This window comes from Bemisia tabaci, chromosome 8 (genome assembly GCF_918797505.1).
Source record: "Bemisia tabaci chromosome 8, PGI_BMITA_v3".
Classification (NCBI taxonomy): Eukaryota; Metazoa; Arthropoda; class Insecta; order Hemiptera; family Aleyrodidae; genus Bemisia; species Bemisia tabaci.
In genome coordinates, this window is record NC_092800.1 from 24571000 (window position 1) to 24850289 (window position 279290).

General features: G+C 40.4%; 5 protein-coding genes, 1 long non-coding RNA gene and 2 other non-coding genes across 16 annotated transcripts in view; 3 read left to right on the plus strand and 5 right to left on the minus strand.

Annotated features, from left to right (window-relative positions):
- Nucleotides 1–72069: 72069 nt before the first annotated feature.
- On the minus strand, nt 72070–90774 carry LOC109032574 (guanylate kinase). Of its 6 annotated transcripts, none has more exons than XR_002008940.2 (6): nt 90545–90774; nt 88958–89228; nt 87571–87800; nt 86251–86352; nt 85735–85802; nt 72070–80030 (listed from the first exon to the last, which is right to left on the minus strand). XR_002008940.2 is itself a non-coding variant. In XM_019044780.2 (5 exons), the coding sequence occupies exons 2-5, from the start codon at nt 89212–89214 to the stop codon at nt 80026–80028; spliced, it is 594 nt and encodes a 197-aa protein (XP_018900325.1). In that variant the 5' UTR covers nt 89215–89228; nt 90545–90772; the 3' UTR covers nt 72070–80025. The 6 variants fall into 6 exon arrangements, 1 of the variants encoding a protein (XP_018900325.1); XR_002008939.2 differs by having other exon boundaries at nt 85714–85802; XR_002008937.2 differs by having other exon boundaries at nt 85735–85808.
- On the plus strand, nt 80037–87449 carry LOC140225205 (uncharacterized). Its single transcript, XR_011900337.1, has 3 exons — nt 80037–80571; nt 82554–85696; nt 86521–87449. It is a non-coding gene; the product is annotated as an uncharacterized lncRNA (long non-coding RNA).
- Nucleotides 90775–90927: 153 nt separating the features above from the next.
- On the plus strand, nt 90928–96866 carry amx (TM2 domain-containing protein 3 almondex). The gene is given in 8 exon segments (XM_019044778.2): nt 90928–91285; nt 91976–92049; nt 92654–92791; nt 93634–93687; nt 93689–93759; nt 94688–94712; nt 94714–94832; nt 96670–96866. Coding segments are annotated over 8 exon segments (699 nt in total). The 5' UTR covers nt 90928–91203; the 3' UTR covers nt 96806–96866.
- LOC109032570 (uncharacterized) lies at nt 95940–103151 on the minus strand. Of its 2 annotated transcripts, none has more exons than XM_019044777.2 (5): nt 101399–103151; nt 100139–100412; nt 99482–99602; nt 97879–98021; nt 95940–96279 (listed from the first exon to the last, which is right to left on the minus strand). In XM_019044777.2, the coding sequence occupies exons 1-4, from the start codon at nt 102726–102728 to the stop codon at nt 97938–97940; spliced, it is 1809 nt and encodes a 602-aa protein (XP_018900322.2). In that variant the 5' UTR covers nt 102729–103151; the 3' UTR covers nt 95940–96279; nt 97879–97937. The 2 variants fall into 2 exon arrangements, with proteins under 2 accessions (XP_018900322.2, XP_018900321.2); XM_019044776.2 differs by having other exon boundaries at nt 95940–96291.
- Nucleotides 103152–104988: 1837 nt separating this feature from the next.
- Kul (Kuzbanian-like) lies at nt 104989–242436 on the minus strand. Its single transcript, XM_019044814.2, is given in 16 exon segments — nt 104989–112602; nt 114490–114624; nt 115281–115395; nt 115691–115818; nt 116607–116774; nt 117581–117750; nt 118474–118642; nt 119221–119349; nt 119894–120018; nt 120381–120521; nt 121785–122245; nt 124746–125014; nt 125017–125327; nt 138254–138375; nt 179717–179849; nt 242087–242436. Coding segments are annotated over 16 exon segments (3993 nt in total). The 5' UTR covers nt 242154–242436; the 3' UTR covers nt 104989–111252.
- On the minus strand, nt 135164–135235 carry TRNAP-UGG (transfer RNA proline (anticodon UGG)). The gene has a single exon. It is a non-coding gene; the product is annotated as a tRNA-Pro (tRNA).
- TRNAP-CGG (transfer RNA proline (anticodon CGG)) lies at nt 135457–135528 on the plus strand. The gene has a single exon. It is a non-coding gene; the product is annotated as a tRNA-Pro (tRNA).
- A 4075-nt stretch (nt 242437–246511) lies between the features above and the next one.
- Nucleotides 246512–279290, minus strand: part of LOC109032600 (uncharacterized) — a 43755-nt gene continuing 10976 nt past the window's right edge. The window contains exons 1-7 of one of the 3 annotated variants that reach the window (XM_019044822.2): nt 267123–267636; nt 260833–260982; nt 257909–258014; nt 256230–256340; nt 253000–253168; nt 251606–252240; nt 246512–248878 (exon numbers count right to left, since the gene is read on the minus strand). In XM_019044822.2, coding sequence (XP_018900367.2) covers nt 248575–248878; nt 251606–252240; nt 253000–253168; nt 256230–256340; nt 257909–258014; nt 260833–260982; nt 267123–267201 — 1554 coding nt within the window. In that variant the 5' untranslated portion in view covers nt 267202–267636 and the 3' untranslated portion in view covers nt 246512–248574. Of the gene's footprint in view, nt 248879–251589; nt 252241–252999; nt 253169–256229; nt 256341–257908; nt 258015–260832; nt 260983–267122; nt 267637–279290 lie in introns of those variants that run through there. The other 2 variants (XM_019044824.2, XM_019044823.2) reach the window with 2 other exon arrangements.

A 279290-nucleotide genomic window follows, 5' to 3' on the forward strand; every position in this document is an offset into this window, starting at 1 on the left:
AATGTGTTATAGTTTCATAATCATTTTCACTGTATTGTATATTTTGATAAATAAACCACTGTAATTTACTTTCTTATTCCTGACAATCAACAATGATACAATACAGCGGCACCGGCGACGTTTGTGTCGAGTATAACACGAAGGGTCAAAATTTTTCGGGAGAGGTTAAAATTTTCTTGGGGGGGGGTGTCTTAAATACCGTTAATCTCAAAATTGGCCAAAATAAGTCCTTGAACAAGTCAAATCTCAACTATGGGTAGGGAAAAGCAAAGCAGTCGTCTTCTTTTCTGTTTACTGCGCTCTCAAATTGGTGGCCAAAAGAATAAGCTCATAAAAGTTCACACCAGAATGTTGCTTCGTTTTTCGCTAAAAAATAAAGCAAGAAGGGAAATGAGGCATTCTTTTATGTAGTTAGGCTAATCTTGGTTAATTCCGTCCAAATTATCTCCATAACGACATTAAGGGTTCAGTTATGCCGTATTTGTGTTCCTCGGCAACGGTGAAAATTGAATGAATTTACAAGTGCGAATTGGCAACTCTTATTTTTAATACTTGATTCGTGGAGCGTGCAAGGCTTTTGAACGAATTAGCCCATTTAGTGCCTCCTCACCCTCTCTGTTTTCGCTTGATCTCTCTCTCTCCCTTTTACCACACTATTTACGCCTTGTTTTAGGATTTGTAAATTTGTTTTTTTGTACGTATGGGGGCTGCGTGACGCAATTAACGTTGCGTTGGCGTTCCAATTATATCGTACCCTGAAGTAGTTTGTTCTACCCCCTCTGAGTTCACCTCGAAGTAATACTTTTTCACTAGGTCAATTGATAGTGCCCAAAATGGATTAGTTCAATGAGCCTTGATAGTGCCCAAAATGTATTAAGTCAATGAGCCTTGATAGTGTCCAAAATGTATTATTTCAATGAGCCTTATAATAGTGCCTAAAGCACATTATCTTAATGAGCATGCCAGGGAGAAAATACGTTTTGAAAAGTTTTATACTATTTCTTAAGTTGATTAGTGCTACACTCGAGGATATAGTTGTGTTGCTCCTCACTTATGACCATTGGTGTTTCAGTCTCGTAAGAGGTCTGGTTACTGTGGGGGATTTGTAAGAGAACGATCTTGGTTCATCATAAAATGCAAAAATATGGACTATTTCAGAGCAATGGACCGGGCTTGGAAGTTTGAACTACTTTTAAGAGCTTCTCAACCCAATACATTGCAGAATCACACAACTTAAAGTCACTCTTTTTTTTTCTTTTTATTAAAACTAACTCTCCCTATTTCTGGATATAAACTGTCATAACTGCGGCCTCGCTTGATACTTTTGGGCATTTTTGTATACACAAACTAACGTAAAATCCTATATTTTAATCAGTGATACAGGTGCGAATCTAATGTTATTCAATGCAGGCATTGAAATCTAAATGTAATTCATTACGACTTTGTAACGGGCCACTAGACAAAGTTTAAACCAGCAAAAAATGCGTTTTCTCTTCAAAATCTTACATATGAAACGGTTCACGTACAACAGAAAGTTGAGAGGTCACCTGCTGTACAAGATTTTATGTATTTTAACACAGATCAAATGGCAGTAGGGTCATTTGAATGACGACATATTTCGGTTTTGTGATTAAACTCATGCTAATCGTAGACACTTATACACACATCTTGTTTAGGGGTTGACTTGACATACTTCTCGTTCTCGTTTTCCTTGGGCAATTTTGAAGAGGAAACATATTACGTAGTGCTTTAATAATTCATATAATGTGTTAATTTAATATAGGACCACTTCAAGAACACATTTTATACATATGTTTGTAGGCGAAACTATGATGCAGGTAACTATCTGCTCGAAGATGAATTTAATCAAAAGGGTCTCAGAGGCGGATACAGTAATTTGGCAACACCGGATTTTCTCCATTTAAACCTGTGCTAATTAATCGATTCTTGTCGGAGCACCCGGCCCCTCCAAGAATCGATACATTTCAATGGGTTTAAATGGAGGAAATCCGATGTTGCCAAATTTCTAGATCCGCCAATGAAGGGACTATGCTGCCGTGCTATGGAAGAACGCCGTATGAGCATTCAAGAGTTGCAAAATTTCCCTCGATAAAATGTTTATTTTTGAGAAAAGTTACGAGCGTTTTTCCTTGAAATTTTCAGGAACTTAAGGTGAAATTGCAAACAAAATTATCTAAAAAAATCGGAAGAAAGCTATTCATAAGTTTACCAGGAAATTCGTGTTTTGTCAAGGGAAATTTGGCAACGCCTGGAGGTTCATACGGCGTTTTTTCTAAGCACGATAGTATGGGCGCAGTTAAAACAACTCCGGGGAAATCCCTGTGACATCAGGACCCATAATTGGACGTATTTCTATCCAACGGAACTATGTGTATTATGACGTGAGCCCTGTTACGCATATATCCTTACGGGTCTCAGGGCCCATGTCTTAACGCACATAGTTCCTTTGGTAGAATTAGTCCAATTCTTCCAATACAAGCAGTAAAAAACAATTAAGCAACAGGCTCATTACCCTGATAGTAGGGTAGTTAGGTCTCGGTGTTTTTTCCCGTGCTGAGGTCCCTTTTCCAGGAGACGACTGCAAATAAATTGCCATGGCTGATCCCCGTCGGAGAACAATCTTGCTAACGATAACGACTCGAGTGTAGGGACTCCCCGGGCGGGGTAAGATAAGCGGAGCCGCCTCGGAACTGCATCTGAGAGGAGCAAAGAGCACAGAAACCGCGCGGGAGGATTATCCCTTCGGCGAGGACCCGCAACAAGAACCTCTTAAGTGCAGGTCGAAACCCTGCGGAGATACGCGGTTTCTGCCTCGCGGGCGTAAATGGAGCTGGAATAGTGTTTTAGGCAGTTGCGATGAGCATGTAGGGGCACTCGTGGGAGGCTCCACATCATTGTCAAATGTTCCCCACTTTGAATTAGAATTAATGATCCCGCCAATTTCGGATGCGGCCTACGATTAGCATTCCGATCCCTTTTGCCGCCCGCCATGCTGCCTCGTCGAGTTCGAGTGGACGGACTCTATCGCCGGAAGCTCTTGTCGTGGATATCAAGCATATGACCGTCCAAACAGAGGTTATTAGAGGGGATGTATTAATGGACTGGTGGACAAGGTGCAAATTTCGGCCTTGTGATACTCGTTTCTTGACCGAAATTGCAGGTAGAACACGATTCGCGGAATGGAAACTACTGAAATCAAGTCATAACTGGATCGAACCTGGCAAATAGGAACCAGCGCGATTACAATGTTGTAAAAATGTTGCTTCTTAATAATTATCTAAAAGATCTCCCAGAATAGCGAATAGTTTTAGCTTCCCACCAAAGGATTGTTAAATTTAAAGGAAAAATATTGTCTAAATTTTAAAACTGTACTTATATTGAGTAATATTAAAAGAAACCAGTTTCAAAAGTTGCACCGCTTTGAAAACACTGTAATTGCTCTGGTTACTTTTTGCTGAATGCGATCCATCTAATATACTTGCATTTTTAGTTTACAATGGTTGAGGGCATTTTGAATTCTCCACTGACAAGAATAACAATGGTTCACTTGAATCGAATCGCGTAATACAATAAATTGGCAGGCTTCTCAATCGATCAGTAGCCCTTCTCCGCCCTAAGTTGTTCAAAGTGTTAAAAACGAGTGACAAGCAAGGAGAAGTACTTCGTTGGAGGATTTCATGTTTTTGTACTGCAGTGACTGTCACTGTAACGATCTGTGCGCAATTCAACTCGCGTATAGACTTTTGTTTTTTCATGAGCGGGATATTTGGGTTTAAGCTTCAAAGAACATTAAATATTTTGCTTAAGAGTTGATTTCGGTCATTTTTGTTGAGGGAATCGCATTTAGTCTAAAGTATATAGAAATGTCAAGCATGAACATGCATTACTTTTTCTGGGAAATTATTTTTTTGGAGCGTCACTCCTCTAATGTAAGAGGATGTACATCTATGTCCACATAAACCCTGGAAAGATAGAGTTACACGGGGCGCAAGGCCCAAGTGGAAATTGAGATGAGTCATTTTGTCAGAGGAGCGACGTTTTATGGAAGAGCTTGAAATTGATTAGTTCCTCATTACATAATGCAGTTCAATTAAACTTCCCTTGGTGAGAATAAACAAATCTCGGAGAAGAAAGCATTGTACTGTGCGTGCAATGCGTGAAGTATTCATGCCGTCTTGTAGGCGCTAATATGCAGTTCACGCCAATTGACCGACTGCACTATGTTTACCGTAATGCGAGAAGTATTTATGCGGTCTTGTAGGCGCTAATATGCACGCCACGCCTTACCGCACTGTTTGCCGCAATGCATGAAGTATTCCTACAGTCTTGCAGGCGCTAATATGCGTTTACTGCCGGCTGCACTGTGTTTGGCGCGATTATTCAAACTCGCGTTGGAGTAATCGCGGTATCGAATGATGGGGCTTAAAGGCCCATGTTATGTTTAGACGCCATATGAGCATTCCAACGTTGCCTCGTCTCTCCCGATAAAATCTTTCTTCCGAGAGAAGTTAGGAAACTTCTCCATGTTCACTTTCTTAGATTGAATGGCCCATGAAACTAGGTACGAATTCAAGCACTCTGATACATGATTCACAGCTTCCGGCTTTCCGCCTAATATGCGAGTCAGGTAAATATCGAAATGACGACAATGTTTCTTTCGGGTGTCCCAGAAAAGCGGAGGAACTATTCTTGTTAAATTAACAACGTAATTTTTCTTTGAAATAGTAAAAAATAGTGGAATAGTGAAATGGATTGCATTTTGCAAGAAGGAACCAGTAGCATTGCAATGTTGCTAAAATTGTGCATCCTCTTTTGCCCTGGAAGAAATACCTGATTATCCGTTAACAGTTCCTATTTTACTCGCTAAAAACTATGCATTTTAGACAAATATTATTATGTAAATTTCATATTTTTTCAAGGTTTCAGTAATTTTACTGCAAAGAATGAAGTTGCACAATCTTAGCAGCATTGCAATGCCTCTGGCTCCTCTTCGCAAAATGCAATCCAAATATTGTATAAATAGTAATTATTAATTTCAATATTTTATCTAAATAACGCAGCACTAACGGATCATAAGACCAAACCTATATTCTGAGGCTCGATATCTGCGATTGATAAAGCGTTCGAGAAGACGTAATGTCATTAAAAAACGACAGGAGACTGCCAATTTCAAAGTATGCGCATGAAATTAAACGCAGCGACCTCGCGTTGGCTCGCAGCTGCAAAAAAGTGTGACGAGAATCTCGCGAGGGTATTTTTTTACCGCGCTCGAGACGTAATTTATGAGCGACATCAGTGGCGAGGCGTGCGAATCATTGACCATCGATATTTTCCCATTTGAAGCTATGATAAAGAATCGATTATTACGGTATAACTTGATAATCGATTATTTTCCGAGGGTGTAAATGGTCGATCAATCGATAGATCGCAAAGCACACCTCGCCACTGTGCGACATCATCGCGGAAGGGGGCAAAATAGGGCTTATCGATTTTGCCGGATATGAGACAGTCGTACTGCCGTGCTAAGGAAGAACGCCGTATGAGCCTTCAGGCGTTGCCAAATTTCCTTCGATACAGCGCGAATTTCCCGGTACACTTATGAATATTTTCCCTCCAATTTTTCGGATAATTTTGTTCGCAATTTTACCCACAGTTCCTGAAAATTTCAAGGAAAAATATTCGTAACTTTCTTCAAAAATTAGCATTTTAATGAAGGAAATTTGGCAACTCCCGGATATTCATACGGCGTTCTTCCTTAGCACGACAGCGTAGTCGTAGGGTGGCCCGTAGCCGCTTATCGATAAAAGGCTTTTTATTCAATTATCAATGGTGTTTAATTGATGCAAATCGCGTCGGAACATGTAGGTCAACGACGCGCCGCCGCCTTTCGTTTAATGCTCAAAAGCTCGAAAGCCGAGGAGCTTTCTCTAAGAGCGCGCGACTTCTCAAAAAAGCCCTGCTCCAAATGAATGAAAGTCTGATGACGCTTCATTGTCACAGAATCAATTGGCTTATCGAGTGGATTTTGATCAAACGTTTTGAAAGTGTAAAGATGCGTGTGGTGATGATGTCACCATGTACATGTCGATGGCCAAAGTGCGAAACCACATATACCTACAGCGGTGTTTCAAAATTTCCGCTCCTGTTTTATTATTTTACGACAATAAGGGTACTTTTTATCTATGAATGAATAATGGTGGTTAAGTCGTTAATTGGTTATCGTTGCTCGTAAAATTTTATCAAGCTAATGCGATGCATCCACCTGCAAGGCTATTTCAATTGTAATCTTCCGTCACCTTTCTAAGGCGCAATGATACAACTATTTGAACTCTCCGGAATGCGTGAGGTATCACGCCGCATTTGAAGGCGTTTTCAAAACAGCAAAGTTCCGATATCCGAATAATCGTTTTGCATACTTCATCTTATTTTGTTTCCATTTCTAGCCACTTGTTTAATTATAATCCTCCTATTAAAACCACCCATTTGCTAACTACAATTCTAGGTGAAGCGCACTTAAGCGCATTCATGACTGCAAAAATGTTAACGGAAATCGAAAAGTCCAGCGTGCATGAAGGCTATTTCGATTGCAATCTTCCGTCACTTTCATACGGCGCAATGATACAACTATTTGAACTCTCCGGAATGCGTGAGGTATCACGCCGCATTTGAAGGCGTTTTTAAAACAGCTAAGTTCCGATACCCGGATTATCGTTTTGCATAGAGCATATTCTTTTGTTATATTCCGTGCCACTTGTTTATTTTTAATACTCGTAGAAAAACCACCCATTTGTAAATACAATTCTAGCTGAAGCGCACTTCAGCTATGCATTCACCACTGCAAAAATGTCAAAGGAAATTGACAAGACCAGCGTGCATGAAGGCAGGCCCGCCACAAGGAGGGGATACTGGGTCCCTGATACCGGGACCCGGGCCCCGGAGGGGGCCCGTGTTACCCGTGAAAAACCACTACAAATTCACATGCAACCCTTGTTTCGTAAGAAAAAGTGAAAAATTTACCCTAAAAATTTCGCAAAAGGTGAATAGATTTTCAGAAACACGCTGGGGCACTGTAGAATTCTTCTTAAATTTTCAAAGAAGTATACTTCCTGGAAAAGTTCTATCTATTTTCAAGATTTTCAGTACAGAGGGATATTTTTAATAACTGCGTTTCATTTTCTTCCGTCGTTAGATGCTAAGAGTCTCCAGTGTGGGCATCCTCGACTTCAATGGCTCATGGCTCAACTCCCTTGCCATAGACAAACGGAGGGGGAGTCCAGGGGGGCCTGGCCCTCATAGAACTGAAAATAGTATCATATGCCCCCCCCCCCCAAAAAAAAATAAAAATAAAAATTTTCCAGATGTTTTGAATGCAACAATTCGCAAGTATTTTGTGCTGAAAGTATGTAAAAAAAACATAATTACTCCGCAGAAATTGATGGAAAAATTCTTTATGGAAGCTTCAAAATGCGTCCGATTAGTCGTATAAATTCTGAAATTTCTCGGGGGATGCCCCTCGGACCCCCTCCCCCTCCGTGCTTGGGGCCCGGACCTTAAAACTTATACCAGGGTCCGAGATGGGATGTGGCGGGCCTGCCTGCAGCATTGTTCTATCTAAGTTATTAAGATACTAATCGATAAATTAGTGGAGAAAAAATTGAAAGATTCAATGAGCTCGGCTTACACTTTAAAAGTTCTACGTGTTCACAGGCTTAAAAAGCATCCTCACCTGCAACAAAAAAAGTATTTTTTATTAAAACATAAAACTCAATTCCAAGCACGTATGATAAAAAGAACATAAATGGTGTGATACATTTTGTAATAAGTGAAATGAAAACGATCCAGGGACTGTAGCATTTTCCAGTTGCAGCGGCGGAAAAGCCGAGACTTTTTTGTGACTGTACGTTAGACGTTGCCAAATGGTCGCACATTTTTTTTAAACCGTCTAATTTTGTATTCCGAGCATGTTCCCTTCAAATCATTCTTAAGGTACAACTGATCCGCTACGAGTTCCATAAAATAACGCTTGAATAGTTAAGTATTATACTGTTCAATTTAGCAAGACCGCAAAAACCAGCTGATAAATACCCTAAAGTGAACATCATGGTTCCGGGATGAAATGAACAGTCTGTTTAAGGGGGATAAAGAAAGGAAAGAGGGCAGAAAGGAAAATAAAGATCGGATATCCGCAATTAAGTGACCAACTAGATTGGAATGGGGAATCCACCGATTAAAAAATTACTTCGGACCCAAAAGTCCGGTACATTTAAGAGGATAAAATTGGTATTCTCGCCGATAAGGGAAAAAGCTCATCGAGACAAACTTTTCCCCTGGAGAAATATGCTGTTTGGTGCAACACTGATTACTATCAATCAGGAATGACGATCAATAATAATTTACCTTCAAGTAAACGGCCAATTTCTTCGTAGGTGGATCCAGTTGGGGGGGGGGGGGGGCGTAAAGTGTGTACGCCCTACCTCCTTCGCCCGAAAAAAAAGTGGAAGAAAAAGAGAAGGAAAAAAGAAAAAGGGAACGTAAGAGAGGAGAGGGAAAAACGCATAAGTTTATAATTCTTCATGACGAAATTGACTCAAACTGCATATTACATGCTTCAAAAATTCAAAATTTTCTGGGGGGGGGGCTGGAATCCCCTTACGCCCCCCCCCCTCCACAGCGAAGTGTCCGGATCCGCCTGTGTACTTTTTACATTCTATGCTACCCTTAACTTAAAATTCACTATCATTTTACCTGATATAATTAAGGGCTCGAGACCAATGAGCACAAAATATATTGCAGACATTAAATAGTTGTTAGACTCATGTAATGGTTAATAGCCTTGGAGTGTGAGCCGTTTTATTTAGAGAAAGTGCCATTCAGATGGCAAGCGCCAAATGGTGGTGGTGGTGCCACCCCCTTCCCACCTCATATTTACAGCTGAGTTGCAGGGAGGCGTTTAATATTCATCGGATTTGAATGCCATGCGTTCCCTGTTGGATCTGGCAACGAGCAAACGACATGATTCCGTGGCGTTGGATTCAGCTGTTATCGCGAGCCCTCGCGATTAATGATGAGTTATTCTGTAAGCCCTCAGTTTCTCCGCGGGTTTATTTTTGCCGTGAGTTATGCATGCGCTGAAATTACATGCTATTATGTAAAATGGGACGACTGCAAGTCGCTCCCAAGGTTTTCGGGGTTTCGAGCATTGACGGCGGTTTGGGGAGCGTTTTTATACTCTAAAAATCATTACGGTGAAGTGGGTCAGTTTCCTGTAACACAAAATGGACCGAGTTCATCAGAAAGGAACCAACCCATATTTTCGAAAAAAATTAAGGTGATTCGGTGGATGCCATTTTTTGTGTCAAAACGACATGCGACGTCTCGCATAAATTGGTTCCATTTTTTCAGCTACTCGTCATTTTTCTCGAATTTTAAGATCGCAATTCTGTCGTCAGGAGACTAAAGAATTCACTTATCAATTTTGACAAACAGATTAACCGTGATATAGGCGTGTTTTTTTTAGGGAGAAAATATCGCATTCGAGTGCAGTTTCGATATCAGTATCGAATGCGACATTTTTTCTCTAAAAAAAACCACGCCTTTTTTACGTTGAATTTGTTCGTCAAAATTGGTAAGTGAATTCTTTAGTCTCCTGACGACAGAATTGCGATCTCAAATTCGAGAAAAATGACAAGTAGCTGAGAAAATTGAACTAATCGATGCGATATATCGCATGCCGTTCTCACACAAAATATAGCGTCCATCGAATAACCTTAAGAATGTTTTCCAGTTCCACTAGCTGTATATTTTCTCCTATAAAACATTGCAAGTCGAAAAACAGAAATTAGTAAGTGAAAAGAGGGGTTATAGTTTATTTTCTACATTGAGCTTTATGCAGGAATAAAACTTCAAATCTCTTTTTCTCAGTATCAGCTTAATGTGGGTTAGTTCCGCCTTTCTGGTTAACTCGGTCCAAATCAGTATTCTGCTCTCCCCTTAAAATTCTAGGAGCCATCTAAAACTTTTTTGAAGCCAAACTGACTTTTGGCATACACAGCATACGCTACCGCTTCGTGATTGCGAGTTTTAAAAAATCTGCAGGGTGCGACAACTTTGGGTGACAATGGGAATGATGGTGAAGCGCACTCAACGATATTGTGAAATACTAGAATAATGATGATGTTCTCAACAATCGGCGTCCATTTCATGTCAAGATTGATTATCAGCCATTTCATATTCAATCTTTGAAGCAGACAAAAGATTACGTCAATAAGCGAGAGGAAAATGTGTTTAATCGAACGTTATGGTATTTTTCTCAGGGTCCTGCACTGTTGAAAAGTTCCCGTTAATTCACGTATGCCGGTACGCCTTCATTTCCGTCTGATACCGTGCAACATCTCAGTGCTGCAATAGTTGCACGAAGCGCCGTATGACCGATTTTACGCAGCCTCGATAGCGGTTTCATTCTTATCGAGAAAATTAGGTTAGGTTACGCCTACAATGAATTCAAAATCTGATTCACCTTAATGTTCGAATTCGTTGATACTTTCTTTTATACAGGAAAACTAACCATGGTAATTGAATCCTATGGCAAATATAGGAATTAAGGATTGTACAGATTGCATACAAAAGTTCCTTTCCCCTTCCTTCAAAATCTGCAATATGAAATTTAAAACTTGCTTTTCTTCGAAAATATGACGTCATTCTTTATGCTAAAATACTCAATAATTCTATCTGACCAAGCATCACAAGGAAGAGCCATTTGAGTTCCTGGATTTTATTTGAATATCTTGTCATCAAATAAAATTATTCGATCAAAAATTATCTATGTACAGATACTGAGCAATTAAGCATTTTAGAAGTTCCAAAAGTAGACTTTTACGGAAGAAATGTATTGTTTCATGATATTAGCGATTTTCAATTTTAAACGATGAAAGTAATTTTAATGAAAAACGTATATAGTTTGTTAGGGTGTTTCAGTAATTACACGTTTTTTCCTAAATTCTCTTTGTAGATATGGATCTCTTTGACCTCGTGGCGTCCAATTAGAGCTATACAAATACGGGATACAATAGACTGGGTACAGCTCGGATTACTACTGGACGCAAAGAGTTTAGAGCGTTTGAGATCTTGTTATATAGGCACCGTTGCTAAGATGTATTTAAAAATTGAACACGATTTTCGACCGGAAAAACTTGCTCGTATAATACTGCAGTTTGCGCATTTCATAATAGTGTCCAAATTTCCTGTTCCTACCCATAGGGATCGTTCAAAAAGTAAGAGATAGAATCTCTCGTAACTCTTTGTTTCGTGGGAGAAGCGGTGTGGAGCCGTGAGGAATATTTTCAAGCCGGAGAAAAATATTGCACGGACTTTATTTTTATCTCCCACAATAGGACCATAACTCTCACTTACACCCTTATTACTGTCCCACGAGGTCTCAGTTGTATAGGGTGATTTAGTATCAAAGTTTAAAGATTTTATAAGTCAATTCTTACTGCCAAAAAAAGAGTATTTAATAATATGACATTTTGTTTCAAAAGCCGCTCACCCTTTAAGGTGCATAAGTGCAATCCCTACGAATTTTGAGAGAATACTTTTTTCCTAATTGGACAACGCTCATAGATCCCTCTTCAGTTTAATTTCAAGTAGGTAATGGGAGGGGAGGAAGGTTGGCAAAAGTTAAAAATTACATATTTACAAATTACGACATTTACGACAAGGACCTATTTAAAAAGCGCCTATACCTATTACCTTTTACCTATTTACTGTTGCATTATACTAGAGATTTAATTAAAATCGTCCTCTTCATGACAATGTCTTATAGATTTTCTTAAACCTTTGTTCCTTAGGGCCGTGTTCATAGTCGTTGTTCAAAGAGCTCCTTCCCTTAGGAGGCCCCATATGGTTTATTCTGTGATGGGAGGATTACAAGGAAGCCCTCCTTGCACTTTGCACTTAAAATTAGACAATCTTTGCGAATGTCGAGTACAATTTCGTATTATGACTCTGGAAATGGATCCCTATGAGGGATTACAAGGACTTGCTACTGCAACAAGTATAAAGTACGAAAGAATCACTATTATGATTTTGACATGATTTTTTACATCATTTTTTACATGATTTTGGTACAAGCCTGAGTTAAATTTTACAAAACTCACACAAACAAGTTATTTTGTGATAAGTATTTTTGGTATTGGCAAAACATTGTAACCCATTGCGAGGATCCGTTTCTAGAGTTATAATACTGAATTCAACTCAAAGTTATCAAAAACCGTCCATTTTTTTGGCAATTTTTAAGGCCTCCTTGATCCTCCCTTAGTAAAATTATGAACCTTGCAAGGCTTCCTGAGGAAAGAGGCTATATAAGGAACAACTATGAATACTGCTGTACTGAAGAAGAAGACTGCATGAACATCCAAATATTATCAAAATCTCAGAAAATATTTAATTTTAAGAGAAGTTATCAATATGGTTCATTGAAAATTTCAGACACTTTGGAACCAATTACCAACAAAATTCTTGAAAAAACATTTTGCGGGAAAAGCAAAGCCAAAAAGTTCCAAAAATTTCAATTGGAGTCAGAAATTGAGCTCTAACGAGCTTTAATCGCTCTCTCCCCTCAATCTTGTCCTGGTACTCATTAGAGCTCAAAAATTTTTGACTCTACTTGAAATTTTTGGAACTTTTTGGCTCAGTTTTCCCCGCGAGATGGCGTGGACCTAGCACCATTTTACCACCTTGTTACATGCAGTTTGGGCCAGTGGCGTGGCGTGAATTGCGATGTATCGATTGTTATGGCATTTAAACCTATGGAAAAGGATCGATAAACAGGATGTTCGCAGCGAACACCTTAGTAATCGATTCTTTACCATAGGTTTAAATTACATAACGATCGATATATCGCAATTCACGCCACGCCACTGGTTTGGGCCATTTCTTAGTGTTTTTTTCTCGTTCCCTGAAAAAGTAAGGGGAAACGTCTGCCCATTTCTCCGAAAATCCGTGATTTGTCCGAAGAAATTCGGAAGTCTGAAGGCACATACAGCGTTTTTCCTCAGCTCGGCAGACTACGACGCCTATCCTTCCTCCACGCCCGATCGCAATATTCCCGTCGACGCTTGTGGCGGCCCCGTGGCTCCCGCACCGCGCAGGGATGGGTGGAGCGGGGAGCGGGGAGGGAGAGGGGGGCAGGGCAGACGGAAGAATTGCACCTAAAAATATGCATTATGTTTGAGGGAGACTAAGTTATAGGTCAAGTATTGATTTAATTTTTTACTTGCAACTTCTCCCGACTCCGAGCCCCCGATGCAATGGTCGGGCATCTTGATCCTCCCTCCACGCCCGTCCCTCCCCCTCCCCCCCCGCGCTACCTTCGCCCGCACTGTTTCAATACGTCCGTCTTCCAGCTTTAAATTTATCCTCCAACTCTGAAGATTTGCGCGCGAAATCGGGGCGGCTTCTGCGAGAGCGAGGGATCAAGGTTGCCAGATTGTGCAATAAAACGTGGACTTTTTACACGGATCGTATTCGATAAAGGGGGTTCGATGTATCGTTAGTTTCAAAACACTATAACATAACCTCAAACATAAACCTTAGGATTTAAGTTGGAAGGGCTGAAAATCAGAAAATTCCTTACAATTTCACTTTATACTTTTTCACTCTATACTCAAAGGAATAATAAAACCAATAACAAATACAAAATACCCATTCTGCAGTCTGCATATGCAGTCTGGCCGTTTTATCCTGCATTACCCTGTATATAGAGCCATTATTTGTGACAACACTGCATGTCACAAAGAATGATCTCAACAAAAAAAGAGGGGGAAAACAGAATTGATGGGAGAAATTTACCACTCACAAATTGAGATGCTGTTTTGCTGACTCAACCATCGATGTAGAAAGGACGAGCTAATAAAAAGGAAAGTGAATATTCCGGGAATGGTGCAAAAAAAGAGCACTTGGTCTTCACACCTCTACCGCGTTTATTTGAGCGAAAAATAGGGGAGAGTTAGAGGCCATCACAGCACATAATGAAATGAGGCGAGCATGAATACGCAGCCATTTTATCAAGATAAATATTTGCGGGGGAGCGCTCAAAAACACTCGAATAAAATGGACGCCGCCGCCAACAAATTGAGCAGAATTTCACTTTTTCTCTTTTTTCCCAGCGAAGGAGAACAAACAAGTTATTCTGAATATTTGCGCATGAAATCGCCGAGGTTTCGAATTTAATACACGCGAGAATGAACATTTTATCAGTGCGCTGCAGTGCTGAAGTCCTCTTTGTCGAACCTGAAAGAAAAATCTGGCCGTCACTAGTTTCAAAGATAACGAAATCCTTGCAAGAATACAAATGATGTGATTTTCAAGTTGCGAATCGAAAAATCTTATAATTTGATATTTGAGAGCCTCATACTTTCATGCTAGAGGAAAAACAAATGAAAATCCATATGTTGTCAAATCTCTTCGGATAAAATAATTATCTCTGAGATGCGGGAATACTATTCTGATACATTTTCAGGTGCATGTGATTAAATTGAAATTATTTGTAGAAATGACCGATTTGAAAGAAGAAATTCACTTTGTCAGACAATCATTATTTAATTGGACAAAATTTAGCAACTTCCGTATGATGAGCAAAAGCTAGGTTTCCACGAACGTGGTTACTGAACGGATAGTTGTTTCTACTTAGTGAGGAAAAGTGCAAGTAATGCAGAGAATATTTTTGAGATTCTTTCAAACTTCAAGAGATGACCGATGAAAAATTCTACTGAAACTCGAAAAAAAATCGCTTAAACTCGTTACGTAACGCTTCGCTCTATACCCTCCACGCCCATGTAACGCCGCGTAACGCTGGAAACCTCCCCCCCCCCTCTTGGAGCGTTACGTAATTTAGGGACGGCCCCCGAGGGTACTCTTCATCAAACTTGACGTCACTCAGATTGCCATTGGAGGCATGAGCGGCCTCGGTTGAGTCTCGTGACGCACGACTGGAAAATGAGTTGTAGTGCTCCCATTCCATATCCGTCAAAAGTTCCGAAATTCTCATTGGATTTTTTTCAAAAGTTCCGGAATTCTTTTTAGATTTTTTAAAAGTTCCGGAATTCTTTTTAGATTTTTTCAAAAGTTCCGGAATTCTCTTTAGATTTTTTCAAAAGGTCCGGACCGGCCGGGTTGGCCTAGCGGTCAGCGCGTCTGACTTTAGACCAATAGGTCCTGGGTTCGAATCCCGGTGGTGGTGACAAATTTTCACGGAACTAACGAGTGGATCTGCAGAAACAGAATCAACTCAACCTTTATCCCTGCCGACATCGGTTGGTCCAGTGGTTAGCGCAACTGATCACAGACCTAGATGTCCCGGGTTCGAATCCCGGCCTCGGTGGCAAGATTTGATGGTCTCAGATCTTGTCACCGTGGAGTGGCATGGATGTTTCTCTTCGTTTCTTCCTTTGTACTTCTGTTTCTACTGTTGTTGTAATCTTCCCATCATTTAGCGGTGGCTGTTTGTCTACACGACTAAGGCCAATGAACTATACCTAGAAAGCGCAAGCTCTCAAAAAAAAAAAAAAAAAAAAAAAACCTTTATCCCTGAAAATTTGATGACCGGAGCATAGATGTGCCAAAATCCCCCTGACGTCTGTTGACGAAAAAATAATCTCTGTGTTAAATCTCATGTTTGTAGATGGCTATAGATTCCCAAGTTTCTAAATAAACAGGAATAGAAGCCGAATAAACTGCAAAAAAAAAGTTCCGGAATTCTTTTTAGATTGTTTCAAAAGGTCCAGGCCGGCCAGGTTGCCCTGGCGGTCAGCGCGTTTGACCAATAGGTCCCGGATTCGAATCCCGGTGGCGGCGACAAATTTTCACGGAACCAACGAGTAGATCCGTAGAAACAAATTCAACTCAACCTCAATTCCTGAAAATTTGAAAGCCGGAGCATGGTTGTGCCAAAATCCCCCTGATGTCTATTGACAATAAAATAATCTCTGTGTTAAATCTCATGTTTGTACATGTCTACAGATTCCCAAGTTTCTAAATAAACAGGAATATAAGCCAAATAAACTGCAAAAAAATGTTCCGGAATTCATTGTAGATTTTTCTAAAGTTCCGGAAAATGCAAAAGATCCGGAACATTTTTTTTTTTTTTTTTTTTTTTTGAGAGCTTGCGCTTTCTAGGTATAGTTCATTGGCCTTAGTCGTGTAGACAAACAGCCACCGCTAAATGATGGGAAGATTACAACAACAGTAGAAACAGAAGTACAAAGAGAACGAAGAACGAAGAGAAACATCCATGCCACTCCACGGTGACAAGATCTGAGACCATCAAATCTTGCCACCGAGGCCGGGATTCGAACCCGGGACATCTAGGTCTGTGATCAGTTGCGCTAACCACTGGACCAACCGATGTCGGCATCCGGAACATTTCGGGAATTTTAAAAGATCCGGAACAATTCGGGAATTTTAAAAGTACCTGGAAATATTCGGGAAAATCTCAAAAGTTCCGAAATTCAGTACCAGTTTCGGGAAATGGGAGCACTTAGGAGTTGATTCTCTCCGACAGGAAGGAGATTCCAGCTTCATCGGGTGTGAGAGGCTCGGGGCAGCGGTCATTGTCAATGCCAACGCAACGCGTGGACGGCGTGATTGAACGGAGGCGTCGACGATGCGGCGGGACGTTTCATTTGAGCGGTCCAATCAAGGTGTCAATGGGCGACGGGGATTTATAGAGCCATCACGGGTGTTTTATGTTTTACGACCCGCGGCTCAGGGACTCCGGACTCCCGAGTCCCGGCGGCGCGGAACGGGACGACGACGAACCCACTGCCCAGTGCCCGGCCAATATTCTCGTTTAATTTAATTTGAATTAAATGGGTCAGCACAAAACACCCCCCCCCCCCCGCTGCCCTCCTTCCTTCGGGGGCTCCTGCTTTTTCTCCTCCCGCTAGTCGAGCAGATTGCAAACAAAATAACGAGGAAACGAAATCATTTCGGACGCGGCGCTCCCATTCCGTGTTCGTGGAATATTCCGGGATTCGGAACTTTTTTGTTCCGGTATCGCCCGCTCCATGATCATCAAAATTTCCGGGATTCTTTTTGGATTTTTTAAAAGTTCCGGAATTATTTTTAGATTTTTTGGAAGTTCCGGAATTCTTTTCAGGTTTTTCAGAGGTTCGGAAATTCTTTTAAGATTGCTTCAAAATTTCCGGAATTCTTTTTAGATTTTTTCAAAAGTTCCCAGAAAGTTCTGGGAAATGCAATGGATCCGGCACATTTCGAGAGTTCTGGGGAAAATTCAGGAAAATCTCAAAATTTCCGGAAATCGAGACTAGTTCCGGAGGACGAAATCATTTCGGACGTATCTAAGTGCTCGCAAAACACGCCACACCAGCGACCCCTCCGAACAGCGGGCTGATTATTGAAATTGATATACGAAAAAGACGATGGGAAAGGCCACCGCCACAAACAACATTTATTTTGTTCATATCGTTTCCAATTAAAATACATTAGACTAAAAACTTTAAAACAAAATAAAAGATTACTTTATCTAGATGCGATTTTAGACTAATAAATTCATATAGATTTGAATACGTTGTCTGATATTGACACTTTGTTGACCTTGTTTGACTTTGCTTGTATATTTATTAATGGTGGGGAATTTAGTTATTGATAGTCATAACTAAAAATCAAGTGCTTAATTGGTATATAACAGTTTATTTAACTTCCGATTTAAAGTATTAATGGGTTAGCCAGGTAATAATCATCATCTCAAAAAATTGTTCTCAGCTTTTTTTTCCAATGTGGCATAAAGTGCGTTAAATTTAAGATTTATAAAAAAGACTTATATTCTTCTTCAGAAATAGGTGTGAGGGGTAATTTATGGTGGGGCGTGCTTTGCGATATATCGATCGATCTAAAAGATCGATAAACAGGGCATTCGCAACGACACCTTAATAATAGATTCTTTTCATAGCTTCGAATGAGGAAAAATCGGAAATCGACAATTCACGCCTCGCCACCGCAAGGGCGATCCTGCCGGTTAAAGCGAGTGGTTGTCATACGAGTAGGGGAAAGTGATGTAAAAACCATGTAGAATGTATATTTTGCACGATTTTCAGAGGAAGTCACGAACATTCAAGTTTTTGAAACTGAACAGGCAAAGACAGAGTATCTTGATTGCAAGTTGAATCATTTCAAAGAGGCCAAGATAGCGTTTTAGGCTATACTTTCGCCGTGTTGGATTTTTTAGTATTTAAAATTTGACTGAGAATTCGACTTATATGTCAGAAAATACCCATAAAAATGATATCTCACAAAAATCGAGCAGACAGGAGCCGCATGTCATAGGATCAGTAGAACTATTCACAGTGGTAAACAATACCCCGTCAATTTACGTTCGTTAAAGCGCCTTCAATTACGTTTGATACTGTGCAATACTTCCGAGGTGGAATAGTTGCTCACAGCGCCTTCGAGTGTCGCTTCGACTTGACGGCAGAGGACAAGAGTTATCGCTGAAATCACACTCTCCAGCGCGTGCGTAGTGACACCTTCTCTCATCACCGACGGCGAGATTAAAAACATCCATCCTTCAATTTGCGACGTTGCAAGTTTTTCACTCCTACTTCATGCGGGTAAACCAATATGAACAATTTAAAATCTACCGTGATTTGTCCGAGATACGATGGAAACTTTTATTTTAATTTCTCATTCATCTTTATTCGTATGCTTTCATTGAAAAGAAAAAAATAAGTATAAGTAGAGAGATTCAAACTAACAAAAGCTAAATTTTTTTTTAATTTAAAAAACAAACTTTTTAAAGCACCAATTAGCAAGCTTTTTTCCAGACCGGGAAAATGTAACATTCAGAATTTAAAACATTACCCTAAAATTGAAAATTTCTTCTTCATGCATCGTTAGATAAATAAATACAAATTTTTAATGAAACAGAAATGATAGCGCGCATTAGTTCTTGCGTAAATCAGTGTTATATATTTGTTATTATGCATCAGAGGAGGTTTGTACCGAAAGCTCTCGTAAGCGATATTCCAAATTCTTCATAAAGAATAAAATACATGAATTTTACAGAGCAATTTATGTGGGTATTTAAATACAAAACAATATACGTTGAATAAATGCTATATATTACCGGTTTTTGTAGGGGAAAAAGTGGAGCAAAGCGACACAATCTGCACAATTCACACTGTTTTTCGCCGCGCCAATTGTTTCGAACGCTTAAGTAGCGGGGTGAAAAGTCGTAAATTTTCCCATTGTTTTCCATGCACGTCCAAACCTGTTACATACGGTTCCAGAGGCAGCCTCTTTAAACGGTCCATGTGAAAAACGCACAAATCCATTATTTGATGAGCCCTCGAATATGAGCGTTCTTATGGGCTCAGGGCTCGATAGAAAACACACTCGTTAGGTTTCGGCGGCAACTGACTTGGAGGGTCTGCTTTTTCGAGTGGCGAATACCGCGAGTGCACTCGCACGCAGGAAATCGACGAGCTACGATTGAAGTTTGGACTTTGCATGGCTGAAGAAACTTCCCTCGTATTAGCGAAACCAACTCGGAAACTGCTGAATTCGGACTTGAAGAATTTTGGCAAGCTACTGCTCAATGCAACGCATTTGTTTAGCGTGCAGTGTTGCCGGATTTTTCGGGTGATTTTTTTATACGTATAAGGGCGACTAAGGGATCTCGAGAATATACAGAAATCCTGGTTCGATTCGACGATATGCGTCCAGGTGTTATTAGCTGCATCAGCAACGGCTATTCAGTTTTCAAATTCTCAAACATCAGGTTCAGTAAAGTTTCAGTTTGAAAAGTATCGACTAATTCTGCAGTTGGCAACTCTATATGTTGCTTGGCCGTGTTGTCTACGATAAGTTCCGGTAATTGGACCTCATTTTGCAATTAGGAACTGCAATATCTGGCCCGGTTTAGAAACGACATTTGTACCATCAGTCAAATGTCAAGGAGGGTTGTCTGGTGGTGTTTATGTTTCTAAAGGATTAAAACAAGGATGCTGTCTGTCACCTGCATTATTCAAGATATTTTTGGAACACGTAGCCTTTAACTTTGACCAAAAATGCACACCCGAGATCGAACCGAGAGAAATAAAGTTCACTCGAACCCTGCTTCAGATGGAAAGAGTAGTTGATTAGGATCATGGTCAGATAATTAGGGGATGTTTTAATTAAAAATAAACATTGACTGATGAGCCAAAAACTGAAAGCAAAGTTATACTTTGTTCGGTGTGTGTGAGAGAAAATGTGCGTGGCTCACACGCGCTAGAGAAAAAATTCAGCGGTAATCGTGATATTCTGTCATGGAATCGAAGCGATACTGTCGAAGGCGCTATGAGCAACTATTCCACCTCGAAAGTATTGCACAGTATCAAACTAATTGAAGGCGCACTATCGTAAGTAAACTGGCCGGTGTCGTTTGCCACTGAATAGAGTCCTATCGCTCCTACGATATACGACTCTAGTTCGCTCGATATTGGTGAAACTTGGTACCAAGTGGCATTTTCTTCTGGGAAGCTTGAATTTCAAGTCTAATTTTAAAAATTCGATAATCCAAGATGATGGATGTGGCGTAAAATGCTATCTCGGCTTCTGATCGATCGATTTTTGTGAGGGGTATTTTTTTACGTAAGTCGAATTTTCAGTTGAATTTTCAACATTCAACTATCCAACATGGTGAATCTCGTCTTCAGAATGATTCAATTTTGCGATCGAAATATCTACTCATTTTCTGTTCAGATTCAAAATCTATGTCCTCTCAGCTATTTTCGACCTCAATATCGGCGGATTTTTTAACTTTTTTGTGTTAAAATTGCTTATTTATGTATTTATTTATGTAACAAGGTGGAGAAATGGTGTTGGGTCCACACCATTTCGTGGGGAAAACAAAGCCAAGAAGTTCCAAGGTTCCAGCACCATTTCTCCACCTTGTTACATACAGGTTTCAGGCCACTTCTTAGTGTTTTTTCTTCATTTGTATTTATTTATTAATTTAATTTCGTCGTTTTCTGCTTCATTTTTTCTTTCGTCCAGGAGCAACTCAACTTTCAAATCTTCCGGTTTGAGGGGATCGATTTTATTTTCGCGTGTGACGGTGAGTGAAAGTGATGACTTTCACTCCGAGGTATAGGCCGCAGTAGAACATGAAAACTCGTGGTCAAACTTACGAAAACACGCGTTGCGCGTTTTGAAGTGACTGATCCGATGAGTTACGCTTTAATCACTTTTCCGATAATCAGAGTAAATATTTCCCAAGTTAGAGGTTCTCGATGTTGTCGGATTATCAAAATACCCTGTATAAATTAGGCCTAACAGACGGGGGCCAAATTAATTCATGCGATGGATGATGGAATTAATAAGAAAATGAATTTTGAAGTTCTATCGCTTGTTTCAGCCCTTTGACTTCCTGAATTTTCATTTTCTGGTATGGTTTCTTCTAGATATTCACTGGGCTGGATTCCATGATTTTATGGGAATTCGCAGGTAAGAAGCCCTATAAGACCAAGCAAGCCCAATGAAGGCTTATCCGCCATCATGGATGTTTAATTTCTAAAAAATTGACTGTGGATTCGATTAAAAATTTAAATCGACATCAATGTATATTCGAGTTTCTCGTCAAGAGATATCCACAATTGAATCGCTCGGTCACAAAAAAGCTAAAGCGCCAAATATAAAAATACGAAAAAATCAATAGAAACTATATAAGAACCAATCCGTTTTAAATTGCAGATAATTAATAGTGCGATTAATTCATTCATCGCTTTAATATTTTAGAGCTCTCAGATTTATGAGAGGTCAATTAAAACTGTTATCACCATTTTCCTCGTATTCTCATTTTTGGCGCTTGAGCCCTTTCGCAACTGACCGATTTAAATACCAAGTTGCTTTAAAACCGACAAGCTCCGCGTGAGCTCACCAATACCAGTTTTGGAATTTTGCAAATTTGAATTGAAATTCATCTTTATCGTCGAAAAATGCCATCTAGTAAGAAGTTTCACAAAAATCGAGTAAACTGAGCTGCACATCGTGGGATTGGTAGGTACTTCAAAGTTCTAAACAATACTCAGCCAATTCACGTACGTTAAAGCGCCTTCAATTACATTTGATACCGTGCAATACTTCTGAGGTGGAATAGTTGCTCACAGCGCCTTCGAAAATTTCGCTTCGACTCGATACGAGAGGATCAGGCTACCGCCGAAGTCACACCTTAATGCGTGCGCGTTTACACGTTTCGCATCAATGTCGGTGAGATTAACTATATTTAACTTCAATATGCGACGTTGCAAGTTTTGCAACGCCTATTTTATATAAAATAGGCGTGGAAAAGAGGATATATACCTTCGACGTGATGGCAGAAGATCACGATTTTTCTCGCAATCACTCTCAAGCGCTGGATTTTTCATCTACTAGATTTTTCAAAATTCAACCACGAGTCCGCAATTTTCGCCACAATCGATCTTCAAACCCATATTTAGACCAATATTCGACCCAAAAATAGATGAAAAATGATCAAATTCTGATGCAATCCGTAAAATACAGACCTTCAATGAGTAAAACATCGTAGTGGAACATTATTGCAAATAGCAAGGTGTAATAAATTATGGAAATAAAGACAAGTTTAGCCTTACCTTGCATACACTGGAAAAAAAGTCGCTTGGATCTAGAGTCCAGACTCTTGAAAACAATGACAAGAAAAAATACTCTTGATTCGATCGGATTTTTGCTTGAATCAAAAAGAAATCCGCTTAAACTAAGAGACTTGGTTCTTGATTTAAGCAAAAATCCGATTGAATCAAGAGTACTTTTTCTTGTCGATGTTTTTAAGAGTCTGGACTCTAAATCCAAGCTACTTTTTTTCCAGTGTAAAGCATATTTCTAATTGCAAATTTATATGCAAGGTAAGGCTAAAATTGTCTTTGCTCTGATAAAAAATCGTAGAGTCGAGGAAATTCAAGTTGGGCCGCCAAAACGGGCCCTCGTCGATACCCCTCCTTCGTTGGATATCAGGACGTTGTTTACTTCCGGCGTGGATTCACGTTAAACGCGAAAGAAACGCAGTGTTGCCAACTGGCACGAACGAGCGCTGATTCAAGCTTAACAGGCGCTGGCGTCGCTTTAACGAGACGATTTGGCAAGCGGGATCCGGGCGAAAAACGGCAAGAAACTATCGATTCGGCGAGACGAGGCACTGCCACACCGAAGCCCGATGCTTTGGTCCAATTCCAGTTTTTGGTGACCCCCGCCCCGCCCCCTCGCCTGCCTGACCGCCCTCCCCCCCCCCCCCGCGCGGCGTCGCGTCGCGGCGGGTCGCAAAAACGAAAGATTTGGCACGGAACGCTACGAGCGGGTAGTAAGTATAGCATGGCGTAGCGTGGAGAAAGGAAAAAATCAAGCAGGAGGGACCGGGGGGGGGGGGGTGGTAGCGTTATTATTTTTTATATCCGTGTTATGAATTCGTGATGCACCCGGCATCGGAGGAGCTCCGTCCTGGCTAAATCGACGCTTTCCCGACATGCTCGTTCCTAAAAGTTTCGGTTCGAGGTGGCTCTAGCACCCTCGAGAACGATCCCATTGACGTCCATTCAAGTATTAATTTCGAGATTTTTTAAGGTTTTTTTTGCTTCTTTTTTAAATCTCTGTAGGTCATATTGGGGACTGCACAATGCACTGGGAAAAAAAACACATTGGATCTAGAGTCCACACTCTTGAAAACATTGACAAGAAAAAATACTCTTGATTCAATCAGATTTAAGCTTGAAGGAAATCCGCTCAAATTAAGAGGCTTGGTTCTTGATTTAAGCCAGATTCTGATTGAATCAAGAGTACTTTTTCTTGTCAATGTTTTTAAGAGTCTGGACTCTAGATCCAATGTGTTTTTTTTTCCAGTGTGGATCGAACTAATAGAAGAGGTCGGACATGAAATATTTGGCTAAAATTTCAATTTTCGTCACAAATTTAATTTGAAAGGGTGTTTCGGAAATTAAAATTTACGAAAAAATCAATGGAACATCTCTTAAATCTTTTTGTTTCGTGCTTTCGAAAATATAAGCTTTCAAAAATTCCAGATGTTGTCCGAATTCTCCTGTGTGCTCCAATGTGGACCGTCCCTAAATTACGTAACGCTCTAGGGGAAAGCAGGTGTTGAGGAGAGCCTTCAGCCATTTTGTTTTTTCGTGTTAAAGGATAAGTCACCTAAGGACCTAAGTCACATAAATGTTACTGGGAGGGGGGGAGGAATGCTAAAAAAGTGCATTACGTAATTTAAAGACAGCCCTTTAAAGTACCTAGATGGGGAGAGTGCAAAGATTTTGGAATATGGCGCTCTTACGGGCCAAAAAGGGAGCCAATCTTTTAACATGAAACACACTATGAAAATGTGGCTGCCAGTATTCAGATTTCAATATCAAACCAAGATGGCGAAGAATGTTTTTCAATGACTGCACTTCCGCAAAAATGAGTAAATTCATCCGAAAACTACGTCAAATACGTGCTTTACAAACGACGAGTCCGGAACAATTGTTCCGGATAATGTTGTATGATATTATTCCAGTACAATTGTATATGTAGTAATTATCACTCTGCATAATTTGACTTCATTTTTTGGCTGCCTTTTAGGGGCCTAAAAGCTCCATGACCTGACCTCAAAATTACTGACATGCCCGTACTCTCCCCAAACAGGAACTCAAATTCATACCCTGGTCAAAATGCGGAATTAACATCGCGGCGTTTCAAAATTCCTGGTGCTTTCTTATGTTTTCGAAAAGGAACAAGCTTCTTAATAGTGCGGAATTGACACTCAAACTTCCAATTTATGGTAACGTCGAAATTGAGATCCGTAGATTCTTGTTCCTTGCAAGAATGGCAATTTAGCACATTTTACGTAATCAGAAACGACAGATATAGATATGAATAAGTATAACTGTGACTACATACCGATTGAGGCAAGTTAATTGAACCGATTGAAGTGTCTTGACCAGAGTTCTAAAACTCGGTCTACTTAGGTTCAATTCTAATTTTGAACTTTAAAACAATCAATCACGTACCTGCAACACACATGAAAAATGCAAAATTATTACATCGTCATTTATAATAAGGGAAACCGTATTAGTAAAGTTCAAAAAGGAAATAATGGTAGGGCTCCAAAAAAACGAAGAAAGAGAGTGAAAATATAAAATTCTGATAACAGAAAGGAAAAATGAATGAGGATCACAAGAAATCCATTCTGAAAATTCGAGGGTCCGTCCAATTTTGATCAAAGAGGACTGTTGCATCATGACCATCAGTCATCAAGTGGTCTACTTCGATCAGAATTCTGAACTAAACTGAAACTATCTGAACAAGATTGCAAATTTTCGGCTATCCAAATTATAAATGCTCTACCTTGGAACATTAAACAAAAACTCCGCGACGGTGATATACAGACATTTTTCAATTTACTTCGTGATCTACTTTTAAGGAAGGCATTTTATAATTTGAACGAATTTCTAAATTCAGCTGTTGTGTAACGTTCTATTAAACACCACCAAATGTAACAGTTGTAATTTATATTTTTAATTATTGTATAGTATTTTTTGACCTGTGCCATAGCCCTAATAATGGGGCTCACATGTACGAAAGTTATAATAGAATTGGTTCAACATTTGATCGTGTACCCAGACTTTATAGATCGTATTCAATACATCAAACAGGCGAGATTGCATCTATATCAATCGGTTCAACATGTAAACATAGCCTCAAAAGTCAATCTGTAGGAACGGGTTTTTTGTTTTTATATTTTTGAGTCCTATGAGTACTAAATAGCAATTTTTAGTGAAATTGTTAGGAATTTCCTCATTTTCAGCTGAAATATTAAAATTTTAGTTTGGGTTAGGTTCTATTGTTTCGAACAGAACGATACATCGAACCACTATCGAATACGATTCATCAGAATTCTAGAGGCATGTTGTAATCAAAAAGCGTTCCCTATCGGCTGAGCGCGTAAAAAACTTCCGAAAATAACTTTTACACAATGGGAAGATAAAGAACGCGGGTTCTGTAGAATATATTGTCTCTATCTGCCTGCTCGGGAGAGGCATTTAGGAAGATATTTTCCGGTCACGTCTGGCAACCGACAGCCCCGGGTTTGCATCCTAATTCCTCGGCAGAGCCGCTACTCCTATGCATCAAAACAAATTGATTTCTAGGCCTAGGCCAGCGGTAACGGAACATAAATATCCGCCCCCCCTCCCTCCCCACCCACCGAACCCCTGCAAAACCCCCTCCGAAAGGGGGATTAAATATATCTTTTTACGTCACTCCCACAGATGCATGCATAATAAGGCTGTCATTTATGCAATTCCGGCCGAGAGAGGGAAACACCGCAGATATCCTGGGCCGTGCTGAGGAAGAACGCCGTAAGAACACCCGAGAGTTGCCAAATTTCCCCGGATAAAACATAGATTTTCGAAGATTACACTGAAAAAAAAATATCGGTGTATTTACTAAGAAAAGGGTAAAATTACCAAGAATTCAGGGTTCTATTTGATCCCAGTTGTTTCTTGGTAAAATTACCATTTATGGAATTGGTAATTTTACCGAGAAATCTCGGTAAAATTATTGACTTTCTCGGTAATTTTACTGGACCTTGGTAAAAACGCCAATATTTTTTACCGACTAAGGTAGAATTACCGAGATAAAATGGCAAAGTTACCGGGAATTGATTACCAATAAAAATGGTATTCATACCTGGAAAAAACAGTAAAAATACCGGTTTTTAGGTAAGCTTACCAGTCTGTCTTGGTAAAATTACCAATAATTGGTAAAAAAAGTGAGATGGTAAAGGTACCAACGGACCTTCAGTGTATCATGCGTATTCTCCCTTGAAATTTTCAGAAGTTCTAGATGAAATTGCAAACATAATTGTCTCGAAAAATTGAGGGAAAATATTCATAATTTTCCTGGTAAATTCAGTTCTTTTTTGGGAGGAAATATGGCAATGTCGGAATGATTGTACGGCGTTCTGCCTTAGCACGGCAGTATTTGAGGGCAGCGCGCGGCGGAACGAAACCCGGGTTCAGACTCACGGAAACGTTCGGGATTGAAAGCTTAAGTCAAGGGCACTCGATAAAGAACCGGAGCTTTTATTTTGAGTTTGCGGCTGTGGGCAGACCCGAGAGTTCCTCGAAAGCAACTTGTTTCCTGGAATACGAGGCGTCCCTAAGTTAATTGGAATTTTTGCAGGATTTTTTTTGTTGCCCTTGTCTTGGTGCTGTTCCAAGAAATCCCCTGTCGTAAGTGGTGCATTGTATGCGCGGGAAGAATGGGCATAGTTAAGGGAAATTATTACCAGGTATAGGCTTTCTAAATCCTTAAATTTCTGTTTTCATCCAGGTTCACTGGGAAAAAAAAACACATTGGATCTAGAGTCCAGACTCTTGAAAACATTTACAAGAAAACGGACTCTTGATTCAATCAGATTTAAGCTTAAATCATTAGGAAATCCGCTCAAATTAAGAGGCTTGGTTCTTGATTTAAGCTAGATTCTGATTGAATCAAGAGTACTTTTTCTTGTCGATGTTTTCAAGAGTCTGGACTCTAGATCCAATGTGTTTTTTTCCAGTGTTTTATCAAGGAATCTACCAGAACGATTTTCACAAAAGTCTAAAAAATTCAGTATCAATAATTTTCTCTAGTTGGTTATGTTGCTCTTGTGCCGTTTAACTTTATCATGTAAAACCAATTTGACCTAAAAAACGCAAGAAAACGGGTAACCAAGTCCGAAAAACAACAAACACAAAGTCTGGGACGTTTCCGTGTAGTTTCAACCTCATCCTCGACCAGAGAACCAAAATATATAATAATGGGGGGGATGAAAAAAATAGGGGGACATGAAAAAAAAATAATATGATAATCAAAATCCCTGGACCCCATTTGTGATAACAGAATGAAGTGAGGTTATCATAGAGGCTCTATGACAGGGGTCCGCACCCAGGTGCCATGAAGGTCGACGACACTCCCAGGTTTGCAACGAAGACCACAGACCAATTTTAAGAGAAGCGGGACTTGCCCAGAAAAATGCCACGAGCGCTGAAAAATGAAGAGCGCCTTTGTTTCTCAATGTATGCAATATAGGCTACCTCCGAACACGAATAGTTGTATCCTTGCGCTGTCATCAACATCGTTTGGAAGCTATTCTCGAGCGAACAAATATGCTGCACGAATATGAGCAACAATTCTACATTGAAATATATTTTATTTAAACAAAAATCAGTGGAAAATTAGAGGAGAAAGCTATTTGACTGCCGTATTACATTGCTTTCATAATTTTCCCGTCTTTCCGGCGCGTTTGAAATTCCTTCAAGTCTGTGGGCTTCTAGAAAACGGGCTTGTCTGGGATTGTGACTCCAAAAATACGCAAAAAATCGTCACGTAGCTTACTCACCTGGTAATGTCAGAGTATGATATCAAAAACACACGGAGTAGTGACCCGTTATAAGTAGATGATCATTTAACCACTGCACTTGTGAACTTATCACTTATGGTGAAAATACCACTGTCATTGCTTATCGCAAGGGTTGAAATTTTTTATGAAAAATATAATATTGAAATTTCATGTGAAATATTTCATGGATATTCAGCAAAGTATGAAAAATAATTTCCGAAATTAAATGCAGAATTAAATGAAAGGCGACTGGTCTCTGCTGTTCGGTGTTTTTAATGCGCGATGCATACTCAGCCCCTTAAAATATGTTTCATATATTTCGCAACTTTGTGAAATTTTATGGAATATTTCTCGGACATTTTCAATTTTTCATATTTTTTATTTCACCCGTGAAACGATGCTTATTGCTTTTAATGACAAAGAATTCATACGGAACAGCGCTGATTTTAGAATGTCATTTATGATTTTTTTCCTATTCCGACTTTCCACGTACATCGGATCAGATGAGAATCATTCCGCGCAGTGAGAATGTGAAATTTGGTCAAGCTTCAGGGATGATATTCCGAGTGGCGTGGCGTGCTTTGCGATATATCGATTGATCTGCCATTTAAACCGATAGGAAAGGATCGATAAACAGGGTGTTCACAACAAACACCATAATAATCGATTCTTAACCATAGCTTCAAATGGGAAAATATCGATAATCGATCATTCACGCCTCGCCACTGAATATTCCGCGCAGAACCTCGCTCACTATCAATCAATACCAGAATCATATCCGCTGATTTTACGCATGGAAATATTTTCCGCTCCATTTCCTTGCGGACGAATGTTTTCGGATGGAGCTACATTACGAATGTCATAATCGAGAATGAACGGAAGAGCGCTGCGGGGGAGGGATGAGGATCGGGGGTTGGTGCCGCGAAGTGATGGCAAGCGTAGTAAAACTACACGATCTAATTAGCAGTTCATTAGTTAATCGTGTTTTTGTCGGGCGCGCTGGGTAGACCATGTTGCCGCCGCTCAGTGGATCGAGCCAATCAGAGAGGTCGGACATAAAATGTTGCCTGAAACTGCAAATTTAGATGTGAATGGAGAAATAGCGAACACAAATTGTATTGCTTCATCTGAGAGTGCCTAATGAGCTGAGTTTCGCAGTATTTTTCATAGTTTTTTCTGACGTGGGAAATAGGAGAAAAATAGATTTAAAAGTGAAAAAATTTGCCGCCTCGTGACGACATCTGGCGGCATTTTCAATTTAAACCCATGTATTTTAGCAGATTTGGTTAATTTGCCATATTTTCTTCAATAATTGTCCGATTTAGAAACCAAGGATATCCTCGCACTCAGTTTTCCTAGCAGTATCATTATAAAGATGAAATTCACAAAATGTAAGATACCTGCAAATTCTCTATTTCATCACATTATAGATACAGTAAGTTAATAAACTAACAACTTAATTTGGTGGAAAAGGCTGCAAAAAAAAACCAAACAAAACAAAAAAAAAAAAAAAAAAAAAAAAAAAAAAAAAAACAAAGGATAAACAAAACCCGAAACGTTTCAAAATATTAACAATTTCATTTTCAACCGGAAGAAAAAAATAAAAATAAAAACGAGCCGTCGATACGCTGTTATTGCGAGACCCAGACTGATTACAATGTAAACAGACTCGGCACAGTGCAGCAAAATCAAAGCACGCAAGACAAAGATTACAAAGACTAGCATAAGATAAAAACTAGCATAAAGATGAAAACCTCAATACAGAGGGAAAAAGCTCATATGAGCACAATTTTCCCTCGAAGAGATACGCTGTTTGGTGCATCACTAGTATCCATCATTCTGCCAGGCAACTGCAGACGCGTTTCGGATCAAATTGGATCCATCATCAGTGAGGCACAGCCTCCTGCGGTTTCTACTACCAAGCTCGAAGAGGTCGTGAAAACCAGGCCGAGACTTGGGCAAGGGTAACACAGCAAAGCCCCGCAGATTATTCCACCGTGAAACGCACCCTCTTGGGGTTGCGTGGAGCAATTATGCAACAAAATTACAATCACGGGGCAATGAAACCAAATTTTTGCATTGCCCCGCAAAGCATGGAGCAATGAAATAAAATATTTGCAATGCCCCGCAGTGGTGCGGAGTAATGAGACAAAATTTTTGCAATGCCCCGCACCAAAATTTTATAGTTCCATTTCCCCGCACCTTTGTCATTTATCTCACTTGCCTGCAAATTACTTACTACAAATAAGGGATATTCAATTGAAAAATTCAGTTGACATATAGAAACCCCAATTGTCACCTGGGCCCAAGTTCATGGTGTTATCCTCTCAGTATAGTAGGTAAGTGGTGAGGAAACACAGTGTTGCTCACAGGCCTCAAACCCTCTGAAGCTCCTCGCGCCAGGCCTTAGGCGTAACTCATGTCATATTATACTACAAATGTAAGAAATGAGTACCTGCAAATACAAGAGAGGTGTGATTTGCATCATCTACACCTAGTTTGTAGGTATTGCAAATTCTTCAAACAACCTTCCTATGAGCACTGTTTGGCACCTCTCCAATAACACAAACGAATTCCACTAATTTCACTCGAAGAAAACCCAAAAATATACCATGAAATGAAGGGAAAACCCCTTGATTAGGACTAGGGGCACGTTTTCATCTTGATAGTAAACAACTAATCATAACAAAGCAGCAAGTGATAACACTGATAAACAGACCGCCGACCGGTTCAAGAAGTTCCTCATCATGACGGTAGAGTGCACCACCACCAATGATACCGCGACTTTCGAAATAAGCGCGGTGTCATTGAATGAGCGCGCCCGCCCTGCTCATGCCGCCGAAAAAAATCTCAGAACGTTGAGGATAGCAAAGTTGATACTCTTATGATATTATTTCGTCCGAGATTGCTATCTCATCTGTGAAATATACTCGAGCAGAATTAATGCATCTTGAAATGAAGACGGCAAAATCCATTTTTCAGATGAGCCCAGGATGACGTTAGAATGGGAACTGGCGTTGGGGGGCTTATCTGGAAAATAGACTTTGCTCCCTTCGATGCCTTAAGTGGGAAACCTGCTTGATTTTCTCTACAGTGAGGTTATACTTTTCATCCATAAGAGTCTTGCTCCACTTGGAAGTTTATCCTCATGTCATATTAAAACATTCAGACCAAGAGAGAAAACTGAATACCTATTCCTTTTTTTATTTATTGTATGAAATATCACAATTACACAACTTTCAGTCAAAACCTACAGTAATCTGCTTTCACACTAGGCAAATAAGTTCAGAACAACCTTTAAAACTTTGGAAATATTTACTAAAAACACATCTTGGATTCCATTTAATGCATACCTTAAATGCTTCAGCACCCAAAACTTTGAATTTTGATAATTACCTAAAATGTTTGAGAGCCAATGAAAGTATTTGGGGAGGATTTTGCAAAAGTGGACTTTCCTTACCTCAATCATTTCTTAAAATTCTTATTCTAAGGAAATTAAATTTAGAACCGCTCAGTCGAGATTTACTTTATCCCTCTTATTATCAAGTTTGATATAATTTTTTTTTTTTTAATCGATTTTCTTACATTCGATTGTTGATATTACAAAGGCTGTTTCAAGCTAATTGTTCATTGTCAAGTATGAAAAATTAAAATAGTCACAATGCAAACACGAACAAGAAATTGAATGGAATGACCTGCCCAACTCGTGGTTACAAATCGCACTTTGTTTATAAGTTTAAATCTTCATTTTTAGCACCTGATGATGAGCAATTAGCTTGAGACTGCCGTGGTGTAATATCATGAATCAAATTGAAGAAAATCGGTGTGAAAAAGTTTTAATGGGAAAATACCGCGTATCTTGGTGTAGAAACTTAAATACTGCCAGAACTGAGAAGAAGGAAGAGCGACCTATGGACGTCGTGGTATCAGCCGCTCAGGACATATTTGCTAACTTACAATCAGATGAAAACTTCTCTAAGTGTCAATTTTTATTAGATGAACTTCTTGGTAAAATTAAAGGTAAATATCAACCAAACAGTTGGTACTTGATTGACGGGACAAAGCCAGGTCTGTAAGTTGGAGGGGGGTATGAATTTGATTGACATGAATCGATCAAAAAATAAAAACGTGAATTCAACGGATTCTGTCGCTAGATTCATGGAGTTGTCGATCGATTAATAAAGTTACAATCGATTCACGGAGCTCACTGGGTAAAAAAAAAAACCGCTTGGATCTAGAGTCCAGACTCTTAAAAACATCGACAAGAAAAAATACTCTTGATTCAATCGAATTTTTGCTTAAATCAAGAAACAAGCCTCTTAATTTGAGCGGATTTCCTTTTAATTTAAGTAAAAATCCGATTGAATCAAGAGTATTGTTTCTTGTCAATGTTTTCAAGAGTCTGGCCTCTAGATCCAAGCGACTTTTTTTCCAGTGAATTTTCGATCAATTAATAAAGTTATCGATCGATTCATGGAGTTGTCGATCGATTCACGGAGTTGTCGATCGATTCACGGAGTTGTCGATCAATCAATAAAGTTATCGATCGATTCATTAAGCTGTCGATCGATTCTAGAGCTGTCGAGCGATTCGCGAAGGTGTCAATCCATTCATGGAGTTGTCGATCAATCACGGCGTTATTCAATCAATTCACGGATTTCCCGATCGATTTGCACGCTTATGTCGATCGATCCACGGGGTTTTCGATCAATACGCGGGTTTGTCAATCGATTCACGGATTTTGTCGATCGATTCGTGGATTTTTCGACCGGTTCCCGAGACTGTCGATCGAATCACGTTGATCGGTTCATTTTGTATTTTTCGCTCGATTCATAGGTATCAATCGAATCCATAATCACCCTGTCAAGTACTCGAGTATCAGAGCATTGTGGAAGTATGAAAGGAGAATTACAACATAACATTCATTTTACGAGGGCGTATCATATACTTCCACGAGGAAGAGAAGACAAATAGATGACCAAATTAAAGTCGTTTAAGTTGGATGTTAAAATTTGAGTGACCAGTGGCGTGGCGTGAATTGCGATATATCGATTGTTATGTCATTTAAACCTATGTAAAAGGATCGATAAACAGGGTGTTCGCAGCGAACACCTTAATAATCGATTCTTTACCATAGGTTTAAATGACATAACAATCGATACATCACAATTCACGCCACGCCACTAGACCAGTGGCGATGCGTGAATGATCGATTATCGATTTTTCCCCATTTAATTGAAGCCATGGTAAAAGATCGATTATATTGAAGTGTTCGGTGCGAGCACCCTGTTTATCGATCCTTTCCCATAGGTTTAAATGACAGATCAATCGATATAACCGGAAAGCACGTCACGCTACTGTGAGTGATATCAACTTGTTCCAAGGGCTCCCGCGGGCCGATTACGGAAATCGATTGACAAAGCGATAGGTAGAAAATAGTAGAGTCCCTTTATACTGAGAGTCAAGACAACACCCCCTCATGAAGTCACAAACGGGAATAAAGATTACAGAAATTGAACGTTTTTCGTAATCTTTGATTGGCCCATTCTCAAATTTCTTTCTCCGTTCCTTCTCTAATTCCGTTTGTTCCTTGCCGAACCCGTAATTCCCTGGCCCATTCCAAATTATAATCTTTGCAATCGGTGAAAATGTAATCTTTATTCCCGTTTGTGACACTGTGGAGGCCTAAAAATACGGGAACCAATCAGAAATGGATTCACATTGTCTTGACTCTCAGTATAAAGGGACTCTAGAAAATAGGGAGTATGGAGCGATCTTATTGGTTAAAATGGGTGGTTCCTTCAGGCGAAGGAAGAAAATGATGGACTCACTAAAGGGTCTCTCGTGAGTTACCTTTAGTTAATCTATTACCTACCTCATTTGTCCAATGCAACCACCCTCTTCCACCAATAGGATCTCTCCATATTCCTCTTGTCTTCTTTGTCTGCAGCTTTGTCTATGAATTTCTATAATCGACGCGCTGAGATAGAACTAGTATATTACTGCTGATAATACTGATATGATTATACTTCGCTTGATATGTATAAATATGTTCGCTCAAAGGGATTCAGCGAGATTAGACATGTTTTAACTCGGTCCTCATTATCTAATCGACCTAAACTTTCTTTGGTCTCTTACCCTATCTCTGAGGAGAATCGTAGGAGATGGTTCAGAAAATAAAGACAAAGAGACTCACAGGAACGTATTAAAATTTTTGATTCGAGCGATTTGCAAACTGCTGCTCTCTCACATTCTTTTTTATTGGTCATGTCTAATTCTGTCGCCGTGCTAAGGAGGAACGCGGGATAAGCCTTCAGGCGTTGCCAAATTTTCTTTCGATGAAATAGGAATTTTCTAGGAAACTGTTGGATGTTTCTCTTCCAATTTTTTTCATAGAATTTCACTCGCAATTTGATTTGAAGTATTTGAAAATTTCAAGGAAAAATATTCATAACTTTCCTCATAAATTAATGTTTGATAAGGGATATTTGGCAATTCCTGAAGGCTCATACGACGTTTTACCTTAGCACGGCAGCATACGAGTTGAGTGATGTACGGTAATTATCTTGCAATAAGGTTGGGTTTGTATGTGTAATAATTACGATTTATGCTGAAAAACGTAAAATATACGCTTGGCAAACCAATAAAAATGTAATTCATCACTGAACAATGAGATCAGGGTAGAGAAAGTCATAATTTTATGATAACATCTTTTATTAACATCGCACACTGCATGCGTGGGATCACTGTTGCGTTTTAAGCGCGCGGAAAGTTAAAACGCCTTCAACTGACGCGTATGCAACCCGCGCATCCATCGAGTACGAATAGTTGTATGCAGCGCCTTGTGATAGCATATTAACGTTACTGTGGATGACCATTGTTGAGCGGTTGGGACTGCATATTTGTGGTTTTATTGATTGTGTTTTTTAACTGTTTTCCGCAGTTCAAAATGTACAACGTTGATGTAATTATTATTCAACTAATTTAAAATTCGATTTAAAGTATGTGAAAATGTAAAGGAAAAATATTCATAGCTTTCCTAAAAAATTAATGATTCATTGGGGGAAATTTGGCAACTCCTGAAGGCTCATACGACTTTTTTCTGGTCGGCGGTGATTGCAAAAAACTGCCCGGAGACACGGGAAGTTTGAAAAAGCGTGTTACAAACTACACAGATAGCGCACTAAGTAATGGATTTCAGACCTTTCCAACTTGCGCAACGTGATTTTCGTGGGATTTTACCAGTGAATGGTATATTTGTTTGGCTGTTTCTCTAGCGTGCAACAGACCCATTGAAATTTGGACGTATTTCTGCCAAACGGAACTATGTGCATCAAGACATGAGCCCTGAGACCCATAAGGATACATGCTTAACAGGGCTCACGTCATAATGCACATAGTTCCGTCCGATAGAAATACGTCCATTTGTGGAACTTTTGGCCTTGATTTCCCGGCAAAATAGTTCGGAGCCAGCACTATTTTACCACCTTACTATGTACAGTTCGAGTCACGTTTTTTAGTGTTTTTTTCTCATCTGTGCATAGATTTTGGAAGCATAAACTCATTAAATCGTACGTTTTAATACATTCACACTGATTATTCTCGATGAGTGACGCTATGTTTGTTTGTTCAACGCCTCATGCATCTTTATTTTAAATTGAAATATTCATTTATAATGATTGAGAGATTTCTTGTTTTTGGGTTAGATTAGGCGTGCGCGGGTAAATTATAGATACAATTTTAGACTGAGTTTAGGTTTAACGTTCGTTGAAAGTAAGTATAAAACTAAAATTCTCGTTTCACTCTCCCTCTGTTATTAATATTTCAGTTTTATATACTGAGATTGACGTAACTTGAAAAAAGCATCTATACTCTGTCCAAACAACTATTGCGTCGAACGGCAATTTTTTTTTAAATTCTACACATAATGTGCATTTCGACTTCACGACGAAGGTCGACTTCATATAGTTTCAAGTTCAATAAAACGTTTTAGGATGTCTCTTTAAAATTCTTACCTAAAATTGAGGAAACAACAGAGGAAAAATCAAGGAAATTTTCAAGAAAGTACGTTCATTAGTTTTCCGAAGAAGAAATAAAGTATGACAGGAAGTCGACAGTAACGTCGCAAACAGAATTACTTGGTTTCATATTTCGGGCATCGATATGCATTCCATCGCAGTAGCAATAAACGTGTCTTTCAGAAATGGAGGCCCTTAAAATGACATCTGAAAGATCGAGCAGAATAATGCTGGACGTTTTCAAGCATACAAAATAGAAATCACTCGAATCCACGGGCGAGAATTTCCTCTATTTTCACTGGATATGACGACACAGCTGATATTAAACAGCGCGGCGCTGCCTGCCAAGTCTGTAAATTTTTAAGCCGCGTCTGTAAATTTTTGAAAAGAAAGTCGAGGAAATAGGTTTTGAGAGAGCGGAGAGTGATTTCACAGCCGTTCAGCTTGAGATGCTTCGCTAATAGCTTCGGAAAACCATTTATTCGCGTGAAAAGTGTTTTTTGCGTTCTCCTGAGAGATTTTTGCTGTAGCTCCTTGAAGCCTAAGGCTTAAGCATAGCGAAGAGCCGATCTAAGTTCTTCCAGAGTAAAGGCATAAACTTTAGAGAATTTTTTGAACAGTTTTCTCATAGAGCACTGCTAGACATGGTGTCTAGAAACATCGTCTTAAACATGCTCTTACCCTGGTTTTTACCTGATTTTTAAGTGCTCATCCCCCGATGAATAATCGAAGTTTGCCCCCACTTTGCTCGGATTTTCGTGGGGAAAACGTTATAACTCTCCGTAGTTCCAGTTATAAATATAGATTTTTTTCATCTTTCAGCCGATTCTTTGACGCACACATTTAATTTTAATTCCAAAAGGGTTTCTGATGGTTATACGATATTATCTGGTCAATGGAAACATGGTCTGTTATTATAACGATTTCAAGATTCAAATATGTCATTCATGAGGTCAATTGCAGCTTAGATGGAATAACATTAACCCTAATAGCAATTTGTACTGAAAATTTTCCTACAGCAATTTATTTTTGTACACAAACATGAACTCATTGTTACTTTGATAAATGTTTGAAAAATGATCGATAGTAGTAAAAAGATGACCTGGAGAAAATACAAAGGACGTTGAAGGGCGAAATTAGTCTCAAAGCTGTAGAAGAAGAGATTCTCAGTTTCTGGAACAGATTCTGATTTTTTTCCTGATTTTTCCCCAAATGTTTCATTCCTTGACGAATCCTGGTTTTCCCCGGTCTAGACACCATGTAGCTAAATACAACTTTTCCTGCGTGAAAATATTAAAATTAACGCCAGTATATCACACCAAAGAGACTGTACAGAAACTTTCAAGGCTCATTTTAATCAGTTCACAATGAAAAAACAAAATTTGAGGAAAAATTAGGCTACATGAACTGCAGATGGGTCTAGTTACGGTTAAATCTGTTCTTTAAATAACACAAAACCGCGCGTATCTTGATCACGACGTATCAGAACAGGCTCTGTTTCTTCTTACACGAAATCCTATGATCAAGGTTCAATCGTGAAAGGCCCCACATCATTTTCACCAGCAGGCTGATTATTGAAATTGATAGACAAAACAATAGATAAAGACGACAAAGGAAAAATGGATCCATCCTATTGTTTGGAACAAGCGGTTTTAATAGACTAAGGAGGGAAATCATGGACTAACTATAGGGTTTATACTTTCTTCAAAAATTAGCGTCTGATTAGGGAGTATTTGACAATTCCTTGAGGCTCATACGGCGTTTTACCTTAGCTCGGCAGCATACGAGTTGAGTGATGTACGGTAATTCTCTTGCAATAAGGTTGGGTTTTTATGTTAATAATTACGTTTTGTGCTGAAAGACGTAAACGATACGCTTTGCAAATCTAATAAAAATGCTGATAAAAATGCTGAAAAATTGCTAATAAAAATGTAATTCATCACTAAACAATGAGATCAGGGTAGAGAAAGTCATGATTTTATGATAATATCTTATATGAACATCGCACACCGCATCTGCATGCACGGGATCACTGATGCCTATTGTAAGCGCGCGGAAAGTTAAAACGCCTTCGACTGTCGCGTATGCAACGCGCGCATCCATCGAGTACGAATAGTTGTATGCAGCATGCAGCGCCTTGGTGATAGCATATTAACGTTACTGTGGGTGGATGGCCATTGTTGAGCGGTTGGGGCTGCATATTTGGGGTTTATTGATAATGTTTTTCTGACTGTTTTCCGCGGTTCAAAATCTGCAACGTTTGACGAAAAAAAAACTAAATTTCTTCGTGAAGAAAATGTCAAGTTGTTGAAAGTGATTGACAGACCTCCTTATTTTAGGCTTGGAGCATGCGTTTACGGGGTGCCAGTGGGTGCCGGGCACCCCCAAGCAAAAATTAAGTACGGTTATCGGAACCGTGAAATTACTGCTTTTAAAGATTCTGTATTCGCTCACACTGAGAAAAAATCCCAGCAATTAATTGAAAATGTTTCGTTTTAAACAGAATTAATATTGATAGCCGTGTTTTACAAATATTCTACTGTTTTTTTGTGGTAAGATTGTAGTTTTGCTCAAAATTTTCTAAATTGAATTTATTGGTATTTAAGTAGAAAGGAAGGAGAGAAAAAGAGAAAGAAGGGTAGGAAAGGGATAAAACTTGAGGGCCGAAACTTAGGCCTCCCCTAAGCGACCGTCCCCTTCGGAGCTGGTCTCCGACGTTTTCCACCTCTGGGCACCCCCAAGCACGAAGGTCTAGAACCGCCTATGGCTTGGAGAACGGCTTCGGCTTTCGTTTTTTAATTTTTAATTAAATAATTTATTATCCCGTCACCTGTGTATAAGAACGTGTTCAAAAAAATTTTCCAACCAACAGCCGATTTTCCAGAAAGCTTTGAAATTTCCCGACATGTCCTTGATTTTCCTGGCCTATTTGAGTGAAATTCCCCGACAATTGAAGATATGCAGGATGGTCAAAAAGACATAGTTCGGAGAAGTATTCCCTCAAAATTTTCATGTTCCAGCCGTCAAATCCATTCTAGACAGGAAATGAAGATGAATTAAAATGTTTCCCGGACACTTCATTTTCCCTGACGTTTCCCGGTTCTCCCTGACCGTGGCAACTCTGCCTGAGGCAGAGAGTGAAGAAAAATGTGAAAAAGAAAGATATCAGACAAACCCTGATATGGAGATCCTTCTTCTCTTATTGCAGGAGGATATGAACCCTGACTCCTGCAACCCTGCGGGTTTCCCGATTATTCCCCGGTCCTAATACACCATGCCCTGAACAGAGTTGCCACAAAATTTAAAAAATGAAATTTACTGACATTTCCCTGATTTCCCCGGTCTATTTGAGTGAAATTCCCAGACAGTTGAAGATATGCAAGATGGTTAAAAAGACAAAAGTCGGAATAGTATATTCACTCAAAAAGGAGGAGTATCGTTTTGGGCCTTTTCCGGCCCCACCTGGATTTTGCTGAATGTTTCATATTTTCAAAGTACTAGTCCTAGGTAGACTTTATGCCAAATATTTCACCGAACGGAGCCCATGCAAAGGTGCAACAACTCCTCAAAGTGAATATTTAGTTTTATTTCACTACAAATAATGTATCGGAAATGGATAATTGCAGTGCGTCTCACGGAACATGTAGTGGCTCAGATGAACGTGACAAAACGGACCCTCAAGGTGCTTTTACCTTATCCTTCACTCCAGTTCACCTCTTTATTCCTGTAACTTCGAGATAATCCTTGGTTCTCAAGATGCTTGCTACAGGCCAAATATACCAAACAACACAAACTGCGTGGGGAAAGTGTCCCACGATCCGCATGAAAGTCATAATTCACTTTCTAGAACCTTTGACGTGATGATTAATCCAATTTTTGGCGCTTCAGGACGATTTTTTTCGAAAACTTGGCAACGTAGGGAAAAGTTACAAATCATATTTAATGTATTTTTTTCCGTTCTTTCCGAAAATGTACACGGTTTTTAGATTAAATTAAGTTTCACACATGTAAACTTGAAAAAACCCCTAAAAATGGTGAAAATTGGCAACAATGGACCGTCACGCCTCTTAAAATTCACAGGAAGCCATTTTTATGGCCAGATATGAAAAGTACGTAGAAAAATACATAGAGTACACACCCATAGAGGGTGACTAAGGTCGAGAAACATTCAAAAGAGCTACCTTCAAGTAAAGAAAGGCCGCTAAAATCGACATCCCGGTCAATTTTCACATCGTGAGAATCCAGGTACAACTATAATTTTTTGATATGTTGTATATATAGGTAAGAGCTGTTACGTACGTCAATATAAAAGGTGTACTCCACTTCCTTGAACCTTAAGCGGGGCAATTTATCGAATTTTTGCCATTTTCGGCTCTTTGGGACGATTTTTCTCGAAAATTTGGCGACGTAGGAAAAAGTTTCACTGAACATTTTTTATTCATTTTTTTGCGTTCTTTTCAAAAACGTACACGGTTCTTGGTTTTAATTGATTTCTGCGTGTGTAAAATTGAAAAAACCCCTAAAAATGGGCCAAAAATGGCAACAATGGGCCATAAGGCTCCTTAAAATTTAGCGGAGGCCTTTAAAAAGGCCAGAAACGGAAAATACGCAAAAAAATACATAGGAATCAGCTGCTGAAAGAGTGATAACAGTCGAAAAAGTCGACGAAAATAACTATTTTTCGATGCAGAGGTTCTGGGTTTGAGGAGTTGTTGCACCTTTGCATGGGCTCCGTTCGGTGAAATATTTGGCATAAAGTCTACCTAGGACTAGTACTTTGAAAATATGAAACATTCAGCAAAATGCAGGTGGGGCCGGAAAAGGCCCAAAACGATACTCCTCCTTTGTTGTTTCAGACGTCAAATCTAATCTAGAGAGGAAATGAAGGGGAATTAAAAATTTTCCCCGACACTTTCATCATTTCCCCTGACATTTCCAGGTATTCCCTGACAACTCCAGGTTTCCCCTGACTTTTTAAAATTTCCTGACATTACCAGGTTTTTCCTGACTGTGGCAACCCTGCCTGAGGCAGAGGGTGAAGAAGAAAGTGAAAAAGAAAGATATAAGACAAATCCTGAGATGAAGATTATCCTTCTCTTGTTGCAGAAGAATATGATCCCTGGCCCTTGTAACCCTCTGGTTTTCAGTGCTTCCATATCCCGAAACTTTTGAAATTCCCGGAATGTTCCGGATTTTTTGCATTTTCCGGAACTTTCTCGAAACTATTGAACATATCTAAAAAGAACCCAGGAACTGTTGATGGTCATGGAGTGGGAGAAATTGCAGCAAAAAACTTCCGAATCCCGGAACTTTTGACGGACATGCAATGGGAGTACTGCGGGTTTTCCCCGGTCTCAGATAGCATGCCCTGAAGCGGAACACTGGAAAAAAACACTCTATCTAGAGTCCAGACTCTTGAAAACATTGGCAAGGAAAAATACTCGTGATTCAATCAGATTTTTGCTTAGATCAAAAAGAAAACCGGTCAAATTAAGAGGCTTGGTTCTTGATTTAAGCAAAAATCCGATTGAATCAAGAGTATTTTTTCTTGTCGATGTTTTCAAGAGTCTGGACTCTAGATCCAAAGTGTTTTTTTTTTTTCCAGTGAAGGGTGAGAAAGAAGGATAGTGGACAAACCCTGAGATGGAGATCCTCCTTCTCTTATTGCGGAAGGACATGAAGCGAGGCGGCGCGCTCGTCTGGTGCTCAGGGGCATGGAGCTCGAGCGAGCGGAGCTGAAGAGACGGCCCCGACCGGGCCGGCTGCGGCGGGCCCCCAACACTTCAACATCTCCTGGGCAGCGGCGTGGTCGGCGGCGACACGGACTCGGGCACGGACACAGGACACTCGCACTTCATGAACGGGACGCGTGGACACGGGTGCGTGCGGTCGGACGAGCAGACGAGACGAGCAGACGAGCCACGGCACGAGCAACGGCGCGGCGACAGACACGGTAATGCGAGCTGCTCCACGCTGCAACTGGAACTGGCCGAGTAGCCGAGTACCCGAGTTCGGCGTGAGTCGCCGCCCGCCCGGAACAGGTTTCGCGCCCAGGGAATCGATCCCCGCTCCCGGCTCCCGGCCAAGTTCCATCCCGCCGCCGCCGCTCCGCCGCCACCGCCCGCCCCGATCATCCCTGTCCAAGTGTCCACGATGATGGAAGAGAGATCGGGTCGGAGATGGAAAGTGCACTTTCAAAAGGATCCAATCAATTTCACATTACCTATTTGAAATTTCTTAATTTTTTTTTAAATTAAATATTCACGTTAGGGGTCGTCCCTAAATTATGTGACGTCCTTTTTCGGAAAAGGGATGGAGAGTGGAATTTCAAAAGGCTCCCATCAATTTCACGATATTTGAAATTTCAAAATTTATTTCGGAATTAAAATGTTATTCATTGTAGCCCCTGAATTACGTAACACCCATTTAATAGCCCTCGTAGCTTCCCCTGCTCCCCGATCATCCCTGTCCAAGTGTCCACGATGATGGAAGAGAGATCGGGTCGGAGATGGAAAGTGCAATTTCAAAAGGATCCAATCAATTTCACATTACCTATTTGAAATTTCTTAATTTTTTTTTAAATTAAATATTCATGTTAGGGGTCGTCCCTGAATTATGTGACGTCCTTTTTCGGAAAAGGGATGGAGAGTGGAATTTCAAAAGGCTCCAATCAATTTCACATTACCTATTTGAAATTTCTTAATTTTTTTTTTAAATTAGATATTCATGATAGGGGTCGTCCCTAAATTATGTGACGTCCTTTTTCGGAAAAGGGATGGAGTGTGGAATTTCAAAAGGCTCCAATCAATTTCACAAGACATATTTGAAATTCCCTGATTTTTTTTTTTTTTTGGAATTAAAGATTCATGTTAGAGGCCGTCCCTGCTGAATTATGTAACGCCCTTTTTCGGAAAAGGGATGGAGTGTGGAATTTCAAAAGGCTCCTATCAATTTCGCGATTTTAGAAATTTCAAAATTTATTTTGGAATTAAAATTTTATTCATTGTAGTCCCTGAATTACGTAACACTCATTTAATAGCCCTCGTAGCTTCCCCTGCTCCCCGATCATCCCTGTCCAAGTGTCTACCACCAGAGACGGAAAGTGCAATTTCTAAAGGATCAAACAAATTTCACAATATTTGAAATTTCTCAATTTTTTTTGGATTTACAATTTTCTCGTTGTGGGTGCCGTCCCTAAATTACGTAAGAAAATTGTTTTCTCCTCTCCGATCTTCCCTGTCCACGTACCCACGACCAGAGGTGGAAAGTGCAATTTCAAAAGGATCCAATCTATCTCACAATATTTTAAATTTCTCAAATTATTTTTGGAAATACAATTTTATTCACAGTCGGGAGTAGGGGCCGTCCTTAAATTACGTAACGACCTTTTAATAGCCCCCGTAGCGGCTCCCTTCCACTTTCCGGTCATCCCTGTCCAAGTGTCCACGACCAGAGATGGAAAGTACAATATTAAAAGGCTCCAATTAATTTCACAATATTTGAAACTCCTTAATTTTTTTTTTAATTACAATTTTATTCATCGTAGGGGTTGCCCCTAATTTGAATCGACCAGTTGCAAAAGGGCTCAAGCACCAGGTATAAAAAGATGAAAAAGTAGTGGGTACTGTACGAAGCAACCCGTTTTAAAATGCCGATTAATTAATAATGTGATCAATCAATTCATCCTTTTAATACTTTCACGGAGAAAAGAACTTCGTGCGTGGGACCCGAAGTTGAGGTCATATGGATTTCTGAAGTTTTCGGATCACGTATTTAAAAACATTAGGTCGAGCTGTCGAAGTTCGGGTCAGATATCTGAAGTACTTCGATATATACCGAAGGGATCGGATCACACATCTGAAGTACTCCGTTACACATTGAAGTGCCTCGATGTCTGACCCTAACTTCAGCAGCTCGACCTCAAGTTTTCGTATGCGTGATCAGGAAACTTCAGATATCCATATGACCTCAATTTCGGGTCCCATGCACGAAGTTTTTTTCTCCAAGATACAACTCTGAGATTTACAAGGGGTCAATTCGAACGGTTATTACCATTTTTTCGAATTCTCAGTTTTGGCGCTTGAGCCCTTTCGAAACTGACCGATTCAATTACATAACGCCCTTTTTCGGAGTTTTAAGCTCCGAAGGGGTCAGAGATCATGTCGTCACCGCCACACCAAAAATGACCAAAGCATGATGTACGTATGTATAAGCCGCTTTCATGGCGCGCTAGGGCGCTCTGCGACGCCTACTCGCCACAGGAATCTGTCATGATAGAGATCCTGCGGAAGCTGGCATCCCTCCATCTCTTCACGGATGCCCTCTACATACTGTTCGGCTGGACGCCCTCTCCGTTGCTACCTGGGGAGACCCACTCCAACACCTTCTTCGGCAACCTGGTATTAGCCATTCTCTGCACATGCCCATACCATACCAATTGCTTGGTCATGATATCGTGCACAATCGTCCCCTCAACGCCCATTATCTCTCGGACACGTTCATCCTGACACGTTCTCTCCTCGAAATTCCAGCCGATCTTCGCCAGAAATCCATCTCTGTCGCCTTGAGCATTTCTTGGGTCCGCTTCTTCAACTGTCACACTTTACTGCCATAGGTGATAATAGGCTTGACAACCGAGTTAAAAATCCTCTTTGCCAAAGCATGATGCACTCCATAAAATGGAGACGTTCAATGAGCAAAAATTTGTGGAATTGAGAACATTCAGCTATGATCGTCCCTAAACTAGCCCTTATCGACACCCCACCTTTCATGAAAATTACGGGGGCCCGAGTCTGGAGAGAGCGCATCGGGACATTTAATGTTGGATGAAAATGAAAAATTTCGAAATTAAGAATCACTAATTTTAAGGCGCTTCTTGGCCCTCGGAACGCGTTTCCAAAAGACGCATGAAATTGCGTGAAAAAAGGGGTATCGATCTGAGGGCCGTTTTTGGGCCCAACCTAGCGAAATTTCCTCAACTCTACGATTGCTTGCTCATTGAGGGTCTATATTTTATTTGGATATTTCCGGTCTCTTTTCAGGTCCAATTGGACGTATTTCTGTCAAACAGACCTATGTGGAGGTGAGAAATGTGGGGTGTGCTCGTTAGTTCTCTGGCCGTAAGAGTGAATGGGAATAATAAAGCGCCAGTGACGTCAGCGGCAATGATAGTGCGCACTCAAACGAGAGGGAGCTCGTCGTCGGGGCGCTTTAACTCATGAGCCCTGTGCACAACGCTCTCTTGCCATACCCGCGGCTCATGCATCTCGCATTCAGTTGGCACATAGGCCTCTTTGATAGAATGTAAAATCCCGCTTTTCCAATTCTTCAAAAGGAATCACGCCCACTTTTACATTGCTTCTTATGCAGCTTTCTAGAGCACACCCCATATTTCTCACCTGCACATAGGTCTGTTTGGTAGAAATACGTCCAATTGAAAAAATGGGTTTGAAGACAGATTTTTGCGGAATGTGCGGATTTCAAGGGTGTCCGATCGAATAACAAAAAATCAGATATTTCGCCAAAGTCGGCCTTCTGACTAATGTTTCGGCTAGTATTAGACCCAAAAATGATCAGAGCACGATGCACTCCCTAAAATGTAGACTTTGGCACTATCGAAGTAAAACACTCGAGGAATAAGAAAATGTCATTTCTCACATTGGAATTAAAAACACATTGGATCTAGAGTCCAGACTCTTGAAAACATTGACAAGACGAAATACTCTTGATTCAATCGGATTTTTGCTTGAATCAAAACGAAATCGCGCCGCTTAAAATAAGGGGCTTGGTTCTTTATTTAAGCTAGATTCTGTTTGAATCAAGAGTACTTTTTCTTGTCGATGTTTTTAAGAGTCTGGACTCTAGATCCAATGTGTTTTTTTTTTTTTATCCGGTGCGGGGTTTTTTTGCGTATTTTTCGAGAAAAGTTCATTTGAAGTTGGCAACCCCGAATCAGCCCTATGTCAACATTGTAAAAGCAATGTGAATCGGTAAAAATTGTTAAGTTGCGGAAATTCAGCTAAGACCGACCCTAAACCAGCCCTTATCGACACCCCACCTTTCACGAAAATTACGGGGGGTCCGAGTCTGAAGAGAGCGGATCGGGACATTTAATGTTGGGTCACGACACGACACGGCGCCGGAACAGCTGACACGAAAGGGGGGGGGGGCGAAGAAGGCGCCAACAGCTGATCGAAGCCGCGGGGCGGGGGTGGGCAGGTAGCGCGGGGGCGCATTCCGCCGGTGGCGCCCTCTGGCGGATGGCGCGGCGGCGGTCGAATTGCATCTCATCGGCCCCCGCCGAATTCCCGCGCGGGGCCCAAACCCGGCGAATCGACACCCCACGCGATCCATATAGAGCAGGTGGAGTTCCGGTGCTCCTTCTTCTCCGCGCCCATTGTAAGTCCGTCGCACAGTGCGGCATCCTCATGGACGATGCGGACAAAAATCGGTAAAAGACACTTGACTTTAAATAATGAAGATAGTAGCACCTAGGGTCCCTTTATACTGAGAGCTAAGACAATGTGAATCCATTTCTGATTGGTTCCCGTATTTTAGGCCTCCACAGTGTTACAAACGGGAATAAAGATTACATTTTCACCAATTACAAAGATTATAATCTGGAATGGACCGGGGAATGGAGACGTTGCATGTGTGAGGAATTTGCGATTTGACTGTTGATTATTATGTAAAAGTTCGCGAGAAACACGATGGTGCCACTGGTTTTCTCTGAAATCAACTTCCAAGCACAAAAAAAGCTCTCGAAGTGAGACCAAAATGGAGGGGATATCCCACCCTACCCTGAGAGTCCATTTCTACCTCAAAGCAAACTCTCCATGCAAAGATAGGGAGCAAATACGTTGACAAGGTTGCCACTTTATTTGGGGACTCCGAAACTGAAAACACGGCAACCCTGCGAATGTATTTGCTCCCTATCTATGTATGGAGAGTTTGTTTTGATGTAGAGGTGGACTCTCAGGATAGGGTGGGATATCCCCTCCATGCTGGCCTCACTTTGAGAGCTTTTTTTGAGCTTGGGAGATGATTTCAGAGAAAACCAGTGGCACCATCGTGTTTCTCGCGAACTTTTGCATAAGAATCAATGGTCAAATTGCAAATCCCTCACACATGCAACATCTCCATTACGGGTTCGGCAAGGAACAAACAAAATTTGAGAAGGAACGGGGAAAGTAATTTGAGAATGAGCCGATCAAAGATTACGAAAAACTTTCAATTTGTGTAATCTTTATTCCCGTTTGTGACTCCATGAGGTGGGGTTGTCTCAACTCTCAATATAAGGGGATTCTGTTCGGCAGTATCAAAGTAAAACACTCGCGGAATAAGAAAATGTCATATCTCAGGATTTTTTGCGTATTTTTCGAGAAAAGCGCATTTGAAGTTGGCAACCTCAAATCAGCCCTACGTTAACACCATAAAATCAACGTGAAACACCCTAACTTAAACTGCAAATATCTCTAAAAGTCGCAAGATCTTTTTGGTAGAATTGAATTTGGATATGTGAGGATCAATAAAATGTCAACCACCCAGAGTGTTTTGCGTTTCGAGCGAGAAATCTTCATTTGAAGTTGACGTTTTTTTCCCGAGTATTTCTTACGGACAAGTGATTCTCGACACATTTCCCGCCCACTTTCAATCCAAATTTGAAGTATAGTTTTGAACGAAAAATTTGAAAATGAACCATCATTTAGTCAGAAATATTATTAAGATGACAAACTCCAAAGAAAAAATCTTAGGTGTCGAGTTGTGAATTTTTTATTTTTGTCCACAGAGGGACAGATGGCCGCACTGTGCGTCGTTTTCACGGAGGGAGCCGTAACTTTACGCTGAGATGAGCCTCGAGGCACCTACACAGTCGTGTTGGCCGCGGCTCACTGTCCAATGGAGTTACTGTTCTCTTAATTCCTAAATGAATCGGTTTCTGTTAGACGGGCGTAAATAAAAAATCTCATGAGCCCTATCGTCCTGCGTGATCAACGGAAGCCAGGGCTCATGAGTTTGTGGACATGCGCCCGTCTGACAGTAACCGATTTTAATGGGTTCCAAGTTCCACGGAATCGTGTTGTCGTGGTGGTGTGCCCAAGCTTGGCCCAAAACGATAACAATAGTTCTATCCGAGGCGGAAATTAGTGGGTCGAAATTTAAATGAGTTTCGATTTCCCGCGGTTATGGAGTCTTTGGCCTGGTCTGCCCGTGCTAAGGAAGAACGCCGTATGAACATCCGAATGTTGCCAAATTTTCGTCCCGCAAGATATTTATTTTTTAAGAAAGTGGTGAATATTTTTCCTTGAAGTTTTCAGACTTCCTAGATCAAATTGCGAACGAAATCCTCTGGAAAATCCTCTGATAAATATTCTCAAATTGTCCGAAAAATTCATAATTTGTCGAAGGAAATTTGGCAATGCCTGATGGCTCATACGGCGTTCTTCCTCAGCACGGCTGTGGTGCTTATGCTATGTCAGCGCGAGACAGCATGTCGTCACACAATTAAACATTTTGGAGGGAAATTCTGTGCCGGTGTCTATATAGCGCCCAAAAAGCCTGATTGATACCCTGGTAAAAATTGGCGATAAGAGCTGCGTTTCAAAATACCATAGGAATGCTTATAGCCGGCTGAAGAAGGCTACAGAAAATCATATAACTGGATGTAGAATGCCGAGAAAATCATACGGCCGGGCTATACGAAGCGATAAAAAATTATGCAGCCGGGCAATAGTTCTTATAGCCGGGCTTTACACTTTATCGCCTGGCTGTTGCTTTTTCGCCATCGGTTATAAAAGGCTATAAGAAATTGTGGAGAAATTCGTGTGCTTTGGGAATCATTAAGTTTGATAAGGAACCACCTTCATATTTACAAAACACACGTTATATTTTCCTTTAATACATATTTTTTTCATTAATTAAAACGAGAATAATCCATACAGGATGTGCAAACATTTCAAAATCATGAGTTGAATAACGCTGACTCCGCCAGATTAAATATTAGAGCCTAACACAAAGCGAAGCGGCGACGCACTGGCGCCTACAAACCTAACAGGGATACTTCACGCGTTGCGCAACGCGTGAAGTATCCCTGTTAGGTTTGTAGGCGCTAATGCGCGTTTCGCGCTGGCTGCCCGCCTGCCTCGGCGCTTGAAGCAACTATTTCACACCAGAGGTATTGCACAGTATCATACGAAACTGAAGGCGCTCTAATATATTAGGAATGGCAGGCATCCATCAAAAGTACGGAGCTTTCCTCGCAAAATAAATCAAGATACTACGGCCCAAAAAGAGAGCAGTGGTCCAAAAACTCACTAAGTCCTAGCATCCGTAATTAGTGACGTTTAGCATAATACACTTTATCGCCTGGCTGTTAGTTGCTTAATCGCCATCGGTTATAAAAGGCTATAAGAAATTGTGTAGCCGGCTATAGAAGCTATTGGAAATCTTACAGCCGGCCGTAGGTCTATCGTATTTTGGAACACAGATTCTACTGCCAATTTTTACCAGGGTATGAAAAGACAAGAGACCCTCCCTTGGCCTCTTGGCTATTGTGGAAGCTTTTACTTTCGGGACATCAACATTAAACCGTTGACTTACCTACATAGTTGATGTTTAACAACGTGTTGGCAGTTTCGTTTTGCAAACAAGCCGTAGTTTGGGAAACTTGTTTGGCTCATGACGTCACCCGAAGCTCGTTATCCACCATCTAGGTATGGGTAGGTTATCAGCCAAAAAAAGTGTAATGACTGTTGCTCCCTTATAATTGTCCGTAAGGAAGTGTTGAATCCCCGAAGGTAAAAGCTCTCACCTCTCGCCAAGAGGCCAGTGGAGGGTCTATTGTCTTTGTTGATATGAATGCGGAACGGATTCTATTCTCCTGTAACTCGAAATTGAACATCAAATCTCCTTAACTTACACCACAACTAAGAAAATTTATCCGTCTCTACAAGTGTTTCCTACAATTTTGGAGAGTATAGACAGATGCGAAACTCCGAAAATCCATCAGGCCTTCACCGATTCCTCCGCGAATAAAGTTAGGGTCCAGAAATGCAGCCAACCTATGAATTTCAATTATCCAGATCGATTTATTAATACAATTGTTACGAACCATCGTTCATAAAGCACGTACTTGACTTAGTTTTTGCATAAATTTACTCATTTTTGCGGAAGAACGCTCATTTATGTACGTCCTCAGCCATCTTGGTTAGAATTGGACTCTGCAGACTGGCAGTGAAATTTTGTGCGTTAGAAGTTGGTTAGAAGGGTGGCTGCACTTTTGGGCCCTAAGCCCTCCATGAAGCCAAGCGATCTGTCCATACTCTTCATTCCAGTTCCATACTCTCGTTATACAGGCACTCTACAATTTTAAGGAGCTTACCCCTTCATTCCGTAGATCCTTTTCTCTTTCTTTGCCCCACTCTGTCTACACCCCCCCCCCCCCCCATGGCCTTAGAGATTTTTCGACTTTTTGGCCCTGCTTTCCCCGCAAAATAGTGTGGACCCAGCACTATTTTACCACCGCGTCTTAGCGATAAATCTTATATTTAACATGCGATACATTGATTTTTGCTTTATCAAAATAAAAGCATCTCCAGATTGTGATTCTTGCGCAGCTAGAGTATAGCTTCGCTCCGGTATGAGTAAGCCATTGCTTTCTCCTCCCTCCATGGTGTTAGTTTCTCCATGGTGGTTGGTGCCAACTGAAGGGCGCAATCTGTCTTTGAAAGTTCTGTGATAATCTCTCAGTGCCAAAAAGGGTCTTTTTCCGGTTATTTTAGAAAAAAAACTGCTTAAATGTCGTGTGCCGAGGAGGGATATTTTTTGTGCCGAAAAGGGCTGCACCCCTGGGACCTCCGTCGGCAAAAACTGAAAATCAAGTTATTGATTCCAGTACGTGTTCTGCGAACGTTCAGCGACAAAAACGCCCATAAATAGCATACCCAACCGGAGCTATCGATGTTTTAATTGAGAAAACACGGTTTGCAGCAATATCTGTTTAAAATTCTAATCTATCAGTGTAGTCGCCTTAATCTAATTACGTCTGCTCGCAGGTTGTCCGTGTTGCAGACACGTACAAATTCAGGCGCTCAGTTTGCTTGTTCTCGTACAGCAATGTGGGCGTCGCGCGTCGCGTCGCGCCCTCGCTGCGCTGCCGTGTTGAGGAGGAACGTCGTATGTGCTCCCGGACGTTGCCAAATCTCATCCAATAAAAAGTCTATTTAAAAGGAAAGTTATGCGTATTCATCGTTTGCATTTTCAAAATACTTTAGATTGAATTGCGATCAAAATCGTCTAAAATATTTGAAGGAAACTATTCACAATTTACCCTGTAAATGCGTCTTTTTAGCCGGAGAAATGTGGCAACGTCTCAAAGCTTTTACGGCGTTTTCCCTTAGCACGACAGTACGAGTCGCCGGCGAGACATGACCCGATAAGCAAGGATTGTTAAATCAAGGAACAAAAGCGCAAGGAGAAGGAGGGGAAGGGATGCCTTCGACACCTCTCTTCGTCGCCCCTCTGGCGTAAGGGCGTACCTCTATTTTCTTATGAGCCCTGGAAAGCATGCAATTATACGGAGAACAGGGCTCACGTGAAATTTGAGATACGCCCTTATGTTAGAGGGGCGACGTCTTATCATGGAACCCTGCACGGTCGCGTGGCTCACACATCGCACTACTCCTCAACTTCCTCAGATAGGGCGCTCGCTACCTCTCACCGTGGCACAGTGGATCGAGGCTCTTGAACACGGAGAAAAAAAACTTCGTGCATGGGACCCGAGGTTTAGGTCATATGGATCTCTGAAGTTTTCGAATTGAGCATCCGAACACTTTAGGTCCAGCTGCTGAGGTTTGGATCACACATGTGAAACTTCAGTTCTTACATCTGAAGTAGGTACTTTAGATGTAAGAACTGAAATTTCACATGTGTGATCCAAACCTCGACAGCTAGACGTAAAGTGTTCAGATGCTCAATCCGAAAACTTCAGAGATCCATATGACCTAAACTTCGGGTCCCACGCACGAGGTTTTTTTTTCCGTGAGGAAGTCGGACATGGAATTTTTGACGGAATTCGTAATATATTACGTTTATCTCATCACAATTTTAAGTTTAAGGGGTGATTTTTACAGAAAATTTTACGATATAATTAACGAAACTACTTCTGAAACATGGAATTTTATATGAATGAAGATATAGGCTTTTAAAGTTTGTAAATTATGTCCGACAGCCGGCCAGGTTGGCCTAGTGGTCAGCGCGCGTCTGACTCTAGGACCTCCTAGGACCCTAGGACCTAGGACTCTCCTGACAATTTTCTACGCAATTTAATCTTTAAACATCTGAAAATTTCAAAGAAACAGGTGCATTAATGTCGTAAAAAATACACGTTTTATCTACGGAAATTTGGCAACTCTTGAATGTTCATACGGCGTTCTTCCTTAGCACGGCAGAATAGGTACCGGGTTCGAATCCCGGTGGTGGCGTCCAATTTTCACGGAATTGGCGATTAGATCTGTGGAATAGATTCTACTTGACCCTAATCCCCGAAAATTGGAAAAGCCTTGAGCATGGAGATCCCACGATGTCTACGGACAATGAACATGGTCTAAAGTTGGCTGAAGGTGCTAAACACGAAGCCATAAAACCAGCAGGGGTAAAAAAAAAAATTATGTCCGACCACTCCTATTGGCTCGATCAACTGTGCGTGGGTGGATTCGCTGCGGGCAGGGGTGACAATTGCATTCAACCCACCCCCCGACCCCAACCCCACCCTGGAAATGGGCCACCAGGCAGGGTAAGAATTAAACTGCTGCAAGACAGGTTTCCTTATCAGAATTTCACTACACGATAGTTTGGAACAATTGAAAACTTCCATAATCAACTCATGCGCGAGGAGCTAGCCTCTTTGGCGTATCCGAATTTTTTGGGAGGAGAGGCCACGAGGCAGTTGCCTTAAGTGGCAATTTTTTTTTTTTTTTTTTGGGGGGGGGGGGAGAAAAAAATTAAGATTATTTTATAATTTCCGGCCTGGCTTTCAACGTTCCGATTGCATACATACCTTAAGCCGCTTTAAGGTGAATCCAGGGTTCGATTAGGGATAATTCAAGATTAGAGATAGCGCCACCAGTCACCACTGAGAATTTCACTTTCCTTCTACGATTACTGAAATAATATTCCTCAAATTACAAAAAGCAGATCCACAAGATATAGATTATTTTTTGCTTGATTTTTTGAGCCAAAAATATTGGCAATTAGAATTACAAGCGCAGAGAAAGTACGGCTGAAACTTTCAGCTCAGAGGCGGCGGCCGAGCGCACAACCGACTCCCTCATGTTCTGTCTCTCTCTCTCCCATTGCCGCAATGGGCATTACTTTCCGCCGTAGTTACGACTTTATTTTCAAAAAATTTTGAGAAGATTTTTTTACTGAATGTTCCTCAAGTATATTGCTATATCCCCTGGATCCCCAATCTTGAATAAGTATTACGGTTTTTATTATTTTGGCAAATATATACGGCTATTCTGAGCAGCTTGACGTGGTGGCCAAATCGCGAAGTTCTGAGCCTGGATTCACCTTAACATAGCGCAGCCTCGCGCTCTGCGACGCCCAATCGCCATTGCCCCCTATCCTCCCAGAGATCATCAGGCGGTTGGCACCTTCTGATCTCCTCCTCCACCCCTTTTCGCCAACCTTTCACAGGACGTTCCGATTAACCTTGGAAAAACGGGGGTTAGCCCTGCGAAAGTCAGCGGCAAGAAAGTGGCAATTTCTTTCGCAGATTGTGACGTTAGGGATGTATTTCAGACTTTCCCGACGCGCTCATCGTGATTTATGAGCCATTTTCTGTGCGGAGTAATTCTTTTTTGTTCTACCTGAAGGTTAAAACAGGTCCATTCTAGTTACCTGGTGGCAAAAAGGCAAATCCGGGCATCTCTGAGTTCATCAGAATCAGTCAATGGACCACTAGACAAGGTACGAATTTCAGCATCCTGAAACATGTTTCTTGACCAAAATTTTACGTACAGTACGATGTGTACAACGAAAATGATCAAAATCAACTCCTTACGAAGATATTTAAATGATTCTCGATGCGTGAATTCAAGCCACCCGCTCATGAAAACTCAACGCTCTACGTGATTCACATCGCGCGCTAAACGATATATCATAACAGTCTCTGCTATACAAAAATCTGGCAACCTCAATCTTGAAGCTTGGGCTCAGCTATAGCAAATTGCTTGTATTTTGAACAACACAAGGTGGGAAATGAACATTGAACATTGCTCGATTGAGCAACTTGCCTAAACCGTTTAAAAGCGCGATTTGACTCACGTAGAGCTTTGAGTTTCTTGTGAGCGAGCGGTTCGAATTCCTCGTAACCAGTGTGAATTAAAAACGTTATATGTATTCCGTACCACTCGTTTATTAGCGGCTCTGGTGCTTGCACTAGAGCTGCTATTCCGGACGGTCCCAGCTGGGGAGTATCAATGCAGCATGTTACATTGTAGAGACCGCGCGTTGGTTGATGGGAATCGGCGCCATTTTCGGCTATGTTCCTTGTCATGACTTTATTTTATTGCATACTGTTTTATTGTTAGTCAATGCTATGTTGTGTATTGTATTTTTGGAATCATGGTGATACAGTCAATAATTCAAAACTTGTTTGTGCTTTTATCTCGTGATGGAAAAAATGTACTTTACGTTCAAAATTTGAAAATTTGAATTTTAAAGTTTTCGCGGTTAAGGAAGCTTTAACCACTGGGTTGGAGCTTCCTAGTTAATTACTCGATATCAGCTGATAGCAAACAAAGGTTACCAGGGAAACCGTAAACGTCTAACAACTATCGTGGCCATTGGGGCGATTATTGAAATGATATCGACTGTATGTCGCCGCTTACGACAGGACATAGCCCTATCTTAGCTGTGTAATATATCGCAATTCGATATTGTTTTGATTTTTAAAAGGAGCAATTCATTCATACAGTTCCGATTAGTTTTGGCGAACGGGCCCTTAACCTACGGCACTCGGCTCATGGGAATTTTTTAACTTGTCCTGGACGGACTCGTCTGTAGCGCCTCGTTCTTCGTTGTGTGTGTGATTTCGTGAAGAAGTTTCTATGGCAATTTGCTTTTATTTGTGAGCTGTTTTTTCCATTCCGGGAACATATTTATTGAAAACGGCGACTTTTTCAACAGTCCTATTTTTATCTACAACATCTAAGCGGCCCTTCATAATCATTTAATTTTGGCCCCTGGCCAGAAAAAGGTTCGGAAATTGCAGTGATTTTGCCGAAAATGCTGAAGTAAGTAAATTTGGGCATTTTTTTTCCTTCTTCAAACTCTGTGGAGAAGCACTTCTCCTCCAGTACATCTATTTTTTTACTTATCTCTCGCAAGGTACATTTACAGAAGGTGTGTTCCAGTATTAACAGTTCAGATTCGTGGTTTTTTTATTAAACGCTTATTTCGGAAAGCAATTATTACATTGTTCAATTCTACTGACTTTCAACACTCGATTATACTCCCGGCAAATTCTGCAGCAGCGTTTCAAATGTTGACTCTAATGCTTCCAACAGCCATCCGATGTCTAAGGGTTTATCCCTAGATTTAGGGATTTTCCGGAATTTCCAGGGATTTAGGGATTTTTCAGGAAATCTAGGGATTTTTTTTTGATGAGGTAAAGTTACCAAAAATCAACTTTTTAACCTCAATTCTAGCTTCGACAATCGAAAACATTTTTTCATCTATATTTTGTAGGCCTTTTTGGCAACACTATTTTCCCCGCAAATAAGCCGGAAATTAAAACGATTGCGTCCTTCGATGTACTTGACATTCAACTGCATTCAACCTGTTAATAATAAGAAATCAACTAATATTCTTTCATTTTATTGGTCTGGATTAGCACTGCTTTCAGAGAGCGCCAAAATTCAAACGAGCCAATCAGATTTAAATATTGCAAATCGCTACATCGAATGACATCATGATTCTTCGTTAAAAATGGCGCTTTTTGCAAAATCTAGGGATTTTTTAAGTATATTTGAGCAAATCTGGGGATTTAGGGATTTTTAGCGAAATCTAGGCATTTTTTTTCTTCCCCGCTAGGGATTTAATATCGGAAGACTGGCTTCCAGTATCGTAGCGTTGATCGTCGCTGATGTCGAAATGGAACCTAATGCCGGACTTACTGTAACACCTCCATTCCTCAATTCCGGTGAGGAATACGTCTCTACCCTTAACTCAATATAAATATACAAATTGATAAGTGAGTGCTTTAGTCTCCTGAAAACAGAATTGCGAAACTTAAAATTGGAGAAAAATGATGAGTAAATAAAAAAATGGAACCAATTGATGGGATATGTTGCATGCCATTCTGACACAAAATATGGCGTCTATCGAATCACCTTAACTAAATAAAATAACCAAATTTTCAACTCTCAAACTATCAACTATCAACTATCAAATTTCAAACTATCAAAATTTCCAACAATGACAAAAATGATTGTAATATACCTATAATGTAATGAAATATACACGCTCTAATCATTTAATTTGTATTACCTTTATGTTATGTACCTACATGTTATACTATTTTTATAATAAATTTTGCCAACATGCTTTTCAATTCAGTCTACAACATTTCATTCCGACGTGGCAATAATGATTTATAATGCCCCTAATCCATTAAAATGAATTACAATAGTAATGCCGCATTATAATGTCGTATTATACATCGCAACGATTCATGTCCTACTGATTATTGATTATTGTAAGATGAATTCTGTTTTCTCTGATTGTATGTTTCATACGTGCGAAGCAAGTACGGGTCACTAGAAACGTGGTTCGTACGGGTGGCTGATGAAATTGATCTTCGAATACCTTTTGATGAGCTAGGGAAATGGAACCATCTGCATCTCATGGACAATAAATAGTTGCCGTAATTAAGGTCATCCCGTGATTAAGGTGCCGTGATTTAAGTCATAAATTCTTCATCTAATTCTTGATTCATCTCCAAAATGTCTGCTAAAGCTTTCATGCGCTTCTCCTTGTATGCATGAATGAGCAAATTGGGTATCGAACAAGCGGACACTTTTTGAAAATTCAGATGATTCTGGACAATATCGTACAGAAGTCCACGAGCTGCAGATAGAACCATTACCTCTAGCTCATCAAAAGTTATTCGAAGATCATTCAACAACCTCTTTGACAAGTTGCAAAAACTTTTCGTTAACAATAGTGTCACACGGTACTAGGAATATTTACTATTTAACGAACCTTATATTTCCCTGACTCAGTCCTAAATTATAGAAGTATGCGTTACTTTTCCAGCAATCCAAAAAAACAATTATACAAAAAACCAATACCTACACTTTCAGATATAAAAATGCAAATTTTTTGCAGCCTCGCTAAACGACTTATCAACCAGAGATTTTTTAGGAAGCGGACCTCCAAAGAGCTTTCAAAATTAAAAGTATACAACAAGTGATAATGCCATGTATTCGCCATATCAAAGCCCAATACACATTTATACACCGGCTACGTAAATCTGCTAAGTTACAAAACATGAATCGACAGTTGTCGGATTGTACATCAATGACAAAATGTGTCTAGGCCCTCATTCTTGACTACAACTACTGCCCCCAGAGCCGCTCTCCGACGCCAATGCGTTGGAGCTTCCTGCTTGTTTTTAATCCTCGGCGAAAAACCACCCATTTGCTAAATACAATTCTAGCTAGAGCGCACTTCAGCTATGCATTCACCACTGCAAAAATGTCAAAGGAAATCGACACGCCCAGCGTGCATGGAGACTATCTCCATGCAATTGTTCCGTCACATTCTTACGGCGCAAGGATACAAGTATTTGAACTCTCCGGAATGTGTGAGGTATCACGCCGCATTTGAAGGCGTTTTCAAAACAGCCAAGTTCCGTTATCGGAATAATCGTTTTGCATAGTTCATATTCTTTTGTTTTCATTTCTAACCACTTGTTTAATTATAATCCTCCTATAAAAACCACCCATTTGCTAAATACAATTCTAGCTGAAAGCACTTAAGCGCATTCATGACTGCATGAATGTTAACGGAAATTGACAAGCCCATGCAGCGTGCATGAAGGCTATTTCAATTGTAATCTTCCGTCACATTCTTACGGCGCAATGATACAACTATTTGAACTCTCCGGAATGTGTGAGGTATCACGCCGCATTTGAAGGCGTTTACGAACAGCCCAGTTCCGATACCCGGATTATCGTTTTGCATAGTTCATAGTATTTTGTTTTCATTTCTAACCACTCGCTTATTTTTAATCCTCGTAGAAAAACCACCCATATGCTAAATACAATTCTAGCTGTAGCGCACTTCAGTTATGCATTCATTACTGCAATAATTTCAAAGGAAATCGACAAGCCCAGCGTGCATGAAGGCAAGCCCGCCACAAGGGGGGGGGGGGGATACTGGGTCCCTGGTACTGGGGTCCGGGCCCCGGAAGGGGCCCGTGTTACCCGTAAAAAACCACTACGAATTCACATGCAACCCTTGTATCGTAAGAAAAAGTGAAAAATTTACCCTAAAAATTTCACAAAAGGTGAATAGATTTTCAGAAACACACTGGGGCACTGTAGAATTCTTCTTTAATTTTCAAAGAATTAGACTTCCTGTAAAATTTCTATCTATTTCCTATATTTTCAGTACAAAGGGATATTTTTGGTAACTGCGTTTCATTTTCTTCCGTCGTCAGTTGCTATGAGTCTCCCGTCTGGGCATCCTCGACTTCAATGGCTCATGGCTCAACTCCCTAGCCATAGACAAACGAAGGGGGAGTTCAGGGGGGCCTGGCCCTCTTAGAACTGAAAACAGTATCCTATGCCCCCCCCCCCAAAAAAAAATAAGAATGTTCCAGATGTTTTGAATGCAACAATTCGCAAGTATTTTGTGCTGAAAGTAGGAAAAAAAAAAAAAAAAAAAAAAAAAAAAAAAAAAAAAAAAAAACATAATTATTCCGCAGAAATTGATGGAAAAATTCTATATGGAAGCTTCAAAATGCGTCCGATTAGTCGTATAAATTCTAAAATTTCTCGGGGGATGCCCCTCGGACCCCCCCCCCCTCCGTGCTTGGGGCCCGGACCTTAAAACTGGTATCAGGGCCCGAGATGGGATGTGGCGGTCCTGCCTTCAAGCCCCCAATTAATGTTTAAGACTTTTACCAAATGCGTGGATGCCTCTGACATCGGACTAATGCGACGTCGCACGGTGGATCGAGTCAATCAGAGAGGTCGGACACGAAATTTTTTATTAAAACTGAAAGTTTTGATGTTTACTTCGTCATATTTCAAACTGTCAGGGGTGCTTCTAGAAGAAAATTTCACGAGGAAACCAATGGAACCGTCTCTGGAACCTCAAAATTTGGTAGGTAAAAACGGAGTTTCAGGCTTATAAAGTTTCCAAGTTTTATCCGACCGCTCCTATTGACTCGATCCACTGTGCGTCGGAACAATCTTCCCTCGTCAACAGGTATCCCTATCCTGCCGTGATAGCGAAGAGAGTCGTAACTGTCAAATTTTCGAAATCGAGTTTCCCTCAAAATTCGTCTGATCTGTTTTGGATGAAATCAAAAGCTAAAACAGCAAAATTCGTTTTATTCAGGGCCGGATTTAGGCGGAGGCTACATGGGCCGCAGCCCATGGCGGTAAATTTTGCAATTATTTCAAATGTAGGTATCAAGAAAAAATCGGATTCAGAAAGAAAAAAAATACAAACGAGAAAAGGCGACAAAATCTCTCATTTCCTGAGAGTTAAAATATAGTAATTTCCAATTCGTTCGTCTTCCGGTGATACAAGAGACAGCACCTTTCATTAGTCTAGTTGAGAGAGAAACCAAACACGCAATTCGATGATTCAATTAAAAACGATTCAAGAACTCGGACAGTGTTTTATTGCTTCCAGAAAAAAAGAAAAGAACAGATATAGAACGAATAGAAATATCGCGTGGATATTCTCCGTGATTTTACTGAAAACCATCGAGAAAATCCCAGGAAACTTTTCAGAAAACCTGCGAGTGGCTTTTCAAAAAGATGTCTCTAAAAAGTAAACAGAAGTAAAGATGTGCAACGTTGCAATCGGAGATAATTACGCTTTTTTTTCGCGTGAGCGGTAAATATTCGAATTCATTCGCGGCTGGCGCAACGAGATAACTTTTCGACCACGGGTGTACCCATGTTGCCGCTAGCCGGATTGAAGGCGCGTCACACTGCGCAGATGGTTCGACCGCGTTTCCATTTACTTCCTTAACTTCCTTTCTTTCCTGAGCGGGGCGATTATTGAAACTGATAGACAAAGCGATAGACAAAGATGACATAAGGAGTATGGAGCGATCCTGTTGGTTCTCATAGACTAAGGGGGAAAATGATAGACTAACTGTCGGGTCTCTCGTGGGTTGCCGTTAGTTAGTCTATTACCTACCTCCTTTGTCCATTGCAACCACCCGTTTCCACCAATAGGATCCCTCCAAGTCCCTTTTGTCGTTTTTGTCTATAGCTTTGTCTATCAGTTTCAATAATCGGCCCGCTGGCCGGCGCGACACTAAAATCGCCGCAAAATTGAGACTCCGCTACGCCTCGTCACTTTTGACGTTCTGCCCCGTTTTTACAAAAATTGAGATCAAATTATGTATCTTGATCGCAACCATTCAGAAACTCAGATTGTATTTTATTTTTTCAGTTAAAAAAAGAAAAGAAGAGAAAAAAGAAGAAGACTGTTCTGTTAGTTTTGGATTTCCTTTTTGGTTGGCCTTTTTAATTTTGGGTTGATTTAACTTCAATAGTAAATGTTTTTCTCATTTAGTTCCTTTGGGCACTCCCTTGAAAGAGGTTATGCCAATGTTATTGTTTGGATCCAATTCGATATAATGGAGAATCCCTATGATGACGTCGCCACTAATAGCGTCTATCTGTGCTGTGATCACACGTTACACTGATGCCAGATTTTTCGAATAATCTCGTGGGGTCTCTCTCGCAGTAAACGACTTATGTGCTTTATACAAACACAAATCCTTAATTATACATATATCTTTTCTGGGAAGAGAGGCATATGTGGCGTTTGGGTGTCGTAGAACACCAGGGTGCGTTGTAAAGCGACTTTATATATATTATCTTTGTTAGGAGTTGGTTTCAGTAATTTTCGTTAAGCGAACCGAATTTTACGTAAAATTTTGGTTAAGAAACATGTAAGTATGTATCAGAATGCTTCATTTCGTACCTTGTCAAGTGGTCCATTATACATGTTAATGTAAATCAAATCGGTCGCTTAAAAAAGGAACTTCTCGCTCGGTAAATAATCAAACACACTTTTCTCATCTCCTGAAACACAAAACTTGTGGATTTTCAATGAAAGTCCCGCCGCATACAAGATTTTAAAAGGAATACCAGAATCAGGATACAGTCAAAAGTCGCAGTCTCTGGTTTTCAGGTGAGCGGGAACTTAGAATTGACGGACGCGAAGCACGCAATTGCCTCATTAATGGAATTCAATTCGGGCATTTTTAATGCGTCCGTCGTGTTCTGCATACAATTTTCATGAGATAAGGTGCTTAATTTCTTGGTCCACTAGTGTGATGTATGTATCTGTGATTTATTTTTGTTTTCAACGTAATGAATCACCGTCCAAGGCAAAGAGCCTTTAAAGTTAAAATACTGAAAATTGAGATACTGATGCCTCAGTTTGGGGAAGTCTCACACTGGGAAAAAAACACATTTGATCTAGAGTCCAGACTCTTAAAAACATCGACAAGAAAAAATACTCTTGATTCAATCAGATTTAAGCTTAAACCAAGAACCAAGCCTCTAAATTTGAGCGGATTTCCTTTTGATTTAAGCTTAAATCTGCTTGAATCAAGAGTCCTTTTTCTTGTCAATGTTTTCAAGAGTCTGAACTCTAGATCCAATGTGTTTTTTTTTCCAGTGCATAAAAAAATTTTTTGGCGTCAAATCGCTGATAAATTTCAAACCGAAACTGGTGCTACGATGGTGTAAAAGTGTTTAGCTGATTCGAGGAGCCTGGGTGTTAGTACCAGATATTTACAATTTCAATTTATTTTGAGTTCTAGGTTTGCATCTAGCTCAAAAAGCAACTTTGCGCCTTATATGTAAATATTCGGGAAAAAATAAGAGAAAAAAAACGGAACATTATCAGGGCCGGACTTAGGGGATGGCCACGTAGCGGCAAAATTCAGGGGTGGCAAATTTGGAAATTGTTTTAAATGAGGGTATCAAAAAAGGGGGAGAAAAATCGGATTCAGAGAATGAATTACGAACGAGAAAAGGCAAAAAACTCTCATCTCAAGATAGTGAGATTATAGTAATTTCTAATTTGGTCGTCTTCCGGTGATACAAGAGACAGCACCTTTAGTCGAGTTAAGAGAGAAATCGAATACACAGTTTCGCATCGAGCGTCGTGGTGCAGAGAGCAATGACGACGAAGACTTGAGATGAAAAGAAGAAGCCCTCGGTGCGGCGGTTGGCATAAAACACATATTAACGTCTACAAGACTCCATGAATACTTCACGCATTGCGTCAAACAATGTGCAAGCAGCCAGCGGTCGGCGTGAAACGCATAGCGCCTACAAGACTGTAGGAACACTTTACGCATTGCGCCAAACACAAAGTGGTCGGCGCGGCGGCGGAAGTGAACTGATTATTACATACCACATTTATGTTCGTTCTTTCATAATTGTCTCGTTAATTTCTTATAAATTACCGCAAGCTATTCAATTGGGGATATCGGGTTCGACGCACCCGCGGAGCTGAGTCATGTGTAGGCTGCCCCCTTCTGGGGCCGCATAAGATCGGGTGCCTCGAGGGCTGAGCGAGACGTAGCTGGTCTGCCCTCCCTGCCCTCCAGTTCTCGGCTCCAGAGCCCTGCCGTGGGGTTGTCGCAGGGTTTGGCGCAAGCTGGGCCTAGGCTCTCCTCCTACGCCCTTGACTCCGGGTACAATGATGGCTCCGGCAGATCGGTCCCGGGGGATGGGGGGACCCTCCCTTTAAGTGGGGGGGGGGCCTGAGGGGCGCCGGCTAAACCGGGGCCGGGGTCGGGGACTGCCGTTCGAAGAGTGCCTTAGGGACGTCCGACGGGAGGATAGAGCGTCCGATGGGCCACACTTGCACGGGGTGTGGCCTGGAGGGGTCGTTTAGTGGGTACGGAACACAGCGGCGTGCTTCACCCCCACATAACCGGGTCTTCCCATCTCACAGCGGTCGGGTCGGTTAGGGGTCGCTTCGGCGGCTCTTCACCAGCTGATGGTAACAACCCCGAGCGTCTTGGACCCGGCAGAGTGCACCGCGTTAATCACGGATGGATGCAGGCTGTCGCTCAAAGTGTCACGCCCTGGCTGCCTGCGCCGGCCCGAATATTGGTGGTCAAAGGAAATATCCGAATTGTATGAGTCAGTAAATGCGCGAAAGAGAGAATGGTTGCACGCGAAAGATAGAATCGGGGCTTCGCGGACAGAGGTAGACTCCCTCATGACTCAGTGGCGCTCTCTGCGGGGGGAATTAAAATCAATGATTGCCAGATCTAAGGCAGAAAAATGGAAAGAGGTACTAAATGCGGTCGAGGAAGATCCTTGGGGTGAAGGCTATAAAATTATCACAGGGAGGTTTCAACCGGTTGATCCGTCCACCCTCCCATCCAAATCGGAAAAGTTAAAAATTGCGGAAGATCTGTTTCCCGAAGGTCCATCCTTCGAAAGGGAGTCTTATGAAGTGGCGGAGAACGATATACCACAATTTACAGAGGAGGAACTAACAACAGCGATAGGTAGAGTCAAAGGCCGAAAGGCCCCAGGTCCGGACGGGTTGCCCCCCGAAGTTGTGAAGCTCTTTGTGCTTAAAAATATTAAAATTTGTCTAGCAATGTTTAATTTCTGTCTATTGTCGGGCATTTTCCCTCTTCTATGGAAGATTTCAAAATTACTCTTGTTGCCGAAACCAAAAAAAACCCCTGACTCGCCTCAGTCTTATAGGCCTATCTGTTTGATAAATGTACTTGGAAAAATTTTGGAGAGATTGATTGTGGTTAGGCTAATTCATGAATGCCCGGATCTAGCGGATAATCAGTTCGGTTTTCGTCCTGGCCGCTCGACTGTTGACGCTATTAAACACATTACGGATTTTGCGCGTTCCAACTGGCGTCTTAAAAAGCATGGCACCGTACTAACAATGCTCGACATCAAAAACGCATTCAACAGTGCACAATGGCACTTAATACTTGAGGCACTCCGGCTAAGAAACGTTTCGCCTTATTTAATACGTATGATCCAAAATTACTTCAAGGATAGGTATCTAATAATAGAGGACGAGGTACGACAGCTCTCATGTGGAGTCCCACAAGGGAGCGTCTTAGCACCATTTTTGTGGATCATATTGTATGACTCGGTTGTGAAGGGAGCGCTGCCAATGAGCAGTATTTTGTCGGCCTACGCTGATGATGTAGCAATTGCTACATCGGAACGTAGTGCCTGGAACATTGGAGATCGGGCGTCTGCTGCAGTGCGCTATACGGTACAGAGAATCGAGTCCTTAAACCTAATTGTTGAAGCCACCAAAACAGCGGTAACTTTATTATTTTGTAGACGCTCTGACTCAAACGTGATCGTGAAAGTAAAAGATACCGTGCATACACCAACTAAGCACGAGAAGTATTTGGGGGTTTGGCTCGATCGTGGACTGAATTTTTCTTACCACATCAAAATGACAGCAGCTAAAACGAGACGGATAGCCGGTTTTTTGGTTAAAATAATGCCCCTGCAAGGTGGATGCTCATTCAGAAAGCGCCGCGTACTCGCCTCAGTCACAACCAGCATTCTTACCTATGCGGCTCCGGTTTGGGTCCATGCGATGGACGTTAAAGTAAATGCGGCAAAGGTCATCAGTGCCATGAGACCGGTCAAGATCCGAATCTGCTCGGCCTACCGCACGGTTGCGAATGAGGCGTTGGATGTCTTAACGGATATCCCGCCGGCAGATCTTTTAGTACGACGAGTGGCAGATAGGTACAACCTTTGTGATTTAGTGCGTGCACAGGAAAATTTGTTACAACAGTGGCGTCAGAGATGGCTCGAAAATCAATCAAATACAGCCAAGTGGACCAGAATTTTGATTCCTGATTTAGATATGTGGTGCCAACGTTCATTCGGTTACCCCAATTTTTTTACCACGCAGCTCCTAACCGGCCACGGTGCCTTTGGGAAATACTTGTTTAAACTTAAGCTGTGCGATTCACCCATGTGCGAATATTGCGGGCTGATTGATTCAGCGGAACATGTGCTATTTCATTGTCAGCGGTGGGGTCGTGCTCGACGAGATTTGTTTGAAGTGATTGGTGGACAGTGTCTGCCTGGTGAGCTGATCGGGACTCTCTTGCAGGATCGGAAATATTGGCGAGCCTTTGAGAGATTTGCGGAGATTGTTCTATCAGAAAAAAGACGTAACTTCACAACTAGACGGTTTGTGGTTGGTCCGATCATTTAATTTAACTTGTATTATTTTGCACTGTACATGTTCTGAGCACCCACAATGTCTGTCTGTCAATGGTTGGACGGACTGTGGGAGGTGACGAGATTTTCCCCGCAAGGTTTTTGCTTGCTTCCAGGGTTGGTCCTCCATAATCAATAATTCATTCATAACTAACATCTAAATATTGTCGGATCCGTGCAATATTTGGAAGAACCTTCACATGATACCATCTCTCGGGATCGCGTCTTTCTTTCCTGTCGGGGAGTTTAGTCGGCACCCACGCATAGTTTTAGTAAATCCTTTAGAGTGTTATGTTTATTGTTAAAATCAGTACTCGAGTGTTGTGTTCGGGTGGACAAACAACAAGTGGGGGTGCTGGTGAAGTGATTAAGTTTTATATAGTGACAAAGTGTCTAGCTTATTGTTTGTTTACTTTTAAAATCCCTCTAGGGGGAGGGGTGGAGATTCTCTCTTCCCTTCCCCCTGTTAACGCAGGGGATCTGTCTGTGGATCTGGGGTTTGACGCTCCCCCGTACCCGAGTTAGCCGACAAATTGCTAGTGATAGTCGGTTACCCTTCTGACCCCGTGGATTGCCACCTAGGTGACTTTCTCGGGCCTCTCCCCCCACCTTAGGGTGGGATTGGCATCCCCTGATGTCGCCGCTCCTCTGTGCCTGCGTCCTCGGTTGTTAGCCCATATCCTGTCTGATCCACGGCGCACAGATCAAGCGGAATCGTTGACGTGTCCGGCATCGTGATTCCCGCGCCCCCCAGGATCCCGGAATGCGGGCCTTGAGCCCGCGCACCCGGTCCTGGTGGCTGGCGGGGGCTGAAAGCGGGCCGGACCGGAGGAGCAAGTCAAATTTGACTAGTGCGGCGGATGGGGTTGGCCGGCCGCGTCCCTCGCTACTCGTAGGGAGGGGCGCTGCAAAGTCCGGGTCCCATGGATGTAGTGGGTAGGACTTGGAGCGCCGGCGTAACACGGGACTCCTTGGAGTCCCGGCCGGGTGCCACCTGGAATCCCCCACACATTCACGGGAGGTGACCTTTCCGCTTCGGAGGCTCCAGTGCTGACGGACCCCTCGGGGTACGGATTCTCATCCTCAGAGCTGCTGGGAGGTTTAAATCCCTCCTGGCGGGGGTTAGGTGCTCCGGAGGCAACGGGGTGCTCCTATGAGGGTGGGATCCGGCTGGACACTGCAGCGGGGGGCCCTCTCGCCTGACGAGGTAATGGCCGTAGGCTGACCGTTGGGTGGGGAGCAAACTTGGACAAAAGGGGATGCGTAGTGCGGACGCATCTCAAGGGGAGTGTCGTTAGTGTTTGGCGGGCCCACCGTCATGGGCCAAACCCACATACCCAGTCACCCTCCCAGGCCGAGGTCTCGGGCAGCGATGTCCAAGACGTTACACTCGGTCTGGGCCGCGATTGGCATCTGGTACTCGGGGGTGGGGAGGGAACCCCCCCCTCGGGGCCCGCCGGATCTGGGGGCGCTGGATCCACGGATCTGGTTCCCCCTCTATCCAGTGCGGGAGAAAAGCAGATTTTCACTTCCGTTTTAAACAAAAAAAAAAAAAAAAAAAAAAAAAAAAAAAAAAAAAAAAAAAAAAAAACCAGCTGATGGTCGTTGCCGTCCCGGTATTCGGTGGGCCCTTTTCATGAGGGGCGTCTTGGCGACCCTCATGATGGGGGCACTGTAGCGAATTTTTCCCCTCATCACAAAAAAAAAAAAAAAAAAAAAAAAAAAAAAAAAAAAAAAAAAATTCTTATAAATGGAAGGCCTTGTCGACACAGAGATAGGTTAACGGAACTTAAATTTCGCGCACAGTTCCGTGAACTTTTGCTAGTGTTGACAGGGCTTTCACAAAAAAATGTGCCCGACACGGATAAACGCGTCTTATGCGCCCCCCTCCCCCGGGCACGTTCACTTGGTGGTTTTTGTTGATGTCACAAAACGAATGAGAATAGGGCGGCAAAATACAGAGCGACGGTGCAAGTCGGCAATCACATAACTCGTTTGCGGTGTCTGAAAATCTCCGTAACTATGTTATTTTTTTAAAGGAGAACAAATGGACATGATTCCTTGCAGTTTTTGCAGAATTTTCCTCGCACATAGAAGAAAAATCACGGCAGTTTTAAGTAATTACCGTTGAGTAGTTTTCCGTTTGAAGAATAAAGTATGACAGGAAGTCTGCGACGTCGCAAATCGAGTTATGTGATTGCCGACTTTCACCGTCGAGAGGGCCCACGGGCGGCAAGTACGTACATCCGGCCCTGAACCTTATTTCAATTAATTATGGTGTTTAGAGATTTCTGCCGTCATTTTAAAATTATTAGAGAGAACTACTCCATATTTTTGCTTAAAATTTTCGAAGAATATTATTATTGAAAAGTCGGGAAAATGAAAAGTATGCCTCCGGGGTGGGCGGCGAAGTATCACACGAAACTGAAGGCGTTTTCGACTGGTGAAAATAGTTCGTCGTGTTTTCCAAATAGCAGTAAGCTTTTTTTACTGAATTCATCGTTGGAATTTTGAAAGTTTAGAACGACGTGCATGCTGCATTGAAAAAAAACGCCGTCCCTTTTTCCATGGACGATCACATGCGACTGGCAACGTTGCGCACCTTCTCCGCGCGTTCTTTTATCTCCCTCTCTCCCTTCTCTTCGGGGAAATTTAAGAGTTTTATCCGATACTCGAGGCTCCTCTTTGTCTCTCCTCTTTGCCATTTCACTATTCTGCCGTGCTAAGGAAGAACGCCGTACGAGCCATCAGGTGTTGCCAAATTTCCTTCGACAAATCACGAATTTTCCGGGCAATTTGGGAATATTTCTCTTCCGACTTTTCAGAGGATTTCTTTCGTAATTTGATCTGGGAAGTTTGAAAATTTCGAGGAAAAATATCCGTAACTTTCTTCAAAAATAAGTATCTTGTGGGAGGAAATTTGGCAACATTCGAATGTTCACGCGGCGTTTTTCCTTAGCGCGGCAGTATTTTCTCCGGCACTTTCTCTTTTCGTCGACGGAGAGCGTTGAAGAGCCCGCGTCGAGGGCCCTTCAGAGGAGTCGAGCCAGATGATGAAGTGAAATATTTTGTGACTAACAATCTGAGTCTCCTGGTGGTGGCTTAGTGCTTCAGATACGGAGGAATCAATGTCCCTTTCTGAATCCCTGCGCCCGACGAGGGATGGAATGAAGTGTCCCTAGCGGAGTCGATCGTTATGATATTGTAATAATGTAAAAAGCTTGATTCTCACCAACATCTAGATCTCATTTTATAGGATCTTGAGGGAAACAAGATTACGGCTCCGTATCGCCCTGGTAAAAATTGGCAGTAGAATTTGTGTTCCAAAATACCATAGACCTACAGCCGGCTGTAAGATTTCCAATAGCTTCTATAGCCGATGGCGATTAAGCAACAGCCAGGCGATAAAGTGTACGCTAAACGTTACTTATTACGGATGCTAGGACTTGGTGAGTTTTTGGAATACCGCTCTCTTTTTGGGCCGTAGTATCTTGATTCATTTTGCGAGGAAAGCTCCGTACTTTTGATGGATGCCTGTCATTACTAATATATTGGAGCGCCTTCAGTTTCGTATGATGCTGTGCAATACCTCTGGTGTGAAATAGTTGCTTCAAGCGCCGTGGCAGGCGGGCAGCCAGCGCGAAACACGCATTGGCGCCTACAAACCTAACAAGGATACTTCACGCGTTGCGCAATGCGTGAAGTATCCCTGCTAGGTTTGTAGGCGCCAGTGCGTCGTCGCTCCGCTTTGTGCTAGGCTCTAATATTTAATCTGGCGGAGTCAGCGTTGTTCAACTCATGATTTTGAAATGTTTGCACATCCTGTATGGATTATTCTCATTTTAATTGATGACAAAAAATATGTATTAAAGGAAAATATACAGTGTGTTTTGTAAATATTAAGGTGCTTCCATGTCAAACTTAATGATTTCCAAAGCACACGAATTTCTACACAATTCCTTATAGCCTTTTATAATCGATGGCGAAAAAGCCACAGCCAGGCGATAGGAACTATAGCCCGGCTGCATAATTTTTTATCGTTTCGTAAACCCCGGCCGTATGATTTTCTCCGCATTCTACAGCCAGCTAGGTATATGATTTTCTGTAGCCTTCTTTAGCCGGCTATAAGTATTCCTATGGTATTTTGAAACGCAGCTCTTATTACCAATTTTTACCAGAGGATCCACGTGATACTCAACGCGTCGCCGCACGGTGGGTCGAGTCAATAGGAGAGGTCGGATAAATTTGGAAACTTTAAACGCTTTTAACTCCGTTTGGACAAAACTTTAAGGTTCTAAAGGTGGTTCCATTGGTTTTCTCGTGAAATTTTCTTCTATAAGCACCCCTTGAACTTTGGAATGTGACAAATGAACCATTAAAATTTGCAGTTTTGGTCAAAATTTTCATGTCCGACCTCTCCTATTGACTGGACCCACTGTGCACCAGTCGTCCCCGGCCCTCACCCAAATCCACCTTTGAACGAATGGCGTAGCGTGCTTTGCGATAATATATCCATTGATCTGCCATTTACACCTATGGAACGTATATCGACCGACCGTTCTCTTAATCAAATTTTGACCATATTTTCATCGAATTCAAAAGAAGTTCTTCGTAGTCCTTTAGGCACAAAATTTCTTGAAAATTGTTAGAAATGCATGAAAACTGCATCTATCTACTGCAAAAGCCATGGTGACTATATTCGATCCTTTGAAACTGTTTCCTACACCAGTTTAATGAGGGATTCGAGATTATTGTAAGTATATAATGTCATTCTGCGTTCTAGTAATTTTAGAATTTGTGACAAACACCGAATACAGTTTCTGTGGGCTTAAGGTGATTTGATTATCGATATAGCGATATATCGCATCAATTGGCTCCATTTTTTCAGCTACTCGTCATTTTTCTCGAATTTTAAGATCGCAATTCTGTTGTCAGGAGACTAAAGAATTCACTTACCAATTTTGACAAACAGATTTATCGTGATACAGGCGTGTTTTTTTTTTAGAAAGAAAATATCGCATTCGAGTGCAGTCTCGATATCAGTATCGAATGCGACATTTTTTCTCTAAAAAAAACCACACCTTTTTTTACGTTGAATTTGTTCGTCAAAATTGGTAAGTGAATTTTTTAGTCTCCTGACGACAGAATTGCGATCTCAAATTCGAGAAAAATGACAAGTAGCTGAGGAAATTGAACTAATCGATGCTATATATCTTATGCCGTTCTCACACAAAATATGGCGTCCACCAAATTACGAAAAACATTACATTGATGGACGCCATATTTTGTGTCAGAACAGCATGCGATATATCGCATCAATTGGCTCCATTTTTTCAGCTACTCGTCATTTTTCTCCAATTTTGAGATCGCAATTCTGTTGTCAGGAGACTAAAACCCTCCCTTACCAATTTTAACAAAGAAATTCAACGTAATAAAGGCGTGGTTTTTTTAGGGAGAAAGTATCGCATTTGAGTGCAGTATCGATATCAGTATCGAATGCGATGTTTTCCCACTGAAAAAACCACGCCTTTATTACGTTGAATTTCTTTGTTAAAATTGGTAAGTGCACTCACTTTTGTCTCCTGACAACAGAAATGCGATCTCAAAATTGGAGCAAAATGACGAGTAGCTGAAAAATTGGAACCAATTGATGAGATATATCGCATGCCGTTCTGACACAAAATATGGCGTCCACCGAATCACGAAAAACATTACAAATTATTTTCTAACAATTATATCAACAGTGAAACTCCTGAAGTCAATTACCTATCTCATTTGCAGAGTTGAAAAACTCTGTTCCTACTTTGTCGTTTTAAAGGAGCAGAAATCAACATCATTCAAAGTTTCTTTAAGTTTGCTTGGCCCAGAAAAAAGAATAGAAGGGAAGTTTTATCAAGACTGCTATCAAGTAGTTTTCTGTTTAAGAAGAAAAGTATAACAGGAAGTCTTCAATGTTGAAAACAGAGCTACGAGGTTTATAGTTTTACGGTCAATATTTAAGATCATGCACTCCAAGCAATGATTAAAATAAAATATTGTTCAAGAATGGTAAGAGAATAAACTTTCTGGATTTGATAACATGATCTATTTTTATTTGACAGAGAAATGTTTAAATTTTGAAAAGCACATTCATTGTTACAGCTATTTACAAAACTAAAAATTAGTTTAGAAGAGACAAAGATAGATAAACTTACTGCAAATGCATTGAACCAAGTCAGAGAACACTGTATAACCTTTGAAAGTGTTTAACAGACAGTTCAAAAACAACAAACAAACAGCTTAAACTGTTAAAAACATGTAATAAAGTAAACAATGTCATTATTTCTTTCTTTTATCAGTAATAATACTGCGAGATTTTGAACTGTTAGGAACAAAATAAATCATTGACAAGTAGGCTTTCACTGGTTGTAAAAAGAACTGGCTCAAGCAGAGATGACTAAATTTTTTGTCTTTTCCATAATGACCGGAAATTTATTTTAGTTGCATTTCAGATATGCATTTTTAGAATTTAGCATACATTTTTCCTTCAAAATTTTCAAAAAATTTCCATTTCAAAATTTCCTTTTTTGACTTTGGAATTATTCTCATTTGAAACTGTATCACTCATATTTTTTGTCTTAACGCCAAAAATGGTACTACCATTTCAATCAGATGTTGAAATCTATTTTTAAAATACTAAGTGCCTTTCCTGGTCTACCTTCAATGATACGATTATTAAACTCTCTTATTATCTGATAGTATTTCAAGCATATTTCCTGAATTTTCTTATCAATGATCTGCGAAAAAAAGAGGATGAATTTAAAAGGATACAAGCCAGTTTTGTAGCATTAGCTTTTCGCTCAAAACGAATGTAATTTAACATGGAGTCAGAAAAAAAATTCTCCTCCATAAAATGAAAACCATTCATGCCTCTTGAACAGATGTGGGTTTGATCCTTTAAATTTGGCACAGCACATGCTATTACTATCTTGCAAAACATAGTAGCTTAAAGAAGAAATAGCCAGTCTAGGAGTAACTTCACGTGATTGAAACGGAGAAATTTTTAAAAGGCAATGTTTTAATGTGACCCAATTAAACATTAACTTTTTGACCAAAAAATTCAAATCCACATCTATTTGACAGGCACGTTCTTAAAATGATAAATGTATTAATGCCTTGTATAGCTATTAAATTATTACACATTTAAAAGAAATTTAGTGCAGTAGTGCCTCGAGTATCCAACGATTAGTGGAGAAGGCCATGTCAGATATCAAAAAAGTCGAATAATCGAAACCATCAAAAAAAGACTGAGGACATGACCAAAAACTTAATTTTGACTACTCTAGATGACTGAAGCTTTAGATAATCGATGGTAGGATAATCAGGGCATTACTTTACTTACAATCACCGAGGAGGAACTTGAACAAAAAATATCATATTGATATTCTCAACGCCAAGTGAAACAGATTAACTTACAACTGGTTGAAAGAAGGGATCGATGATAGAAACAAATAGCATAAAGTAGATTTTAGCTTCGATAGTTCAAGAATTATACTCTGTGTAAACAAACAATTGAGGTTATTAGCCTTTACTTATTTAGGTAATAACTAAGCTAACACAGATATAGCAAAATGTTTAAAGATTGATTAGAGCTTAAATTAATTCTTGCCCTTCACTGAAATAAAGTACTAAGTAACTCACAGGATTGAATAGGCAACACTTCAAAATAGGAGATTAGTGTATAGACAATTTACTCAAATACGTTTCCACCCACTTTTTTACTGTAAAAATGGCCAGAATCGATCGGAATAGAAATATCAGTCCGCAACCACCAAAATTCTAATAGAGGCAAATTCTTAACCAGAATATTTGTAATAATATTAGATTAACTAAATTTTTTCCTCACCTTCATGTATAATTGAGGAAGCTTTCTAACCACAAAATTTGCGGAACATATGCCCCTATGTGGATGGAAAGATTTGAGGATGGATTTTGATCTCAGCTCTCCATTATTTTGTCGTGGAATGACATTTCAAAAGTCAGACGGCCCTAAAAACAACTTCAGAGAAGGGCTTGGATTTTCTTTTCTTTTCAAAAAGTAAAAGTCATTTTATGTGATATTCATACAAAACGGCCCATTGTTTGATATTAAATGTCTCGATTTTAGTGCTGTTAATGAGTGTGCAACCATTATCCCTTCCTATTAGTTTCCAGTGCATGTCTCAAAGTAAAGGGCACATTGGCTCTAGTTAAAACTGTTGGTCTAGAAGAATCTGGCACAATAGTATGTATACTTAGACAGAAAAATAAGGAGGATAACATTGCTACTTAAAAAAAAAAGATGATTTGAGACAATTATAAGAAACAACAACCACTCAATAGGATTATTTTGGTTGGAGGATTGAAGTAAACTAGGGAAATAAATTTCACAAAATGCATCAATAATTACAAGTTAAATTTCCGACGTTATAAATGCACTCCAGTCAAGGGGTCCGTGGGGGAGAACTAATCTGCCTTCTGAGTGTGAAAACAGGAGTCAGAAATTGCGCAAACAAAATCTGATGGAAATACTAATGGAAAAAATGAATACACAGATGAAACCTGAGGACTGAACACTTGAAAATTATTTTCTCCTTCTAATTTTACCTAGTAACGTGATTTTTATCTATCCTGCATAAGTAAAAGAATATTTATAAACGTAAAAGTATTTTATTTCAATCCAAATGTTTCGATTACTTTTGACACAAAACCCAGGAAACTGAATCACAACGAGCAAAGTTCCTCGTTACTTTTAACCGTTTTTTTCCTTCCCTCAAATTGACTGACAATTGAGGAATGCGCTTTTTTTAACTTTAACAGCAAAGTGTGGCAGAGTTGTATTGAATTCATGTAAAAAGCTCAAAACACTTGGAGGAAAAAGATCATTTTCCATAACAAATAAACAAATAAATTAAATTACGCTTTGCAAGAAAATGCACTTATCTACGGGTACAATATTATTGCTGCTGTAAGATATTAACATGACAACTTCAACAATAGTTAGAAACATAAGCCAACAATAATGAGTAATAAGATTCAACTGAAAGACTTCAGTACACAATGATTAGTGAAAGCTTGAAGATACAAGACATTCAGAATAAGAGGAGAAAGCTTGACATGTTTGAAGGCAAATCTTTGGGATGTTGTACCATTTCCAAGCCTTAAAAAAGAGTGCCGCTATGGCCAACAATCACACAGTTGTCAAAGAATTTGCCGCTAATTTTTTTATACATCACTGGCATTTCCATTCGCTTACTCTCTACTTTCTTATTTTTAGTGTCCTTTTAAGTACTAAATAATATACTGAGGACGAAAACAATCAATTAAAAAAGAATTGAATCTCTGGACAACAATCGCAAGATAAAAGGGTCAACATAATTCAGTGTCGATGTAACATAATGAAATACAAGAGGCTCGGAAGAATAGTCTTTGCCCATACCACAATCATACAAAAAATCTACATTTTTCTTCGCATTAAGCGGAGAAAAACCTCTGTGAATTGACAAAGTGCCTCCGTTTCCTTTTCCCTTTTTCTTAAAATAAAATAATCACTGTACATATATATACTAGTTTTCTGACTGACAAGGACTGAGTGCCAGTCCTGCACCACGAAATTGATAAATTTTGAATTGATTTAATAACAATCGGGGGTTGTTAATGACGCTGAACCCTAGTTATTTTTCAACAATGGGAAAATTAACATGTTTATTCCCTGAAAATCACAGCGTTTTAATATTTTCAACCTACCTCAGGAAAATTGATATCATCTCACAGACCAGACCAAAATCGATCAGACCAGATACGATGATTCAGACAAAAATGAAGAAGCTGAACTGAAATCGATGGGTAAGTTGACACTGAGAGGATACAAAAGGGGTACATTTTTAAATCAATAAACGCGACAAGTAAGAATCAAGTAAGAAAATAAATTAAATTAACTTCAACTACAATCTAAATTCATGCCTTTTTCCGTTCCGACTTTTTACAAACAATTCTCTTGTAACGTTAACAAAATAGATACTTTTCTCAATCTCCCAAATTGATAAAAATAAATTACTTTAAACTTTACACTCTATAACTTTCAGAAGCTCAATTAAACCAAAATTTTAAAAAAATTTAAAAAAAAAAGCTGCAAGTATGTGACCATTTGCCTTAATTTTTCATTCAGGCAACTCAACAGAGAGCACAGCTCTATTTCTAAGGATGACATACAGCTGAATTCACCACCATCTCCTCTAAAATTTAACTAAATTTGAGAAAAATTTAAAAATTCATTGTAATACGACCAAAATGAAAATGCCCTTCACTATGAAGCTTGAAACATCCAGCAGAGGAAAACAGAACCGAATGAGTAAGTGATTGAATATTTTATTTAAGGTTTATGAGAACTGACCGCTAACCATATTTTGCATCAGTTGCTTGTGTTAATGGTTTAAGTTGCTAACTACATAATAAGATAACATACAATTCACAAATACCACTTAATTAAAAGGATGTTGGTAATTTTTAGTGTAGTTCAAATATAGAAAATCGTTTTAACTTTTGATCATAGGACATGAGTAGCCAACAAGGGTAGTTTCCAAAACTTAAGTACAAGTTTCAGGGAAGTCATCGCTGCATAGCTGGGAGGCACTACAAGTTTCAAAAGGAAGTGCTCAAATCAGAACACAAAGGAAAAAAATAGAATGAGGCCAAGTGAAACAGAAGGTATCAAGTAAATGAGGAATATGGTAATTCCACTGATAAAATATGAATGAGACGAGAGAATAGATAAATTATAAAATTAAAATCTAAATGAAAAATACATAAAATAATGTTGGGTACAAAAAATTCGACAGAACAAGATACAAACATACCTTGTTATAACGTTTTCAGAGGAAAAGTAAAGTAAAACGTTTCCCAAAAAACGTTATTCTGAGAAACACTAAAATTAGAAGCGACTGACCGGGACCTGATAAAATGAGCCTTGTTCCTAGGAAAACGTTATTTTAGGAAACTTTATATCGAGATACAACTGCAGAAACAATTGCTACAGTGAAAAGTAGATTAGAGTGAAGAAAGATAAAATAAATCAAAGTCAAATAGGAGCGTAAATGTAAAAACTAAACTATAGACAAAAAAGGACTTTACGATTGGTTTAAGATTGTTTCATGGTGCTATTCGTACCTACAGATTGGTATTGGTCAGAGTAAGAAATCAAGAATTATGACTACAAATGATAAAAAACGTAATTTAATTTTCTAAAATATAGTAACTTGACAAAAGTAACTAAAAATTCATTCGTTTTTGAGAAAATTCACTAAGGAAAATTAATATATATTATTAAGTAAATAAGTCAAATAAGATTTATACAATGGCGAACAGAAAAAACAAATAATGAAACATAAATAAATAATAAATAAAGAAAAATTAAATCTTACAAGCCCTAAAAAAAGAAAAAAAAAAGGTTTGGAGAGATGCCTCATCCAAAAATTGTATTTAGGAGAAATGATAGTAAACGATAACCTATAAAAGCTGATACTCTCTGAGCCCATATGAAGATTGTAACAGTTTCAGTTAGACATGAGATTACTGGAACCCAAAAGATGCAAAACAAATAACTTTGATACCTGCTTAGCAATAAAATTAGAATAACAGAGCTCGAAAACAAAACAAAAAAAAGGTAAATAATGATATGAATTACAGTGCAATCAAGTTGGCAAACTAATCTTTGTTTTTTTATAATTCTTAGAAAAAGATGTACTCAGAGTACACATCCCCTATGCACAGAAACAAACACTGCCTACTTTTAAAAGGTGGTGCATTAAAATGTTAAATGACAATGGAGTTGAAATGAAATTTGACAATGCGCTAGCACTAATTGAAAACGTGAAATCTTGACTTTTGGTACATAAAGAATAATATAAAGTGAGTACTGATGATAAATATCCTTTCTGCAGAAAAATAAAATCTTTGCAACAGTATCTTAGGGCTTCCTCCACCTAATGGACTCCCCTGCCAAAATGAAAGAAAAATCTACAGCAAATATGAGTGCGTGATGAGTTTTTGATTTTTTTCCATTGGACTTTTCCTCAAAATGAGACCACAAATCTTCTTTATTTAATGTGAATAAGATCAACAAAGACAGAGAAAATTAGGAAGCTGCCAGTTCTCGAAAAGACCAAACCTTAGTTGAACTAAATTAAATAAGTTATCTTAAGACATAGATTAGTGAGGCTGATGGCAAATCTAGCAACAAAACTTCACACCATTGTGAAGTGAAATATAGTACAGTGTAATAGAATAAGTCATAGAAAAATTGAACTTTCTACGAGAATTCACTTATTTCAAAAAAACTCACGGGCTAAAATTTGAGACTAAGTTCAACAGGGTAAGAGCAGAAAAAGAACAAATTCACAACAAGGGAAAATGCAACGGTGAGACACAAAAATAGTCACTTACGTGAACTAAGTATAGTAACAATAAAAGATCAAAGACATACAGGTGAACTGGCATTTTAATGCTCAGTGTTCGCAATAATTAGTGATGCTAACATTAAAAATTAAATGTACTTTAAATGCACCGATAACTGATTGATTATCTTGATTTGAGAGGGGAAGCTCCTGGTAACACACACTGTAGGAGACAAAAAATGGCCCTTAACGTAGAATGCTCAGAAAATTTTAACTCTTACAGCACTAACCTTTATCTCAGGCATAATCTCAGCCTTACATTTGGGCAAAACTGCAGTTTGAGGAGAAGAGAGGGGGAAAATAAAAAAAAATGAATAATTTAACTTGAAAAGGAAAAAAATGGCAAAACATTGAACGACATAAGTGTCATCTGATACTTGATTTTCAATCTCATCATGAAATTCTACATTAGAAGAAGTGAGCTGACAGTATAGCATGGCAGGCTCCTAATTTTGGCAGATCTGTTTTAAATGCTGGAAGTCGAAACATTTTGTCGGATCCTATACGAAGGACAGTTTCTCGATTGCGCTGTTTCAATAATGCTTACTTACATTTTAATTAGTCATAGGAGAACGATCAAGTAAATTTTCCTGCAAATTCTAAGGATCTTTCTTCACTACTGTGAGAAAAAAAAACTGAAATTTTCAGACTACATAATTTGTTTGACAGTTCTATCATGAGAAGATAAAATGTTCGCAAAAATGCTGAAACAGCACAGGAAAACATTTTCCCTGCAGGAGAAGACGATTTGTGAATTTGCGTTTAATAGGAACATTCAATTGGAGACGGCTTCGATCTTTCTGGATGCGTCTCTGAAAATGTGGAGAATTTAGGATATTTTTTAACGCATCTGGTGAAATTGAGGAGAGAATAATTTTTTTGCACCCATTTTTTAGGATAATCCTGGTGGAATAAACCGTAAAGCAAATACGGTGAAAAAATTTCCAGGTAAAAACAGAGCAGCATGCCTCATTCGTTCACTTTGCCTTCAGTCAATAAAGCAGTCCATAAACCATTGTTCAGTTGATTCACTAGAATACTTCGGAACTGTATATTTACAAAATGAAACTTCTGAGATCAAACCAGGGGAAAACCTGCCATAACTACCCTATGAACTTCCTCAATTAAAAAGCTGACCAATTCTTTCCTTTGAAATTCAAGCAGAAGATTAAACGCTGTTGTAAAAATAAGATGAAGATCGTGGAGGAGCAACATGAAAGAGATGTAACAATTTATCAATTTCAAAAAATCAGGAGTTGAACTGCACTGCTCGCAAGTAACATAAACCACAGGAGAGGAAACAGTTTTACCCAATATTTTCTTGATTTATTCTTGGAGTGAGTGCTTAAACTGAAGAAGCAAAAGTAAGTTCATCAGCAGTTGTCACAATAAGAGCAGATTGATTTAACGGGCACTTAGATAAAGAATGAACCAAAGACAAAGAGTGTACCTGCCTGAGGAGCTTGAAAGGTTGATTAAGTTACGAGTAACAGGAAAAGTGGTATCCTGCTCCTGGTGAAAAGCCTTCAGGTAGAATAAGTGGATTGCAAAATGACTCAACCTGAAACACAAATTTTTATTAATTATAATGAGAATTCAGAGGCAGATAAAAGATATTATTCAGTCCTGGGTCGCAGATTCTTCCAATAATTTCTCAATTCAGAAACCAAGAATATCCTTGTATTTAGTAAACTAGGTAGTTCTCGCTAAAACATGAGATTCATCAAATTTTAGAAACCTACAAATTCTCTATGGAAGTAATCTTGCAAAAATGACACAGAACAGGTGGTATTGGAAACTTCCAAAAAGAATGACCTTTATTTGGACATATTTCTGCTGAATGGATCCAGAGACAGGTGGAAAGAAGGGGTTTGCTCCTTAGTCGAGGGCAGTAAGAATGAATGGGAATTATAAAGCGCCAGTGATGTCAGCGGCGACGACGAGAGCCATGACACCCGGCAACGCGGTCTATAACATATGTGCCCTGTCCACAACGCCCCCTCCTTATTCCCACCGTTCATGAAAGCTGCATAAAGTTGGCGCTTGGTTCCATTTGGTAGAATCTAAAATCCCGCTTTTCCATTTCCCCAAAGGGAATTGAAGTTGCGTGCTCTAACTTGTGATGGCTTCCAAATCACCAGGTACTTTTTTAAGTTGCCAACATAAAAATATCGCAGAGGTTTGCACTATCTGTGATATTAAGATTGCTTCTTGGTCAAAACAAAAACTTCAATTTATCTGTGTTCACCAGAAAAATCTCTCTGTGTGCACAAAATGTGTAAATCTTCCAGTTTTCGGCAGTGAAGAAGCTAAAAAACTGTCCAATATAAATGCCCAAGCAGGTATTTCTAGCTCCACCTCTGCACCCATGAATATGGATACTTCCAATTCTGAGGATATTTTTTTCCCGTATACGAAGACACCCAAGAAATCTACAATTGAAGATGGTTGGACAACGGTCACGCCCAAAAGGAAACATCAATCTTCCACGGATTCACCGCAAAAGGATCCTAAGAAAAAACCCACAAACTCTAACTCTAATATTAAGAAAAAAACTCCTGTTAAAGTGAACCTCAATAACTCTAAGTTTAGTGTACTAAGTGATTTAAATGTAAATAGTGAAAAAAGTGTAAAACCCTCCCCACCTCCCCCCATATTTGTCTCACGAATCAAAGATTCAGCCAAATTTAGGGAAATTGTAGTTAACCCACTTGCCCCTGAGGCAAAATTAAGAGCAATCAATCGAACACAACTAAAAATTGTTGTTAATTCGATTGATGAGTATAAAAACCTAATTAACTCCTTTAAAGAGAAAAAGATTCCCTTTCACACATTTCAACCAAGAAATGCTAAAGCTGTCAGAATGGTAATTAAGGGTTTACCTGTAGATTTTCTGACAAACGACATTAAAAATAGTCTTGAAACTAAAGAAAACATAATCATCAGAAACGTAACTCAAGTACGTAGACTTAAAGACAAAAGCAAACTAGCCCTCTTTTTCGTTGATTTTGAACCGTGGACAAACTCCACTGAATTTAAAAAATGCTTAGACTCCATTAAGGAAATTAACAAATTCCTAGTTTCTTTCGAACCACCCAAACTTCAAAGAAGGATCATCCAATGTAAGAATTGCTGGTCGTTTGGGCATGCAAGAGGGGGATGTTATCGTCCACCACGCTGCATATGGTGTGGTGACTTTCATAAAGCACAGGAGTGTCCCATAAGAACTCCCTCAATTGAGGGTATTCCAACTTGTTCCCCACCTCCAAATTGTGCTCTCTGCGGAGGTCAGCACCCCGCAAACTTTTTAGGCTGCAAAGTCAGAACCGAGATTCAAAAAAGAAAATTCCCTCCTCCAAAAAAAGAGGAAACAACTATAAATGCAGAGAAACAAGACAAAATCAAAAAGTCTTACTCTGAAATACTACGAGGTCAAGACCAAGCTCAATCAACATCCCAATCACATAAAACCTTTGATTCACATCTGATTACTAATGAATCAATTACCTCTTATCAACTTCAGCTCGAGTTGTTTAACAAGAGACTTGATAAACTTGAAAAAGTTTTAGAAACACTTGCTTCATCTATTACAGAGCTTATATCCATAAGATATAAGCCTCTAGGGCCACCTCAAATCCTTTAAAACACACTCCAAGTGGATTGGCGGGGTGGGTCGGGGGGCCGGGTGCCTCCTCGCCGGGTCAACCAATCAGTTATAAGAGGAATGTTATCGTAGTGCCATAGAGCTAACCATGCCAAGGCCATTCTTTCCCATTCTGATTGTTTGCCCTTACGGCGGGGTGGCCCCCGGCTTCCTGCCCCTCCCCGACACCTTTACACGAAGAGTACTTATCTTATCTAATATTCCTATTACAACGGCTGGGGCATTACATGCCCCAGACCAAGATGATAAGAGCATCACTCTTATCATATGTTCTCTACTTAATTTTATGTCACTTAGCTTAATGTTACTTTTAATACTAGTCGATAGATACCTTAGATTATATAGGTAGTGGCGACATTTGTAATTCATCAATAAAGATCTTAAAAAAAAAAAAAAAAAAAAAAAAAAAAGGGAATTAAGCCCAATTTTACACTGTTTCTTATCTAGATTTCTAGAGCACACCCCATCTTTCCCACTAGTCTATAGATCCTTTCAGCAGAAATGGGTTCATTTTAGGAGATGAAGACATTCAATTTGAAGATTTCATTTAAGAACTCAGGAAATCAATGATTGAGAAATGCAGCTTTGACGGCTGCAGTGCTGATTCACAACAGACAGACAACAATTAGAGACTTTCTTTATCTTCGTACTATAGACATTTTCAAAAAAAAAGCCAAAATTATTTCAATATACACAGGAACATAAAAACAAAAATAATGATACAATTAAATGAGAAGCAAGCTAAGGAATAAGAAATACTTAATCCTCCTTAACATCACTTAAAGAGTAAAATTTGAAGTTACGAACTGGACTGTTATGGATGGCAACTTGTTCAAGAACTAGGGGACCCCTCTGACTGCTGCGGAGCTCAATCCCCGCAGCGAACATTCTTCACCCTTGGAGGACCGCTTGGTGAAAGTAAAAACTAAGGTTATAATTAAGAAATTTGAAGACAGCAGGCACATCAATAAATTAAAATTTCCTGATGGTGGAAAAAACTTGGAAATCGACCTGGTAAATCTATAGATTTAGTTCTGACAAATTATGATATTTAAGGTATCTGAGATGTTATTGTGGATAGAGACGAAGGAGTTACAAATTGTAAATCTTAAATACAAATTCACTGAGATTGTAAGAAAGATAATATTTCACTGATGTTCATCCTGACCCTAACAAGGACTCTTGAGTCTAAGAACTTTAATAAGTTAGGAACATTACAGATGGATCTTATCCAAGATAAAAACACCACAGAAAGTTGCCATCACCAAGTCTTAAAATATGAGCTTACAATAAGACATCAAAGACTCTGGTCCTGACTCAAATGTAAAATGATAGTGTTGCATCTAGATACTGCTGAGATAAGGATATTATCACTGCATATTTCTATGATTGATTGATTGATTATGCCGAAGCTCCCGGCATACGATTCGATATATAAGTCCAACATGTTGTTCTCTGCCAGTATTCCGTGAAGAAAAGAATCAAAAGTTTGAAATTAAAGATGAATAGAGTGTGTTTAATTCGAGTATCCTTCATCTTTGCATAATAGCAGAGGGGTGTGGTTGCGGGTGGGAGTTTTAATATTGAGGTCATGATTTTTAAATATGTTGCAATTACGAGTTTTTGTATTGCCATTACGGATTTTAACATATGGACTGTTTATTTCCCAAAGAAGTATTTAAATTTTTGGTGAAAAGTGAAAATCGAAAATCATTCATGGCTGAAAAGGACTTTGGTAAAATTCCAGTATTTGATGGAAATAATTATGTGAACTGGAGGTATCGTTCAATTGCTTATCTGGAAGCGAAAGAATGTGCAAAAGTGATAAATGGTGACATCAAACCAGACAAAAAAACTAATGAAGCTTGGAAAATAAAGATGTACGAAACCAAGAATTTGCTACAAAGTGATTCTGAACTAGAAATTAGTAAGGATAAAGTGTCGGCTTACGCAATGCTGCATAAGTTTAATTCCTTGTATACTGTGCAAGATATTCAAAAGAAACTGCATACTCAAAAACAGTTGCTAAATCTCAAATTTCAAGAAAATATAGATCCAAATGAGTTTTTCACACTTTTCAAGAAACACATAAGTTACTTATAATCAGCAGGTGAAGTTCTGTCAGAACAATCAAAACTAACTTATTTTCTATTAGCCCTTCCACCAAGTATGAGTTCAATAGTGGAAACAATAAATGCTACACCTACCAACAATTAACAAAAATGTCACATATCTGAAACTCAAGATAAAATTAATGTAAGAGTCGTCACTTAATGCAACCAACTTGTATCCCCAGTCAGAATAATATGTCAAGAGTCAAAAGCAAACTCAAAATCAAGATGGACAGTCGCAAGTAGGCGCATAGCAACAAAAATTGTTGCGTTCAGTCACAACTTATAGATGCTGTGTGGCTAAATGTAACAATTAAAATTGAGTGTGGCTAAATGCAACAAATTTATTTTATTTTATTCTTGACTGAATTTTTAGAATGCTTCATTTATTAATATTTTGCCTCAGAGACAGAGGATGATCATGCGCATAAAAATCAACACTTTATGAAGAACTAAATCGAACTTCTAATGTAACCTAATTTAATCTACCCTAACATAACACTAAAGTTGCTAATAAAGTCGCGAACGTCATCCTAAGGTCGCTAAGGTAATCCTAAGGTCGCTAAATTGTCACTGACATTTCGAACATGGTGATCTTTCTTCTTCCAAATGCTTCCAGTTATCATTAATTTTGAATGAATCAATTGGATTTGTGTCTACTTCAGCACGCAAAGTTTCTTCATTAAGTTTGTACAGCTCTCGATGATTCGTGATGTACCAATTAGATGCACCACACATTTAAAAATGACTATATCCGGTAGAGTAAGCATTACTGCAAAATAATGAGCACGTACACAATTTCAGCAGCACCGTCAGCGCTTAAATCTTAATGACTAACTTCATGATCACCGGGAAATTGTTCATTTGTGGAATGAAAATGTTGTGTGGTATGTTGTGGAATGTGTGGTAATCATAGAGTTGCTAAGGTCATCCTATAGTCGCTAACGTCATCTTAAAGTTTATTCATCCAAGTCTCTCATCCAAAATGTATGATATACTATTCTCTCTGATTTCTCTCTAAAATCTCAAAGTTTGTGGCTAACTGGAACAAATTTTGTTGCGTGGCGCCACATGCCGTGGCTGAATAAACATATACCTACGAATCTTACAAATTTAAGGAGGCAAGTTGAGATAAGGCTATTATCACTGCATTTCACTGATTGTTATCAATCAATTGATTGTGCTGAGGCTTCCAGAACATGATTCGATATATAAGTCCAACTTGTTGTTCTCTGCCTGTATTCCATGAAGCAAAGAATAAAGAGTTTGTGTGTGAGGATCAATTGAGTGTATTTATTCCGAGTATCGTTTATCATAACAGATACAGAACTTTTAAAGGAAACATGCTAAGGAAACTAAGGGGGGGGATTAACGAGGCGGTGAGTTAATATATGAAACTAGTGAAACACCAAAGCCAAAAGGAAGCAATTAAATTATGAAACAGCAACCTTGGTATGTTAGTCACTTACATAATTTCAATACAAATTTACCGGGAGGACATGGAATGACTGCAAAATTCTTGTGCAGGGTGCTGGGACGAGGAATTATTCTCCAGAATCTACACCTGGCAAAAAATGAGACAAATTCAGGATAACCACTTCAGCAAATTACTTTTGTTTAGTTTTCGCTTTTTGTACTTACACTTTTCATGTAAAGAGAAAAGTATTTGTTGAGGTACGAAATTCCCAGGTCCTCATTAAAAACTTGTTCACTTGAGGTGAATCCAAGTATTATTTTAAACCATATCATATTTTTCCCTAGCAATCTTAAACCTGTAAAATGAAAGTAGACTAAAGAGTGTAGAATTTGGAGAATTTTATGTTAGACTAAAAAAAATAAGATCAAACTTGGAGCGGCTTGGATGTATTTGGGTAGTGGTGAGCCCAAAGTTCTCAAATCACAAAAAAGTATTTTGGAAGATCTCCACTGAGAAGATCATCTACCACAAAAATACGAACAGCAACTTCAAAATGAATTGTAAAATACAAGACTGAATTTAAACTCACCATTTTTTACGAGTTCAGCAAGGACAAAGTCTCTTAGCTTGGCATACGATTTCTCCAGATTATCATTGATGATCACCAAGTGAAAGTTGCCTGGAGTATCTCCTGAAATTAAAGACATAATATAATAATAAACATTGCAGAAAAGTTACATACAGCTAGTATCAAAACCAAGTTTGATTATTATGATTTAATGCTTTAGTAGTTTTAAAGTTATTAATAATTTTGTTAATTCTCCCTCTCTGCTTTTTCAAACAAATTTTCATGTTTCAGGATGATTTATCAGGCATGACCGTCTATTCCACATTTCCCTGAGAAACTGGATGGATAGATCGGTTGTGACTTGTATCTGTAGGATTGGAAAGGAATTTTCCCCATACATACATAAATTTCTTCCAATTATCTGTCTCGTCTTTTAAACCGAAAATCAAGAGTTTACTAACATCCTAAATCCTTGTTATGCCCCCTCAGCTGTTACAACACATTCCTATTCTTTTGTACCTTTTCCTCAATTCCAGCAACATTTATCTTAATATACGTAAATGTGCAGATCTTTCCAGTTGTATTATTTCCATTACAAATGTTTTTAGTCTAGTCTAGCCATCTTCAGTGTTTGAATCTCGTCAAAATCTTTAGGAGCCATCAAGGCCAGCATGTTGAAAATTTAGGAACTAAAATGGTTTTTTCTTCTTTTCTGAGGATTTAAGATTATCATTACGCTATCGCTTGGGATGTTAGAAATGGTTTAAGTTTTTTTATTCTTTTTTGCAACTTGTCTTATATTTTACCAATTTCACATTTTTTGATCACCACCAGAACATGAATCTATAACTTGCGCAAATGACCCATTTTTAGGAAACAACCAACATTTATTGCAGATGAAATTAACGTATTTGATGCTAAAAATAACCTGGCAGGTTCAGATTTGTTGCAACATAGCAGGATCGGATTTCTTCCAATCGTAATCGCACATTTGAGGAATATTTTTTATATCCACTCATGTTTATTTACACGCCTACTTTGGCTGCAGCTTAGTTATTTAGGTGCCAAAGCCAAATACTTAGGCACATACAGCGTATGGCACCTGTAGGATTTACACACTGGCTATCTTGTTACATTTTCATGTAAACTTTTGTCAGTGGGCTTGCGCTTGAATTTGTAAATAAATGAATAAATAATAAATAAAGTTGAAAAAATATTAATGTGCTGTGAGAGAGAAATTTTATTCAAGTATTTGAAGCTCTCTTAGAAAAGATTTTCCATATTTTTTATTAGCTCATTGGTCACCAAAAAATATGAAACAATCTATTAATTAAAGCTCACCATATTCAATTTCTTCCTGTGCAACAGCTAATCGTCTTTGGAGGCTGTCCTCAGTTTCTGTCCCTCGCTTACGGAGGCGGTCTTCGAGTTCTTTCAGTGACGGCGGTTTTATGAATACAAGAATAGGATCCATCATATTACTGCGTTGCTTTACTTGTTTAACACCCTGCATGTCGATGTCAAGCACGCAAATCTTGCCACTTTTCCAGACACTTTCAACAGCTGCTAAACTATTTAACAGATAAAAAGGTAGTGAATGAATAGCCGCATAATAACCAAATAGGACATCAATTCAGTAGTTGAATTTCGGAGAGTCAATGAACTTCCAATTATTTTCTCACTGAACTAACAATGGCATTACAACTTTTGGCGTCAGGATTTTTTCTCCGTTACTTTATTAAAGGTCAGACTAAGACAGGGACCACAGGAATGAAAAGGAGACAAACCTTAAGGAGCCCCTTCTAACTGCTCTTGGGAGATAAAGGGTAATCTTGATTTTAGAGGTCGTATTTCATTCAGGCAAAAATTTGGAAATTATTCCACCAAAATCAGAAAGTACAAAAAAATTTACCCTGAACTGACACCGAAAATTCTATTCCTGCCTAAGTTACAGATCTGTGGAAGGAAAACAGACTTCAGATTGTTGACTTCATTGGGTGGGCTGCAAAAAAATTTGCAAAATTTCTTTAAAATGATGAGACCTCCAGTGTTTGAAACTCACCTTAGAATTTCAGGAGCCATGTGGCCCATCAAGCTCAATTTTTAGGGGCCATTGAAGATTTTTTGAGGGCCAAATCGACTTTTTGCCTAAACATCATGGCGCATTTTGAGAAAAGTCAGACGCAAGATGTTTAAGTTACAGAACTAGTAGCTGTAACTTGTAACTTTCGAAAAATCACCAGACAGAAAAATTAGGATTTTTTTTTGTGGGGGGGGGGACTTTTTGGGGGCCACGTTGGTGCAGAGCCTTCATTTTTTAAGCGCTATGACCGATTTTTTAGGAGAATTTGGCGCGATGGCGCCTGTGAACACTGGACCTACTTGCACTTTACGGCATTTTATATTACTAATACGTTTTTCCGATTCAAGCTCCAGCAACCTCAGCATGACTTCTTCAATAACATGAAGGTAAGTTTTAACATTCCTAAAGAATGGCGCTTTCAGCTAATCTAGGCTCCAGCATTCTCAGAAAAATATCTGCAATGACATGCAAATGAGTCTTAACATTTCGGAGCTTTTCTTTTCTGATGCAAGTGTTCTTGCGCCTAAACTTATATTTTTTTCCAATTTCATGGCAAAATCTGATATTCTTAAAATATTTTAAGTTAGTAGATATTGCTGACCACCTCTTTTTTACCCGAATGATTATTTACACAGTAACACTAACCTTGTCCCATACAGATTGTTGGAGAACACAGCAGATTCAAGAAACTCTCCTCTCGCTATAGCGTTTTCCATCTCCTTTCGGTCTGTAAAATGATAATGTTTACCATCTATTTCACCGGGTCTTGGGCTGCGGCTGGTATGTGAAACAGAAAACCCAAATTTGTCAGGGTAGTCATCGAAAAGCCGCCGCAGCAGAGTTGACTTTCCACTGCCAGAGGGTCCACACATGACAAGCACTTTTGGACCGTGTCGAACCATTGCTTTGAGGTAACCTGCGGAGAAATATCAATCTGTAGAACTCAACATTACAGAAGCAAAACTGACGGTGAGTATCATGTTGGGTTGCCAAAAACAAATACTTTGAGCAAAATCATAGAATAAGAGGTCAAAGTATGATTTACCCCAACCAGAATCACTCATCAGATTAACACAAGTATGAACGAGTGAAAAAATGAATGAATGATTAATTGAAAAAAAAAGACCAGAAAGAAAAAAAACGAAGCACTGACCCCACTCTCCCTAAGCGCAAGCTTGTAGGGAGAGCGGTAAATTACAAAAACAAGACAAAAAAGGAGGAGAAAATAAACCAAGAATAACAATAATGGATAAAAATGAAAAATTAAGAATCAGAGTCTGACTAATCCTGCTTGGTAACAATTACAACACTGATTTAATTTGCACAAGAACAGAAGTGGGATCTCTGTTGATTGTCTCTAAATAGGATTTGAATATTCTCTCGAAACATGGGGAACCAGCTCTGATTTCCATATCGTGGCTAGAAAGAAACACTGGGCTAACGATATAAGATCCAGTGTACTTATCAAAGAAGAAAAGACAAAGTTAAAAAAATCCACTTCTCTGATGGCCGACTGGAAATTTATACAGAATATTTTGATTGTATGCTGTTTTACAGACCTTTCAATTTTGAGGAAATACTTACAGATTTATCAATATCAAAGACATGTAGGAGGTGCCTAGGGAAAAATAGCTGGAATCATTTCTTTAACAGTCATAGCCAAAATAACTTTCAGTGCAGAATTTAGAGTTCAAATTAAGGAATCAAGGTATGCTAATCTGCAGAGATCTACACACCTACTGCGTTACCACCAATATTAATGGACTCAAATACTGATAAACAGTGAAAGTAAAGAGGCTCTTTCCTCTATTACTTAAAACTTGATGTTTATCAGAACCTTGAACCTATTTGCTAATGAATGGGATAATAACAACAGAAAGTGAAAGAAACCTGCAGTTCAAAGGTTTCATTTCATAATAATAGGATTTAGATATGATGAAACCTTACAGGAAGATTGGTTGCAATGAGTCTAGGTGCACATAGTTCCCAAAGTCAGTCTCAATCTAATCCTACTGTTAGCTCAATCAGATGAGAAGAGCAATTGCTCAAGACTCTAGCGACTGACTTTTCCTATTACCGTACTCGTTTCGATTCATGAAATGTTCGCAGAAAATTCTTCTGGGATACTTTCAGATAGCAACCTTGCTACAAGTAGCAGGAAAGTTTAGATAGCCAGTCACATACCTTAGTGAACGAATTAGGGGAAAAAACATAGAATAAACAGGAGCTTACCTGAATATTGATTACAAAAATACCACAAGGTTAATCTGGGAGGGAAAAATATGACTGTTTCGATAAAGTGACTGAAGATAAGAGACCTTATAATTAGTTGCAGAAAGGAATCCTTAACATTACCACCGGCTATTTCGCAATATCCACTAAAAAACAAATTCACCGCAGACGTTTCACAGATCACAAAGAATTCGCGATTTCACGGCCCAAAAATCCAAATTCCACTTTAGTTATTTTTTCAGGTTAGAACTTAGATGACAAACTTTGAAAGTTCCGAAAGTTCTGGTTCGTATCTCACTTATTCCCTGTTGATGGTGGTTCAAATTTTTGTTTCTTTCCAGTTCCTTGTTTATTTACATTTCGTCAGTGATAAGAAATATTTTGAGGTTTATACGTTGATTTTGGTTGACTTGCCAAATGCCAAACGAAATAAAAAATTTGTGCTACGACCTGCTGGCTTCGAAAATCATTGAAAATTCTGTCACATGCAACATCTTTAGAAATAATTTAGCAGAATAATATTTACATTCTTAAATTTGCATTTTTATCGGATGTCAAGCTAATAATGTGTTGAAGTGCTCAGTGCTCAGAAGTGTGCCCTAGCGTCAATGAAGATCTCATTAATGTCACTCATTCTTCAATTTACCGCTTTCCATTAAATGCAGTCGCAGCAAGTGAAATCTTCTTACTTTTTCCTAATTTTATTTATCCTCCTGGTCCTAGCAACTCCATTACAAAACGGTAAGTTGAAGTACCTTTTTATTCTACATCATAAGCAACCGTTCCATTCTTACTTAGTGTGCTTCAATTTAAGAAGTGGCCTCATATAGAATAAAGCAATTCCCCGCTCAGGTCATTTTTCTGTCCAGTAGAACATTCTGCCCCAATAATGGGGATACAATGCCATTTCTACCCCTACCCCACCAAGAGTGTTGATCAAGAATAACCAATTACAGTTGCGAGCAGGGAAGGGAACAAGGTATGTCTGGAGATCAGTGGTGCGCAATGGGTGCAGACACCAGCTCCAAACCCCTGCATCCCTTATTTTTCTTCTCTTATCACCTGCCAAGAATCTACTGAAAGACAATATTGATCACCCCTTTAATAACTCTCCTTTAACTTTTCATCTGATTGACGCCGACAAAAGTTAAACAAAAAGTTAGAGCAAATTCCTCCAACTGACATTAGCCAATGCAGTATGTTTATAGGTAGGAAGCTGACTGAATGCCAATGTTTGATGGTTTCACACAACAACAGTATAATTGGATCAAATTTTTTCATCCGCCATTATCAGATAGAAATTTGAACTGTTTGAATTGGGTGTAGCTCTCTTATTCAGTTTCTCTCATCATTATTAAATGTATGATCTAGTGACTGAATAAAATAGCACCAGTGCCATTTTCACTATGACAAACTTTATTCTGATTTCAGAGGAAGAACACAATGAAGCGAAAGAAAAAATAGAGAAATATAAAGAAAAAGTAGATAGAGGCCCAAGTGCAAAGGTAAGTTTTGCTACTTAACTATTACGCTGAGCTGCACACTAATATGTATTTCCTAAGAGCATATATTTCCTAAGTATGTGACAATTCATCTAACTTTCCAAGCATTTTAACAACACAGCAGGAATTTTAAAATTTTAAAAAATGTCTGGCTTCCTGACCTACTGGCTGCCCTCAGCAGCTAAAGTGTTTAAGCACTAAAATAAAGTGAAGTGAACATCCTCAACTGAGGTAATCGACCGGAACGCTGGACTTGTCATAGCCTTACTCTGTCCATACTTTCAGCTGATGAAAAGATGAGCTTTCAAAGAACATAAAATATAATTAGAGGCTGCAAAATATTTTCATTGACACATTATTCATTTTATTCAGCCATTTATGTATTGAATTTTCATCCGTATCCTTGTTGGTATTTTTTTAATGGATAGACAGCTATTTTTTTATTTTTATTTATTTATGTATCAATTCTGCAAGTTGAGTTATTTGGTATTACTTTTTTCAATCTCCTTAAATTTTCTAAGTCCTGCATTTTAAGACAAAAAATCTAAATACTTTTTTGAATACATACTTTAATTTATCTATAGCTGATTTTTTCTTTTTTTCATAGTATGCCGACACATGCTCTGATTCGTCAAATTTGGATTGTTCCAAGCTGAGGGATCCATGCATCAAATGTGCTTTCAATGAAACATGCATATATGGAAGTGATCTCAATGTATCCTGCGAGGCTCTAACTCGATGTAATGTAAGCACTGCACGACGACCTCATATCCCAGCATGCATATTCTGACCATTTTTACCAAAAGATCTGGATGGAAGGGGTGTCTTAGAATCCAAATTTGTATTCAACTGGTCATGTAAATCTTGTAAAAATATCACGTCAATAAGAACCCTTTTTTTCAAGTGGCTAGTTAGACTTTATTTTGCCATTAGGAACTACAATATCTGGATTGTCCACAGAAACAGGAATGTGCATAAGAAAACAAATGGGGCATACGTTGCTTCTAAACTGAGCCAGGATTTCTAGTTCCCAATTGCAAAATGAAGTCCAATTGCTGGTAACAGAAATATGTGGTTTTAAATTGTTGATATTTATACTAATTAGCTGCCATGAAATACTTGTCAACATTGGCTCTAGCATCAAAATTCTACCCTGCAAATCTATGAAAATATTGCCTTTTGAGTAATATAGTGGGTGATTTTGACCATCCCTTTATTTCCATTATTATTCCCTCTCATGATTTCAACAAACCCAAAGTTCTCAAAAAAATTAATGAGGCATGGGTTTGCTTTATTTGCTTAACAATTATCCCTGACATGTCCAAGAAGTAATTATGATAGGCGCCAATTTATTGTATGGTTCTATGTATTTTGTATTCAAACATTTTTTAAACACAATTTTTTAATTCTATGTAAGTATTTTGTCTTTATACCGTAATGATTCTGCCAACATTGAGAGCATTTTTGACCAATATCACTACTTCTTTATTTCTCTAAGAGTATCTGCCTGCCTAATACTGTGTAGCAGTGTAATATGTTAAATTAATCTGTCCTCCATCTCAACGTCTGCTTTATTTGTGTTTAAAGGGACCCACAAAGTTTGAGCGATCAATGAATTGCCGGTATTGCTACCAAACCCACACCTCATTGGCAGCACAAATGTGTCTTGAAAGGAGGCTGCGATTCTGTGCGTTCACCACTACTTTACTACAGGTAGGAATCATTTAGATGTCAATCTTTCAAGTTCTCCTACTCAGGAGTTGATTTCTATTATTGCTAATGGATGGAACATGGAGGAAAACATGTTACATAATGGTGGTATACACAGCCTCATGTTTCATATTTATGGCTAAACTCGAAAACTATTTACCTTGATTTACGATGTTATGGAGTTCCTATGATACTTAATTTTTTAATTGTCGAATAATCTTTCAAAATTTCTGCCATTGTTTTACTCTCTTTGGAAAAATACCTAAGAAATTTTAGGCAGTAACAGTTAAAGAGCTTGGAGGACAAGGCGCATAAGTGCAGTTTTTGTGATTTCGAGAGATACATATTTGACATGATACAAGTTTCGAAAGTTCATGGATCCTTATGGTGAAAAGAAAGTTCAGACTGCCTTTTTAAGGCTTGAAAATTGGAATTTGGAAGCGATTTTTTCACAGAATATGCACTAACACTTGTTTCTTTTAAAATCTTTTATAACTCAATTTGTTCAAAAACTGCACTTATGCGCCTTGTCCTCCAAGCCCCTCAGTTGGTCTCTTCTGAAAAACAAAGAGATGTTTTAGAGAGAAATCAGTAGCCATGAAGCCATGCCACTTAGCCACTGATTTTGGGAGTGTAGAATTTCTCCATCACTTTCTACAGACTTAAAAAATGAAGCAAGAGGTAGTATTTTTATTTTTCAATCAATTTTGAGGTACAGCTTTTTAGTTTTTTGGTCACTCTCATTGTGGCACTTGGTATTGGTTTCTTTTCTCTCCTTTTTGGAATTGAGATTTTAAACTTGTTGAAGTTTAAGTATGTAAGTAATTATATGTGTAATTTAACTGCCAGTGGTATTAAAGAATTAAGGCTTACGAGAATAATCAATTCAAAATGGATGGATGAGATTTGAATTTTCTCCGCTGTTTTTCAGAACTAATTGCACGGTAAATAGCGACGGTACTTTGCCTTGGAAAACGAACATTTCTGAAGAATATTCGCTGCAATTGGACAGGAGGGTATCGATGGTCAAAAGCTTTCTTACTCAGCATTACCTTAGGTGGATTTGGCGCAGATAGGTAAGCTTCATGAGCTCAGTAATCTGTTCTAAACCAATGCTTAATAAGATGCAATTAAGCAAAAATAATCCTCCTGGATTCAGAGTGAAGAAAGAAAAGTGTGCACACTGGTAACATTACAATATATCGATGGTGAAACTGCAGGAATGCGTATATCGGTTTGCAGCGTTGCAGACTTCCTGTCATACTTTATTTTTCATATGGAAAACCACTTAACATCATTTATTGAGCACTTCGGATATTTTTCTTCTCTATGGGAAGAATATTCTGTGAAAATTTCAAGCCACAATGTTGCTTCGGTTTCCTTTTAAAAAAAAAATAGGAGCAGAGATTTTCAAACACCGCAACCGATATACGCACTTTTGCAGTTTCACCATCGATATGTCACTCATCAATTAAATATAAGTGTGATAGGTTCATAGCCTTCTTATTGTTCAGTAGGTCCTCTTATCTCACTCCCCCCTCTCCCACTTCTCAAATTTGTTATTATGTCAACTTTTTACTACTTCATTTTTTTTCCCTTTTAAAACCATCCTTCGTTTTTGCAGAAAATAAGCGATGTTGACATCTATTTGCACCTTTCTCCCTATTTTCAAAATTGGACATCACTGCTTTCCCGATTTTGAGTGCATTCGTGCATCCCACAGGATGTGCAATCAAGAAGTTTCTGCACCCATAGATTGGAGTAAAAAAGTGAGAATCTAACCCTAAAAAATTTTAAAAACCCAGATAACTAGCAAAGAAGTCATTTGCTGACTGACCACTACGGTATTCAAAATGGAAAGTCTTTCATCGATGTATTGCAATTAAGTTTCATCTCCCAACCATTTCATATTACAAAGTCTTGATAAATTTTATGTTCTTTGTTCCTAAGAATTAAATCAATTTTTTCCAAAATAGAAAAACATCAAGGAAATAACTGTAGAAAATTTTATCTGAATCGTTTTCTTTCAACGTAACACAAAAAATTTGACAGCCTTCCTCCTCCCTCCCCCCCTCCGAAAATGGTGACTTTGAATCCCTGCATTATTTTCAGCAGATGCGCTATGAAGTAATCCTGACATAAAAGCGGAGGGAAGGAGCTTTTGAAATAATTGAACTTCAACCTTAACGATCAAATCAAATTTAATTGTCTAGTTTGTGTTTCTTTTTTCTATAATTGTGTTGGGTGTACGCTCAAAAAGTACAAAAAATACTCCTGACACCTAACTTACAATTAATTTCATGATTAGGAAGTCAGCATTTATTAATGCCCCATGCCAAGAGAGCTCTAGTAAAAAAAAACTGCCTTTCATATAGTTCATCTGTGGGGAGAAAGGGGGTGATCCACTCAGCCTCCTCCTTGGCCACATGATATTGTTTTTCCGGCATTAAGTCGGTGCTCTGTTGAAGGTCCTTAGTTCAAATCTGGTACCAGGAAAAATTGCAACAGTGTACTGACGCGCCCCTGAAAAATACACTGAAATGATAATGGCGCGTTAACTCAAACTTCTTTAAAGAGGTTTGAAACACTAAAACTAATATGATTGCCAAGCAACTACCAATCTCAAAAAAACATCAAAAATGAAATTCAAGTTCCCAATTTGTTTTCCTTTTGACCAAATGTTTTTTTTTTTATTTTTTCTGTCTGAATGGGACCAAACTTTTTGCACAAGCTCTAATTTTAATGTTTAAAACGTTGGTAAGAACTCAATTTTGACAACTATTTTCTTGGATTGAATCCGAGAAAAAAGTTGTCACAAGTGATTCCTTTGAAACGTTTTAAATTTGTAAAGGTATGCGGTAGGACTATATTCTCTCGGTGTAAATTATTATAATGCTTTGATTTTACTTTCAGGTTTTACCTTGGGCATTGGCAAGATGGAGTTGGAAAACTATTCAGTTTTGGCGGTTTGGGTGTCTGGACTCTTATTGATGTGATATTAATTTCTATACATTATTTAGGTCCAGCCGATGGATCTCTTTATGTTTAAGTTTTACTTGTAATTGTACAGTTTTATAGAAATAAAGACAGGGTTTTTGTTACGAAGTTTATTTCACCGGAATCTTCCTTTCAGCCATTACTTTATGTTGCCAAGTTCAAAGCAATCAATACTTACAGTCAGGTCAAAATGCATTCAGAATATGGAACATCAAACCCAGTGATCCCAAGCGTGCGGATTTATCCGTGCCGCACGAACATTCCCTGTACCGACACGGACCGCGTACGGACAAAACCCTTATGGGAAAACGCTTCCCTATCTTAAAATATCAGTACGCGTAACGTCACAGAATGACGCACAGCCAATAGCAGCATGGAGAGCAGCAAAGCGTACGGATCTCACACACGGAGCACCCGGGAACTACTAATCAAACCTCAAAATAAATTTGTTTAGGATAAGTTTTCTTACCCAGTCATTATTTCAAATGTTATTCAAGTACTAAATCCCCCCCCCGAGGAATACAAAGTGTCAAGAAGAAGTGACTATTGTGCTAGTTTAATTTTACTGCTGTAAACTTCAAAATTAAAGAAAAAGCATTAATTGAAATCCTGGGTACAGAGAAGGTAAATCTTGGTTGCTGAGTCTCAGGATCTCCGTGAACATTTCACCCTCCGTAATTAAAGCAAGTGCATGATATTTGTTGAAACCTCTACTGAATTTTCTTAATGATTTTACAATGCTGAAAACTAAAAATCTCAGAAAATTCACCTAATAGTTTCCTCTCTATAATATAAATTAGTAGTAGAGATTCTAAAATCCTGCAATCAAGAAATGCCCTTCCTGCACCCGACACCTCAATTGCTATGCACTGTTTAGTGAAGAGAGAATGAAACTTATCAAATTAACATCAAAGTAAAATTTGCATACGTCTCTTTTGAAACAATACTGTGATATTGACCACAATCTTGTCTTTTTTCAGAGTTTTCTCTTACACTTTTATTCGATTTCGTGTTGCCAGACTATTCTGATAAAATCAATGGAGATTCTCTAAAAACAATGTACACTTTGATGTCATACCCATTTAAAGGAAGGAAAAATCACCTCAAGCTCAAGAAAATATTTACCTGATGATTGTCAAAAGTTTTGTTCACAGGAGAAAACCACTCTTATCTCGGCCAAAATTTTAATCGACACCATCAACCTCTCTAATTTTCTTTTCAAACATGATTCGAAAATTGTTGTCCTTGGAAAGTCGTGTTGAGTCGATCTGAAAGAGGAAAAGAATGGTCATGAGCAACCTGAGAGACAATGCTCCAAATAACCAACATAAAATGGACGTATTTCTATCAAACGGAACTATGTGCATTATAAGGTGCGCCCTGTCATGCATATATTCTTATGGGTCTCAGGGCTCATGTCTTAATGCAAATAGTTCCATTTGGCAGAAATACGTCAAAATATGCATGCAACCACCGATAACTTTAGAATGAACTCTCAAGATGTGCAGACATATTCTGCAGAAGATTTGAATTCAGGGTGTTTACTAAAATAGGCTGGTCAAAAATCAGTACTTTTACAGTACTTTTTCAGTACATTTCCAAGAAATTCAGTACCTCTTCAACAAAAAAATTCAGTACTTTTACAGTACCCTCAATCGCCAAAATTCGAAAATTTTCAAAAATTTGAATTTCTCGCTCTAACTGCGACAAAAAAGACAAAAAAATGAAAAAAGTTCCGGGCGTTCTAGCAGAATTTCCGCACTTTTTCAGTACTTCGGGACCGCCCTTAAAAATTCAGTACTATTTCCAGAAATTCCGCACTTGTAGACACCCTGGAATTGAAAACCCTCTCCCTATACTTTTGCTTCTTCTCCAGAGGATTGTAATACTTTTTCATGCTTTTCACCATGTGAGTGAAGAAGAAAGAATTTTTGTAAAAATCTCAAGGTATTGCTAAGAATCAGTCTCATACGTTGGATTCAGCAGAGGCACAATGACCTCAACTTTTGCTACTACTGCCAATACAGGCGGTAGGCTACCATCATGAATTTAAAGAAGACGTGTTAACTGGTATTCAGTAAAATGAACACTCGTCCAGATGTTTCCATGTCCGATTTTTCAGACGTCTTCACTCCCCATTCCCGAGAAATTTTAAAGCTCATCCTTCGTAACATCTAGCGGTAAAAATTATTTTATTTCCGTTGATTGTAAGATTCTCATAAAATAACTATAAAAAAAACTACTCAATATGACAATCTATGTAATAACAATAAATTGCCTTTTTTATTTGCCTGATATCGCAAGATTTTTATAAAGAGCCATTTTGCATCAATCTACATCTTAAGAGAAAGCAAATTGACGATGAAACTCCCAAACCATGTATCTCGTTTATGGTGTTTTAAAATCTCCTACCCCACTTAATTTTTTCCATTACTTAGATCCTCTACTACTCCTTACTAGAATTGAAGAAGAACAAATCAACATCGTTCTTTGAAGTTTTCAAAGAATTTTCTTCGCATAGAGAGTAAAAATCACAGAAGTTTAAATTGACTTATAGTAGTTTTCCTTGCAGAAAGTAAAATATGGCATGAAGTCTGCAACGTCGCAAACCGCGATATGTGGTTGGGGAATTTCACCATCCAAATAGGAAATATGTAAGATCTTCTTATGATCCAGAATGAGATTCTCTTCTTTAAACTCCCTGACATGATTTGAGGAAAAAACTTACGATAAGAATGTGCTCATGCAATTGCTTCAATAATCGTAACTTTAGGCTCATCAATCCGTGGGGGATATTTGAGGTCAGTAAACAGTTGCTCCTATCCAAAACTTCAATGTTCAGAAGGTTTCTGCAAAATTAAGGAAAAATTATGTTCCCAATGCTACAATTTCATGGTGGAAAAAAAGAAATTTCACTCTGATAAATTTTAAAAATCATCTCCACTTTTTTTTAACTTTGTGGTACTTCAGATATTGATCGTGAAACTACAGGAATGCGCAGGTAACTCATTTGCACTGTTTTGACAGATCCGCATCCCTTTATTTTATCAAAGGAGAACAAGCTAACGTAGTTGCTTGATCTTTTCATCAATTATTCTTCATACAAAACAGGAAAATCAGGGAAGTTTTCAAGAATTAACATCGAGTATTTTTCCATTTGCAAAATAAAGTATGACAGGAAGTCTGCGACACAGCAAACTGAAATATGCATTCCTGCAGTTTCACTAACGATATATAAGATTAGGTCTGTAAAGGGAGGCCAAAAAACCTTTACCAAGCAAGACGGATAGTGCACCTCCAACAAACGACTAAGATAAAAGACTGTAAGGTGTAAGCTTTGACAAAATGAGAAAAGGAGTGAAGTATGAAAAAAAATTGAGAATACCTTTTGGGCGTATAGAACGTTAGACCCAGTATGAGAACGTGAGGAATGTTAAAATGGCACAAAATATCAGTTACGTTATGGTCCTTTGTAAGTGACCAGGCTGTTTTATAAGCATCCTTTAAAACTGGTCTTGTTCGCAAATGGTTCACGGCTGTCGGAGCAATAGTTGGCCTTAGGATACTCGTCAAGTCTTCGGAAACCAGATAAGGAGCCTCAATCCTGAGACCAGCTATCAATAAATTTAAGTTCCGAAAATTGGCTGAGTGATTAGGAACTGGAAAAAATGAATGGAGCAACATTAGTGGCAAATTAAATGATGATAAAAATTGACAATTTAACAAGAAATGAAGGAGAAAATTCAAATAACTGCTTTCCGATTGACTTTTGCTGTAAGACAGAAAGTGACAGACCTGCTTTGTTCATGTAAGGCACGGCCATTGAATAGGTTTCTGTTAGACAAGCGCAAGTCCAAAAATCATGATCCTTGGCTTTCATGGATTATGCGGGACGCTAGGCCTCATGAGTTTTAGGACTTATGCCCGTTAAACAGAGACCAATTCAATTTCTCTGAATTAATTTCATTTTTTAATTCCATAATACTTAAAAAGGACTCATTGGTATTATAAAAGCGCTGAAAGATCAAAATTAACTGCCCAACTGCAAGAATGTTACACTATAACTATTTTTCTCTTTTGAACTAAGAACAGTGCAATCTAAACTTCGATTAACAAGTTTCGATGGTAAGATAATTTGATGAATATTTTGAACAGGTCGATGAACCATGACATAAATCAAATCAACTCTTGGAATAGAAATGATGATTACAAAAACAAAAAAAAAAAAAAAAAAAAAAAACTTCATGAAAAATAGTTCTACTTAGCCACCTTTGATGATGGCGAAGGTGATATTAAGTGAAGGTTGACTTCGTTGTAATCTCTCCCAGCTTCTTAACCAGCCGGATCCACCCTCCAATTTTGTCATCAAAGACAAAAGAGTGATGCAAATATACAGTAACATGCATGGGAATCTCATTTCTCAGTTGCAGATTACCTACCTGACATTTGCACCCATAAATAAGGCAGAAAGATTATCGGCAATTTAAGCAACTCCCCTTACATCTTTGCTTTTACACATGACTTCAAAGGTCAACCAGGTACACAAAACCTTGTTAGAAAATGTCAGAGCGTACCATTCCCATGTTGTTCCATCTACCTAAGTGCTCAGTGAATAAATAATTCTAGGACAAAGGATGCATCTCACCGTTCAATTGATGTGCTGAAAAACTGTCGAAGACTCTCCTAAAAAGTTGTTCATAATCCCAGTTGAAAATAAAAATACTGCACATCATTGAGATTAACCAATGTAAGTTGGATTCATTGAATTGATTATCAAGGATCCAATCTTCTATTTTCTCCATGACTTCTTTGTCTAAATTTTCAACTTGCGGTATCACATTCAGAAAACTTAGCGACCAAAAAAATCTTGATACATCTTTTATCCTGATGTCCATTGTCTCTTTATTTTCCAGCAAATGCAATAAACTGTGGCCAATGTCATCAGCAAATTTTTGGAGGAAATCTTTGTCAGGATATAGGGACTGCCCAAAAAGTGCAAAAACTTGAATCTTAGTGATAAAGCTCTTTGTTTTCAGTAATGACAGATTAGCTGCTATAGCATCTAATAATTTGAGATCATAGAATTCAGCTGGTCTCAAAGGTTTAATCAATGTAACCAATGAGGCATCATCTTTCATTAATCTTTGCAAATTAGTCATAATGCCATCCGAAATTGTTCGTAATAAGGCCCGAGATGAAATGGTGTTGCTCGTACGAAATATGGAAACGGAGATTATAACCAGCTCATCTAGACTTAAAGCTCTCATTAAACTATGAGAGGACTGAAGTTTATCTAGAGCTTTCCTTATAATGTCCCTTGCAAGATTCTTATCTTTACATAGACTAACGTAGTAAAAAGTCTGGACGAATGCAGGCAAGCTTGTATCATTGCTGCTCAGGATGCGGTCAAACAAAGGCATTGCTTCGTGATAAAACTTCAAATTGTTCAGGATATGCGGAACAATGTAGAGCCAAGCATCAACAACTTTTAGAACATCGTCAGTTGTGAATGATGATAATCTGGAAAGGCATTCCTCATCCAACCGTGCTTTCAAAGTTTCTGTCAATTTACCATTGACAATAGCAGTGGAAATAAAAACTGGTAACTCAGTACTGCTCACTTCTTTGATTTCTGTCAGCATTAGTTTTTTGACACTATCATCTGATGTTATTGGAGTAACAGCAAAGAATTTATTGTTTTCCCTGAGATACTTGAAGAAGCGGTCTTGAAACATAACTGATGAGACTGGTTGTTTCTTGATAACTGATGAGACAGGTTGTTTCTTGATTTTAGTACTCCTAGGAGGTATGTGATATTTAATTTGAGCAAGGGAAATGTACCTTGGACAAAAAAGACTTATATTATTGGCAGCTCTAGCAGAATTCAATGCATTCAGAAGTTGAAAATTTAATGAGCTATGCTTGGCAAGAGAGTAAAATCTCATTTGCAACAGATAATGGCAAATTCGAACCATGACTGCGATGGAATCATGAAAGCCAAAGGGTCAAGTATTCAATAGTGAACAATAACTCCAAAATTAAAGAGCGTTTCAGTTTAAGAATAAAGAAGATGCTGCTCCTGTAAACCACTGCAAAATTCCATTTGAGCCTATATTAGAGTGAAAATTTTGAGGGCCGAGAGAAGAATAGACTTCAGAAGCGGAGAATATTGCAAAAAACAATGAGGCCATTTGAGACAGCGACAGTTTCACTACACTGGAAAAAATACGTTCTTTATCCAACAGATCTGAAAGTTAAAAAGTACTGCCTTGAAAAAATTTCTTGAGTACACTAAATTAACTGGCATTAAAGTAAATTGAACGAATATCGACTGCTGTGCTGACCGGATGAATGTAAACATAACCTTAACCTATGAAAGTCACGTGTCACGTTTGTTCGGTTTGTTTACTTTCTTGATAATGGTCAAATGGGTCAAAACGGCGCTGCAGTCGCGTGCACGCGCAAAGTGCGATGGGCACTTGCTCATAATAGCAATACTGGTGCCGTATTTTTTGTGTGCAAGGTTTCAAAGAAACATAAGTTCCTGTGATAATTTTTGAAGCTCAATTTATAGCCAGGGCCGGATTTACTTACTATTCGCCCATGGGCTGCCTGTATTTTGCCGCCCCCTTCTCATTCGTTCTGAAACTTGTCAAGTGTACGTGCCGGAGGGGGAGGGGTGCATGAGACGTGCGTTTACTCGTGTTGGACACATTTTTTGCGAAAGCCTTGTCGACACTGCTAGCCAAAGTTCACGGAACTTTGCGCGAAAGTTAAGTTCCGTAACCTATCTTAGTGTGGGCAAGATTCAATGTCTTTGGGGCAAGGCCTTCCATGTATAGGTATTGAACGAAAAAATTATGAAAGAACAAACATAAATGTGGTTTAATCTAGGTTTAATCATTGGAACTTCCGCCGCCGCGCTTACCGCACTGTATTTGGCGCAATGCGTGAAGTATCCCTACACTCTTGTAGGCGCTATGCGTTTCACGCCGACCGCTGCAGACCGCACTGTGTCTGCCGCAATGCGTGAAGTATTCATGAAGTCTTGTAGGCGCTAATACGTGTTACATGATAGCATGCGATACTCTCAGGAAATGAGAGATTTTGTCGCCTCTTCTCGTTTGCGATTTTTTTTTTTCCGAATCCGATTTTTTTTAATACCTACATTTAAAAAAATTTCAAAATCTGCCGACCCCCTAAATCCGGCCCTGTTTATAGCTATTTAACAGCAACCTCGTCTGACACCGCAACTGTTTTGTTTGATGACATTTTTTGTCCTCATTCAAGGTGACCTGTCTGCGCATTTTATTTCATACTTGTTTGAATTATATCGTACTTGTTATGTGAAATATGATGTATGTATATTTCTGTTACCGCTATGTTATCTAAATGCAAGTTTACTTTAAAATGTATTTATTTATTTATGCATATTTAATTAAAGTAAATACTTCAAGTTGTTTAAAAAAATGAACTTGTTCTGTATTCGACATTGAAAATTTTGACCATTATCAATTTGATCAACAACTAAAGAAGACTATTGGACATCAGTTATTCAGTTTCACTGAACAACTGGACGGATTTTTCGGCTGAAATCTAGTAAGGACCAACTGGACTGCGTCCTCGGTATTTGGTTACATTATTGAAATCCTTAACTATGGGCATAAACTGTTCGTTTGCCTAAAAGTTGCAATTGATTTTATTTATAGTCTAAAAATGATTACCATTTTTCTTCATTTTATCAGGATTTTCAGGCAAATCGAGTATACCTACTTTTGAAAAGGGATCCCCAGGAAAAACTTGATTTTCCAAAGAATTTTCATGAAATAGAGAAAAATGATAATCATTTCTGGATCTTCGCAGTTAGAGTGTCTGATGTTGTTGTAAGCTACGAAAAACTATTGTCACCAGTCGAAAACGTCTCCAGTTTCAGTTTTTCAGCTCACCTTTCAACACCTTCCAAAATTAATTGTTTTTAAATGCTGTACGAACCTCATACAGAAAATTCTTGAACAATGCAGTTCTCGTCTGCTACTTGCATCTGGAGGCTGTTCTGGGTTCCTGTTTGTGAACTTATATTTGAGCCTACACTGACACCGAAACTTTCATCGGAGGATGGATTCATCCAAGGGCTGAAAGACAAATTTTTCATTTTCCATAGAGATAAAGGGACAATATTCATTTTTGTTTCATACAAACTGACACTTTTAACAAGAAAAAGAAAAGATGAAGAAGTAATTTAAATAATTTTATTTTTCATGAGCAAAATAAAGTACAAAACAAATCAATTTGAGTTTTCCTCTTACTATACAAAATGTATAAAATTTAATCACAACAACGTGTGAATATTCAGAAAGTAAATGACTCATGAAGGATGACACAGAGAAGGTGAAAATTAGCAGAACATTTTCATACAATAAGGAATGATTTTGATCTCTGATCCTAAAACGAATGGAAATGAGGAATCAACTTGGTTTTCCATGAAAAAGAGAAAAAATTACATTGATTCTGGCGCGAAAAAGATTAATTTCTCATCAACAAGTGTACATCAATAGAATGCCAGATTTGATGAGAAAAAAAACAACTAAGTTTACAGTAAGTATGCTTAAGACTGGGGAGTGGAAATTTTCCAGGTTATATATTGGGATTGAATTGATGATAGTTGAACACATTGCCAGTTCAATTTACTTGGAATGGATTTAGAACTTAAAAATATATGAGCACAACAATGGAATTGTTCCTTGGACCAGTTGACAAGCCATTTATAGGGACAGCTACAAGCATGAGCCGCGCTGTGCCATCTGGACTGACGAGCCCTTTAAAATTATAATAAAATGACTCATAAACTCTCTAATTTCCAAACCATAGTTACGGCAAAAAAGAAGAATTCTCAACTAGATCTGTTGAGGATTGGAGTGTTTTAAATGAAAAAAACTTGAGGAGTTAAAAAAATTAGAGAGCTTAAAAACTATCACAACAGAATTCAAGTGTCTCCGTCTGCAGACTTAAAAAAGTGTCTCTGCCGTCAACAGATTGTAACACACCCTATCTGAGACAGACTTTCTTTTGAAGAAGTTACTATGGATGAAATGAATGTTTTCTAAACGTACAACAGAAAATGTTTAACAATGACACAGGAAAGTACCTATTTTTGGCACACAACTTATCTCTGATGTCAGACGTTTCCAAGTTTCCCTGTGAAATCAACCAATGAGTTACAAAAAATGAAACATATTTAACTTCAAATTTATATCTATTTGTTCAAAGTTATTGCACTTTTTGATACAAATTTCGGATTAAGGAACGGTTTAATTGTTTGAAACGGATAAAATTCAGCATTCATATTCAAAATAAATCTCCTACATTATTAATCAGATGAACTTGGATATCTTGAATCACCATACATTTTTAAATGCAAATCAGTCACCTAAAACTTATTCTTGCACTTTATAAAGAAATACCTCACAAACATAAGACCTGTCTTCATATCATATATCATAGCAAATATCTGAAATTGAAAAAATTATACGGTCGATAAAGAAAGTTGTCAAAAGAACAAATTGCTCTGCATAATAATTATTGGCCAATGACTTCTTACTCTTGTAAAAACAGTTCACATTCTAGGAACTGGCAGACAGTGTCAATGAGACAGATCACTTATTACTGAATGATCAAAAGGATGAAATGAGCTAAATTTCACAGACTAATTTGAAAATTATTAAAATAGACACAAAAATAAAACATGGAATTAATATTATGATGAGTATTGTTAAAATGATGATAAAAAAAAGGCAAAAAATAACAACAAATGGTTAAAAAGCCTTGGCGTCTAGATAAGTTGGGGAATCGTTTAAGTTAGACACTAAAAATGTTGAAGGAAGTTCAGCTTGGATGAAAACTTTTTGGTTTAGATGCACTGACAAGAAAAATATATCCCATCACAACAGACACAGTCTGTAAAAAGAGGGGCAGATAAGAGGGGGCTGTTCCTGATTTTTATGCTGTTCACTTGAAAAATTAATAGGTAGATAAAAAAAATAGAGAGAGATAGAATAAGAGATAGAGATAAAGCTGCGGTGAATCGTCATTTTGGCAAACGGAGCACCGAAACTCAGGCAGCATTAAAATTGAGAAAGGCCACCTCATGCTTTTTCCTCATGAAGGCAGACAGACCAGCCTCTTTGAAAATGCGTTGTTCAATACCACTTTTCTTTTCAAAAATAAATAAATAAACAAAGAATTAAATAAGACTTCCTCCATCATACTTTTTTCAGCTTACATCGATGCGTTCTGGAAAAAGTTCCATCGACTTTCCTCGCAAACTTCATGAGAGAATGAAAATGAGTGAATTTTGGTACCAGACTGCCTTAGGTACATTGAAGAATACTATATTGTTGCATATTGCACTTGTAAAATTTTATCGGCACTACACACAATTATATAGACTTAAAACTTTTTTTGGCAAAACCGATTACTTACTTATTTACTATTCACGATGGCCATTTCGGGTGGTCAGGCCGCCCATCTTCAGGTGACTGCCTCATTGTTGAAAAGTTCGAAAATTAGCTGATCGAGAGGACGAGAGCCGCGATAATAACTGCGCCGGCGCGGCTATCACGCCGGATTTTCGAACTTTTCAACAATGAGGCAGTCACCTGAAGATGGGCGGCCTGACCACCCGAAATGGCCATCGTGAATAGTAAATAAGTAAGTAATCGGTTTTGCCAAAAAAAGTTTTAAGTCTATATAACATTGAAGAATAAATACATGGGGTATTGTTTCAGAACTTCGTTGATAATTGTGTAAAAACGGATCTTTTTGATAGCTGAAAAAGATTGAGAGATTGAGAATAATCTTGTTCCTCTACAGAACGCTATTTTTCATGTACAAACTGCACATTAATTAGATAGATATGACTGGAATCGACCTAACTGCATTTTATGTTGCCTCATATCCTTTCATATTTTACTTTTTTAACAAAGAAATAAACGACTTGACCCCTTTAAAATTTTCACGAATTTACACTAGATTATGAAAAATATACTCACTAACTTTTCGTTTTCAATGTTGCTTGGTTTTTTCTTTAAAAAATAAATCATTCAAGAAAATTAGGCTAGGCAGTAATTTGGTTCATTTCGATTGAATCTGTCAAATTCCACACAATTTCTCCTTTAAAATTATGTACATTCTCTGGGGTATACTTTACAAAATTTACTCTTCAATATGACAACTATGCAAATCAAATCAACTCAAATAGGGCCCATTTTCCCGGAACACATCACAATTAAAGCAAAGTTTTCTTTCTGAAGTCTAACAGAAACAACCTCCTGATCCTGTGCTACGAAGGACAACGAGCTTAACAAAAAGTCTGATGCTGGCCTCCTTCTTGACTAAAGACATCTCCCTCAAGAGTAAGTTATGCTGTAGAAAAATGAACAACACCGAGCTGCAATTTGACAGTTAATAAATTAAAAACTACTTATCACATCAACTAAATGAACATTTAAATATAAAATCCATTTGCTCGTCACGAGAGATCATTTTTAGTACATTAGTATTTAGTATTTTCTACAATTTATACATTTTATTACAAATTCTAAGGAATACTTTGTACAATAGTTTACAAGAGGCGCACAGATATCTTAAAAGTAAGTAGCTCTGGAGATTTTTTGATGCCTCCAGCACTGAAAAATTTCTACAGTAACGAACTTCTGAGAGACAACAATTCCTTAGTAATTCTAACATTTTGTAATGAAGGAGTTCTTTTGAATAATGACTTATTGCCTTCACATTGCTGCTAAGATTGTCCATTTTTATTATTATTCTTCCACTTTATTAGAAGAATATACCTACGAAATTTCAAGCAACAAAATTGGCTTGATTCTCTTGAAAAGATTAAGTGGGAGCAGAAATTTTGTAACACCACGATCAAGGTAAGTCGTTTTTAAGTTCAGACAGACATGTGACTTTATTACGATGAAGACTCATATGGAAAATGTATTCTGAGTGCAAAATTCCTGCTCAGCAAAAGACTTCTAGAACACTTGAGTAATGGTCGGTTTTAAATTCTATCATAAAAACCACACAAATACCAAAGTTTATAATCGTTTTTTAAAGAATTGTGAAAGGGAACAATGAGTAGTGTAATAATTGAACCAGTTCCTACTAGACAGGCGTAGGTCCAAAATCTCATGAGCCCTGGCTTTCGTTGATGAGTTTTTGAACTAACGCCCGTCTAACAAAAACCAATTCAATTAAAGTTACACGTAAGGAACTACCCTCCAAAATAATTCAGGTAACAAAAGAAATTGATATGGTATAGTCTGAAGGGACCAAAAAATCTCAAAATAATACTATTCACATCTTGCAAGCTGGACGGGAAAGAAGTGTTGCAATATACTACGGAAATGATTGTTTGTGCAATTAGATCAGACAGAGCAGAAGAAAGGCATTTTGAGGTACTCAGAGCATCGCAACATCTGCTTTTGGCAATCTGATTTTTGGCCTTTTCTTTTACTCTGCCCAGTTTGATTGCGCAGACAATGAGGATGCGTTCTAATATGCATAATTTTTAACTCACATGAAGGAGTAAAGGTAAACTTTCAAACAACAAAAGAATTATAAAGATGTAATATTGATGGTTGAAAAACTTCATAGAATTAAGCCTGGTGAAAAATCTGTTTGTTTCATCAGGTATCCCAAAACTCAAATGGAACAAGCGTCAAGGATTTGCAATTTAAGTGCTGGTACTAATTGAAATTTTCCCAAGACATTAGATGGTGCCACTGGACTTCTCTGAAACAAACTCCCAAGCTTTAAAAACAGCTTTAAAAAGGACAATTTTAGAGAAAAAAATTATTTAAATTGCAAAACCTTGATGTATGCAAGAGCTCTATTGTTTGACAAATTCACTGTCATGTCTTATTAGCCGTAAAACCACCAAATTCTTCAAAACACTCAGAAAATGCAGTCTCAAAAAGGCTCATTAATGAAAGTGCTATTTTTCAGGTGTCCTCAAAGTGGCGTTGAAATACTTTTTACTGGCCTGGATCACAGAGTGATGGCTTAAAAATGAAATTATTACATTTCTTAAAGCCTCCAAATAGAGAGCGGAAAATTACGCATACTAAAATATGATTGAGGAAAAAACCTGTTTAGGCTTTAAAAGCTGCGGTGGTAGTAAAATAGTTGAAAAAGAGGGATTGATAGGAAAATTTACAAAATGAGTTTTCCTAGAGAAATAAGACGATATGTTCTGTCAAGGCTTTTAGAAAAAGAAGTCAGTTAGAAAATATAAAGTTAATGACAGCGTTCATAAAAATAAAAATATAGGAATAAAATTAGTACCAGTTTTAGTTTTTAGTCTCGAAACTATCTGATATGATATCATTGTAATTTGAGAACTATGTGGAGAAAAATTGATGAGGAAAAAGTCGAAACTGAGAATACACAATCTACAAGTGATGGTAACCGTCAGAATGTAGGATTTGAAGCGAACATTTTTGCAGTTTCAATATTAAACTTACAAAAAAAAGGATACATTCTCCTTAAACCCCTCACTGAGTTACTGATTGATTCCCATTGATGTTATTTTATCATGTTTTTAAAGCATAGTAGTGACGTTTTGATACAAATTACATTTAAAGTACTTGATTGTCAATACATTAAGACCATCTTATCACAAAAAATGCGTCTCTTTATGCTTAGAAATTGAGATATTAAAATTTCGTATTATAAACATTGTGAGACATACATGAGCTGAATGCAAAAACGTTGTTCACCCTATATTGCCGCATAAGTCTTCAACTTCTCAGAGAGGGGTCAAGAAAAGAGTCATACATTCAGCCGATTACAGCATTGGCTACTATCAACAAACTGGGTCCCTCGAATTGGATAAATTGGAAGGATGAGACAAATCTAAATTACTGCGTGACTTTTGACTGACAGTGCTTTTCCCTACTGATTTCACCTGGGAACTACTGGAAGATCTAGAAGGAAGTGCTTTATGGACGGTGCTTGGAGGACTACATTTCACTACTTTTTGATCACAGTTTTTACTGAAACTCCTTTTTGATTCATCTTTTGGATGATTAGACTCTGCCGACGCAAGATCGGCATTATTCGGGGAAACACTAAGATTCCGAACTAACTGATTGAGCGGATGTTTCTGCGAAGCTTCTGACGCATTGATGTGATAACTCGGAGACCGTTTGAGACATCCTTGATCTGAATCACCTGGCGGTCTAGCTAAGTAAAAAGACTTACGGTTTTCTAAATAGTTTGGATCACTTATTTGTTGGGAAGCTTTAGTTGAGAAACTGGCTGAGAGTCTGTCCGATTTCCGCGATTTATCACAATTTGAGTATAAGCAATCTAAGAGGGTTTCATTGAGATCAGAATTGATCTCTGGTTTATCACTAACACTAGGATTAATTTTAATATCTTGAGCATTCTCGACAGAAGGAAACCTCATTAAATTGACTGGAGAAGCATCTTGACTTATCTGGTGAAGCTTTTTACTTTTGGCAGATGATTGCTTCCGATCATTTGAGTTTCCGGGGACTTTTTCGAGGAGCTGCGCTGACTCAACTCTCCAGGTTCTGGCATGCTTGAGCCTGTCAACTGGTGCTGAGATAATATTGGCTCCTGCAGCGGCTTTTTACATTCAGTGGATGTCATTCGTAGCAGATCTACAGGTTTTGTCTTGACATTTTCATAAACTGGATTACTTGGTGCTGCACTTGTATTAGCGTACAACGGTTCTTTCTTGTCAATTAGCTTAACCTGATCTGAATGTTTCCCCATAGGTATATTCTCAATATCATTACTAAACACTGGTGGACTAGCATCTCCAGCTGATGCATCACATGGTCCATCCGGCGAGTCTCTGTCCTTATGGCGACTCTTCTTCTGAAGAGCAACGTTTTCTTTCTTTTCGGAGACTAGTTTCTTTTCTAGTTCGGCCAATTTTTTCTGTTTCTTTTTCTCTTGACGTATCTTTTGCTCGCTGTTCTTTTCCGCTTTCAGAAGAATTAGTGCCCTTTGTTTTGCAGGATTTACAGGCTGTTTTGGCTTAGTTTTTACCACTTTAGTCTGCGTCTCGCACGGTGGCTTTTTCAGTTTCACGTAAAATTTGAAGGCTGGCTTATATACAACCTGCAGTTTTACTTTCTGGTCATTGCTTTTGTTTTCAGTCGAAGAGGCATTTCTTGGTTCGACTTTTTGCACTACTTTACTATTCAATTGATTCGCAGAAGCATTTGCCGAGTCTTGAGGACCACTATTTGGACTGAAACCAGCTGGGGAAGATTTGGATTTACGAACCGAAGCGAGGCCGTCAATATGAGAATTCAGCAACCAATTACGAACTTTTCCAAAAGGATCATCCTCTGGAGGTTTTGAAGAGATACTTTTACCTGTCTTTCCATCACCATCCAACTTCCGAACTTTAACATATTTCTTTTTATCTTTCGATATATTTTTGCTTTTCTTTTGAACTTTCCTTGTTGGTGAGCTCTCTGGAGTTGAATCCATCGGTTTTGAATTTTCAGATTCTTTGGTTGCAGGAGTGTCTGCCTTCTTGCCTTTTCCAATCGGGCTGTTGTTATTATTGACGTTGGAACCAGAGCTGTTTTCTTTTTTCACCTTGCTAGCAACAATTTTCCTTCCGTCTCCACGAACTTTACGTTTTAGAGGCAGTTTTGATTTGATGGCAGGATGTACAGTGACGCCTGGACCACTAGCATCTGGCGGAGGAAGCCTCACTGTTTCTGTTGTTGAGCTATGAATGATTGTTACGGCCTTCAGCTTCAGATCTGGACGCTTTCCGAAAAGTCTTGTGCTTAGAACCTGAAAAGAACAAAAAAAGATATGAGTAAAGAGAGTCATTTCAAAAACCTGTACAGAGGTTAGAATGTCCTAGAAAAACACCCACGGACTTTGCAACATTTGATATTGACGAGCAATAATAGCTCGACTCTTCTTACGTGGGTGGCAACAGACCAAATTAGCCTCTGATTAGTATCGCATGTGTTTACTAGAAAAATTATGATTTAATTTTTCATGATGATAAATAGATACATTGAGTGTCTTAAAAAAATTCTGATTTTCGACCAAAACTGAATATAGTACTTTTAGTCTATAATGGCACCTGCTATAAAGAAAGTTTCTCTATGACAAAGAATCTTTGTGAGGAAAATATGCCTCGATATTGTTGTTGAGAGCAGCTTGTTATAAAGAAAATTTTTCTGAGACGAAAAATCATTTGGTCTGTTGCCAATTAATGATAGAGAGAGAATAGTGTGAAAACATTTTTAGAGACTAGACTATTTTGGATTTCTCACCAATAACAGTGATGGAAATCTATTTGACGATAGACCGACCTGATTTAATCACTGGGAAAATAACAGAGGCTAAGTAATTTTACACTTTAAGAAAACGACAAAAATGTTTATGTAAACTCTGATCGTCCTTCAGCATTCCTAAAAAATTCTTTGGGTGTATTTAACCCTTAAAACTGTAGCTCAGTGCGTACGAGTATGTTATTACCTACAAAAACCTAATCTTTTGGAACTCAGATCAAATAGGGTGGTTATTGTTTTTCTGATTGAGATGACTTCGTTGCTTTGGTCCAACTGGCAAGTTTGGCATGGATAAAGAACATTGCCATGTGTGGATGTATAAATCAGTCGATCACACTTGCAATGCAAAGGTAAACGCGACCAATTTTTTTAACAAAGGTTTTTTTTAATAACAAGGCTCCTGATTATGCTTTAGAAATTATCTAAGATACTTTCAAAAATTGTAATTGAGGAGAGTTCCAGAATGAGGGCTTATAATAGTCAAGAAGTTCTTGTTTTTTCGAGCAGCTACTACGCTAAGAAGAAGCTTAGCTGTGATCATTGCTACCTGCTTGCGCAAATGAGGCGGATTGCAGAGATGAACTCACTGAATTTTATGGGCCCTCCTTCTTAGACCCTCCTCAATTTAAAACCTGCTATGATGAAAATCATAAGAAACTTACAGAGAAATGAGTCCTTACGATATTAGCATGCATTAAGTATAAAAACAAACACACATGCATAAAAACTAAGAACGAGGAAGACATAAAGATGAAGTTACTAAAAAACAACAATAAGTTCAAATAGCAAAAATGAAAACTCAATAGAAACTTGACAAAAAAACTTGACTATTGAAAAAATATCTTGGCTTTAACTCTCAGAGGACCATTTAATTTAGTGTTTTTATACAGAATCTTCTACTTTTGCATTAAGAGGCTACCTCTACGCTTGGAGTAAAGGTGATAGTTTTTTAACTTATGCGGTGAGACAGAAAATTGGTCACTTGAATTCTTAAACTTGCTTTATTGTGAAAACAAAATTGGCAGATTTTTGGTCTCATGCTATTCGAAAATGAAAGCTGTTTTCATGGCGGGAACAGTAAGCACAAGCAATTATTTCCTCCAGCAAAACTTAAAAGAAAAAGGTTGAGGAAAGAAAATTCTCAAAATTAATTATGAGTGTCAGATGGTTCAACAACCGATGAATCTGGGAATTTTCCTCTAGCAGAAATTTACTAAGATAGACACAGACCTTTTCTGATAAAAAATGTATAAGATTATGTTGTGCTGCTAATGGCATGCAATTAGAAACCATAATCTTTCATGCGGTCAAAAATATAATAATAATGCATTCTGTCAACACTTATAAATTGAAAAAAAAAGAACATAGAACTTACCAAAATGAGGACGAATGAGAAAACTATTAAAGATGAGTAATACCAGTGATCAATGGTCCATCGTTTGAATGACGCGATGCTCTCCTCCGACAATAACAATTTCCTTAAAGTGGCTAAAGGCCCGGATGGATCAACCTGAGGGTCAAATTAAGAGAAAAAGAGAAAAATCAGTTTCTTTTCTTTTTGGTGATACATGAAGACAAGAGAATGATCGAGGACACCGAACAATCATTAGAAAGAATTTGAATTTCAAACAATTTTGAAATGAAATTTGGATACAAAACTTATTAGAGATTTAGCAGCAAATTTTTCCGAAGTAAAGGTTTATGATGTTCAGATTTCAAATTGTTCTTGGTCTTAGTATTTCCCCATTTCAAGACAGTCAATCATCTTTCCTGGACGCTTTTCAAAAAATTAAAACACAGTACAACCCCAATATGAGGACTTTCAGAGAACTAGCAAGTATTATTTTTAAATCAAAGTCATTGTTACATTGAAACATACAGAGATGTGAAGTTAATATCATTCGATGCCAACTCTTTGGTTTTCGCAGGTTATACAATTTGCAAAGCGTATGCTTGGTAGTGTCATAGCTTACTATTGCATAATCTGATGTGAATCCTCCATAAATTTGTATTATTCTAACAGAATACCTATTTCATTATTTCTAATTCCCGTCCCTTTTTTTTTTTAGACTTCCATGAGAAGAAAAATCACTTAGCTTCATCCTTCAACCAAGCAATTGGAGCCTGACGCAACAAATCAGGAATAGGGAAAGCTTTAGAGATTACCTCTCTACACCGCTGGAACACATCACAGTAGCCATTGTAATCATTGCAAGGTGTGCCTGGTTTGGAGAGCATATCGGGAACATCATATGGAGCACTGTTCCACTTGTAAGATGATCTGGAAAAAAATGATATCTAAATTCAGAAAACATCTGGAAAATTACAAAAAGACATGATCTCCTGAGCAAAATATACTTTCAAACAGTTAATAAAAAACGCTGAAAAGTGAGGTTTGTAGCATTTTTACATACATTTTCTACAGTGACATTGTATCACAGCTGGATTGATAATAAAAAAAAAATGCTCCCCCTCCTTATTAAAAGAGATACAACAGGTTTTGCGTACCTTCAGATTTTGAACTTGTTTGCTTCCCTAAGGATATTAAATTGTAAAATTATTTTATCACAACTTACAGGCAGGGCTGGTTTTCACCCGGAGCTTTGCAGCACAGTTCACAAGCTTTAGTAGGTGGATCATTTGGCCCAGGAATACACTGACAGGACTCCAGACCGTAAGCCAGACAAATGGAGCCGGTACATTCCTTAAAAATAAAAACGTAAAATTATTACAAATACAAGATTGTCAAATGGGTTTCATGCAAAGGTCTCGAAAGACAAAATTTTACAGGTGACAAGAAAACTTATTAACAGTTGCACACCTAACCTTTCATGCCGTCTCATCTAAAATATTGTGGAACAAATTTTCCTATTGTAAAATGACTATGGCCAATTCAGGGTTTTCCCTCTTTGTTGGATGATGTAAAAAATAAAAGAAAACATACGTAAAACTTGAGGTCAAAAGATGTGGTGTGCAGCGATTTTTTTTTAAAAACTCACAAGGCGGCATGTTCCTTGCGTTATTTGATCGTTATACATCTTCTGAAATTATGGTCCAAGTATTCAACTGAAAAACTTAGTTTTTGAGAGAAGACATGTCAAAAGTTTGAATAGATATGGGTCTATTTGCACATCAGAAATCAAGCAAATCTTAATGGGATACGGTTAAGATGGATACCGGAGGAACAGTGTTCGATAGGATAAAATGCATTTATAGTGCGCCATCAATGTAAGTATTTTCAGCAATTTTTACCCATCTATAATTATCATTTGATTCAATTATACATCTTAATATAAGCAATAAAGAAATATCATGGCAATTAAACTGTCCTAATAACTAATGAATAGGTACATATGGTCTCTGACTTTAACACAAATCTTTTCACTTTTCTTCACAACTTGTCATAAACTTTACCACCTGTTAATGCTGCTGTTGTTCAAAAGTATTTTCTAACACAGATAATTCGAAAAGTTAAAGCTAACAAAAACTTACCCCCATAAAACAGACATATTCTTCATTGCATATAGTTTTATTTGGCTTGTTAATGGACGGCGGGCAAGAGGGGCCTTTCCCATCACAGAAGCTAGAGTCTCGGCAACCATTATCATCTCGACATTTGTCACCAAACTTCAAAGCACAGTCGGTTGTACAACATGGACCCTGAAAGAAAAATCAGAGGTTGGTTCAGCGATTATGAAATTAGACATTTCAGGGTTTGATTTCCTTAACTGCATTAAAGAAAAATGAACTTTGTTGAAATGAAACAAAAAACAAACCTCGACTAAGCATGTTTAAATGAATTGAACTTCTTTGCACAGCATCCAAATATTTTAGAAGTCATTAATGGTCTAGTCAGAGAGATCGAAATAAATTGTGCTCAAATGGAGGAAATGCAAAACACGTCAATTTTCACAGTAAAAAATTTAAAAATTGTTACAAAAAATTGAATCATATTAATGTTAAATTGAACTGAATTTTGAATTTCTATCTATGGAATTCAAATCAGCACTAAATTGAGTGAATACCAAAAATTTTGGGTATTGAGAGATTATTTTTCCTGAAATCATTTTGGTCTTTCTTCTTTTCCCTCCTTCATTTGCGTCAATTACCATTTCAGTAAAAACTCTAGTCATGAAGATCAAACAAGGGTACAAGTTTTCTGTTTGACTGAATTCAGATATTTCACTTATGGCTGGAAATGCATTTCAAAATGGGGTTTTAACTGAAATAGCAATAATTTTCTACAAACAATAAACCACTGAAAAGGACTAGAGAAGGCTTGTTTAATTCACTGGTTACATTTCCACAGTGTTATACAATTGCTCGATAAATTCCCAGCAAACTCGTTTGAGTTATGTATTTTCTAAACTTTTTCCAAGATTTTTTCTGTATTCTTAGGACTTTGAAACTTTAAATTTAAATACATTGCAATAAAAAATCAAGAGGAAGGTAACAGAATTACTTACTTGACTGGGACTACACTGGCTGCGCGGAGTTAAATGGCATGGTGGCTCATCGATTGGCGGATAACGCCGTTGAGGGTAGCAGCATTTATCGGAACAGTCTTCTTCCCAACCGCAATCACACTCCTCATCTCCTTCAACAACACCGTTGCCGCAAATTGAGGCTTGAGGTTCTGAAACACGATGATGAATAATGCTTTAGAATTTCTAAAAAAACACTCAAAGAACTATCAAAAGGAGATGAATTGTGGTGAAGGATCACTGTTCCTGCAAATCAAGCTGTAATTTGAAAGATGAACGGTTAAAGTTATCTTTGACTGGTTTCGATTATGTTCATTTATACTTAATGATGCAATATTTTGAACCCTGCAAAATTTATGACTTCATCTGCTAGGATTAAGAAGTACAAGAGAATGAGACTATTCATGGAAGAAAGGATTTATATAGTTGGACAAAGGCACATTTCTTTTAATGAGGGTGAATTTTCTATGGAAAATGCTCTTTAAAAAAACAAACATATTGATGGTCAAACTCTCAAATGACGTACCTCGGTTTACTTTGTTGCAGACTTCTTGTCATGCTGTATTTTTCAATAGAAAACTAATCAATATCAACTTTTAATATTTCCAGTGACTTTTCTTCTCTGCGCAAAGAATATTCTGTGGAAATTTTGAGGAATGATGTTAATTTGTTCTCCTTGCAGAAAAATAAATACAAGCAGTGATTTTTAGACACCGAAAAAGAGATACATTGTTTGGTAGTTTCACCATTGATAAAGGTTACAAGCAGTTCACTTCATTTTGATGCAAAGGGTATCATGTGAGTGTTCAAAGAGTTTTCCTGGGTATGATGATCGATTACGAAAATATTTTCAGGAATATAAATTCCAAAATTACCTGTGAAACATCCCTTGGAAGACCGAGCTTTCGTATTAAGAACTGGATTGATACTGTTGAGACTGCATGGAGAGAACCGATTGTTATTCCTCTTGTCACCAGACGTTGCGCGAGCAAACATGATGAAATTACCGTCATCTCCACCAGGAGTGCAGATTTCAGGATCATGCTGAAAAAGAAAGCCACTCTATTAATTTTCAAGAAAACATTCAATATCATCTTCAATGAAAAAAAAAAAGAATTTAATAGGTATTCCCAGTCCGCCTGCAGAAATGAGATATTTTTGCAGGAAAGTGGAGAGGCTTTTGAGTGATGAAAAGTTATCTCTTCAGCTTATAATAGTTGTCTTCTTATTCCACATGTTATCTTTCAGATGAAAACAAAAAATTTACTTTTTTCCTGTGCTAACTTCAGTAAAACTGTACTTGAGATTCATTGGTCAAAGGCCAAGTTTTTGCACTTTTAGAGAATGAATTTGTCTTATTCAGATTAGATTCACTCTTTGATGATAGTGGTTATTGTTCTCAGCCAAGATGCCATTATTAAGGACATGCTGAGAAAAGAAACTTGACTCTGCATACAAGTTTTCAAAAATTTCTGGACAAAAAGAAAAGAATAATTACATCAATAATTTTATGATGATTGTGTTACTCTGCAATTTGCATCGTTTATCATTACATTTTCACTTTTTTTTTCTTTTTTCGAGACGTATACTAAAATAAAATAAAACTTGAGTTCATAACTTACCGGTGAGCCAAAGTTATGTCCAATTTCATGAGCCAGGGTCACATGAGAAACAGCTGGAGGAACATGTTTACCATAGTTCAATAGTGTTACAATACCAGTATTTAAGCTCTTCATACTGCCGCGGTAGTGCTGCAAAATATGAAAGAAATAATTAAAAAAATTAGGAGGTGTGAAGCTTGTTGGGTTAAACACATGAATTAAAATAGTTTAAATTTTTTTTTTCAAATTGATGAATACTCTATTGTTTCACAGGTAATTTATCAAAAAAATTGACCATTCAAACAGTACCTATTAAAATGTCAATTAAATAGTTAAATTTTCTACTAGTCTTCATTGATGTCAGTAGAAGACTCAACTGATACCATTTTTACAAAGGTCTAGCACAGAACTATTTTTTTTCCTCAATGGCACTAGCAAAATATATTGACAAACCTTAAAATAAAATTCACAAGACTTAGGAGAAAAAGAAAAAAAATTTACATACAGCTCAATCATAAAAAAGTTTACCATATGATTTTCGCTTAAAAAACAAACAAAAATTGTTAACATTTCATTTTAACTGATGTAAGAGCTGATAAATTATTGGTAATTTGTACTTACAATCTATGAGCAAGAAGCTAAAACGATAATAATTCAAAAAGTAACATACGTAATGATCGAATAATACACTTACTCCATTCTTTTCACAAACTCCACCAGCATTCTTAAGATCGCCAGTCCATGCTAATCCTAATGTCCCCATTTCAAAATCACGATAAGTGAACATGTAAGCCAAGCAAAACGCATCATAATCTTCCTCTGAAAAAACAGGAGCAATAAATGATTAGCATGCTATCAAATATCAACTATTCAAAAAAAATAAAAGTGCTTTCCGAAACCAGCATCACAATATTTTCATTTTCACAGAGTATTTTACAATCACAATTTTTCGTTGTTTTTTTCTTTTTTATTACTCTTAAGAGGATCCTGTGAATTTTTTTTTAAAAACATCAAATTTAACAAAGAAATTATTATTAGAGCAAATAGGTCATTATAAATTGTTTTAAACTTTCAATTTTAATTAATCGTTACTTTTAATTGAAATCAAATAAATGATAAACAAGTTCGACTAGATTGCATTTATGAGAATATAAATTTGATATGAGGATTCCTTCACTTACCAGAAAAAATTTCTAAAAATTTCTCCACTCCATAATTCCCTGGAAACCTGTAAGCAGGGTCATTCATGGCGTCTCCAGAATGTACTTTTATCCTTTTGATCATGAAACTTATATTGTCTGACTGTCCATCTTGATTGAAGTCTGGAAATAAACATTAAATTGTCATTTCAGAAAATTTAAAATTACTCATAAAATTACCGCAAAAATAATCAGGCATTGTGATAATTTTATACAATACTGATGATACTTCAGAAAGGTTTTTTATATCCCCTTTTAAATTGATGAATACTGTGCAAAATAAATCCAATTTTGAGAGAAGAGGGACATAAACCATTTAAACCATTTTAAACCATTTTAAAACCATTTTAAGCGAATGGATTCTCAGAGGGACCAAATGGAGGGACAAAAATCGATAATTCAACACAGGATTAAGGGAAGGAAAGACAGCGTTGTCAACCTGCTAGATCCACCAGTATTTTTTCTCCAAATTTCCAGGAAATTTGGCTTGTCGTTTAATCTAAAGTGACTGAAAATTTTAAGGGAAAATATGCAAAACTTTCTTTAAAAAAAAGTATTTTATGAGAGGAAATTTGGCAACATTTGAATGCTCATACTGTGTTTTTCCTCAGCACAGCAGATGGGATACTCTGCCTGATGAATCCCGGTTATTCCCAGTCGTAGACACCCATAGAGTACATAGAGTATTAATGTAAATGGGAGAGCTGGCGGCACTTTTAAGCATTTTCCAGGTCCCGAATTCCGAGACTCCTGTGTCACGCCAGGTACTTTTTCGATACATAATCGATTTTTTTCGAAACACAGGGGCCTGGCCATCGAAAATGGAGCGAAAAAGTGACCGAAGCTCGGCGCACACTGAGCTCGGAAATCGTCGACCAGAACATGGCGCCAGCTCTTCCATTTACATTACGACTTCAGGTAGAGTCCCTTTATACCCAGAGTTACGACAACTCACTTTTGGTTGGGCTGAGAGTGGCCTAAAAAAAAATCCAATTCTGATTGGTTCTCGCTCATGGAGTCACAAACGAGTGGACCAAGATGTCGGTGACTCGAATGTGAACAAAAATAATGAAAATATTACCTAATTGTGGTTTATCAAGAGTAAATTGTTATTTCCATCGGTCCAAAATGAAAATAGATTAAGAAATTATTCACAAACCAATCTCATTTTCTTTTTAATTGATCAATTTGTTGATGTTGTTTTTGTATGACAGACATCGCAGGATTCCTGATCCTTATCCCTCAATATCGTTCGTTTGGGTGCACTCGTTTGTGCCTCCATGGCCAGCCAAAGCCGGGTGCCAGTCAGCTGATAATCGAATTGTCTTAACTCTGGGTATAAAGGGACTCTAACTCCAGGTAGACACGATAGGTTAAAGAACCAACCTGTGTGCTTGTAGATGGAGTTGACCCTCTGGACGTGGCGGGTCATGACCTCGATGCAGGCCTCCTCGGTGCCGTACTTCTCGAAGAAGAGGTGGTCCGCCTGGAGGTAGAGCATGCAGGTGGTCTTGCGGGGGTCGATGGTGGCCCTCTTCCGGACGTGGGCCCGGAGATCGTCGTCGTCGAGGGAGTTGGACTCGAACCCGGGACCCGCGCTCCCCGCACCCACCAGGAGCCCGTCCCGCTCCGTGTGGAACTCGTTCAGGAGGACGTGGCGGGGCCTCGTGATGTTCGCCATCGTCGGCGGCGCTTTGAGCCGGATGATGTTGTTGCGCACCGAGTAGATGTCGCTGTTGTAGATGTTGGAGATGATGTTGCGGGGTCTCGGCGTCGTCGTCGAGGTGGGCTGACCCCTCGTGGAACTCGCGTTCGGGTGTGACGTCTCGTTCATGACGACGAACCACCTGGACGAATATTAAAACAGAATTAATCTTCTGGAGGTATTTCTAAAAATAATGTATTACTCATAGTGCCTCCCCCCAATAACTAGAGATACGGGAGGGGTAAGTCCGCATCCGGATTCCGTCCCGAAGACTCCGGATGGAGATGTTACATGTGTGAGGGATTTGCGATTTGACCATTGATTCTGATGTAAAAGTTCGCGAGAAACACGATGGTGCCACTGGTTTTCTCTGAAATCATCTCCCAAGCTCAAAAAAAGCTCTCAAGTTGAGGCCAAAATGGAGGGGATATCCCACCCTACCCTGAGAGTCCACCTTTACATCAAGACAAACTCTCCATGCAAAGATAGGGAGCAAATACATTGACAGGGCTGCCACCTTATTTGGGGACTCCAAAACTGAAAACACGGCAGCCCTGTCAATGTATTTGCTCCCTATCTTTGCATGGAGAGTTTGTCTTGATGTAGAGGTGGACTCTCAGGATAGCGAGGGATATCCCCTCCATTTAGGCCTCAACTTGAGAGCTTTTTTTGAGCTTGGGAGTTGATTTCAGAGAAAACCAGTGGTACCATCGTGTTTCTCGCGAACTTTTACATAAGAATCAATGGTCAAATCGCAAATTCCTCACACATGCAACAACTCCATTAATCTTCTGGAGGTATTTCTAAAAATAATGCATTACTCATAGTACCTCCCCCCAATAACTAGAGATACGGGAGGGGTGAGTCCGGATTCCGTCCCGAAGACTCCGAATTACGTCCGGCGGGACTCTCCGAACCGCGTCCCAGATCACGTCCATTTAATTCTTAAGAAAAAGGTGTAAATGGCAACGCTGCTTTCCTTTTTCTCATGTTGATACCAAATGTCCGGAAAGCAGAATAAAATAAATAGGAATAGAGCGGTGAATGGTATAGGGTTCGGTTGACATAAAGTTCCCATACTACAAAAACCGTTTGGCGAATGGATATCAAGAGAGTCTCGTCATAAAGGGCCCTTTCGTCACGGTACCCTGGTAAAAATTGGCAGTAGAATCTGTGTTCCAAAATACCATAGACCTAAAGCCGGCTGTAAGATTTTCAATAGCTTCTATAGCCGGCTGCACAATTTCTTGTAGCCTTTTATAGCCAATGGCGATTGAGCAACAGCCAGGCGATAAAGTGTATGCTACATGTTACTAATTACGGGATGCTAGGACTTAGTGAGTTTTTAGACTACCGCTCTATTTTTGGGCGGTAGTATCTTGATTTATTTTGCGAGGAAAGCTCCGTACTTTTGAAGGATGCCTGCGATTCCTAATATGTTGGAGCGCCTTCAATTTCGTATGATACTGTGCAATACCTCTGGTGAGAAATAGTTGCTTCAGACGCCGTGGCACGCTGCGGCGCGGCGGGCGGGTAGCCAGCACGAAAAGCGCCTTAGCGCCTACAAACCTAACAGGGATACTTCACGCATTGCGCCATGCGTGAAGTATCCCAGTTAGGTTTGTAGGCGCTGGTGCACGCTTATCGCTGGCAGCACGCCGCTCCGCTCTGTGTCATGCTCCAAAATAATCTTGCGGAGTCAGCGTTTTGCAACTCATGATTTTGAAATGTTTGCACATCCTGTATGGATTATTCTCATTTTAATTGATGAAAAAAAATATGTATTAAAGGAAAATATAATGTGTGTTTTGTGAATATTATGTTGACTCCGTATCAAAGTTAATGATTTCCAAAGCACACGAATTTCTACACAATTTCTTATAGCCTTTTATAGCCGATGGCGATAAAGTGTAATGCCCGGCGATGGGAACTACATATAGCCCAGCTGCATACTTTTTTATCGCTTCGCATAGCCCGGCTATATGATTTGCTCCGCTTTCTACAGCCAGCTATATGATTTTCTATTGCCTTCTTTAGCCGGCTATAAGAATTCCTATGGTATTTTGAAACGCAGCTCCTATCGCCAATTTTTACCAAGGTAGCTTCACTTGAAAAATTACTTTCATACCGGCAAAAAAAGTCTGCTGCTGCTTTTTTTTCCAGAGTTGCTGACTTTGTGTCTCGTCAAAACGTTGTCGTCAAGTTTTTTGGTGATCGTGTTTCATTACTATACACCCTTTATCTCTTACAGAATACTAACATAAACCCCTAGACCTGTAATGATACCTATACCTTATCATCCCAGCTATAACTAAAAACAAAATCACTTTCCAATTTTCAGATCCCCTCCAAGGCCGCTATATCCACCGGATATAAACACTGAAAAAAAAGTAGCTTGGGTCAAGCATGATGATTCTTGAATTTGCCGCAAAGAAATTTTTTTTTCTTGCTTTAAGCTGACTTTTTCTTGATACAAGAAAACTAATGTTTGGGTCAAGCAAGAAAGTAGCTTATATTAACCAGAAAAATTCTTGATTTAAGAAGAAATACTTCTTGGCGGCAAATTTAAGATTCTTTTTTTTTCCAGTGAAGCATGAAACAACATAAACAAAAAATAAATAAAAGAAAGTCATCACTATTACCTCTTAGGCCGTGAGAGAACTTCATGCTTGTGGCCAAGGAACAGGTCGGCCAGGATGGAGTTTCCGGTTCGGTCTAAAAAATCCGCCTGGTTTCGGTCCTTCGGGCCGGATGAGCTTTCACGGTCCCTCGGGCCGGACAAGATACTACTCTCAGTCTTTGGTTGCTCGGGTGCGGTCCGCGCCCTCGGTCGCTCTTCGTTCAGCTGGTGGCTGAAGTTCAAGGAGCTTAACCTATTATCACTAAACTTATTTGAATTTACAGATGCGGGGTCGCGGGGAGCTCCGTCGTGCCGGGCCGGGTTCCGGTTGTGGTGGTTGTTGGAGGACTTGCGGGACTTCTTCCGCTTGTTGAGCATCTCGGAGGCGCAGAACGGGGTGCCGGGCTTCTCCACGTCCGAGCTGCGGTAGACGATCGTGTGGTAACTGTCCGGGTCGCCGGCCGGGGCGGGGGCGGGGACTGGTCGCCCCCGCTCAAGTACCGGCTCAGCGGCTCGATGTAGTACTCCTCCGAGGGCGTCAGGATCGTCCCGTCGAAGAGCCCCTCGTCCGTGATGATCCCGTGCACCAGGGTGTCTTCTTCATCTGGAACACCGAAAGAGTAAGAGTCATGAGAAACTTGAGATCATTGAAATTGATAGACAAAACTATAGACAGAAGACATAAGAGATGTGTCTTCTTCATCTGTAACACCGAAAGAGCTAGAGTAATAAGAAACTGGAGACGAAAATGCCGATCATGTTGTGTGGCCGGTGGCATTTTAAAAGGAGCAGCGGGCTGATTATTGAAATCGATAGACAAAACTATAGACAAAGAAGACATAAGAGATGTGTCTTCTCCATCTGGAACATTAAAAGAGTGAGAATAATGAGAAACTTGAGACGAAAATGCCGACCATGTTGCGTGGCCGGGGGCATTTTAAAATGAGCAGTGGGCTAATCATGGATATTGATAGACAAAACTATAGACAAAGAAGACATAAGAGATGTGTCTTCTTCATCTGTAACACCGAAAGAGCTAGAGTAATAAGAAACTGGAGACGAAAATGCCGATCATGTTGTGTGGCCGGTGGCATTTTAAAAGGAGCAGCGGGCTGATTATTGAAATCGATAGACAAAACTATAGACAAAGAACACATAAGAGATGTGTCTTCTTCATCTGTAACACCGAAAGAGTAAGAGTAATGAGAAACTTGAGACGAAAATGCCGACCATGTTGCGTGGTCGGTGGCATTTTAAAATGAACAGCGGGCTGGTTATTGAAATTGATAGACAAAACTAAAGACAAAGAAGACATAAGAGTTGTGTCTTCTTCATCTGGAACACCGGAAGAGTAAGAGTAATGAGAAACTTGGGACGAAAATACCGACCACAGGGAGTCTACTAAAACAGGCGGGCCGAAAAGCAGTACTTTTGCATTACTTTTTCAGTACATTCCCGAGAAATTCAGTACCTCCTGAACGGAAAAATTCAGTACTTTTTCAGTAGGTACCTCCATTTAACGAAATTCGAAAAATTTCAAAAATTTGAATTTCTCGCTCAAATTGAGACAAAAATGACCAAAAAATGAAAACGATTCCGGACCTTTTGCGGAATTTCCGCACTTTTTCAGTACTGCTGGACCCCCCTTAGAAAGTTAGTACTATTTCCGGACTTTCCGGAAATTCCGGAATTGTAGACATCCATGCGACACCCACTCCCACGATCCGCCAGTGATAGTAGATAAAACTAGTTTTACGCAGGCACGGATGATTAAATCGAGAATCCCCGCTACTCCGTATCCGTTAATAACTCTTCATTATTCGGCGCAGCCGACAAGGAAGGTATGTTCCAGGAGAGATACAAACTTTCGCTTACCCGCAAGTTCCGCCCATGAATTTCAATAACTGGACGTATTTCTGCCGAACGGAACTATGTGCATTATGACGCGAGCCCTGTTACGCACATATTCTTACGGGTCTCAGGGCCCATTTCTTAATGTACATAGTTCCGTTCGGCAAAAATAGGTCTGATTTCAGTAACTAATCCCGGTCCCGGGAGCTGACGTCGCACAGTGGATCGAGTCAATGAGAGAGGTCGGACACAAATTTGTTAACTAAAAAGGCAAATTTTGATGTTTAATTTGTCAAATTTTGAATTTTAAAAAGTGCTTCTAGAAAAAATTTCACGAGAAAACCAATGGAACCACTTTTATAACTTCAAAATTCTGCATAGACGGAGTTATAAGCGTTTAAAGTTTCCTAATTTTGTCCGACGTCTCCTATTGACTCGATCCACTGTGCGTCGCCGCGCGAGGTGGAGGGACGCAACTCGGAGTTCCCGATCGCGATCCCGCAGGGTCACGGCGACGGGACAAAGGGCGGCATCGCGGGCTCGCCGACAGGGATCTGGGATGGACCTGGACCTGAGTGCCCGCACAATTAGCGGCGGGAATCGCGCGGACACTTGTAATTCGGCCGCTCTTGAAACCGCCGACTTCGGGTGTCGCAGCTCGTTGCGCAAATGGCTCCGCATTGTTCTCGCCGGAGCACGGCCCCTTTCGTGAGGGACTCGTTCCGATTCCCATTTGCGGGCCCCGTTCCGATTCCCATTTGCGGGCCCCGTTGTCGGGTGCTTTCGAAAAAGCTCGATTTTTCCGTGCACTCAGCAGCCCGATTGTTGAAATTGATAGACAAAGCTATAGACAAAGAGGACAACGGCATCGCCGGGTACCATTGACAATGCCCAATCACATCCAAAAGGAGTGTGGAGCGACCATATTGGCTGAAATTGATGATTCTCATAGACTAAGCGAGAAAGTGATGGACAAACTAAAGGGTCTCTCGTGGGTTGCCGTTGGTTAGTCTATTACCCCTTTCGTGAGGGACTCATTCCGATTCCCATTTGCGGGCCTTGTTTTCGGGTGCTTTTGAAAAAGCTCGATTTTTCCGTGCACTCAGCAGCCCGATTGTTGAAATTGATAGACAAAGCTATAGACAAAGAGGACATACGAAGTATGGAGCGATCCTATTGGCTGAAATGGATGGTTCTCATAGAATAACGAGAAAGTGATGGACTAACACTAATACGGAGTATGGAGCGATCCTATTGGCTGAAATGGATGGTTCTCATAGAATAAGAGAGAAAGTGATGGACTAACACTATAATAGTACACATTATAGTGTTAGTCCATCACTTTCTCGCTTATTCTATAAGAACTACTCGTTTTGCGGTGTCATACGATTTTGGTGCTGATTTCACTTCGATTTCACTCATTTTTTTCATTTTGTTATCATTCAGATCACTCGCGGTTTTTGGGCGCAATATAGTTTCCAGCATAGATTTTCCCTTCAAAATTTAAAACAAAGTGCCGTGCTATGGAAAAACGACGTAAAAGCTCTCAGACGCTGCCAAAGCTTTCGAAAATTTACTTGCAAAAATTCGGGAAAATTCGTGAATACATAAGGTACTTTTCTGATTTTTCAGGGAATTTTGTACTCTGAGAAAAGACAAACTAAAAATTTCAAGGAAGTACTAATAAACTTCTTAAAAAATGAATCTTTTCTTGGACGAAATTTAGCGACATTCGAATGCCCATGCCAGGGCCGGATTAAGGGAGTGGCCACATGGGCCGCGGCCCATGGTGGCAAATTAGGAGGCGGCAAATTTTGAAATTTTTTTAAATGCAGGTACAAAATATCGTTTTCAGAAAAAAATTACAAACAAGAAAAGGTGACAAAATCTCTCATTTCCTGAGAATTCATTAATTTCTAGTTTTGTCTTAGGTACTTCGGTGATGCAAAAGACTGCGCACCTTTAAATAGTCGAGTTAAGAGAGAAACCAAACACGTAATTAGGCCTGCAGCGGCGCGGCGCAAAGAGAAATGATGACGAGGACTTGTGATGAAAAAGAGAAGCCCTCGACGCAGCGGTTGGCATGTAACACATATTGGCGCCTACGAGACTGCATGAATACTTCACGCATTGCGTCAAACATAGTACGGTCAACAGCGGTCGGCGCGGCGTGAAACGCACAGTGCCTACAAGAATACATGAATACTTCACGCATTGCGCCAAACACAGTGTGTTCAGCACGGCGCGGCGGCGGAAGTTGAAATTATTAAACCACACTTATGTTTGTTCTTTCTTAATTGTTTGGTTCATTTCTTACAAATGAAAGGCCTTGTCCCCACACGGAACTGAACTTTCGCGCGAAGTTTCGTGAACTTTTGCTAGTAGTGTTGACAGGGCTTACGCAAAAAATGTGTCCAACACGAGTGAACGCGTCTTATGCACCCTTCTCCCTCCGGCACGTTCACTTGATGGTTTTTATTGATGTTTCAAAATGAATGAGAAGAGGGCGGCAAAATACAGGCGGCCCATGGGCGGCAAAATACAGGCGGCCCATGGGCGGCAAGTAGGTAAATCCGGCCATGGCCCATGCGACGTTTTTCCTTGGCGCGGCAGTATTTCGGCCGCACTGTTCGGCTCATGTAACCGTATACTTTCGGGTGTTGTGATCGCATCCGTAGTTTGCAGAAGAGCTCTTCCTTCAATTCGGTTCAATGCTACCGAGCTATTTTTAAAGTTTTGGTTTGAAAATTCGGTTGCATGAACCGATGTACAGTAACATGGACCAATAAAAATAATTAATAGACGTTTTATTGAAATTTACAATAAGATTTTCTAGTATTTCTCAATTCTCCATGTCTGCATGAAAATTACGAGCAAAAAGTGATTGCATCTTGCGTGATAGGAACGGAGTAAAAAGAGAAATGAGAACGCAATGAAAGCAAAAAAAAAAAAAAAAAAAAAAAAAAAAAAAAAAAAAAAACAGCGCGCAAAAATCACTGACCAACGCAAGACGTCAGCAATTCTGCATATTTGCCAAGCCATAGTGTGCCTTATTTTTGCACGGTAAACTAATTCACGCTAACTGAACTGTTGTTTTTAGAAACTTGGAGATCACGATCGAAAACAAATTCTGTCAGCGTTACGGTCATTCTCTTAAACCGTTTTAAAATTTAAAGCAATTGGTATCAGTTAGAGTACCTACATAGGAAAAGTACGGACCATATGTTGAAATATAGAACTCATAGGGCCCAAAAGGGCAGCAAACCTTCTGGCACAAAAAATGTAGCCGTCGATCCTTAGATTCCAATATTCAACCAAGATGACCAAGAATGTTCATTAACAAGCGTTCTTCCGCAAAAATGAGTAAATTAATGCAAAAACTAATTTAAATACTTGCTTTACAAACAGGGTGTCTATACTAAAACAGGCTGGTCAAAAATAAGTACTTTCACAGTATTTTTCAGTACATTCTCAAGAAATTCAGTACCCCCTCCAACAGAAAAATTCCGTACTTTTTCAGTACCTCCATTTGATGAAATTAGAAACATTTCAAAAATTTGAAATTGCGACAAAAATGACAAAAAATTCAAAAAAATTCCAGACCTTTTTTCGGAATTTCCGCACTTTTTCAGTACTTCCGGACCGCCCTTAAAAAATCAGTACTATTTCCGGAAATTCCGGACTTGTGGACACCCTGACAAACGACGAGTCGTAAAAACCGTAATAATAAATCACTGTGGATGATTCGAATCCATAGGTTGGCTGCCCTTTTGGGCCCTACAGGCCTTAAGACCTAACCTCAAAATTACCGACATGTCCGTGCTTTCCCTATGCATATATAGACGCTATTAGTGGTGACGTCATCATAGGGATTCTCCATTATATCGAATTGGATCCAAACAATAACATTGGCATAACCTCTTTCAATACTACCAGTGCGAAAAAATCGATATATATCGCTTTTCTGTGACGTTGCACTAATAGCGTCTATAGGTGCTCTAGTATCAGTTTTGCGCAAGACGCGGCAATGGAGGCAGGCCACCGCCCGCAAAGTGCCATGACCGAGCCGCCAAGGCCGCCAGGAGAAGCCCGCGAAATAATTTTCGCGGGTGAACGCGAGACTGCGGAGGATGACCCCTTCAGCCCACGCCCCCCCCCCCCCCCCCCCGCACCGGTCCAGAGGCTTGGTGCGCCACGCTACGCAGGATTTCGGCTCGGAATTTTGATCCTCTACGCATACAAAGTTAATTTAAAGACTTTGCAGTCCTCGCTTTGACAGCCTCCCTGCCTCCTGTACTGACTCGCGACCTGGAAACGCCGTAAACGCCATTATACATTTCTCGGAAACAATTTATCAAAGCAGAAAAACTTGTGTACCTAGGGACAATGTTTTTACAGGATTTTTTCGCAAATACTATCAAGAACTTAACCTGACGATTTTAGGTGCATTGGTAAGAAAGTTTTAATTTTATAACAGGTTAAGTTCCAAAAAACGAGAGAAAATCTTGATGGATTTACGGCGTTTTTACTTGGCACGGTAGTGTATTGGAGGACTTTTTCGGTAAAAGGGCATACGAGGCTTGCAATACTGCTAATATAGTGACATTTTTATGGCGTTTGCAGTAGATGAAATTGATTCACAGTCGACTTACTTTCTTACAATAGTAGCCAAAAATCAGTACTTTTAATACTTTTTCAGTACATTCCCAAGAAATTCAGTACCTCCTCAACAGAAAAATTTAAGTACTTTTTCGCAATACCTTCAACTGACGAAATTCGAAAAATTTCAAAAATTTGAACTTCTCGCTAAAATTTCGACAAAAATGAAAAAAATTCCGGACTTCCTTGCAAAATTTCCGCACTTTTTCAGTACTTCCGGATCGCCATTGACAACTCAGTACTATTTCCGGACTTGTAGACACCCTGTTTTACCAAAAAATGCCTCAATTGCCACAGAAATACAAAGTATATTTACAGTATGATTCGTGCGGTCTTAGCATCGATGCCTGAAGTGCAAAACCAAGTACCTCCATCGCGATGTCTCAAAATCTCCGCTCCTAATTTATCTTTTCGAAGGGGAACAAACCAACTTTATGGCTTGAAGGGTTTTCAAGAGATCACATGAATTAGTTTCCCCAGGAAAAAATAAAGTATGTCTGGAAGTCTACAACGTCGCAAATGGAGATGCGTGCATGATCTCGCACTTTATCCAGCGATATTCGATTGTTGGATTTGACCTTCAACTTATGGTTCGACCAAAAGGTTATGCCAATCAAACAAAGTTTAATGGGAGGGACTAAATGAGACGCAGTCTTGATTAAAAAATCAATTGCTCAGCTTTGGCTGGAATGGGAAGTTGATTAGATGCAATTGTTTTTGCAATGGTCAGAGGGTTTCAAGACTACAAGGAGAGTAAAGTATGAAAATGGCAAAATTCTGGCAGTTTATTCAGTCCTGGAAGAAGAGGCATCTCCTTGATTGATCATTAAATTGCGTTATCGAAACGGCTATACTGCCGTGCTAAGGAAGAACACCGTATGAACATTCGACGGCTGCCAAATTTCCATCGATAAAATGGTCATTTGTTAGGAAAGTTATGAATATTTTCCCTTGAAATTTTTAGAACTGTTCGGTGAACGTGTGAGCAAAATTATCTGAAATGTTTGAAGAAAAATGTTCACAAGATTACTAGGAAATTCGTGTTTTATCAAAGGAAATTTGGCAACGCCTGAAGGTTCATACGGCGTTTTTCGTTAGTGCGGCAGTATAGGTAGGCGTAACAGGACACCAAGGTCAATACAACGTAGCAATTTTCATTCTCTTGAATCGAGTCGAGGCAGTTTAATCTCGTCAAAATGATAGACCTATCGTTTTTTCTGGGCGGATTTCAAACTATGTGCCGGGCCCGTATAAACTGTTTCTCGAAAAATTATAATTTTTGACATTTATCTTCCACCTTTATAGTTCCTGGTTCTTTCCGCGTCCACACGTCATATTCGTGGCAGGATGCTTCAAGAAATTGATGTAATATCGTACGTGATCGCATAAATATAATCAGTATCTTTATTTCCTGAGATTGATTTTGACTTGCAAGTGCATCAAGAGCGGTGTAGAGTGGATCGAGTCAATAAGAGAGGTCGGACAAAATTTGGAAACTTTGAAAGCTCATAACTTCGTTTATACAAAACTTTGAGGTTCTAAAAGTGGTGAAATTTCCCTCCAGAGACACTCCTTAAAATTTAATATTTTACAAATTAAACAACAAAACTTGCAGTTTCAGTAAAAAAATTAATGTTCAACCTCTCTGCTTTACTCGATTCACACTGTGCGGCGGTAGTGACTTCGCTGCCCAGCAATTCACGAGATTTTCATGTGGGTGCAAAAAAGTGTATGATATATGAATTACATTTTGCAATGAGGAACTACAATACAGGCTTATATTATGAACAGCATATGCACCATTTAAGTCCATGTGGAGGTAGGTATGTTCATGGATATCCTAAATTAGTAGTTCCGAATTTCAGGATGTGGTCCATACGATGCATTCATAATAATCTTCGAAGGAAGTTTACTCTTCCGAGGCGTTTGAATGAACTACATTTTGCAATAGGATACTACTATTCTTATTTCAGAAACAACATGTGCACTCTTAGTTTCCCTCTAAAGATGGGATTGTTAATAAATGCGGATCAAACAAACTTCAAAATCTAGGTATATTTTGTGTTTTTAGGTATTCTTCATAAAACGAAACACAAGCCTGTTCCAGCAACATAAATCTGAAAACGATACTGATACAGAAAATATTAAAAGAGTTCCGCTTAGATCACTCAGAAATGTTTGGAATGCGCAAAAACTAGGCAACAGTGGATTACTGTCGCACACTTTAATGACTTCACATAAAATCGGACAGGGGGAAAATAAGCTTGAAAATATAAGGCATTTAGGCAATATTTCATACTCCGATCTGAAAATAATTGAAGTGCCAAACGCAAAAAACGTAATAAAAGCTTAATCCTTGGTCTTCGTGAGATTTAATTTCATTGACATCAAAATTCTTCCTGGATGATCTAATTTCAGATACTCTAGGATTACAAAGATTCTTAAATACTTCCTTGATTTTTCAAGATAGAGTGGGCGGGGAACCGACAAAGATTCATACTTCAAAATAACGCATTGCGATGATTACAGACAGCAGACAGTTCCTACCTAAATTTTAATTTTGAACTTGTTCGGTCGCCTTATCTACACAATTTAACTTTGGCTGCATCGAATATGTTTGAGAAAATACAGGGTGATCCAGAGTTGAACGGCCAGACTGCAGGAGCCGAGCAGGCCCTCTTTATATTGAGATTTCGCTTTTTCTTAGATCATTTACAAATTCCGTGCATAAAAGTGAAGGAAAGTACATATTTTCATGAGATTTGGCTCACAACAGTTGCGGAAATGCAGGAAAAACATTTTACTTACTGAATTTTTTTTTTTTTTTTTTTGGGGGGGGGGGCGTAACTCCGACTGGGGGCACTTTTGGAAAAAAAAACTTTATACAACAAAGAAGTCTTATTTTGACCCATAGAATACACTCTGGCAGTCTGGCCGTTTAACCCTGGATTACCCTGCATAGTTGTCTAAGGAGTAAATTTTCCGGAAAGATTCCTGAGCTGCAAGGAGTTGGCGACGTGAAGCTGCCGCGAGTTCATAATGAGCTGGGAATTTGGGATTTTTGTTACTATTAAATGGTTAAAATCCTATCCACCATAGTAATTTACAGATCTGCAAAAATATGACCAGAAGTTCTCTTTCCTTTTTGCAAAGATATTTTTGTTCGATACCTTTATCGGCAACTTCTCTACCTTTTTTTCTGGAATAATGAAAAATTTAAGCGGTAAATGCAGAAACTCCTCTGTAACTAACTGAAGGATGAAATTCTAAAAACCTTAACCAAATAAAAAGTTTGCTCATCTAGAACTTGGAACAGCTCTTCATCCTGACTGTTGACAATGAAATTTTCAGAGAGCCCTGATTTAAAGGAGAAAACTAGATCTCTTGATCCTCAAATTCTAAGTATTTTGAGAAAACTTCTGAACGAGACAAAAAAATCACTTATGAAAATTTTCGTCTTTAGATATTCTCCCACCAAAAATGCGGAAACAGGGTCATTTTGTCCAATTCTCAAGCAGAGCACCTATTCAACTCCAAATCAATATGCTAGTGGATCCAAGGTGGTCAAAACCCAAAGAATCTTTAAGAGGTGTAGTGGTGTATGCCATGTTAAGGAAAAACGCGGTATGAATATTCGACCGTTGCCAAATTTCCCCGAATAAAACATGTATTTTTGAGGAAAGTTATGCGTATTTTTCCTTGAAAATTTTAGATGCTTTAGACTAAATCGTGAAAAAAATTGACTGAAAAATTTGAGGAAAAATATTCACGATTTTCTCCATAAATTCGGCTTTTCTTGAAGTAAATATGGCAGCGTCTGAAGGTTCATACGGTGTTCTTCCTTAGGACGACGGTGTATGTCCGATCGAAGATTACATTAACTTTTACCTGCAAATCCTGGGAGCAAGAAACTGACTTTTTAAAATATTCGGGCCCGTCCGGGATTTGAACCCGGGACCTCCTGCACCCAAAGCAGGAATCATACCCCTAGACCAACGGGCCGCGATGTACGATGACACGAAATGCACCACAATTATACGGTACCTGCACACAAGCGGAATGCGTGCATGCAGGCGATGTTTATTGTTTTCACTTTCGCTTCTTCGAGGCGTGATTACGGCCGCAGCGAGACGAGCGTAAGTCCATCAACATTCAACGGTATCCAACGGTTGGAGAGGATTAGAGAGTCGTTATATACGGCCATCCGCGGCCGGTATCATCACGGCTCGTTGGTCTAGGGGTATGATTCCTGCTTCGGGTGCAGGAGGTCCCGGGTTCAAATCCCGGACGAGCCCGCGAAATTTTAAATCCGGAAAATCATCAGAAATCGCAATCGACATGTCGGAGAAACGCGGGTTATACTGAATTTTTCTTCGTTAATTTAATTTTCGACTCCATAAATTTTCATTATTGACCACGGTTTTATCCAATGACCTATTGGGCGGGTTTTTATGATTATTTTGGTCAGTTGCTGATAATAATAATCTTAATCGGCGATTATTAACCATAGTCTAACATAATCGAGACTATTAGGCCTAAAGACCGAGGGCGAAGAAGATAAAGAGATAGAGAAAAGGGAAGAAAAATCAATGATTGTCCCTCTTTTTTTTCTTTTCTTCTTCTTCTTCCCATTTTCCTTCTGGTAAAAAGCTTATGATAGGAAGAAAAAGAAAAGGAGGTAGAGGACAAGACATATAGAGGGACGAAGGAGTGGGAGAAAAGGAGGAGGAAGAAGTAGGAAAATCAATACCGTCAATCTATCTGGAGCGTCGCCTTAGTTCAGGATCAATGTAGGTAATTTAACGCGATGCGTGAACTCGAGTGACACGGCGCTGGGAGATAACTATTTCGACACCTAAGATAGTTTGTTGCCTATGCGCAAATATGAAGGCGCACTGGGCCTACACGCCTGGCATCTGCGTTTCTCTGGTTCAGTATCAATGGACATTATCGCGATACGTGGTAAACGACACGGCATTGGGAGATAACTATTTCGACACCGAAGATGATTTGTTGCCTATGCGCAAAAATGAAGGCGCACTGGACCTACAAGCCTGGCATCTGCGTTTCTCTATTTCAGAATCAATGGATATTATATATAGGATGACTCTATTTTCTCTTCGTCTTCATTGTCTAGAGCTTTGTCTACCGATTTCAATAATCAGCCCGCAAGTGGCGCTAGTGGTCCATTGACCCATTTTCTTTTGGGAAGTTACTGCTGCTTTCACCTACAGGATCACTCTATTTTCTCTTCGTCTTCATTGTCTAGAGCTTTGTCTATCGACTTCAATAATCAGCCCGCTGGTGGTCCGTTGTCCAATTTTCTTCCGGGGAGTTACTGCTGCTACCAATATGTCAAGCAGACAACGGAGACATCCGAATTTGGACGGTAGATTGGCGAACTGGGCGTTTCGGGCCGGTGACCATTGGGAGCGGCCTCGAGTGTCGGCGTCGGCTCCCGCACGTCAGGTTCGCCGGTCATCCGACGTCAAAGAGACCAAGACGTCGGCGTCGCGACGCCGCAGTCGGCGGAGCTGGTACCGTTGCTTCCACCGCCACCACGTCGACGTCACGTCGCGCCGTACGCCGTTTACGCCGACGAGTAGCGCCACCGTATGTCACTCGCGGGTTCGAGTCTAAACGAATCCTGAGAGTACGTAAAGTCGTAATATAAATAATAAAATATATATCGACGGTGTAAGTCGGCAATCACATACCTCGTTTGCGGTGTCTGAAAATCTCCGCCGCAATTTTATTTTTTTTAAAAGAGAACATATTGACATCATTCCTTGAAGTTTTTGGAGAATTTTCTTCGCACAGAGAAGAAAAACCACGGCGGTTTTAAAGAATTGTCGTTGAGTAGTTTTCGGTGTAAAAAATAAAGTATGGCAGGATGTTTGAGACGTCGCAAACCGAGTTATGTGATTGCCGACTTACACCGTGGTATGTACATATATATTACCTATTTTTGAACGGAACGTCAAATAGTTCTTTCAAGGGCAAAAAATAAAGAAAGGACTTTAAAAAATTCCAAGCTATTTTTTGACAGTTACCTAACCTGACCTTTCTTTGGTCTAGATAAAAAAATTTGGAGATAAAAAATCTCACGGATTGACGATACTAATAGAATTCGTTACACCACCTATTTCCTTCCAGGGTTACACGTAATAGGAACTAAAAAAGCAAAAGATCCGCAATGGAGATGTTTCATGTGTGAGGAATTAGCGATTTGACTGTTGATTCTTATGTAAAAGTTCGCGAGAAACACGATGATGCCATTGGTTTTCTCTGAAATTAACTCCCAAGCTCCAAAAAATCGCAGTCAAATCGCAAATTTCTCACACATGCAACATCTCCATTCATTGACTTTTAACAGTTTTATGAGGAGTTTCTGGAATATTTTTTGATATATTCAGGAATTCAGGTCCTTAACTGCCGTGCTAAGGAAGAACACCGTATGAGCCTTCAGACGTTGCCAAATTTCCCACGATAAAATATGAATTTTCAGGCAATTCTGTGAACAGTTTTCTTTGAATTTCATAAAGAATTTAATTCACGACCAGATCTAAGTCATCTTAAAACTTCAAGAGAAAATATTCATATCTCTCCTCAAAATTAAACATTCTATCGGAGGAAATTTGACAACTCTCTGATGTTCATACGGCGTTTTTCCTTAGCACGGCAGTTTAGAACACCGTGAATTCCCGGGAATCATCCCCCTCATCAGTGGCGTGGCGTGCTTTGCGATATATCGATTGTTATGCCATTTGAACCCATGGAAAAGGATCGATAAACAGGGTGTTCGCAGCGAACACCTTAATAATCGATTCTTTACCATAGGTTTAAATGGCATAAAAATCGATATATCGCAATTCACGCTACGCCACTGCCCCCTTATACCCTCGTTTGCTGAGAGAATCTATGCAGCACAGTTTTGGTGCTCATTTTGATAGCAATGCGAGTGGTCTTGAACATGTAAAACATAGATGAGGGGCTGGTTGAAATTATGGAGTCTCTTACCTTCAACGACGCCTGTGTAAGCTTTACCAGGATCAAAGGTGACCCTTCTCCCGTTGCTGGCTTCAAAGACGGCATCCTCAGCGAAGAGCCCGTGGTCTGGTGTCAAAACCAGATTGAAAGTTCTGAAACAGACGAGATTAACTTTGAAATGCCGCGTTTTATTTCGTTGTTTGACACGCATGTCAAGTTCATAAGAACAAGTCGTTTCTAAAAGGGGAAAAGTCCAAATAATTGAAAAATCACTTTTTATTGAAAACCTTTTATTTAAAAAGAGTAACGTACCGACTGGGAAAGATTGCACTTTTCCTCCCCCCAAAAAACTCTCTGGCTATGGGATGGCTAAGGTTGCTTCACACTTCAAACAACTTTTTAGGGCTACAAAATAATAATCCTTATCACCCAGAGCGGTTCCAAGAACCACCGTAAAACACGATTGATTTTTTTTAAAGCAGAAAATTATAAAATCAGCTTTCAAATGGTTGTAACTCTGCGGGTTTTTTGGAAGTTTAAAGATCCCTCACGGTATACTTTAGTAGGCCTCCAAAGAGCATACTTCAAAAAGTTATATTCAATAAAAAATGCCCCTTAATTCTATACATTCTTATCTCTTCTCTCTTCTTATTACTCGTACAAACTAACCCGCGCGGTCGAAATAACTATACCAAAAAATTAAATGTAGTCTACGTACTAACAACTAAAAATTAGCAAAACTGCAGTGCTTTGCATGAAAATCAGTATACGAGCAGTAATTCATACATTTAAGTCAAAATCAAAGCACTTGTAGAGCTCCCAGAGAAAAGGCCGCACCTCGAAACGTCACAAATTCAAACTTTCCCGAGTGATATAAGACGCACCCGCATGCAGCATACATAGCGCCTTCAACATCGTAGAAATACTTCAAGCACTACACCTTTCCACATACTTGATGTGCAGATTGCCTATACTGCGCCTGTCGGAGCGTACACCGTTCAGCGGCCATCCGCGATCCACGGATCGGGCGATCGAGCGTATTTTGCACACCCGGATTTTTTTAAAATTCGCTAAAAGCGAATTTTATTTAGAGGTTCGGTATTACTTTTGTGCCCGAACCTCCGAGCTGCCATTTTATTTGAGTTCGGAACCTACGATTCTGTGACTAACGAATCGCAACGTTGGTGCGTGATTTTGATGCCCTTTTCGATTTGAATATGTCCAAATGTGAGTCTGTTTCGAACGTTTAATAGAGCGGAAAAAATTGTTTTGAGAAAAATACTTTCAAAATCACTATGCATTACGTCAAGGAAACTTCTGTGGTCACAACTAGATTTTACTCATCGTAAATAACTGTTTATTTAAATTGACGGGACAAATATCTTTCTCGGTACAACCAGAAACTGCCAAGGAAAGTTGAATACCGATAAGAGACCACTGGATACTACACGAAATTAAGCATCACTTGGACACATCAAAAGTTCCCAACTTTAACCCACACGTGAGTAATGAGCGCTATTTGTACTTGACAGTTCCAACTTCTCGCTTGACGGTACAGGACACCATTGTCTACTGAAGTCAAATCCGGGCACTAAAATGGCTTCAGAGTGTTGCGGTGAGGTAGTTTTCTCAGAGAGCGGAACTATCCTTTTTTTTTAAAAAAAAAAAAAAAAAAATAATAATAATAATAATAATAATAATAATAATAATAAAAAAAAAATAAAATAAAATAAAATGAAAGTAAATAAAATAGGAAATACAAAACATCAGCAAAGGAATCAAGTGTGGGTGTGAGACTCAATGGTTTTTAATGGTTCATTGGAGCCATGTTGACTTATATCTTTCGGAGGCGTGAATTTTAAAATTGACTGATTCTCTGATATTAACTGAACTTCATTTTTCAATTGGCAACTAAAATTTCTGACTCATACGTAAAAACACTCATGTACATAGGGAAACTAATGGAATGTACATTGCTTCTAAACTACGCCAGAAATTATAGTTCCGAATTACAAAATGTAGTTCAATCGCAACCTCTAATTTCTCTCGTAGGAATAAACTTTCAACATTTTCAATACATTCTTCATGAATAATTTTCAATAAATTAAAATCCCTCTCAGTATTTAGATTCTTATCCTGTCTAATGGTCTATCTTAGAAACAAATCTTAAAAATATTTTTTAAATCCGTTAATTTTCATGGAAAACCAACGAGCTGGAGATTTACGGTTCCCGGTGAGTTCTTTTAGTGGCGAAGCGTAAATGACTGCGATTATCAATATTTCCCCATTTGAAGCTAAAGTTAAGAATCGATTTAAGGTGTTCGTTGCGAACACCCTGTGTATAGATCCTTTTCCATAGATTTAAATGGAAGATTAATCGACACATCGCAAAGCCCGCGACACGGGCCACGCCACTGTTTTGTTTGTCTCGGGAGAAAACTCGGAGCTTTTTCAGCGCGAGAACTTTGAAAAGGCAGCCACAAACTTTGCAATCTGAGTCCACGGAATACAAAGCCGAGCTCACTTCCACGGATGAAACCGGCGGAACTTTTTTTTCGCGGGATATCGCGAGAACTTACAGGGTTGCAAGTTTAGTAAAATCTCAAATATTACCTTACTTTCCTCTGAGTTTCCCTGACTTTGCCGACGAAATCTCTACCTATTCGCGACAAATTTTCGCAATTTGTTCAGCATAAAATTTCGCATTCTTATTATTTATTCAGCATGTAATATAATAAGGGCTTTTTAAAATTCTGAAAGTTAAAATATATTAGGAGCATTTGGAGGGCAAAATACAAGATAAGTTGGTAGTTTTGATGAATTATTACTTTCAAAACAATCGAAACTTAGTAATTCCTCGTCAAAAGCATACAAGTCTTCGTAAACTATCAAAATAACTATCTGCCTAGGCATTTGATGACATGCTTGATTTGACTATTTGCCTGCAATATATATACCTTAGTATGGTTCACAGACCGAGAATCATTAGTTCATTTGGACGGAGTCAGGCAGAAAGGAACCAACCCACATTTTGGAAAAAATTGAGTTATGAGTGGGTTTAAACTCATCCGCTGCTCTACTATCTATCGCCAAAAATTCAAAGTGTTTGTTGGAGCAAATTTTGCAGAAATTGAACTTGAAGTTTATCTTTTACATTGAGTCTTATGCAGGAGCTAAACTTTAAACCTCTTTTTCTCGGTTCGATCCCGATGTGGCTTGGTTCCTTTCTGTTTGACTCCGTCTATTTACGACTTATAGTGGTGTTTCATATGAACCACGAATTGGTTTATAAAACCATTGATTTTTCTCCGTGTAACGCACCCGTTCCCCACACTGGAAAAAAAACCACATTGGATCTAGAGTCCAGACTCTTGAAAACATTGACAAGACAAATACTCTTGATTCAATCGGATTTTTGCTTAAATCAAGAACCAAGTCTCTTAATTTGAGCGGATTTCCTTGTGATTTAAGCTTAAATCTGATTGAATCAAGAGTATTTTTTCTTGTCAATGTTTTCAAGAGTCTGGACTCTAGATCCAATGTGGTTTTTTTTCCAGTGCATTTGATAAAATGCTTGATTTGACCATTTGCCTGCGACATACAGGGTTATTCAAAAGTTACGCACCACTGGCCATAACTTTAGTTCTAATTATGATATCGATTTGCGGTTTGTGGCGTCCTTCCTCATATCGAGGGGGAAACTTTTTTAGGTACTTTCCAGTTCTTCACCCCCCCAGTGGGAGGGGGGGCGGGGGGCAACTCAAAAATTTCAAATGGCAACCCCCATCATGTGATACATCGTTAGAAAGAGCATGAAAAAAGAAAATTTTTGGCGCAAACCGGAAGTCGATCTGACCCCCCTGCCAAAAGTTAGGGGGGTCCAAAGGTTATTTAGGGGGTCCGTACCTTCATTTTTTAGAGTAGCTTCGGCGGCTCTTGGACATACCGTTTCTCTTTTCAAAGAGTCCTCGAATACTCCAAGTCTGATACCGAAGTCTTCATATTGCCCCCGGGCCACCACAGCCCCCCCGTAAGGGGGGATGGGCCTGTTACAATGAAACATTGCATTATAATGCGAAAAGTCACAGAAGAGCTTCAAACTTAGCATCAAATCCGAGTGGAACTTCTTGCCAATGTTAACGCAAACGCAGCCTGCGACTTTAAAGTGAGTTTTCAAAACTCTTAGCCCCCTGCCCCCCCTCATTTTTGGTTGCAGAGCGGGTAAAAACCGGGAAATTCACTACAAATAATGCCCGAAACTAATGTCCAACTTGAGGAGGACCCTTGAAACGTTGCGATCAGTCGGAGCATTGAAATACAAGGACTGCCACCCCCTTAAAGTACGGAAACATCCAAAACACCCCCGCTGCCCCCCTCATTTTTCGTTGCGGAGCGGGTAAAAACCGGGAAAATCGCCAGAAATGATACCCGAAACCATTGTAGAACTTGACGAGAGCCCTTGAAACGTTACGCTCAGTCGGAGAACTGCAACACAGGAACTGCCGCCCACTTTAAGGACGGAAACATTTATAAAACCCCCGCTGCCCCCCTCTTTTTTGTTGCAGAGCTGGTCAGAACCGGGGCATCATTTCTGGCGATTTTCCCGGTTTTTACCCGCTCCGTAACGAAAAATGAGGGGGGCAGCGGGGTGTTTTGGATGTTTCCGTACTTTAAGGGGTGGCAGTCCTTGTATTTCAATGCTCCGACTGATCGCAACGTTTCAAGGGTCCTCCTCAAGTTGGACATTAGTTTCGGGCATTATTTGTAGTGAATTTCCCGGTTTTTACCCGCTCTGCAACCAAAAATGAGGGGGGCAGGGGGCTAAGAGTTTTGAAAACTCACTTTAAAGTCGCAGGCTGCGTTTGCGTTAACATTGGCAAGAAGTTCCACTCGGATTTGATGCTAAGTTTGAAGCTCTTCTGTGACTTTTCGCATTTTAATGCAATGTTTCATTGTAACAGGCCCATCCCCCCTTACGGGGGGGCTGTGGTGGCCCGGGGGCAATATGAAGACTTCGGTATCAGACTTGGAGTATTCGAGGACTCTTTGAAAAGAGAAACGGTATGTCCAAGAGCCGCCGAAGCTACTCTAAAAAATGAAGGTACGGACCCCCTAAATAACCTTTGGACCCCCCTAACTTTTGACAGGGGGGTCAGATCGACTTCCGGTTTGCGCCAAAAATTTTCTTTTTTCATGCTCTTTCTAACGATGTATCACATGATGGGGGTTGCCATTTGAAATTTTTGAGTTGCCCCCCGCCCCCCCCTCCCCCTGGGGGGGTGAAGAACTGAAAAGTACCTCAAAAAGTTTCCCCCTCGATATGAGGAAGGACGCCACAAACCGCAAATCGATATCATAATTAGAACTAAAGTTATGGCCAGTGGTGCGTAACTTTTGAATAACCCTGTATATACCTTAGTAAGGTTCACAGACCGAGAATCATTAGCTCATTCACGACTTTTAGTGGTGTTTCATATGAACCACGAATTGATTTATAAAACCATAGATTTTTCTCCGTGTATAACAACCACCCATTCCAACCAATAAGATCGCTCCATTGTCCTTTCGTCTTTCTCATCCATCGATTTTCATCAATTCCAGTAATCAGCGCGCGCTGACTTGAAGCCCTGCGAGGGTCTCCCGAGCCCCGAAAACAAGGACCCGCGCGCCCTGCCCCGCCCCTTCACGGTAATTTGTCGCTTCTCTGACGAAAGGGCGTACCTTAATTTCCGAGTGAGCCCTATTTTACGTATAAATCAATGCTTTCTGGGGTTCACGATCAGATAGAGATGCACCCTTTTGTCAACCAAGCGACGAATTGTTGCGTCCCCGATACAACTCCAAGACGGAACCTCTCTATCAACCGCTCCCTCGCGTCGGGCAGAAACGACGTATCCGTCCGGGGTTTCCGTGGCGCCTTGCGCGGTTCTCGCTCGGGAGGCAGCGCTCATGATTCAATTTTCCACCGGGATTTTCCCGTCTTTTCTTAGCGGAACCCGCTCCGCCGCACACTGGACCGAAGAAGTTGGACAAACCCTGGAAACTTTGAAAGCTTACGCTGGAAAAAAAAAAACACATTGGATCTAGAGTCCAGACTCTTAAAACATCGACAAGATTCAATCGGATTTTTGTTAGATCAAAAGGAAATCCGCTCAAATTAAGAGGCTTGGTTCTTGATTTAAGCTTAAATCTGATTGAATCAAGAGTATTTTTTCTTGTCGATGTTTTTAAGAGTCTGGACTCTAGATCCAATAAGTTTTTTTTTTTTTTTTTTCCAGTGAATAAGAGAAGTCGGACAAAACCTGGGAACTTTGAAAGCTTATATTATCGAAAATATGAAACAAACAAGTTCAAGAGTGGTTTCATTGGTTTTTTCCTGATATATTCTTTCGGGAACACCCCTTGAAGTTGAATTTAAGGTGAAATAAAAATCAAAATTTGAAATTCTAGAGAAAAATTTCATATCCGACGTCTTCTATCATCTCGTTTCACTGTGTGCCGCGGTCGGTAGGAGTCCCCCGGCCGGATGGACAGATATTAGATTAGAGCAGATCGGATCCTTGAAATTCGAGGGGAGCGGGGGGGGGCTGAAAATCCTGTGCGTTCCCGTTTCCCGATTTATATTTTTGTCATTTATTCTGGCTGTCCCATAAATTCACTGCCGGGCAATTGATTCGTTCTCAGACCTTTCCCCGCCGATTGTCTCGAATTTATGGCCCCTTTTCTTCCTCCACTCGATTGAGTTCTCTTTCTCCGGCGGATCGGTTTTGTTTTTTGTTTCTTTAATACTTTTTTCCGCTGCTCTGACGTATTAATTCATCCGTGCGCCGAGTCCGTCCTTCCTCGATTTTAAAACGAACGAATCGAGTTGGACACAACTGCCAATGCTGTCCTGCTCAACTTTCCGTAAGAAAATAATATTAAAAGAAGTATTAAAGATGTAATCACCGTAATTTACACCGTTTTCCAAACTTAACTTCCAAACTTTCCAACGTTAAAAAATTCTGTATTCATTGTACCCAACAATTCGGTTCGTCGAACTGAGTTTTCGGTTTGTCAAACTGAACTTTCGGTTCGTGTGCCCGAACTGGTGCGGTAAATATATCTGACGAAAAAAGTTTGGTCAACGTTCGGTTACACGAACCGAAAGTTCAGTTTGACAAACCGAATATTTGGAATGATGTGGAGCCCCAAAGTTTGACCAATGTAATCAAACCACAGCCCCTCCGCTCCTAGTTCGGCCCAATGTAAACAAACAAGATGCTGAAAAAGTTCTACAAAGTTCTAGACGTGATTTTGGGATGAAATAATTTTTACAACAAAATAAATGTAGCCTGTGTGATTTCAACAAAACAATAGCACAACTGCAGTGATCACATAAAAATCAGCATGCGAGCGGTAAATCATACATTTAAATCAAAATTAAAGCACTTGCATAATTTTCAGGAGAAAGGACGCATTTCAGAACGCCGAGAGTTGGAATTATCGCGATCAATTTAAGGCGCACCCGCATACAGTGTACATAGCGCCTTCAACATTGTAGAAAAACTTCAAGCACTACACCTTTGCGCACATACTTCCCGATGTGCAAATTGCCTATACTGCGCCTGGCGGAGCGCACACCGTTCACCCGCGATCCACGGATCGGGCGATCGAGCGTATTTCGCACGCCCAGTTTTTGGACCTGCTCCCTTAAATACAGGATGATCCAAAAGTCCCACACGACCCCTATAAATCGTAGGGTTCTGCACTGGAAAAAAAACCACATTGGATCTAGAGTCCAGACTCTTAAAAACATCGACAAGAAAAAATACCCTTGATTCAATCAGATTTAAGTTCAAATCAAGAACCAAGCCTCTTAATTTGAGCGAATTTCCTTTTGATTTAAGCTTAAATCTGATTGAATCGAGAGTCCTTTTTCTTGTCAATGTTTTCAAGAGTCTGGACTCTAGATCCGTCCCTCGTTCCCGAGGACGAATTCAATTCGCAGATGACATCATGCTACGATCTCCAGGACCGCGATTCGCTTCATCGACCGTGTACCGGTGGAGGAGGGGGGGGGGAGGGGGTCGTAGGGAGCACCGTTAGGCGCCACCCCCCTCTCCCACGCCCGATCTGCGGGGCCGGAGGACCGCCGGAAAAAGAACAATGGGTAATTAGCGGCGGAAAATTAACGAGCGTTTCCGAAATGTAAAACAGGAGCGAGATCCGGGGGGCGGGGCCGGGGCCATTTGAAAAGGAAATCGGCGGACAAAGGAACCAGGAAAAAGACGCGGCGCGCGCCAGCTTCGTGTAGAAGCGCGGCATTGACAATGACCGAGCGCTCGAGCACGCGAACATGTGCGAATGGGTCGTGAGTCATGCTCGACGACCAATAAGCCCATGTAGGAGCGATCCGGTCTGCCAGTCCACTGCCATGCCGTGCTAGGGAAAAACGCCATATGTGCCTTGAGACGTCGCCAAATTTCTTTGGACAAATCACGAATTTTCAAGACTATTTACAGATACGTTTACTCTTATTTCTCAGAGATTTTTTTTCGTAATTTGATCTAGAGCATATAAAAACTACAAGGAAAAGAATGTATGCATTTTCTTCAAAAATAAACATATTTTGAGAGGGAATTTGGCAACGTTTGAATGATCATATGGCATATGGCGTTATTCCTCAGCACGGAAGTACAGTCCACCGTCCACGGAAAACACGCTGTATGAGCCTTTGGACGCCATTCAGTTTCTTTTGACTGATCAAGAACTTTCCAGAATATTTATAAACATTTTTTTTCCATAATGGACCACTAGACAAGGTACGAATTTCAGCATTCTGATACATGTTTCTTTATCAAAATTGCACGTAAAACACGATACGCACAACGAAAATTACCAAAATCAACTCCTGACGAAGATATTTAATGATTTTTGATGCGTGAATTCAAACCACCCGCTCATGAAAACTCAATGCTCTATACGTGATTCACATCGCGCGCTAAATGTTTATCATGACAGTCTCTGCGATGTAAAAATCCTCAAATTCAATCTTGACTATTTGGCTCAGCTATAGCAAATTACTAATAGTTTGAACAACACATGGTGGAAAATGAACATTGCTCGATTGAGAAGCTCGCTGAAACCGTTGTAGTGCGCGATTTGACTCACGTAGAGCTTTGAGTTTCTTGTGAGCGGGCAGTTCAAATTCCTCGTCACCAATGTGAAATAAAAACGTTAATATCTTCGTTAGGAGTTGATTTCGGTAATTTTCGTAGTGTGAATCGTGTTCTACGTGAAATTCTGGTTAAGAAACATGTATCAGAATGCTTAAATTCGTACCTTGTCTAGTGGTACATTTGATCTAGAGCGTCTACACATTAAAAGGAAGGCAATACAAACTTTTCTTCAAAAGTAAATATATTTTGAGAGGAAAAGGCAACATTCGAATGCTCGTATGAATTTATTCCTTCGCACGGAGATATAGTCCACCGTTCACGGGGAAAACGCTGTATGAGCCTTCAGACGTTGCCGACGATAAGATACGAAATTTCAGGGAAATCTGTGAATACTTTTCTACTTTTCCTCTGCTTTTTCACAGAACTTTTTTCGCAATTATTTTAGTGTAAGCTTCCTGACTTCCTAATTCATTTCATAATTTCATTCCGTCGTCAAAATTTGTTGGTAGGGGTAAAAAAAAAAAAAAAAAAAAAATGGTAGGGGTCACTACTTGACTCTCAGACTGTGTGATCATGAACTCCGCTGCTGACTGCTAAATCTCCTGAAAATATTATGTAGTTCACTACGGTGATTCACAAGTCTTTATTATCCACAGGCTTCACTATGGTGGACTACGTCCATGATTGAAAATGAGAATTTTCCGAATCACGATATATCTATCAAGTTTGACGCAGATAATTAGCATTTTGGCAGATCATAATATTTTTTGCTGATTTGTAACTTCCAACCACCAAAATACGATTACATGAATTCCCTATTATAGGCTCATGTGGGTGATGAGGATGCCACTTTTTCCTCTCCTCCGTTTCGCTGAGATTAGTTCGATTAAGATGACGCGCAGAAGATGCGAATCCTGTGTTCGTGTGGGTGTTCTACAGGCGGCCTTGGCGCTAGACCGATCGTCGAACCGCTACACAAAAGCTCTCGCCATTTTCCCAGTGGATATTGACCTGACTCGTGGGATGGGCGGTTTTTTTATTCGTATTGATTCAAATCTGAAGTGCTGAGAGAGTTGAGTCATCTGCGTTGCGATCAGGAACTGCTTCGAAGAAAATTAATGCGCTTCCTTCACCAAATGACCGAGACAAATTGGATTTGTCCGAACTGGGCTATCGCAAGGTTATGTTCCGAGGACTTGGAACGCTTGTTAGGACGAGAAAATTTGAAGGAGGGTTGCTGGAAAACCTCACACTGGACAAATCTTTGGGATCTTCCACCCGAAACATTCCCTTAATACTTGTCCCATAATGGAAAATTTGCAGGTGTCTGAAATTGGATTAATTTCATGTTTAAAGGGAGACTACAGAGTCAACTGAACAAAAGGATATCTTTGGTTCATAAATTGAACAAATACTGGAGAAAATTTGATAAAATTATCTAATCTTCTAATCGGCAAGTCTTCAAATGGGACATGCCGCCAGATGACGTCACTAGGTGGTTCTTTTTTAAAAAATTATAAAAAATACTCCAGGTTCAACTCTTTAAGTACTCTCAGATGGAGCAATAAAAAATATGCGTGCTAACTCTCCATTCCCGAAGGAGAGCAGAAGGAAGAGAGAAGTAGGGACTTCTCTCTTCCTTCTGCTTAGGATTCTACTTTAAAAATCCTTGACTAAATTTGTCAAAATTTGTGGGCAATTCCTGCAGTTCAGGAGAAAAATAAAATAAATCCATTATTATATTCGGCAAAAGTTTGTTTGCCCCGAGTATTATGTCATCGTATGCTTTGATTGAAGCACCAGGGCTGCCATTTCCCGGAATTAATTCCGAATTTCGGAACTTTTCCAAAGTCTCGGAATCTTCAGAATTCCCGGAATTGCCAGCTATTTTCAGGATTTTCTCGAAATTTCGGATTTTTCGTCAACTTAAAAAAATCAAATTTGACGACCTTAGGAACTATATTCCCGCGCATTTAGGAAGTTTTTCTTGGAACTCCTGGAAATCGGAATCAATTCCGAGAATCCCAGAATTTTTGGTAAAAAAATGGCAACACAGGAATGCATGCATATCAAAATGATGGCCATTTTGGAAGCGGGGGAGGGCCTCTATTCTGCAAACTTTTCCAAGCTGCTCTGATTTCCCATACGATCCATTGAAAAGCAAGAAAAGAAATCACTCAGAAAAAAGGAGAAAAAAAGCTAGAGAGACGTGCAATTCCCGGCTCAACCAGGGCCGTGAATTGGACAAAGCGTAGGTGTGTCAACCGCGGAGGGGGGGGGGGGGGGGCGAAAAAAGTCTCATGCGCCCAAAATTACGGTTCTGATGCACCGGCCGGACGTTAATTCGTGTCCGCGTACGTGGCTAAGTGCAAAGGGCCCAAAGTCGTATTTTGTTTTGACAAAGGCCTCGGCCGCAAGCAGAGATGCCAATTGTACGCGGAATACCGCGATTTCTGCAAGCTCTACCGGTCAACCATTGCGCTTGTCGCTGAGTCCTTTCCCGATGATTGCAGCAGCTTATAGCATGAGGTGAGATACGCCGAACAACTTACAAAGTCGGCTTGATACTATAAAAAGCAAAAATTTAAAAAAACTATCTTCAGGGGTGAAAAGTAGTCCCCTTTAAGTCATATTCTCGATTACCATGGCGTTAGAAGGTACGATACGACGGAGCTAAGTGAAACTTTTGAGAGGGCAGTTTTCATTATCAGCCACGCGGGCGCGATAATCGGCAGATACGGCAGTGACGAGCGAAAACAACCGCGAAATGTTCGAATTGCTAAAATTCCCTAACTATTCCCGATTTTCCAGACAGTGATCAAAGTCCCTGATTTTCCAGTCCTACATACATCATGATTAAGAAAAATGTATCAGAATGTTTAAAATCGTACCTTGTCTAATGCCAGCGGCCTGATTATTGAAATTGATAGGCAAAGCTATAGACGTAAAACACAAAAGAGTAATGGAGGGATCCTTTTGGTGGTATCGGGTGGTTGCAATGGACAAAGGAGGTAAGTAATAGACTAACTAACGGTAACCCACGAGGGACCCAATAGTTAGTCCATCATTTTCTCGCTAAGTCTACAGGACGCACCTATTTCAACCAGTACAGGGTCGCTCCATCTCCCTATATCTTCTTTGTCTATCAATATCAACAATCTGCCCGCTGCAGACTACTTGTTGAAATTGATAGACAAAAAAGACACAAGTAGTATGGAGCGATCCTATTGGTTGAAATGGGTGGTTCCTATTGACGAAGGGAGCAAATTATGGACTAACTAAAGGATCTTCCGTGGGTTGCCGTTAGTTAGTCTATTACCTTCCTCCTTTGTCGATTGCAACCACATGCTTCCACCGATAGGATCCTTCCATATCCTTTGTGTCTTCTTGTCTAACAGCTTTGTCTACCAATTTCAACAATCAGCCCGCAGCTCAGCCGATTGGTAGCTACCTGGAAAACTGTGAATTTTCCGGGGTTTCCTTACGACGGCGTTCGATCGCGCAACGTTCGCGTCGGCGCGACGTGTCCCCGCAGCAGCGCGACCCCGGCCCCTCGTCCCGCCGTAAACAGCTCTTAACTCGATTAACTACTTAACTGACTCCGAAACACGCGTTTTCGATTAATGGACAGCGGCCGCGTTTTAATGAGCCGATAAAATCCGACACTGATTGCCCCCGAGTTTTACCTAATAAACCGTTTCGCGCGTGAATCCGCCCATGTCCGCCGTTTCGCCGGGGGCTCCATTTTTCCACGGACCCGGGCCGCGGGAAGGCGCGATCCGATTCGCGGAAATGGATTCCCGCCGCGGAAAAACCACCACCGTGAAAGGTCCGTCCACTGAAAGAAAAACTCCGGCCAAAGAAGCTGTACTTACTTACGGGCTCTACAGACATGCCGTCCGCGTTTCGGGCTCAGAGGCCGAAAGTTCCGGGTGAGGCACCCGGAGCATTTGAAGCTACGGCTCCAGCGTTCGGAACTTTCGGCCTCCGACCCCGGAACGGACGGTACCTCTATACTGCCGTGCTACCTAAGGAAAAACCGCCGTATGAACATTCAAGTTCGCAAATTTCTTAAGATAAAATGTTTATTTTTCAGGACAGTTTTGAATATTTTTCCTTGAAATTTTCAGACTTTTTAGATCAAATCACAAACAAAATTATCAGAGAAATTGACAGAAAAATATTCATTCTCCTGAAAACTAGTGATTTTCCAGAGGAAATTTGGTAACGCCTGAAGGTTCATACAGCGTTTTTCCTTAGCGCGGCAGTATATAGCACTAACTTTTTTTTCAGGGTCCCGCTGCGACGATGAGAGTTTCGGCTTGTTGTCTTATTCCAAGATTTTCCGATCTTTTTGAAGTTTGAAGTTTTCGTCGAATGGGTGATGGGCCTCCAGACAGGGTTTAAATTATTAAAAAACGTAACATCAGATACGATTTTGCAAGTTGGCACCGCTGTTTATCCTCCATTTGTATCCATTAAAAATATCGATTTTAGTTGAGGCAAGCTGCCTCACCATGAATCGATTGTTTTACATACGTTTAAATCGAGGAAAACCAGTTTTGCCAACTTGCTAGAATCGCCCCCGCGGAACATGTATACTCCTCAAAATCCCAAGTATAAAACGATTCCAACAACGGGACGTTGGGATATTAACTCTTAACCGAGGTATTGACAAGTGTTTACAAGAAAGACCACGTAGAAGAAATAAATGAAACAGCCGTAAAAAACGGATTTTCCAAAAGTTTCGTGTCGAGTTCACAAACAAAAGTTGAACTTGCCAAAACCAGAAGTAAAAGCACCACCCTCACACAGCTGGAACAAAAAAGCGTAGAGAAATACAAAAATTTCACCTCCCATCCACATCATGATCACCAGTTCAATAAAATTTTAAAAAATTTAAACCAGCGCTCAGCTCTAACAATCAGTTTCGTGTTAATGAACAGTTCAGCAAGAAAATCAAGAAACCCAGGGACACGGAGGAACGGGCGGACATTTATAAAATCCCTTGCCAAGCTTACCAAAAGGTCTACGTTGGCCTTACAAAAAAGGTCTGTTTCGCAACCTTGGAATGGAGTTACGGTGAAAACGACAGTACGTGCGGAGTCGAAATCAAATGCTCGTCTACCTTTCTCGACAAAGGTCTGTCCCCACACCCGCCCCACGTCATCATTGTTCGGCCGAGAAACCGGGGGACCAAAAGCTCGGGCCCTGCCAAAAACGTCAAGTCGCGGGGGGTGGGGAGGGGGATGAAGGGACGGCGGCAAAGGGCTTCGCGTCACGGTCAAGGGTTGCGTACGGTGGCATAGTTATTGCAACCGGTGACAGGTTTCACGTATGACAGCACTTTAAAGGAGCATCCACTTGTTTAGGCGTCGTTATCCCGCCGCCCCGTCCCGGGGAGGGCGCTCTTGTATCCGCAAAGGGATGAGGGGAGGGGGCCGCGAGGGAGGGCACAAACAAAATGAAGTGAGCCGGGGATAAGGGCGAAATAAAAGCAGGTTGGCAGTGATCCTCCTCCGCCGCATTGCTAGATTTCACGTTGAGGAAAAACGCAGTATGACAGGGTGTCTACTGAAACAGACTGGTCAAAAATAAGTACTTTTACAGTACTTTTTCAGAACATTCTCAAGAAATTCAGTACGTCCTCTGACAGAGAAATTCCGTACTTTTTCAGTACCTCCATTTGACGAAATCAGAAAAATTTCAAAAAGTTGAAATCGCGCCAAAAATGACAAAAAATCAAAATTCCAGACCTTTTTGCGGAATTTCCGCACTTTTTCAGTATTTCCGGACCGCTCTTAAAAAATCAGTACTATTTCCGGACTTTCCGGAAATTCCGGACTTGTAGACATCATGTATGAAAATTTAAGAGTTTTACCCGATACCGCTTAAATTTGTTTTTGAAGTCACTTGAGTGATTTTCAAAATAAGGTGGTAATTTAACTCTATGAAAGTTACAGTAGCCTCTTATAAATAACTTTTCATTTGATAAGCCGTATCAATAAATCAAATGTCTATGGACATCTATCTCCTTAGAGGTGGTTAATATCGGTTTATAATCTATCCGTAGATTGAATACTGTACATGAAGAAATTAGTCATTGTATATATTGTATGTGAATCGTTTATGTAAATTATCTTAATCAATAAACTAAAAAAAAAAAAAAAAACATTCGAGGGTTGCAAAAATTCCTTCGATGAAATGTTCATTTTTGCGGAAAATGCAGATTTCTCCTTGAAATTTTCAGAGGTTTTAGATTAAATCGTAAACAAAATTCGTCTGAAAAATTCGATGTAAAATATTCACAATTTTCCAGGTAAATTTGTTTTTCATTGAATGAAACATGGCAGCATCTGAAGGTTCATACGGCGCTTTTCCTTAGCATGGCAGTATGGGAGTGGAAAACAGAATAGATTTCACGCCGCACAGAGGAACGAGTTAGTTGCAGAGGTTAAACAAAATCGGGAAACATAGAAAGCTTACATCTCCGTAAATATCCAGCGGAGAAGTTTAAAAGTGATTTCAATGGTGTTTTCGCGAAATTTCCAATCGATAACACCCCTTGACATTGACATTATGACAAAATAAACCAAAATAAACACCAAAATCTGCAATTTTGGTAAACAGTTTCATGTCCAACCACTTCTATAACTCGTTCCTCAGTGCGCCGAAAGGCGCACTGAGGAACGAGGCTACCAGGTTTAACCTGTTTTCTAAAATTTTGAGTGATATCCGCTCCGTTCACTGTGCAAGAAGGTTGAATTTCGCTCCCTTTTCATAATACAGGGGTTACTTGGGAGTTATATACAATCTGGAGTGATATACACTCCGGATTTTACCTGAGACTTTTGGGGGAAAAAAAAAAGCACATAGCTGAACATTTTGGCGTAAAATTCTGTCTATGTAGCAGGTAGCGTAGCTACGCCTAAAAAAAAACCCCGACGGATATGAATGCGAATCAGAATCTAGGCTCCTTACGGGGTGACTTACATAATTACGGAGCGGAATCTACTCTTTTCGCGGAGTGTCATACGCTTTCATCTTTTAATTTCACTTCGCGTTTTATCACTCGGAGTTTTGGACGCTATATGGACTCCGGCACCGAATTTCACTCCTCGGTTTTTTACAGGACATTAGGGGAAAATGTCTATACTTAAAGAAATTCAGAAAATTTGTGGAATATTTTACGCTTAGAATCTACAATCTAAAACTTGGCGGCAACACCAAATAAAGGTGACTTGACAATTTTTCCCGGACATTTCCAGGTTTTCCCTGACGTTTCGAAATTCTCTGACATTTCCCTGTTCTCCCTGGCTGTAGCAACCAGTGTTCGAAACTCACCTTTGAGTTTTAGGAGTCCATGTGGCGCATCAAGCCCAATTTTCAGGCGCCATTGAAGATTTTTTAGGGGCCAAATTGACTTTTTGCCTGCATATTACGGCGCATTTAGTGAAGAGTTAGATGCAAGATGTTTTCGTAACAGAACTAGTGAGTAGCTGTAACTTGAGGAAGACAAAAGCACTAAGAATGAAATCGTGAAGAATAGAAAAAGCAAGCTTTCACTTGTAGTGCTGAAAATTCTGAGTTTTTTCAATTCAAATAGATTTGTTTTTCTTTCTTGATGTGACTTCCTGTGAAAATCCAGATTTTTAGGGGGCAATTTTTAGGGGCCACGTTGACGCAGAGCCTTCATTTTTTAGGCGCCATGGCCGATTTTTTTGACGCATTTGGCGCGCTGGCGCCTGTGAGTTTCGAACACTGGTAGCAACCCTATAAAGAGAAAATTTTAACAGCACTCGAATGCTCATTCGCGACGTTTCGCAGAAAGACAATAAGGACATGTTACGCCGCCGCTGCCTGCCTCCATCTGGCAAGTTTCCCCGCCGATTGGTTCCAATTTTGACTCGGTCTTAATTTTATGCATATTATTCGCGACTGGATAGGCGCGCTCCCGAGTGCACTTTTGCCCGCTGCCAGGAACCGGAGCCGCCAACGCGGGACAACTCATGCTTGCGGAAAAATAACTGGGAGCCTCGCAGTCGCAGTCGCAGTTCGCTTTTCGCGGGCGGAACGCGAAAATCCCACTCGAGCCTTCTCCAGTTTCGAATCAAGGTTCAGATCGAACCTAATTTATCTCTAAGTTGATTTCGCTCTCGGCTCACGTCCACTGTTGCCAGACTCATCGAGAATATGCACCGGCCTCGAGTAAAGACGGACCAGTATAGACCAGCTACGAATAGAGAATTTGCAGGTGTCTGAAATTTGATGAACTTGGTGTTTAAAAGGAAAATACTGAGTGAACTGAACACGAGGATACCCTTGATTCATGAATTGAACAAGTATTGAAGAATATCCGACAAAATTATCTAATCTGCTAAAATGAATGTGTTTAAATGGGAAATGCCGCCAGATGACGCCACTAGGCGGTGCATTTTCTCACCTTTAAATCTATTTTTATACTTTTTCCGATGTCTGAAAAAAATTATATAAAATACTGTGAAATTAGCTCTTTGAGCACTGTCAGATGGAGCAATAAAAAAGTTGCATGCAAATTCATGCAATGTTTTCTGCGCCAAATTCATCGCAAACTGAACCAGAATCACCACACAATTTGGGTTGGTTTGTGTCTCAATTCCTACATTAATTTTGTCATTTTGCCTACATTGACGTTATCCGCCCTCACCGTGTTCTATTGAAGAAAATTGAGAAACTTATTTGAGAGGATGGACAATATTGAGATTCTTCCATCTTCCCTTGATACACATTTCTCGAAAAAAATTGAGTAAGTATCTTAGTTTGGAATTGATTTGAGTAATTTTTGTTGTTCGAATCGCATTTTCCGTAAAATTCTGGTTCCGAAATATGTACGTATCAGAATGCTTAAATTCGTACCTAGTCTACAAGTGCCGGAGTATTCCGAGCGGCGAAAATGCGGCAATGGGGGTGGTAAAACGCAAACGGTGGCGGAAGATTCCATCTGCCGCGAGGTCAAACCGAGCGCGGGGGAAGGGGGTGCGCATCCTGACAAATCACGTTTATTTCCCTCAATTTGAGGAGCGAGAACGGATCCAATATGGAAATAACAGGGACGATAATAAAAAGCTACGCGCCCCGGTTGACTGGCTCAGTGGCGGGCGTGAATCGCGATGTATCGATTTTTCTGCCATTTAAACCTATGGTAAATAATCGATTATTAAGGTGTTCGCTGCGAACACCCTCTTTATCGATCCTTTTCCATAGGTTTAAATGGAAAAACAATCGATGTATCGCGAATCACGCCGCGCCACTGGACTGGCTCCTCGGGGCTCTGCCGAACGTTGTTTTTTCATTTAGAGCTCGAGGGCTGGGGCTGCGGCTGCCTCCCGCGCTCGTATGAGAAATGGGGGTGGAGATGCGGTCTCGCTCGGTGGCGGTTGTTGCAAATTTGTTCATAAGCCCCTGCGGTTGTGTACCGCCGCCACTTAAACCCGCGCTGCTGTCTTGACGTTTCGCGCATATGGGGCTCGCCTCCCCAGCTGTGCGCTTTCCTCTCGTATACCGGATTACTCGGAAAACTATTATCTGGTGAGGTGAGGTGTGCGCAGGGCCAACGCTGCCGTGATAACGAAGAGAGCAATGAGTGCCAAAATGAAGTCTTGAGGGGAGGTTGACGTTTCCGCACAAAATTTCCGATTTTGGAATCCGCACGAAATCTTGGATTCAAGTTTCCGCACGAAATCTTGGATCGACATTTCCGCACGAAATCTTGGATCGACATTTCCGCGAGACATCTTACATTTACATTTCCGCAAGAAATCTTACATTTACATTCCCGCACAAAATTTTAGATTCACATTTCCACACCAAATCTTGTATTTACATTTCTGTGCGAAATCTTGGATTTACATTTCCGCACGAAATCTTACATTTACATTTCCGCACAAAATTTTAGATTCACATTTCCACACCAAATCTTAGATTGACATTTCCCCACTTAATCTCGCGAGGGAATGACGAAAGACAGAGGTTTTTTGTGCGGAAAAGGCATACCTCCGTTTTGAGGAAACGGGCTCAGAAGCGACTGAATGGAGGGGGGGGGGGGTGAAGAAAAAATAAATCAGATTTGTAAAACATTCTAGAGTCTTAGGCTTTGCTGAACGCCACGCGATATTGGAAAAGGCCGCTTGATAACTAAGTTTCAGCCTTGTTGATGGGGAACCATGCTTCGCAGCGTTCATGATAAATGGAAATAAATCAAGGAGTTCGTCCATCTTGATGCTGTGCTAAGAAAAAACGCCAAAAGAGCATTCGAATGATGCCAAATTTTCCTCCATTACAAAATAATTAAGGAAAGTTAAAAAAAAATTCCTAGAACGTTTCAGATATTTCAGATCAAACGGCGAATTAAATCCTCTGAAAAATTGGCGACACGATATTTACTAGTTTCCCTGCGAAAATCTAAATTCTACCGAAGGAAATTTGGCAACGTCTGAGGGCTCATACAGCGTTTATCCTAAGCACAGCACAATGGGTGCAAGTACAACTCTCTTGCATTGTGAGAACTGAATAGTACGCAGTGACGAAAAGGACGGACCTCTTTTACGGTATAGTGACGCTCTTTTGCAGACAAATTAACGACTTTGGTTCTGGAGGTCCCAGGACACAGAATTTGTTTTGACTTGTCGTTTCCTCTTCTTCCTCGTAACTGCTCTTATTACAAGACTTAAAAGGAATTTAATTTTAAATCTGCTTTATGCGCTCACTTGAAGATGCATTAATTATTTTTAAAACGGTTTTCAGACACGTCCGAGGAAAAAAATTGCACCTGAGGCGTTATATTGTATAAAAAAAAGATAATATTCCACTTAACAAGGATGAGAAATTAACGTTTTCCGTGGCCCTCGATTCGAACGTCCGCCCATCAAAGAACCCGAGTCTACTCGAGTCAAATTGTATGCTAAACCAATTTCAGAGTTCTTCGATCGAAACCCTCCCTCCGGTTAGCTGAGTTTTTTCTCAACAACTTTACAAGTACAGTGTGCTAGAGGTCGGAAAGAAAGTTTTGCTGAAACATGACCTGTCAACTTTGACTAGGGAACTAATGCATTCTTATCGGCGATTCAAAGGAACGGTGGTTTTCGTCTTATTCGGGCCCTCCAAGGGAGAATTCCGCCTCAATTCCTACTTGCAGTGTCCTATTTAATATATAAAATAAAATACTACGGATGAAATTAATGCGAGCGCTCTAGAGGGGACACATATTTCGTTTCCTCTGAGTGACTGCATGATATTATAATAATGTTTTTGATCTGAAAAGATCCTATTTCTTTCTGTAAAAAAAAAAAAAAAAAAAAAAAACTCGCACTGTACTTTATCCATTCATCTATCTTCTCTCTTAGAGGGGAGTCACAAGAGTGTGTGATCCACAAAAAATGTTTCAGGGTTAACACACCAAGCTCTCATTTTGAGGAGGTGTACTCGCGTTATTTTGATACCATCATTGCGACGCTTGTGAAGCAGCTCTTGCCTATTTAATGAGTTGAAGGGGAATCATTGTTGTATCCCTCGCTGAGTATGCGGATAGTAATATTGCGGTTCCTATGAGCCCGATCTTCCCGATTCAATATTTTCGAAAATTGCGCCTGCATTTTCGCCTGGGGACGTAGAATTACTGGAACTGGTCCTGAATAAAAGAAAAATGGTAGCTACGAGTGAGGCAGGAGTGACGATTATTTTTAAATAGAACTCCTCGAAAAGACTCACCAACCATGCGTGTTTGCAATATCGACAACAAAACATACCTGCAATAGAACAAAAAAACGAACATAAGTAATCGGCACTTTTGAGCTAAATTCGATGGCATCTACAATTCATTGAGATGAATGTGATTTGGATTCAAACCCTACACTGTCTACTATCTTTTTTAACGATGAGTTAATCCGACGGATAGCATTTAGCAAAAAGGAACCAGCGCGATTACTTTGTTTTCAAAATCGTGCAACTTCTTCTTTCCTTTAAACAATACTCAATATATGTATATGCAGTTTTATAAAATTTACACAATTATTTTCCTTTAAATTAACAATTTTTTGGTGAGAAGCAGAGTTTATTCCTATTTTGAGAGATTTTTTAGATGATCATGAAGAAGCGACATTTTTACAACATAGTAATCGCGTTGAATCCTTCTTCCTGAATGCGATTAATATTTGACTATTTGCCACTGTTTGACACAAGACCTGATTTGACTAATTGCCTTTTGTCTATTTTTTCTTGCTGTATGTAAAACCAGGGTGTCTTTCAGTCATAAAAAACTAAAATTGGGGACTTTTGGAGACTTTTAGGGACGTTTTTCAAGAAAATCGGGGACTTGTTTCCCCGAAATAGTAAGAGAGAGGGAGCTTGTTAGAGCGTTAAAAGGCGTATTTTATACAATTAATTTTACAAGTCATGTTGAACCGATGAAAACATATGAAAAACCAAGCAATACTTCAGTTTTTTTATTCCTGGTCATGCGCCGCGCCGCGCCGCGCGTCTCGCGGGGAAATTAGAAAATGCCCGTGTTAAGGACGATTTTTGTCATTTTTTGGGGACCTGATCAAGAAAATTGGGGACGTTCGGGGATATTGGGGACACCCTTCCAAAATCGGGGATAATCGGGGACTTTTGGAGGCCGGTACGCTTTAAAAAGAACCCGCTTGGATCTAGAGTCCAGACTCTTGAAAACAATGACAAGAAAAAACACTCTTGATTCAATCGGATTTTTGCTTAAATCAAGAACGCAGCCTCTTAAATTAAGCAGATTTTTTTTTTATTCAAGTGAAAACCCGATTGAATCAAGATTATTTTTTCTTGTCATTGTTTTCAAGAGTCTGGACTCTAAATCCAAGCCGTTTTTTTTCCAGTGTACAATCCTTGAAAACTATCTCTTGTGCGCAGAAGATCCATTTTGTGAGTTTTCCGCACACTATAGCAACAATGTTGGCGGCGGTTACACCTAGGGTTCTCACACTGGCCGTAGGTAATTTAGGTAGGCCGGTGAAATTCGATTCTCAGCTCGTGGCTCGGAGATTAAGAGTAATAAACTGGGCGATTCGGGGCCGCGGTGGTCGGGCGAAGTGTTACGCCGCGCGCGGAGTCGCCAGCGCCAGCCCCGGAGCCGGAGCTTTGCCGCAATAACGTCGCCGTCCGTCGTAGCGCCGGGCTGTTTCCGGACTGGGTCACCGGAATATTCCCACTTCCAGTGAGAAACTTGACGATGAAACAGTAGACGAGCTACGAATTTAAGCATTTTGATACATTTCTAACCAAAATTTCACGTAAAATACGCTTTGCGCACACTGAAAAAAAGGCATTTTTTCAAAATCTACAGTCCGTCAAAGTGAGCTTTCCATGTGATTTTGCTAGGAATGACCATTGGCCCCTAGCCCTCCCAAATTGTATCGTGCCCGAAAATAGTTTGACGGGCACAAGGAGACCATAGATATGGTATTCTCTGCAAATTTTGAATGAAATTGAAAATGTAGATTCTGAGACATCGCTGTGGACAGATTTGGGGGAAGCCGGACGGACGGACACACATTTTTTCAAGTATGGTTATTCTAGGGACCCTAGGGACCTTGAAACGTCTAGAAATGATGAAATTTCAACTTTTTCTTTTTCTTTCTTGGAGAATGACAATACTTCCTCTACCCTAGGGGTGTGAGAAAGTAAAAAACTCCGGCCCTGGAAGCCGTAATTACGGGCTGTATAGAATAGACATACCATCCGCGTTCCGGGCTCAGAGACCAAAAGTTCTGAGCGAAGCACCCGCAGCAATCAAAGCTACGGCTCCAGCACCCGGAAGTTTCGGTCCCTGAGCCCGGTATGGACGGTCTATCTTTATAGCCCGTCCAAATTTTAGAGTGCAAATTTCAATGAGATTTGGTTGAAATTCAGGAAAAACAATATACTTTCCGAAATTTTGGGGGACCGTAGCTCCAACTGGGGGCACTTTTGGAAAAAAAAACTTTATACAACAAAAAAGTCTTATTTTGACCCATAGAACACGCCATTGCAGTCTGGCCGTTTCACCCTGGATCATCCTGTATGTATATTTTCCCTGCGTCCACAGTTCATCGAGCCAAATTCATCAGAGAAACCGACGGAAGTTTTTTCGATTCTCCCAAAAGGGACGGATCTCTTATGCTTAATAACGTCCGATTGTTGTTCTCTATGGTACTGTGGTGCCGAAGGGCTACGAACCGCGAACAAATCGCTAATTTGTTATTCACAAAGGGATTGAGGTTTTGCGCTGCTTCCGGGAGAATTAATTCCGGTATCAATTCAACTCTGCGGTGGGGATTGAATGTCCTCGAGCAGAGGCTAATTTCCTCTAAGACGATTTTTTACGTGCCATGAATTTTCATTTTTGAAGTCCGTGTTGTATTATTTTACGTTTTTTGACTTTCCTACTTCAGGATTGCCACAGAATTTAGAAAATAAAATTCACTGACATTTCTGTGAAGAATTATGGTAAAATTCCCCGATATTTGGATCAGGGTTGCCACAGAATTTGGAAAATTAAATTCTCTGACATTTCTCTGATTTCCCAAACACATTTTGGTGGAATTCCCTGACGATTAAACAAATGTTAGATTTTTAAAAAGACATAGTTAGAAATAGTTTTCATGCAAAATTTGTTGTTCAAAACGTCATACCTAATCGAGAACGCAAATGAAAGTGATTTGACGATTTTTCCCTGACTTTTAAAAAATCCCAAACATTTCCCGGTTTTCCCGGTATACTGTGGCAACCCTATGAGGTAGGTAAGATATGGTTAATAATACAGAATTTGCAAAATAGTCGCTTCCTTTTTCCCTGTAAATTAAAAAAAAAAAAACTTCAGTGTTTTAGCAGAGTTAATAAATCTATAGATTTGACAATAAGGCAACACTATTTCTTACTCAACTATAATAACGCCTATATGCATAAGGAAACAAATGACATATACGTTGTTTTTTGAATGAACCAGAAATAGTAGTTGACAACTGTAGTTTCAAATAGCAGAATCAAGTCCAATTTCTGCTTACTCCTGGTACCTTCTACATGAAAAATATGATTTCTGGGGTCGCTGTCTCGCTGTCTAATATTTTCAGTAAAGTAAGCGAGTGGACTAGAACACGTTTAAACGGAGAACATCGTAAGTGGAAAAATTGGACTACATTTTTAAATTCGGAGCAGCAATCTCAAGCTCACTTAAGAAACAGCGTATGTACCATTTATAGTTTTCGTATGCATATACGTGTTTTCACAGACGAGCCAGAGATTGCAGTTCCTAATAATTGATAAAGCCTTCATGCAGGCTGGCCTTTTCGATTTCCCTTAACATTTTTGCAGTCATGAATGCATAGCTTAAGTGCGCTCCAGCTAGAATTGTATTTAGCAAATGGGTGGTTTTTATACGAGGATTAAAAATGAACAAGTGGTACGGAATACGACAATAGAATATGAACTATTCAAAACGATAATCCGGGTATCGGAACTTGGCTGATTTGAAAACGCCTTCAATTGCGGCGTGATACCTCACGCATTCCGAAGAGTTCAAATAGTTGTATCATTGCGCCGTAAGAATGTGACGGAAGATTACAATTGAAATAGCCTTCATGCACGCTGGCCTTTTCGATTTCCCTTAACATTTTTGCAGTCATGAATGCATAGCTTAAGTGCGCTTCAGCTAGAATTGTATTTAGCAAATGCGTGGTTTTTATACGAGGATTAAAAATAAACAAGTGGTACGGAATACGACAATAGAATATGAACTATTCAAAACGATAATCCGGGTATCGGAACTTGGCTGATTTGAAAACGCCTTCAATTGCGGCGTGATACCTCACGCATTCCGGAGAGTTCAAATAGTTGTATCATTGCGCCGTAAGAATGTGACGGAAGATTACAATTGAAATAGCCTTCATGCACGCTGGCCTTTTCGATTTCCGTTAACATTTTTGCAGTCATGAATGCATAGCCTAAGTGCGCTCCAGCTAGAATTGTATTTAGCAAATGGGTGGTTTTTATACGAGGATTAAAAATGAACAAGTGGTACGGAATACGACAATAGAATATGAACTATTCAAAACGATAATCCGGGTATCGGAACTTGGCTGATTTGAAAACGCCTTCAAATGCGGCGTGATACCTCACGCATTCCGGAGCGTTCAAATAGTTGTATCATTGCGCCTTAGAAATGTGACGGAAGATTACAATATTGCAAAATAGAATCTTATTGAAATGAGTGCAGTAATCGCTCTGTTAGAATATATGTTAATCTTACAGGTATTTTCTTCGAATCTGGCACGTAATTCGAACATCATCATTCATTTTGATGCGTCCCATTCACTAATATTAACGGATAAGGCTGTATTTTGGCAGTCACTGTTTTCATTTTTCGGTCCGAGTGAGATTTGGCAACGTGCATAACAAACGGAACTTGAGAGTAAGTCATCTGGAGCACAAAACAAACAATGGACCGTATCGCCGAAGTGACTCCTCTGTGTCTACGCAAACGCAATAGAGGATACAGATACTGACAGCAATAATTGTCGGATTTGGCACGGAAAACCGGAAAAATAAAACATTTTCATACTCAACAGTATTCATAAAATCATTCTGATTCGGAGAGTGCGCATGCCTTTGAACCTTGAACAGCCTTTATTTGGACTACAGTTGGAAATTAGGAACTACAAATTCTGGCTCAGTTTAGAAACAACGTACGTAGTTTCCGTGCGCACATAAGTGTTTTTTAGAGATCAGCCGGCAAATCTAATTCCTGATTGCAAAATGTGATCCTTTTATAAACCCGCCAAAACAGTTTCAGAGTGCGATCTGACTCGCGTAGACTTCGGTCTTTTTTTTGTGAGCGGGACGTTTGAGATTTTTGTTACACCTGTACTAGCCAACACGTTGATACCTTGCTTGGGTGTTTATTTGGAAAATTTTTATTATGTTATTTGTTTTGTACGAGAAATTTTGACGAGGAACAATGTAAAGTAATTTATGTAGTTAGACTCTGCCTATTGGTTCATTTGGGGGATTGAAACACGCTTTAAAGGGACGATAGGTCCCCTATTTCTATTAGAACTCAATGCGTGCTCAATATGGGAACTATGGACAATTTATTTTTAAGACCTTGCACAGACGATCTATGCAATGTAATCGAGTGGGGAAAAGTTAAACCGGAGGTCAACTCTATTTCTCGCTTTCTGATGGTTGATGAACAACTTGTTAAGCTAAAGCCTAATGATGACTGAAGGACGTGGGGGTAGGAACTCGTTGAGCAAAATTTGCGTAGTGATGACTGTTGAACGTCGGAATAAGTACATGAATAAGCGAGTTTTTGCGCATCAGGTCAAATTAAAATGAGGGAAAAAATTGTGCTCATGTGGATTTTCCCTCTGTAGTGAGATTTTCAGTTTTAAACTGAGCTCTTCCGCACATTGGCAAAATTACCTACATTCTGTCCAAACAACTCGTGCGTGAACCCGCAATTAGCTTCTATTAATAGCAATTGGTACTCAAAATTTCCTTACCACGATTTATTTTTGTACACAAACAAACTCAGTATTCCTCTCATAAATATTTGGAAACTGGCTGTGATAAAAGCTAAACTGGAGAAAATTCAAATACAGTTAGAGGGAGAGATTCCCGATTTCTGGAACAGTTTCCTTTAGTTTTCTTTAATTTTTTCATTCCCTGATGAATCGCGGATTTTCTCGGATTTTCCCAGTCTTGAACACCATGAAGGCGACTTTTTAGCATTGAAAGTTCTTTGAAGTGACGGCCCCCATATCTATTCCGACTCTCCTTGCTTTATCAGGGTGTCGACCAGTTATAAAAAACCAAAGTTGAGGACTTTCGGGGACTTTTAGGGGAGTTTTTTCAAGAAAATCGGGAACTTCATTTCCCCGAAATAGTAGGAGAAAGGGAGCTAGTTACTGTGTTAAAGGGCGTATTTAATAAGACTAATTTTTCAAGTCATGTTGAACCGATGAAAACGTACGAAGAACCAAGCAACACTTCAGTTTTTCTATTCCTGTCCCTGGTTACATTGCACTGCGAAAAAATTTGCAAATGCCGGTGTTTAGGACGATTTTTGTCATTTTCTGGGGACCTGAACAAGAAAATTGGGGACTTTCGGAGATATCGGGGACACCCTTCCAGAATCGGGGATAATCGGGGACATTAGGGACTTTTAGTTGACACCCTGTTTTTCCTGAATTTTTTCATTCCCTGATAAACCGCGGATTTTCTCGGATTTTCCCAGTCTTGGACACCACGAAAGCGACCTTTTAGCATTGAAAGTTCTTTGAAGTGACGACCCCCATCCCCATATCTATTACGACTCTCCTTGCTCTATGGATAACCGATAGGGGGCAGTAGAGTCGAGTTCATCCTGAATCTGGCATCGGTGGATCCAGGCTCGCGTCTCGCTGCCTCTCGTTTAAGTCCCCGCCCGTCATCCCGGGGGCAGACCGGGGGGGGGGGGGGGGGGGTGACGCCTTAACGAGTTTTTTGTGTGCAAATCTCCGGCCGGCGCGACGCGGCGCGGCGCTCCCCGGGTCCCGGGTCCGAATCTCGAGTGACGTAACGGCGCGTCGCGGCCGCGTCCGCCGGAGCTATGCAACTCGCTCGACAAACGGAGAAACTTTCGCATTCGAGAAAATTGTTGAATATCAGATCTCTCGGTGCATTATTTGCGCGACGGGTGTCGGCCAGGGGGGGGGGAGAGGGGGGAGGAATAATGGAGAGAGATGAGCTGCAGTTGTCGGTTTTTGTGTAAACGATCTCCGTTCTCGTCTGAACTGAAAAAAAATCTCGGTGTATTTACTAAGAAAAGGGTAAAATCACCAAGAATTCAGGGTTCTATTTGATCCCAGTTTTTTCTTGGTAAAATTACCATTTATGGAACTGGTAATTTTACCGAGATTTCTCGGTAAAATTATTGAACTTTCTCGGTAATTTTACTGAACCTTGGTAAAAACGCCAATATTTTTCATCGACTGTGGTAGAATTACCGAGAAAAAATGGCAAAGTTACCGAGAATTGATTACCAATAATTGTATTCTAACCTGAAAAAAAAAACAGTAAAAATACCGGTTTTTAGGTAAGCTTACCAGTCTGTCTTGGTAAAATTACCAATAATTGGTAAAAAAAGTGAGATGGTAAAGGTACCAACGGACCGTGGTAAAAACGCCGAGAATTTTTGCTCAGTGCATACAGTTTGCGATTAGGAACCGCAATTTCTGGCTCGGTTTAGAAACAACGTATATGCCATTATTTGCCCTATCACATGAGTTCTTTTTTACGGATGAGCCAGAAATTGTGACTCCTGATTGAAAAAATGTTGTCCAGTTCAGGATAAAGTGCCTATACATATACTGACGTCACGAGGAACATAAAAATCAGCTAAGATGTTGCACCCGGCCGCAATTTTGGGTATTTCTGAGAGTAAATTTAAATTTGAAACAATTAGATAAAGTATTTCTTACAAACACGCTGTTTCCGATATTTTTTTCTTTTTTCTTTTTTTTAAAACCAATTTTCCCTCTTTATCAGCTACCATGTGATGACAGCAGAGACAAGAGACCACCCACTGGCCGCTTGGCGACGGGTGGAAACTTTTACTTTCGGGGATTCAACACTTTCTCATGGACAATGGGCCTGTTGCATGCAAGAGATACAGCCGCGCGAATAGACGTTTTAGAGGTTAAATGACACGAAAAGTACGATGGTCACATTGAAAAAGTCTGAAATACACTCCTTACTGCGCAATTTGCGTTGTTAGGAACGCGCTTTTTCAAATTTCCCGCGTCTGGGGGCAGTTTTCTTATCACCGGAAACGAGCAAACGGCGGGCTCGGTGATTTCCGGAAGATGTCGAGTCGTTGTTGTTGTTGTTGTTGTTGTTGTTGTTGTTGTTGTTGTTGTTGTTGTTGTTGTTGTTGTTGTTGTTGTTGTTGTTGTTGTTGTTGTTGTTGTTGTTGTTGTTGTTATTTTTTCCTTCAGTTTGTTTACAAACCCAACGTGATCTCTTATATTGGTCCATATACGCTTTATGCGGTAACCAAATCGATCAACTTTTAAATATCTAACGCAATCCTTCTACATTTCATTTCACGATATCACGAGCTCCGATTTTTAGGTTACGTTGTCAGTTTTAGTTGACCGGAAATAGCCGCGAGTTGCCGTTAATTGTTTCCGTTAGAAAACTGCCCTCAGACGCGGGAAATTTGAAAAAGCGCGTTCCTAACAACGCAAAGTGCGCAGTAAGGAGTGTATTTCAGACTTTTTTAATGTGAGCATCGTAATTTTCGTGTCATTTAACTCTAAAAAGTCTATTCGCGCGGCTGTATCTCTTGCATGCAACAGGCCCATTATATGGGAGCAACAGTCATTTTACCTACTAGGTGGATGATGAGCTTTCGGTGACGGAATGCGCCAAATAAGTTTACCTAACTTCAGTACGTTTGCCAAACGAAATAACCAACACGTTATTTAGCACCCACTATTAGATCAAAAGGAACCATGTGCATGGTATTCGTCAGTATCAAAATTCCTTTTGCTTAAATTGATTTTCCCATTATTGCTATGGGCACAACTACGTCTTAATACATCAACAAAGCTGAAGGACTTCCCGAAAAGGTACAAAGAGAAAAGGAATTCAAGAAAGTGAGAAATCACAGAATATGGGAAATAAGAGAAAAATGAGAAGAGAGGGTAGACGAGAAGGAAGGGATGATTAAATTTGATACTGAAAATTGATCTAGGGCCTATAGAACATGTGTTTCCACTCCTGCGATTTGACAGCTGTTACAAAGCTCCTACGTGTGTCTTCACACTGTTAAAACGTGTCACACACATAGATCACGTTGAGGACACGAGTGTTTTTGACGCTAAGGAACTATTTTTAACTGACCGTTGGGATGAAAAAGAACGATGCCCAAGGCATGGAATCCGGTTTCAAGTTGACTGCAGCATTTACCTTCAAATTCAACTCTTGGGGGAAAAATAGCTATTGCTAGGTGATCTACGACAGATTCTTAAAATTAAAATATGCGTGGTTCTCATTGAATAGTCTCTCCTCGATTTCAATTTGTACATACAACGATTGCTTCCTCACAAATTCTCTCGTTCTTGCGTGACTCACGCGTATCTATTTCTCACGTTCATTTAGTTACCCGAAAGTAGTTTTTGCCATTTCTTCCTCACGCCCAATAGAATTCAAGAAAAAGAAGATAAGAAACAAAACAACCTAGCGCCAGATAGAAACTGAAATACCAGTTTTGAGACGGGAGAAATAGAAGAGTATTACAAATTGCCGGTGAAACTGCAAAAATGCGTTTTTCGGTTGCAGAGTTCAAAAATCTCCACTCTTACTGAATGTTTTAAAAGGAAACCCAACCAACATTATGAATTGTTTACACAGAATATTCATCACACACAGAATGAAAGTCGCCGAAGTTTTCAAGAAATGACGTTTGGTAGTTTTCCACGTAGAAAATGTGACAGGAAGTCTGCAACGCCGAAAACTGATAAATACATTTTCACAGTTTCGCCATTGAAAAGTTTTTTGGTACTTTGCTATATTTGCGTCTGTACCTCAATGGGTCTTTAGACATGCAAGGTGTGAATTAAAGCAATCCGTTACATGAGCCCTCTTCAAAATTTCAGGAAGGAAACGAATCACACAACGGGAATTCTAGAAATCAACTCCTAAATAAGATGTTAAGTTTACAATTAACATTAGCCTTAGCCAAAAGGCAAAAACATAAATGACGTCATTTGTATGATCCAACTTTCATATGATCTGTGTTAAAAATGTTTGATAATACATCGTTCGTTGGTTGATTTTCAAACTTCCCGTTGTGTGAATAGTTTTCCACCTAAGATCTTGAAGAGAAAATGTGAGACGCTTTCTTCTGGTTCAGACCTTGTCTAGTCGCACGTTCTCGATGTTGAACATGACCAAAAAACCCTAAGAAGTCTCAAAATGATCCTCGCCAATGCTAAACTTGGCGCTTGCGATAACGTGTCAAATTGAAGACGATGGAAGATGTGTAATGTTGCAAAAGGCGGTACGTTTAAGTGTTCTATCTCCTACGGTATCGTTAACAAAGTAGTTACGCCACTAGGAAAGCCTCGCAGGGCTGGTTATCTACCTTTCAGGCTCTCGTCGCAGCGCGAGTTGCCCCGATGTGTGGCACAGCACCTGAGCCGGCTATGTCGGGGCTTAGTTCACGGCTTTTATGTGTTTATCATGCGTTTGTGAGCGCTTCCATTCATGTGTTTTTAACCCCTTCTCTTTGAACTTGGCGCCGCGCAATTTTTCCGACAGCCATTCACGATTCCCCCGACGCGAGTTATGTGCATCGAGGGCATCGCTCGGCGGATAACAATAAGCACCGGTCCGGTAATCCGCCGTGCTGAGGAAAAACGCCATACGAACATTCGAGAATTGCCGAATTTCTCCGGATAAAAAATGTATTTTTGAGAAGAGAAATGCATATTTTTCCCAGAAATTTTCGGATGTGGTACATAAAGTTGCGAACATTCAGGTTATCTGAAAAGTTCGAAAAAAAATATTCAAAATTTTTCCGGTTAATTCGGTGATTAGTAAAGACAATTTGGCAACGTGTAAAGTCTCATACGAAGTTTTTCCGTAGCACGGCAGTAATACCGTGTGAAGGAGAAACATCAGATAGAAATTTGGATGCTGCCAAATTAAGGATTCACGGGATTTCATTCTAGAATTTTCTAAAAAAATATCTCTGTTGGTGCAGAGTAGAAAAGACAAAATACAGCTTGGAAATCATTCATAAGGGACTATAAATTATATTTCAGCTCGAAAGAGACATCGATAAATTCCCTAAGCTTGCGGAGGGTTTGATCAAATCCCCTGCGGTCTTCAAAATTTTTCCCGCCAAATTAAAAATCTCGTGCTCCGTGCATAAATTACCTCTGTTAAAATATTTATCTTCCAGAAAAGCTATGAATATTTTCCCTGGAGATTTTCAAATACACTACACTCGATTGTACGGTTATGAACGTACGTGACTGAAACATTAAACAAAAAAATATTCAAAAGCTTTCTATAAAATCCGACCATTATTCGGAAAAATTTAGCAAAATCAAAATGATGGAATTAGCCTTCTTGTGTTTTCCTAATTGATGAATTGATCCTGTGAAGTACCCCAATCCAGGCATTTATCTTGTCGGAAGGCTATGGGTGGATGTTTTCCCTTGAGATTTTCCCCATACACTAGACAAAATTACTATTATTAAAATTAGAAAAATTTAGGAAAATAAAAAAACACAAATTTCCCATAAAATCCATTATTTCCGAAGAAGTTTAGCAACATGTCATAATGATCATACGCCGTTCTCTCCATACTGAGAAAGGTCTAAATCTCTTTCGAATCCGAAACTTACTCGAGTCCACGAACTGAGCTCTGCCATAGAAATCATCGATTTTGAAATGCATCTCTTCCCAGAATCGAACAAGAATTCAATAATGCAAGCTCGCTTTCGGAGCTCAGCGTCGCTGAGAGCTGTATTTATTATCATCGCTCGGTATTCCGCGATCCTCTCCTGCACTGCGCGTAAAAATTATTCATGAATAATATATTTCACTTCGCTTTTATTGCTCCATAGGATGAAGTAATTGCTAGCGAATAAGACCCTGAATATAGCCTCGTTAATGTGGGAAATAAGAATTTCCAGGTGGGTGAAATTTTGTAGATTTCATATTTAAAATGAAACTGCTATAGGAAATGAGCACGAGGATATTCTTGATTCTAAATTGAACAATAATTGGAGGAAATATGACAAAATAACCTGCGGACTGGTTGTTGAAATTGATAGACTAAGCCATAGACAACGAAGACAAAAAGGATATGGAGGAATCATATTAGTGGAAGCGGGTGGTTGCGTTGGACAAAGGAGGTAGGCAATAGACGAACTACCGGCAACTCACGAGGGACTCTATAGTTAGTCCATCTTTAACTACCTTAGTCTATAAGAACCACCCAAATTAACCAAAAGAATCGCTCCATACCTCTTCAACAGAAAAATTCAGCACTTTTTCAGTACCTTCAATTGACGAAATTTGAATTTTTCGCTCAAATTGCGACAAAAATGACCAAAATTCCGGACCTCCTTGCGGAATTTCCGCACTTTTTCACTATTTCCCAACCGCCCTTAAAGAGTCAGTACTGTTTCCGGACTATCTGGAAATTCCGGACTTGTAGACACCATCATCCTGCATTCAGCTTTATCGGATTTTGGATTTGTGGTAAAGGGGTACTTTAAAAGGAACATTTCCCTAGGCGCAGTCCGGCTTTCAAGCAATAAGAATTTTGGAATTATATCGAGGTTTAGGATCAGTTTCAGGGGCGAGGCATGAACGATCGATTATCGATGTTCTCCCATTTGAGGCTATGTTGAAGAATCGATTATTAAGGCGTTCGCTGCTAACAGTCTACATATCGATCCCTTTCCAAAGGCTCAAATGGTAGACTGGTCTGCGGGTCGATTATTGAAATTGATAGACAAAGCTATAGACAAAGAAGACAAAAGGGATTTGGAGGGATCCTATTGGTGGAAGCGGGTAGTTGCAATGGACAAAGGACGTGGGTGACAGACTACCCGTTTCCACCTATAGGATCGCTTCTTACTCTCTATGTCTTCTTTATCTATCGCTTTGTCTATCATTTCAATAATCAGTCCGCAGTTTTCGTTTTCAGGATCTCTTTTTCGCAGACCAACGTGAACGTAACTTCCCGCGTAAACACGACGGACTATCATGAGGCAACGCCGGGTAATTTAAGAAACACAAAAATAAATTAAGAGTCAGGATTGAGTTTTTCTCACCGTCGTAATGGCGTAGCTCTAACGCCGGCTTCCGTTGAGAAACGGCGGCGGCCGATGCACAATAGCACCGCTTGATTGCATTTTGCAACCGTGCATGGATGGACAAGTAGCATGATCGAACGTGAAAATCACTTTTTTCACCCACGGAAATGAACCATGCATCATAAAAGGCCAGCTGCACTCATCTGAAGGTAATATGCTTCCATATCCATGCACTGGAAAAAAACACATTAGATCTAGAGTCCAGACTCTTAAAAACATCGACAAGGAAAAGTACTCTTGATTCAATCGGATTTTTGCTTAAATCAAGAACCGAGCCTCTTAATTTAAGCGGATTTCGTTTTGATTCGAGCGAAAATCCGATTGAATCAAGAGAATTTTTTCTTGTCAATGTTTTCAAGAGTCTGGACTCTAGATCCAATGTGTTTTTTTTTTCCAGTGTGGGTAAGTTTTGTAGGATGGAGAAAAACTCAGTCGTCAGTCTGCGATCGTGGCAAATACGAGTTATACACAGCGGTGAAAACTAGACGAAATAAATTATTTGATCGAGGAGACTTCTTCATCACTAAGAGCTAGACAAAAAAATTTAGGCTCACCTTAAACGTATTCTATGTATTTTTTTACTGAAGAGTTTAAAAATGACATTGAATTTTTTCCTCCACATGAGCCAGTATTCTAGAATTCGTTCTTTTCTCAGCCAGCAGCTGCACATGGGAACTTCAACTCAGCTGGCACATGGGTCTAGCTCTCTCGAAGGATAACGTGAACTTCCTGCTGATCTCCTAATTATTAACATTTATCTGAGCGCACTTATATTTTTTTCATAGCTCTCGTTTTTTTCCCAAAATGCCTAATTTTGCTTACTGAACTTGGACCATTCGGCTCTTTTAAATTAGATTGGTCGAATTTTGAGGGAAACTAATTTTCTAAAATGTAGCCCTTACCGCTTTCTTCGATAAAACGGCATGTAAGTTCACAATTAAAATAGCCCGAGTATATGGTTGCCTCTTTGCGATTAATTTTAGTTTGGTCGAGTGGACTGGACCAAAAGGACTTCGTTGACCCCCCAATTTTTGGTTAAATAGACAGAAACCGCAAGTTACAAAAAAAGTAACACAAAGTAACATCAGGGTGTCCACTAAAACAGGCTGGCCAAAAATCAGTACTTTTACAGTACTTTTTTTATACATTATTCCCAAGAAATTCAGTACCTTCTTAATAGAAAAATTCAGAAATTTTTTCAATTCCTTCAACTGACGAAATTCGAAAAATTTCAAAAATTTGAATTTCCCGCTCAAATTGCGACAAAAATAAAACAAGAAGAAACATCCAACATGAATATGTTGGAAAAGCGTGCCGAAGAACTGAAATCTAGTGTGTGCACTATTTCCATTTCAACGAGATGTGTATAAATTAGTACTCTCTGCAAATTGGGGAGGAATTATTGATTTGATACCGTTGAATGTAAATACATTTTATTGAAAATACATTTTATTGAATAAAGAAAGTAACATAATTATATTGGATGAACAAAGAAAATAACATCATAAATCATTTAACTGAATTGGTTCATTCAGAATTTCAAATTAAAGTTTGGAAATTGTTCAGTTTGTTGCGTCATGTTGGAGATTGCTCAGTTTGCAGCAGCAGAGTATGGAGTTTACTCTGTTTAATGAGTCAAACTTTGTCTTTTCTCTTTTCTTCGATTGATTTGTATTAAAATGAGACTTTAAGGTATCTTTTCTGGAAATTAAAAAAAAAAAAAAAAAAAAAAAAAAAAAAAAAAAAAAAAAAAAAAAAAAAAAAATGCAACTTACACTCAGAGAATCAACAAGGGAACCTAACCTCCAAAACTCTGCCTTCCAATTGGTCGAATTGGAGATTGCTCACTTCGCTGCAGTTGTAACTATGGAGATGCAGCCAACTTGGGTTTAACCGCTTTTGAAAAGACGCTGATTCGCTAAATAGTTATGGCGGCATTTAAACTTCTAATTTAAATCCTCCGAGCGTAGAAAAGCTTATTTGACGTACCTATGAAAGAAAATAATACGGTTTCCACGGGAAAATGTTCTCAAGGGTTTCCAGTAACAGGATAATTCGGTTTCTCGATGAATGACCTTCAGGGCTTGACACTATAACGGTTCAAAAACGGAAGAACGGATCCGACGGAAAAAAAATTCGGACCGCCCCTTGAAAAGCATTGGTCGATCGGTGTGCTGTACTACAGTACATCCGAGTGATTTCAAAAAGCGAGCCCTATAGGCACGCTTAAAAAAGTCCGAACTTTCTTGCAGAATCTCCGCACTTTTTCAGTACTTCCGGACCGCCCTTGAAAAATCAGTACTATTTCCGAACTTTCCGGTAATTCCGGACATGTAGACACCCTGATCACAGAGTGGCATCAAACACGGAAATTTTTAACTGTGTCCTGCTCCTCGTTGTCACGACATGACAGTCGCGAAAAATTTCTTTTGGTGAACGGCAACGATGTTGGATCGGTGCTTCTTCTTCCCAGGTCTCGGTCGGAGCCGAGTTACAGTTACGTCAGTCTCACATCTCGCACATAATTCACCGGACAGCGGTTGTGGCGCACCGATGCGACGGCTCCGATGAATGATGGATGCCGGCGTTCGATTGGCCGCGGAAAAGGAAAGTAACTCCACTCATACGGTAGATGTTGGATGTTGAGCTTGTGATCCATCGGCTTGGCGTGCGAGTGACCCCTCCCATTGCGCGCGATGAATCGCCGCAGCAACGGTACGTGGTGACGTCATTGAGTTAGCGCCGATCGTCGATTTTAGTCGTCGTGGGTTGTTTACGATCGCTGTTCCGAGCAGAGACAATATATTTTGAAGCGCATGTTCGTGCCGATTCAATCGGATCCACTTATTGTTAGCCCGCTGAAATTGCTGACGTCGCACGCTGCAACAAGCCATCGGAAGAGGTCGAACATACAATTTTTGACTAAAATTGCGAATTTTGATGTTTATTTCGTTACAATTTCAATAATTAGGGATGTTTCTGAAGGAAAATTTCATGAGAACCCCAATGGGACCACTTTGGAACTTTGTTGTTTCCTATTTCCGAAGTCAGCCCAGACCGAAACTAAACCCCTGCGTGGGTGTGACCGAAATGGGCTGATGTGCATTTGGGGATTAAATTGTCACATTTGCGCGCAAATTCGCCACTTTTTACCTCGCGGTTACAAAAGAAAAAAAGAAAAAAAAATTCCGAAGATAAGAGCTTTCAAAATTTCCAAATTTGTCCGAATCTCCTATTGACTCGATCTACTGTGCGTCGGTGACATCAGTGGGACAACATACCCATCTATCAGTACGGACCAATCACAGAGCTTCCAGCTGGATTCACCAGGACCATAATATTTCGCAGGGTACGGGTTGAGTCCCAACGATGACCCCGGTGATCACCAATCAAACATTTGGTAAGCCCCGGAAACGAGGATCATCGGGTTCACAAAGAGATACGGATTCACTAAATCGAATTTTCACATATACAATCTACCCGATCCAACCAGATCCTAAGCGAAAATACGCTTGTAAGTAATCAATTATCGAGGCAAAAATTAAATTCGGGGGCAGAATAGAAAAAATTAAATTCGGGGGTCGTATATGATTAGAAAACCTAGGTGACTATGACACAGCTTATGTTTGCGTCAGCTAGGACTGTCAAGCTCCAACTTGAGGAGACTTGGACTGTTTTCACTTTTTTATTTGTGGGTAAATGAATAGTGGTTAGTCCACGTTTTTCATGGTCCAAGTTCTCGTCAAGCATGTTTGCTGACCTTGACCGAAATCTCAGGTTCAACTTCTGCCCATGCCCATGTGAGATCCAGTTGTGAGCTGATGCTGCCGCGAGTATTGATTGACGATCGACAGCTCTCGCGGTTTTTGCTATTTTAGGAAATTTTCACTACCATCAGTCTCAGGAATAGAACTTTGTTTCCTCGAGTCGAGCAAAAATATAGTTATATCTCCGTCGCAGGAAAATATCCAAAATTGATAACTGTTACTTTTTTTTTTCAGGTGTGTGTTACTAAAGAGCAGATCCCTTACCTTCTTTAATGACGCTGTGAGAAGGGGTCAGGACAGTGGCGTGGCTTGAATTGCGATACATCGATTTTTATGCCATTTAAACCCATCGAAAATGATCGATAAACAGGGTGCTTGCTACGAACACCTTAAAAATCGATTTTTTGCCATAGCTTCAAATGGGGAACTATCGATTTATATCGAAGCACGCCACGCCACTGGGTCAGGATAAAACCAGTTGCAGTGAAAGGGTATTTAAAATTACTGGGAGCACAGTGAAATTACCGAACTTCCCCCGCCGGATAGGATTTTTCATTGAAAATATTTACGTGACAAATTTCAAGCGTTAGGTTTCTTGAAATCGTAAAAGGTAATACTATTCTTTAGTTGAAAGAAAAATTTCAAGGTTCCGAAGCAAGAATGCCTAACTTTGTAGGGTCGGGCGAGCTTCCCCGACTTTTCAAGAGCTCGTCATCCCGTTTCAGCAGGAAATTCACGTGCAAATCTCACGCTGACGATTTCCTCAGAGCTGACTAACTCCAGACCAAAGACATAAAGACGGAGCGCTCGTATCTAAAAGCACGGGGAAAAAGTGAAGCCTGGTTTGGCGCTGCGCGCTTGTGTGAGTGTGTAAATGAGCGCGGGAATCCATGGCGGCAAACGGAAATTTGATTTGAACTTGTCCTCTTGATTTTTGCACATTTCTTCTTCGAAACGTATTTTAAATTCCTAAAACGAATATACTAAGAAAGTTAGGCCTGCGTCCTAATATAATACACCTACTTTTGCTCGGTAACAGGCAGTAATCTCAGATAAAGTTAGTTTTTCTTCTGCTCATGGTGGTTCTGCAGGTTCAAACAGGCCGTTACAGTTCTAGATCAACGTTACTCCCAAATGAAATGAATCGGTCGACGACGGACTGAAACTAACCTAAAGTTAAAAAAATATGAGTGTGTACCTGAATTTGGGCAAAAATCAACCTAAAATACTTTGTTTCCGCAATTTTATTTATTAGTTCCCGCCCTACATTTGAATTCAAACTTGTCCCGATTTCGCCGCCAATCCTCTAGCCAATAGTAGAGGTGATTGAAAAGAAGCTCTAGAAGCTTCATTTTTTGCTTTTAGTGCTCCGTCTTTATGTCTTTGCTCCAGACGCAAGAAAATTTTCCCTCAAAGCGGGAAAATTCCTCCCCAGCCTCACGTCCCCTCGACGTGCGGGAGCCAGGTCGATATGTTCCGCTGTGCAGCCTCAAACCACCCCCTCCCCCCTCCCCACGAATCACCGCCACCCGTGACCTTCCGGTGAAAAGTATAATTCCGAGCGGAAACTTTTTATCGGCTGTCTTTTCGAATTACGTCACGCGGTGGGGAGGGGGGCGGGGGCGCAGCGGGGTCCTCGGGAAAATAACTCCTCCGGAGCCCCCCCCCCCCCCCCACGTCCCCCGGGTCGGGAGCGCCTCCACGCTCCGCCCGCAGCAAATTAGAGGGGAGAGCCGTGCCCTCGGGTTGTCACTGTGTCAAACGCATAGTTGCCAAACGTACACCGCGAAAAATATGTACTTTAATTATATTTTTAAATCATATGTTATCGAGATTCACTTATATTGAAATTTTGGCTTGGGAAATTTTTTAACTGTTTTTTTTATATTTTTATTATTATTATTGTTATTATCTTATTATTGATTTTTTTTATTTTTATTGAAAAATTCTCCTAGAACTCGTCGTTTTCCGGGAGAATGAAACGTAACCCTATTTCAAAGTTGCAAAATTTACTCAATCAATTCGACTATGCACAAATGCAGTTCCTGGGAAAATTTTGCTGATTTTTGCGAGTGAATCAGAGGATAAATCAGCAGAATGATCCGTTAAAAGTTCTCAACAGTTTACTAGGAAAAACACAATTAGCGGGTGGTTATGTTCCTTAGTTCAAATGTAGTTACGTTCTACTGAGAACAATGTTCTGTTGAATGAACAGAAATTCCTGATAATAACCAGAAATTTTCTAATAATAAACAGAAATTCTGTGACGGAAATTTTTCTTGAAACAACAGGAATCCTCCCTGTTTCGCACAGTAAGCGTTTAAAGTTTCCAAATTTTGTCCGACTACGCCTGTTGACTCGATCCACTGTGCGACGTCCATAATTGACGATGAGAATTTTCCGAAGCACGAAATATAGCATATCTATCACGTTTGATGCAGATATTCAGGAATTTCCGGTTGATTTGACGAGGGTTTTATATGACGGCATACTTAACAGGAAAATGTTTCGCAATGCATGATATAAAATAGGCTGAAGACACTTTCCTGATACATGCCTGAGAGAACATACTTCGGATTTATAGGATTACGATCCAAGTCTCGAACACAGGATTTGGTGGAGAAATTTGGCAGTATCCCTTATTTTCCCTGACGAGCACGGTCACTGTCGTGCGCTATCCCGTTCATCTTTTTCAGGGACCGGATTAGCCCCATTAAAAATGGACAGCCTCCCTCCAACTCCACGCTGGGCCTATCCCGCAACCGTCCGTTGCGAACTCACTAAACTAAAAATGGACAGCGTTCAGCTGAAGGACATTTCGAGAGCGTTTATCGAAACGGAACTGAGTGCATGGACGCATTTGACATTTTAAAAGGCGTACGTTCCTTTTTCATTACATTCGAGCAAAGAGCCGATGTGATACATTCACTATCACGTTGGTAAGTATCCACTTTTACCGTGCAGGCTCGGCACGGTGTCTACTAAAACAGGCTGGCCAAAATTCAGTACTTTTACAGTATATTTTCGGTACATTCCCAAGAAATTCAGTTCCTCCTTAACAGAAAAATTCAGTACCTTCAATAGACGAAATTCGAAAAGTTTCAAAAATCTGAGTTTCTCGCTCAAATTGTGACAAAAATGACAAAAATTCCGGACCTTCTTGTGGAATTTCTGTACTTTTTCAGTACTTCCGGACCGCCTATCAAAAATCAGTGCTGTTTCCCGACTTTCCGGAAATTCCGGACTTGTAGACACCCTGCTCGGTTCAAAATGGACAGCATATCGATGGCCAAAGTCTGGTGGGCGCGTCTGACTCAAGGTCGATATGTCCCGGGTTCAAATCCCGGTGGTGACAACACACTTTCAAGGAACTGACGAGTGGCTCTGCAGAAACAGACTCCTCTCGGTCTTAATCCCCGAAAATGTGAAAGCCTGAAGCTTGGATGTGTACTAACCCTAACGCGATGCTCATTCAAGGTTGCAGAATCCTCAAATGGATTAAAAACCTCTAATAACTTTGAAAAAAAAAGAAGAAGAAAAACATGTAAAATATGACTTATTTGTCCATGACTTTCGAGGAACGGAACGAGGGACCGAAGTGTAGAGTATATAAAAGCAATTTTTGTGATTTCTACTAACCTGTGCTGTGTTTTAATGTTGAATTTAAGCGGGACTGCGTTCCTGTTAGTGGCTGACCTGCGATGCCGTTTGAGGTGGAGCGCATCGTATTTCACCGGTTCGTAATGTCGGATGAACGCGTTGATAGGAGCTCCTGCAACAAACGGTGAAAAGTAAAAATCAGTAACTTCAACAACCGTGGAGTACAATTATTATACACTATTTGACGGATACACAATTCAATCGGTATGGGTGGAAGCGAGTGGTTGTAATGAACGAACGCTGCAACGTAGAGGAGACCCTATGGTCAGTCCATCATTTGGGCCGAGTTTATCAGAAAGGAACCAACCAAGGCCGGATTTAGGAGGTGGCCACATGGGCCGCGGCCCATGGAGGCCAATTTTGCAATTTAAATGTAGGGATAAAAAAAATCGGATTCAGAAAAAAAATTACAAACGAGAAAAGGCGACAATATCTCTCATTTCTTGATAGCATTGTAATTTCTAATTTTTTAGTCTTTCGGTGACACAGGAGACAGCACCTTCAATTATTCAAGTGAAGAGAGAAACCAAACACACGATTTGGCCTGGAACGGCGCGGCGCAGAGAGCAATAATGGCAAGGACTTGTGATGGAGCCCTTTGTGAAAGGAGAAGCCCTCGGCACGGTGGTCGGCATGTAACACGTATTAGCGCCTACAAGACTGCACGAATACATCACGCATTGCGTCAGACACAGTGGGGTCGGCGCGAAACGCATAGCGCCTACAAGACTGCATGAATACTTCAAGCATTGCGTAAAACACAGTACCAGCAAGTAGGTAAATCCGGCGGCCCTGGAACCAACCCACATTTTTGAAAAAATTGAGTTGAGAATGTTTTAGAGTTCCACCAGTCGTATACTTATCCTTCCAAAAACTCAAAGTCGATAAATGAAAATTAGTTTGTGAAAAGAAAGGTCAAAGTTTATTTTCTACATTGAGTCTAATGGAGGAATAAAACTTCAGACCTCTTTTTCTCAGTTTCAACTTAATGTGGGTTGGTTTCTTTCTTACAAACTCGGTCCATTTTCTCCCTTAGTCTATAAGGGCCAACCGTTTTAACCTAAATATAGGATTCTTAACCATGCTGATTCCATGATTTTTCACTGATTTCCCCGATTTTCAGGAACAAAGTCCCTGGTGGGAAACCAAGGTTTTTTCCCACTTCGCTAGGATTTTCTTGAGAAAAACTATATGATACTTCGGAGTATTAAACGAGTCCTTTTTGTTAATCAAACCGATAAAAAAATAAATTGGTCATATAGAATGAAGAGGTGGTAAGGTGGCAGTCCGTGATTTCATGACCATCCTGACATAAAGGCGTAACTACACTCGACGGTGAGCCCTGTTGTCCATATAACGCAATGCTTTCTCGGGCTTATCTCAAATTGAATCGGTGAGAACGAAAACACACCAACTCGGTAACTCAAAAATGCTCTATTTTCATTAAAGACAGTCAATTTTCAAAAAGTCATTAAAGTTAGCGCATCTGTGCCAACTTGAACCTTTGAAGTGTCCTTAAGTACTTGTCCTCCGCCGCCAAAAATCTTTTTCTTTGACTAACTTCTTCACCTACTGTGCAGTTTTGTGTGCGTTTTGATTGTTTTCATTTTTTCGAGTTGGTGTGTTTTCGTTCTCACTGATTCAATTGTATAGTTACGCCTTTCAGTCAGTTAAGCGACGATTTGTTCAAACTACATGTGACGTGAACTGGCACAATTTTGCGTCAACATTCAAAATTCGTGATATACCTCAAGGTCAAGTGCATTGTACAGGTAATCGAACTAATTTTACCACTGATAGGGCGCGCGAGTCATCACCCTCGTTTCAGAGTGTTCCAGAAATCGGCAGATAAAAAGAAGGTGATGGCAGTTGGTGATTCTTTGAAACCGTGTCGTAAGCGAGTACAATTTAGCGCCCATATCTAAAATTCCAAGGAGGTTATTAAAAAGGGAACGCACTGATTGGAGGGTGAGTCGGGTGCACTCGACGCGTAATCAAGCCAGTGATATAATTAGACGGGCGCGGATCATTACCCTTGAGTTTTCCGAGAGTCTGAAGCAAAAGGAAGGTAGTGGCAGATTCCGATCTGTTTGCATTGTGACGTAAGCGATTACAATGTGACGTGATATCCAAAATTCCGACGAGGTGAAGTGTAGGTACTGATCGATAGATTTTTGTGATGGGTACATTCATTATTTCTCAGCTCAGAGCATGCCTGAAATAACCAGGGGCCGGATTTTAGGGGTGCAGAAAGTTCTGTGCTTCACATTATTTTGGAGGCAGCATTCGCAGTTTTTGAGGCTGCCTTCGCACATTGCTATCCACACAAGACTTGCATGCTCCATTGTTTCCTTCGCATAAGAGAGAGCGCTAACTATTTCCTTCCCATGTTGCGTTAATGGAGGGTAACTCGTTAGTATCTAAACATGTATTCGTTGTACCATAGTGTTTGCAGCGGGAAGCTCAAAAATGCACTAATTTCTTACGAAAATTCGCTGTTTTCCGGACGAAACAACTTAACTTCAATTCAACACACACGGTAAAAAAATTTCGTGACTATGGTTACTTGACGTTACGTGGTTTCACTTTTTGGCCATCGACATTGTCTTTGGATTGTACGAAGGTTGCCAAAGAATTGTGAAAATGAAATCCCCTGACATTTCCCTGATTTCCCTGACACATTTTGGTGAAATTCCCTGACAATTAAAGATTCATGACAGGTATTTAAGAGTGAGAAGACATAATGGAAGAAAGTTTGCAGGCGAAATTTGTTGTTCGAAACCTCAAACCCATACTAGAGAGCAATTAAGGTGATTTACCAAATTTTTCCTGGCATTTTCGTGATTTTCCCTGACATTTCCCGATTTTCCCGGTGATCCCTGACTGTGGCGACCCTGCGCAATGGAAATACGAGGGTTTAGCACTTTGGCCATCGATATTGTCCCTAGATGATGCACGCACCTTTTTCATCATCATATCACCGGTTCGATCGCCTGCAGAGCCGCGAACTTTGATATCACGGCACATCGTACCCGTAGACGTGATAGTGTAAACAAATCGCGAACTGCAATCGCCTCCTTTTTATCCTGCGACTCGGGAGAGGAAACAAGGGTGCGATGACTCGCGCGCCCTTTTTAATTATAGCACTGGTTCGATCACCTACCCGTCGAGTGCATACTCGACTCGTTGCTCGCGAGTGAGTCAATATCGCGATGAGGCAGGTGCAGGTTAGGTGGAAAACTTTCCAGCGTCCCGATGATGCGATGCCGCGAATACTTTCGCTCCGATTGAATCCGTACGTGACGACGTGGCGGGTGTGAACGGGGCCTGACGAAAGCGAGCGCGGCGCCACGCACAGTGGAACGAGCCAAAATTCAGTACTTTTACAGTACATTCCCAAATAATTCAGTACCTCCTCACAAGGAAGAATTTCGTACTTTTTCAGTGCCTCAATTGATGAAATTCCAGGGTGTCTACTTAAACAAGCTGACCAAGAATCAGTGCTTTTACAGTGCTTTCCCAAGAAATTCAGTACCGCCTCAACGGAAAAATTCCGTACTTCTTCAGAGCCTCGAATTGACGAAATTCGGCAAAATTGAATTTCTCGCTCAAATTGCGACAAAAATGACAAAAATTCCGGAGCTTCTTGCAGAATTTCCGCACTTTTGCAGTACTTTCGGACCGCCCTTAAAAAATCAGTATCATTTCCGGATTTTTCGGACTTGCAGACATCCAGAGGTCAGACATGAAATTTTTCGTTGAAATTTTCAAATTTTTATGTTAATTTCGTCACACATTCTATTTCAAGGGGTGTTTCTGCGAGAAAATTTCACGAAAAAACCAATGGTACCACTCTTAGACAATTTTGTTTTACATTTTCGACAATGTAAGCTTTCATAGTTTCCGGCGGGCCGATTATTGAAAATTATAGTCAAAGCTTTAGACAAAAAAGACAAAAGGAATATGGAGGGATCCTGTTGGTGGAAGCGGGTGGATGAAACGGACAAAGGAGGTAGGTAATAGACTAACTAACGGCAAACCACGAGAGACCTTATAGTTAGTCCATCATTTTCTCCCTTAGTCTATAGGAACGACACATTTCAACCAATAGTATCGCTCCATACTCCCTATGTCCTCTTTGTCTATAGCTTTGTCTATAGATTTCAATAATCAACCCGCAGATTTTGTCGGACTTCTCCTATGGACTCGGCCCGGTGTGCGACGAGTAAATCGAGCGATTTGTCGAACCGGGTGAGGGGGCGGGGCGCGGGGGGTGGCGTAATTACTCCATCGACAGGCCGTGGCCCCGGACATGGGAAGGTGTTGATTGACGCGTTAGGAGGGGTGCGCCTTCTTTCCGACTGCACCCAGGGATCCTAGGATGGGATCCCCGCTTTGCTTGCATTAATAATCCACGCCGCGACGCCCCTGGTGATGAGGATGACGCTCAGTTCAAGTGCGCGGTTACTGAACCCGCCATTGTCTGCCTCGTAACCTCCGGCCCAGCGGCTGATTATTGAGGTTGATAAACGAAGCGATAGACAAACAAGGTAGACGTCAATTGGAGCGATCCGGTTGGTTGGAACCGTGGTGTCTCGGGCCGAGAATAACTGGGATTCATTAGGGAATGAAAATTTCAGAGGAACATTAGGGAATCTGTTATAGAAACTGTGAATTTCTTATTCTACACTGGAAAAAAAAAAAAAAAAAAAAAAAAAAAAATTCGGTTACGTGAACCGAAGGTTCGGTGTTCCATATCATCCCAAATATTCGGTTCGTCAAACTGAACTTTCCGTTCGTGTGAGCAATTTTTTTTTCAGTGTAGAAGAAGAAATACATGCATGGAAGAAGAAATGCAAGGTTTCTGTAACAGATTCCCTGATTTTCCTCCGAGATTTCCATTCCCTGATGAATCCCAGAGGAGCCAAACGTAAGTTTCTCAGTTGACTTTACCGCACAAGTTCGGTTTGACAAAGCGAAAATTCAGATTGACGAACCAAATTAGTTGGGAAAATGTGGAGCAACAAACTTTGGTACATACGACCGAACAATCTTTTCGGTGTACTGCTCAAAGTTTATGTTACTGTACCTGAGCCGCCATTACTGACCTCTTGAACGACTCCTTTGAACCTCCAAATTATCAAAATAATAGAGAAGCTTTCATTGACCGGATATTATTTATAAACATTAGGGAACGCTTTTGGAAATAAGTTTGAATTTGCGCCAATATATCGGCTGAAGGATGAAAAATCGATATTCATAATAGCGAAATTTCCCGCACGATAAAAAATGGTCGATGCAGATGACAGAACCTTTCGTTCACAGAGCTCCAGCAATTTCTTTGATATGCTTACAGAACTTTTCTGTTAAGAGAACGGAACTTCGACAAGTTCTCTAATCAAATTTAATTTGGCAATAGCTGATGTGGCTTGGTTCCTTTCTGCTTAACGCGGCCCAATAGTAGACTTTCCTGATGTACTCGTCGCGTCGTGAGTTTCGAGTCATTTTCTTCAAGATGCAAATCTCTTTTCGGCCCGGCTAAAGTTTGCAAGAGACCCATTTGTCGGGCGACTGCCGCGGCGGCGGCGGCGCAACGATTCCAGGACTCGCGAAGCCGGGCGCGGGGGGGGGGGGGGGGGGGAGGGGGCGATGCGGTAACGCGGCGCGAAATTCGCGACAATGCGGATGCAATATTTAATTACCGATCGGGTGATCGATAGCATAAAATTACTCGGGGCGACGAAAAGACCCTCCCCCGCCACCCCTCCGGCGGAGAGCGGGGGCGCGGGCGGGAGGGGCGACGAATTGAAATACAGAGCCCGAGCTCAAGCGAGCGTGAAATGATGAATCTGGAGTAGTTGTGGGATATCCTCCGAAAACGCGGGCGCGGCGTTGGCGGAGCTATCGCGAGGCCGGTGCCGTTTCGCCCTCACTGAGCAACAACGGCGTGAGTCCGCTCCAATTAAGTGGAGAAATTGGTTTGAGAGAAGCGAAAGAAAAACAGGAGAAAGAGGGGGGAAAGGAGAGAGAGAGGAAAAAAAGGGAAAGTGGGAGAAAAAAAGGAGAAAACTCGAGTAAAAGGGAGAAACACAATGTGAAAGGAAAAAAAACAGAGAAAAGAGAAACAGAGAAAAGGAAGGAGCAGAGAGAGAAATGAAGAGAAGAGAGGAAAGAGAAAAGAGGTAGAAAAAAATGAGAAAACATGAGTAAAAGGGAGAAATGCAAGGTGAAAGGAAGAAAACAGAGAAAACAAAGGAGCAGAGAGAGAAATAAGGGGAACAGAGAAAGCAGGAAGGAACAGGGGAAAGAGGGAGAAAAACATGAGAAAATTTGAGTAAAAGGGAGAGACACAAGGTGAAAAGAAGAAAAACAGAGACACTGAGGAAAATGAGGGGGGCAGGAAACGACAGGGGGGAGGGACGGTTGAACAAATGGAGAAAATGAAGGAATTAGGGGAGTAAAGAGGAACATATGGGAGAAAACGTGGAATATGGGAGAAAAAGAGGAAACTTCGAGAAAAGAAGGCAGAGATGAAAAAGGGAAAAGAAAGGGAGAATTCCAAAGGTACTTGTGCAAACGATGAAAAATTTAAAAGTAACAATTTTGGAAAAACACTAAAAAAATTTATTTTTATTTTCAAAATTTATCGATAAAATCGACCATTTGGTGTACTCATAATCGATAGCATATCACTTTTTTGAGAAACAACCTAACTACACATTTCCCCTGACACTTCCGTCATTTTCCCTCACATTTTCCAGCTTTCACGGCCTTCGTAAAATCCCTCGACAAATCCCGGTTTTCCCACAACCGCGCGACAACCCTGAGTCGACTTACGCGGTTCTCGCCGAGGGGGACGGCGGCGTGCGGGTCCGTTAATTCGGGGGATGCCGAAACGCAGGACGTCCGATATCCGACGAGCCCCGATCGCGAACTCTCTCGCGGGTTCCGCGGCTCATCGCGAGAGGACCGTATCAGTGGCGTGGCGTGAATTGCGATATATCGATTGTTATGCCATATAAACCTATGGTAAAGAATCGATTATTAAGGTGTTTGCTGCGAACACCCTGTTAATCGATCCTTTTCCATAGGTTTAAATGGCATAACAATCGATACATCGCAATTCACGCCACGCCACTGGACCGTATATTGGATTTCAACGTCCTCGGATTCAGTTTTCGTCGGGGTCCGGCAGTGTCGCCCGGGAGCCCTTCCCCTCCCCCCCCCCCGGGGGGGGGGGAGGAGGGGCACGATCCGCTCCCGATTTAATTGCTCCGTCCGCGGAGCGAATTGAACCGTCGACGACGAACGGGGAGTGCAGCGACAGTTTCGACAGAGAGTCGCTCCGCTGCCGCAGCCTCCACCGCGAAAAGGACGCTGCCACATTTTGAGCTTTCCGCCAAGCTCGGATTTTTCGCCACGCATTGAATATTTCATGGGATTTGTGTTTTAAAAAGACACCCCCCCCCCCCCTTACAAGTGAGCCTTCAATGGGAAAAAAAACCCATTGGATCTAGAGTCCAGACTCTTAAAAACATCGACAAGAAAAAGTACTCTTGATTCAATCCGAATCTAGCATAAATCAAGAACCAAGCCTCTTAATTTAGGCGGGTTGCGTTTTGATTCAAGCAAAAATCCGATGGAATCAAGAGTTTTTTTTCTTGTCAATGTTTTCAAGAGTCTTGACTCGAGTTCCAATGTGTTTTTTTCCAGTGTTATAGGTAGGTATTGGATCATCCTTTTTAAGGTGTTGGCGTGGAAAGTTGCCCTGTGATCCGATACTTCGAACCTTGGACGTCAGAGACTGTTCATAAATGTACGTATTTCTGCCAAACGGAACTACGTGCATTGTGACGTGAGCCCTGATAAGCATGTATTCTTATGGATCTCAGGGCTCATGTCTCAATGCACACACTGGAAAAAAAACATATTGGATCTAGAGTCCACAGTCCAGACCCTTGAAAACATTGACAAGAAAAAATACTCTTGATTCAATCAGATTTTTGCTTAAATCAAAAGGAAATCCGCTCAAATTAAGAGGCTTGGTTCTTGATTTAAGCAAAAATCCGATTGAAGCAAGAGTATTTTTTCTGATCGAAGTTTTTAAGAGTCTGGACTCTAGATCCAATGTGTTTTTTTTCCAGTGTGTTTTTTTCCCGGTCTTTTAGTTTATTTTCGCCCAGTGGATTGATTGTTGACATTGATAGACAAAGCAATAGACAAAGAGGACAAAAGGAGTATACAGCGATCCTAGTAGTTAAGAAGGGTATTTCTTACAGAATAAGGGAGTGAATGGTGGAATAACTGTAGGGTCTCTCGTGGGTTGCCGTTAGTTAGTCTATTACCTACCTCCAATGTCCATAACGACCACCAATAGGATCCCTCCATCTTCATTTTGTCTTCTTTGTCTATAGCTTTGTCTATGAATTCCAACAATCAGTCCGCTGGAGTACGAAATACGCTACGATCGAGTCTGAGCGGTTAGCGGATTCGGGGACAGGAAAAGCAAACGGAGGAAAGGAGAAAAAATGCTTGGAAAAAATAAACACAAATGGAGCTTTTCCTATGCGCAAATTCATTTCTATAATTAATCCGGATCGCTCCCCGGACGCCGTTCCGCCAGCTGATTGGATGAGCCGTAAACAGAGACGAACGGCCATTCCGGTTTCGATTCATTTGCGACGGGACCGTTTCCTCGCTTCCGCTTTGCAACGTTGCCGGCTCGAACCGACAAATCCGCTAAAAGAATTCTCCTAGTCTGGATTTTGTACAACATAGTTTGGATACACCAATGAACTAGTTTGGACTAGAGTCCCTTTATACTAAGAGTTAAGACAATGTGAATCCATTTCTGATTGGTTATCGTATTTTAGGCCTCTACAGTGTTACAAACGGGAATAAAGATTACATTTTCACCAATTGCGAAGATTATTATCTGGAATGGACCGATGAATTACGGGTTCGACAAGGAACAAACGGAATGATAGCAGGAACAGAAAAAGGAATTTGAGAATGAGCCGATCAAAGATTACGAAAAACGTTCAATTTGCGTAATCTTTATTCCTGTTTGTGACTCCATGAGGGGGTGTTCTTTTAACTCTCAGTGTAAAGGGACTCGAGTTTGGACTCGCCAAAACTTAAAGGTTTGTGATTGTGCATGATACATGCAAAATAAGGTTTGGGTAATGTATAAACTTGGTTATTTTAGCAGCACCATGATTTTTTTTTCTACTCCAATTTGTTTGCATATTATCCAAATCGCTGCTGAACCAAGCAGTTTGGTCAAATTCTAACCCTTTTGTTGCCAGTGTATGTGCCGACAATGGTCCTCCTATAACGCAGATAAGTGTTTTCGTAAGTAAATCAGAAATTGCAGCTCTTAATTGCAAAAAGATGTCCATTTCATTGTAGTTTCTTTCTCCTTTATGATCATGATTTACCATAAAAATTCTTGTCGGGAAAAAATTTAAGCGCGAAAATCTAGAAATTGAAAAAATGCAATTTCTCGGTTTGAAAAAAAATCAAGGTTCAGCAGCGAAATCCCCTTACTTTATAAGAACTCGTCGACGTGTTACGTAGGGTCAATGATGGGTTGGCTCTTTTCTACGTAACCAGGGTGTCTACTAAAACATGTTAGCCAGAAAATCAGTACTTATACAGTACTTTTTCAGTACATTCCCAGGAAATTCAGTACCTCCTCAACAGAAAAATTCAGTACTTTTTCAGTACCTCCATTTGACGAAATTCGAAAAATTTCAAAAATTTAAGTTTCTCGCTCAAATTGCGACAGAAACGACAAACAATTAAAAAAATTCCGGATCTTCTAACAGAATTTCCGCTTTTTTTCAGTACTTCCGGACCGCCTTTAAAAAATCAGTACTTTTTCCGGACTTTCCGGACATTTTTTTTTTTTTTTAGGAGCTTATGGCACCCTCTTTAGAGTCTTTGGCCTTAGTTTTTCAACAAACAGCCACTGCACTGAAATTAACACTTTATTAACACATAATTTGATTGTTTAAAATGTGCGATTCCAAAGCTTGTAGACACCCTGGTAACAAATGATAAATCACAGGAAATAAAAAATCCGAGATCCGACAACCCTGGTTAACGAAACGAGCAAAGCTTTCTTGCCGACTTTCGTATAGGGCTAGCCCTCGTTTTCCCAGGGTTTATCAGAACGTTAAAAGCCAGGCCGGTGTGTACACTCTAAATAATGATCCCTCGATGGTAGCTTATTAGTCGGTTCGGGGTAATAAAAGAGCGAACATGCACTCGCTAAGAGGAGAAAAGTTTAATTGTTCCAAGGCTGGAGCGTATACGGAGAAAAGCAATCGAAATCAAGTTTCGATGACCTTTTCCTTCATTTAGTCCATCCTCCCTGCGAGTGCATAACCTCCACTCCCCCTTCTTTTGCAAAACGGTTCATTAGATACATCCGCTCCGAGCGGCAAAAACAGGAACTAGTGGTGAGCGCATGATGAAACCCGGAAAATGCAATTCCTGCACTTTTTCGTGGCTCATAAAGCCTGGATACACACTCAAATTTCCACCGATTTCCGATCAAATGGTGACTGGTGCACGACATCTACCATCAATTCTTTGCGACCTGCAAAAATTTGATGGTAGATGATGGAACTGTGGGTCTCATCCGTCATCTGATTTCCACACAACCGTGCTTGTTTCCAGCAACACGCTGTTTTAATTAATTTTAGATAACAGTTTAGATAACTCTCGAGTCTCGACTGCCCTATTTGTCATCATTTTGATCGGAAATTGTCGGAAAATTGAGCGTGTATCCAGACCTTCACCAAACTGAATCGTTCAATTTGAAAACGATTCAACTCTGAGAGGGAAAAATTTTATAAAAAGAAAAGAATACGGATCAGAGTCGACGGTTTCCTAAGATCCAAGTCTTTTTTTTTTTGTCGCGCTAATCCTAAAGTTATATCATAAAGAGTCTTCAGGGAGTCTAATAAAACAGGCTGTCCAAAAATCAGTACTTACTTAACAGAAAAATTCAATAATTTTTCAGTTCCTCCATTTGACGAAATTCGAAAAATTTCAAAGTTTTAAAGTTCTCGCTCAAATTGCGACAAAAGTGAAAAAAAAATGAAAAAAATTTCGGACCTTCTCGCGGAATTTCCGGAATTTTACAGTGCTTCCGGACCGCCTTTAAAAAATCAGTACTATTTCCGGACTTTCCGGCAATTCCGCACTTGTAGACACCCCTCTTACAGCAAATGTTATAGAGTTTTCACGTGTGCAATTGGAAACACCAGTTATGCGTCGTTTCCAAACTGAGCGGCATTCGTTAATGTTGAATTTATGTGAAGTCGATAAGAAGAAAATTGTGGTAAAAATAAAAGCTGCGTCTGTCGCCCTATAAACAACGTTATTCAAGAGCACGATTTACCTGCGACTAAAAATCTGCATCCTTCATTTCCTCATCAAAAGTAAAAACAAGAACCAAGATAGTAGATTTTCCATCTCTTTCTAATGGTGGTTGAACTTATTTGGCATTGGCGTGGACTCTACAGTGAGTTTTCTTGCTTCTAAAAAAGGTCATGAATAGCTACATAACCAATCAATCTAACGTCTAAAATTAGGATGAAATAATCGGGCGTGGTTTTATTTACAGTGTGCAATGATTGCTACGTGCTCAAACCTCAGTCCCTCCAAATGGTTCATTTTCGTGGATACGGATTAATTTCGGCGGGTTACTATTTAAACACCATCATGTATTCGCAATCCTAAAAACCGAAGGAAGTTTTCAAATTAGAGCACTCTTGGATCCATCGACGCAAATCAGTCGGTTCAGATACATTTAGATCTTTCTAAAAATTGAATAACAGAAAATTTGAATTGTTGTCGAGGTTGTGCTAATGTGAAAAAAAAAGGATATTGATTTTGATAGTCCCTAAATTTCAAGTTTTCATTATAGTAAACACGGGGCCAACTTTAGTTTTTTAGCACGTGGTTTTTTCTCGATGTTTTTCTCTCTTTTTCTCCTATCTGAATAATGATCTAAAATACTACCTCGGTGCATACTTAGACACTGATCCCAAAAAGTTGGAAACAAAAATTACATATTCAGGGTAAAATTCGAGGTTAGACAGCATTTCCTCCTTTCTGAAAAATTCCCGACACTAACTTTCAGGATGATTTCTGACAAGGATTGAAATTCAGGGTAGAATTCAAGGTTTATAAGCGGAATTTCTTGACTTCCCAAGAATTTTCCATTCTGACATTTACGAACTGTTTCAAAGGGAAGAATGATTCGTTATTAAAAGAGACGATTCTGTTCCTCGCTGAAATCAAGACCGCCCTATCAGTATCAAATTCCTCCCTACTAAGCGCTGAAAAAAAAACAAAAAAAAAACAGGGAGACAGGCCGAGGACGGAAACGAATTAATCAATAATTAAATGCTCGAACGGATTCGGACTGGGACGTCGCACAGTGGATTGAGTCAATTAGAGAGGTCAGACTTGAAATTTTTGACAAAAACTGCAAATTTTTATGTTTATTTCGTCACATTTTAAAAATCCAGGGGTGATTTAAGTAGAAAATTTCCCAAGAAAACCAATGAATCCAAAAATTAGTATAAACGGAGTTATAAGCGTTCAAAGTTTTTAAATGTTGTCCGACCTTTCCTATTAGCTCGATCCACTGTGCGTCGCGTCGCACGGTGGAATGGTTCACCAACAGACGACGGTCCTGTAATTTTTGGCGAAAACTACAAATTTTGATGTCAATTCCGGTCACTAGGTACATTTTAATGGATCCTCGTGAAGGATATTTTACGAGAAAACCAAGAACCATTTCAAGCTTCTATGGCTCGTAATAATGGAAATGTATACTGATGGCCAAACTTCCGAACCACGTGTCTCAATTTGCAACGCTGTAGTTTTCTGTTCATATTCAAATTCTTCAAAAAGTTGGTAAACGTTTTTTCTTCAAAACTTCCTTGATTTTTCCTCTCTGTTAGCAGAGTATCCTATGTAGATTTCCAAGTATAAAGTTGGCTTGTTTCTCCTCAAAAAAATAAATAAATAAATAAATAAGGAGCGGACATTTTGGAACATCGCAAAAGAGATACGCGGTTCCGCAGTTTGGCCATTTAGAATAGCGTTTCGAAACGCTTCTAAAGTTTCCACATCATGCCCAACCTTCCCATTCTGTCATCTTGAGGAAAAACACCGTGTGATCCATCAGACATTCCCAAATTACTACAGACAAATCAGGTAGTTTCGGGAAAATCAATATACATTTTTCTCCAAATTGTAGAGAATTTCGTTCGTAATTTGATCTGAAGTGTCTGCAAATTCAAAGACATAATATTTTTCGATTCGCTTTAAGAATAAATATCTTCTGAGAGGATCATTCCAATGTTCCTCCGAATTTTCGTTCTAAGGAAGAACGTCGTATAAAGATTCGAGAGATACCGAATTTCCTCCCATAAAATGTTTATTCCTGAGGAGAGTTATGAATATTTTTCTTCGAACTTTTCAGACACTTCAGACCAAACCACGAACAAAATTCTCTGAAAAATTGGAGGAAAAACATCCACAAATTTCCCCGGAAATTCGTGATTTTTCGAAAAAAAAAGTCTGGCACCGCTGCCGTGCTAAGGAAGAACGCCTAATGAACATTGGAGAGTTGCCAAATTTCCCTTGATAAAACATGTATTTTTTACGACATTCACGCACATTTTTCTTTGAAATTTTCAGATATTTTAGATTAAATTGCGTAGGGAATCGTCCGAAAATGTTGAGAAAAAATATTCATAATTTTCCCAGTAAATTCGATTTACATTAAGGAAATTTGGCAACGTCTGAAGGCTCATAAGTCGTTCTCCCTTATCGCGGCGGCATCGACCGGCTCCACTGTGCGTTCCCGCGTTGACGCGCGCGGCGACCCGCGGCACAGTGTGTCAAAACCCCAATCTAGCTGCTCAAAACCTCTTCACGTCTCTAAATTTGATCGGATAACCACCAAATTTCGCACAGGCATTAGTGTAAGCTTGAAGAAGGTTCACCTAAAATTTCAAAACTTAGTCATCAAAATTTTCAAAATGGCGGCCATCTAAAAATCCTGTTCAACTCATGTAAAAATCGTAAAATTTCAACTAAATTTTAGGCGCCTTATGTGACCTGATGAACCCCAAAAATTAGTCAAATTGTGTTTTCCGATCCAAAATAAGTCCTGGAGGATGTCTTGGGCTTGTCCATTCCACTTCAAAATGGCGAATTTCTCATTTGGCCATCCAAAGAAATATGAATTCCATATTATTAAAATGATACGTTTCGGCAACTCTAAGTGACAAGTCAAAGATAATATTTTCAAAATGTTTGCCTGTAAAGGAAAATTTCGGCGAGCCCCCCCCCCCCCCCTCCTTTTCATTTTCCTACGTTTCATAAATCATGTCCGAAACCTTTCCTCATTAGAAATAAATAAGAAAGTCTGTTTCAAATCATACAAGAAACTTGTTAAAATACGATGCAACTTTGTATTTGAGGACCCCCCTCCATGACAGTATAGATAATGGGAAAATCGTAATGAAAGAAAATAAAATTTTAAAAAATTGGTCTTGTTCGGGATTTGAACCCGGTCATGCAGGTAATAATGAAAGAAGCAATCAACTGAGCCACCATACGATCTTATCTACGCCGGTGAAAAGCCTCATGACAAGGCTCACTCAAATCAGGGGACCGAGCGCGCGTGGTGAGATGCTGCCTCCGTCTCAATTCACCTGTGACAGCCTGTCGGGGGAGATCGCATAACGCCGCCCGCACGCTTTTACACTAGGAATCGCCGAACAAAATGTGCTCTTACTCTCAAGGTCGCGGAAGGTCGCAGTAAAACTAAAGACATTTCAAATCTACATAGTTTTCTGAACACTCTCATATAAGTTTCATGGTGTTCCGTGTAGTTCCGCGCTTTTGCGGCTCTATTAAAGCCAGGAAAAGTAAACGGTCTTGGGCACTGTTTTCAATGAGCAATTATAATACTTAAATAATGATTTTGGAGAAATCAACGGTCATATTTCCTTTCTCTGGCCTTTGGCATCTCGTTTCATCCAGAGATGACCCTTTTTCGCCACGAAGTACTCTAAAAAAAAGCAATTCAGTGGCACCACTCCTGATGGCGAGATTGAGGCTGGACGTTTACCGGCTGCAATCCCTATCATTTTAGCGACCAAAAAATTTATTTTTGTGATAACCATGATAGATACGTAACCAGTGGGTGCTTGTGGACCCACTCTGACCATAAATAACACCATTTGTTGACTTGATATAAGGGGGGTTTTGAGCAGCTAGATTGGGGTTTTGACACACTGTGCGCGGGCGCGACGACCGTCAATACCCTCGCTTCGATTGGAAACAAAATGACGGGTCCCGGGGTCGGGGTCCAGCCAGGGACGGACGAGCGATCCCATTTTCTCAACCCTCGCTTGCCGGATCGAACCCTCGATTCCGCGGAAAACCTCGAGAGCTGCCGTGCGAAGGAAAAACGCCGTATGAGCCTTCAGGCGTTGCCAAATTTTCCACGATAAAACACGAATTCCCTGGTAAACTTATGAATATTTTTCTTCCAATTTTTCAGAGAATTTTATTCGTATTTTGATCTAAAGTTCCCGAAAACTTCAAGGAAAAATATTCATACTTTTCCTCAAAAATAAACATTTTATCAAAGGAAATTTGGCAACTTTCGAATGTTCACACGGCGTTTTTCCTTAGGACGGCAGAGCTGCCGTGCTAAGGAAAAACGCCGTACGAGCATTCTAGAGTTGCCAAATTTCCTTTGTTGAAATGTTGTTTTATGAGAAAAATTATGAATATTTTTCCTTGAAATTTTCAGGAACTTTAGATTAAAATACAAAGAATATTCCCTGAAAAATATGGAGGAAAAAGATTCATAAGTTTACCAGAGAATGCGTGTTTAATCGAAGGAAATTTGGCAACGTCTGATGGTTCATACGACGTTTTTCCTCAGCACGGCAGAGAGTTCCGGATCGTAAGTTCGACTCGGCAACGCCGCCTGAGTCGCGAGTGCGGTTCGAGCTTGCCTCCCTCGGTCTGATTTCCACCCCCGGCGGCGGGGCACGGGCACCTCTTGACCCGCACCCCCCACCCCCCCCCCCCCCCCGGCCGATCTTTTGCCCTTAGCTTAATCTCGTTCTGCCATCCGTATCCACGAGAGTGCGAGCAGCGTAGCCGGATGTTCTACGTAAGTTCTGCCGTGTTAAGGAAGAACGCCGTATGAACCCTTAGAAGTTGCCATATTTCCTTTCGCAAAAAACTAATTTACTGGAAAAATTGTGACTGTTTTTCTTCAACCTTTTTAGATATTTTTGCTCGCAATTGAATCTAAAATCTCCGAAAATTTCAAGGCAAAGTATACCCAACTTTCCTCATAAATACGTGTTTAATCTGGTGAAATTTGGCAACTCTCGAATGTTCATACGGCGTTTTTCCTTAGCACGGCAGAGTTGGACCCAGTGGCGTGGCGCGGCGTGCTTTGCGATATATCGATTGATCTGACCTTAAAACCTATGGAAAAGGATCGATGAACAAGGGTTCGCAACGATCACCTTGATAATCGATTCTTTACCACAGCTTTAAATGGGGAAATATCGATAATGATCGATAAGCGATTGGAAGAATTGGTACTTTTTGATACAAATATTTTAACTTCGGTGTGGGCGGTGAAGTATCACTCGAAATTGAAGGTGTTTTCGACTTGCGAGAACAATTTGTTGTCGCTCACAAGTAGAATTACAATTATTGACTAGTTGACAAGGTACAAATTTGAGCACTCCGATGCGTAATCGTTGACCAAAGTTTCACGTAGAAAACGAGTCTCTATTGATTATTTCTCAAAAAAATGAATGAAATTGTACAGCGTGGGGTAAAAACTTTATATCTTGATCGACTCAAGAAAAATACCGAATTATAAGAATAATGCAGTTCACAAAAATTAATATAAAATTATAGGAGTAACGTGTAACGTGTAACGCATAACACCGAAGGCGTACAGCGCGTTCAGGGAACGGGCCACGAAGAGGTCGGAGGAGGGGGGGGGGGGCCAGCGGCGTAGACCCCCACTAATTTTTAAAAATCTACCCCACTTCACCATTCAAAGTCGCCGCACGAGCTTCACATTGACTGTACAAGTGAAAAAATTCAAATTATCTTTGTGAGTACCTCGTGAATGAATTCCTTTGCGCGTACAGTTTTTTAACGTAAAACCTCAAAAAAACTACAAAGAGAAACTAAAATCAACACGAACAACTTTAAAAATGACATAAAGTAGTGAGACTTAATTTGCAATTCAAAAAACAGCACGATTAAAAATATACTAGGATCGACTCACCGTCCGCGTGAATGCAAATTTATGTCGAGAGAAGAGTCAACATTTGACTGGTCCCGAATCTGCGCCACTCAACAGGTTAATGCATTTCTACTTGAATTCATGATGAGAGTTGTTCTGCACCGGCTTTGACATTTCTCTCGACAAATGACGAGTCTGCTCTGACTCCGGCGTACTCGTACATGAATCGCAAGGGCTGACAGGTCGATAAATTTCTCTCGCGTTGATATTCGAAATATTTACCTAATTTAGGACGAGAAGATCATTCGCCCCCCCCCCCCCTTCGTGCATTGCATTTTCACCGGGAAAATCTTGGGTAACCCCTACTGAAAATTTCACTAGAGGTGTCGTCAGCTAAGTTGACGGTTGTTTACTTTCGGTCTGCAAACGCCAACGACGAATTTCAGCCTCTGAACAAAGCGGCGTTCGCTACTATCCACATTGAAAAGATCAGTCTCATGATCGTATCGTAAAAAAAACTACTTAACAATTATGATTTGCGACTTTTTTGTGGTTGTGATTTCTGTGTGGCTAAAAATTAAAGTGTTACAAGGTTTGAAAGTATTAAAAAACCTATGTAAGCTTGTGTTCTTGCTTCTAAAAGAGTCAGATGTTTTCATGTGGATAGTCTTAGTGACGCGAAAACGAATGCAAACCGAAAGTAATCAACCGTCAACTTAGCTGACGACACCTCTAATACTTCTTCTGATCTCGTGTAAAAATGGTCGCATTTATGCGAAAAGGAACCAGAGACGGTTGGAAAAGAAGGAGTGCGCGCATCAGCTGACGGCCGTAAGATTGAATGGGAATTATAAAGCGCCGGTGACGTCAGCGTCGACACCGGGGACCAGAAGATTCAAGTTGACGTCATTTAACTCATGAGCCCTGTCCACGAGGTTGTTGTAACATGCCTACGGCTTATGAGTTAGCATATTTTGTCGCTGAGTTCCTTTTGATTTAAATGAAAATCCCGCTTTTCCATTTTCTCAAACGGAACCGCACCAACTTTGGCGTTGTTTCTGTGCGCAGCCTCCTAGAGAACACCACATCTTTCCACCCATCTCTAGTTCCTTTCAGCATAGATACGTTCAGATCAGGCAAATTTTCACTAATTTCACTGATTTTTCTTCTGATCTTATGCAAGAATCAGACTTTTCGACGACAATTGCAGAGGTACATTCTAGTAGAAAATTGAGCTGTCTGGGTCTATTTTGCGTCTTGAGGTAAACGTGGAATCTCAGGGTAGGGTGGGATATCCCCTCCATTTTGGCCTCAACTTGAGAGCTTTTTTTGAGCTTGGGAGTTGATTTCAGAGAAAACCAGTGGCACCATCGTGGCAACCAGTGGCACCCAACTTTTACATAAGAATCAATGGTCAAATCGCAAATACCTCACACATGCAACATCTCCATTGAACACGATCCCTTCCGAAAACGAACGAGGCCGGGAAACTCTACGATACGTCAACACGGCAAAGGCGCCCGCTAATAAATGCGCGGAAATCGATTGCGCTCCCGATAAACGTATCGGGCCTAATTGAAAGCCGAGCTGGGGAGCGCGCCCCGCGCCGCGCCGGCCGGGCCGTAAAAACAAGCCACTGCAGCGCAGCTGAATCGCGTTTCCGCGGATTAGGCGCCCGTCTCGCGGGAGGCGCCCCCCAACCCCTAGCCTCCCCGACCCCTAACCGCCCCCACCCTTCGTTCCGATGCAAAACCGGATAAAAGAGAGGCTAATCTTTCATAAAGTGGCCCCGGACCGATACGACGTGAACTTTGAGTGCTCGACGCGCGATGGATGTCCCGTGGGGCGATTCGTTCTCTCCTCCGACAAAACGACGTAACTCCACAACTCGTATGAGCCTCAAAGACGTGGAGTTATACGGACGACAAGGAGCTCTTTAAAGTGTAGTTATGCGGTTATGTTATGCGACGGATTGATTCCGGGAAAGCTCTCCGGTTTCCTGCTCCACTCGAGGACCTTGCATCTCGAGTAATAAAATCTCCCGCCACTTCCCGGCTTGAAAATCGAAGAGAGGATCGTCGAGTATCGATATTTCCACGTTTGAAGCTACGGTAAAGAATCTATTGTTAAGGTAGACCTCGATGATCGATCTTTCTCTATGGGTTTGAAGGATAGATCAATCGAGCCATCGCAATGCACGACACGAGAATGTGAGAATTGGGATTCCCATTTGGATTTGATGTGTGGAGCGTGAAATGCACTCGGAGCGGAAGTTCCCAAACTGAGGGGGGTTGGATTTTCTTCCACGGTATGGGAGATCTTCCCGGCTCGGATAGGTGGTTTAGTGGATGAGCCGAAAATGGTACGGTTTCTTATTGCTGGGTGTATGTGTCAAGACATTGTGAATCCATTTCTGATTGGTTCCCGTATTTTAGGCCTTCACAGTGTCACAAACGGGAATAAAGATTACATTTTCACCGATTGCAAAGATTATAATCTGGAATGAACCAGGGAATTACGGGTTCGGCAAGGAACAAACGGAATGAGAGAAGGAACGGAAAAAGGAATTTAAGAATGGGCCGATCAAAGATTACAAAGAACGTTCAATTTCTGTAATCTTTATTCCCGTTTGTGACTCCATGAGGGGTGTTGTCTTGACTCTCAGTATAAAGGGACTCTAGGTGTATGTAGTCCTGTTATGAATTCATAATGAAATTTCATTGTCACAGTAATTTTTCTTGCTACAATTGTAATTCTTTGTAGAGTGAGGGAAAAGTTTTCCAAGAGCTTTCTTTCACGTACGAAGAAAAATTAAAAATTTTAACAAGAATTATTGTTGCGGCAATGAAGATTTACCGCAGAATTATATTTTTCATAGTTTTTAACTTGATAAATTTATATTTTTCTCCTCGCAGGGAGTTATATTGCGGCGACAAAGCGCTTGGATTACGAATCATAAAGTTAAAATACTGAGGAATTATGGAGATTGACCTTCATAGATCTCTGGGTGTACTTCGGATAGAAAAAAATGAAAAATTGCCTGTCAGATGCTACACGGTTCAGCTGTAATCTTAATCATGGCGTTCAGATGATCAGGGTATCTACTAAAACAGGCTGGCCAAAAATCAGTACTTTTACGGTACTTTTTAGTACATTCCCGGAAAATTCAGTACTTTTTCAGTACCTCCATTTGACGAAATTCGAAAAAAGTCCAAAAGTTGAATTTCTCCCTCAAATTGCGACAAAAATGTCAAAAGAATTTAAAAAAATCAGGACTTTTTGCAGGATTTCCGCACTTTTTCAGTACTTCCGGACCGCCCTTAAAAAATCAGTGCTACCTATTTCCGGACTTTCCGGAAATTCCAGACTTGTAGACACCTTGGATGCTTGAAAACCCAAAAAATGAAATTTAAAAAATAAAATAAAAAATCCACTTCAAAACGGTTACAAACTAGTTTTGATTTTTCACACTGAAATATATTCTTCTGCATGCCGATTCTTCCTCAGCAATCCTACACAGTCCTTCAACCACTAAACGTCATAATGGCTTTTGTTCTTCCACGCATTCTTTCTATACTGCCGTGCTACGGAAGAACGCCGTATGAACCTTCGGGCGTTGCCAAATTTCCTTCGATAAAACACGAATTTCCTGGTAAACTTATCGATATTTTCCTTTCAATTTTTCAGATGATTTTCTTCGCAATTTTACCCGAAGTTCCTTAAAATTTCAAGGAAAAATATTCATAACCTTCCGCAAAAATCAACATTTTATCGAAGGAAATTTGGCAACTCTCGAATGTTCATACGGCGTTCTTCCTTAGCACGGCAGTATAGGGGACGGCGCCCCTCGACTTTATGGCTCCGTTTAAGCTGTTGAAGGTTCAATGGCACTCGAAAAAATCTCGAATTTCACGGGCCGCCAACCGCGGTCGACAACAAACCCGCCGGAAAATGGCACGTACAGAACAAACCCTTAAGAACTACTCCCGGAACGGAAAGTGAAATCAAAGGGGCTCGGGGGTGTGGGGGGTGTGGGGGGTGTGGGGGGCGGTGCTCAAAGCCTCAAGATTTGCATTCATGCACGCGAGAACACTGATAATTCGCCCCCCTCACGACCCTCCCCCCCCGCCCGGCGCTTCCGACCGTAAATTGTCTTTGTTTCGCATCACCCCCGGAACCGGGAACCGCACGCGCCTCTGGGGGAAGTGTCGCGCAATAACTTACTTCCGCGGTTCCGCCGCCCCGGTTCCCACTGATAAGACGCCTTTCTTCACACTCGCTCTGTCTACTCGCGGCGTCGGGCTCTTTCTTCCCTGGGGCTTCCGCGTATCTGACGCACACAGTCGCCGCGGCTTCCTGGCTTTTTCAGGGTGCCAAAGAACGGAAGAAATTCGTGGAAGATTGGATTTTTTCGTGACATATTCCATAAAACTTCATGAGGCCAGCGGGCTGATTATTGGAATCGACAGACGAAGCTATAAACAAAGAAGACAAAGAGAACATGGGAAAGGGGGAAGGGAAGAGTGGGTCAATTTTTGAAATTTTAAATCGATTTAGACGCATTTTGAAGCTTGTGTAACGCAGACTTTCCAGCGCTCTTTGCGAAAAAATTTCGCTGTTCTCTTACATTTTAAATTTTAAATCTATTTGGACGCATTTAGAAGCTTGTGTGACGCAGACTTTCCATCGATCTTTGGAAAAAATTTCGCTGTTTTCTTACTGTTGGCACAAAATACTTTTAAATTGTTGCATTCAACGACTTCTGAAAATTGTTGACATTATAACTCCATTTGGACATATTTGGTGTCTTCCGTGATGAAAATTTCAGAAAATCTTAGTTGAATGAGCACTGTGATGCCATTTGAAACTCTACGTTGAAAAAGATATATGTCCTCGATAGAGGTTATTTTCCACAATCCAAAATCAGGTGACATAATTTTTAAAATTCAGAGAGACCAACTCCCCTCCCTCCCGTCCTAGGCCGTGGGGGCTCATGTCTGCAGAATCGCTGCCCCCCCCCCTTTTTTTTGTTGAAACGGCCACGAAGTTGCGACCGCAAATTTTCAAATCTATTAGTGTATTCTCGATCTAAAATTTGTTCAGGGTTAAGGGACCCATTCTGAAAGCTGTTGGCGTGGGTGACTATTCACCGTCGCAACTAACGCCTGTATGATCACACGAACTACAAAGCTCCTCTTGAAATGCAGTTACGTCATTTTGTCAGCGTCGCGTTACTCCGGGGGTGGGGGGGGGGGGGCGGCTTCGTTCCTTTGTGACCGGATGCGTGGGCGTCCCCCGAACCCGATTCCCAATTTCCGAAATTCCCCGAGCTTTGTTTATCCAGACCCCGCGCTCCCCGCCCCGCCCCATTCACCCTTTGAGCTCCGGCACTTCGAAAATCTCAGGGCGCGAAAGCTCATTCGAATATCGATTCTCAGCCAAGGACAGCTTCGGGATGAATGGGATTGTTATCGTATTCCCGTGCCCTATTACGTGATTTTGAGCGGAATTCTATCCGTCTTTAAAATACCCTTCGAGGGGGTTTTTGAAAGGCTTAGTTGCGTAACCTTGACGGGGGTGGAATGGGATCTGTTCCACCACACTGAAAAAAAATCTCGGTGTATTTACTAAGAAAAGGGTAAAATTACCAAGAATTCAGGGTTCTATGTGATCCCAGTTTTTTCTTAGTAAAATTACCATTTATAGAATTGGTAATTTTACCGAGAAATCGCGGTAAAATTATTGAACTTTTTCGGTAATTTTACTGGGCCTTGGTAAAAACGCAATTATTGTTTATCGACTACGTTAGAATTACCGAGAGAAAATGGCAAAGTTACCGGGAATTGATTACCAATAAAAATGGTATTCTTACCTGAAAAAAACAGTAAAAATACCGGTTTTTAGGTAAACTTACCAGTCTGTCTTGGTAAAATTACCAATAATTGGTAAAACAAGTGAGATGGTAAAGGTACCAACGGACCTTGGTAAAAACGCCGAGAAATTTTTTTCAGTGCACTTCTTAAAACGCAGCGTTACTCTGATGAAAAAGTTCGGTCGTACCGTGAGCAATCGCGGCGCATGAATAGTAAAAGCTCGGGAGCATGAACAGAGGATGCGGTGCCTGCAGCCGTGAACACGGTTAACTGAACTGAATACTGCCGTGCTAAGGAAAAACACCGTATGAACCTTAAGGTGTTGCCAAAAATCCTTGGATAAAACACGAATTTTCAGGAAAACTTATGAATATTTTAGATTTAGTTTTTCGGATAATTTTGTTCGCAATTTCATCGCATTTCCTAAAAATTTCGAGGAAAAATATTCATGACTTTCTTCAAAAATAAACATTTTATTGAAGTAAATTTGGCAACTCTCAAATGTTCATACGGCGTTCTTCCTTAGCACGGCAGAATAGTACGGCCGATATACTTCCGTGCTGAGAAAGAACGTGGTATGCGACTACAGACGTAGCCAACTGTCCTTTGACAAATGAGCAGGATCTCTACTTTTTATAGGGATTGTGCGAGACTTTTAGATCACCCTGTATAAGAAAACGAGCCCAAAAATCCGGGCGTGCAAAATACGCTCGACAGCGGTGGGGGGGGGGGGGGGGGGGGGGGGGGCGCGGGGGGGGGGGGGGGGGGGGGGGGGAAGGGGGGGGGGGGGGGGGGTGGGGAGGGGGGGGGGGGGGCGGAGGGGGGTGGGGGGGGGGGGGGGGGGGGGGGGGGGTGGAGGGGGGGGGGGGGGGGGGGGGGCCCGTGTGGGGGGGGGGGGGGGGGGTGGGTGGGGGGGTGGGGGGGGGGGGGGGGGGGGGGGGGGTGGGGGGGGTGGGGGGGGTTGGGGGGGGGGGGGGGGGGGGGGGGGGGGTGTTTCTGGGGGGGGGGGTGGGGTGGGGGGGGGGGGGGGGGGGGGGGGGGGGGGGGGATATGCGGGGGGGGGGGGGGTGGGGGGGGGGGGGGGGGGGGGGGGGGGGGGGGGGGGGGGGGGGGGGGGGGGGGGGGGGGGGGGGGGGGGGGGGGGGGGGGGGCGGGGGGGGGGGGGGGGGGGGGGGGGGGGGGGGGGGGGGGGGGGGGGGGCGGGGGGGGGGGTGGGGGGGGGGGGGGGGGGTGGGGGGGGGGGGGGGGGGGGGGGGGGGGGGGGGGGGGGGGGGGTTTGGGGGGGGGGGGGGGGGGGGGGGGGGGGGGGGGGGGGGTGGGGGGGGGGGGTGAAGGGGGGAGGGGGGAGGGAGGGGGGGGGGGGGGGGGGGGGGGGGGGGGGGGGGGGGGGGGGTGGGTTGGGGTGGGGGGGGGGGGGGGGGGGGTGGGGGGGGGGGGGGGGGGGGGGGGGGGGGGGGGGGGGGGGGGGGGGGGATGGGGGGGGGGGGGGGGGGGGGGGGGGGGGGGGGGGGGGGGGGGGGGGGGGGGGGGGGGGGGGGGGGGGGGGACATGTCCCGACAGGCGCTGTATAGGCAATTGGCATATCAGGCAGTGTGTGTAAAGGTGCAGTGATTGCAGTATTTCTACGATGTTGAAGGCGCTATGTATGCTGCATGCGGGCGCGTCTTTTACTGCTCGCGATAATTCGAATTTGCGGCGTTTTGAAGTGCGGTCTTTTCCCTGGGAACTCTACAAGCGCTTTGATTTTGATTTATATGTATGAATTACAGCTCAAATACTAAAATTCATGTAAATTACTGGAGTTGTGCTGATGTTTAGTTGATATCACATAGACCACATTTAATTTTTACTTTTTGTTATAGTTATTTCGACCGCGCAAATTTGTTTGTCGGAATCAACTCGACAGAGGGAATTTTTCTGCTGAAATCACTCAAACTTCAATGTATTGTGTCGTGCTACGAACGCCGTATGAGCCTTCAAACGTTGCCAAATGTCCTTTGACAAATCATGTATCTACCGGAAAATGATTAAATATTTTCTTTAGATTTTTCATAGAATTTTGTTTGTAATTTGACCCAAAATATCTGAAAATTTTAAGGAAGAACATGCAAGATTTTCTTTAAAAATGAATATTTTCTGAGAGGATGTTTGGCAACAATCAAATTTTCATACGGCTCTTTCCCGTGGCACGGCAGTATAGAACACCGTACTCACGGTTCACGGGGGCGAACTTTTTTTCTCATTGCAGGACGACACCGTAAAACTTTTACCTTCGTCGAAAACCAACTGATTGTGAGACGTAGTTTCGCGGTTGCGAAGGACTTCCAGAATGACCCAGTTTCGAGTGAACGAGGGAGTCGCGACAGACCGCAGCCTCCGCCAACGTTGGACCCATCGAGACAAAGACACCAAGACGGAGAACAAGGGGCCTCTTCTGCAATGCTAGGGAAGAACGCCGTATGAGACACTAGACGTTGCCATATCTCTTTTAATAAGTAAAACATTTACAGGGAAACTTGTGGATAATTTTCTTCAAATTTTGTATGCAATTTGGTTTGGAGTTAGATCTAAAATATCTGAAAATTTCAAGGGAAAATATATAAAAATTTCCTCAAAATGCATGTTATATCCGGTATAATTTGACCACTCTCAAATGTTCATACGGCGTTCTTTCTTAGCAGGGCAGTCTTCGACACTTGGCAGTCGTTCAGGTGACGGACATAAGCAGTTCGTTGATGAGCGGTCGGAGAGTCAGCACAACGACCAATCACAACCACCATGGACTGATTTAGTGACTCCATCATTCCATGTTCGATATATTTGATGGTTCTCTATCCGCACACACCCTGAAATGAGCTGAATTGCATTTTGCAAAAAAAAAAAAAAAAAAAAAAAAAAAAAAAAAAAAAAAAGATTGCGCTACTTACATTCTTTGGAATTACATTACTGAAGTCACGCAAACAATTAAATTTACAAAGGTAATTTTCGTCCCAAAATTATAGTCTATTGGTAGTAAAGATAAAACTTATTTAGATGAACGGTTTATATTTGGAAGGTAAAAAAGTTGCACAATCTTAGCGACATTGGAATGCTCTTGGTTCCTTTTTACAAAATGCAATCCAACTGTTTTATTATAAATCGTTTTGCCGCGTTTTTCAAGAGCGGCAACAATGTAACAGCGATACATCGAATGACGTAGCAACTAAATCAGTCTATTACAAGTTGACAACGGAATAATTTACCTGTCGACATTTCCATTTTTATATTTGACGACAGTGGATACGACATTGAAATTTAAAAAAATGCGTGCGTTCAGAGACCGCAATGAAAAGTGAAGAGATTGGGCCCACGGTATAATCGAATCGATGACTTGCACAAAGTGAGGTTCGAGTCCTCCGGCGATTACGAGCGACTGAAACGAAGAACTGCTAAACCCGTGGAAAATAGTGAGCATATCGTCGAATTTGTTACGAAAGAACGTATCTCTATTCCAAGTTTGCAAAATAGACAAAGAGAAATTCCTTTTTTATTACGGAACTACGGCTGTGCATTATCCGTACAAAATGTTTCTAATTTTTTGCTTATGATCAAAGAAATTGAGAATTTGCAGGTGTCTGAAGGTTTATAAATGTCATGTTTAAGAAGAAATAAACAATCGAACTAAGCATGAGAATATCCTGGGTTTTTTAAATGGAAACGGTTATGCGGATTTTTGTGCAAACAGTAAAGTCTCTGCCTAGTGCGAGGCAAATTCCTTAACATTTTCAAAGGCATCCACACAAACGTTCTCTTGTAAATAATTAAATTGCTCAGTTTTTCGAAATGGCAGATGTGGCTTGCTTCCTTCCCGCTAGAAGTTAGAGGTGTCATCAGCCAAGTTGACGGTTGATTACTTTCGTTTTGCAGGCGTTTACGCGTCACTACTATGCACATGAAAACATCTGGCTCTCTCAGAAGCAAGAACACAAGCTTAGATAAGTTTTTCAATACTTTTAAACCTTGTAACCCTTCAATTTTTAGCCACACAGAAATCGCAACCACAAAAAAGTCGCAAATTATAACTGATAAGTAGCTTTTTTACAATGCGATCATGAGACTAATGTTTTCAATGTGGATAGTAGCGAACGCCGCTTCGTTCAGAGGCCCAAATTCGACGTTGGCGCTTGCAAACCGAAAGTAAACAACCGTCAACTTAGCTGACGACACCTCTAGGGCAACTTTTCTGAAAAATTCGTTCTTTTTCGTAGGAAATTTTGCAACGCCATGAGTTCGTACGGCGTTTTGCCTATGCATGGTTAGGTTTCTTTCGGGTTAATCTGTCAAATCCAATCCGCGGCGACTAACAGTCGCGGGAGCTTTGCCCCAGTGGCGTGGCGTGAATTGCGATGTATCGATTGTTATGCCATTTAAACCTATGGTAAAGAATCGATTATTAAGGTGTTCGCTGCGAACACCCTGTTTGTCGATTTTTTTCCATAGGTTTAAATGGCATAACAATCGATACATCGCAAAGCACGCCATGCCACTGCTTTGCCCCTGATATTTATGCATCCCACTGATAGCGAGGAAAACAAATGGGGTCGCGGCGACTAGAGTCCCTTTATACTGAGAGTCAAGACAATTTGAATCCATTTCTGATTGGTTCCCGTATTTTTGGCCTCCACAGTGTCACAAACGGGAATAAAGATTACATTTTCACCGATTGCAAAGATTATAATCTGGAATGGACCAGGGAATTACGGGTTCGGCAAGGAACAAACGGAATGAGAGGAGGAACGGAGAAAGGAATTTGAGAATGGACCGATCAAAGATTACAAAAAACGTTCAATTTCTGTAATCTTTATTCCCGTTTGTGACTCCATAGACGCTATTAGTGCAACGTCACAGAAAAGCGATATTTATCGATTTTTTCGCATTGGTAGCATTGAAGGAGGTTATGCCAATGTTATTGTTTGGATCCAATTCGATATAATGGAGAATCCCTATGATGACGTCGCCACTAGTAGCGTCTATAAGGGGTTGTTGTCTTGACTCTCAGTATAAAGGGACTCTAGCTGACGACACCTCTAGTGCAACTTTTCTGGAAAATTCGTTCTTTCTCGTAGAAAATTTGGCAACGCCCATGGGTTCGTACGGCGTTTCGCCTTATGCATGGTTAGGTTTCTTTCGGGTTAATCTGTCAAATCCAATCCGCGGCGACTAACAGTCGCGGGCGCTTTGCCCCTGATATTTATGCATCCCGCTGATAGTAAGGAAAACAAATGGGGTCGCGGCGACCGCAGCTCAGCGCGATTAACGCCGTCCGACGGGATCATCGGACGCTCTACACCGTCCATCGCGACCCTCCCGCGAAATAAACTCGGCTAATCACCTTGCCGAAGGGAGCGGGCATCCCTGGGACCCACGTGACTCTTATGTTTTTCCTCGTTACACTTTGCAAATTGCATTCGCGGGGGAGTCCGCGCGCCGCGGCCAACGTTGCAGTTACCCTCGGGAATAATCCGGATTTTCCTTTGGGTTCGCGAGAGGAAATTCTGGAATTTGCACACGGCGGCAACGCTGTCGACGGTTCTCCAAGCGGTGCTCCGATAAACTACTCCTACGGATTCCGGACACGTTGCCGTTTTGAATAAACGCTACACCAGCGGACTGATTATTGAAATTGATAGCAAAGCAAAAGACAAAGAAGACAAAAAGGATATGGAGGGATTCTATTGGTGGAAGCGGGTGGTTGCGATGGACAAAGGACGTAGGTAATAGATTTACTAACGGCAACCCACGAAAGACCCGATAGTTAGTCCATCATTTACCCCCTTAGTCCATAAGAACCACCGATTTTAACCAATAGGATCGCTCTATACTCCCTATGTTTTTTTTTTTTTTGTCTATAGCTCTGTCTATACATCTCAATAATCGACCCGCAGTTCGAGAGAAATAAGAAATTATGATTTCTGTCTATTTTTTCACCCAATATTTCAAGGTTAAACATATTTAAAATGTTCGGCTGTCCAGATTTAGGAATTGGTTTTAATGTATATTCAGTTGGAGATTAATATTCAATCCAGTCAGGTCCGGAGACAACCTCCGGCTCGATTGTTGAAACGATATCGAATGACCTTGATCGATAAAAAGCGTTGCTCAGATAAGGAGTTATCGATCAGGATCATTCGATAACGATTCAATAATCGACCCCCAACTTAGCGAGATTTTACTGTAAAGTTCTTTCAATGATACATGACAACAGGGCGTCTAATAAAACAGGCTGGCGCTGGCCGACAATCGGTACTTTTACAGTACTTTTCAGTACACTTCTAAGAAATTCAGTACTTTCTCAACAGAACAATCCAGTGCTTTGTCAGTAGCTCCATTTGACGAAATTCGAAAAATTTCAAAATATTGGATTTCTCGCTCGAATTGCGCCAAAAATGACAAAACAATGAAAAACAGGCTGGCCGAAAATCAGTACTTTTACAATGTTTTTTCAGTATACATTCCCAAAAAATTCAGTATACCTCCTCAACATAAATATTCAGTAGCTACAATTGACAAAATTCGAAAAATTTCAAAAATGTGAATTTCCCGCTTAAATTTTGACAAACATAAGAGAAAAATGAAAAAAATCCCGGGCCTTTTCGCGGAATTTCCGGAATTTTTCAGTACTTCCGGACCGCCTTTAAAAAATCAGCACTATTTCCGGACTTCCCGGAGATTCCGGACTTGTAGACACCCTGGACAAAGAGCTCCATGCGGAATGAAAAAAATTATTGTGATAAAAATTTAATTATTTCCCGACCAACCCCTTTAACTCCTCACCCCCCTCCCGGCCCCTTCCATTCTATATTACGATACAAGAAAGGCTTCGATAAAACACCGTGGCCACGAAAGAATCGAGAGAAGGCAACAACGTGGTGTGCACTCACTCTTGTTTACCCTACACCTACACACCTAAGTTCCGTCCTGTCACTTTTCCGGCAGTTGTAAGGACTCGTCACTGCAGTCGGTCCCGTACGCTGCACAATCCACCGCCCCACCCCTTCCTACCCAACACCGACACTCCCCGGTTCCCCCACGTGCAAAATCAGTTCAACTTTTCCAGCTCCAACAGCGCCTACAATAAATTGAGTATCTTTGACGAGTCGTCACCTGTACACGGGGTGTTCTAGTATTGAACGGATAGACTGCGGTGAGCTGATTATTGAAAATGATAGACAAAGCTACAGACAAAGTGGACATAGGCACTTAGGCACTACAATTTCTACTTCATTATAGATACAACATATGTGTCATTAGTTTACCATGTAGATAGGCGTTTTCATGTATGAGCCAGAAACGGCAGTTCCTTTTGCAGAACGCAGTCCGACTACAACTCGGTGCGTTCTGTTTAACTCGGTCCATTTATGGTGTCCCAGCATTCTACCGTGCTAGGGAAAAACGCCGTACGAACCTCCAGGCGTTGCCAAATTTCAGTGGGTAAATCACGAATTTTCAGAAAAATTTGTTAACATTTACTTCCAATTTTTCAGATGATTTCGTTCGCAATTTCACATAAAGTTTCTGAAAATCTCAAGGAAAATATTCATAGCTTACCTCGAAAATAAACATTTTAAGGAAGGAAATTTGGACCGCGTTCAACAGAAAGGAACCAAGCCACATCAGCTATTGCCAAATTTAACTGGGCAATTTTATTTTTTACGAGAGAACGTTCGGTGGATTCCTTGAAACTTTTAAGGAATTTGCTTCTTACTAAGGAAAAAATCCACTGAAATTTGCACGAAAATCCGCACAGCCGTTTTCATGTTAGAAATTAAACTGCCCAATTCAATTTGGCAATACCTGATGTGGCTTGGTTCCTTTCTGTTAAACACGGTCCATTTGGCAACTATCGAATGTTCATACGGCGTTTTTCCTCAGCACGGAAATATTCCCTTCCACTTTCCGGGGGCCGGGAAACTCGGTCTAATTGGGTGCCCGGGAGCCAGGATAGAGTTTGGGCGAGCGAGGGGGCCAGAGGGGGGCGCTAAATTTTCGCCGGGCCTGAAAGCCCGACCCGGGCAGGGCGGCGTGCAAATAAGCTTGAATCGGCGAGCGGCGAGCGCACGGCGCGGGTAAGCACAATGGCACTCATTAGCGTAATTATCGAATCCGAGTCAACAATAACAATATGCCTCGCGCTCCGGGTGAGTACCTACAAGGGCTGGCAGGCGGAGAGAAGGGGGGCAGGGGCAGGGGGGCGGCGTTCGGTTACCGGGTTGGGCCGCGCTGCAAAAGCTGCCCCGAGACGACTATATCCAGCCACTGACATTGAAAGCAAGGTGCTCGAGAGCCGATAGACATAGTTGCCGCGACTGACGCGATGTTACTTCGCTCGAGACGATGCTTGGGTCGTCGGTTCGCTCGAACTTTTGTCCGTTTTGCACTCGCAAGTACACTGGAAAAAAACACATTGGATCTAGAGTCCCCCTGCTAAAAATGGTGAGTACAAATGAGTAGAAAATCAAAGTCATATGAATAGAATTTCAACTTATATGAATAGAATTTAACTCATATGAGCAGAATTTCTCTATTCACTTTTCGCCGACTCATGTGACTAGGATTCCAACTCATATGATTAGAGATTTCAACTCACATGGGTTCACCGTTGAATCTACCGTGTCCGATACCTCAGAAATTAGTCACCGCATCAAAAAAATTATAAGAAAAAAATGTACTTATTTTTCAAATTTACAAAATAGGCCGTTGTCACCTGGTCAAAAACACCACTTCTGAAAAATGAAAAAAAATTGAATTCATATGAGTTGAACTTTTCTACTCTTATGGGTAGAATATTCTAGTGATATGAGTAGGATTTCTACTCATATAAGTACGAAATTCTACTCATGTGAGTCGGCGAATTCTGAATAGCCTACTCATCATTTTTAGCAGAGCAAGACTCTTGAAAACATTGACAAGAAAAAGGACTCTTGATTCAAGCAGATTTAAGCTTAAATCAAAGGAAATCCGCTCAAATTAAGAGGCTTGGTTCTTGATGTAAGCTTAAATCTGATTGAATCGAGAGTATTTTTTCTTGTCGATGTTTTTAAGAGTCTGGACTCTAGATCCAATGTGTTTCTTTTGCAGTGTAGAGTACCTTTATAGGGAGAGGATTGACAACTCGATTTGTGTAGTTCTTAGGGCCCAAAAGCACGAAAACGAAAATCACTAGCAACGCATTTCGTATTTATAACGTATTTAACGTAAATGTTACATCTACGGTGATACCACTATTCGACCACGTCGGAGCCCATGTTGCCTACACTAAAAACTGAAGGCGAACTGACGTGGCGCTGTCACCTCTCCCCGGTTTCTTTGACTTTCGAGTTTTTTTTAAAATTTTTTTGTGGTGGAAGTGGGTAGGGTGGTGTCGAGGCAAATTTTATGTGATTATTTTGGTGGGGTCTGAACCAGTTTACGATAGCGTTTCAAGGTCAGAAAATCGAAAAAATCGCGTTACGTAATTTGTGGACAGCACATTTAGACCCATTTTGAATATCTGAGCCAAATGATAAAACTAAGACGATTAAAGCTGGGAAAGTTTTTGACAAGACATTCTCGACAATTCCGATACCCTCAAAATTACAGCTGCTCATTGTTCGAACGATTCATTCTCCTCCATTTCATCATCTTATCTCATACACCTCCTCCATTAGTTAACATGCTTTTAAAAAGTATGATCACTTTGGCTTCTTATTCTTATTTTGCATGCTAATTCCTGGAACATCAAACATAAAATCGCTGACTGTTTGCCCAAGCACTTCATCGGATGACCGATTCAACTATTTGACTCCTAATATGGCTCCTGGTGTGTTGCAAAAATTACTACACCCATTAAATGGAGAGAAAAGAGCGAAAGGGAAAACTCATGAAAATATGAAAATAGCTAACGGCCGATGGATGGTAAAATACATAACGGCTGGGCACTTACAGTATGTTATCCTGGTCAATCATCAAATATTGCACCAATGACATTAATCCATGATAACTTTGACAACGCACGATTTGCAAGTCACGGAACTCGCGCGCTCTTGCGTTCAAACAAGGGAGCAAACAACATTAGAGTCAGAAAAAATGATTTCTCTTCTTTCGGTCCGAGCCAGCCGTGCAAAGCTAAACTTCGTAGGCAGCTTCATTTGCGTACCACCGCACAATGGAAAGAGTTAATCAGAGAAGTCGGACAAAATTTTGAAACTTTAAAAGCTCAAAACGCCATGATTACAAAACGTAGATGTCTTAAAAGCAGTACCATTGATTTTTTCGCAAAATTTTCTTGAGGAAGCAGCCCTCAAACTTTCAAACCTCACGAAATAAACGTCTGAATGGAGATGTTGCATGTGTGAGGAATTTGCGATTTGACTATTGATTCTTACGAAAAAGTTCGCGAGAAACATGATGGTGCCACTGGTTTTCTCTGAAATCAACTCCCAAGCTCAAAAAAAGCTCTCAAGTTGAGGCCAAAATGGAGGGATATCCCACGCTACCCTGAGAGTCCACCTCTACATCAAAACAAACTCTCCATGCAAAGATAGGGAGCAAATACATTGAGCAGGGTTGCCGTGTTTTCAGTTTTAGGAGTCCCCAAATAAAGTGGCAAGCCCTGTCAATGTATTTGTCTCCTATCTTTGCATGGAGAGTTTGTCTTGATGTAGAGGTGGACTCTCAGGTAGCGTGGGATATGCCCTCCATTTTGGCCTCAACTTGAGAGCTTTTTTTGAGCTTGGGAGTTGATTTCAGAGAAAACCAGTGGTACCATCGCATTGTGTTTCTCGCGAACTTTTACATAAGAATCAATGGTCAAATCGCAAATTCCTCACACATGCAACATCTCCATTTTGAAACTTTAAAAGCTCAAAACGCCATGATTACAAAACGTAGATGTCTTAAAAGCAGTACCATTGGTTGTTTCGTAAAATTTTCTTGAGGAAGCAGCCCTCAAACTTTCAAACCTCACGAAATAAACGTCTGAATTTGCAGTATTAGTGAAAAAATTCATGTCTGACCTCTCTCGATCCACTGTGCACCGTTCCGCTGTCTCCACTGAGCGAGAGGAAAGCGGAGATCATCATGAGTCACCGTTATTGACGATTCGGTACATCGAAAAAAGTCGAGGCAGAGACACGGCCGATGAAATGACGAAAGAATTAGACCAATGGCGAGGCGTGATTGGTCGATTAACTATCGATATTTCCCCCATTTGAAGCTGTGGTAAAGAATCGTTTATTAAGGTGTTCGTTGCGAACACCCTGTTAATCGATCCTTTCCCATAGGTTCAAATGTCAGATCAATCGATACATCGGAAAGCACACCACGCCACTAAATTAGACCGCTATATTCTGCGTGGGTAGGAAATACTCCGAAGGAAGGAGTCGAGAACTAAAGACTGCGTTTTGGGGGATTTCCATAGGAACACTAACTAGGCGTCATAAACGTAATTTTCTACGGCCAACCCCCAAAGCGCATTACGCGCACACGCGCAGAGGACCACTTCCTTCGCGGGGATGAATAAAAACGTGAAAAATAAGTACAAAACTGAGGGTGAATCCGAAGTTTGTAGTTCTGCCGTTCACCCACATTTTATACTGGAAATTGTGCTGAGTTTTTTTTTTCGAGTTATCTTTAAAAAAAAATCGAATACACATAGTGAGTAGAAACAAATCTTAAGAGTATTTGGTCAAATTTTTGGGTAAGACATTCCTAAATGAAGGCAAACTTACGGCGTGACAAAATTAGTTGATCTATTTTCGATACCAACCATTGGATGTACTATTTTTATAACAGATAGTGGGTAGTATGACTTACCAACTTGATTACAATGAAGACATGAGTGAACATACCTGAAACATAAGAAAAGTAAAAATAAGTGCCAGAACTGACAAACTAAAAAATTCACACCGGGTATTGAGAAAAATGAAGGGGTAAGACAATACATTGTGGACACCCCGCCCCATTGTGGGGGTTCATTTCCCTCATAAAATTGTGAAAAAATACGTTACGCAATACTTCAATTATACAAAGTTCCTGAACGTGAAGGATCGACGGTTTAAATTTTTTATTCTAAAACTTTGACCACCCTGAGCACACACCTAAGAACATAAACCGGGTTTTTTATTTGTTGCGCAATTTTAATCTTCCAAATTGGAGGAAGAGCCTTGCCTCCGCTCGTAAACCCCAACTCCGCGATATGATTTGGAGCGTTTCCCCCGGGATATTAACCTGGGAGCTTTGATCAAAGTTGTTGACTGCTGCTAAGTTTTGATCACCCGGGCGGCGGGCGTAACTCGTCGGTAATCTATTAAGTTTAATGGCCTATCTAATAACGGCAATCCGCGGGCCGGCAGCCATCTCCGGCTTCGTGTATGAGAGGAAGTAGCGATGCAACGAGATGAGAGGGCGGACCACTAAACAAGAATCCTGTGTGGTTCACGGTTGATTCTCGCCTCAAGAACATGCTGGTGCGAATCGTTTCTTCATTGCGAGTTTGATTTATTCACGATCAGGGTGTCTACTAAAACAGGCTGGCCAAAAATCAGTACTTTTACAGTACTTTTTCAGTACATTCCCAAGAAATTCAGTACCTCCTCAACAGAAAAATTCAGAACTTTTTAAGTACTTCCATTTGACGAAATTCGAAAAATTTCAAAATTAGAATTGAATTTCTCGCTCAAATTGCGACAAAAATGACACGATAAAATTCCGGACTTTCTTGCGCAATTTCCGCACTTTTTCAGTACTTCCGGACCGCCCTTAAAAAATCAGTACTATTTTAGGACTTTCCGGATTTGTAAACACTCTGAATACAGATGATAAAAAAGAAACACTTAAATGAATGGCAGTGACGATATCAGGTACATAACGAACTTCATTTTCAACCAAAATTAATGAAAACATGAAAGCAAAAATGAACCGTCAATCCGTTGTTACTGCGCAAGAACATGTAAACATAGAGTGTTTTTCAAGAGCACCTCTATTCCTGGATTTCCCGGATTGTCAAGGTTTTCCCAGGGGTGGCAACTCAACGTCTGTCAGCACAAGAGACGTTTTGATTGCACTTTTGTCTTAAATAATACGCCTCTTGATGACTGTTCAAAATATGCGCGATTCAACTCCAAAAAGCTGCGTGTTATTAATGATATAATTAAACTCCCAATTTTCAGGATGTTAATTAACACGTTTATTCTTGTAACTCTGCAGTTTTGATTCATTTTCGGCGTATAATGTCATCATGCCATCCGACCCCTCCAAATGGACGTATTTATGCTAAAAGGAACTATATTCCACGCAAACCCGATGCACATAGTTCATTTTAGCATAAATACGTTCGAATAAAGTTTCCTCATTACACGAGCCCCAACCCGCGCGCTCAGATGACTTCCGTGATTCCGAATTTCTAACATCAGAGTGAAAAGCTGCTGAGATGTTTACCGAGAATAAAACCCGAGGACTTGAATAGAGAGGCCCTGGAAAAGCGAAGCGACACTGCGCGGGGATAAAGAGAGCTCATTACGACGCGGAAAATAAGACAAACATCGTGAAAAGAAACTCGGTGCACGGAATCGGGGAGCAAGGTGGGATTTGAATCGGGAAGGAACGTAATGTGTAATGCTAACGAACTCGAACGGAACAAAACAAAACGAAAAGGAGAACAGAAGACATTACATACGAGTGATTCGACGAAAAATTGTGTCATCTTCCGTTGTGTACGCCCGTGGAACGGAACTGGAATAAATATACGGGGCGGGGAGAGGGTAAAGGTGTAAAAGGGCTAAAGAAAGCTCTTGCTTTAGACCTCTATTGTCAGATCATACAAAAAATCTACGAAAAGGATTGAAGCGACTAGACATGGTTAGAAACCAACCATCAGGCGATTATTATTCTGTCGCAAATTTTTACGCTGTGGACACATTGCAAAGTTATTGATTTTATTTAAATCCCCTGGCAATTGAAGAAAATATGAAAGGTAGCTCAGAAGGCATAACTGAAAATAGTTTTCAGGCAAAATATGTTGTTCGAAACTTCGAACCCATTCTAGAAAGCAAATAAGGGTGGCTTCACTGTTTTTTCCTGACACTTTCGTCATTTTTCCTGCCATTTCCCGGTTTTCCCTGACTGTGGTGTGTGATAACCCAGGCGCGTAGCCAGGATTTTGTTTCGAAGGGCGCTTGGTCGGGTGAGCGAGGTTCTCCCCCCCTCCCCGACTAAGGGGGGGAGTTTGGGGGGTATGGAATACCTCTCAGCTTAGAGGGGGGTCTGGAGGACCTCCCCCGGAAAATTTTTGAAATTTCAAATCTGTCAGAACGCATTTTGAGGCTTCCGTGACGCAGATTTTCCATCAATCTCTGCGGAAAAATCAAGTTCCTTTTTTAACTTTCAGCCTAAAATACCTTCAAATTGTTACATTCAACACATTAGGAAACTTTTAGGAATTTCAACTCTACTTGAACGTATCTTGAAACTTCAAACTTCCCCTTTTCTTGCCTTTTTTATTTTCTATCTCTTCTTTTCTTCATTCTCTTCCTCCTTCTTTTGAATTCGGGGGGGGGGGGGGGGGGGCTTTGGCCCCCAAGCCCCCCCTCCCCCCCGGGTACGTGCAGGGTAACCCTGCATCCCCGATTTTCCCGCTTTTCCAGTCCGCCGGCAACCCTGGAACGGCATTCCTCTTCCAGCTCAGCATCTCACTCTTGGAAGACCTTCCCTCTAAGTCGGACGTCGGCGAAGGCATCCCCGATTCACCTCTTTGAGGCGGAAATTGCTCCAGAATTCGAATATTAAACTCGACTCTCGAGTCCCGGCACACTCCTCCGAGCTAGTGGCGTGGTGTGCTTTGCGATATATCGATTGATCTACAATTTAAACCTATAAAAATGAATCGATAAATGGGGTGTTCGCAGAGAACACCTTGATAATCGATTTTTTACCGTAGCTTCAAATGGGGAAATATCGATGATCGATCGTTCACGCCGCGCCACTGCTCTGAGCCCGAGCTCGGGTATTCAATAAAATCTGCTTATTCGCGGCTTTCGACGGTCCGGAACGCATCGAGAACCGCGCAAGTTCCGCGCGAACCCGGTGGGCGTATACGTCTTTTCAGCGGCGGCGCAGTTCTTTAAAATGTATTTATTCACGGTGATAGGGGATTTCCTCGGGTCCTCGGAAAACAGTTTCGAGTTAGCGAGAGCTTTGTGTTTTCCTAGCAACGTTTGCGCTCTTCCCATTCACGCAGTGGCGTGGCGTGAATTGCGATGTATCGATTGTTGTGACATTTAAACCTATGGTAAAGAATCGATTATTAAGGTGTTCGCTGCGAACACCATGTTAATCGATAGTTTTCCATGGGTTTAAATAGCCGATCAATCGATATATCGCAAAGCATACCACGCCACTGATTCACGCTGCTCGTCTGGGCGAAATGAGCTTTCACCGCTCCCGTACTGAGGAAAAACGACACATGTACACTCGATACTTGCCAGATTTCCTCCCAAAAAACGTTCATACATGAGGAGAGGTATGAAAATGTTCTCTTGAAATTTTCAGGTAATTTTAGGCTGAAAAATTAAAAGAAAAATATTCACCAGGGTGCCTATAGAATTTGGAAAATGAAAACTGACATTTCCCTGACACATTTTGATTCCTTGACAATGGAGATGTTGCATGTGTGAGGAATTTGCGATTTGATTCTATTCCTGTGTAAAAGTTCGCGAGAAACACGATGGTGCCACTGGTTTTCTCTGAAATCAACTCCCAAGCTCAAAAAAAGCTGTAGAGTTGAGGCCAAAATGGAGGGGATGAGAGTCCACCTCCACATCAAGACAAACACTCCACGCAGAGATAGGGAGCAAATTAAATGCAGGGTTGCCGTGTTTTCAGTTCTAGAGTCCCCAAAAAAAAGGGTAGCCCTGTCAATGTATTTGCTCCCTATGTTTGCATGGAGAGTGTGTTTTGATGTGGACGTGGACTCTCAGGATAGCGTGGGATATCCCCTCCATTTTGGCCTCATCTTGAGAGCTTTTTTGAGCTTGGGAGTTGATTTCAGAGAAAACCAGTGGCACCATCGTGTTTCTCGCGAATTTGTACGTAAGAATCAACAGTCAAATCGCAAATTCCTCACACATGCAACATCTCCATTGAAGATATTACGGATGATTAAGAAGACAAAATTGAAAATTTTTTCAGGTAAAATTTCTTGATCAAAACCTCAAGCCCATTCTAGAAAGCAAATAACGGGGATTTATCAACTTTTCTCTGACACTCTCCCTGACTTTCGACCCTAAAATTTTTTTAACGCAACAGCGGCCCGATTTTTCAATCTAAGTCGACACGACAAGGCTTGTCTTGTCGTACTTATCGACGAGACACTCAACCCTAGAACAAAATTACGATCCTATAGTTGTTATACTTTACGTAACAGGACTGGTCTCGAAATAGATATTGGTATAATTTGTCTCTTTATCGTCAGATTGTATTGAATGTAAGGTGTCATCGGTGTGGAATTCAGTTTATTATAACCGCGATTAACACTGCATTCCGAGGAGGTTCTTGACATTGTTTTTGTTTAGTTTGTCAGCTGCCACTTGACAGTATAGGGCTGATCAAGTTAGACAAGTTTTTAAACTTGTCCAATTTTTTTCCTTCCCTTTTTTCCACGCATTTCCTCTTAATTGTTAATATTCTTTAGTGCATTCGTTTAAGACAGTGTCAAATTTTCTTGCGGCGTGGAAGGAAAAAGATTAAAATTACAGACAACCTGCCGCGGTAGTGCCGCCTTATTGCGGGTGGTTCCGACTTGTCGCAACATTCTTCCTACTAAGACGGAGACAGGTAGAATAGTTACATTAATTTCTACGATCAATCGAGTTCTCGATTAGTTGTTAAAATTAATTAAAATTAATCAAACTGTTCTAAAAAAACAAGAATTACTTAAACGCGTACCAATTAAGCTAGATTATATTTGTTGGTGCTTATCTCATGTGAGTTATGCCAAATAGTAAGTAGGTTAATCTGCAATTCGTACATTTCGTTAAATCGAATAGAAAATGTCGATTCAGCCAATCGATTTAGATCAGTCCATTATCCCGCCAGAGAGCTGCCCAGTGGCGTGGCGTGCTTTGCGATATATCGATTGTTGTGCCATTTAAACCTGTGGAGAAGGATCGATAAACAGGGTGTTCGCAGCGAACACCTTCACAGTCGAATCTTTACCATAGGTTTAAATGGCATAACAATCGATATATCGCAATTCACGCCACGCTACTGGAGCTGCCATTTCCCGGAATTACTTCCGAATTTCGGAAGTTTTTCAATTTCTCGGAATCTTTAAAATTCCCAAAGTTTCTAACTATTTTCGGGATTTATTCAAAATTTCATGGTTTTTCGTCAGTTTGATCCGGGAACATTTCGGAACTTTTTCCCGGAACTTTTGAAAAATCGGAATTTTTCTCGGAACTGTTGGAAATCGGGATCAATTCCGGGATCCCTGCGATAAAATATTAAATTAGCGGTGAAATAAAATAGCAGCACAGCGATTATCAAATTCCAATCGAAACTGTGCGGGGTATCGAACGCGATCAGTCGATCGTCCTAATCGCACACCCCTAGAGACGACGATACCAGAATCGTAGAGCGCCAAATGCAGAAACCTCCCCCCTCCCCCCTCCCCCCTCCATACCCCTTTCCGTTCCCGACCTGGAGCCGAAAAACATATTAATCCGGTGTAGAAGCGTCTGCTCTTGTGATAGCGCGCCTCGAAAGCGCCTGTTTGAAAAAGGTGCCCGACAGTGGCGTGACGTGCTCTGCGATATGTCGATCGAACTGCCGGTGAAACCTTTGGAAAAGGATCGATAAACAGGGTGTTCGCAACGAGCACCTTAATAATCGATTCTTTACCATAGCTTCAAATTGGGAAATATCGAAAATCGATTATTCACGCCACTGGTGCCCGACAAAGGTCAGCGCGCGCTCCGAAAAAGGCCCGAACCTCGACGGGCCTCGCGAACTCGCGAACCGTCGGATACAAAGGGATAGCTCTCCGCGTGATGAAACAGGGAGCTCAGAGCTGGGGGCGCACCTGGTTTCTTTGAGAGGGATTTCCGAAGGATTCAAACCCCCCCCCCCCCCCCGAACACGGCCCCTTCGATCGGGTTCAATAGGGCCGCCACGGCAAAGGCTAAGTTATTAATTAGTTGGATAAATGAGCGGGGCACGGCGCACGGTGGATCGAGTCAATTCGAGAGGTCAGTCAGGAAATTTTTGCGAACTTTCTTGTTTCAGGGTGTCTACTAAAACAGGCTGCTCAAAAATGAGTACTTTTACAGCAGTGGCGTGGCGTGCTTTGCGATATATCGATTGATCTGCCATTTAAACCTATGGAAAAATATCGATAAACAGGGTGTTCGCAGCGAACACCGTAATAATCGAGCATTTACCACAGCTTCAAATGGGGAGATATCGATACATCGCAAAGCACGCCACGCCACTGTTTTACAGTACTTTTTCAGTTTCATTCTCAAGAAATCCAGCACCTCCTCCGACGGAAAAATTCCCTACTTTGTCAGTACCTCAATTCGACGAAATTCGGGATATTTCAAAAATTTGAAATTGCGACAAAAAATTAAAAAAATTCCGGACCTTTTTGCGGAATTTACGCACTTTTTTTGGTGCTTCCGGACCGCCCTTAAAAAATCAGTACTAGTTCCGGACGTTCCGGAAATTCTGGACTAGTATAGACACCCTGTTGTTTATTTCGTCAAATAAATTTTACGGGGTGCTTTTGGAAGAAAATTTCACGAAAAAACCAATGGAACCACTTTCAGATCCTCACAGTTCTGTATGAACGCACTTATAAGCGTTTAAAGTTTCCGAATTTCGTCCGACCCCTCCTGTTGATTCGATCCACTGTGCGGCGGGGGAAGGGAGGAGGTCGAAGGGGCTGATACAACGTCGGGAGGTAAACTGGGTAAATACGTCTGAATCAACAAGCGAGCTTGAGCGTCTTTCTGTTTGCGCTGCAACTAATAAGTGTGGATGCATCGCGCCACTAACTCCTTTCCGCGGAATGGGTCAGTAAGCACGCCGAGTTTTCAACTTACACGAGTATGACTCCCGCGTTACGGAAAAGAGCCGTAAGTGCACTCTGCGATGAGCCTCGATACACACGGTTCCTGTGACGTGCGGGCGTACCTCTTTTTTCACGTGAGCCCTGAAATGCGTGTGGTTATATGAAGAACAGGGCTCACGTGAAAATAGAGATACGCCTTTGCGTAAGAGGGGTGACGATATTAGAAAGTGTGCTGATCGTGCATGGCTCATACGGTGATACACTTACTGTTCTTTTCCGTACAACGGCAGATGAGTGCACTCCAGCAAGTAGGTTTCTGGTGAGATTTCGCGGCGGAAACTGTACGCACGGGGGAAAATGTGTAAGCTGAGTAAATGTTAGCTCCGACGGTCGAAATTCCTTGTATTCGCACGCTGCAAGAGCAACAAAACGCGTGCAAACCATAACCATGGTTCGTGCGGCCTCAAGATCAAGCACTTTTTCTTAATTTTTTCCTAAGCGAATAATTTTCCTCCCGTATCGTGATTTTTGACGGTGAGAATTTTGTCTGTCTTATTTCCCACAGCTTCTTCTTTCTTTCTTTTTTTTTTACCGGGAGAATCTTGGACATTTTTCATTGAAAATTTACTGATTTTTCATCTGATCTCAAGATTCTCAAAAATCAGAAAAAATTTGGAAAACTGCACAGGTTATTCTTGTAAAAAATTGAATTTTTTGTCAATTTTTGCAACCTCGGAATGAAGTTATGTTTCTACACCCGGAAAACGACAAATTTATATATCTTTCCAGGCTTTTAAGAGATTTTTTCTTCTTTTCCTGCTGGTTTTATGACTTTGTGTCCAGCACCTTCAGCTAGCTTCAGACTATGTTTATTGCCCGTAGATAGCGAGGGATTTAGGCATCCATGCTCCAGGCTTTTCAAATGTTCAGGCATTTTCCAAGACTTTGTCGCCCTTTTCTTAGTCGTGGCAGAAAAAAAGCTTCATTGAAGACAGTCCCGAAAAAATTCCACTCCAAGAAAGCGCCCGGACGAGCCAAATCGTCCAATAAACCACTTTCGCTACGATGAATTTCCCCTTGCAAACTGCATTTTTACCAGGAGAATCTCGGACATTTTTAATTGAAAATTTACTGACTTTTCACATGATCTCAAGATTCTCAAAAATCAGCAAAATTTTGGACAACAACAACTGCATAGGTTCTTTTTGTAAAAAATTGAATTTTTTGTCAATTTTACAACCTCGGAATAAAGTTATGTTTCTACACCCGAAAAACGACAAACTTGATTTTTTTTTCTTTTTCTGCTGGTTTTATGGCTTTGTGTCCAGCACCTTCAGCCAGCTTCAGACTATGTTTATTGTCCGTAGATAGCGAGAGATTGAGGCATTCATGCTCCAGGCTTTTCAAATGTTCAGGTATTTTCTAAAACTTTGTCGCCCTTTTTTAAGTCGCGGCAGAAAAAAAGCTCCATCGAAGACGGTCCCGAAAAAATTCCACTCCAAGAAAGTGCCCGCACGAGCCAAATCGTCCAATTTTTCACTTTCGCTAACAAGCGCTCGGGCGGTGCCCTAAAAACGACACCGGAGAGGTCATAAACTTTATGGGACAACGAGCTGCCCGCGACGGCGACGGCGTTTTCCTCCACCGGGTCCCGGGCTAGATTTATGGCAAAAGCTCCAAGTAAAGGCCAGCGCCGGCGTTGCCACATCGGCGCCGCGTCCCGTGGCAACCTAGAGTCCCTTTATACTGAGAGTCAAGACAATTTGAATCCATTTCTGATTGGTTCCCGTATTTTAGGCCTCCACAGTGTCACAAACGGGAATAAAGATTACATTTTCGCCGATTGCAAAGATTATAATCTGGAATGGACCGGGGAATTACGGGTTCGGCAAGGAACAAACGGAATGAGAGAAGGAACGGAGAAAGGAATTTGAGAATGGACCGATCAAAGATTACAAAAAACGTTCAATTTATGTAATCTTTATTCCCGTTTGTGACTCCATGAGGGGTGTTGTCTTGACTCTCAGTATAAAGGGACTCTAGTGGCAAGCGACACGACGGCCGCGGTGCGTCGATATGGCAACGTGGCTTGGAAGGAGAGCTTAAAGGCTAATCAACTCGAGAGTCTAACGAACGTCACAGCGAGCGCGGGGCCGGTGCCCTGGAAAATGGAGCGGAGCTCCCCAGACCTCCACACACACACACACACATCGTTGGACCCCGGCCCAGGAGCGCGGTATGCGGTGTTCCGAATCGCCGCTTTTATGGGGACGGACGTCTTTCATAAGGATTTCGTGAAACATTGTCGACGGGTCAATGCGGCCGTGCTAAGGAAGAACGCCGTATGAACCTTCAGGCGTTGCCAAATTTCCCTCGATAAAACACGAATTTGTCAGTAAACTTGTGAATATTTTTCTTCCAATTCTTCAGATAATTTTGCTCGCAATTTCACCGAAAAGTCCGAAAGATTTCAAGGGGAAATATTCATAACTTTCCCAAAAAAATGACCATTTTATCGATGGAAATTTGACACCTCTGGAATGTTCATACGGCGTTCTCCCTCAGCACGGCAGAATGCTGCCGTGCTAAGGAAGAACGCAGTATGAACAGGGCGTCTGGTTTTTTATTTTTTCATTTTAGGAAATCCTTGATGAAATCCTGATTTTTCCTGATTTTTGACTGCTAAATCCTGATTTTATAATTTTTTTCAAATCCTGACTTCACGCGAGGCGAATGTAAGTTTACAAAAATAGCTCTTGGACGGCCGACCTTTCTCAAATCCTGATTTTACGACCGATTTTTCCTCAAATCCTGATGAAATCGGGATTAAATCCTGATTGACCTCAAATCCTGATAGAATCGGGAGAATTCGGAAAATCCTGATGCTAGACACCCTGAAAATCGAGAGTTGCCAAATTTCCCTTGATAAGACATGTATTTTTTACGACATTCATGCACATTTTTCTTTGAAATTTTCGGATATTTTGGATTGAACTGCGTACGAAATCGTCTGAAAATTTTGGAAGAAAATATTTACATTTCCCCCTGCAAATTCGGTAATTGTCGAAGGAAATTTGGCAACGTCTGAAAGGTTTGTACGGTGTTTTCCCTTGCCACGACAGAAGGGGGCCGAGTGAAAATAGGCGGTGGAAACTAATCGGAAAGAGTTCGGCTGAGACGCAGTTAAATTTTTGGTTTATTCTGACAGGGTTGCTACAGAATAAGGAAAATAAATTCCCTAACATTTCCCTGTTTATCCTGACACATTTTGGTGAAATCCCCTGACAATTGAAAAAATGTCAGATTTTTAAAAAGACATGGTAGGAAATAGTTGCCAGGCAAACATTTGTTTTAAACGTCAAACCCACTTGAGAAACCAAATGAAGGTGATTTGACGATTTTCCTCTGGCATTTCCAGGCTTTCCCTGACTTTTTAAAATTCCCTGACATTCCCCTGGTTTTACCTGACTGTGGAAACCATATATTCAAGTTGATTTTCTGTCCTTTCGAAATGATCCTCCTATCAACCAAAACGATTTGTTTGATTGGTTGATCACCCAAATTTTTGGCTGAATTGACCAAAACGTTAGTGACATCAACCGAAACTTAAGAGGTTACTCCAAAGGTACGGAAATTGTGGGGAAAAAATGCTCATGAGAGTTATTAGATAAGGACAAACGCTGCTGTAGACACATTCGAATGTCGTCATTAGTCTGATGTAATATTCATTTGGGAGGAATTTATGTTCATTTTTTATTGAAACGTTCGGTTAGCTCGGATCAAATTGCAAAGGAAATTCTCTAAAAATTTGAAAATAAGCATACACAAGTTTTTCAGACAATTCTTAGTTTACCGCAGTAACCTGCGTTTTTCCTTACCACGGTAGCGCGGTTCAAACAAACGACCACGTCATAATCAATGTGAATATCGATCCGCACTTCGCGATATTCCGAATAAATGACGTCATACGAGCTGTTACGGGTCGAACCTCTCCGCAAGCCCCACACCCTCAACCGGGGGCGCGCGAAAAAGCTCAAAATTAGTCGAAGCAGAGCCTTAACCCAATTCGGGCGCCGGACTCGACGGCACGTACTTGTGTTCGGTCGCTGTTCATTAAACCTTACGTCACTCATTAAAAAAGCGACGAGACAGGTCTTTAATCCCGTCCGCTCCCGGTGAAAAAGCTCCCGGGGCACGCGAGGGAACGGGGGGGAGGGGGGGAGGGGGGGAGGGGGGCGGGAGTGGGGGCGTGGGGGGGAGGGGTGCGGTTGGAGGGTGGTCAAATGTTCATGTTTTAATTAAGAATGGTTTAACTGATAAACCGCGCTCTCGGACTCGCTTCAATGTTGACCTAATTTATTAGCGTGTGTCTACATAAAGCTACCCGTTTTCCCCGTCCAATTTGCGGGAGGAGGGGGGGGGGGGGGGCTCCACCCACGTAACCCCCCCCCCCCCCCCCCCGGGGGTCTGAATCTTTCCTTTGGCTGCCGATCGCGAGCGGCCAGCGGAATGACCGTTACGGGACGTCCACTCTTCCGCGGTGAAGAAAAACGTCGTACGAACATTTGGATGTTGCCAAATCTCTTCCGGAACGATATTTGTTTTGAGTGAAAGTTGGTTAATATTTTTGATCGGTATTCGCGGATACTTTAGACGAGATTTCGAGTAGAATTACCGGGAAATTGCGAGGGGAAATGTGAATGAGGTTCGTGAAAATTCGTGTTTTAGCGAGGGAAATGAGGCAACGTCGGAAGTCTCATACGGCGTTTTTCTTCAGGACGGCAGCACTCCACCCTGATTAAGGTTTTAAAATTGAAAAGGCTCCGAGCCGTGCCGCACAGAGGATCGGAAAATTTGGAGATATTGGACAAGACGAATCGGACCGCGTAAGCAGGTAGGAACCATGGCCGGATTTACCTACATGCCGTCCATGGGCCGCCTGTATTTTGCCGTCCTCTTCTCATTCATTTGGAAACATCAATAAAAACCATCAAGTGAACGTGCCGGAGGGAGAGGGGTGCATGAGACGCGTTCACTCGTGTTGGACACATTTTTTGCGTAAGCCCTGTCAACGCTACTAGCAAAAGTTCACGGAACTTCGCGCGAAAGTTCAGTTCCGTAAACCTATCTCTGTGGGGACAAGGCCTTTCATTTGTAAGAAATGGACTAAAAAATTAAGAAAGAACAAACATAAATGTGGTTTAATAATTTTAACTTCCGCCGCCGTGTCGCGCTGACCACACTGTGTTTAGCGCAATGCGTGAAGTATTCATGTAGTCTTGTAGGCACTGTGCGTTTCACGCCGCGCCGACCGCTGTTGACCGTACTGTGTTTGTTGCGATGCGTGAAGTTTTCATGCAGTCTTGTAGGCGCTAATATGTGTTACATGCCGACCGCCGCGTCGAGGGCATCTCCTTTTCATCTCAAGTCCTCATCATTTCTCTTGGCGCCACGCCGCTCCAGGCCAAATTACGTGTTTGGCTTCTCTCTTAACTCAACTAATCAAAGATGCGCAGTCTCTTGTATCACCGAAATGCGACAAAATTAGAAATTAATGAACTCTCAGGGAATGAGAGATTTTGTCACCTTTTCTTGTTTATAATTTTTTTTGGAATCCGATTTTTTCGTACCTGCATTTAAAAAAATTGCAAAATTTGCCGCCCCCTAATTTTCCGCCATGGGCCGCGGCCCATGTGGCCACCCCCTTAATCCGGCTCTGGTAGGAACCAACCTCTGACGAGAAATTCTACGATAAACCAATGAAACCACTTTCAAACTCATTGTCAGACGTTTCTTTTAGACGTAAAAAAAGAAGCTTCGAAGTTTCCACATGGATCGCATTTAGCAAAAAGGAATCATCACGATTGCAGTATTGAAAAAATGTTGCTTCTTGATGATTGAATCGCATTCAGCAACAAGAAACCAGTGCAATTACAGTGTTGTTAAAATGTTGCTTCTTGATTTGATTACAGTACATATTATATTAAGTATTTTCAAAAGAAAACGAGGAGTTGCACGGTTACGAAAACACTGTAATTGCACTGTTGGTTCTTTTTTGCTGAACGCAAACCATACACTGGAAAAAAAACCACATTGGATCTAGGGTCCAGACTCTTAAACACATCGACAAGAAAAAGTGCTCTTGATTCAATCAGAATCTAGCTTAAATCAAGAGGCTAGCCTCTTAATTTGAGCGGATTTCGTTTTGATTCAAGCAAAAATCCGATTGAATCAATAGTATTTTCTCTTGTCTATGTTTTCAAGAGTCTGGACTCTAGATCCAATGTGTTTTTTTTTCCAGTGTATGGATTACATTTTCAAATATGGAACAACTATCTCTGGCTGTTCTTTAAAAGCATCTTCCTCAATAGGGAAACCAATATGTGTTGTGTTGCATACATGTTGTTTCTAAAATGAGCCAGAAATAGTGATGAATTACTATTGTACATCTATGCATAACCACACTGGTTGCAATAAGGATCTCCTTACAGCACACTGAAAAAAAAATCTCGGTGTAATTATTAAGAAAAGGGTAAAATTACCAAGAATTCAGGGTTCTATTAGATTATTGATATTTGATATCTATTTGATATTTGATTGATGACAATTGATTGAAGTAATTTTACCGAGAAATCTCGGTAAAATTATTGAACTTTCTTGGTAATTTTACTGGACCTTGGTAAAAACGCCGATATTTTTTATCGACTGTGGTTGAATTACCGAGATGAAATGGCGAAGTTACCGGGAATTGATTACCAATAAAAGTAGTATTCTTACCTGAAAAAAACAGTAAAAATACCGGTTTTTAGGTAAGCTTACCAGTCTGTCTTGGTAAAATTACCAATAATTGGTAAAAAAGTGAGATGGTAAAGGTACCAACGGACCTTGGTAAAAACGCCGAGAATTTTTTTTCAGTGTATGATGTCCAACCTCTCCCATTGACTCGCTTCACTGTGCGCCGCGAATCGTGGAACTTAATTTTTGAAACGGGTCGTTTATTCGGTGGGGGTTTTCCGCCCGCGGTCCTTTATCCGCGGGGGCCTTCGCTCCTTTTTTACTCGTTTAACGCGACGGATAAAAAGGGCTGGAGCAGTTCTTTCTCGCTCGGATAATTACTTACTTTTAAGAGTAAATGGGGCTCCGGGGAGAAAAATACGGACAAGTGCCTTCCACGAGGAGGTGCTCCACGCCGCCGGGGGCCGGAGCCGTGTTTCCGGGTTGGAAACACCTCGACCGCTCCGTTGAAGGGTTGGAGGAGGGGGGAAATGCAAAATCTGACTCTTACGAAATTTACGACATAAGTTTCCCACTTGCAATACCATGTGCGCGTACAACGATAAACTTTTTAGACTTTACTGCTGAAATTCCTACCTTTCTCTGAAGCGTCCTCCTTTGGGGCGGTTCAAGTATTACGTAAGCTACTTAAAGCCGGCTCCAGACTACGCGGCATTCGCCAGGCAGGGTGTCTACTAAAACAGGCTGGCCGAAAACCAGTACTTTTACAATGCTTTTTCAGTATACATTCTCAAGATATTCAGTATACCTCCTCAACATAAATGTTCAGTACCTCCAATTGACGAAATTCGAAAAATTTCAAGAATTTTAATTTCTCGCTTAAATTTTGACAAAAATAACAGGAAACTGAAGAAAATCCCGGACCTTCGTTCGGAATTTCGGCACTTAATCAGTACTTCCGGATCGCCTTTAAAAAAGCAGTACTATTTCCGGACTTGTAGACACCCTACCGAATGGTGAATATTCGTGATTTGGCGAGTGTCGAGTGTGTCCACGAGAGTGTACACATCCACACTACAGTTAAGACAGTCCGTTAAAGATACAGGTGCGTTGGAAACTATCCCTCGATTGACATTGAGGTGATTCGATGGACGTCATATTTTGTGTCAGAGCGGCATGCGATGTATGGCAGCAATTGGTTCCATTTTTTCAGCTACTCGTCATTTTTCTTCAATTTTGAGATCGCAATTCTGTTGTCAGGAGACTAAAGCACTCACATACCAATTTTAACAAAGAAATTCAACTTAATAAAGGCGTGGTTTTTTCAGAGAGAAAACAACGCATTCGATGATATCGAAAGTGCACTCGAATGCGATATTTTCTCTCTAAAAAAACCACGCCTTTATTACGTTGAATTTCTTTGTTAAAATTGGTATGTGAGTGCTTTAGTCTCCTGACAACAGAATTGCGATCTCAAAATTGGAGAAAAATGACGAGTAGCTGAAAAAATGGAACCAATTGATGCCATACATCGCATGCCGTTCTGACACAAAATATGGCGTCCATCGAATCACCTTAATTTTTAAATTCCTTTAAGAGCTTGTGACGAAGGACCTCTTATCAACATCCAAGAGGAGAGCGGAGGGTGCTGCGGTGGGGGCTGGGGAGTAGCCAGGGGGCGACGCGCGACGTGACAAGACGCGACGGTGCCCCGAACGCCGAACCGCTGGGCATAATTTACTTTGCACAGCCACGGCTAGGCGCGAATTATGGCCTGGCACCCCACCCACCTTTCGTTACTCGCACGGATGCGGGGCGTGGAGCCGTATCGAATCGGTTTCAATTATTCGTACGTTAGTCAGAATTTGAAACTAGGTGCCTGCTATCCGGCTTCTGGTGAGCCTCCGGGTACCGATGCCGGATCTCCGGAGAAAAATGTGCTGGTTACACGCTCAAATTCCCACCAATGGAGATGTTGCATGTGTGAGGGATTTGCGATTTGACTGTTGATTCTTATGTACAAGTTCGCGAGAAACTCAATGGTGCCACTGCTTTTCTCTGAAATCGTCTCCCAAGCTCAAAAAAAGCTCTCAAAGTGAGGCCAAAATGGAATGGATATCCCACCCTACCCTGGGAGTCCACCTCACATCAAAACAATCTCTCCATGCAAAGATAGGGAGCAAATACATTGACAGGGCTGCCACTTCATTTGGGGACTCCAAAACTGAAAACACGGCAACCCTGCTAATGTATTTGCTCCCTATCTTTGCATGGAGAGTTTGTTTTGATGTAGAGGTGGACTCTCAGGGTAGGGTGGGATATCCCCTCCATTTTGGCCTCACTTTAAGAACTTTTTTTGAGCTTGGGAGATAATTTCAGAGAAAACCAGTGGCACCATCGTGTTTCTCGCGAACTTTTACATGAGAATCAATGGTCAAATCGCAAATCCCTCACACATGCAACATCTCCATTTCCGATCAAATGGTGACTGGTGCGCACTATCTACCATCAAATTTCTGCGGCCTGCAAAAATTTGATGGTAGATGATGGAACTGTGGGGCTCATTCGTCATCTGATTTCCACACAACCGTGCTTATTTCGTGCTTATTTCAATCAACACGCTGTTTTAATTAATTTTACTTAATAATCTAGATAACTCTTGACCGCCATCTTGGTCATCATTTTGATCGGAGTTTGACGGAAATTTGAACGTGTAACCAGGCCAAAACAAGCGCTCTTGTGTTTATGCCGCGCTTAGGATGAGCGTCGCGTAAGTATCCAAATGATGCTAACATCACAGCGATATGGAAATTATTTTGAAAAAAAGTAGTCAAAAGTTGAAAAAATCAATGCACACTCGCGTGCTGACGTCATCGGGGCACACATTGATGACGTCATCCGAACATTATTGGATGACGTCATTGAAGTGCCGGTATTCAGATTGGTATAATATCCATATTTTCGTCTAACTTTTTAGTTTAGCATTTAAATGCTGCGACTGACATCGTGTCATCTTGCAGGGTTGTCATAATTTCTTCATCTTTAAATTCCCTGACTGGAAAACGTTTGATCTAGAGTCCAGACTCTTGAAAACATTGACAAGAAATAATACTCTTGATTCAATCGGATTTTTGCTTGAATCAAAGCGAAATCCGCTTACATTAAGAGGCTTGGTTTTTGATTTAAGCTAGATTCTGATTGAATCAAGATTACTTTTTCTTGTCGATGTTTTTAAGAGTCTGGACTCTAGATCCAATGTGTTTTTTCCAGTGCTGACTATTTTTGCTTTTCCTTGACTATAGAAACTTTTCTGATTCCCTGGCATTCGAATAAAGTCTCCACTTTGATTTTTTTCCTTAAAAATAAACCAACTTCTGTTAAACGCTAAACATAATAAATTCCCTGGGTTTTTCTAACGCTCCCCGTTTTCCAGACTGCTAATACCGACCTTAGTCAAATTATGAGTTAATTATGGAAGTTTTCGATATGTTCGACGTGTGATCCGTGAAAATTCCTTTTCATACCTGGATTGCATTTGCAAAAAGGAACCACTAGCATTGCAATGATGCTAAGATTGTGCAACTTCATCCTTTGCAATAAAATTGCGGGAATCGTGAAAAACTATGAAATTTAGATGGTAATTTTTGTCTTAAATTCACAGTTTTTAGCGAGAAAATAGAAACTATCAATGGATAATCGGGTTTTTCCGCCAAGACAAAAGAAGTTGCACAATCTTAGCAACATTGCACTGCTAGTGGTTCCTTTTTGCAAAATGCAATCCACCTAGTCTTATGTCTCATTTTATAGGGAGAAACTTAGCAACGTTAGAATGTTCATACGGCGTTCATGGTCAGCCTAGGAGTTCTATTCGCTAGCGCGGTTGTTTTCGGGCTCGAACGGACGCCGCGCGCATAACGGGTTCGAACACCGAACAGAGCGTCGCGTCGTTCCCGCGGATTAGCGCGTCAAAATCGCCCGAGGGATTTATCGGTGACGTGCCCACGTCACATCCGTCCGAAGGAACCGTGCCGTCGTTTCCACGTCCGTTTCGAGCTGGACGAACGGATTTCCGGGCGCTGTGGCTGTGGGTGTCGAGGGTGTTGATCCCGGAGTGATAAGGGTGGTTTGTCCGAGGAAGGCTATGAGGAGGTCCGCATCCCTCGGAGCGCCAGGAGATGAGTGGTGTCATGCAGTGGCGTGGCGTGAATTGCGATATATCAATCGTTATGCCATTTAAACCTATGAAAAAAGATCGATTATCAGGGTATTTGCAGCGAACACCTTAGTAATCGATTCTTTACCATAGCTTCAAATGGCGAGATATCGATAATCGATTATTCACGCCACGCCACTGGTGTCATGTGCTTTGAGATACATCGATCGATCGATCTGCCATTTAAACTTATAAAGGATTCATAAACAGGATGTTTGCGACGAAAACTTTAATAGGTAATCGATTATTTACCACAGCTTCAAATGAGGAATAATCGAAAGTCGGCCATGCCACTGCAGGAGATTTGACGATGAGTCTACTGGACGTCAAATGAGCCATGCTACCGTGCTAAGGAAGAACGTCGTATGAACCTTCAGACGTTGCCAAATTTCTTTTGATAAAATATGAATTTACAGGGAAATCCGGGAGTATTTTTCCTCGAATTGTTCGGAGAATTTCATCCGAGATTGGATCTAAATTATCTGAAAATTTCACGAGGAAATATTCATAACCCTCCTTAAAAAACAAATTACTGGAGGAAGTTTGGCAACTGTCGAATGCTAGACTCGGTGGAAAAAATAGTCCTTGGCGTTTTCAGATTGTTCAAGATCAAAATGATCAAAATTCCCTGATTTTTCACACCGTCAATTTCTGTTCGCGTAGGCGTAGAACTCAGAATGAACGATATCTGACATTAATTCATCGTTACCCAAATGAAGGCACGCAACTTCTTTTTAACATTGCAAAATAACCACTCACAAAATAAATTTTTTATTGGGACTGTAGCTAGTACTTATCTCACTCAAAATTTCGAGAAAATGTCCACTAATACCACGGTAGATTTACACAGGTATGGACAGAACGAAACAACTGGCCTCTGATTGGCTCTCCAGCGGCCCCTTAACGTCAGCCATTTTGGATGTTTTGATTATTTTGATTTATTATGTTCGGTTTATCGTTTGTCAAAATTTTGTGGGATTTTTTGCACAATTTTGGTTATGCGATATTAATTTTAGCGTTTAAACGCACAAATGTTTGAATGTTAATTTGATTGTAATTTAATTGAAAAACGGGCCCCTTAACCTACGTCACGAGGTCATGTGACACGTACTGAGGCTCATGGGAAAGAGCCGTATGCAAAAACGACATTTTTCGCCCCCCCACTAAAACTTATTCAAACTTCGTCTATCAGTTACTAATACTGGAGCGCTTCTTTCCCCAAATTTTCAGACCCCCAAAAAATTTTGGGGGGGCGCTAGGGGGGGTGGAAGTCAAAACCTGTGACCCTCGATATCTTTCGAACGAAACAAGATATTGAGGCCCGGTTTGGACGAAAAATCGTCTAAAATTGCATACTTTAAGATTCTAAAGGTCAAAATCCCAAAATTAAATTTTTAAATTAACTTATGTGCTTTTTTTCAGTTTTTGAGGAAAAACAATTTCTTTTAAACAGATTAAACTGAAATTTCACATTTTTTGATTTGAACCAAAACCAGTTTTTTAAATTGTTCGTCTTTTTCCGCATCCAACGAGTGGTCGTATAAGCTGGGGAACCGAACGGTTCCGGAGTTATGATCGATTGAAGTTTCCGCTCAACGCGCGCCGACCGATTTTCGCGCGCAAAAAAGTCGGATTTGACTGTTATTAAATCAGATTGAATGTTCAAACTGAGCAAAATGCATTATTAGGGACTCTTGAGGGTCGCTGAGTTCAGAAATTACAGATACTTCCAAAAAATTCACGTTTTTAAAATTACAGCTCCGTACAGGACCACTGAGCGGCCGGTCGGCGCTCAGTGGGCCTCTAAAATAGCGCTACGGAGCTGTAATTTTAAAAACGTGAATTTTTTGGAAGTATCTGTAATTTCTGAACTCAGCGACCCTCAAGAGTCCCTAATAATGCATTTTGCTCAGTTTGAACATTCAATCTGATTTAATAACAGTCAAATCCGACTTTTTTGCGCGCGAAAATCGGTCGGCGCGCGTTGAGCGGAAACTTCAATCGATCATAACTCCGGAACCGTTCGGTTCCCCAGCTTATACGACCACTCGTTGGATGCGGAAAAAGACGAACAATTTAAAAAACTGGTTTTGGTTCAAATCAAAAAATGTGAAATTTCAGTTTAATCTGTTTAAAAGAAATTGTTTTTCCTCAAAAACTGAAAAAAAGCACATAAGTTAAGTTAAAAATTTAATTTTGGGATTTTGACCTTTAGAATCTTAAAGTATGCAATTTTAGACGATTTTTCGTCCAAACCGGGCCTCAATATCTTGTTTCGTTCGAAAGATATCGAGGTTCACAGGTTTTGACTTCCACCCCCCTAGCGCCCCCCCAAAATTTTTTGGGGGTCTGAAAATTTGGGGAAAGAAGCGCTCCAGTATTAGTAACTGATAGACGAAGTTTGAATAAGTTTCAGTGGGGGGGGCGAAAAATGTCGTTTTTGCATACGGCTCTTTCAACTTTTCCATACCTGTGTAAATCTACCTTGCACTAATACAGTAGAATCGGCTCGTGTGAAAACGTCCGTTGTCCAAAACAGGATTTAATAATTTCAGAGGTTTCTTTAGCCCCTCGACACTGATGAACAAGACTGGTCTTTTTAATAAACGTTTAATTATCCTAAGGGAATTTTCTTAAAATTATTCTACACTCCTAACGTCTTAAACCATCTTATGTTTACAAGTTACAAGGAAAGCCACTCTTTGAAATACTGTGCTTTTCATCGGACGTTTCCGCACACGCCGATTTAATCAGAACTAGCAAAATTTTGAACAGAAATCGGACAGTCATAACCTTATTTAAAAAAACTGAACTGTTTGCGACAATCTTGCAGAGTTGGAATGAAGCAATACCGCAATATCTGCGATCGGAGTACGGGACATTATTCGGCAGGAAAAAGTAGTTGTTTGGAATAAAAACTTACTTAGCTGCAAGGGATTCATTCTTTTTCTCCCTGCTGCAACGACTTTCCACAAAACCCGAAAATTAAAACGCTATTCCCCCGAAAATGAACCTACCCGCCCACGGAGTGAAAGAGAGAAAAAGCGCGCATCCCGCATGATTTTCCGCACCACTAAGGCCTTTCCGCTCGCACCGGGCTGCGCTGCGGGTTGCCATGCAGAAATAACGCAGGCGTTGCACACGCGAGGCGGCACCTGCACCATGTTCCCGGCACCTGTTCGCCGAGGGCTCCCATCACAATATTTTCGAGCTTTCGCGGGCGCGGGAACGAAAAGCAGCGGGGGCGGCGAGGAGGGGGAGGGGGGGAGCCGCCGCGACCCGACCGGGGCTCGGGTCAAAGTGTTAAACTGCCGGAGAGAACCGCTCGATCGGAGTAAAAGCATTCTTGGATTTAATCCCTTCCCTCAAAAGACATATTTGTTACGCAGCTTTTGTAGTGGGGTTTAATCTGCGCTCCGAGCGTTCAACCACCCCCTCCCCCCGGCCCGGCCGCCCTCCTTGGCCGAGCGCTTTTTATTTTAAAACCCCCCGCTTATCTTATTAACATTTAAGTATTTGTTCCGTCTACTCCGTTTCCTCATTCTTCATGCCGCGTCGGGGAGATGTATATTCTTGAGACGTAGGTAAATGGCTCCAGCAACCCCCCTGCCCCCCCCCCCCTCCGGGAGGTACCTTGAATAAATTCTCGTTTCAAACGTAAGCATCCGCGCTTCCAACAACCGCCCCCCGCGCGGGGCGACGCACGGTGGATCGAGTCGATAGGAGAGGTCGGACAAAATTTGGAAACTTTAAACGGTTATAACTCTGTTAATACAAAAATTTGAGGTTGTAAAAGTATTTCCATTGGTTTTTCGTGAAATTTTCTTCCGGAAGCACCCCTTAAAATTTAAAATTTGACGAAATAAACAACAGGGTGTCTACAAGTCCGGAAATAGTGCTGATTTTTTAAGGGTGGTCCGGAAGTGCTGAAAAAGTGCGGAAATTCCGCAAAAAGGTCCGGAATTTTTTTTAATTTTTCGTCATTTTTGTCGCGATTTCAAATTTTTGAAATATCCCGAATTTAGTCAAATTGAGGTACTGAAAAAGTACGGAATTTTTCTGTCGGAGGAGGTATACTGAATTTCTAGAGAATTTGGAAACTTTGAACGGTTATAACTCCGTTAAAACAAAAATTTGAGGTTATAAGAGTGGTTCCGTTGGTTTTCTCGTGAAATTTTCTTCTAGAAACACCCCTTGAAGTTTAAAATCTTGACGGAATAATCATCAAAATTTTCGGTTTCAGTCAAAAGTTTCATGTCCGACCTTCCTGATTGACTCGATCCACCGTGCGGCGCGGATGAAAAGTTAGCCTCTTTTCGGAGCGCCCCGAGCGCGAGTTTTTAAGTTCCTCGGCTCCTTTTAATCCTTTTTGACCTTTGCGGAAGTTGTTCTCGATGCGAGTGTCTTCGTGCTCCGCGCGGGAACGTCACTTCGCGACTTGCGAAGAGGAACTTCGCTCCTAATCCGCGCTTCGCCGACAACGAGTAAGTTGTTTCGTTCGTCTTCGCTTAGTGTTCCGCACGCGTCTCGTCGGAGGAGGTGAAGAAGTTAACGGAGAAAATGGAGGAAAACAACCGGATGACCGCGCTGTTTTAAATAATTTGTATACATCTAATGGAGATGTTGCATGTGTGAGGAATTTGCGATTTGACTCTCCATTCATGTGTAAAAGTTCGCGAGAAACACAATGTTGCCACTGGTTTTCTCTGAAATCAACTCCCAAGCTCAAAAAAGCTCTCAAGTTGAGGCCAAAATGGAGGGGATATCCCACGCTATCCTGAGAGTCCATCTCTACATCAAGACAAACTCTCCATGCAAACATACGGAGTAAATACATTGACAGGGCTGCCACTTTATTTGGGGACTCCAAAACTGAAAACACGGCAACCCTGCTGATGTATTTGCTCCCTATCTTTGCATGGAGAGTTTGTCTTGATGTAGAGGTGGACTCTCAGGGTAGGGTGGTATATCCCCACCATTTTGGCTTCAACTTGAGAGCTTTCTTTGAGCTTCGGAGTTGATTTCAGAGAAAACCAGTGGAACCACCGTGTTTCTCGCGAAATTTTACATAAAATCAATAGTCAAATCGCAAATTCCTCACAAATGCAACATCTCCATTCCTGGTTTTCCCGCCCGGTATTCCTTGACTGTGGCAACCCAGAAAGATGCAAGCATTAAAATTACAGAACAAGGTCCTTCGGAGGGATTCTGGAGTAAAAACGCCTGGAAACTTCGGTTATCTTTCAATTTGGCTTGCAAAAATATGCCACGAAGACGGTCAGCACACTACAAAGCAAATTCCAAAAACAATCCGGTCAATTTCTAATCGCCCACACGCACGAATCGATCAGCTCTGTTTTGCTCCGCTGCCGGCTTAGCGCATTCACCCGACGGATCTGGTATCCGATTCGAGCTGGTTTCGTTGCGATTGTTTTCGGGAATGAGACCCGGGGTGTTTGATACAGTCCCGATGATGGAACCGGAAATCGGAAGTAACGGGCGCCGCGACCGGAAACATCCGCTTTCGGCACCAGAATCCGCGCGGAAGAAAGTTCTGGGCAATGATCCGGGAGTTTCCATCGCTTTCCCCTCTTCGTCAGAAAAAAGAATTCACGCAAATTCCGTCGAGTTTCGGCCGGAAATGAGGCTTCGTTTTTTTTGCCCAATTCTAGACTGACAGGAAATAGGGATGTTGCAAGATCCAAAAATCGCCTCGTAAATGGACTGCATTTAGCAATTTGGAACTATAAATTCTGGCTCACCTAAAAAAAAACACGTATGTGCATAGGGAAACTAATGACAAATACGTTGTTTTTAAACCGGACCGGAATTTATAATTCCAAATTGCAAAATGCAGTCCAAATAATCCCCGATTTCTCGAACTTGCGAACAGGCTATTAAGCGGCCTCCTTTCTCTTCGAAAAAATAAAATAGGAGCGGAAATTTTGAAACACCGCGATGGAACAGGGAAAAAAACACATTGAATCTGGAGTCCAGACTCTTGAAAACATTGACAAAAAAGGACTCTTGATTCAATCAGATTTAAGCTTAAATCAAAAGGAAATCCGCTCAAATTAAGAGGCTTGGTTCTTGATTTAAGCTTAAATCTGATTGAATCAAGAGTCCTTTTTCTCGTCGATGTTTTTAAGAATCTGGACTCTACATCCAATATGTTTTTTTTTCCTGTCAGATACGCGGTTTCGATCTTCGGTCATCGATATGAATATGTAAGGCACGCTAAAAAATCGCGCTACCATCTTCTTCAGTGAAGTTTCAGGCTGATGGAACCACTACTGCCTTCTAAGATCCTCACATCCTTACTTTGTTCCATACGGCCGACGAGCCGTAAGCAGTGTTGTCAGATTTGACGTAAAGTCCAACTTCAGCATGAATGACGACTGGGGTTATTCACTGGGGGGAGCCCACTCCGGTGACTGTGGGTGACCACCACGGCCGCGGGGGGCGGAGAAGAATGTAAGCGATGACTCACACACACTCACACAGACGCGTATGACCGCGGTCATCACATCAGCATCATCGTGTCATCGGCAGGTAACCGCGGCTAATACCTGGAGCACTGTTGCCGAATTATCCGGCGAATCGAGAATCGACTAAGGGGCGTGTCTGTTCATACTAGGATTGCATTTTGCAAAAAGGAACCATTAGCATTGCAATGATGCTAAGATTCTGCAACTTCATCTTTTGCAATAAAATTGCGGAAATCGTGAAAAACTATGAAATTTAGATGGTAATTTTTGTCTTAAATTTACAGTTTTCAGCGAGTAAAATAGAAACTATTAATGGATAATCAGGTTTTTCCTCCAAGACAAAAGAAGTTGCACAATCTTAGCAACATTGCAATGCTAGTGGTTCCTTTTTGCAAAATGCAATCCACTTCATATTCGTTCCTCGATCAGAAGCGGATCTAGGAATTTGGCAACGCCGGATTCCCTCCGTTCAAACCTATGTTAAACAATCGATTCTTATCAGAGCACCCGGCCCCTCCAAGAATCGATATATTTCTACGGGTTTAATGGAGACAAACAATGTTGCCAATTTGCTGGATCGGTCAATGCCATCGATCATCGTTTTCAAGAGACCTCATAGGTTTAATCTGTGAGTATGGGAGGTTACGGGACTCATCTGACGTAGCATCACGAAAGGCATACTTAATTTTTACGAGACTCGAGGAAAATTCGCCCTTTTCAACTTGTTCGCAAATACAGGGTGGCCGTGGCCCAGACCATCCCAGACCTACACTCTGCCGTGCTGAGGAAGAACGCCGTATGAGCCTTCAGGCGTTGCCAAATTTCATTTGATAAACCCCAAATTTACTGGGATAATTGTGAATATTTTTCCCCAAAAATTTCAGACAATTTTACAGGTAATTTAATCTAAAATATCTGAAAATTTCAAAGAAAAAGGAGCATAAATGTCGTAAAAAATACATGTTTTATCAAGGGAAATTTGGCAACTCTTGAATGTTCATACGATGTTTTTCCTTAGTACGGCAGCACTGCCGTGTTGAGGTAGAGCGGCGTAAGAGCCTTCAGACACAGTCAAATTTCCTTTGATATAATATGAATTATTGAGGAAACCCGGGGATATTTTTCTTTGAATTTTGCAGAGACTTTTATTCGGGCTCGATCAGAATTATCTGAAAACTTCAAGAGAAAATATTCATAACTTTCCTAAAAAAAAAAAAAAAAAAAAAAAAAAAAAAAAACTTCATCGGAGGGAATTCGGCAACACTCGAATGTTCATACGGCGTTTTTCTTAGCACGGTATCGGTAGCACAGTACTGCTTTTTTCTCGGTTATTTTAGGTCGGGCGAAACCCAGAACCGCGGGGACAAACAAGGAATTGACCCAAAGGAATCTGACTTTCATGTTCTCGGAGTCCCTTCCCGCCCCCTAGGGAGATAAAGGGGGGGGGGGGTCTCACATCAAAAGCCGATAAGATTTACGTTAACATTTTGAAATTATTTCATGAGCAACTACAGACGATTTTACCCTTATTAATTTTGGATATCTCGGTGTCGATTTAAGTTAAAATTGTCCGCACCTTTCTAATTCCATTGAAATTGTTACCTCCCGTTGCAAAATTGCCCGGCTCGCGGAGTGAGCTGTTTTCTCCCCTGTTTGCGAACTCGTTGCCCAGTTCGAAAACTGGACGTACTTATTTATTCTAAAAGGAACTATGCGCAAAGGGTTGGCGTGCAACATAGTTCCTTTTAGTATAAATACGTCCAACTGGCCATTCCCATTGCCTAGTCCGCGAACTGGGCAGACAGCTCGCGGTATGGCCGGTCTAAAGCCTGTAATTCGGCCGATCGTTAGTTTTAGCTGCAATTCATACGCTAACCGACAAATGCCCCAACTGGCTGATGGTTTCAATAATATTTACAACAATGCAGGGGCGCCATTTCATGTTATTGCAGGGCCAGGCAAAAAAGATAAATATTTTTTTCGGCTCAGCTTCTCACCTAGGAAATGGCAGACGAGCAGTTTTCCTGACGCAACCCAGAAGCACAGGGCCAGCGCAAATGCCTGGCCTGCCTCCCTATAAATGGCGCCCCAGCAATGATTAACCTATCCTGATAAATTTCATTACAACTGATATATTTCATAATTTCCCTTTCCACAACCGGAAATAACTACTGAAATGTTGTTTGTCGGGTTGTTACCTAGGCTACTACACAATCACTGATACTCTTGTGACATATCATTAGCAGTCGATGTAGCATTTGCAGCGTTTCTCGCTTCTGGATGAATCGCGATTTTTAATCCACTACGGCGTTTGACATCGATTATTAACAGCCAAACTCTAGAGAGCTACTTTCGTAAATATTCATAAGCAATCATTCTTCCTCTGATGCCGAGAACAACACTGTCTTAGTGTCCTTAGCGAAAGAAACACACACTCATATCGCAGCAAAAGATGCAAAGATTTGATGTCAATATAACCTACAATATTCATCTGTCAACAAAGACTTTGTCCAAGATTTTAAACACAGGATTGTATTACTTTCGCTGAGAAAACTACGTCAGACATTAAACGTTTCAGTGAGAGAAATGCATGCAAATAAATCAACTCTTGAGAAAGGGCTTACCTGGCTTCAAAGGTTGTAAAGGTGTAGAGATACAAAAATTATCCAGGTGAACAAGTAAGACAGCCATTGTTAACAGAAACATTTTATACATGTGTATCCGCATTAAATTCACTGAGAAACACACTATCAGCTACTATCTAACGTCATCATAGAAATTTAATTTGTTGCTAGAGAATTTCAGAGCACTACGCGAGAAAACACATCTTTTGCTTGCAGTAAACATGTGTTTTTGGTGTAAAAAAATAAATAACGCAACATATGCGACACGACAGACAGGAATCGCAGCACAGCTTCCCCGTGCCCCGCACTTCGACTAACAATAGAAATTGGAAATGAAAACATTCCATTCAATGAACTCGCCGCGAGCGCACTCTAGCTCATGATACTGAAGTTCTAGTTATCTTATTCGCCGCTAGACAGCAGCAAAGTCTGTAAAGCTCAGATTCGGAGCTCGGCACTCCGCTGCGCGCCGACTGGCGTGACGCATTTTAGCGTAGTACTTTCGATACTTTTAATCTCAATAAATTTTTTTTCTTCCTTTAATGTTTTTCAAATATATTCATTTATTTTTTTCTTTCTTTCTTAGAGTACCATTAGTCACCCAAAGAAAGTGGCGATCGGAGTAAAACGAAATCAACTTATGACTGAAACTAACTAGTAAATCCTCCAAAAGTCAATATATGCAATGCTGGTAAGTAGGGGGGGGGGGGGGGGCTTTAATTTGCTTCGGGCTTTAGTTTGCTTCTTTCACACCATAAAACGAACCAAAATGTTACTTATAAATGAAACATCCATAAATGTTTCTCAGAGGGGAAGGGAAGATCATCAAAGCATGATAGGACACATTTTAATATCCTTATTCTTTTTTTAAAAAAAAAAAAATATGAAAAAAAGTAAGAATGGGTGGTAATACGTATCAGAAAGGCAACCTAGTTCCGCCCATGAAAATAAAATTAGACAACTGAAATTTGGCGCAGGACGGAAAACAAGCTGCGCTAAGTGATAATTTTTTGTAACGTCATTTAAATCCCGGTTCTAAACCCTTGAGAACTTTAATCCCTCAACTGAATGGTGAAAACTTAAAAATTCCATTTTTTGTAAGTAGGTATGTTTCATAACAATAACGTGGTAAACATGGTTTGCGTGATATCCGCAACTCTCATGGAAAGTTTAGAAGTAAAAATGTAGTCCTAGTTAGAATTTAACAGGCACTCATTGTAAAATCATAATCGGAGATTATATCTTGCCAAAAGTTCAGAGAATCGGACGAGAAAAACAATTTGCAGGGTGCATGTGAGTTTATGATACGTGTGGACTTAGGTAAAATCGCGAAAAATCAATATTTGGGCTGATCCCAATTTCGAGATGTCGCAATTTGAACTTTTCATAGTGGATGCAAGTTATCTACTGATTTTGATCCGCTGTTTCATTTGTTTGTCCATTGTATCGGTGTTGATCGGTTCACGTTTTAATTTTTTCGTCCGATTCATGTCGATCGAATACATACCCTCTCGTTACATGCAGACTGCCTATCATGCTCTTTTTTCTTTTTAACTGAACAATTTGCCTTCTGCTACGCAGCAATTGATGTTACGATTATGTTGTGCGTACTGATTATTACACACTTTACTCTCTGAAGGCGTTTAATGTGAGAAAGTGGAACACCCTATTGCAGAACAACAGAATTGAGATTGAATGAATCGCTCAATCCCTACTTCGTTCGTTCTCCGATATTAATTATTTGAACTCTCCGGAATGCGTGAGGTATCACGCCGCATCGGAAGGCGTTTTCAAAACAGCCAAGTTCCGTTATCGGAATAATCGTTTTGCATAGTTCATATTCTTTTGTGTCCATTTCTAACCACTTGTTTAATTATAATCCTCTTATAAAAACCACCCATTTGCTAAATACAATTCTGGCTGAAGCGCACTTCACCTATGCATTCACCACTGCAAAAATGTCAAAGGAAATCGACACGCCCAGCGTGAAAGGAGGTTCTTTCAATTGTAATCTTCCGTCACATTCTTACGGCGCAATGATACAACTATTTGAACTCTCCGGAATGCGTGAGATATCACGCCGCATTTGAAGGCGTTTTCAAAACAGCCAAGTTCCGATACCCAGATTATCGTTTTGCATAGTTCATATTCTTTTGTTATATTCCGTAATACTCGTTTATTTTTAATCCTCGTAGAAAAACTACCCATTTGCTAAATACAATTCTGGCTGAAGCGCACTTCAGCTATGCATTCACCACTGCAAAAATGTCAAAGGAAATCGACAAGCCTAGCGTGCATGAAGGCAGGCCCGCCACAAGGGGGGGGGGGGGATACTGGGTCCCTGGTACCGGGGGCCCGTGTTACCCGTGAAAAACCACTACGAATTCACATGCAACCCTTGTTTCGTAAGAAAAAGTGAAAAATTTACCCTAAAAATTTCGCAAAAGGTGTATAGATTTTCAGAAACGCGCTGGGGCACTGTAGAATTTTTCTTAAATTTTCAAAGAAGTATACTTCTTGGAAAATTTCTGTCTATTTTCAATATTTTCAGTACAGAGGGACATTTTTAGTAACTGCGTTTCATTTTCTTCCGTCGTTAGATGCTAAGAGTCTCCAGTCTGGACATCCTCGACTTCAATGGCTCATGGCTCAACTCCTTTGCCATAGACAAACGAAGGGGGAGTCCAGGGGGGCCTGGCCCTCTTAGAGCTGAAAATAGTATCATATGCCGCCCCCCCCCCCAAAAAAAAAAAAAATAAAAATTTTCCAGATGATTTGAATGCAACTATCGTAAGTATTTTGTGCTGAAAGTAGGAAAAAAAACATAATTATTCCGCAGAAATTGATGGAAAAATTCTTTAGAGAAGCTTCAAAATGCGTCCGATTAGTCGTATAAATTCTAAAATTTCTCGGGGGATGCCCCTCGGACCCCCCCTCCCCGGTGCTTGGGGCCCGGACCTTAAAACTGGTACCAGGGCCCGAGATGGGATGTGGCGGGCCTGGTAATACATGGGGAATTACATCCGAAAGTAAAACTCACATTAACTTAATGTTTCCAGGCTCTCGTGCCGTTGATGTATACTTATTGATTCTCAATCCTGCACAAGTGCACACTTAAGATAAGTAATCTTATCAGCCACTAACAACCGAGGGCTCAAATAGATTTAGATTAATGTCGTATTTTAACTGCAAGCACACATGCGAATTTCGGGCTCCGTATCTTTACACGTCTCACGTGAATTTATTTAGATCATGAGAATTTTCAAGAAAGCATTTAAAAGGATGATTTAAAATAGTGGAATTTTACCTTTTTTTCGTATAAATGAAGCTGAATGATAGCATAGATGAGATTATCTGATTTGAGTTTTTACGAACTATATAAACAAAAAAAAAAAAAATTTTTAGTTCATTACCCTCGGCCCTGAAGCGTAGGAGAGTACTACGTAATAAAAAAAAGTAGGAAATGTTAGGAAACAAAACTAACATGTAATGGACCACTAGACAAGGTACGAATTCAGCATTCTGATACATGTTTCTTAACCAAAATTTCACGTAGATCACGATGCGCACAACGAAAATTACCGAAATGGACTCCTTACGAAGATATTTAATGATTCTTGATGTGTAAATTCAAACCACCCGCTCATGAAAACTCAATGCTCTACGTGATTCACATCGCGCGCTAAACGTTATCCTAACAGTATCTGCGATATAAAAATCTGGCTACCTCAATCTTGACGCTTTAGCTCAGCTATAGAAAATTACTTATAGTTTGAAAAACACATGGTGGGAAATGAACATTGCTCGATTGAGAGGCTTGTTGAAACCGTTGTAGTGCGCGATTTGACTCTCGTAGAGTTTTGAGTTTCTTGTGAGCGGGCAGTTCAAATTCCTCGTAACCAATGTAAAATAAAAACGTTGATATCTTCGTTAGGAGTTAGTTTCAGTAATATTCGTTGCGCGAATCGTATTCTACGTAAAATTCTGGTAAGGAAACATGTATCAGATTGCTTAAATTCATACCTTGTCTAGTGGTCCATTACAACTTTATTTTTCAATGTCGTAAAATAGTTTGAAAAGAGGACTAAAAAGACTGTGTACTTCATAAATATCTGTGTTGTAAGTATATATATCCCTGAACTGTAGACTGGACACGCATATTGCACTTAGAATATTAATTACCTATTGTATTAATTGGACGTATTTCTATCAAACGGAACTATGTGCATTAAGACATGAGCCCTGAGACCCATAAGAATTATGTGCATAACAGGGCTCACGCCTTAATGCACATAGTTCCATTTGATAGAAATACGTCCAATTTATCCTGCTCTTCATGATAATATTATGCGAATATTTTTAATGTATAAAATATATTTTGAGGTACAGGTGCTTCAAAATAATTTTCACTCATGAACACAGAGAAACTTTGTTGATTCTAGTGTTTTTAATCGAACGAAATTGATTCTTCACACGTAAAAAAAAACAAAAAAATATTAAAATTATCACTTAACACTAGGTAAAACTTAAATTTAGTACAACGTACATTATCACAGAATTTTTAAAAACTAGAAGTTCGTAACATTGAAATTTCTTGCGTTGCGAATGGTAATTTATGGTTCTCAACAAATCATGTACTTGCGTACGACTTGGGGAAAATAAAATTAAGCCCAGTGACCCGAGACAGTTCTGTCATCAACATTAACTGCGGATCCAGTTATGAATAAACAATGATCTTTCAGTTTTCAATTTTATTTATGCGTGATAATATCCGACCGTGCAAGGCAGCACAGAGTAATGACATGGATCAAACGCATTTTGCTTTCTCTAGAATTACATTATTTTGTTATTATTTTTTTTGCATATACTTATATACATATTTAATTTTTCATTTCCTTTCCTCAGTCTTGGCGAATTTTTAACATCCCACTTAGATCGATGTTAACTTGAAATACACCAAAAAAGAGTTGAAAAGCATGAATTAACCATGTAAATCATCGCTAATTAGTTACAATGCCCGGTCCATTTACAAACTTATTTGAGATGCTTGGAGGACAAGGCGCATCAGTACAGTTTTTGCTATTTCGAGAAATACGTGTTTGAAGTTTCGGAATTACATGAATCCTTCAGGCGGAAAGAATGTTCAAACTGACTTTTTGATGCTTAAAAATTGGAATTTGGGGGCGAATTTTTCACAGAATATGCCTTAAGATTATTTTTACTTAAAATCATTAATATCTCAATTTATTCAAAAACTGCACTTATGCGCCTTGTCTTCCAAGCTCCTCATTTTAGGTTTATTTTTCCAGTAGAGACAAACATTTTCCCCTTATTACTATTCGCAAGCAATACGTCAGAAGCAGCACTTAATTGGCACATACGTGTAATACACCAGTTGATCGAAATTAATCTCCATAATAAGCTGCCTTAAACCGATCGAATCGACTCGCATGTCAAATCTCACGTTTTTCAAGCGTGCTCGTCCCCACACGAGACTTCATCATGAACCGCTCAGGCAGTGATTTTCCTTTCGTACATCAAACTTTTCTCATAATTAAAGCTTAATTAATTTAAAAGCTCTGTTGATTATGATTATAGTTAATCGCGGTCGAGTTTCACCTACTAGCGTGACGTCACAGAATCGTAGTTATTACGACCTCTCTATTCTCGTTTGCAACAGCAGGCCTTTTTCGCAAAAATACGTCCTATCATCAACGACAGTAAACTTTAATTCTAGGTATGCAAGTTACAATATGAGCGCACGCCAACGTAAGTGCATTAACATTATCATCGTGTTTTTCTTTAATGTCTTTTATCAAGAGAAAACGAATGTTATGACTCATTTTTTTTTTCTTTCAATAGCACAGCCTACATTCATGGCGGGTCGTACCGCGTAATACAGCGTTGTACCCAGGATTAAAACATATAGATAATTGCATTTCATATTAAAAGAAATTAAAACAAGTCAGCTGCAGTTACAATAGGTAACTCAGATACGGCCTGGTCTTTCATGGAAACGCCTGGATGCAACTATTCGTGCCTAATAGATGTCATTGTTGCATAACCGAAAAATTGAAGGCGTTCCGGTCATTCTCGCATCCGGCGCGGCGCCTTAGACAGCCCTGCGGGCTGATTACTGAAATTTATAGACAAAGCTACAGTCAAAGAAGACAAAAGGGATATTGAGGGATTCTACTGGTAGAAGCGGGTGGTTGCTATGGACAGAGGAGGTAGATAATAGACTAACTAACGGCAACCCACGAGAGACCCTATCATTAGAGTCCATAATTTGCTCCCGTAGTCTATAGGAACCACCAAAGTCGACCAATAGGCGCTCCGTAGTTCCTATGTCTTCTTTTGTCTATCGCTCTGTCTATCAATTTCAACAATCAGCCCGCTGGAGTTCGAAATCTCTTCGAATCCGCTCAGATGTCGACGACCCTAACGATTTTATCGCCAAAAAATCGTAAATGAATCGCAACTTAATTTCAAAATTTCGCGATTTTCCCGTCGAAAAATGCTACTTCGGAGGGTGTGACGGGGCTCTGAGCCGGGAGTTCCGGTGACGGGGCCTGGCCGGACGGGTAAATGTGCGAAACGAGACAGGAGGCGTCATCTTCGTTCTCGTAGGAATAATATTCGTGCGCCAACGCCATGGAACCCGGCTCCGAACTGTCCGAAACAGTCGAATGGTCCGATCCGCGTCTCCTTGAGATGAAGAAAGTGGCCAGGGATCCGAGATGACGCAGAATTTTCGACTCTTCGCTCCTGCCTTGCTCCGAGCTACATCTCCTGCAAATCATTTCATGCGACAAGGTCAGTTGCGCTGGTCACAGCAATGGGCCTGTTGCAAACTTTTGCTAGAGCAAATATAAGAGTTGTTTCCTACAGATGATGCCTCAAAAATCACGATGGGCGCATCGGCAAAGTCTGAAATGCACTCATAACTTCACAATCTGCGTAAGAAATTTGCGTTTTTTTGAGCTTCCCGCTTCAAAAACGATACTACGGCACAGGTGAACATTTTGTTAGAGGAGTCGTTCCATCGTCGGCAATGTTCATCATGGCCGACGCTTCCGCAGTTCCGCGCGTAATTCGAGGTGAGTTCAGGGTCAATCAAGGCGGGCGAGGAAAATATGAACGTAAACACGCCGATTGTTATCTGGTCTAATGCTGCTCAGGTGTTAGCTCGTCTCATCATACGTGTTTTGGCGAATTGGCGTCGGCCATGATGAATATTGCCGACGATGGAACGCCTCCTCTAACAAAATGTTCACCTGTGCCGTAGTATCGTTTTTGAAGCGGGAAGCTCAAAAAACCGCAAATTTCTTACGCAGATTGTGAAGTTATGAGTGCATTTCAGACTTTGCCAATGCGCTCATCGTGATTTTTGAGGCATTATCTATAAGAAACAAATCTTAGTTTTGATATAGCAAAAGTTTGCAACAGGCCCATTGTTTTTTAATGTTTGATCCTTGTAGATCAGCTAAAAATAATTAGATCCGTCCAAACAGCAACTTTCTACGTTCAATTTTAACCGTGATATCGCGCCTTGAAAAATTCGGTTCATGACGTCATCCACTGCCAAAGTGACACCCCTGGTTTCCTCCATCTTGCCTCCATCCGAGTTTCACGTTGATTAACCCGTGAAAATGTGCGTCTCCCTGACAAATGAAAGTAAGGTGGAATCCAGTGGCGTAACGGGCGCCCCCGCAGACCCTGCTATGCAGGGGGGCCCAGGCGTCTAGGGGGCCCTCGGCCGCCGGAATTTTTTTTTTCTCTCTCTCTTTTTGATGCTTAGCTTTGGTTTCAAACTTTGGGCCTTTACTTACCGAGATGGGGCTTCTTCCTCTGATTTTTATTGTTAGCACGGGGTATTTTATACTTCTTTCGGACTGTTCCTAGCTTTTTGTTTGCAGGAGGGCCCCTGCCTTCCAATGTCCACTCAGTGATTACTAAACATTTTTTCTTTTTTTGTCACTTTTCGTAATTCGGGCTTTGGGAGATCCAAGAACCTAAAGGGCCCCAAGGCTCTTGGGGCCCTTTGATTCTTGGGCCTACGCCCCTCTGTAGATCCTTGGGCCTGGGCTGGGCCCCTGCCACCCTTTAGATCCTTGATCCTTTAGGGGCCCCATTTAATCGGGTAAGGGATCCGGGACGGTAAGGGGTGAGGCATTCCAAGTCCGTGATTTGAGATGTCTCGGGCAAAAAAATGGGAAGGGGCGGGAGGGGGGGAATAATTTTGGAATTTTATCGACATGGGGGGGGGGGGCTAGAAAAAATTTTGCGGGGGGGCCCAGCGGAAGTCCGTTACGCCACTGAGGTGGAAGAAACTAAGGATGTCACTACCACGGTGGATGATGGATGACGTCATGAACTGAATTTGTCCAAGCGCGATATCTCGGTTAATATTGACCGTAGAAAGTTGCGGTTTGGATGGAGTGAAATTCGGTGCCGCAGTTTGTATAGCGCCAAAAAACCCCCAGTGATACGAATGCAAAGTGATACTAGCACCATAAGAGCATATGCCACTCCGCAAAAAGAGTAGATTTTGCTCCATAAGAGAGTGAGTCACTTAAGGAGTACATATTCTGCTTCCCATTCCTGTCACTCGGGATTTTTGGGCGCTATATAGACTCCGGCACAGAATTTCACTCCAAAAAGTTTAACATTTTAGAATCGACATTTTTACATGTTCCAAAAATCATCGTGGCTTTTATGGGCCAGTTGCGCTCGTCACAGAATCGTGTTTTGGTGCTTCTTGATTATTAACAGTGAAACGTCTGATTTTCAGAGAAATGCGGTAAAAAAATGTACCTTTTTGAACGCATGATTAAGTTTTTCGGGCTAAATCTTAAAATTACAGCTTCGGCTTACTGTGCCTGGACCTGAAAATTTTAAACGTCTGATTTTGTATTGTTGTTATTTCGCCGGAAGAAGGCGGCGTGGACGTCCAGTAAAAGGTTGGCGAGAGGGAGTGGAGGGGGAGATCAGACGGTGTAATCTGCCCGATGATTTGTGGGAGGATCGATTCCGATGGCGATTTGGAGTCGCAGAGCTCTCTAGTGCGCTGAGGTAGGGGCTTGATATGTATGTATTTTGTATTGTTCTGCGGCTTTTCTGAGAGATAAGCTAAATTCGCTCGTTTTTTAATTGGATGCAATTGGGAGCTTAAAGTTGTTTTATAGCCTGGCAAATTTTAAACGTTAACATGACCGATTCAAATTGTAAATACATCATTCTTCCTCATGTCCTTTTTTTCTCTCTTTTTCCGGTCATTTTCTGATCTTTATTTAACTTATGTCCTGATAGGAACCTTCAGCTATCAGATAATACGTAACATCTGAGAATTAAAGGGCGGTCACACTGCCCGAATGGCAGAAGAACATCTCAAACATTTTGAGAGTGAAAATGCCGTTACTTGCCTTGAATTTTGTCAAAAACGGCAAATAACCCTACAATAGTGTAATTGAGATAATTGATATTTGAATTCAAGTATGTACCATTTAACTGTCTAACCTAGTTGAAGGACCCGGCTGCTGCACCACCTGACCTAGCGTCGACGTCAACCAGTCGTCCGGCGTGCTCGGCTCATGGAACGGCAGGTCCGTTGTTTGGACCGCGTGGTCCACAGGGGAACCACCAGGTTCGATCTCCTTGCCTAGCCAGTCCACCACCGTTTCCGGCGAACCAGAATTCGTTCTATACGAGGGACCAGCAATCGGGTTGGAGACGCTCCTAGATCTTGTACTCGGGTTTCGCTCGGAGGTGCTGACCCTCCGGATCAAAAGATCTTTCGTTTGACTGGACAGCGACGTGCTTTCAGGCACCGGAAACTCGAGATTCAAACCGGAAGTGACGTTCGTTTCCGGTTGAGTGAAGGTGCTGTAGTTGGACATCCGGCGGACGGTGGGGTCGGCTAGGACCGGCCGTTGTAGCTCTGAGACTGTTTGTTCTTGTCTTTCGGGGGCCGCGGGGTAGGGCGGGGCGCTGGAGCCCGCCGCTGAGGGTAAGGTGATGGGGAGGATTGAGGGGTTCAGGTCAGGGGTCCCCGGGATGTCGGTGAAACCGGGGTTCGAGACGCCTGTTCCTGAGGTCGATTGCGCGAACATGGAGAATGAGTAAGGAGGTGGGGCTTCGCATCCGTAGCAATCCTGAAACACAATTTCACAACCATTAGGATACAAATAAGATCAGGGCCCCCACATAGGGGGGGGGGGGGGTTGCCAGGACTCCAGCCCCGGAGCTCGGGACTCGGGACCTAGGGGAGGCTCGGCAGGGCCTCTCGGAAGCAAGAGTGCAATGCAATGCGTAAAATTTTATGAGATCAGGTTCTTAAAGTCCTTTTAAGTCTAAGAATTGTCTTTATTGAAAAAAGAAAAATCATTTTATGTGACAAACATTGTTAATTTTTATGACAGCCTCGGGCTTATGACGAATTTTTTAAAGGAGGAAACTCTTGCTTTGACTATTCTGCATAAGTGCGAAAGTTGCATGAAATTGCTCAGATTAGTGGCAAAATGTTGTAAAATTCCCGTGTGCTACCACTTCGTACCCCCAATTCCCCGGTCCATTCCAGTTTATAATCTTTGCAATTGGTGAAAATGTAATCGTTATTTCCGTTTGTGACACTATGAAAGCCTAAAATACGGGAACCAATCAGAAATGGATTCGCATTGTCTTTACTCTCAGTATGAAGGGACTCTAGTTCACCCATGCCTGCAGGTGCAGGTGACGTAAAGCCCGTTGTCAGAGACTTTTGCTGAAGGGCACAAAGCTATTCATTCTACAGCGGTATAGGCACAGTATCTCTTGAGGACTCCTCCTCATATTTTTTCCACACACAAGAAGTGAGAACGAAGCTGGTTCAGCGTTTCTTGAGAGGATATTTGGAAAGCATGAAATAAATTTACCTGAGTTGATAGAGCAACCGAGTAAGGAGGAGGTTTGCTCGGAGGTTCTAGTTCATCGTAAGGAGGAGGTCGGTCTTGCATTTTGGCTAGGACAAACCTTTGGATGGAATTGAGGCTAGCATAAATTCTATCTCTACGATACCCGGAACCGGGGGTGTCATAATCCTCCCTGAAATGAAAATTACATTTTGAAGGTTATAGTTACGTTACTAGCAATCTTTGATTGACTGAGAACAAAAACCCTCGGAGACTTGAACGCACGGGTAGGAATTAGGCCGCTTTTCTCTTAAAAGAAAAGGGTGGCCAATGGTATGTGTTTTACCATAGAACTAGAGGGTACACCTTCTGTCGTTTCGCGGTCCAACCCCCCGAAGTGCCTCGCGCTTCAGGCGTTACGCGTTATGCGTTACTTGTTACTCTTATGATTGTTTTATTACAGAAGTATTATATATAATCCCCACAGGATTGTTTTTAACTTTATTGATGTAACCTCCTTGTTCAGGAATTATACATTTTTTTATTTACTATAATAATTGACTTAATGTAAATAAAAGATGAAAAAAAAAATTAGCTTAAGACTATGATTAAGACTAGGGTGTTGGAATAAGTTGTGCCTCCAGGAAATCTAATGAACAGCAGCAGATATCTGTAAGTGTCAATAACACATACGGTTACGGTTCACCAGCTGCGTGATGGACAATGTCAGTAATCTATTACTGGCTAATAAATTGCCTTAGGATCAAATGTAATCAGCAATCTGGTAGCTTTTACATTATTAATCACTTTGAAATAAAAATTTCCATACTAGTACGGTGTTCTATAAATCGACCGAATTTTATCGGTTCTTCAATTGCACTCTTCGTTCATGTGTGACCGTCGGTTCACAACGTCAAAACTTCGGTTCAAGCGACCGAACTGATTAGAGTTCGGTTGAATGAACGAAAGTATGGTTAGATAAGCCGAGATTTCTGGTTGGCAAAAAGACGGATTGGCCTGCCGCTGCCTAGACATCGCAGGACTGCACTGCCGTCCAAACGGTCCAAAGTAAAAACGGCGTATCTCCATTCAACGCGTTTTCAATTTCTTCCAGACACAATGCTGTTTTACAAAAAACCTAACAAATGTTCATCCTTCATTTTTTCAATACAACTCCGCCACGCCATTACTAACTAAAAATTAAAAGTATGAACGCTTGCAGGGCCGGATTAAGGGGGTGGCCACATGGGCCGCGGCCCATGGCGGCAAAAATTTGCAATTTTTTAAAGTGTAGGTATAAAAAAAATCGGATTTATAAAAACAAAATTGCAAACAAGAAAAGGCGACACAATCTCTCATTTCCTGAGAGTATAGTAATTTCTAATTTTGTCGTCTCTCAGTGATACGAGAGACAGCACCTTCAATAAGTCGCATTAAGAGAGAGACCAAACACGCAATTTGGCCTGGAACGGCGCGACTTAGAGCGAAATGATAACGAGGACTTGAGATGAAAAGGAGAAGCCCTAGGCGCGGCGATCGGCATGTAACACATATTAATGCCTACAAGACTGCACGGATACTTCACGCATTGCATCAAACACAGTGCGGTCATTGCGGTCAGCGTGAAACGGATAGCGCCTACAAGAATGCATGCATACTTCACGCATTGCGCCAAACACAGTGCTGTCAGCGTGAAACGCACAGCGCCTACAAGACTGCGTGAATACTTCACGCGTTGCGTCCAACACAGTGCGTTCAGCAGCGGTCGGCGTGAGACGCAAAGCGCCTACAAGACTGTCGGAATACTTCACGCATTGAGCCAAACACGGTGCGGTCTGCGCGGCGCGGCGGCGGAAGTTAAAATCGTTGATCCACATTTATGTCTGTTCTTTCATAATTTTTTCGTTCATTTCTTATGAATGGAAGGCCTTATCCCGCCAGAGATAGGTTTACGGAACTTAACTTTCGCGAAAAGTTCGGTGAACTTTTGCTAGTAGTGTTAACAGGGCTTCCCCAAAAAATGTGTTCAACACGAGTAAATGCGTCTTATGCACCTCTCCCTCACTGACACATTCATTTGATGGTTTTTATCGAGTTTCAAAACGAATGAGAAGGGAGCGGCAAAATACAGACGGCCCATGGGCGGCAAGTAGGTGAATCCGGCCATGAGCGCTTGTAGTAATTGCATTTTCTTGTAATACAGCAGTACGTTCTGGAGAGAATGAAACCATTTTGAGTGGAGTTACGGCGCTTATGCTGTGGACGACGTGCAAGACATGTCCCAATTCATCCTCTGCGTCCCTGTCCCCCGTTTTCTCAAAGAGCTAGTTCGCGAATCCGTGCTACGATTTAAAATACCAAGCTTTTTTCCGATTGTGCGATGGGTTCGTGTGAAATTAGATGCTATTCTGGCCTCTAAAACAATTTATTACTTTTAGAAACTGATTGTGAGTAAGAATATAGTTATATTAAATTAAAATTGAGATAACAAAGCGTTTCGCTTTCATGGCAGAAACATCAACATTCGGAGATTTGCGTGTAAAAAGTACTTATTTTTTTACCTCTGCACTTTTACGTGACGGTTTCAAACTGGAAGTTTTTGTGCAATGAATTAGTCGGCTGAATTGATCGAAGAGAGTTCTCTCCCATTTCAAGAAATTTTGACTTAGGAATGTATTTATGGCTCAATTGCGCTTGACACCACTTGATGCAGTTTCTTCGTAAATTATCTACTTTGTTTCGTAGGACAAATGAAATTTCACTTCACTATTGACTGATTGCGAGTACTTCATGCTCTCAGCATCAGAGGCTCTGCTTTGAAGTACTTGAAACCAGTAGCGTTGCGTGCTTTGCGATCTATCGATTTATTTGCCATTTAAACCTATGGAAAAGTATCGATGAACAGGAGGTTCGCATGGAACACCTTAAAAATCGATCCTTTGCCGTAGCATCGAACGGAGAATTATCGAAAGTCGATTATTCACGCGTCGCCACTGCTTAAAACGAGTCAGCAAGTTTTTACCTATTTCGCTGATGAGAAAATCGTAGATTTAACTTCCACATGGGCAATTGGTCATGCTCAAAAAATTAACGTCACAAATCTTAGGGTCACTGATCAAGTAAATGTTAAAACGCACATGTATTTTTGGATTTTGTCTAATTATTTTTGACGAGTTAGACTTACTATTCATTTAAAAATACATTAACGTAAATCGAATTATTAGAGAAAGTTAGAGTTCTAAGTCATAACTTACCCGCCACAAGACCTCCGTAAAACCATGAGCAAAATTGCGAGAGATACTAAGATAACACCAAACAGAGCTAATTTTGCAGCTATCATTAGCTCAGTGCTTTGCTCAAAGTGCCTGAAAGATAAATGAATATAAACATCGAAATATATATGATAGTTGTTGATATTTAGTGCTTATTTTATTCAAAATTCAGAAATTCTACGTACAATAAAAAAGACGAGTTTTCAATGATAATTAAACTGACGCCTCTCTTTTTTTTTTTGATACTACGTAAATAATTGTGCGCATTTATATAAGAGAAATTTATTTACATTGGAAATGTATGTCAACTTCTTATGCATGACTACGCCTAATTTTTATAAAGGAAAGTGATAAAAAAAACATGTTTACATGAATCGCAATGTGAGTATATGTCTCAGGATTAAAATAGTCGATCAGGGAAGTGGGTGATTTCTCCTAGAATATATGATTCATCAATAAGTATTCTGCTTGAACTCCTACTATATCCTTCTTCATCACACAAGACTTTTCAGCTTCACTCAATAAAATATATTTGCCTGCAATTAATAATGCACTTACATTATATCCGCAAAACCTCTGTCATAACGTCAAAGCAAGTGGGTAAACACTTGAATCGCGATGGAAGAGATAATTTACAAATAGGAGGAGAATTCTCCCATCATAATGATGTATTGTTCATAAGTCTCACATTCGAGCATGTGTGCTTTATTTTGTATTCATTTTTTTTTTGTTATTGACACAGGACCTCAATGTGTTATTGTTTCATATTTCCGTCTTCGAAATTGTAGGAATTATTCAATCTTTAAAAAAAACGATAATGACCCCCCCCCAAAAAAAAAAAAAAAAAAAAAAAAAAAAAACTTGACATCACAATATCCCAACGAGTGAAAAATTGTATTGTACTTAAGACAACAAGGTCTCTGGTGGCACAGTTTGTAAAATACCTTGTAAAAAAATGTGATGTAATTTTCAAGAGTTTGAAAGCTGTACCTACCAAAAAAACTCCAATAAAAAAGTCGTAAATAATCAGTGTTTGAAAATATCATGTAAAGAAATCAGTTGACACTCGCTCATTTCATGTAAAAACTCCTTTGCTACTCATTGAGCGTCCCCTTCAGTGGCGAGGAGTAAATGATCGATTGTCGATATTTCCCCACTTGAAGCTGGGGTAAAGAATCGATTATAAAGGTTTTCGTTGCGAACGTCCCGTATATCGATCCTTCCCCATAGGTTTAAATGGCTAATCAATCGATGTACCACAAAGCACCCCTCGCCACTACTGCTTTGCTGAGGAAAAACGCCGCGTGAACATGCGAGAGTTGCCAAATTTCCTCCAATAGAATGTTTTTTTTTTGAGGAGGGTTATGAATATTTTCTCTTCCGAAAAATTCTCTGAAAAATTTAGCGGAAAAAATTTAAAAATTTTCCTAAAATATGCATTTCATTACATGAAATTTGGCAACTAACGAAGGTTCAAATGGTGTTTTTTCTTTAGCACGGCAGACTAGTCCCTTTTGTCTCTTCCGAGGAATACTTTTCGGCAGGACAAGCAAGTCTAAAATCTCCTTTGCAAGCTCTCCATTTCTCGTCCGTTTTCATTCCATTTTTCTTTTCAAATTGATGATAAAAAAAGAAAAAAGAATTAAACGAAGCAAACTCACAAACACGAATCCATGGAAGAATCTTTGCACCGACAGAATCCATCAATGCACGCGACGGAGTCCGAGTGCCGACAGCAGTTTGCTGTATCACATCTGTCCCCGAAATCTGGAATGGACAAAAAAAAGATTAATTTTCGAACATCATAGTGTAAACATTTAAGAGACCACATCAGTGCCCTGGAGTCAAAAGATACCTAACTCTCATTACTGGAAAAATCGAGGTAGTGGCATTTTTGAAATCTCTAATATCGGTTTCGAGTGTATGGGAAATTTGGCAGCCCCATTTCACGCCGGTTATGGATACGAAGTTTCAAAAATTGCCATTTACATTGAAGTCAATGGGGCGACGCATTGTTGCCAAATAGTACTAGAAAAGCAGCACTTTTTACTATTTAGGTATCAATTTTCTTATTCTACAATCTGGTAACCTTAGATCGTCCGGCGCGGCGTGCACTGAAAAAAAAATTCACGGCGTTTTTACCAAGGTCCGTTGGTACCTTTACCATCTCACTTTTTTTACCAATTATTGGTAATTTTACCAAGACAGACTGGTAAGCTTACCTAAAAACCGGTATTTTTACTGTTTTTTTTCAGGTAAGAATACCACTTTTATTGGTAATCGATTCCCGGTAACTTTGCCATTTTATCTCGGTAATTCTACCACAGTCGATAAAAAATATTGGCGTTTTTACCAAGGTCCAGTAAAATTACTGAGAAAGTTCAATAATTTTACCGAAATTTCTCGGTAAAATTACCATTTATGGAATTGGTAATTTTACCGAGAAAAAACTGGGATCAAATAGAACCCTGAATTCTTGGTAATTTTACCCTTTTCTTAGTAAATTCACCGAGATTTTTTTTCAGTGTACGCCAACGGGCCAGTCGTTAATTTTGAATGCAATTTACACGCTGATCGACGAATGTCCGCGATTGACCGACTCCTGACGAAATATTCGCGAGATTTTGAGCGAAGCTCCAAAGCATCAAAACAATTCAGGTCATGTAAATAAATGTAATGTAAATAAAATGTATGTTTTTTATTTTTCTCAAAAGTTTTCAGTGCTTCACGAGTAGTTTTGCTTGTATTTTCAGTATTTTGGATGTGCGTGATTCAAAAATTGAAGACGCTTCCACAGACTGAGTTGACTGTAGCACCTTGATGCAACTATTTGTGTTCCATGGATATGCGTGTTGCATGTTCAAAATTGAAGGCACTTCCGTTTTTCTCAATTCTTCAGGGATTCCATTGACTCGTCAGTTGTAGCACTATAACAACGGAGTACAAATTGTAGATCAAATAATTACTGAGTGCATCGTCAAGTATATCGTCAAAGACGACGATTATTTGACCATAAAGGGAAACATGTTCTCGATTTCTCAATGGGTCATGTACACTGCTCGTGGAACATTTCGCTTTTTTTTCTTACTTGGACGGACGTTTTCTAGGTCAGACCTTCTCTGCTAGCCTATTTTCTTTCTTAAACAAGGGAAACTTTCAGAAGAAAACAATCTGTTTATAAGAATTTTCTTTCGCAATCCTTTCACATTACAAACAAAGTTTGAGAAATGTGAAAAATATATGGCAAGATGAAACCAGCAGATAATGTATGCAAATACGATCACAAGTCCAGATTAACAGGGAGGGCTTCGTATAGTGAAAGCATGTCAATGGGTCATCAATCCGTAGTTTTATCGTTTTAGTCTATTCACTCATACTATTTCCCTTATCTCCATCAATGTGGAGCAGTCTCAAACTTGCTATTATTTATGTTTCAACGAAAACAAAATCTCTTGAATCTTTTTTATTTTTTAGGATACTTTTGCCGCAACTGATTTTCATTCTCCAAAGAAGGGTTATTTTATTTCAACTGAAATTAAAGTGATTCAGTTTCATTCAATATAATTTTAGAATATGGCCTTTTTTTTCACATAGATTTTATTAACTTTAGTATATAATGAGAACCCCTAGAGGACATTATGCTCAGTGTGACTCCATAAACAACACATAAAACTTTTATTTAAAAAGTACGGTGCAGCTCCAAAGTTTTTGGGAAAATGATACGCTTTGAGTATAAGAAATGATACGTATGAGTAGAATTACACCACGAGAAATCGTGTACATTTTCTTTTCCACGATTATTTGGGCTTATTCGCAGGAGGAGGCCAGGAAACTCTCAAGAGACGGTACATTTTTTTCAAGGCCTCTTCTTGAAAAAGATGAACAATAGTTCGAGTCTTTTTGGAAATTTCTTCGGTAATTTCTTGTACCACATTGAGACTGAATAAAAATTCATTGCTCTCAACGAGTTGACTTTGTAGTCAATCTTATCTGTCAGTCGTTTTAATTCAATTACCCCATGTGACACTTATTTATAGTGGGTATTATCTTTCGACTTAAAGACGAGCCTTCTTTTGCCTCCTCTTTTTCCTCTCTTCTTTTATAACTATCGTTCGTTGCATCACAATGTCACTCCAGATTCTTATTCATATGCCAGATTTTCAAATCCGCAGGTTTATGTATTAAAAATCAAACTTTCCTCAAACTTCGAAGGAACTGCGCAGCCGAAATTAAGCAAACAAAGGAATCGCATGAATTGTTTACCTTTTGACACTCCCCCCCCCCCCCCGTGAGAAACTTTTTAACCCTGAACCCCCGCTCCATGAACAAATTCTAGTTGCGCCACTGTCCGGGTTAAACCACACTGAAAAAAAAAACTCTGGCCGCGGAAGCTGTAATTACGGGCTGTATAGACATACCGTCCGCGTTCCGGGCTCAGAGGCCGAAAGTTTCGGGCACAGCACCCGGAGCAGTCGAAGCTACGGCTCCAGCGTCCGGAACTTTCGGTCTTTGGGCCCGGAACGGACGACATGTCTGTATAGCCCGTATTTTTCAGTGCATGAATGTACCACACTTTGTTACTTACTTGGACATACTTGACAAAACGGGAAACCTCCCAAATTAGCGAAGTAGAAACCATTCCTGCACTCACACTTCCCATTCTTGCAATCGCTGAAACCGAAGAGACCTTCGCATCGAGTCGTGTAATTACATTCACGGAATACTTCCAAAGGATCTGCAACAAAAATCAAGACTTGCACTGAGTGAAAGGAAAAAAAGCAAAAAAATAAATGAGAAATAGGTGTGAATTTGTTTTTTCCGTAAGGAAAAACGGCGCATGAACCTTCAGGCGTTGCCAAACTTCCTTTGATAAAACACGCATTTTCAGGTAAAATTGTGAATATTTTTCTCCCAATGTTTCAAATAATTTTGTTCGCACGTTTACCGAGAATTCCCGAAAATTTCAGGGAAAAATATTCATAACTTTCCTCAAATATAAATATTTTATCGCGGGAATTTCGTCAACTCTCGAATGTTCATACGGCGTTCTTCCATAGCACGGCAGAACAGTGCAGTGTGCCACGTGGTCCCCACTAACCAAACCTGGCATACATTTGAGCGAATCTTCAAGGATGCAACTATTGCGTCGTGTAGGGTGTGTGTTTTGCCCGATCGATGAAATGAAGGCGCACATCTCTCTCTGCCAAAGAACCGAACTCCTATCGAGCAACAGAAGGTGGTTCTCCTTCAATTCGTCGATTAGGCAAAATAGATCTCACGTGCTCGAATAGTCGCATCCCACGAAGATGAGTACCGCAGCTGTTTTTTGAAGGCGCACAACTCTCTCTGTCAAAGCAAAGATGAGCGAGATGCGAGACCCCTCCGAGTGCAAGGTTCTCCTTCAAATTAGCGATTAAGCAAAAACAGATCCTTGGCTCGAATGGTCGCATCTCATGAAGATGAGAACCGCAACTGATTTTTTTAACTAATCTTAATCTAATCTTAGTTCAATCCATCAAGTATACTTGGAACCGATCTTGATTTTGGTTCTTAGATTGGTTTCAGAGTTAAAACCGGTCCGGTAATTCTGTTTCTAGAATAGGTCACAACCTGATTTTCGAGTTTCAGTTCGAAATGAAGTTCGGTAAAAAGACTGCAATTTTTTTACGCACAGTCGATCAAACCAGAAATATTTTCAAGGGTTGGTACATTTTTCCTCCTACTGGATTTTTTAGATAATTTCAGTTTTCTGTGATTTAACTTCCAATTTAAGGGTGAATTCACTCGTGGCTTTTCTAATAATTATGAATTTGTTTCATTTATTGCAGTGAATTTGCAAAGTAGAATACACGTATAAAGTTCTCTTGTATAGCATTGAAGAACTTGGAGGACAAGGCGCATAAGTGCAGTTTTTGAAAGAATTGAGATACTAATGAATTCAAGTAAAACTAGTCTTCATGCATATTCTGTGAAACATTCGCTCTTAAATTCCAATTTTTAAGCAACAAAAAGTCAGTGTGACTTTTTTCCCGCCATATGGATCCATGCAATTTTGAAACTCCGAACAGGCATTTCTCGAAATAGCAAAAACTGCACTTATGCACGTATCCCTCCAAGCCCCCCTCCCCCCCCCCCCCCATTGAGATATAACAAACCTCTTCTCTCTCCTCTGCTGCCTTCTTTCCAAGTGGTAATAGCCAAAGGCGAGTGTTCCCTCTCTGTTCCATTAACTTTTGGGGACAAAATGTCTATTGTCCACGGCTGCTCGTTCATACTGACCCATTATTATCATGCAAAGACTTGATTATGACGCTTTGACGTGTATTACAGAAGATAAACGACGCAGTGAACTGACGACGACGCGCACTCTCTCAATTCTCAATGACCATTACAAGGCGAGGTCATTGTCATATTGTCGCATGCATAGAGAGCCCGTTCTCTTTTTTCTCTTTTCTTCTACGTGCGCACGACTCGTCTCTCATTGCAGTATAGCAACGAATTTTGGTGCTCTTCATCTCTGGCCTTTAAGCGCACGGTCAGGTCAGTTGCGTTTGGTAATAGTTTCTTGTTTGTAAAATTTTTTTATGAGTTGTAAGTTGTAGTTCCATTAGTTCCACCCGCTAAAAATGACGAGTGGGCTCTTCAGAATGCGCCAACTCACATGTGTAGAACTTCCTACTTATATGAGTAGAAATCCTACTCCTATCACTAGAATATTCTACTCATAAGAGTAGAGGAGTTCAACTCATATGAATTCAATTTTTTTCATTCCTCAGAGGTGCTGTCTCTGACCAGGAGACATCGACATATCATGTAAATTTTAAAAATAAAAACAGTTTGTTCTTATGATTTTTTTGGTGATTTTTTATGCGGTGACTAGTTTCTGAGATATCGGACACGGTAGATTCATACATGTGAGTTGAAATTCTAGTCATATGAGTGGCGAAAACTGGATAGAGAAATTCTGCCACATGAGTTAAATTCTATTCATATAAGTTGAGATTCTATTCTTATGAGTTGGAATTCTATTCATATGACTTTGATTTTCTACTCATTTGTACTCACCATTCTTAGCAGGGCATAGGTTGTAATGCATTAAAGAATATTGCAGATTGTAGGTCAAAATGTCTGCTTTGTTTTGTTTGTAAGTTGTATTTTCTCATCTAACATGTAGATCGAAATACTATATTATTTATTTGACTTGTACCTCGATTTTTTTAAATCAATTATATATGTCAGTGCGTGGCGTGCTTTGCGAGAGATCGATTGATCTGGCATTTAAACCTATGGAAAAGGATCGATAAACAGGGTGCTCGCAACAAACACCTTTTTAATCGATTCTTATCTCAGCTTCAAATGATGAAATGTCGAAATTCGGCCCTGCGCGTCTCGCCATGGGGACAGGTTAAAATCTTGTATCATTCAGCCGATCCAACGTCATGATTTTTATGGTGATGGTTGAGGGGAGAAGGGAAATCAGTCCGCAAAAAACTTAAAATTTAGTTACTCTTTTACTAGAGTACCTACTATGCTCCCTGACCGCTTCGCGCCTCAAGCGTTATGCGTCACGCGTTACACTCATGATTATTTTATTACCGAGTATGACTGATGCATAAAGTAGTGCCCCACGCAAATTTAAGGAAAAATGATGAATGAACCTGCGTTGCGGCAGTTTTAAGTTTGAAACCTCTGAATCTCAGTTTTGACAAAAATCGCTCTACTGAAAAAGCTGTTGTCCAAGTAGCAGTGATCGCGATAAGTTGTGATTCGGTCGGAAATCGTGTAGCGATTTTATCGACGTTGAATAATTGCAATATTACCGGATAAAAAATTGCGATTTCATCACATTTTGCATTAGGATCGCAATTTCTTCGACGGCGATGTATCGCAATATTATCGAACGACACATTGTGATAAGTTGAGATGAAATTTCCATTTTATCGAACGCGATTTTATAGAAATAAAATTGCAACGAGATCGAGGATAATCGCTCGGATGTTGATGAAACCGTCTTGAAATCGTAAAAAAATCGCTACTTAATTTCAGAACATCGCAATTTTTTCCGTTCAGTAATGCTACGTGGGTGTGGACTGAGGCCCCTCGCACTTCAGATCACATTTGTTATTAGACTTCCCATTGATCACTGCGCGACCAGCACGAAAAAAAAGAAGGGAAATTAAGTACATAGAAGAAGAACCATAGAGTGAACGAACGAGTGTTTGTCAGGTGCTATACGTGAATGCGATGCTTTGGTTTATAATGTATGTATGTACTCTCGTCGTTTCTTGAGGGCAGCAATCATAATAACTGCACAACTGATTTAGCACCGAGGGTGTTCGGACACAGTTTTCTGAGCAACAGCCGTTTTAGATAAGATAAGAAGATAATTAGATATATTTGTATATAAAGCCATGTGGCTAAAGAAAATCAATCAACTCATCTGTCACTTCTGTAAATTATCACCTCTAACCATCAAACAAATACTTAGGGACTTCTCTGCCCTCAGATATCTCCAATCACAGATCTACTCCCCTACAGTCAACAGAAATACAAACCCACTTACATGCGATGAACCCAATATTACTACCAAAATTCTGAAACTCTTCACCTCTCTTAATTTAAAAATCTAAATTTTCGTATATACTCGCATTTTCAAAATTCTCTGTAAAGACGTCCTCTACTTCTTCTTTGGAAAATTAGTCAACGTAATACCTTGAAAACTTCCTTTATTTTTCTTCTCTGTTGGCAGAATACTCTGTATCAATTTCAAGCTGTATGAATATGAAGCTGATTGGCTTCTTTCCAAAATTAATAACATGAGAGATGAAATTTTGAAATATACTGCAATGGAGATACGTGGTTTCGCACTTTGGCCATCGATAAATATTTTTAATCGTTTAATCCATAACATATCTGGAGACCCATTCTGCCGTGCTAAGGAAAAAAGCCGTATGAACATTCGAGAGTTGCCAAATTTCCTTCGATGAAACGTTTATCTTTGAGGAAAGCTATGGATATTTTTCCTCGGAATTTTCAGGAATTGTAGGAGAAATTGCGAACAAAATTATCTGAAAAATTGGAGGAAAAACGTTCACAAATTTTCCCGAAAATTCGTGATTTATTAAAGGAAATTTGGCAACGCCTGAAGGCTCATACGGCGTTTTTCCTTAGTGCGGCAGCATTACTGAGACACTTTAATTCACAGAAGCATTATTTTCAGTCTAAAATGAGATCATATTTTCCAATTTTAGCTGATTTTCCCCGTTTTTCTCATTCATTTCTATGAGAGGGTGGCGGTCATTCTTTGTTCGATGGAAACGCAAATTAGTATACATTTTTAACGTTCGCGTTTAATAGTGATACATTCTCTTTACATATCTACAGCTCACGGTGAGACCTTTGGAAGGGAGATTTCAAATTATACGTTGTGTAATTAACGAACATGTGCGGTAAAGAACACGCAAATTGAGCGAGGGCAAATTGTTATGACGCACAGACCATTTCAATGTAAGCTACGTAAGTATTAAATGGCTTGGGTGAACCCGATTTAGAGATTGTTCGTTTGAGGTTCTTTTTTCCCAAGTAGCACGCCTTGCGCAGACATTGCAGTAAAATTGTGGAAAAATTGCACTAAAATGCGAAATTATTGCAATTTTTTTGTGCCAGATGTTGCAACTAAATTATTAAGTAAAAATTACGTAAGTAACTGCAATAAAATTGTATCAGATTCGAGTTGCCTAGCTAACCGGTTTTTTCAAGAGAGTGAAAAATTTAGATATTGCCTGGTTTTCATTTCAATTTTATTTAAATTTTTGTCACGAGAATCACACGGATTGTCACGCAAGATGCCACATTTTATTCAATCTGATAACTATGATTTGGAAAAGAGTTGCAGACAAATTTCATTGAAATTGCAATGTAATTCCAATGAGATCAGTGCAATTTTCTTGCAAGTTGCAACTTCTCTTTGCAAAATGCTTCTTAGGTGTACGGTTCAATTAGGAGCAACCTGAATGGTCATCGATGGTATCAGCCCTCTGATTGACCAATGGTGTGTTGCAGGTCGTTGATCCCCCCCCCCCCCCCATTTACTCGTATTTTGATGACGGCTAATATAACATGAGATTACGATAAACTATTATCTCATTCGATTAATAATTCGTGCTGAAATATGAAGAGATGTGGTCAGTTATTTTGTGCTGTCTGAGGAACCTCCCTGTTTTTTTGGAGGAAGGCTCCCCCCGCAAAAGGTCCAGTTACACGATCAAATTGAGCCATCAAATTGAAGCTCTGATTGGTGGAAAAACACCTGAGGTGAGGATACGACCAATGAGAGGCACAATTTGATGGCTCAATTTTATCGTGTAACTGGACCTAAACGGATATTGCCCAGCGTTGTTTCAGCATCCCCCAAGTCCTGGCAACGTCGATAGGAAATGTTGCAGCAACAATCTTCTTGAGACAGGACTGCGTATGACCAGGGACCAGGGGATATTGTACTAATACTGCAGGCCAATATTGGCAAAAAAAAACAGTGCTGATGGTTTTTTTCGGCCTGAATGTTAATTATCAGTATTACTATAAGCAAGGGATATAGTATCAATATTCCCTGTAAATATCTATAGTTTGACAATATTGACACTAATATTTTCCGAGGATACCATATCAGTATTTTCCACACAATTTTCTTTCCGTCTCAAAAGAAACGTCGCATTCACGCCGTCTCAATCACTCCAAGAGACTTAATATCTATTGCCTTGCAATATCCCTCGAAATATTGGTTCCTTGCGGGCTGTATAGATTCTCACCATGACAGGGTGAGACGCTTTACAAAATCGAAATTTGTAATAAGAAAACAAAAACAAACTGAATTACCTAATGATTGAAAGACACCCTTCACGGGCGCAAAATACAACACGCACAACAGGACGAACTGAACACACGAACTGAGCATTTTAAACAAATGCCATATATTTCGCACACACACTATTAAAACGACCGACAATAATATCCATCACGAGTCCAAACCGCACTTGGGTCGCAAGATATCACTTTTTCACAGAAACTTTAAGATAAAATACGGTAACTATACGGTAATTTTAGAATACCTTTAAGGTAAACACGTGGGTAGAGGGCGGTCTCACCGTATTACCAGCAACATTTTTAGGAAGATCAATCGACATACGAGGAAGTCAATGGGGTAGAGGTTGCACATGGTCGAAAACCGAACTATTTTGGATTCCAGCCTCGGATTACGAAACGGAACTATCAGGATAAGACAACAGCATCGCTCGTGATAAGACAACGGTTCTGATAAGACAACGGTCGTGATAAGACTCCCAGCAGACGACCCGGCGATGACGGGTGAACCCAGCCAGCGGAACTAAAGGTGAGATCCCACGGTAATATTCGGTCTGATCGCGAGATGAGTAACTAGTCGTCGAAATGAGTACTATAGAGGAAAGAGAGTGGGAGAGAGGGTGAGGAGAGAGGGGGGGGGGGGTAACGCTTCGTCGCGGGTATAAAGAGTTTTGCGGCTAATTCATTCACTTTTGTTCGGAGCGCCTTCAATTTTTTTTTTTTTTTTTTTTTTTTTTTTTTTTTTTTTTATTGACTCCATTTGTCGGTCCTTGCATCTCCTCTCTTCCTTCTTGCTTCTTCTTCGCGTGATAAGAAATTGTTTTCCTAGCCGGGCGCTGATAGTGGGGCTCCGCACTTTGTGCAGTCCGTAAAGTAAACAGATTCTCTGGGTTGGGAGAGTTGGCAATGGTCTTGCTCTTCGTATTGCATAAGTAAATGTGGATATTGACTCTGAGAATCCCGAGGTTTTGAGCGCTCGAGTCTCACGTTCAGGAATTTTTGGCGGTCGAGTTGGTCTCTTTGATCATGGGTAGACACACGCTTTTTACACCGAGTCGTCTTTGGCTCATAGGTGCTTGTGTTGTTGAAACAAAATTAACGGAGAGTAGCACTGGAGCGTTTCTGAGATTATGGCATTTTAGGAAATCGCTCTATTAGATACTGATCTAAAACACAATTGTGTGTAACGTATTGGTTGAGGTTCACCTCAAAATTGTAAGACCCTAAACAAGAAAAAGTTAGAGGAAAAAAATATTCATGATTTTTGCTAACGATTTCACTACGATTCATGAGAGGAACTTTCGGCCAACTTCAAGGATTACTCGCGGTTTAACGTCAAAAGAAAGTCGTCATAAGTATATAACACGCTTATTTTTATTTTGGGTGGGGCTCCTGTCGGCGCCATTCCAATTTGTAAAAAGACAAATAAAATATGTTACGAATAAAAGAGAAAAAAAAGTATTTTTCTTAAACGGGGATAAAATTCAAACGCAGGATGACTTTTTAATGTAGGTCAAACAAAACTCTACAAATATTGCTCGGATGCCTACATTGTTTGCCATTTCAAGGACCATCAACGTTTGTAATACATTTTATCAATATTATACACATATCATGCAGAAAATTGACAATATCGCGATGAAAATCAGTAATAGTCGGTGCAATGGGTGACGCTGAAATTAAGTTGAGGCACAAGAGAAACACGCAAAGCACTCTGAGTTAGTTTCCCATGCGATAAACTTTGAACGAGATTCGCTATAACGCCTGGATGCAACTATTCGGGCTCCATGGATGTCTGTGTTGCATACACATGGAAATGAAGGCGCTTTGGCTCACCAGGCACTCATCGCTTCATCCGCGGCGCGACGCGGCGCGGCAGCAATAACTGTATCGCGACAGGGCCGGGTTAAGAGGGTGGCCACATGGGCCGCGGCCCATGGCGGCAAAATTAGGGGGCGGAAAATTTTGCAATTTTTTTTAAATTCAGGTACAAAAAAATCGGATTCAGAAAAAAATTACAAACAAGAAATGGTGACAAAATCTCTCATTTCCAGAGAGTTCGTTAATTTCTAATTTTGTCGTATTTCGGTGATACAAAAGACTGCGCACCTTTAATTAGTTGAGTTAAGAGAGAAACCAAACACGTAATTTGGCCTGGAGCGGCGCGGCGCAAAGAGAAATGATGACGAGGACTTAAGATGAAAAGGAGAAGCCCTCAACACTGCGGTCGGCATGTAACACATATTAGCACCTACGAGACTGCACGAATACTTCACGTATTGCATCAAACACAGTACGGACAACAGCGGTCGGCGCGGCGCCGTGAGACGCACAGTGCCTACGAGACTACCTGAATACTTCACGCATTGCGTCAAACACAGTGTGGTCCAGCGCGGCGCGGCGGCGGAAGTTAATATTATTAAACCACATTTATGTTTGTTCTTTCTTAATTTTTTAGTTCATTTCTTACAAATGAAAGGCCTTGTCCCCACAGAGATAGGTTTACGGAACTAAACTTTCGCGCGAAGTTCCGTGAACTTTTGCTAATAGTGTTGACAGGGCTTACGCAAAAAATGTGTCCAACACGAGTGAACGCGTCTTATGCACCCTTCTCCCTCCGGCACGTTCACTTGATGGTTTTTATTGATGTTTAAAAAAGGATAAGAAGAGGGCGGCAAAATACAGGCGGCCCATGGGCGGCAAGTAGGTAAATCCGGCCATGTATTCGCAAGGATCCAGAATAACTGAGCGCCTTAAATTTTGCGTTTATTGTACGAAGATATCTCTAAGGCATGAATAGTTGTTCTATAAATTATGCTCAGCACATTACTATATCAAAACTGAAGCACGAAAGATACGCACATTCTACGCATTTGTGCGACTATTAATGCGTAATTTGAAGTTTTGTTTCATAGTTCAAATAGTCGCTCTACATTGCAGTGTTTCAAAATCTCTGTTTGAAAATCCTCACTCGAAAGTCGATGCAATTTCTCTTACTCATATGAAGGTGATTTTCATAAAAATTTAAGCGTACATGTTGGTTACTTTTATTTCAACAAATAAAAATATGTGATGAGATTTTAAATCACTACAATGTAGATTTGACTGTTTTACTGAACTTTGGCCCATTGGACCATATATTTTGCAATGGGACTTCTTAGATTTCTGGCTCATTTTAGAAACAGCATATTCACCATTAGCCACCCTACACAGATAGGTGATTTTATGGATGAGCTGGACACAGTGGTTTCTTATTGCAAAATGCAGTCGAGCTATTATCGGATATCAAAGTTGTTGGTTCGGGTAACCGAAGTAGGTAAAACCATACCATGGACACCATACTAGGTTCAGATAAATGAATTCTTAGGTAATTAATACGAATCTCCGCATGACCAGGAAAAAGTTGGTTGCCCGAATTAAATCACGTTTTCTACACCAAAAACGTCGGTTAACAAGATCAAATTTTGTGTTCAGTTTGAACTGAATTTCGTTCCCCGAGCAAAAAGGCACAAAATTGTCCAAATCTCACCCATAGACTGAGAATACCTCACAATTAGTAATTAGCGGGTGTATTATGTATCGACGGCATAAGTCCGCGATCACACATCTCGTTTGCGGTGTCTGAAAATCTCCGCCTCTGTGTTAGGTATTTTTTTAAAGGAGAACAAATTGACATCATTCCTTGAAGTTTTTTCAGCATTTTCCTCGCACAGAGAAGAAAAATCACGTCAATTTTAAAGAATTGCCGTTGAGTAGTTGTCCGCTTAAAAGGTAAAGTATGACAGGAAGTCTGCGACGTCGCAAACCAAGTTATGTGATTGCCAACTTACACCGTCCGCATATTTTGGGATTATGGCTACTAAGACCTAGAGATGCTTTTTTTCGGCCTTCTTTTATGATGAGCATCTCTAAGTCTGTAGCATAAAATCATAAGAGTAGTGCGTAACGCATAACGCCTGAGGCGTGAAGCGTTTCTGGGGGTTAGACCACGAAGCGGTCAGAAGGCATGCCCCCTAGTTAAAAACAGAGAGATTCAAATAAAAAAAATTATGTGTCGTCTTAATGGTAAAAAATTAAAAACAGTAAGCGACCTCGTTGCAGTTGATCCGATGCGCGTGTTACGGCTGTTAAGAAACACGAATAAAATAGTGTTGGAAAGGGGATAAAGGATGGAAGCTCGTAGAGATGAATAAATCGTCACGCTGTAAAATGACGCAGGATAAGAGGATACGAAGTTGAGCATAGCGATTTTTTATGACATAGATTTTCTATGATTTCGCTGCATAAAATGATCATACCTATGACAAGTAAAATCAACGTCACCGTAAGTCCAACGAAAATGTTTGCACCGCGCACGGCTACGCAACATCAATGGTATACTTTAGTTCATAAATGAGAAGGGGGGGAGGGGGTTAAATCATTGTTTTCTACCTTTTTTTTAAGCTTCCCAGCAATTTCCCGCTTTAGAAACAGCTACAATTCTTAGAGCCCCGAGCTCCCCAAAAAATTGGGGCTTGAGCCCATTAAATCCTGCATATTTCCGCCTTATGCGCCTCTGCCATGCCATATACGTTTCATCCTCATTCATTCAAGTGCAGTGGCGTGGCGTGGCGTGTGCTTTGCGATCTATCGATTGATCTACCATTCAAACCTATGGAAAAGGATCGATAGACAGGGTGTTCGTAACGAACGCCTTAATGATAGATTTTTTACCATAGCTTCAAATGAGGAAATATCGATAATCGATCATTCACGCCTCGCCACTGGTAAATTACGACAATTTTATCGCAGGTGGCGGTTAATTTACCGAACGCCCACGGAAGATCTATCTCTAATAATTATTAAACTTTTTAAATCAAGTAAAACTATCAACTGAAATCCACCCAAAATTATTGGGTCATACTCATACCTTAACTCCAACAAGGTAAGTATATTCAACGTGATGCACTGAAATAAAAATCTCGGTGTATTTATCAAGAAAAGGGTAAAATTACCAAGAATTCAGGGTTCTATTTGATCCCAGTTTTTTCTTGGTAAAATTACCATTTATGGAATTGGTAATTTTACCGAGAAATCTCGGTAAAATTATTGAACTTTCTGGGTAATTTTACTTGACCTTGGTAAAAATGCCAACATTTTTTATCGACTACCGAGATAAAATGGCAAAGTTACCGGGAATCGATTACCAATAAAAGTGGTATTCTTACCTGAAAAAAACAGTAAAAATACCGGTTTTTAGGTAAGCTTCCTAGTCTGTCTTGGTAAAATTACCAATAATTGGTAAAAAAAAGTGAGATGGTAAAGGTACCAACGGACTTTGATAAAAACGCCGAGAATTTTTTTTCAGTGTGGATTTTCTGAGGATCGAATTAAAGTCAATCGTAAAATACGAGTAAATGTTTAACCTTCACAAAATGCAAATCACACGTAAGCTCATCAAACGGATGAAAGTTCGCATCCAGAAAATAGCTGGCTTTAGCTGAACGAACCAAGGGCATATTCATTCCCCGTTAATTTTTCTATTGCATTGACACTTATCGCGTCCGTATGTATTTCAATTATTTCCTTCCGCTTTCATCTACTTTTCCGGGGTAAAGACACTGAGTGGTCTTGTGATCGGCGCACAGTCCCGTTCAAGGTCATATGACGTTGATAATTCGCAGTGCACGCATAATTATATGTAGCCGGGGAAAGCTATATTATCAACAAAAATTTGGAATTTTAATGCGGAAGACCATACAATGGGTGTGACTCAAAAAAAATGATAAACTTTTTCCTCAGAACTGAGCAAGTGGACAGCTTGACAAGATCCGACCTTCAAGAATTTCCTTTTACTAGCATCTTCTTTTCGACAAGGAGTCGCACAGTATGGATCGAGTTAATTAGGGAGGTCGGACGTGAAATGTTTCCCTGGGTAAAAATTGGCGATAGGAGCTGCGTTTCAAAATAGCATAGGAGTTCTTACAGCCGACTGAAGAAGGCGATAGAAAATCATATAGCTGGCTACAGAAAGTGGAAAAAATCATACGGCCGGGCTACACGAAGCTATAAAAAATTAATCAGCCGGGCTATAGTTCCTGTCGCCGAGCTTTACACTTTATCGCCTGGCTGTTGCTTTTTCGCCATCGGCTATAAAAGGCTATAAGAAATTGTGTAGAAATTCGTGTGCTTTATAAATCCTTAAGTTTGTACGGAATCACCATAATATTTACAAAACACACATTATATTTTCCTTTACTACATATCGACGGTGAAACTACCAAACCACGTATCTCGGTTTGCGACGTCGCAGACTTCCCGTCATACTTTATTTTTTAAATGAAAAACTACTCAACATCCAGTCTTGAAAATTTCTGTGATTTTTCCTTTTTGTGCGGAGAAAATTCCGTGAAAATTTCAAGGAATGATATTGATTTGTTCTCCTCCAAAAAAATAAAATGTGAGCGTAGATTTTTAAACACCGCAAACGAGATACGTGGTTTGGTAGTTTCACCGTCGATATTTGTTTTCATCAGTTAAAATGAGAATAATCCATACAGAGTGTGCAAACATTTCAAAGTCATGAGTTGAACAACGCTGACTCCACGAGATTAAATATTAGAGCCTAACACAAAGCGGAGCGGCGGCGCACTGGCGCCTACAAACCTAACAGGGATACTTCACGCATTGCGCAATGCGTGAAGTATCCCTGTTAGGTTTGTAGGCGCCAATGCGCATTTCGCGCTGGCTGCCCGCCCGCCGCGCCGCGCCGCAGCGTACCACGGCGCTTGAAGCAACTATTTCACACCAGAGGTATTGCACAGTATCGTACGAAATTGAAGGCGCTCCAACATAGTAGGAATGGCAGGCATCCTTCAAAAGTACGGAGCTTTCCTCGCAAAATAAATCAAGATATTACGTCCCAAAAAGAGAGCGGCAGTCCAAAAATTCACTAAGTCCTAGCATCCGTAATTAGTAACGTTTAGCATACTCTTTATCGTCAGGTTGTTGCTTAATCGCCATCGGCTATAAAAGGCTATAAAAAATTGTGTTGCCGGCTATAGAAGCTATTGGAAATCTTACAGTCGGCTGTAGGTCTATGGTATTTTGGAACACAGATTCTACTGCCAATTTTTACCAGGGTTGACACAAACTGCGAAGTTTAATGTTTATTTTGTCACATTTTGAAGTTCAAGGGGTGCTTCTAGAGGAAAATTTCACGAGGAACCCAATGAAACCAATTTTGGAAACTCGAAGTTTGTATAATCGGAGTTATGAACGTTTAACGTTTCCAAATGTTGTCCGACCTCTCCTGTTAGCTCGTTCCACTGTATGCCGCATCTGATCAACGAGTGCGAAAGAGATAGACGACGATCCAGCGCACGGACGAAGTTAAGTTGAGCCTTGCTCCCTGTTTACCGCCGTGTTTTTGCGGGCTCTCATTAAACAGCAATTTAATAGTCTTGCCGTCACGAATTCACACTACCACCGTTGCAAGAAAACGAGCCGAGCCTGAATTTTTGCGCTTGTGTGTTTGCGTTACGTCTATTTATCGTCTTAATTGAATTTTATGCTCGAAAGGCACACAGGCGTCTATTTTGGAAAGGGAGGAGAGGAGTTAAAACTGAAGCAACTTCATACATTTTTCGATGAATATTGATCAAATGTCAAAGTTATAAAATCAAACTTTGAAAAACAAAAATCAACAACAAAAATGGGAAATTTATCTTGTTTTGTCCATTCGACCGTGATACCTAATGAAAACAGTTGAGAAATCACAGAATTTTATTTTTCTATAAGGTACCTTAGGATGGTGCTGTGATGTAGTCATCATCTGGAAGTTTCTAGTCACTATCGATAACGAAGAAGATTAGTGGATGCTTTTACTACTGACAAATTAAGGAGTGATTAAGAGGAAACGTGGAAGCACTTTAATTGTGACTAAATTATTGGATTAGTAACCACCTAATCAACTTCCAGTCTTCTTCGCGCGTGATTGTTTCTCCATTATCATTTCTTCCGGGTTATCACAACTGACTCAGTTGAAAACTAAGTAATCAGTATTTTTAACCTTTTATTTTTTTAATTATTACAATGTTCAATCACCACTAAATTTTTCCCTTTTCATTGTAAGTGACTTTTTTTTTCTGTTTATTAAAAGTTTAAACCGTAATACTTGCCTGCGAAATCACTACAAGAGCAGTACAGGTAAGCGCGCGTTTAAAATCAGTGAAATCGGACAATTTTTTTGTTTGCCAATACATGTTTTTCATCTGATTATATGGTATTTTTTAAAATTTTGTATGTATTTTTTAGTTTTTGAAAATTTAATTTCCGTAAACCTATCTCTGTGTGAACAAGGCCTTCCATTTACATGATATGAACGAAAATATTATGAAAAAACAAACATAAATGTGCTTTAATAATTTTAACTTGCGCCGCCGCGCTGCGGTGCGCTGACCGCACTATGTTTAGCGCAATGCGTGAAGTATTCCTACAGTCTTGTATGCGATATGCGTTTCACGCCGACCGCTGCTGCAGTACTGCACGCACTAAGTTTGACGTAATGCGTGAAGTATTCATGCACCTTGTAGGCGCTATGCGTTCCACGCCGCGCCGCCCGCTGCTGACCGCAGCGACCGTGCTGTCTGACGCAATGCGTGAAGTATTAATGCAATCTTGTAGGCGCTAATATGTGTTACATGCCGACCGCCGCGCCGCACCGCGCTGAGGGTTTCTCCTGTTCATCTCAAGTTCTCGTCATCATTGCTCTCCGCGCCGCGCGGCGCGCCATTCCAGACCAAATTCTGTGTTCGTCTCTTAGTCTCTCTTAGTCTTAACTCGACTAATTAAAGGTGCTGTCTGTTGTATCATAGAAAGACGACGAAATTAGAGATATACTCTCGGGAAATGAGAGATTTTGTCACTTTTTCTCGTTTGTAATGTTTTCTCTGAATTCGATTTTTCTTTATAGCTACATTTACAAAAATTGCAAAATTTGCCGCCCCCTAAATTTGCCGCCATGGGCCGCGGCACATGTGGCCACCCCCTAAATCCGGCCCTGGTTACAATCACTACAAGAGCAGCACAGGTAGGCGCGTTTAAAATCAGTGAAATTGGGCAATTTTTTTTTTATTATAGTTAATAGATGTTGAACGATTGCGCTTGTATATTGCATATGTATGTATCTATGGTTACGCACCATCACTTGCCTCCTTGTTCTTCTCAAGTATGTACACGCTCCTCTGATCTAGCTAGTTTGTCGTTATTCTCTTCCCCTTTCCCTACAGATGTTACACAACCGATTACATTTCCTTTTTTTAAATTTTTGTATGTATTTTTTATTTTTAATTTTTTAAATTTTTCATTTTTTTTGGATCGCATAGGAAAGACTTATCAAAAAAAAAAAAAAAAATAAAACAGCAATCAAATTTTTTTGTCATTCGAAATTTTTAGGAGCACTTGCCTTGCCCACGGAAATTAATATTAGCCACCAAAGTGATGTAAAAATCATAGTAGTGCGCATCGCTATGTATGTCAAGTTTGCATTTTACTCGCTCGGGGAAGGTAAGTTAGAGATGAAACTGCACTGAGCGACGCTGTATCAAGGAGGAACATAGTGATTAAGATACATTTTTCAGAGTCGAAAAACCCTCCGTGAAAAGAGCGCAATATTAAACTTTCCCGCTTTTAATTCGTATTTATGCGCTAAAAGTTACAAGTTTGCAACCCCTTCAAAATCGAGTTTCTCTCATTGGTTTTGGATTTCTTTCCGAATCCCACGTTACTTCACTCTTGAGGTGAACCCAATGAGTCTTGTGCATTCCATAATAAAATATTCTGCAATATTATATTTTTTTCAAAGCCCAAACTATTCCAAAATTCTCATACTATCCGTCACTCGTTTATTTTTCTTCTGGGGCACCACTGAGAATTAAAAAAAAAAACAAACAAACGAACATAACCTATTTTACCAATTGCTCTTATGGTGGTTCGTACTTCGTAGTTCCCCCGACTTTTTACTTTTTTTTGTCTCCACTCTCCACAAAAATCGTTTAGTTAATAGTTATCAGTCTGGAAATCTCGTATCAGTGGACGGTGTAACTGAATTCATTGTGCAGATCGTTTCTGCAATTCATGACGCTGTATTTGCATGGTATTGTTCGCGTTTATGCTCACTCTCACAATCAGTTCAACTTGCACAAGTATGAATTTCTGATTCTAGGTAACCACCTACCTCGTAAGTACTAGAGAGTACTTCCATCCTACCCAAAGAGATCATTCATTGACCCAATTCACTTTATCAAACTTTTCATTTGACATAATTGAACGGAAGGTTTAATGTGACGTCACATTCAAGTTTCTGTTCAATTTTGTATCAAATTGTTGCATCAGTATCACACTTCTAAAGCCCAATTTACACTATCAAACTTTTCATCTGACATAATTGAACGAAAAGTTGGAATGAAAGTTGGACGCAAAAAAATTTGATTTAATTATCGTTGCAGTGTGATACCGTCATCAGCCTGCAGTTCTGGAAGAGACAGCTTCGGCTCTTGTCACTCGAAAGATTTCGCTCCAACTTTTCGTTCACTTTTCCCTTCAATTTTTCATCAAATTGTCATTTTCTCTCATCTGTATCAGACTGTGCAACTTTTCATTCAACAAGTTGCATCCTAGAGTTGGATGAAAAGTTTGATAGTGTGGATTGGGCTTAACTTTTCATTATAACAAATTGCATCGAAGAGTTGAATAAAAAGCTCGATAGAGTGAATTGGGCATAAAGCACAGATTTGGAGAAAAAGGATTCACACTTTTCTCTTCAGAAACCCTCGCTGAATCTCTACAAAGTGTAATATTATATCGTCGCTGATAAGAACATGAGCACTAAAGTTTTCTGATCCTTTGCAGTACAGAAAAACTAAAATCCTCTTGAAGATGAATGCTAAACTAATTAAAAACTTCCTCTGAATTTCTGAAGCTTCTCTCTGTGAGCAGTTCAATTAAAATTAACCGCAAATTTGTCTAAAATTTATGTTGGTACCTAATTGCACTTCCACTGAAGTTTTGCAGAATTCCTAAGTAATCCTGTGAAGACCGAGTTGGAATCAGATTTTGTCAAAATCTGAAAGCAATTTAGGGAACAAATAGGTCAGATAGCATTATCATCAACCGGTCTTAAAAATTAGTCCAGATTTTTAGGAGAAAATAATTTTTTACAAGTGGCCACAACATGCACTATGTTTCATAACATATTATGCTCTCTTTCTTATTTTTCAAAGTATTCAGAAGAGCTGACCGTACTCTAATATTTCAGAAACAGTGAATGTACTTCAAAATTCAGATATTTAAACGTTTCTGACTTTAGTATCCAAAGTTATTGCATCATGATATCATTGAAGTTCTCATCAAGCACTGTGTCACATTAGGCATTATTTGATTAAAATGAGTCCATGCAAACCACTCAAGACATTGCTTCATTCTCATACGTTAAGCTGATACTACCCTAACATGTCATTTAAGTATTGTTAAGCGAATGACTATTCAATAGGAAGTTAATCCTACCTCCTTTAACTGACCGTCTAGTGCTACCGTAATTGATATCTAATAATCTAAAATCTTGAGCCCTCACAGTTCCGCAGGAATATCAGTCAACTTATATTGCATTTTTTAATAAAATCTTCCTCAGATCACATTACCTTATCTCAGGTTCTTTAAGTTATCAATATACTTTAATGTAGTTACCGTGAAAAGCTTGTGAAAGATTCAATTTTCAATCGGCTATCTTAAACATTATTTTGTCCTAATTTTGAATCTAATATTGGTTTTTCATTTGTAAAAACAGTGATTAAAAGATCGAGCAATGCAAATTGCTGTCATAGGGGCTGGAGCAGCTGGCCTGGTCGTTGGCCGCAGACTAGTAGAGGACATGCCTGGGGCAGACTTCACAATATTTGAGCGAACTGACTCAGTAGGTGGTACTTGGGTTTATACTGAGGAACAATTCAAGGATAAATATGGTCTACCAATCCATTCAAGCATGTACAAATCTCTAAGGTATTTTTTCCACTTCTTTATCCCTCATAGCATTTAGAGTCCTTTTATACCCAGAGTTAAGACAACTCGATTCTGGTTGGGCTTAAAGTGGCCTAAAAAAATCCAATTCTGATTGGCTCTAGCTCATGTCACAAATGTGTGCACCAA

What these genes read in the sequence shown, in the direction of transcription:
- LOC109032574 (XM_019044780.2), bottom strand. Translation starts at nt 89,214, where the DNA reads ATGGTTCGACACGGTCCAAAAGTGCTTGTCATGTGTGGACCCTCTGGC. An exon ending in AACAATCTGTATGGGACAAG is followed by an intron (nt 87,801 to 88,957) that starts GTTAGTGTTACT and finishes TCTGTTAAATAG; the next exon opens with TTTAGCAGCTGTTGAAAGTG. An exon ending in ACAGGAAGAAATTGAATATG is followed by an intron (nt 86,353 to 87,570) that starts GTGAGCTTTAAT and finishes CTTTAATTTCAG; the next exon opens with GAGATACTCCAGGCAACTTT.
- LOC109032570 (XM_019044777.2), bottom strand. Translation starts at nt 102,728, where the DNA reads ATGGTTCGAATTTGCCATTATCTGTTGCAAATGAGATTTTACTCTCTT. An exon ending in TTCAGCACATCAATTGAACG is followed by an intron (nt 100,413 to 101,398) that starts GTGAGATGCATC and finishes CATTTTTTCCAG; the next exon opens with TTCCTAATCACTCAGCCAAT. An exon ending in ACGTTCTATACGCCCAAAAG is followed by an intron (nt 99,603 to 100,138) that starts GTATTCTCAATT and finishes TTAATTTTGCAG; the next exon opens with AAACCTTCTGAACATTGAAG.